Source organism: Muscardinus avellanarius (assembly GCF_963383645.1).
Source record: "Muscardinus avellanarius genome assembly, chromosome: 10".
In the NCBI taxonomy this organism is placed as follows: Eukaryota; Metazoa; Chordata; class Mammalia; order Rodentia; family Gliridae; genus Muscardinus; species Muscardinus avellanarius.
Genome location: NC_137796.1, coordinates 76,751,349 through 77,039,706, shown reverse-complemented (window position 1 = coordinate 77,039,706; position 288,358 = coordinate 76,751,349). Strand labels below are relative to the sequence as shown.

At 43.5% G+C, this 288,358-nt stretch overlaps 2 protein-coding genes across 6 annotated transcripts; one reads left to right on the top strand and one right to left on the bottom strand.

The window, feature by feature from the left end:
• Positions 1 to 2,397: 2,397 nt before the first annotated feature.
• Positions 2,398 to 114,903, top strand: SMURF1 (SMAD specific E3 ubiquitin protein ligase 1; the record flags this gene model as incomplete). 2 transcript variants are annotated; one of them, XM_080702382.1, is made up of 18 exons in its annotated part: positions 2,398 to 2,452; positions 86,786 to 86,824; positions 88,244 to 88,352; positions 89,410 to 89,543; positions 89,700 to 89,765; positions 91,668 to 91,743; positions 93,772 to 94,013; positions 94,683 to 94,767; positions 95,878 to 96,024; positions 98,742 to 98,940; positions 101,884 to 101,987; positions 107,139 to 107,253; positions 109,046 to 109,224; positions 110,196 to 110,333; positions 111,285 to 111,405; positions 112,309 to 112,510; positions 113,308 to 113,383; positions 114,804 to 114,903. In XM_080702382.1, the coding sequence occupies 18 exons, from the start codon at positions 2,398 to 2,400 to the stop codon at positions 114,901 to 114,903; spliced, it is 2,187 nt and encodes a 728-aa protein (XP_080558508.1). The 2 variants fall into 2 exon arrangements, with proteins under 2 accessions (XP_080558508.1, XP_080558507.1); XM_080702381.1 differs by having other exon boundaries at positions 113,299 to 113,383.
• Positions 114,904 to 152,887: 37,984 nt separating this feature from the next.
• Positions 152,888 to 283,977, bottom strand: TRRAP (transformation/transcription domain associated protein; the record flags this gene model as incomplete). 4 transcript variants are annotated; one of them, XM_080702487.1, is made up of 72 exons in its annotated part: positions 152,888 to 153,172; positions 156,121 to 156,315; positions 156,405 to 156,608; positions 161,596 to 161,780; positions 163,980 to 164,197; positions 165,001 to 165,226; positions 169,825 to 170,086; positions 171,162 to 171,361; positions 172,546 to 172,636; positions 175,951 to 176,115; positions 177,186 to 177,387; positions 181,267 to 181,367; positions 182,314 to 182,579; positions 183,381 to 183,576; positions 192,131 to 192,322; positions 193,855 to 193,990; positions 194,428 to 194,540; positions 195,616 to 195,753; positions 195,904 to 196,191; positions 196,372 to 196,491; positions 197,402 to 197,548; positions 200,369 to 200,548; positions 203,178 to 203,391; positions 203,709 to 203,830; positions 205,284 to 205,483; positions 206,150 to 206,296; positions 208,327 to 208,452; positions 208,956 to 209,169; positions 211,368 to 211,514; positions 212,369 to 212,479; positions 214,571 to 214,705; positions 214,822 to 214,980; positions 216,010 to 216,216; positions 218,743 to 219,009; positions 221,214 to 221,342; positions 221,871 to 222,069; positions 222,249 to 222,430; positions 222,508 to 222,672; positions 223,100 to 223,219; positions 223,619 to 223,738; positions 225,453 to 225,473; positions 225,603 to 225,656; positions 227,971 to 228,039; positions 231,143 to 231,313; positions 231,599 to 231,720; positions 233,804 to 233,900; positions 235,901 to 236,062; positions 236,753 to 237,013; positions 237,574 to 237,771; positions 237,874 to 238,091; positions 241,002 to 241,201; positions 243,871 to 244,022; positions 245,506 to 245,706; positions 246,137 to 246,393; positions 248,553 to 248,718; positions 252,687 to 252,878; positions 253,485 to 253,679; positions 254,226 to 254,323; positions 254,412 to 254,778; positions 255,489 to 255,723; positions 258,057 to 258,135; positions 259,072 to 259,210; positions 261,763 to 261,859; positions 262,655 to 262,743; positions 262,893 to 262,970; positions 264,894 to 265,019; positions 265,754 to 265,810; positions 269,000 to 269,083; positions 271,809 to 271,913; positions 273,664 to 273,774; positions 283,412 to 283,461; positions 283,878 to 283,977. In XM_080702487.1, 72 exons carry the CDS (start codon positions 283,975 to 283,977, stop codon positions 152,888 to 152,890), a joined length of 11,625 nt encoding a protein of 3,874 aa, XP_080558613.1. The 4 variants fall into 4 exon arrangements, with proteins under 4 accessions (XP_080558613.1, XP_080558614.1, XP_080558616.1 ...); XM_080702488.1 differs by lacking the exon at positions 225,453 to 225,473 and having other exon boundaries at positions 171,162 to 171,307; positions 183,348 to 183,576; XM_080702490.1 differs by lacking the exons at positions 225,453 to 225,473; positions 225,603 to 225,656 and having other exon boundaries at positions 171,162 to 171,307.
• Between the last annotated feature and the right edge of the window lie 4,381 nt (positions 283,978 to 288,358).

Sequence of the window (288,358 nt, the reverse complement as noted above, 5' to 3'; positions counted from 1 at the left end):
TTCTCCTTGGGCAGGATGTGGTGAAATACACTATTAGTTATCTCTAGCTAAATGATAACTTGAGCTACGTGTTAATGAGTAAAGGAAATGACTTTCAGTAACCTCTAGAAGACTAGTGACTCAGGGGTGAGGAAACAATCAAGCAAAGAAAGGCCCTGGTATCTAAGCAGGTAATAAAACAATGAGATGAAGTAATGAAATGTTTCTAGGTCAAGATAGCTGGGTATAGGAAGGGGGGGGGCTGGAAAGGGAGGGAGAGATGTTTGGTTTGATATAGAGAGAAAATACTTTTTTTTTTTTGGTAGTACTGGGGCATTGAACCCAAGGGCATTCTACCTCTAAGCTACACCCTCAGCCATATTTTTTTTTTTTTTCCAAACAGGGTATCACTGAATTGTGGAGGGCCTCACTAATTTGTTGAGGCTGGCTATGAATCTGTGATCCTCCTGTTCCAGCCTCCCAAGCATTGGGCTTTATAAAAATGTACCACCACACCTGGCTGAAGATACATGTGTGAGTGTGTGTGTGTGTGTGTGTGTGTGTGTGTGTGTGTTACTAGAAATTAGCTTGGCGGAACTCTACCTCTGAGCTACATATACCCTAGCCCCTTTTTTATTTAGAGACAGAGCATTACTAAGTTACCCTGCATTGCTTTGAACCTGTGATCCTATTGTCTCAGCCTCCTGAATCCTGAGATTATAAGGTATGTGCCACTACATCCAGTGAAAAGAAATATATTGAATGTGAAAATGAAGAGAAGGTGAATACTAACTGGCTTGACAGAAGAATGGGGGATTACCTGGAGGCATTAGAGACTCTGAACAGATTTGTTCAGACCCAGGGCCGATTCTCAGTGACAACTGCCTACAAATGGAAGAAGAGCATGATTCATGTTCTAGTGGTCTGTTGCTTGAACAGTACTCATATTCTTGGATATTTATTTCACTAGGATCGCTGAAACTCTGAGCTGCATAGAGCCATAGAAATAATTTAGGGTCATCTTTTTTAATGGATTGAGGTTTTACTATTTGACTTCTTGAAACCAGGAGAGAGAGAGAGAGAGAGAGAGAGAGAGAGAGAGAGAGAGAGAGAGAGAGAGAGAGAGAGAGAGAGAGATATCATGTCAAGGTGTTCTAGGTAGGTGGCTCTCATCTGAAGACTGTGACCTCAGGGAAAACTCAAGACTGCGGAGAATGACAGCAAGGGCCCAGAGCTTGGTTTCCTTGGAACGAACACCAAATAAAGGCACTCCAAGAATTCGTACATTAAATGAATTTAGGTGTCGGGTCAAATGTAAGTTTGACAGACGAACCCAGCTTTTTCTCTCTAATATTTTATTTTCTTTTTCTAGCATGTTACCATAGAGATGAGTTTGTTTGCTGGAGAAAGCATTGCTTTTATCTTTTATCAGAAACTCCAGGAGAAGAAAAAAATTTAGCAGAAGGCAAGGAACACAAACAGTATTGCTGGTTTTTTTGTTTGTTTGTTTGGCTGAACTGTGTGCGAACTGCCTAATAGCAAACGTCTACCTCTCGACTTTCTCTTTTTGTTGGCCTTGTTCATCTACAGTACTTTCTGCGATTCTGGCAACTTTGAGCACACCAGTTGTACAGTGCCCGTCTAAGAGATATCCCTCGGGGAAGTCCCTTCCTTGAACATGCAGGATCTAAAAGCTCTTTACTTAAAAATGGTATCCCATGCCGGTGTGTAACAGGCCAGGGTTTCAGGCAACCAGAGCTCATCGAAAGCTCAGCGACCTGGGAAAGCGAATCCTTTCCCTGAAGCTCATCTGCAAATCCTTTCACCCGGAGAAAGCGGCCCCGGCCCAGCCGGCGGGGCGAGCCTCGGCGGCCCCGGGGTGCCCTCCGCTCCAGCGCCCCTTTACCCGCTCCGGGGCAGCGCCCGGCTCCGAAGGCGCGAAGCCCCAGCCCGCGACCCCGGGCCCCGCGCGCGCCCGGCCGGCGGACGACGTCGCGGCGCGCCCCGCCCCGTCCTCGGGCACGCGCACGCACGCACGCAGGCGCGGGGGCGCCGGGCGCGGGCGCGCGCAGGGCCGGGCCGGCAGGGCGGCGGGCGCGCGCGCGGCTCCGGGAGGCGGCGGCGGCGGAAGCGGCGAGGGCGGCGGGCGTCCGGCTCTGAGGAGGTGGAGGCGCGGCGGCGGCGGCTCGGGACCGGGCTCGGCTGGCTGCAGAGGGGATCGGGGCGCCGGGCCGAGCGCCCACTCCCTGGCTCGACCACCCGCCGGCCGCCCGGACGCCTGGGCCGCGGAGTTTGCGTCCCGGCTCGGACCCCGGCGCCCAGCCCGGAGCCGTAACCTTGAGGCGGCGGCGGGGCCGGGCCGGGCCGGGCCGGGGGGCGGCGGCGCTGGATCCGCGGCTGCCCGATCGTTGGCGGGAGATGTCGAACCCCGGGACGCGCAGGAACGGCTCCAGCATCAAGATCCGTCTGACAGGTACGGCCCGCCGCGGCCCGCGCCCCCCGGCGCCCCCTCGCACGCACCGCCCGCATCCCGCAGCGCGCCCTTGGAGGTGGCCCTCCCCCCGCCGGCCGTTGTCCCAGGACCTCGTCACCCCCCGGGGCGAGCGCCCCTCGCCGCTCCGCGCCGGCCCCGCCCCCTGCCGCTCGGCCCCGCCCCCTCGCCGCGCGCCCCTTCCCTCCGGCTCCGCACACCTGCCCCCGGCTCCCGGCCCCGCCCCCTCGCTGCTCCCCGCGGCCCCGCCGCCCGCGCTCCTCACCCCTCCAGCCCGGCCTCGCTTCCCCTCCTCTCCCTACCCACCTCCTCGCTTCCCGCCCGCGGCCCCACCTGCGCCTCGCTTCCCACAGTCTTCCCATCCTCTCTGTTGCTTCCCTGCGTCTTCTCCAACCTGCCCTCTCACTTCTCCCCCCGGTACCCTCCCCCCTGGCTCCTTCCATCCTGCATCCTGTCTTTGGCTCTCCGTCTCCCTCCCTCGCTTTTCCCCTTGTCGTACCCTCCTCCCCTCTATTCTCTGGTTTTCCTCCCCCCCCTTCTCCTTCTCCCCTCCGGGCCCCGCCCCCTCACTTTCCCCTAAGCCCCGCCCCGTGTCTCTACCTAGCCCCGCCCCCGCTTATCTCCCCGCCCCGCCCCCTCGCTTCTGTCTCGCGGCCTCCACCCTTTCTTTCCTACAGCCCGAATTCCTCAAGCTTGTCTCGTAGCCAGCGTCTCCTAGTCCTGGTCTCCTCGCTTACCCCTCGGTCCACATCTCCTCAGTCTAGTCCATTTCCGTTCTCCCTCGGCCAGGCCACTCTCTACTCTGGACTCTGCGGCTTCAGTTCTCACCTTTGTGCTTCGCACTTCTCCATCACCCCAGCTCAACACCCTCGAGCCCCTGCTGGGTGCGATCCCCTCCCACACACCCTGCAAGCTGTGGCAGCGCGCCGCCGACGCAGGCTCCTTGATTCACTCCCATTTAGTCTTCATTCAATGAAATGCTCGTGTTTCCTAGGTGGCTCTGTAGTGCCACCTTCAAGGGTGAGCGCGAAGCTCCGCTGTGGGCCTGCGTCGCGTTGGGTTGGAAGTGGAGAGGCGAGCCGTCTGCTCTAGCTGCTCCTCCCTCTTGGGCTCCAGAGATTCTGGACCCACCTGCAGCCACATCCTCCCTCCTAACTCTCTTCTGTACTAGCTACGGGACTGCTGCCTCTTCTCCCAGTTCACCCTCCGGGCTTGCCAGTTTAAATTCATGCCCGAGGCTGGGTTGTAGTGTTGTAGATACGATTCTGAGCTGGGACTTTCCAAACTCGAATATTTCCAGCTCTGAAAAGGAAATAAAAAGTTCAGTCTAATGCCCATCAGGGATTTTCCCCTGAATTTTTCTGTCCAGTGACCAAAGTCTGTTCAGTGACAAAGTCTGAGGTCTGGTAAGATCCTTTTGAAGGCAGAGTGAGCATTTTGAACATTTTATGGATAAAGATGCCAGTTCTGATAATGCCCAGACCCTGGATTTATAAAGTGACAAGTATATCCACGGGGGTCCTTGCTTCTGGAGAAACATACTTCTTTACACCAGCGAGAAGGAAACACTTTTCACTAGGTGGATTCTGTATATACATAGTTACTTTTGTGGTTACATTAAAAGCCACACTTTTAAACATTGCGATACTTGTAAAACTTTGACAAATTTTGATTTACAATGTAATCTGTAATTGACATCAGATTGGTTTCAGTTTTCTGTTCAAAGCAAAAGTATCTGCTTTGGGGAGTGTTCGTAGAGATGAGATTAATATTTTAGAAGGTATGGGTTTTAATGACAGTACTTGTGTCTGATACACATGCCTATGTGTATTAGCCATCCAAATCGGCTGGTCTGAGCCTTTTCCCAGTGAAAGGGAGGACTTTGTTAATTTAGGTGTTACAAATCCAGAAGTGCTATAAAGAATTTTTGGGTGGCCTTTGTTAGGGAAGGATCAGGTGTTCAGTTTGAAATACCTTTGCACTCCTAGTAGGTGGTGGTAATGGTCTGAGCAGATTTGTGAGTGTGATCGTTCTTACAATAGGGTTGAGGTTTAGTGGCGATTCTCTATACGTGTGATGTCAGAAATCTGTTAAACATCAATTTATGTGGAAAGGTTGGAACTAGATATTTTGTTGAAGATGAAGTGGATTTTGGCCTCATTTTACTAGTTAAATAGTTGAATTATTTTGTAGTGATTTTTTAAAATGCTAAATACTTTTGTTACAGGGTTTAAGAGTTTTATTTCTGAGTTTGATATGACTTTAGAAAATGAGGGGTATTGTAACTAGCCAAGGAATACATCAGAGCTTAATGCAATGCAAAGACAAGAGGTTGGAGTTTTTTGTTTTTGTTTTTGTTTTTTTTTTTTTTTTTTTGGTTTTTGGTGGTACTGGGGTTCCTGGAAGCCCGTTGACCTCCGGGCTACACTCCCAGACCTATTTTATACTTTTATTTGGAAACAGGGTCTCGTAAGCCAGCGCGGTTGGCTTTGAACCTGTGCGATCCTCCTGTCTTCGCCTCCCAAGCGCGGGGATTACAAGCGTGCACCACCACGCCTGGCGAGGTTGGAGTTATTAAAGAACATTTAGAATTTAGGGACCCACAATTGTATTTGGTGGTGAATAAAGCTTTAGTTTTAATCCAAACTTGAGTTGGTTAAATCTATCATTAATTATGTGATATGGAACAAATTATATAACCTTTCTGTGTCTGTTTCCTCATATATCAAATGAGATTTATAATAGTCTTTGATCCTCCTCACAGAATATATCAATTTGACTACCTGTTTCTGTTAGATTTTCATACTTTTTGTCATTTTCAATCCTCATTTGTGTTAAAACACAGCACTTGTGTTTAATTTGTGTCAAATATTAATTTTGTATATTGATTATTTATTTTTCTTCCCGTGGGACCTTTTTTGTGTTTGAAAACTGTTGGGTTATATGTTGAAATGCTTTGGAAATGTGGCTTAAACAGTAGAAGAATATCTGAGTCCTTATGTTTAAAATAATATAATTTTAATGAATGTGGTATTTTAGTAGGAAACAGTTTTTAAATGATTTCATTACATTTAGGGACTTAACGTGCAAAATCAAGTAATCCTTATTAAAGAACATCTTGCAGATATCTCAGAGTTCACTGGCAAATCAAGTGCTCTCACAAACATTTTGACTTAAAATTCAGGCAGGCCAGGTGTAGTGGCACACACTTGTAATGCCGGTACTTGGGAGACTGAGACATGAGGACCTCAGGTTTGCAGATCACAGGGCTGTGACCAGCCTCAACAATTTAATGAGGTCCTCCACAACCTAGGGAGACCCTGTTTTGAAACAAAAAATAAAATAGGCTGGGGTGTAGCGCAGAGGTAGAATGCCCCTGGGTTCAATCCTCAGTATACCCTCCCCCCCACAAAAATAAGTAAATTTCAAGCAGATTTGCAAAAACTTTGTTCTTATGTGGTATACAAATGAATCCCAGATATGTTATTTAGGCCACTTTGGGTAAAAGAATGGAGTTTTGAGCTCTTAAGAGTTCCACATGCTCTTCAAAAAAATTAAATTTTATTTTGATGTTAACAGTTAATTGATATACCAAATGCCTAACCGTGTGTGTGTGTGCGTGGACACTTTAATGTCTTGAAATATTATCAGACCTCCTTGTGTTTTTATGGTTTTTGGAGTGTGACTGAGTACTGTGAAGAGAAAAAATTCCAGTTCCAAGTGGGGTGGGGGAGAGACCTTCCTTGATAGCATATGGAAATGTGGAGCTATTTTTAAAGCTGGAACACATGTGCTGCAAGGCCTGACTTGTGCTTCCGCATTCTGAAGCTGGAACTTGGAGCGAAATAGTTGTAGTAATAGCTGTTAATAATTTCAATTGATCAGTAACAGGTGGCCTAATTGATCCAAAATAGTTGTTTCTCTTAAGAAAGAGTAAGAAAACTGTTACGTGTTGACTCTGTCTGTACCAGCAAAGGCCCTCACCAGGGCAGGCAGAACTGTTATTTCAGCAAGCGTGATGAGATGGAAAAAGTGATCTGGTCAGTTTTCATCCGTGCTCTGTATCATGCACGCTTTATGTGACATTTTCCTTGGGGAAAATGCCTTCAGTTTAGGAAGTCACAGTCAAAGCATTTCTTTAAGCTGAATTATCTAAGTGTGGAGGATGGGTTAGATCAAATGCTGCTGCAAGGCTTATTTTACGTGTGTGTGTGTGTGTGTGTGTGTGTGTGTGTGTGTGTTATTGGGGATGGGACCCAGGGGCATCCTACCTCCAAGTGACACCCCAGCCCTATTTTTTTTTTATTCTTTATTTTGAAACAGGGTCTCACTGAGTTGCAAAGGGCCTCACTAAGTAGCTGAGGCTGTCTATGAACCGCGATCCTCCTGTCTCAGCCTCCCAAATGCTGGGATTACAAACATGTGCCACCACGCCTGGTTTACAATTAAATTTTTTTTTTCAGTACCAGGGATGGAACCTAGGGGCATTATATCTCCGAGATACATCCCCAGCTCTATTTTTTAGTCTTTTTATTTTTGAAACAGGCTCTTACTGAGTTGTGAAGGGCCTCACTAAGTAGCTGAGGCTGTCCACAAACCACGATCCTCCGGTCTCAGCCTCCTGAATGCTGGGATTACAAGCGTGCATCACCATGCCCGGCCTACAGTTACATTTTTAAAGGAATCACCTTTTTATCAAATACAGGTACTCGCATTGATTTTGTGATTTTATCATGTTTGTGTCATCTCTTATAAATGAACAAAATGAAAATCCCAAACCAAAAAAAAACCTCTTTTCTCCTTAACTCCATTCTCTCTCTCTCTCTTTCTTTCTTTCTTTCCTTCCTTCCTTCCTTCCTTCCTTCCTTCCTTCCTTCCTTCCTTCCTTCTTTCTTTACTTATTTATTTTGTGGCAGTGGGGATTGAACCCAGAGGCATTGCACCTCTGAGCTACATCCCCAGCCTATTTTATTTTTTATTTTGAGTTTGTCCACACACCTGCGATCCTCCTGCCTTGGCCTCCCAAGTACTGGGATTATAAATGTGTGCCATCATGTCACAGCCATTCCCTCCTTTTATTGATTTACCTAGTTGATTTAGACATGAAATATTTCATATAGTTTATTTCTATCTGTATATTTGAGATGGTTGCAGTTCGTTAAATGAGATCTTTCTATTCTAAGTTTGTCACAGTTCAAAACTTCGTTTTTTGTAACCCTGAAAGCTTTTTCTGAATGTTGGGTTTTTTCTTCTCCACATTTTCATTTTCTTGGTTCTGCTGAGAAGAGGTTCTGGAGCCTGAGTTAATTGTAAGGTATTTTCTTATGAAGTAAGAGAAATAGAAGCACACATATTTCAACATTAGCCCAACAACCCAGTTAACTAGACTAGTTTTGTAATACATTTGTGGGCATTGGTTAAAAAATTTAAAAAACTATATTTTATTAGGTGGTTCCAAAAACTCAGATGGATGAAATATTTTGGTATTTTCACAATGCAACAGTTTTTTTTTGTTGAGAAAGCCAAATCTTTACAATTTCAAAATCATCTTAGAGATTAAATCGTTTTAAACAGAAAAGGAATTTCTGAGCAACTTAAATGATTGGTTAGTTTATTGTTTTGTAGCTGATTTTTATCAAGAGAAAGCCCTGCATTTAAATTTGCTTGTTGTCTTCAGCACTCTCCCTGGCTCTCTCTCTCTAGCTGACTAAAATCCCTAAGGCCATTGTAGTTAAAGGAGAGCCTTGGAGCTGTGTTTTAAAAACAAAAGCACATAGCCCTGTGGATTGGGCATATCTTCTTTTTAAAATGTTAGAATTACTGTTGTGTCTACAGATGCAATTTCATCCATTTAGATATTTAAACTAAATGGAATGTTGTTTCCACATTTCTGGATTAACAGGAAGAAAACCTTTTATTGTTTTAAAACAAGGCTTAAGTGATGTATAATCAATGCGTCTGGTGCTGCGCCCCGCTCTGCAATTCCAGCTGTGTGCACGCACCTCCATTGCAGCTGAAAGGAATTCTAATTGGCTGAGGAATGTCGGCAACATCATGTATCACTGAGCATAACCTATTCTGCTGGCTGCTGGGTGATGCATTTCAGATGTTTTAAGTCTAACTTGGAGCTTGCTCTTAGGAGTCTGGAAGAGAATGTTGTGAAGCTTCGGCTGTAGACGGCAGGCTGCTTTCTTTGTATGTTGGCCATCCCTTGAGTTCTCTAAAGGCCACTGGTACTTTCTGGTGGCTTAAACACTGGCTGGCTCAGGAATCAGATGGTCTGGATTTTACTTCTAATTTACAAAAGTAGCAGGATGAAAAAAAAAAAAAGGGAGTGGAGAGAATTATATGCTTTTTGTGACTCAGTTTTCCTATCTGCAATGTGAGATAACTGCCATTTTATGCCACACACGACTTGGTGAAGATGGATTCAGTATTTTAACGAGCAGTTATGAATTATTTATAGAGCAGCACAATGTAAATACAGTCATAGATTGTTGTTTCTTATGCCTAAATAACCATATAAACAATACAGCTAAAGCTGTACTTTAACACTGAAAAAACTCTGTGGAACCAGTTGATATACACAGGAAAATAATAATCAGAAATGAATTGTTAAATTCTTTATGTATTCAGAAAGTTCCTTAGGGAAAGAGTGTTATGAGCCAAAGCCAGCATCATTTTTACTGGTGAAATCTTGGACTCATTCCTTTTAAAATCAGCATTACTGCACTGATGTATACCATAATATTTAGTATTATTCTTATTTTTATGGTTCTGGAGATTGAACCCAGGGGCATTCTACCTCTGAGCTACACCCCCATTCCTTGTTTTGTTTTGAAACAGAGTCTCTCTAGGTTTTGCTGAGTCTGAGTCTCCCTGAGTTGCTGAGACCAATCTCAAACCTGTGATCTTCCTGTCTCAGCTTCCCAAGTACTGGGATATACTTATTATTAACTAGAGAAAGACATCAGAAAACAGAAAACAAAACTGGTATTATTGGCAGATGATATGATGTTATATATTGAAAAAGCCAAAAGATCAGCTGAAAAACAATTAGAAATAACAAAGAACCTTGCTAAAAGAAGCTGGTTAGGAAGCTTCCCAGGTACAAACAGCAAGAAAGCAATATGCAGTAGGAAAAGTTTACAGTCCACGTGAAAGTCTACTAAGGCAGTTACTTAACAGAGAAGTAATATGGATAATTCACAGAAAAGAAAATGTTTCACAAACACATGAAAAGGCACTCAGACCTATTTCCCCAAATATCCACCTCCTTTTAAAATTTTATATTAACAGCCACCTCTTTTTACATGAAATATTAATTAAAACTAAGAATGAAGTGCTTGTGTGTCAGATAGACTGGAGTTTGCAGTATTCTGTGCTAACAGGTTGTGGAGGAGCAGCTCTTCTACACTGCCGGTTGGAAATGCAAACTGATGCAGTCGGTGCTGAGGGCAGTTTGGCACTGTATGTGATAGTGTGTGTTCCTTTTGATCTAGCAATTCTGCCCTTAGAATTTTTTTCTTACAAGTATATTCATACACTTATTTGAAATATTATGGCAAAATGTTTGCAGCATTGTTTGAAATTACAGAAGACTGAAATCAACCTATATATACATTAGTAAAGAACTAGTTAGGTAGATTAATGTGCATCCCTAAGGATATGTAGCTATTCAAAAGAATGATATAGTGTTTTGATTATGACACAGACATCTACTAAGATATGTAAGTGAATGGAAAATGAGCATGATTCACAAAAGTGAATAGTCTACTTACTATTTGATACGTATAGTATCTGTATCCTATAAAAGGAAAACTTAGTTATGTCAAGAATATCAAGTATAGGTAAATTAATTATAGGTATATTTGTATAGAATATCACAGAAGGATACTGTTGAAAATAGTGTGTGTGTGTGTGTGTGTGTGTGTGTGTGTGTGTGTGTGTTCCTGAGGATTGATCCCAGGGACATTCTAACTACGAGGTATACTCCCAACCTTTTTTTAAATTTTTTTGTTTGGAAACAGGGTCTCACCAGGTTTTGAAACCTTCACTAGGTTGCTGAGTCTGTCTTTAAACCTACCATCCTCCTGTCTTAGCCTCCCAAGCACTGAGATTACAGACGTGCGCCACCATGCCTGGCTAAATGTGATTTTTCTTTTTAAAGGAGGTGAACTTGGGGCCTGAAGGAGGGGAACCAGAGGGCCCAGTGAGAATTTTCTTTGTTATATTTTTTTATCTGTTGATCTCCACTCTCCTCTTACTCCCTATGGTATATATTGCATTTCAACAATTAAAACTATTTAAAAAATAGGATGTGGTGATATACATACCTGTAATCCCAGCTACTCAGGAGCAAAGACAGGAAGACCAAAAATTGAAGGCCAGCGTGGACAACGTAGTGAGACCTGTCTCAAGATAAAAAAAATGAAAAGTGCTGATGCTAGTGTGGTGGCGTATGCCTATAATCTCAGTACGTGGGAGGCTGAGACAGGAAGATCACAGATTCAAAGCCAGCCTCAACAATTTAGAGAGACACTCAGCAATGTAGTAAGACCCTGTTTCAGAAAAAGGAGGGGGGTGTTAGGGTATTGCTCGAAGGTAGAATAGGTTTAATACCCAGTTTTTTAAAAAAGGGGGGGTGGCTGCTGCTGTATCTCAGTGGTTGAGTGTTAGCCTGGCATGCATAAGACCCTGCGTTCATTCCTCAGTACTGCAAAACCAAAACCCAAAACGAACCCAGACAAAGCTAAAAATTCTAAAAATAAAAAGAATTATATAGAGTAACTAGTATACTGATTACCAGTAGCCATTGTTTTAGAATGAAAGTGTTCTGAAAATTCAAAATAATTGCACCGAATGTATTTAAACAGCATCCTTCTTTTTGCTTCCTCACCAGGATGGCTCCTGGGTTCTGCAGAGTAAAATACTTTGCATGTTTATATCTCCGAACAATCTTATTTCCCCAGGAGTATGTTTACTCTGATAAGAAGCTGCCCTTGCCCTCCACAAAGACTTTTTTAGTGTATTAAAATAAGTCTAAATTCTTTCCAGATTCAGAAATCTGAAGTTCCTTACACTTAGTTTACATAGTGAATTCATTGAATTGTTTGAAAAACTAGGGTTTTGATTTTGAATACGCATGCTAGGTTACATAATTTACTTGGGATTATCTCAGACTTAATTTTGTAAAAAAATCTCTACAGGAGGATTACAGGTTCAAGGACAGCCTCAGCAAGTAGAGAGACTTATCAAACTAGCGAGACCCTGTTTCAAAATAAAAGTAAAAATAGGGCTGGGGGTGTAGCTTGGAGGTACAATGTCTCTGGGTTTAATCTCCCTGGGAGGGATTTTCCTCTCTATGGGGTAAATGTGCCAACTTGCATAAGTCAGTGATAATAATATAGTATTTTACTAAGTAGTCATCAATATGTGTGCTCTGAGCTTCTTTAATAAGGGCTTTCTTTAAATTTCAGTGCCTAAAAAGGGAAGTTTGATATCTGACTATAATGAAGTGGAAAAAAGTGGTAGCCTATATAGCATTTTTTCCTTTTCTTAGATCTTTGAAATAAAAAAAATTCAAAGATTCACTCAATTGTATTTCTCAGTGTATTACCTCTCAGTTTTATATTTGAGATTGCGTGGTGCTTGTTTATACATGTCAGTGATACTGATGCCTTAGATCTGTTTCATAGTTTCATACAGTGTTTCATGGTTTCCAATGGATTGTCATAGTTTCTCACTTGAGCCAAGACAGCATGCCAGGCTCAAAAAGAGTTTTTAGTTGTTGGTATGTGCCTTATTTTAGGTTAAAAAAAAAAAATAGCACAGAGGGTTGAAGATATAGCTTAGTGGTAGAGTACTTGCCTCAGCATATGCAAGGTCCTGGGTTCAATCCTTGGTACTGAAAAAAAGAAAGTAGTTAAATAGCACAGAGTTGGGTGTATGCAGTGCCTCATATCTGTAATCCCAGTTGCTGGGAAGGCTGAGGCAGGAGGATCAGAAATTTGAGGCCAGCCTGGGTAATTTAGCAAAACCCTATCTCAAAATAAAATTTAAAAAGAAGGGCTGAGAATGTAGCTCACAGGCAGAACACTCCTGGGCCCAGTTCTAGTGTGTGTGCGTGTACACACACACACACACACACCATGCAGTTTGTTTTAGTCTCTAAAAAAACATTGTATAGTAGAGAAAGGGATATATTTTTGTCCTAAATGGGTAACTATCTCTCTCATACAGGTACAAAACACTCAGAGGCACACTTAATCCAACTGTAATGAATTCGTATGCTTTTCAGTAATCAACGGTTATGTTTAGGAAAAGGGCTAAGTTTGCTAATGGGACACTGATTTAACTCTTCTTAGGCTTTAGTGAAGAAAATCCACGCTTACAAAATCAGACGAGCATTTGTTGTTATTTTGCCCCCACCCACGCCCCAGTAACTATGCAGGATTGGAAAGCTGATGTTCTTCTGTCTGGTAGGTGCTTTATTACTATTTATACATTTGGTCCTATATTTGAATCCAGAGTCATTCTACCTCCAAGATATACTCCCATCCCTTTTTATTTATTATTTTGAAACAGGGTCTTTCTAAGTTTCTGCAGCTGGCCTTAAACCTGCGATCCTCTTGTCTCCGCATCTCAAGTACTGGACTTACAGGTGTGTGCCACCATACCTGGCTCCTTGGAGATGTTTTAAACTTGCCAAAGGCAGTAGTTAGTTTAAGCTTAACATGTTCAAAAGTCTCTTGACTCCCTCTCCATTCTTCCCCACTCCTTAAATCTACCCAGTTGTTCACGTTTCAAAAGTCAAGACTCGGCATCATTCTATATGTCTAGTTTATCCTCAGGTCCTCTTGTTCTTGCCAGAACTTATCTAGATTTCGTTTTCTTGTCATGCCCATTTCTCCATCCTAGTCCAAAGTATAGTCATCTCTTGCTTAGACATCTGCATCTTTTCCTACTTTACGCAGATGCTGCTTGTGACCTAAGCCAACCTGCTAGAGCATTATTTTTATATTATTATTATTATTATTATTATTATTATTATTATTATTATTATTACTGGGGATTAATCCCAGTGGTATTCTACCTCTGAGCAACAACTCCAACACTTTTTAAAATTTTTTATTTTGAGCCGGGCATGGTGGCACACGCTTGTAATCCCTGTGCTTGGGAGGCTGAGACAGGAGGATCGCACAGGTTAGAAGCCAGCCTCAGCTACTTAGTGAGGCTCTTAGCAACTTCGTGAGATCCTGTTTCCAAATAAAATATAAAAATAGTTCTGGGAGTATAGCCCGGAGGTAGAAAGCCCCTGGGTTCCACACGCAGTACCACACACACACACACAAAAATTATTTTGAAACAGGGTCTTGCTCAGTTGCTGAGGGTCTTGCTAAGTTGCCAAGGCTGGACTTGAGCCTACCACCCTCCTATCTCAGTCTCCTAAGTACTAGGATTACAGGTGTGCACCACCACATCTGGCTCTAGAGCACTATTCATTTGTCTGTTTCAAAGATGTTGAAAGGTTGGTTGGGAAGTTCTTGTTTGGGCTACTTGTGAAGTTGAGATGGAAGGAGATTTGCTGCCAGCTTTGCCTTTTCTCTGGGCTAGTGCTCTTCTGCTCCCTGCCTCCAGCTGCAGCTCAGGGTCTCTGGGGAGGCTGGGCAGTCCATCCTTGTCAAGGTAGAGTGAAGCTCCTCATGGTCTGATGACTGGGGGAGGACCAAAGACAAGTTGAATCATGTCCAGGACGGTATTGTAGAATGTGGAGAGGGACCAGGGAACTAGACTGAAGACTTCAATTTGAAAGAATTGAGGTCTTTTTTCCTCAAGACAGCAGTCTTTTTTCCTGTCCAGAGCTACATTCTCTTGTACATGACAACACAGTGGTTGCCTCTGGAAAACTAACTCATGGTTTTATCACCCCACAGTTTTTCTTTCCCCAGGATGCTCTAATCTCCACATGCCTCCCCTTACTATTACTACCAGCTAGTTACTCTTACCCAAAACTTGCTATTCTTGATTTCCTTCTCTTCTCTAGAAGTAGTCACCTCTCCCTCATAGACTGTGCCTGAAGCTTTCTGGTTTTCTCCATCTCCACGGTCAGGGCCCTTGGGCATCGTTATCACTCACCTGGAGGCCTACAGTAGTCTCCTAGAGGGTCTCCGTGCTTCTGTTTATGGAAATGTCACAGGCCTACAGACAAGGGCAGTGGGCAGTGTGTTGATATTTTATAGACAGAACATACTGGCATAGCCAGCATATAGATTGGTGGTTCTCAAATGGAGGCAATTTTGCCCCCCGAGAGGCTTCTTTGCAATGTCTGGACACATTTTTGTTTGTTATGGCTTTGTGGGTGCTTCCGGTATCTAGTGTGTAGAAGCCAAGGATTCTGTTAAATGTCCTCCAATTCAGACCCCTATACAAATACCCAATCCACAGTGTTAATATTAATAGAGAAACCTGGATGTAGATCAAGAAGTACACTATTATTACTACTTGGAAATGTCCCCACCACAGTGGGAATACCTCCTTCCCAGTTTCTGTCCTTGCAGCCCTTAAAGATGTCCCTATTTGTATTAGCCTGCTGTCTGCCTGTTTCTAACTGGCCTCTTTTGTTGGTGAGATTCATTCCTATTATTGTGTGTGGTAGTAAATCCTTGATCTTCTTTGCTGTTTAATATTCTATCATGTGAATATATTGTGATTTATTTATTTTACCTGGTAATGGGTTATTAGATACTTTCTAGTTTTGACTTTCTGTGTTATACATCTTTTGGTAAGTGTATGCACTTCTGTTGGGTATGTATCAAGGAATAGAACTGTTGAGTAGGAATATAGTGAGCATATGTTGCATATGTTTAACAAAACTTGCCAAACATGTTCCCAAAGTGATGGTACCAAGTTACCAGCAGTGTCTGAGAGTACCAGTTGCTCCAGATCTTTGCCACTGTTGATGTTTTCTCTTTTCAGTTTCACCTCTTTGGTGATTGTGGCTTTGCATCACACTGTGGTTCTGCATCTACTTTTACTTTTATCCCCCAATCTATACCTTAAATGGCAGCCTTAGAAATCTTTTTTTTTTTTTAAACATTTCAAGTTGGACACAAGTACAACCTCACAGGAGGTTGGAGTGAAATGTACAAGACTGTCTGGTGTGCCCTTCGTCCGTCTGTCCGTCCCTCCTCTCTCTCTCTTTCTTTCTCTCTCTCTCTCTCTCTCTCTCTCTCTCTCTCTCTCTTTCTTTCTTTTCTTCTGGGGATGTAACCCAGGGGCATTCTACCTTCAATCTACATCCCCAGCCCTATTTTTTATTCCTTATTTTGAAACAGGGTCTAACGGAGTTGCAAAGAGCCTCACTAAGTAGCTGAGGCTGTCTTTGAACCGTAGTCCTCCTGTCTCAGCCCCCCAAATGCTGGGATTACAAGCATACACCACCATGCCTGGCTTCATTCATTTTTTAAATTATTTTTTTCTCCTATTTTAAACATCTGTGTAACTGCGGAATTATATAAAAACCAGGAAGTTGACAATCACCAGTGGTACAGTCCACAAAGGTCTTTCAGATATCACCAACTATGTGTGCTGTGTGTGTGTGTGTGTGTGTGTGTGTGTGTTCTCTATAGTGTTATCACATGTGCAGACTCGTGACCACTGCCACCACCAGGCTGCTCTGGCTATCCCTTTATTGTCATATCCTCGCTGGCTCCTTGCAACCAGTAATCTCTTCACCTGCTCAAATCTTTTCAGAGCACAAGTCAGACCATGTTATTCCTTTCCTTAAAGAAGCCCCTCCAGTGGGAAGCCATTCAGAATAAGATCTGATTCCCTCTGTGATCCTCTGGTCTCCTTTGCCACTCTGCCTTAGTCTCTAGGCTATAGCCACCCTGGTCTTCAAACAAGGCAGGCTTATTTTTGCTTTAAGGCTTTTGCATGAATTATTTCTCTTTCTCTTTCTCTCTCTCTGCCCCCCCCAACACACACACACACACACACACACACACACACACACACACACATTCTCTGACATTCCCCTTCGATTTTTCTGTGCTTCTTCTTGTCAGTCACATCTCAGCCCAAGTGCCCCTGCCTCAGAGGACCTTTCCTGACCAACCCCTCGAAGTCATTCTCTGGCTCACGTGGCCTCTTATGCACAGCACTCATCCCTTCATGGTATTTTCTTTTAGTTGTTCATCCATCATCCATCCGGATGTCCAATCAATTCTATCTTCTCTCTTTGTGCCTAGTGTGCAACTTCCATGAAGCTAGACGCCTGGCTGTCTTCCTTTACCTCTGTGTCCCTCCTGAGCACTGCTTGGTGCATGGTGGTGTCCACAGACACTTGCTGAGTGAAAGAACGAATGGCCTCTTCGTTGATCGGCGTGGGCTTTGGAGGTGGCCTCAGCTGGAGGCAGCAGCCTGCTAGTAGGCCACTTCTTGATGTGAGTTGGGGACTTGAGGATCCACCTGTCACAGGCTATCGTTAGCCAGGCATGGAGTTTCTTTGACTGCATGATGCCTTAAGACTTATCCTCTTTTCTTCTGTGCAGCTGGGAAATTCCAGGGGCTTAAGCCAAAGCCTGGAAGTTTCTGAGGACAAGTCCAGCCTATCTTCTTAGCCTTTGGTTTCCTGGCCTCTCCTCACCCTCTTCCTCAGGGCTGTTTGGAACTGGCAGTTGGGGTATGTGGGACTTGGTTAACTTGCCCCTTGTCCAGACATTTCAGTGGCATCTGAGACAGTGTTTTCCTTTCCAGACTGAGGACGTAACACACATGTGAGAAGCAGGCATGTCTCCAGCTGTGCATTTCCTCATCTTGAATTTTTCCTACCAAGCCCCTTATTTGCTCCTTGTCATCTTGGTGGCCATATCAGGCCCTTATTGAGTTGTTTGCTTCTTGGATCAAAAGCTGGTTCAATTCTGGGTTACAGGATGTTGACTTTCACCCTGCCTCCTTTCTGCAGCCCATTCCACTTTTCCCTTCTGCCTTTCATTTGGAATATTGGCTTTTTATTATTTCAAAAGGAGGATACTTTCAGATATGAGTAAAAACCTAGCCAAAATTGGCTCAGTAGAATTGTATTCAATTAATTAACTTAAAAATCTCCAAGTGGTCCCAGTGGCCTGGCTCACGCCTGGCTTCTACCCAGTTCTCAGTGCTGTGACCTCAGAACCACTTTTGACCATCTCTTCCCCTTGTGCTCAAAAGATGGCAGCCAGTAGCTCCCAGGACTGTTTGCTTCTAGCTTTAGATCCAGCAAAAAGTTAAGTCTACTTCCCTAACAGTTGAGTCCTGGAGTCAAATGTTCTTGTCTGCTTGGCTTAATTTGGGTCAAGTGTTTGTCTCTGAACAAACCATGGTAGCTAGGCTGGTGTGAGGTGCTGGTTGGACATTTGTGGTCCATTCTGGCACCCTGGTAATGGGGTCAGTCTCATCCAAAATACAGGATGGGAACATTTGGGGGAACTGGAATGTGGATGCTAAGAAGGTAAGCAACAAATAACGAGATAGCACCAATTGTTTTCATTGAAAATTTGATGTTAGCTTTGCCTGTGCTGAGTATAAAAACAGTAAAGCTACCATTTATTACGCTTTTGAAAAAGAAGCATATCGTCTTTGTAGTAGTGTAAAGCAAAAGATGTATTTTTGTAAAAGTACCAAGAATTTTTACCAAGGGTTAGTAATGGTACCTTTATATGTGAACTTACCTACCCCAGTAAATTTCATTGTCATTTCCTATTGTAGAATGTTCCTGGATTTATTGTGTAGTGTTGTTTTATTTGGGGCTATTTTATTATTATTATTATTATTTTTTGTGGTACTGGGGATGAAACCCAGGGACATTTTACCTTCGAGCTATACCCCTAGCCCTATTTTTTATTCTTTATTTTAAAACAGGATCTCACTAAGTTGTGGAGGGCCTCACTACGTAGCTGAGTCTGTCTGAGAACCTATGATCCTCCTGTCTCAGCCTCGCAGGTCCTGGGATTTTAAGTGTGTACCACCAACACCCAGGTTGGGACTGTTTTAATACTAAGACTTAAACAATGCAGGTACAGATTGTAGGAATATATTCTTACATTATTTCTCTAGAGATAGGGCATTTTTGAGAAAGAACAAGATATATTCATTATTTTTAAACTGAATTCACAATGTATAGAAAGAGAAAAGTAATTCAGTTTTACCAACCCTTCCCTAGAATAAATACTTAGCAGCAATGTCCATTCTTGATTATTTGGAGCTCTATATTTTTACTTCTGTTCTCACATTTTCTCACAGGGAACTTTTAAGACTCTTGGCTGAGGTTTGAACTCTTGCTCCAGGGATGTATTGGCACTCTCAGGCTCCAACCTCTGTGGAGTCGGTGGGTGGGTGGCCAAGGGTTGGGCTGAAGCCAGCCGGTGCCTTACATAAGTGACCTCCTTCCTTAATTTCCTTCATTATAAAAAGGGGAGAAATGATTGAAACCACTTCAGAGTGTTGTTGTGGGTATAAATGAGATAATCCACATGTACTGAGTGGGACATAGTAAGTGTACAATACTTACGATTTCAGAGATGTTAAAATATGAAAAAACGTTTCTTAGAATTAATGCATATTGCGTTATGGTGGCCTCTAACTTGAAAGTCCTAGAAATTATTTGCATATCCACAAATTAAACATAACATAGTGTAATCGAATCTTTTGCTTCTTTTTTTGTTTTGTCCTCAACTTATATTGGGTTTGGTCTTGCATGTTGCAATATTGGAAATTTAACAGTCACTAATTTATTCTATAGGTTTAAGTGATGTATTATATAAGACCCAAGATAGGTTCGGCAACTTTGATTATTTGCTTTTCTTCAGTGCTTTAGGGGAAAAAAAAATGAGATGTGTTTTTGGAAGTCTTTACTATTGGTTGAATAGATCTGTTTAGAAGCTAAAGGCAGGTTAAATGGTAGTGCCCATAATCTCTTAGGATAGCAGAGTTATTTCAGAGCCTTGCTAAGGAAAATGCCTTTGATACACCCAAATGCATTTAGATTGGAAAGCATTATATTGATATTTGGAAGCAATGCGTGGTAGTTGATTTTCCACTGAAATTTAAATGTGGACAATATATTGTAGTGCTTGAGTGATAGTCACAGGCTACTTAAGTACCAGGTTGGTGTAGTAAAAGTTGCTATGTAATATGCTTAGCATAAATGTAGAAGTAAAACTCAAAAGGGTATCATATATAGCCTTGGTAGAATACAATTTCTCCTAGGAGCCTATTATTTAGATTGCTGTGAATGGAATGGTATAGCCTATTTAAAAAATATTAACATCACAATATATCATAGAAGTCTTTTGGCAGATTTGACCTGTTTATTTACTGCATTATTTATGGCTTCCCTCGTCACCTAATGTTGTAAGATTCTACTTTTATTTAAGACAGCCACAGAAGAGGGACAGATGTCCTGTTGGGCTGCCTTGTCATGAGCCCCAAAGGCTTACCCCGGACACATCTGGCACATGTGGCACGTGAAGTATTTAAATATTATCTGAGTGTTGATTATAATTTTGTAAAAGACCATGTCACAGTGCATTCCATGTTTTAATTAATTCTGAAACAGCAGTGTTTTCTCTTTGTAAACCCAGGAGGGTTTATTTATTGTATTCCATAATAGAGTTCAGCCTTTTTTTTTTATAATACATAAAATATCTTTATATTTTAGAAAAGGAATTTCATTTTGGAGAGTGGTACCTAAATTGAAATAAAAGGAAAACTGTCTTTCAAGGGAGTCAGTAGATCAACTGAAGTACTTTTTGCGTCACCTGCAGAGTAGTGCTGTTGGTGTTTAGGATAGACAGAGGCCGCCAGTCCCTGACCTCCCGCGAGGCTTGCCAGAAGGACACAGTTATGTCAGTGTTACTCCACGCATTCAGTTTTAAGCAGGATGAGTCAAAGATTCAGTGTTTCTTATGCTAGAATAGATTGGACTTTATTCAGGAAAGAAAAACTCATTAATTTGAAGTGCATACCTCATTGCCCAACATTTATTTTAGTTACTGTTTTTAAATAGATAATGCATGCATATGATAAAAAAGGATATCCATTAAAAATAAGCTTCCCTTCCTCCCGGGGCCTCGTCAGCCAGCCTGCCTTCAGAGAAGCAGCTGTTCTCACCACAGCATTACTCGCTTCTCCTGTATTCTTCCAGAGATTTTCTGTGTTCCCTCCTCGCTCGCCCCCCTCCTCTGTTAATACAGTTGATAGCATACTCTGAGCACCGCTGTGTGTGTGGCTTTTGCTCATAATATGCATCAGGGCCCACTCGTTTTCCTGTCGCCTGGGCCGCCTCGTGGCAGGGACATTTGCTGCCCACTGGTGTCCACATGCTCCTCACCACTTCCCGTCTGCCTTGCAGTTAGGGGGGACCATGTGGGGATCTGGGAGAGGTGGCTTGTCCCACTTTGGGACTGAGTCATTAAGAGTCCCTACTCTGAAGCCACGTGTCAAATGGTGGGACCTCCATCAGCCTGAGTCCCCTAATGATTGTTTGGAGCTGCGGATATGCCTTCCTCCGTGTCCCCTCAGACTGACCCTGTACTGAACATGTCATTACAGTGAGTATGGTCATTTCTTTTTGTATCATCTCAGCCTCTCTTGATTGATACAACCTATTTCTTTTTTTTAATGATGTCATAAATTTTTAGAAAATCACCTGAATGCTATTTATTTATTTATTTATTTATTTTGGTAGTACTGAGATTCCCTTCTACCTCCGGGCTACACTCCCAAACTTATTTGATATTTTTATTTGGAAACAGAGTCTCTTAAGCCAGCGAGGCTGGCTTCGAACCTGCGTGATCCTCCCGTCTCCTCTTCCCAAGTGCGGGGATTACAAGCGTGCACCACCACACCCGGCCACAGACATAGTTTTTAAAAAGGATTTTCTATTGAAAAATATAAAGGAGTTGATTCTTTAACATTATTGCTCCTAATTTTTGCTTTAGAATTTGATAGCAATTTTCTAGGCAAGTTATCTCTAAAGGAAGATAAATACCAAAGGCATGTACACTATCTGTACTCATTACTGAGCATGATTCACAATAATTAGCATCACAAGATGAAAAGAGTATTGGGAAAAAAAAAAAAAAAAGCAGTCTCTACCAGGACCTCAGCAGGGCATAAGGAGTGAGGTAGTCAGTGGAAATAGATAAGTGACATTAAAAGGTGCCAGATTAAGGGCTGGGGATGTAGCTCAGTGGTAGAGTGCTTGCCCAGCAAGTGCAAAACCCTGGGTTCCCCAGTACTGCAGGGGGGAAGTAAAGCGCCACATTGGAAGGGGACGGCCTTGTGGGTATGGGAAGGCCTTTTGCTCAGATGGGCTCTGAAGCCATTAGTAGGCAGAGGAATGGCGCCGTAACTGCACAAGCAGACCAAGCAGGGCAGGAGCACTGCTTTGAAGGTGAGATGGAGGTAAACGCTGGGCAGGTGGTGTGCAGAGGGCATTGCTGCAGGTGGGGGCCTGGGCTGGAGTCTGGTGGGAGAGGGGGTGTCTTGAGAGAGGGGGGTAGAAAGCAAGGAGATTAATTCTAGCATGAAGAAAGGGGCTCCTTCCTCCAGGGCCGGAGGGCAGCACCGGGTCCAGGAATCGAGTAGTTGGCGGTGAAGGGTGGGGCGCTGGGGCAAGTGGCCTGGCTTCCCATCCTGGCCTTGCTACCTTCTGGCTGTGAAAAGTGCCAGGAAGGGCGCACAGGGCCAGCACTCAGAGAAAGAGTCATAGTGCCGCTGCTGCTTGGACAGGACCTTGGTGGCAGAGTGCTGTCTAATGAGAGAATAAATTAGTTTCTTGCTCAAAGTAGTAAATGTTACTGTGCTTATGCAAGGGCTGGACGGGTAGTCTTTCTAAGGTGCTTTGCCAAGGACTCCTTTATTGGGGCTAAGTTAGACCAAATGGTTTATGAAGTCTCCTTTAAAAAACACGGATTGAGCAACGGATTGGCCACGATGGCACATGTCTGTAAACCCAGTACTTGGATGACGGAGACAGGAGGATCGCAGGTTCAAGGCCACCATGTGGTAACTTAGATCTTGTTTCAAAAAAAAAAATAAATAAAATTGGGTGAGATTGTAAGTCAGAGAAAGAAGATCCCTGGGTTCACTCCCCAGTACCACAAGAACTGCGTGCGTGCGCACACACACACACACACACACACACACACACACACACAGAGTCTGGCAAGTGGTATACTGGAATAATGAAGGGGATAGATAGAGATCAGAGGAAGGAAATTCTGCTTTCCCATTCTGTGTGTTGTCACAAAGATATATCAAATTCCTATTTAATCCAGGCCTGGTGGTGCATGCCTGTAATTCCAGTACTTGGGAGACTGAGATAGGAGGGTCATAGGTTTGAGGGCAGCCTCAGTGACTTAGTGAGACACTGTTTTTTTTTTAAATTAATTAATTAATCTATTGATTTATTTTGCAATATTGGGGATGTAACCCAGAAGCATTCTACCTCTGAACTACACCCCCAGCTCTATTTTTTAGTCTTTGTTTTGAAACAGGGTCTCACTGAGTTGCAAAGGGCCTCACTAAGTAGTACCTGAGTCTGTCGGCTAGGATTACAAGTGTATGCCACCACGCTTGGCTGAGACACTGTTTTTTGTTTTTGTTGTTTTGGTGGTACTGGGGATGGAACCTAGGAGCCTTCTATTTCCGGGCTACACTATTTTATATTTTGTTTGGAAACAGGTCTCTTAAGCCAGCTGAGGCTGGCTTCGAACCTGCATGATCCTCCTGTCTCAGCCTCCCAAGTGCGGGGATTACAAACATGCGCGAACCCCGCCTGGCTTGAGAAACCGTTTTAAAACAAAAAATAAAAAAAGGACTGGGAGTATAGTTCAGAGGTATAATGCCCCTGGGTTCAATCCCTGGTAGCACATACACACACACACAAAAAACAAGTATTCCTATTTGACCTTTGAAAACCCATCTCAAGAGTGCCTGCACACAAGTTCAGTGTTGTGAGTTAGTCAGTAATGCTGCACGCTCAGAATGCAGGGATCCCTCTCAGAGGGATGTGCAGCTGTCCCTTCCTCCAGGTACTCACCTAAACACCCTGCTGCTTTATGGTCACTTGCTTTCTTAAAGCCTTCTTAGAAGCACTACTAATTGGAGCCCAGCTACGGCTTCTCCAGTTGCTGAGAAGTTGGTATTTGCATAAGGAGTTTTTCTTTTTGACCCTGGGCCTACTTCCATTCACACCCTGGGACTGTGGGCAAGGCCAGGTCAAAGCTGGTGTGCCTGAGGCAAGTGCTCAGGAGGGGCTGAGCTTGTGGTAGCTCCTGTCCAGTTTCCCTTTTCTTAATTCTGCCTTGAATCACTTAGGTGGGAGCTGTGCAGCCTTCACACCCAAAGCTTGAAGTCTTTCCAAAAATATTCTGGACAGAGATGCTGCCAAGGGCTAGCTTTAAAGCTTTAGGATCAGGACATAATTCTTTGGAGTGCCCCTTCTACTCTTTGGGCTATTTTTTATGGAGGTGAGGTCAGGCTGGCAAACTGCACTGTAGTATTCTGTGCTAGTTACAGGATGGATCTTAGGGTGCCACTAACTTGGTTTTAATTCCAGCTTTATTGCTCAGCAGTGGGCTGACTTTGGCCAATAATAATAAAGATTTTTGTCAATTATTAAAGCTTTTACTATTTGCCAGGCAGGAAGTGTGCTAAGCACTTTTCATGAGTTATATTTCCTCCTCTTAATAAACTAATAAGGCAGGTACTATTCGTGTATGCATTTGGAGCCGAGTGGTGCAACGCGGTGAGCAGCCGAGGTTCACCACCTCTAGTGGCCTTGGGCAAATCAATCCCTGCCTTACTAAGTTGTTTGCATCTGATGCCCAGCACTGGCTAGGGGCTGGATTGCCAAGGCTGCGCTAAGAGTATTTTGCAAGTGGACTTAAGTTGAACTGCTTTGTGAAGTTACTTGGCTTCTTACCATAAGCTGGAGTAAAGATTGCTTCTGACTCTTTTTGTCCCTTTCTTTTGTGTCTCCAAATTAAGTCTTCCTCATCATTTAGTTAGGAGCTCCCTTTACCTTTCCAGGAACAATCTGTCCAGGGGTATATGGAGGGGTGATAGCTCTTGCTTGATTAAGACACGGATTAGAAATAATATAAAAGGGAAAGAAAAAAAACATTTGACCCCCACAAGTTTTCCACCCTAATCTTTTACCAACCTCATTTATTTATTGCCATTTACAACTTGTTGTAAATCAAATCCTGTTGATTTACTAAAAATCCTAAGACGCCTTGCCTTGTTACCATCTGTTGCATATATGCTTGTTAAATATTACTCTATAATTGTAGTTTCACAAAAAAAGTAAAGTTTTAGTGACCCGCCGAAGTGTGAAAGTTGGCGTAGGCCGGCCTGCTCTGTGGTGCTGTCTGGCCCACTCCTCGGGCATCGCCACAGTCTTCTCTTGTGAAAGAACTCTGCTTCATGTTCTGCTTAACCCAGGATGCCGATTGTCGCTTTGAGATGGCACAGTTTGTAGTTTGGTTTAATCATCTCGTGAACCCATGAACCAAGTTTCGGAGAGAATTTGCAAGTATAGATAATCGCTGGATCCTAGAGACATTTTGAGCCGTACCCAAGTACAACACGAGTGGTTGTCCAAGAGACACCAAAGAAGTGATGTGAAATTGTGATTATGTAAAAAAAGTGCTCAGTGGTGTGGTTGTCAATGCAATTGAGTCAGCCTTAGTCCGCAGAGTCAAGGACACCAGCATTTCAAAAATACTGAAAACAGGTCCTTCTGGTTCTTTTTATTGTGTCCAATGTCATTTGTTGCTAATGGCTCTGAGGAGCGCCAGTGAAATCACACATAGCCGCAGCAGCCACGAGGATGAGGGTCTCTCCCCCTCCATTCTTGTGTAGTCCTGTGGGCCCTGTCTGAACAATGGCTCCCCCCAGAGTTTGAGAAGCTTGTCTTGGGTGTGGTGCTATGATTTTATCTCTCAGCAATGCTTTGCTTGAGTGAAAATACAAAGCTGCCAAATCGCCTATTTCAGCGAGTGAAAAGAGACCCCTTGGGACAGGGCAAGCAAAGTATTGTAAGTGGCCTGTAATCCCAAGCATTTCCTGGGCCAAATGTTTATTAAGGCTGAGTTTTCCTTCCAAACTAAGCTTGAACAGACTCTGGGAATGTTTCCCAGCTGACTGGGGATGGAAGAAGAGAATGCAAGTCTTGAAGAACAGAGAAAATAACTCTCTTCTTTTTTTTTTATTATTGACAAGTTACCTGCTGAAATCTGACTACGGATGTGGCCTACAAAATAGAAGTCCCATTGGTATAGGAGAATAGGTGCAGTAAATGTTAACTTTAAAGTGACATATGCTATTTTCATTTAATTTTGGGAGCCCTATAAGATTAGATTTGTATGTGTGTGTTATTGGGGATTGAGCTCTGAGACAGTCTATCTCTGCAATTCACCCTTAGCCCTATTTTATTTTTTTATTTTGAAACAGGGTCTAAGTTGCTGAAGTTCTCCTCAAACCTGCAATCCTCTTGTCTCAGACTCCCAAGTACTAGGATTATAGGCTTCTGCCACCATGCCCAGTTCAAGATTAGATTTTAGTGGACCAGCCTTACTCTTCAGAGCTTAAAAAAATGCATAGAACATAGCTTTAACTTTCTGCCACTTATAACTAATCTTGAAGCACACTAGGTTTTTGTTTGTTTGTTTTATTTTGCTTTGCCCCTTACCACTTCTGAGTTCAAGGTTTAAACTTGCATATTTGGGAAGAGGGGGCATCGGGGAAAGAGTACCAGCAAATAGCTGCTTTTCCTTTGAGCCAGACTCAGTGTTAGGGAACTCTGCTTGAACAGTGTATCGATTTCCATCTCTCCTTGCCTGATTATATATACTCACAGACATCCAGATATATAGACTAGTTCATTGCTCTCTTAATCAAAACCTTGCAAAGACAGTCTTGCCTTCTTTACTTCACCATGTCTTTCCCTAAAAGTTTTTGTAGGCCTTTTGTATCTTTTATGGAGAATTAAGATGGCGATGCCAGAAGAAATCCTCTTTGGGCTGAACAGTGCTGGCTTCACTTCCTCAACAATGACACATTTATAAGTATTTTAAAGCGGTTTTTCCCTCCCCACACCACTGCTGTGCATGTGGGTTCCCTAGCTGCTGAGGCTGGCATGGATGGTGAAAGACTTGAATCTAAATTTAGATATTCTTCAGAGGTTTCGCAGAATACTTCCTCAAATTAAGTCACAGACTGCAAAAGCTGCTGCTAAGTGGGGCTTCCCATTTTTTTGTTTTGTTTTGTTTTTGTTTTTCCGGCTCTAGAAATAAGACAGAGCAGGAAGGGATGGCTCTTACCCCCAGCCTCTTTGGAAGGGTCTCTCGTTGTAGACAGAACTGTTGGGAGTTTCTGTAAAGACTCTTGAGGACTAGGAGAGAGGAGGTGGTGGTAATCTGGCAGAAGTGGGCAGCGTGAAGGAGTGTGGGGGAACTGAGTCACTGTTTGGATTGTGTTGTAGGTCATACGTGGTGATAGGGCTTCTATTTTTTGCCTGACACCTGCAAATGTACCTGGAAGCTTAGAGTTGAAAATGGAACCAGGCATGGTGCTACATGCCTGTAATCCCAGTACTTGGGAGGCTGTCGCAGGAGGATCACAGGTTTGAGCCAGCCTCAACAAATTAGAGAGGCCCTCAGGAATTTAGTGAGACCTGTTTCAAAATAAAATAGGGCTGAGGGTATAGCTTGGAGGTAGAATGCCCCTGGGTTCAATACCTAGTACCATGGGGGAGGGGGGAAGGAGAAAGTGGGGTATTGGACCATAATTATGGATATTTCATACAGTGTCTCTCCCCTGAATCATAGAAGTGGTGTTTTAAGTTTCCCAACCTGTCAGTGTCTAAAGGCCCCAAACTGAAGAGATCCGAAAAGATGGAGCAGGAGGGAGGCAGAAGGCATGGCCAGGCTTTCTTGCCCCTTGAGAGGCAGACATGGGTCCTGTGGACCGCCTGCGGGGAGCCTCATTTGGGCCAGCCTGTTGTCAGTACTCAAAAAGCCTTTCAGACTCACACTGTTTACAGAATCTTACACTGGGGAAATGCCTAATCAGATTCTTAAAAATCACTCCAGCGTCCATCACTGTTAGGTAAACATACATAGAATCTCATTCCAGTGTTTTTTCCCCAGCATGGGTCAACAACCTTCCCATGAGCAAAGTTTCATTATATAACCACCTCTTTACTTAAATATTTACTCTTCTTAAAAAGGTTAATTTGTTTTTTGGGAAAAGGTAATATATACAGAGTGCAGCACTGAAACTGAACAAGATGGGCTATTTGGAGAGGAAATCTCTTCACGAGTGGCCCTGGCCTTCAAGTTCACTCCCTAAAGGCTGCCCGCTGGTGACAGTTGCTGGTGTAAGTTTTAAGATCTAGTAGATAAGAATGTTTACATATTCTTCCTCTATCCTTATTGGGGGGGGGGGCGTACTGTATGCAGGTCTGCAACTTCCTTTTTTTTCACTCAACATATCTTGGAGATCTTCCCATATCAGTATAAAATATAGCTGTGTAATTAAAAAAAAGAGGTAAAATTTATGCACCATAAACTTGATTGCATTATCAATCCAGTGGCTTTGGTTGCATTCCCAGTGTGTTAGTCATGTCCACCATCTGAATCTAGAACACTTTTCATCACCCCCAAAGAACATCGCAAGCGCTCACTCTCCATCCCCCAGCACTATGCCGGACGGCTACTCAGCTGCTTTCTGTCTTACAGATTTGCCTGTTCTGGAAGTTTATAAAAATGGAATCATGTTGCATATGGACTTTTGTGTCTGGCCTCTTTCACTTGGCATAATGTTTTCAAGATTCATTCATGATGTAATGTATATTGATACTTTAGTCGTGTGTGTGTGTGTGTGTGTGTGTGTGTGTGTGTGTGTGTATTGCTGGGGATCAAACCTAGGACCTTATGCATGGTGGTCAAGTGCTGTACTACTCAGTTCTACCCAACCTCCTTTTTTTCTTTTTTGTGGTACTGTGGATGGAACCCAGGGGCATTCTACCTCTGAGCTACACCTCCAGCCCTATTTTTTATTCTTTGTTTAGAAACAGGGTCTCACTGAGTTGCAGAGGGCCTCACTAAGTAGCTGAGGCTGGCCACAAACTGTGATCCTCATGTCTCAGCCTCCCAAATGCTGGGATTACAAATGTGTGCCACCAGGCCCGGCTCCTAACCTCCTTTTTATTTTTTGGTGGTACTGGGGTTCCTGGAAACCCTTCTACCTCTGGACTATACTCCCAGACCTATTTTATATTTTATTTGGAAACAGGGTCTCTTAAGCCAGCGAGTCTGGTTTCGAATCTGCTTGATCCTCCTGTCTCCGCCTCCCCCAAGCATGGGGATTACAAGTGTGCGCCACCACGCCCGACTCCCAACCTCCTTTTAATGACCAAATACTATTCCATTGTATGGATAGGTCACATTTTGTTTACCTGCTTATCAGGTGATTGACATTTTGGCTTTTCTGCTTTTTGATTTTAATAAATGAAGCTGCTGTGAACATTAATCAGTAAGTTTTTGTGTGAACATAGGTTTTCATTGCTTTTGGCTATATCCCTAGGAGTAGAAATGCTGGGTCATGTGAAATAATGGATTTAAATTTGAGAAACTGCCAAACTCTTTTTCCATATAGCTGCATCATTTGATCATCCACTAGCAGTGTTTAAGGGTTTCAGTTTTTTCACATCCTTGCCAATAATTATTTCCTGTCATTTGGTTTTGTTTTGAGTTATTATTATAGCTATGCTGATGAGCATAAAGTGGTATCTTACTATGTTTTGGATTTGCTTTCTATAATAACTAATGAAGATGAGGATATTTACGTGTGGCTATATTGGTCATTTATCTTTAGAGAAAAGTTGATTGAGCTGTCTTTTTGTTGTGTTGCAAGTATTCTGTGTACATTCTTGATACCAAACCCTTATCAACTATATAATTTCCAGTAGTTTTCTCCATTCTGTGGGTTGTCTTTTTATTTTTATACTTTTATTAGTGCAGTACAATTATACATCATAGTAAGTTTCAAAGTGATACTAGCCGGGCGTGGTGGCGCACGCTTGTAATCCCAGTACCTGGGAGGCTGAGACAGGAGGATCGCACAGGTTTGAAGCTGGCCTCAGCTACTTAGTGAGGCTCTCAACAACTTAGTGAGACCCTGTTTCCAAATAAAGTATAAAATAGGTCTGGGAGTATAGCCTGGAGGTAGAAAAGCCCCTGGGTTCCACACCCAGTGCCACAAAAAACAAAACAAAACAAAGTGATAGTAACATCCATGCACATTTGCCCTCCTTCCCTCCGTATCCCCGCCCTCCTTCCTTCTTCCCATACACGCTGGTGGTATTGATTGTGAAACGTGTATGAATATAACCTATTTGAACTGTTCTTTTCCTCAATCCTCGTTTTCTTCCTCCTCCCTCCCTTCCCCAAACCCCTTCCACTTTTTTACTGTTTTCTCACCTCATTTGACTCAAGTCCTTTTTGCATCCTGTTTTTGTTTTAGCTTTGTGGGTTGTCTTTTTGCTTTCTTTATAGAGCCCTTTGATGTACAAAAGTTTTAAAATTTTGGTTTTTGTGCTTTTGGTATCATATTGAATAGACTGTTACGAATCCAAGGTAATGAATAATTTACTTGTGTTTTCTTCTAAGAGTTTTAGTTCTTACCTTCATTATTTTATTCATTTTGAATTAATTCTTATTTGAGATGCGACAGAGGGGGACCAAGTTTATCTTTTTTGCTAGTGAATATGTATGTCCAGTTGTCTTAGTACCATTTGTTGAAAAAGATTTCCCTCATTTAATGGTATTGGCCTTGTTTTAAAAATCAGCTGACCACAAATGTATGACTCTTAGCTGTATTCTATTGCTCTATAATGGCTTTCTTTATGTCAGTACCATAGTGTTTTGATTACTGTTGCTTTTTAGTAAGTTTTGAAATGGGTAGTATGAGTCCTCCAACTACCTTTTTCCGATTGTTTTGGGTTCCTGTAACCAGTGCAGTGAGGAACATTTATAGCTATAAATGTGAAGTGTGGTATTTAGTTTCACATACCTTTATAGCTATACATGTCTGAATTGAAAAGTGGGAATTTCAACAGCCTAACCTTCCATCTAAAGGAAGTAGGAAAGAAGAGCAAATTAAACCCAGAACAAGCAGACTAGGAAGGAAACAAGTAAAATAAGGAATAAAACAGAAATAATGAGAATCAACAAAACCAGAAATTGGTTCTTTGCAATGATCAACAAAAATGGCAAACCAAAAAGACTCAAATTACCAAAAGAAGGAATGAAAGTAACGGCATTACGACTGTCTGCACAAAAATAAAAAGAAATATAAGAGAACACCAAGAACAACTTTATGCCAACAAATTAGGTAATCTAGATGAAATGAACAAATTTTGAGAAACATGCACACTACCAAAACTGACTAAAGAAGAAATAGAAAATCTGAATAGACCCATAACAAAAGAGACCAAATTCAGTAATTGTAAAACTTAAAAACAAAAAGGCTCTAAGACCAGATGACTTTATTGGCTTTTAAAAACCAAACACGTTCTTAAAAATTAACAAAAGTCCTTCATAAAGTCAGCCAAAAAAAGGAGGAAGGAGCACTTCCAAACTCATTCTGTGAGGCCAATATCACCCTGATATGGAAAACAGACAGTGACATCACAGACCAATATCCTTTATAAATACACATGCAAATTATCCTAGCAAATTAAATATTACATTAAAAGAATTATGAACCAGACCAAGGGGTTTATCCCAGTAATGAAAGGGTGTATCCGTATACCAAAAAAATCAACTTATGTAATATACCACATTAATAGGATAAAAAACCCCACAGTGTCATCTGAATTGATGCAGCAAAAGTATTTGACAAGTTCCAATAAATAATTTTTTATGATAGAAACACTCAATAACATAGAAATAGAAGGAAATTTCAACTAAAGAACATGCACCTACAAAGAAACCACAATTATCATAATTACTGGTTAAAGGATAAACGGTTTCTCTCCTGATAACTGAAACAGATTAAAATGTCTGATCTTGACAAATAAAAGGCATCCATATTGGAAAGGAAGAAGTAAAAAATTTTTTTTTTGTGTGTGTGTGTATGTGTGTGTGTGTGTGTGTGTGTGTGTGTGTGTTACTGGGGATGGAACCCAGGGGCTTTCTACCTCCGGGCTACACTCCCAGACCTAGTTATATTTTATTTGGAAACAGGGTCTCTTAAACCAGCTGAGGCTGGCTTCGAACCTCCCCGATCCTCCTGTCTCAGCCTTCCAAGCACGGGAATTACAAGCGTGCGCCACCATGCCCGTCAGTGAAACATTATTTTAAAATGATGATGTTATATGTGGGAAACTCTAATGGATCCACAAAAAAGGTATTAGTTCTAATAGAGATCTAAAAAAAAAAAAAAAAACTTGCAGGGTACATAGGTAAGTATAACTGTGGATATATTTTTACAACTAGGATTTCTTGATTAAAAAAAGGTTGTAAGGTTTTGCCGGGTGTGGTGATGCACACTTGTAATCCCAGGACTTGGGAGGCTGAGATAGTAGAATCGCAGGTTCATGGCCAGCCTCAGCTACTTAGTAAGACCTTACAAAACTTAGTGAGACCTTGTTTCAAAATAAAGAACAAAAAATAGAGCTGGGAGTGTTAGCTCAGGGGTAAAATACTCCTGGGTTCAATCCCCAAACCCGCCAAAAAAAAAAAGTTTTAATTTAAATTTGCTAAATAACTTTTCTTAGAGATTATATAAATTTATACTCCTACCTATTTCACTATACCCTTACACTACCACTATATAGTATGTCCTTCCCTTTCACCCTCCCTCCCTATAATTGGACCCAGGGACCAATTATGCCTCTGACCTACACTCTCAGCTCTATTTTATTTTTATTTTGAAACAGTGTCTCACTAAATTGTTTAAGGGACTCACTAGTTGCTGAGGCTGGCCTTGAACTAATTTAGTGATCCTCCTGTCTCAGCCTTCAAATTACTGGGATTATATATATATGTGTATCACCTTGCCAGGCTAGATTTCTTGATCTTTATAAACAGATAATAAATGCTATCTCTTTTTGGTTTACTTGGCTTTTATGACTTTGGATAAACATCTTTTCATGTGTCACTTACATTTTTTCCCTCTGTGAACTGCTTTTTTTTTTTTTTTAATACCAATGACTATTCTCTTAGGTCATTGGCTTTTTAAATTACTATTATGTAATTTTGTGTTGTTATTACCTGTTAAGTAGGTACTGTATTTCTCTGGTTCAGAAGCCACAGTGATGTAAAAAAAAAAAGGAGTGTTGAGTAGGTCTTGAACTTCTGTCTCATTCTCCCCCTCTCCACAGGCAATTATGGTAACTATTTGTTAGTTTCATGTTTATTATTCCAGTAGTTTTTGAAATGCATATACAAACAAACACTAATATACTTATTTCTTCACCCCTCTCACAGAAAAGGTGACACCCTATATATACTGTTTTGCATCCTGCTTTTTTCCCCCCAGAACTGAGGACCTATGAGGTACACCCCTCCAGCTCTATTTTTTATTCTTTATTTTTTTGAAACAGGGTCTCACTGAGTTGCGGGGTCTCACTCAGTAGTTGAGGCTGGCGGCGAGTCGCGATCCTCCAGTCTCAGCCTCCTAGCGCTGGGATCACAAGCTGCGCTGCCATGCCCAGCCGCACCGCATCCTGCTTTTGTCAGTGACTGCTTCCCTCTCATCTTTTTTTTTTTTTTTTTTTTTTTTTTTGGTGGTACTGGGGATTGAACCCAGGGTAATTCTACCTGTGAGATACATCCCTAGCCATTATTATTATTATTATTATTATTATTATTATTATTACTACTACTACTACTACTACTACTATTTTTATTATTATTAAATTTTGAAATAAGGTCTTGCTAAGTTGCTGTAGCTGGCCTTGAACCTGAGATCTTCCTCCTTAGCCTCTCAAGTACTAGAATTACTGGCATACTCCACCATGCCCAGCTCTCTCATTTTTTTTAATGACTATATAGGGTTTCACGAATGTGCCAGAATGTACTCAATCAGTCCTGTGTTGCTGGACCACTTGGTCTTCTGTGATGTGCTGAGTAACCCCATGCATATGTTGTTTCTGTACATGCACCAGTTTGTGTATGGACTACATTCCCTGAGAAACATTGCTGAGTTAAAAGGCATAGACATTTTTAAAATATGATAAGCATGGCTGAATTTCCTTATGTAGGTGTTTGTACCATTCTGCATTTGTTCCAGTCTGTTTCTTTATAGTCTTTTCAATAGATTGTTGTCAGACTTGGATTCCTGTCAATCTGATGGGTGAAAAATGGCATCTCAATGTAAATTTAATCTGAATTTCTTTTAAGTGAGGTTCAGTGCCTTTCAAGGACCATTTAGGTGTTTTTTTTTTCCTATGAGTTAACTGTTGTTTAATCCCATCTACCTGCCCCAAATCCCGCTGTGGTTTTTTTTTTTTTAAATAAGATTGGATTGTTTTTAGATTAATTTGGAAAAAACTAGTTTTTATGATGTAGACTTACAAATTTCCCCATTTACTCAATTCTTCATATGCAAAGCTTTCTTTCTTTCTTTCTTTCTTTCTTTCTTTCTTTCTTTCTTTCTTTCTTTCTTTATTAAGTTTATGGCTAGAAGTTTTGTCTCTTTTTACCATTACTTTAAGTGAGGTCTTCCTCACACCTTTGGACAAAATCTGCTGATTTCAGTGTTGTTATTGCAGTTCCAGTTATCTTACTGAATTATTCTTATGCTTTATAACAGTTTCTCAGTTGGTTCTTCTGATCAATAATCATAGCATTTAAGAGCAAATATGCTGAAGGACCATATGTTTTATTTGTAGCTCTTTCTCTTAGCCTGTTGAGTCATTAGTGCCTCCCAAACACTGCGAGCAATACTAGGGCAGTCCCGGCGGTGCTGGGATGTCCTGGCGTGCTCCTGACTTTGATGAAAATGTGTCTCGTTTTCCCATGGAGCCTGATGCTAGCTGTTGAGTTGAAGTATGTATCTTTGATCATGTCGAGAGAACATTCATATCTTTTTTTTTTTTATCTAGTTTTTCAAAATCGTGAATGGATGTCCCATTTGCTCAAGTGCTCTTGGGATTTTGGGTGAGGCGGTCACCGTGGGAGCACAAGGACAGCCTGGAGCTCAGACCCTGGTGTGCGGGTGTCTTTGAGGGGGTGTGACAAGGCTGGTGCTAAGAGAGGAGAAGGAGGAGGCTGAGCCACCATCTGCCGCTGCTGGGGTGCTGCTAAGAGGAGGAAAACAGGAAGGAGGCCCTGGCCTCCCTCTCCTCTTCCAGCCTCTTTAGGACTTCTACTTGGCAGAAGCGAACTGGGAGCCAGCCAGCCTGGGGTCTGGGAGGTGTGCTCCAGCTGCATACTGCTGGGCAGTGTGTGGCAGAGTGGGTGGGGAGAGAGGACACGGCAAGGAACCATGCTGGTCCCTTCACATGTTACTTCCAGATGAACAGGATTGTTTTCAGTACGGTGAATCACCATCTGAAGATCTTAGGGGAAGAAATCGATGTCTTCTAAATTGCAGATCACATCACAAGCGCGTTAATCTCATAGGTGCTGAATCCCATCCATGGCTGTCACTAACTGTCTCCTTTGAATGAAGGTATGCATCTTGCTTCAGGCTGGCAGCCGGGTCTCTCTTTAGTGATCAAGTTGGATACATGGCTTTGCAGTGCTACTGTGTCCTCTTCATATCCTGGATAAGCAAGAACAGGGTCTGTTCCTGCAGTAGCTTATAGGAGGGACCATGTATTTCAAGTCTCAGCTTCACCTAACGTTCCTTTTATGCTGCCATTATCAAACAGTATGCCTAAGAGGAGATGGATTGTTGAATGTTTTGGAATCTTATAAGATAGAAATACCTCTTGGATCTTGGGAAAATTTACTTGGGGGGGCATATTTTAGGGTGATCATATTTTCTGCTTCTGCTGAAACATTCTGTTTTATTTATTTGTTTATTGTGGTATTGGGAATTGAACTTAGGGGCATGTATCTTCTGGCTACAACCCCAGCCCTTTTTAAAATTTTGAAGCAGGGCTTCACTAGGTTGCAGAGAGTCTCGCTATGTTGCTGAGGCTGTCCTCAGACCTGCGATCTTCCTGTCTCAGCCTCCCAAGTACTGGGATTACAGGCGTGTGCCACCACAACTGGCTGGAACCTTCTGTTTTAATCCTGACATAACTAACAGTCACACTCTTTTCCTAGGAAGTGTCCTGATTTGGTTGCTATAGTCAGTTTACATAAAGCCTGTCTGGCTGATGTTCAAGCCAGAATCTATTGTTGAAATTCTAAAAGTTAACCTTTCAGATGCCTAGCTGTGTTCCCTCATAGGCTACCATGTGAAGAAGACAGAGAGGGGCTAATGCTTGAGTTGGAGTGATACAAGGTTGGTTCTCTCAGGTCATATATGTGTCTATAGGTAGACCTACCTATGCAGGGTCTTAAGTGTACATGTTTTCACAGGATGCATGCTCACACATCCAAACACATGTACATCTCTAAAGAGATTTTTTTCAGCCATTTATGGTGATACATGCCTGTAATCCTGATACTTGGGAGGCTGAGACAGGAGGATTGCAAGTTTGTGACTAGTCTCAGTAATTTAGTGAGGCCCTTAGCAATTTAGTGAGACCCTGTTTCAAAATTAAAAATAAGCTTGGTATGGTGGCACACGCCTGTAATCTCAGCATTTGGGAGGCTGAGACAGGAGGATTGTGCAGGTTCGAAGCCAGCCTCAGCTACTTAGTAAGGCCCTTTGCAACTCAGTGAGACCCTGTTTTAAAATAAAGAATAAAAAATAGGGCTGGGGGTGTCGCTCAGAGGTAGAATGCTTCTGGGTTCAATCCCCAGCACACAAAACAAAACAACAACAAAAACCCAAACAAACAAAAAAAACCTAAAAGATTTCTCTATCTTAAATATTGTTGTTATTCTTTAATTAAGGAATGATTCTTTTCAAGATGACAGGTTCTATTAATCTTTTAAAGTTACCAGTCTTGAGTGCAAGGGCATGACAGGGAGTGCCCGGCACGGGCCATTTGTTAAGGCTGTGCACTGCAACAATGACCAAGTATTCTTTAGGTACTGAGCAGGGTGTGCATTTCACTAGACTTGCTCTGTTTGTAGTTTTCATCTACTTTCAAGTGCTTTTCTTAAACTTTTGAGTTTGAAGATGTCTATTATAAATTATTTTTTAAGATATAAATAAGTTTTTGAGAAGAATGACTTTTGAAAGTGTTCTTATATAGGCAAATTAGCTTAACAAACCCCCTTTTCACTGTTTTCACACTTTTGGGATATTTGTCACATATTTTCTGGGACAGGTGTACATGCAAATTGGTTTGCTGTTGAGATGAACAAATAATGTCTCAGCACTCTGGTGATGTCAAAAATACGGCAAAGAACAAATGTGGCATTTCATCAAGGGTTAACTCTTTTCCTTAGGAATGCCACTTGATGCCACTTTGGAACCATCTTTGGAGAGGCTGAATGAGCCTACTGTTTCTTGCTTTCAGTACCTGTACGGTTTAGACAGAAAGATCTTTTCCTTTGGGAATTGCTGGGAGCGGATACCTGGCTTTCTCCATGACCAGGAAGAGTGGTCCCCGGTTTGTTAGTCCTTTCAGGTTAAAAGGGGTTTCCATGTGCCTGGCTCACAAGGAATCTACTGAGCCTGATCTGAAACGCCTTCAAGTTGGCTTCTGTGTCTTACAGTGAAGTTTTAGTTTTCCTAAAAGAATGCCGCTTCACGATGCTGCTCACTGCAAAGGCTCTGCACTGTGGCAAGGGCCCGTGCAAGGCCGGTGTTGCCACCCCTTCCTGCAGATGGTCTGGGAGCTCTCCTTCTACGTTGGGACTGCAGGCAGTGTGGAAGTTCTCTTTGTTAGATCTTGTTTATTCTGGTGACACAGAACCAAAAACTTATCACAGAACCTACTTTCTTATTTCTTTTGGGTTAATAATGATAATTCTGTTTGTGCTTCTATCATCTTTTCCCTCTTGCGGAAAATGCAAGGACATATTTCATCTTCACTGCAGTAGTGCTGCACATAAATGCAGAAAGGAACAGATAGCTCAAAAAAAGCAAAGAGCTTCTTAGCATTGATTTAACCCATCAGCTACTGAGGACACCCAGCTGAAGGGGACAAGGAGATTGCAGAGGCTGTGGAATTCTGAGAGCAAGGGGCTGGTCTGTCTCATTGGCCTCAGTGATTACCCTCACTGCTTACTCTAGTGGCAGCCAACATTTAGGCCCCTTTCCTTGTGGTTCATGTGACCTTGTGTTCCCAGTATTTACCAAATACTTCAAATAGTTTTCCAAAAATTTTCCTCTTTTATTTTGCACTGTGCACATTCGGACCATAAAAGGACCTATTGAGATAACTGTTAAAATTCTACAAATCATAGTGTATCTTAATGATAGGTTACAGGGGGCTTAGAGTAGTTTAATGATAGGCTGAATGTTTCTAAATCTTTGATATTTTCCAATTTGCCTCCTTCGGATCTCAGTTGGCAGAGATGTTTCAGCACCCTGATTTCCTCAACTTCAGTATTGATTAATCAAGCAACTACTTGCGATAGCCTTTTTCTATACAGTAGAGGATACCAAATAAAGACAGAATTTGTCATATATTGTCTCTGCTTTCTAGAATTTAGTATTGGTAAGGGTGGGGAAGGAAGAACTGCTATGCATGTAGCAAGCCCTTGGCAGTTGTTGGGGGATGGTAAGTCATTCTGTGGGCTGGAATCAGTCTTAAGTGGGAGAAGCTATAGAGGATGAAGCACACGTTTGTGGAGTCTGTGTGGTAAATATCCTCTTGCCATTTAGGTGCCATCTGTGATCCAATGAGAGTTTAATATATGACTTGAACTCCAAAATCTGTTAGGATTGACAAAAGCCAAGTAGTAGTATAGTGGTGGGTAAGAGTTTGGAGCTAGATTACCTGGGTTCCCATTCTTAGTAGCAGTATGACCTCGGGCAGGTTACTCAATCTCAGATTCCTCAGTTTCCTCACAAAGAATACATGGTTAAATGATAGTACATATTGTAGATTAATTGCAAGGACCAGATGGTTAATATGAAAAGTGCTTTGCAACAGTGCCTGGTGAATAGTATATAAGTTTTGGTAATTAGTAGTAGTTGTGTATTAGTATTTGGGTGTAATGTACAACTTGATCTTTTTCCTCTGAGAAATATTAAATTAGTCGTTCTAAAGCTTATATATTCTATATAATTTTGTGTTAGTGAAATTATAGTATCCTAGGCTTGTAAGTGTATGAAGCCTCACATCAGAATTTTCACTGGGATACAAATGTCTTTTTTTGTGTGTGTGTGTGTGTGTGTGTGTGTGTGTGTGTGTGTGGGCCTTTGTGCTTAGCATTGCAGCTGTCTGGCTTTACTGGCTGCTATTGGAACCTGGCAGATTATGAAGGCTGGCTACTTCTGTAGCTTATGATTTATATATGTGGATATGTGTGTGCAGACATGCATACCTGTGTGTTACAGGTTTTCAATGAGTCCCTTTTGGAATTATGGGCTCTTTTGAAGAGAATGATTTCTTGTCTAGAAGTAGGATATCTCAGTTATAAGCCACAGAAACTGACTTTGGCTAACTTAAGCATAAGAGAATTTTTTTAGAAGCTTGTTGGTAGCCCTAGAATAGCCAGGAGACTGGACACAAACTCAAGACCACATGAGAAGTAAGTAGCTTGAATGGCCAGGAAGCACAGAAGTGGTCACAGGCAGACTACTTGATGTGAGTGCAGCCCTGGCCATTGTCATTGTCGCTGCACTTAGGACCTCCAACTTTCAGCCATTTCTACTCTCCTTGCATAACTGCCTGGTGTGTGATAGCAGTGTAAAGGCCTAGCAGTAGGATCTAAACTTTTTATGAAATAGCCATGTACTGGAATACGTTGCAGCCGTGTACATTTTATATAAGGATATCTAATGACATGGAAAATTCATACATTCTCTTAAGTGAAAACGGCAAGTTTACAGGGATATGAGATAATTACATTAAAAAATTGACACAGCAGGTGCTATTCCTATTCTAATAAGGAGGCATGGGGATAGTGACTGTTTTGCCCAAGGTCACATGCCTAGGAAGTGTGTGTGGGGGAGGTTAAACCTGGGGGTTAGTTTCTAGAAGCCAACATTTGTTACTTCTCTCACTTTGGCAAAGATGGAAAGGCTCTATGTGAAAAAGCATTGATAGCTAGGTGGAGAGATTATGGATGCTTTATTATTATTTTTTTATTCCAGTTTCTGTAATGAGCTTGCACTGATTTATTTATTTATTTTTCTGGCTCTGGGGATGGAACCCAGGGGCATTCGACCTCTGAGCTACACCCCCTGCCCAATTTCTTATTCTTTATTTTGAAACTGGGTCTCACTGAGTTGCAGAGGGCCTCACTAAGTAGCTGAGGCTGTCCACGTACCGCGATCCTCCAGTCTCAGCCTCCCAAATGCTGGGATTACAAGCGTGCGCCACACGCCCAGCTTGACCAAAGTGATTTTTTAAAAAAATTTTTTATTGATGCATTGTAGTCATACATCTTAATGGAGTACAAGATGGTAGAGGCCTATGTGCACACATCATTCATTTAGACCAAACTGATTTTTAAGGCCAAACTGCAAAAATAGAAAGTTTTAGAAGACTTACTTAAAATATCTAGATATATCCATTGGAGATTGCTTTTTATGTGTAATAAGAAATCCCACTAATTATCTCCATTAATATAGGAATTTGCTCTTGAACATGTGGGGCAGTCAGTGTGTGTTTATCATTGATAGGACAAGCAGTTAACCACCAAAACCAGAAAATATCATTGGAATTTTAAGCCCAGTGTGGCTACATCTTCAGGATTACATAAAGGCATTGATAAAACAGTCTGTGCTTTAAATGTAAGATTTAAATCTGTGAAGCTTTTTAAGATTTGTGTTTGTCACGTCTTGGCACAAGTTTCTTGTTTGTAAAGTCTGGTTATGAGAAGATTCTGGGTTCCATATGTATATTTAAAATACTCGCTGAGTCATGGATTCAAATTAGTAATTGACATAATATCTCTGTCAGCTTTGTGCTTTGTCATGCCTTGACATGAAAGCAGCGTGTCCATTTTAGTAACTAAAAGCAAACACATTTAGTCGGCAAAGTGGTATTCATTTTAAGTACTCTTCCCCAATGTCTGCTACAATTTTCCAGAAATTACTCTTGTACTGAAAATTTGAGTTTGATTTCACAGGAAGCTTAGGAGCAGGGCCACACATGTGCATATGGGCTTAGGGATGTGGTGATGTGAATGGTATATGCACAGAGCTTTGGAATGAAAAGCCCCATGCCTCCATTCCTTCACTCTTTTTCTGAATCTCAACTCAAATCTCAAACCACACTGATTTTAAGATGTACAATTACGAGCTGCACTCAAACAGTAAAAATGCTATGAGCTACACCATGATGATGTGTTCTACTTACCTGTAATTTTTATTTATACAGTTGAGAGAGCCACTTATTTAAGTATAGATTTTTTATGTTTTATTCTTATTGCATACATCAATGAAAAGTATAAGAAATTGATTAAAGAATTTTTTAAATATCTTCCTACTCAGTGTCCACCCACTCAGTGTCTACCTTTTCAGAAGCAACAGATATGATCAGTATTCCACATAGCATGCCAACACTGTTGGCAATGTGACGTTTTTAGAACAGTGCTCTGAAAATGTTTAAAACAGCTTTAAGATATAACTTACCATACAGTTCACCCATTTAAAGTTAAAAAGTCAATTGTCTTGATTTTTTTTTTTTTTTTTTTTTTGGTGGTACTGGGGATTGAACCCAGGGACATTCTACCTTTGTGCTCCATACCCAGTCTGATTTTTCCTTCTTTATTTTGAAAAAAGGTCTCACTGAGTTGCAGATGGCCTCACTAAGTAGCTGAGGCTGGCCGAGAACCTGCAATCCTCCTGACTTAGCCTCCCATGTACTAGGATTACAGGTGTGTATCACTACACCCAGCTTGGTTTTGATATATTACAGTACTCATTTTAAATATTGTGCCAAGATGGGTGGTGGTGCATGCATGTAATCTCAGTACTTGGGAGGCTGAGACAAGAGGATTACAGATTTGGGGCCAGAGCCAGCAATTTATTGAGGCCCTTAGCAACTTAACAAGACCCTGTTTCAAAAGAAAAAATGGGATTGAGGGTGTAGCTCAAAGGTAGAATGCCCCTAATTTCAACCCCAGTACAAAACAAGACAAAAAGCAAGCTTGTAATCCCTGTTTGTGGGAGGCTGAGGCAGGAGGATTGTAGGTTCAAAAGCAGCCTTAGCAATTTAAGGAGACCCTGTTTCAAAATAAAAGATGAAATAGGGCTAGGGGTGTATATTGGAGGTAGAATGATTTTGGATTTAACCTTTAGTGCCAATAAAAAAAAGACAAAATATATATAGCAAAATTTGCAATTTTAAACATTTTTAAGTATTCAATTTAGTGGTATTGATTATATTCACAATGTCATGCAACAATCATAAATTTATAAATCATAAATCATAACCATTTAAAAAAATTTTTAATATTTGTGTCATTCATATTGTATCTATAAATTACCAGAGATCATGATGTGGTTTTTGTTCCACTGATGAAATTTCTATGAGACCATGTTCACCTTGTCTCTTGGTTTCTGTAACCAGCAAATACAGGAATACTTTCACCTGTACCTGCTATCATAGAGCATGCCCTGATCATGATATTTACATGATTATTGAGTGATTGCTTCTCTTTCAAAACTCTTTAAAGATAGATATATAGAATGTTATTAATATTATAAAAAAGAGAAAAATATTGACATGATTTCATCAAAAATGCTAGTGAGATCATACACTGGATGTGGTGGTGCATACCTGTAATTTCAGTACTTGGGAGGTTGAGACAAGAGGGTCATAAGTTCCAGGTCAGTCTCAGCAACTTAGCAAGACCCTCAGCAACTTAGTGAGACCCTGTTCAAATATGAAAAATAAAAAGAGCTGGAGGCATAGCCCCCCCAAAGGTGAGATTTAAATATGCTTAAAAATTCCAAGTTACTTTCACAGAACCATATGTTGCCTTTCTTTTGTCTAGAGTGCAGATTTAAGTGGGATCAAAATTCATAATCCTAGTATGACTTTATAAGAAGGTGGACAATTTATGATGCTTATCTGATTTTATTTTAAATGTGTGCTATAATATCACATTAAAAGTCTTTGAACTTGGATAGACCATGGAAATTGAAAATAAGAAAATGAAGTTATTGTATATTTTTACATATCTAATTTTTTCCCTTTTGAGTGAGACTGAAATGTAGAGTCATTGAGATGTAAAATTTCTGCCTCCATGTAAAAAAATTGATTGTATGTTCTACAGTAAATATAAACTGTGTTTCTGTTTAAAATTTAATTGTGCATGTCTGTTATAATTTGAAACCTGTGCTCCAGATATAAACAGGAACGTTACATCTCAGGGCTTTTTGTTTTGTTTCGTTTTGTTTTTGTAGTGCTAGGGACCAAACCCAGTGCTTTGCACATACGAGGCAAGTGCTTCACCACAGGACTATACTCCTAGCCTACTGGGTTTTTTTGTTTGGTTTGGTTGATAGTATTGGAGATTGAACCTGGAGTCATTCTGCCTCTGAGCTATACCCTCAGCCCTTTTTATTTTTATTTTTTTGAAATAGGCTCTAGCTAGATTGCTGAGAGTCTTACTACATTGCCAGTGCTGTTCACAAACTTGCCATCTCCTGTCTCAGCCTCCCAAGTATTGGGATGAAAGGCGTGTGCACCACACTTGGATTATATCTCAGTTTTTAAATAGCAAAAGCTCCATGTTGCATTGATTGGGCATTCTTGCCACTACTCTGTACCCCTCAGATGTCTTCAGAACTTAAAAATAGCATTGCTTTATATTAGGATTCAAATTTACTGGTGGCTTTTCAGAAGATTGGACTGAGTTGTAAAATAAAAAGAAATGGTTGAAATATTTATTGAGTAGAGTTAATAATTAGTAACCATTTCTCTCCGTTTAAAAAAGTCTTCAAATCACTTTACTATATACAGTGTTCTTTTCTGTGCCATCCTTTCCTGGATTTGGACTTAAGATGCATAAGAATTATCTTGTATCTCTCCTGACTTTGCATATTTTTGTTGCATCACAGGATGTGTATGTCTAAATTTATCTCCACTTCACTCCAATCATGACATCTTTTGTCTCTCGATTTCTCTTTCAAGTCTCGGTTTAATTATTAGTAGACTTCTTCTACTATTAACTTGCAAGCTATAACTATGAGTTAATGATTATTGTTCTGAAAAAGACAGGAATTTATTCAAATAAAACTGCTTCTTTACGCTAGTCCCCGGGAAAGCTAGATCAATATTTCTGTAACGTTGGGCTCAGAGCTCGGAAGTACATTTTTAAATTGAGGTCAATTGCTGATTGCCCTCTTACTTTCTGGCTAGTTAAAGTACAACATCTTTCCCATACTAAATTCATATATTTCCTCTCATCTGGCTCATTGTTAACCTTAGTGTATATAAATGAATGCTTGGGTATTAATTGGAAGCCTTCGTTCCTAATAATTTAAAATAAAGTTGTTTTAAATAAAAGGCAGAGCCTCTTTTAGTTTCAAACATAATTTGCTTTAAACCTTCTGAACACAGGCAATGAATGCCTGTGTTTCTATTCCAGTTCATTATGTTATTCTAGCCCATTATATTTACTGTGATGGTTTTCCCTTCAGTGTTATTTAGCCAAGATGCCTGAATAGCCCTGGACTTTGTAAAAATAAGGACTGTTGATCAAACTGAGTGAGATGAATTTGGCAGTTTTTAAATAGATCTTGTTCTGTATATTTAGAAAATAAGTATGATATGTTGGCATTAATTAAGGTTAAAAACCTTCTGTAGTATCCTGTCACTATGCTGTCATTAATTCAACAGGCCTTTGTGGTGATTTCCTAGTTCCATCATTTTTCCAAATAATTTTTTTTTTTTTTTTGGCGGGTCTGGGGATGGAACCCAGAGGCATTTGACCTCCGAGCTACACCCCATGCCCAATATTTTATTCTTTATTTTGAAACAGGATCTCACTGAGTTGCGGAGGGCCTCACTAAGTAGCTGAGACTGTCTGTGAACCGCGATCCTCCAGTCTCAGCCTCCCAAATGCTGGGATTACAAGCGTGCACACCACGCCCGGCCCAAATAAATTTTTTTTTGGTGGTAATGGGGTTCCTGGAAGCCCTTCAAACTCCGGGCTACACTCCCAGACCTATTTTATATTTTTATTTGGAAACAGGGTCTCCTAAGCCAGCGCACACGGCTGGCTTCGAACCTGCGCAATCCTCCTGTCTCTGCCTCCCAAGCGCGGGGATTACAAGCGTGCACCACCACGCTCGGCCTCCAAATAAATTTTTAACTGATTATTTATAGAAGAAAAAATTCTACAGCCAGGCTTGGTGGAACACCCCTGTAATTCCAGTATTTGGGAGGCTGACACAGGAGGATCTCAGATTTGAGACCAGCCCAGCAACTTAGTGAGACCCTGTTTCAAAATAAAAAATAGGGGTGGATATTGTTTGAAGGTAGAATGTTCCTGAGTTCAGTCCCACACACACACCACTACCATCACAGATACCAATTTATTTAGCTGATAAACTGTAGAAGGGCACCATATTTTAAAACATATACATGGCAGTTTTATTAAAATATAATTCACATACATAAAAATTCAGTCTTTAATTAGAGTATATCATTCACTGCCTTTTAGTAAATTCACAGTTGTACTACCATCACCACTGTTGAGTTTTAGAACATTTTCATCACTCTGAAAAGAAGCCCCTAGCCGTTAGCACTCACTCTCCATAACCCCTCCCCAGCCCTTGACAATCACTAATTTACTTTCTTTCTCTATGGACTTGTCTACTCAGTACACTTCGTATCAGTGGGCTCATACAATATGTGTTATTTTTTTTAGCATGAGGTCTTCAAGGCCATGCATGTTATAGCATGTATCAACACTCCATTCTATTTTTTTTTAACTCTGGTACTGGGGGGCGGGGGTTGAACCCAAGGGTCTCTACTACTGGCTATGCACCCAGTCCTTTTTAAATTTTTTATTTTGAGCCGGGGTCTTGCTACATTACTAAGGCTGACCCTGAACTTGCTTTCCCCTGCCTCAGCCTCCCAAGTCCTTGGGATGGTAGGTGTGCGCCACCACTCTTGGCTCCAGTCCCTTTAATTGTTAAATAATACAGTGGTATTATATTGTATGTTTGTGCCATATTTTGTTCATCAGTTGATAGACTTTTGAATTTTTTTCACTTTGTGATTATTACAAATAATGCTGCTAATGAGCATTTATTTACAAGTTTTAAATGTAGGTATATGTTTTCAGTCCTCTTAGGATGTATACCTAAGAGCATTGGTAGGTCATATGGTGTCTCTGTGCTCAACATTTTGATAAACTGCTGAACTATTTTCCAAAGTGGCCGGACCATTTTATAGTCCTGCTAGCAATGTATAAGTATTCCACTTTCTTCACATCATCACAAATACTTGTTATTGTCTTTATTTTAGCTATTCTAGATGGTTTCAAGTAGAATCTAATTGTCATTTTGATTTGCATTTTTGATGACATTTTTTGGGGAACTGGGGGTGGAACCCAGGGACATTTTACCTCCGAGCTATCCCCCAGTCCTATTTTTTATTCTTTATTTTGAAACTGGGTCTCACTGAGTTGCAGAGGGCCTCGCTAAGTAGGGGAGGCTATCCACTAACTGCTATCCTCCTGTCTCAGCCTCCCAAATGCTGGGATTACAAGCGTGCACCACCATGCCCGGCTCTTCTGATAACTATTAATGTTGAACATCTCTTAATTTACTCATTACTATTGATATATATATATATATATATATATATATATTTTTTTTTTTTTTTTTTTAGAAATGTCTTTTCAGCTCCTGTGCCCTTTTTTTTCTTCTTCTTCTTCTTTTTGCGGGTCTGGGGATGGAACCCAGGGACATTCAACCTCCAAGCTACACCCGGTGCCCTATTTTTTATTTATTTTGAAACCGGGTCTCACTGAGTTGCAGAGGGCCTAAGTAGCTGAGGCTGTCTGTGAACCAAAATCCTCTGGTCTTAGCCTCCCGAATGTTGGAATTACAAGCGTGCGCCACCACGCCCAGCTCTCCTGTGCCCATTTTTAAGTTGAGATGTGTGTGTGAGGTACTGGGGATTGAACCCCGGAGTATTCTGCCTTAGACACACTACCAGCCCTACTTATTTTTCATTCTAAAACAGGGTCTTAATAAGTTGCTGAGAGTTTCAGTAAGTTGTTAAGGCTAGCCTCAAACCTGAGACCCTTCTATGCCAGCTTTCCAAGTACCGAGATTGCAGGCATGAACCACCATGCAGGTAATCCAACCATGCCTGACAACCCAACCCAGCTTGGGTTGTCTTTTTAATGTTGATTTGCATTTACCAAATATCTACTATTGATTGTACTCAACTTTTGGAATAGGTTCCAGTTATGAGACTGTGGGAATATGCATAGAAGCCCTGCATCTCTCTGGATAACTCAGTCAGTGCAAATTCCGAACTAGATTACTTGAGGAAACACTGTACTGGCATTAGCTACATATTGAACCCTTTGCTTCATTTACATGAGTAAAAATACATGTGTAGCATCATGTGGTCAGGGCATTTGCTCTGTAGTTATTTGTTTTCTTTCCCATTAAAATTTTAAGATTAGTGGAAATGTGATGATAGAAGGGAAATCTGTGAGACCAGGGTTCTCCTGGGTTATATTTGTATATTAGAATGGTGTTAAAGGGCTTTGGAGGCCCTAGATATGACTTTTTAAACTTTTGCCCCTTCCCTATTCTGGAAAAGAAACTTCTTTAAGAAATTTAGGTGTTAACTAGGTACAGTGGTGCACATCTGTAATCCCAATCCTTGGGAGGCCGAGACAGGAGGACTGTGGTTAGAGGTCAATAGCATGCTGTAATTTAATAAGACCCTGTTTCAAAATAAAATAAATAAGGCTAGGGTATAGCTTAGAGGTAGAAGAGTCAAGGGTTCAATTTCCAGTATAACACGAGAGAGAGAGAGAGACAGAGAGTCAGAGGCCATACCCCCAGCACCACAAACACCCAAACCAAAAGGTAACCCCCACAAAGCATGCTTTCTAAGTGTTCCTTCTGCAGTGAGCTCCCCGAGTCACTCCTCTTGTCTCTCCATCCCAGTGTCTTCACAGCCCTACATAGCCCTATTCCCCCTCCCCCCTTTGGTACTGAGGATGAAACCCAGGGGCATTCTACCTCCGAGCCACACCCCTAGCCCTATTTTTTTTTTTTTTAGAACAGGGTCTCACTGAGTTGCAAAGGGCCTCACTAAGTAGCTGAGGCTGTCCTCGAACCGTGATCCTCCTGTCTCAGCCTCCCAAATGACAAGCAGCGTGCCCCATTTATATTCTTTATTTTCTTGTCTTTGCTGCAGCTAAAGACAAAGAGGCAGGATCTCAATCATCTCTGTTTCCCCAGTGGCACAAAGCAGTTATGAAATGTAATTTTATTTGGGGACTGGGGATTGAACCCAGGGCTTTGCCCATGTAAAGCACACTCACGCTACCACTGAGCTGCATCCAGTAGCCCCTCAGTGTTATTTTGAGTGAGTGAGGTCGCATACCTCCTTAAAGGTTCTTAGGATCTAATGAGGAGGTAGGGTGACCGGAGCGCAGAAAATCACAGCTAGGTGGCCCCTCAGGAAACACTGTGTATTATTCAGCTAAATGCTGCAGTTTCTCTTGAGTAGATACGGTACAAATATAAATCTGTCCAGTTCCGCTCACCCTCAGAGCTTAGTGTTCTGTCCCTGGCTAGTCGCACTCTGTGCTTATTTTCTGTATTACAGGCCTTTGTTAGTAAAGCTCCAGGCAGAGTGCCTGCAAATAGGAGCTGCTATGTGGTGAATGGGGCAGAAATAGGAGTCCATCCATGAGGAAAACAAGAAAACATACCGTTCTGCATTATGGACTCAATCTGATCAGATTAGAAAAATTTGCGTGTTTTTTCCCCCTCCCAGCTGTTGGCATGTTCACAGAGGTGCCTCAGATTCAACTGCCTTTAGTAATATCTTGCAAAGATGTTTATGATAGTCTCCCCTGCCTGTGCCTCAGCTGCTGTACCTGAAAAGTAGGTTATGTGTTAGATTTAAAATCTGTGGATCAAGCTGGGCATTGTGGCACAGGCTTGTAATCCCAATACCTGGGTGGAAAGCTGAGACAGGAGGATCACAGGTTTGTGGCCAGCCTCAGCTACTTAGTGAGGCCCTTGCAACTTATTGAGACACTGTTTCTAAGAATAAAGAATAAGAAAGAAATAGGGCTGGGGGGTTTAGCTTGGAGATAGGATGCCCCTGGGTTTAATCCCTAGTACCACAAATAAATTAATAAAATAAAATAAAATAAAATTTGAGGACCAGCCTAGTGTGGTGGCATATGCCTCTAATCCTAGTACTTGACAGGCTGAGACAGGAGGATTGTAGGTTTGAGGCCATCCTTAGCCACAAACAGAGACTTGACTCTTAGCAACCTAGTGAGACCCTGTTTCTAAACAAAAAATAAAAAGAGCTGGGGTGTAGCTTAGAGGTAGAATATTCTTGGGTGCAATCTCCAGTACCACAATAAAAAAAATTTTTTTGGAGGATCAGATTAACTCCTGAATATAAAAAGAATGTAGATTTTTATTCTAATATTAAATTTAGCTTTATTGCAAAATTACTTTATACAATTCCACTGATTAAGAATTTTTCCCCTTTGTTCTTTGTTTTAAATAAAAGCAGCTCTTGATGGTAACAATGAAAGCTTCTCTGGTGGCTGACTCAAGATTTGTTGTCTGAAAAGATCTTTATTTCATCTTCACTTTTGAAAGCTATTTTTGCTGAGTAGAGACTTTGAGGTTAGCAGTTATTTTCTTGAAGATATTCCTGTCTTCTGATTTGCATTGTTGCTTTTGAGAAGCTGGTCAGCAGTACTTGGAAAGTGCTCTTCCCTTTTTTAGGGTTTTTTAAAAGGGGTTTCTGTTTTTCATTTTTTGCAGTTTCACTGTGATGTAGCCAAGTATGTATTTCTTTTTGTTTGTTCCCTTTGGGCTTTTCGACCTTATGGGCAGACGTGTTTCATCACTTCTTGACAACCCTCGCCACGTTGTCTTTCCGTGCTGCCTTTCCTTCTTTCTCTCTCCCTCTTTCCAGGACTCCAGTTAAACTCAGCCTTTCTTACTGTAAGAGTTGAGTTTGCTTTCTTAAGGCATAAAAGTTTATAGAGTTTGATTTGTGGATTTCCTTCTTTACTAATGAAAACTTTTTTTTTTTTTTTGGTGGTGGTACTGGGGTTCCTGGAAGCCCTTCTACCTCCGGGCTACACTCCCAGACCTATTTTTACATTTTTATTTGGAAACAGGGTCTCCTAAGCCAGCGCGCGCAGCTGGCTTCGAACCTGCGCGATCCTCCTGTCTCTGACTCCCAAGCGCGGGGATTACAAGCGTGCGCCACCACGCCCGGCGAAAACATTTAATCTTTAAAAAATTCCTTCAGCTGGGCGTGGTGGCACATGCTTGTAATCCCAGCATTTGGGAGGCTGAGACTGGAGGATCGGGTTTGCGACCTCCTCGGCTATTTAGTGAGGCCCTCCCACAACTTAGTGAGACCCTGTTTCAAAATAAAGAATAAAAAACATGGCAGGGGATGTAGCTTGGAGGTCAAATGCCCCTGGGTTCCATCCCCAGACGTGGAAAAAAAAAATTCCTTCAAAGTACTGCATTAACTGAGCCTCACAAAGTTTTTATTTTTTCCATTTTCTTTCAGTGCAAAATATTCTATAAATTCCCTTCAGCTTCCTCATCACCCATGGATTATTTATTTAGAAGTGTGATGTTTAGTATCTGAACATTTGAGATTTCTCTATCTTTTTATATTGCTTTCTAGTTCAATTTCATTATGATCAGAGAACATACATTGTGTCTGATTCAGTCCTTTCCCATTTGCTAAGATTTGTTTCACGAATGTTCCATTTGAAAAGAATGGTTTATATTGCTGTGTTGGATGGAGTGCCCTATAAATGTCAGTTTGATCCAATTAGTTGATGATATTCAGTTCTTCTGTATCCTTGCTGACTCTGCCTGCTAGTTTTGGTGATTACTGATTGCAGTTTTGAAGTCTCCAGCTGTAATTTTGAATTTGTCTATATCCTTTAAAATTACATCAGTTTTTGCTTTATGGATTTTTCTGCCCTATACTTACATGTATACATACACAGGATTGTTGTCATCTTGGTGGATTGACCCTTCTGTTATTATGTAATGTCCCTGCCCATCCCACATAATTTTCTTTGCTCTAAAGTCTACTCTGTCTAATACTAATATAGCTATTCCAACCTTTTTATGATTAACTTTTGTATGATATATCTTCTTCTTTCACCATGAGTTATGATTGCCCTGGTTCTTCATATGCTGAGTAATTTTGGATCACATCCTGGAATATTAATTTATGAGACTCATGAGACTGTGTCTTGTTTAAATACTATGGAGACTGTTGGTGTATTTGTCTTAGCATGCATTGGCCCATTCAGGGCATGTGTTCTAGCCAGTCTTCAGTGGGTTGCTGTTTCAGTGTCTGTTCTGTTTTCAAAACCCTTTTAGTCCTATTTGTATCTAACCTATCAGTATGCTGCCAGGGGTTGACTTGGCACTTGATTAGTGCTTTACCCCATAGTTTAGGTGTGCTGGTCATTTATATTTGAAAGTCATTCAGAGTAGTACAGAGACAAGGTTTGAAATGTCCTTGGCCATCCAGCTGATGCAGAGCTGGGCTGCTGTCTGGGCCCTTGTGCCCAGTTGCTGTCCTTTGCAGGGCTAGCTCAACCAGAATGATAATTCACCAAGGTCCCCATCCTCGGCAGAAGACTCTAGCCACCTCCTACAAACCCTAAACGGACACCTTCAGCACATGATCAAGGGGCCAAAGCAGCTGGGCTTCTGGGGACCCTCGAGGCTCAGCCACTGACTTGGACCTGGCTCAGTGTGTTCCCACTACCTTGTCAGCTCATTGGTGCTTTTAGGAAGATGCCTTTTGTGTTTCTTTTTGCTTTTATGATCTTCAGAAGACTAACTTGTTTCATCTGCCATTACCAGGAACTGGGAATAATGATATTTAAACATTTTCCAGTTTGTGAATTAGAGGTTGTTATGGAATGAATTCTGTCTTTCCAAAATTAATACGTTGAAGTCTTAACTAATCCACAGCATCTCAGAATGTGATCTCATTTGGCATTGGGGTCATTGAAGATGTAATTACTTAAGATGAGGTCACCCAAGAGTAAGCTGGACCTTTTAATTTGACTGGCATCCTTATCAAAGGGGAAAATGTGGACAGAAACATGTGAACAGGGCAGTGCATATGAACGTAAAGGTATAGATTGGAGTAATGGTCCTAAGCCGAGGACACCAAACATGGCCAGCAAGCCACCAGAAGCTGGAGGGAGGCTTGGACCAGATTCACCTTCATCTCTCAGGGGAAACCAGCTCTCTGGATACTTTCATCTCGAACTTGTAGCCTCCAGAGCCATGAGATGGTAACTCTCCTTTGGTAGAGCCATAGATAGAACTGAATAGAGCCACAGATAGAGCCCAAGGATAATAGAATATCTAATTTCTCTACCCATTTCCTCCTTGGCTAAGTTGAGATCTGTAAGAAGACATTTAATCTAACTTAAGTACCTAACCCATTGCCAGTACATAGTAGTACTCAGTACATTTTCACAGATGTCTTAGCTATAGAATACCTATGTTTTTGAAAAGCCTTGTGTTCCTCACAATAAGGTACTAAAAACAAGTTTCTTATGAGAAAAGTAAGATTGTGTCAGATCTCTTAAAATCAGTGCAACTTGGTAACCCTTATTTAGAGCAATCACTGGTATTTTGGGAGGTTACCAGGACCACCAGGCAGGTATTTTGGTGTGACTTATGTTGCAAAAATATATATTAAAAATATTTTAACAAGCAAGTAGAAATTTTGGCAATGTTTAAATTGGCGTATGGGTGGTGGTGTTTGGGACATCGTGAATGGCAGTGCAGCTCAGGCTATATTCCCAGACCGATTTTCTATTTTATTTGGAAACAGGGTCTCACTAAGTTGCTAAGAGCCTCACTAAGTAGCCGAGGCTGGCTTCAAACCCGTGTGATCCTCCTGTCTCAGCCTCCCAAGTGCGGGGATTAAAAGCGTGCACCACCACACCTGGCTATAAGGCTACTTTTAGGCAACAATTATTAAATTTTAATTTTGAGATTAACTCACATAACTTCTTTTAATTGTTTTTAGTTTTTGTTAATCTTGTGCATAAATTTTCAACTGAGCTATTTATGAAACTCATAGATTAACTTTCATTATCTGTTGTTTTGAAAATTAGGAGATATACAATATAAAAAGATTTTCAAGTCTTAAATGAGGCATGGTGGCACATGCTTGTAATCCAGTATTTGGGAGGTTGAGACAGGAGGGATCTGGGTTCACGGTCAGCCTCAGTTACTTAGTGAGGCTCTCTGCAATTCAGTGAGACTCTGTTTCAAAATAAAGAATAAAAAATCGGGTTGGGGGTGTAGCATGGTGTTTGGGCTCAATCCCAGCACCCCCCACACACACACACAAGGAAAGGTTTTCAAATCTTTAATATTTAAATTGTAAAGCTTTTTATTTTAGCAAACTTATAACCAATCTATAATTGAAATTGGCTTAATTCAAGCTGGGATTTATAGTTTTTTCTTTCTTATTGAAAGATACATACAGAAATGGTCGCTGGGCGTGGTGGCGCACGCTTGTAATCCCCGCGCTTGGGAGGCGGAGACAGGAGGATCGCGCAGGTTCGAGGCCAGCCGCGCTGGCGTAAGAGACCCTGTTTCAAAAATATAAAATATGTCTGGGAGTGTAGCCCGGAGGTAGAAGGGCTTCCAGGAACCCCAGTACCACCAAAAAAAAAAAAAAAGGGTCATATATATAGTTCATATATAGTATAAAGAATACTGTACTTTATAGCAGGTTAATTTTCCTATGTAAGGAAAACCTCTTAAAGAGATCACCTGATGTGAGGAGAAAGTCATATACTGTACTTTAATTGGCATAAAGTAGCTTTTGCATGAAAATTTTAGGCACTAAACTGCAAAAGTTTTTAGGACTTAGGTGCCAGTTCTCTAGAGGTCTGGCAATTTGGCAGTTTAATGTCATTATAGGCTGGTGGCTTTGTTGTGTTTTATTGAATTTTGGGCATTGTATTCCAGGAGAATCTTAATTTTCCAAGACAAAACTGAATATTTTAACATGGCAATAACACTTCTATATTCTCACGTAACTTCTTCAACTCGAGCTGAAGACAGAGTGGGAGAGCAGCTTTGACACAGAGATGGGAGAGTCAACACAAGAATGCCAGACTAAAGGCAGCTTTTCATTTGATTAATCAATGAGTAATCCATTTTGGGGGGAACATTTCTTACACATAACGCTTTCGGAAAGCACCAGAGCTTATAATTCTGAAGTGGGAGGAGGCGAGAGCACCTGTGGTTTAGTGTGCAGCCTGCATTTTCCCTCTCATCCTTTTGAGCAATGTGATGATTAGAGTGCACACTACGCCCGCCTTCGTTTTCTCCTTGTTCTTCCCTTGTCAGTACTCGCCCTGACCGCTGTGTCTCATGGGTAGCGTGTATGCCACGGGTCGGGTGCGGGGGGAGGAAGCTAGAGTGCGTGTGTATAGGGCCTGAGGACAAGCAGCTCCAACAGTCAGTGGAAGGAGGACTGCGTGGCCACTCCGGTCTTCACAGTAGCTATGCTCCTTAGTTCCCGGGAGCACTGAATTAGTGAATGCCGAATCATTGTTTCTAGGGGAAAGCAGGATCGGGTTCCTGTGAGCCTCTAGTCACAACGTTCTCATTGGTTGATTAATACATAACCTTGTTTTCATGTGTGCTTCTGTTGAAAGACACCTCATTTACATATATTGTTGATTTGTTAACAGTTGAGCGCATGGACAACACTTGAACAAAATCTAGCCAACACATGTTTTTTCTCCCTAGGGCACGTCACAGCCTTCTCGTGCTTAGGAACCCTAGGCAGCACTTCAGCACTGTTCTTGGGGCTTGTTTCACACAGCAAAATCACCAAGACAAAGCACAAACTTATGAAAAGCATGACACTTGAACAGACAGTGAAAAGGCCACTTGTTTACAGTAGGAGCGCTGACACAGACAGCGGAGCATTGCCTTGTTTGACCTCAGCTGGGACATGACTTGGGATGATTCAACTTTTTGTGGCTCTGGACACATCTGTGAATGCCCAGGGAAGCACTGAGGGTATAGATTTTGGGGTTAAAATACATTTTACCAAGTAGGTATTCACTAGTACAAAATCCATGCATAATGAGGGTCAGCTGTATGGAAAGACTGGGCTTGGAGTCTTGCTCCACCACATCTTAAGTAAGTTACTGCATTTGTCTGTTTCCACATTTATAAAATGAGTATAAACATGCACACCAGAGATTTATGAATATTAATAAGTAGCGAGTAACTGAGTAAAGTTGCTACCACATCGCCTGGCAGCTGTAAGGCCTTAATAAGCGATCATGTGATGGTAGTAATCATTATTAAGACAAGTTACAGATACTAATAGCAGCTATCCATATTGAGTACCTATTCTGATGCTCACAGTAACCCTGAAAAGTAGGAAGTATTATCTGTATGGCACAGATGAGAAAAAGCCAAGAGAGGTTGAGTACTTTGCTCCATATTACCCATTGGGTAAGTAGTTGAACTGGAATTTGAACCCCATATTTAGTGATTTGAAATCCACACATGTCTTTTGGCTGTAGTGAATAAAGGTTATATATGGCCTAGGTCTCAGATAATCAAGGGGAGGGCAGAAGGTGGTTAGGGAAAGAGGAATGTGTTGTGGGGGGGCTTATGTTTGCCAGGGCAAAGGTGGAGCCCAGAGTGAGCCCAGTGAGAAAAACCATAACTTAAATTGGGTTAAAAGCAAGGTGGGAAGGGAAGAGAATAGGGGCTTTTGCTAGAGACCAGCTAGAGAGGACCAGGTAAGGGTATTTTACATTTGAGGGGGGTGGTGAATTTGAGGCTCCTCGTAATTACTCGTGCTGGTCATCTTCTCAGCTGTCTAAAACTGAAACTGAGTCAGGCATGGTGGCGCACACTTGTAATCCCAGCATTTGGGAGGCTGAAACAAGGAGGATTGCGGTTCATGGACAGCCTCAGTCATTACTTCTGCCCTTTGCAACTCAGTGAGACACTGTTTCCAAATAAAGAATTAAAAAAATAGGGATGGGGTGTAGGTCAGAGGTAGAATGCCCCTGTGTTCCATTCCAGTACTGCAAAAACAAACAAACAAACAACCCAAAACTGAAACTGTAAAGGATGGTACTTGCACTTGCTTACCTACTTGTTGTGTTTTCTGACCATTATAACACAGTCCTCACATCTATAGGAATGTTAACATTTTGTGAGAGCTGTTTCAAGAACTTCAAATGGCTGACAGGAGAGTGCTATTTTCATCTAAGCCTTATTCTAGATAATGATCCCTTCTTGGGGTGGCTTTGGAGAAGGGTTTCTTGTAACTCCCACAGTTTATATTTGTAGGTGGAATAAACTGGGAACATCCCATTTCTCATACAGTGTAACCCTCATAAAGGCAGTTTCCTTTTTCCTCTCTCAGTAGCTGAGTGGAGACTTTTCTGAGCTAAGGCTGAGCAGTTGTGAATGCCCAAATTCTCAGAGACACACATGAAAGTTTTCTATCGTCTTCTGTTATTCTGCAAATATTCTTTAGTAGAGTACAGCATAGCAATTTTAGAGGAATGCTTCCTGGGGGTTTTGTGGAATGACTTTTTCTTACATCTGGTTCAAGTTTGGTAAATATGCAGTGCATGAATTTCACCAAATTGTGTGTGTGTGTGTGTGTGTGTGTGTGTGTGTGTGTGTGTGTGAGAAATCCATGTATATAAGGGAGTAAGTAGTCAAAAGCTATGATAGTATTTTGGGAGTGTGCTTTTCTTATTTTCTTGGGTTTATAGGCAAACTCCTGAAATGGCCAGATAGTAAATATTTTATGCTTTTCAGCCATATGGTCTCTGTTTTAGGTACTCAACTCTGCGGATGTAGCCATAGATACTGAGTAAACTGAGGAGTGTGGCTGGGTTCCAATAAAACTTTATTTACAAAAACAAGCAGTGCATTGCCAGCCCCTGATATAAAGCAGAGCCGTTACTTTAAGATCCACAAACCTCTTTGTAGGAAGAACCTACAAAGAAGTGGGTTCTAACCTTTTTATACCCTTGAAAAATTTGCAAAATTCTGTATGTGCATCAATTTTAAAGTTTGCACTATAACCTTGTGGGTAGGACAGTAAAAGTCATGTGATAGAGAAAAGTTATTATCTCCTATGAACTTTGCATCAAGAAAAGATTCTAGCTGGGCATGGTAGCTCACACTGTAATCCCAGCTACTTTAGAGGCTGAAGCTGGAGAATCACAACTTTGAGGCGGGCCTCAGCAGCTTAGCAAGATCCCGTCTCAAAAAGGGCTGAGGGTGTAACTTGGCGGTAGAGTGCCCTGCTCTCAGTCCTCAGCATAGTCCCCCCTCCCAAAGTGTGTATGGGGGACTCCCCCAAAGGGGACCCCAATACTATACTAGTGAATTCACTGAACATTTTTTATTGGCAGCAGGAAAGGAAACTTGGAATCAGATATAGAAACGACAACAACTTGCTTATATCTCACTATGTTTTTCTTCTGTTGCAATTGGTAAGTTCTGGGGTGCAGTAGTCCCCTCTTATCCACGTGGGATATGTTCCAAGACACCCAGTGGATGCCTGAAACGAAGATCAATACCAAATCCTATATATTTGTGTTTTCCCTTTAAATACATAACTGTGGTAAGGGTTAATTTATCAACTAGGCACACTGAGAGGTTAGCAAATAATAATAAAGCAGGACAATTATCACAATATACTCTAATGAAAGTTATGTGAATTTTGTCTCTCAAAGTATGAAATTTTCCATTTAGTGTGTGTGTGTGTGTGTGTGTGTGTGTGTGTGTGTGTGTGTGTATGGTGCTTGCAGTTCGACCCAGGGGCTTTCTACCTCGAGCTATACCCCTGTCCCTATTTTTTATTCTTTATTTTGCAACAGGGTCTCACTAGGTTGCTGAAGCTGGTCTTACGACGGCATCTGTGCTATTAATATAGAGAATGAGTCCCTTTTTTACCACACCTATCTACTGGGGGACAAGTTAAGTGAACTTGTGATCCTTTTATCTCAGCCTCCCCAGCACTGGGATTACAAGCGTGCACCACCATGTCTGACTTCCATTTAGTATTTTTGAATTGTGGTTCACCTCTGTTATTGAAACCTTAGAAAACCAAACCCAGGTTAAAGGGGCATCTCTGCATTTAGTATTTCAGAATAGAAGGCAAAGGTTGTTAATTTTATATTACTCCAAAATGTAACGTGTTCTTTTTTTCCTCTTCTCCCCAGTCTTGTCCTTTCCCCTCCTACCCTCTGACTGTGAGGGGTATGGATTGATGGGAGAAGACAGAAGCAGGTCTCCACAGCGAGGTGCCACAACCTCCGCCCCCTGTTGTCACCGTAGGAGCAGGAAGGGGCAGGGTCACAGCTCTCAGGCCACGATCAACTCGTTTGACTTCTATGATTATTTGATCTCTGTCATCCAGTGGAGGATACACTTCTGAAAGATTTGTTTTAACGTACCTTCTCCAGACACTTGGGATTGCACCCAATACCTCGCGCCACCTGCTCTAGGCCACACAGCTTTTGCTGAGAAAAATTGTGCACGTGGGAAGCATCAACAGTCATCCATCTTTCTCATTACCACTTTCTAAACTGACTTTCTCTACTTCACAGCTATGAAAATGTTGTGCCTTAGTTACTAGATTTAAGTTCATCCGTCTTCTCCCTCCAGGAAGAAAGTCTTTTAAATGCTGACTTGACGACTGCTGTACGTGCTTTAGGTGTCTGTGCTATTAATATAGAGAATAAGTCCCCTTTTACCACACCTATCTACTGGGGGTACAAGTGAACAGAAAATAGTCATATGATAAAAGATCTTTGTAGGTGGCTTTGCAGAAAAGTTGGCCTGAGATCCTATTCCATGTGAGTAACAGATGGAAAGCACAGACCTCGGACTGCCAGTGTAAACCTGCAGTTAAGTGGCTCAGTGCTACTTTCCAACAGGATTTTGATGAACAGTGTAGCATTTCGAAAGGTTTCTGAAGACAAAACAATGAATCACTCCCATTTTAAAGATTCAGTTTGTGTCTGCCTCTTGATCAGTCATGCAAGGGATTGACACTCTGTTCTGGGATATGCTGGGATATACTGGCTTCCCTACCTGCCTGCCCCATCTGATTTTTAACACATCTCCTCTGTCTACCCATAATCTACCTGTTCCTTGAAACCCAGCCTTTCTCACCTCCATAAAAACAAAATCAACCAAACAAAACTCAACCAACTTCCTAATCACTCCCACAATAATATTCTGTTTTTCTGATCTGGATTCCTTTTTTTGAGGGGAAGGTGCTAGAGATTGAACCCAGGGCCATTTTACTTCTAATCTACACTCCCAAATCCTCTTATTTATTTATTTATTTATTTATTTATTTATTTTTAATTTTTGGTGGTACTGGGGATGGAACCCAGGTGCCTTCTACCTCCGGGCTACACTCCCAGACCTATTTTATATTTTTTATTTGGAAACAGAGTCTCTTAAACTAGAGGAGGCTGGCTTTGAACCTGCGCGATCCTCCTGTCTCAGCCTTCCAAGTGCGGGGATTACAAGCGTGTGCCATCACACCCGTCCTCTTTTATTTTTTATTTGGAAACAGTGACTCACTAAGTTTCTGAGAGGCTCAATAAATTGCTGAGGCTGGTCTCAAACCTGCAATCCTCCCGTCCCAGCCTCCCAAATACTGGGATTACAGGTGTGGGTCACCATGCCTGGCTTGTTTTCTGAATTCTTGTAATTAGCCTGTATAACACATTTTGAAATTTGATTCCATATGTCAGTGTTTATTGTCTTAGATTAGACTGACCCCTGTAATGAATCCTATTTCCAATGATTTTTAAATCTTTTTTTTTTTTTTTTTTTTTTTGCAGTACCAGGGATGGAACCCAGGGGCATTCTACCTCCGAGCTACATCCTCAGCCCTATCTTTTAGTCTTTCTGTTTTTTGAAACAGGGTCTCACTGAGTTGTGAAGGGCCTCACTAAGTAGCTGAGGCTGTCTGCGAACCATGATCCTCTGGTCTGAGCCTCCCAAATGCTGGGATTACAAGTGTGCACCACCACACCCGGCTGATTTTTAAAATTAAAAAAAAAAAATATGTAAGGAACTTTCAGGCAGTAAAGGACAGGTGATGGGTAATCAGAAGGGACACTTGAAGCAGGACTTGCTTCAGAGTCTGGATGGGTAGGAAGGAGGGGGAGGAGGAAGGGCCTGAGCCATGCAAGGAGCCCCTAGAAGACCCTGCTGAAGCTCTGGGCCCAGCTGCCTGCTGCAGGGGATGGACTCTAGAAGATACTGGGCAGTGAGACAAGAAAGTGGGTGGGATTAAGGTGAGAAATGCTAGTAGTTTACATTCTTTTTTTTTTTTTTAAATATTCTTTTCTCCCCCAAGGAATCTAGGTTTTATTTTGTAAAGTGGTGTTGAGCTCAGAGGCTTTATGTGCAGGGGAGTTACATAATGAAGAGTATTTTATTCATTCATCCAACAAATAATTATTTCATGATGAAAATGAATTAGAGCAAAGAGATGCCAGCACCTATTGTCATCATCCAGACACGAGACGAGAATTGCCTGGAACTGAGCAGTAGCAGTGGGACTGGAAAGAATAGACTCAGAGGATACTACAGGCTGCATTGATGTGGCTCAGTGAGTGGTTGAGTGTGGTTAGCAAAGGCAGTCTGCTGCACACTGCTGTTTGGTTTTCTTGGCGATGGTTCTGACTGTCCAGCTAAACTGTAAGCTCTTGTGGGGTGGACACTACATTGTCCACTCCTTTTATATTAGGTGCCCATTGTCTTTTTATTCCTGTTTAAAAAACTGAACACCTGTTATTTCACACAGCATGGCACTTATTTTTTTGTGGAACTGAACCCAGAGGATTTTACCCGACTTATATCCCCTGGCCCTTTTTATTTTTTATTTTGGAACAGGGTTTGGCTAAGTTACTGAGCACTGTCTTCAAACCTATGATCCTTCTATCTCAGCCTCCCAAGTACTGGAATTAGAGGTGGGTACCACCTGTAGCATGGCAATTTTGGGGGCGAGGGAGCAGTAACTAGGGATTGAACCCAGGGGTATTCTACCTCTGAACTACATTCCCAGGACTATTTTATTTTTTATTTGAAGCAGGGTCTAACTAAATTTCTAAAGGTCTCTCTAAGTTGCTGAGTGTGACCTCAAACCTGTGATCATCCTATCTCAACCTCCCAAGTACCAGGATTACAGGTGTGTACCACCACATTAACTAATTATCTAACTAATTTCCTAATAAGAGAAATCTTAAGACTGAGGATTGGTTATATAAGAAACAAATATGTGTAATATTAGGCTTAAGTCACTATTCTCCCTCTCCTCCATCATCATCACCATCATCATCATTTTGCATGTGCTACTAGGGATTTAACCCAGGGATATTCTACCCGTGAGATACACCCCCACTCTATTTTATCTTTTTATTTTGAAACAGTCTTGCTTAGTTGTTATGCACTAGCCTCAAACCTACAGTCTTGCCTCAGCCTCCCAAGTACTGGTATTATAGGCATGTGTTCACTGTGCCAAGCATGTGTAATTACTTACTGAGATATAATTATTATACCATAAACTTCACCTTTTAAAATGTACAGTTCAATATTTTATATTATATTTGGAATCTACTTCCTATTCTTCTTATCCCTTAGCCCTGGTAATCACTATCAAACTTTCTTTAACTATAGATTTGCCTGTCCTAGACATTTTTTATAATTGGAATCATGCAATATATGGTCTTTTGTATCTCTTTGTGGGGTTTTTTCTTGAGGAGGCATCTCACTTTTTTGTTTCAGCACAGTGTGTTCAAGGTGCACCTGTGTTGTGGCATATGTCAGTATTTCCTTTTTATGGCCAAATAATATTCTGTTGTATGGATTTGCTGTACTTTGTTTATCCATTTATCAAATGATAGGCATGTGGGTTGTTTCTACATTCTTGCTATGATAAAAAATATTGCTTTGTATATTCATGTACAAGATTATATCTGACCAAATGTTTTCAGATCTCTTGGGCATTCTATAAAGCGATAGCATTGCTGGGTTTTATGATAACTCAGTGTTCAAATTGGCTGCACCATGCCAGGTGTGGTGACACACGCTTGGTGGATAGCAGGTTCTCAGCCAACTTCAGCAACTTAGTGAGACCCTGCTTCAAAATAAAGAATAAAAAATAAGGCTGGCGGTGTAGCTTGGAGGTAGAACGGCCCTGAGTTCAATCCAGTACTGGGGAAAAAAAGAAGAAGAAAAAGAAAATGACTGAACCATTTTCCATTTCCACCGTCAGCATATGGTATATTCCAGTTTCTTCATATCTTTGCCTTCACTTTGTCCATCTTGTTAATTTTAGCCATCCTGAGTAGGAAGTAGAATTTCATTATAATTTCATTTCACATCTTCCTGATGACTAGGGACATCAACTATCTTTTACGAGCTTATTGGCTATTTTGTATATTTGGGGGGAAATGTCTGTTAAGATTCTTTGCCTATTTCATATTGGATTATTCATCTTTATTGTTGACTTGTAGGAATCCTAAATGAAAGAATGCCCCTCGGTAGAGCGCAGAGGATTTTGGTGGGGGGAGGTGTAGTGAATAGGAGCTAGGGGCATTCTGTCTCTGAGCTACACCTGCAGCCCTTTTTATTTTTTTGTTTTGTAAAAGGGCCTTACTTGATTGCTCAGTCTCACTAGAACACAGAGGATTTTTAGGGCAGCAGATCTATTCTATATACTACAAAGCTGTCATTAAGTATTTGTCGTAATTCATAGAATCTACAACACCAAGAATGAATCCTAAAGTAAACTTGGGGCTTTGCGTGATAATGCTATTATCTGTTGCAACACATGTACCGCTTTGGCGTGTGATGCTGATAATGGGGGAGGCTGTGCCTGGGGGAAGGGGCCAGGGACTGTGTGTTAACTTCCTGTACCTTCTTCTCCATTTCCTTATGAACCTAAAACTGCTCTAAAAGAATGAAGTCTACTTAAAAAACTCAAGGTAGTACAGACCTATGTGTCAAAGGCAGGAAATAAGTACTTTAGCAGTTTAGAGAGAAAAAGGCATGGCTGGACTTCTTCCTAGAGATCAGGGAGGAGATAGGTGGGATTCAAGCTGTATCCTGAAGAATGACTAGGATTTCAGATACCCAACAGTGGCTCAGTGTGTGCAGAGCCTCGTGGAGGGAGGACAGATAAAGTAGGAAACGTGCTAAGTAGAGTCACACATAAATCAGCAAGTAGAGCTCTGCAGCAGATAGCAATTGTGTGCCCACATGGCAGCTGAAGAAATATTGGTTAGACTTCATAGCAAGGGAACAGTCTAGTCGGGCATGGTGGTGCAGGCCTGTAATCCTGGTACTTGGGAGGCTGAGATAGGAGGGTCTCAGGTTTGAGGCCAGCTTCAGCAACTAAATGAGACCCTGTTTCAAAAATTTAAAAGGCTGGGCATTTAGCTCAGAGGTAAAATGCCCTTAAGTTTAACCCTGGCCCCCGTAGTCCCCAAAGAAAGGGCACTACATGCAGCACACAGGTCCTGAGGTAAATTTACTAAGCTATGGTCTGTGTTAAGTTAAACCACATTTGGATGATGAGGTTGGTAAAGTAGGGCAAGAGAAAGTGGATTTTGTGCTTTCAATTCCAAACAAAACATTTTGTAGACAGTGGAGATCCTTGAAAAGTCAGGAAGGATTTTGCTGAATAATCCAACATGGAAAGCAGGGATTTTACTTGAGAGACGATTCCCACAGTTTTGAAATCATTGCCCAAGACTTCAGTTGGTTTCCTTAGTGAGCAGGTTATTTATCAGTTTAAAATATACTTGATCAACATTCCATTTAATAATTTATAGAAGTAAATAGCAAAGGGTTTTCCCCCTTTGTTTCCCTAGTTTAATATTATGGCAGTCATATGAAACTTTGTTCCAGACATTTTGAAGGGAATTAATATTTCCAAGCAAGTGACGGTGTCCTTTCAGTGTCCTTTTTATTTTGTTCCTAAGAAGTGGAGCCGTTTTCCTTTGAGGTAAATGAAACAGTACAAAATGCTAAGTTTGTTCCATACACTCAACATTGCTCTCTCTATATATATACCACATACCATAAAATATCACCTTTTAAGTATTTCATTCATTGGTTTTCAGTATATTCTAAAACCATCACCACAATCAATTACAGAACATTTTCATCATCCCAAAAGAAACTCTATATGCCTTAACTATCACCCCAAGTTCTCTCAATTTCCTTGTGCCTCCCCATGTAATCAACTAAAAATAGATTTCCTCCCACTACTCTACTGAAATTGAAAAAAATTAAAAACCCACTTAAAATCTCATAAAAATTAAAATAAAATTTAAAAGTAAATAAATTCAACAAAAGAAGTTCAAGAATTGTACACTACAAAATATAAAACATTGTCAAAAAATTAAAGACCCCAATAAGTGGACAGATAGCCCATGTTTAAGGACTGAAGACTTAATTGTTGAGATAGCAGTATTCCCGAAACTGAACAGAAAGTGCAGCACAGTACCTATCCAATCCTAGGAGTTCTTTTTCCCCTCGAGGAGGCAGAATTTGACAGTTGATCTTAAAATTCATTTAGAAATGCAAAGGATGTAGAATAGCCAGAATAGTCTTGAAAAGACAAAAGTTTGACACTTGTGCTTCCCAGTTTCAAAACTTTCTACAAAGCTTAGTCAAGACAGAATGGTACTGACAATAAGGATAGACCTAGAGCAAATGGAAAAGAATTGGGAATCCAGAAACAAACCCTCAGATTTTTGGTCAGTTGATTTTCAACAGTGATGCCAAGATAATTTGATGGGAGGATCTTATCAACAAGTGGTGCTGGTACAACTGGATATTCATGTACAAAAGGATGAAGTTGGACTTCTCTACCAAACTATATCCAACATTAAGTTTAGTAATAAATAAGTAAATATATATATGAGTCAAGACTACTATTCTCTTAGGAGAAAACAGAAGCATCAATTTTCAAGTCTTTGGACTAGGCATGGAATCTCTTTGGCGGGGTCCCAGGGCAGAGGCATTCTACTACCAAGATATACCCCCACTCCTTTTTATTTTTTGTTTTGAAACTGGGTCTCACTAGTTGCTGAGAGTCTCACTAAGTTACTGAGGCAGGCCTTGAACCTGTAATCCTCCTGTTTTAGACTCCTAAATACTGGAATTATAGGTGTGTGCTACCACATCCAGCTTCCATGGAATCTTAGGTACAAGAAAAGGTTAAGCAACTAAAAAAAAAAAAAAAAATAGATAAATTGAATTTCATCAAAATTAAAAGCTTTTGTGCTTCAAAGGACACTGTAAGAAAGCAAAAAGACAAAGCCAGGCGTGGTGGTGCACCTTGTAATCCCAGCATTTGGGAGGCTGAGACAGGACGACCGCGGTTCCCCGACAGCCTCAGCTACTTAGTGAGGCCCTCTGCAACTCAGTGAGACCCTGTTTCAAAATAAAGAATAAAAAATTGGGCAGGGGGTGTAGCTCAGAGGTCGAATGCTGCTGGGTTCCATCCCCAGACCCACAAAAAAAAAAAAAAAAAAAAAAAAGCAAAAAGACAGTCCACTAAATGGGAGATATTTGAAGTTCATCTGATAAGGGGCTTATATAAAGAACTCTTATAACTTCACAAAGAAAAAAAACTAGTAATTTGAAACATGGGTAGGAGTTCTGAATAGACAAATCTCTAAAGAAGATATACCAATGGCCTTACAGTAAGCACATGAAAAGATGCTCAACATCAGAATCATCAGAGACATGCAAATCAAAACCCAATGGGCTACCACTTCACAACTAGTAGGAAGGCAGAAAAGAATAGTGAGTGGTGGCAAGGATGTCGGGAAACTAGACTCTCTAGATAGTACTAATGGAGATATCAAATTGTGCAGCCACTTTTGAAAACAGTTTGACAGTTCCTTAAACCGTTGACTATTTAAGCCGGACGTGGCGGCGCACACTTGCAATCCCAGCATTTGGGAGGCTGAGACTGGAGGACCACAGTTCGTGGCCAGCCTCAGCTATTTAGGAAGGCTCTCTGCAAATCAGTGAGACCCTGTTTCAAAATAAAGAATAAAAAAATAGGGCTGGAGGTTTAACTCAGAGGTAGAATGCCCCTAGGTTCCATCCCTAGTGCCACAAAAAAAAAAAAAAAAAGAAAAGAAAGAAAAGAAAATGTTGACTATAAGCTGGACTTGGTGGTACATGCCTGTAATACTAGTATTTGGGAGGCTGAGATAGGAGGATTACAGATTCAAGACCAGTCTCAGAAACTTAGCAAGATCCTGTTTCAAAATTAAAAAAAAAAAAAGTGGGCTAGGGCTGTAATCCAGAGATTCATTCATTCTGTCTGTCTAGCTATCATTTCACATGGCAATTCTATCTTTATGCAGAATACCCAAGAGAATTAAATACATGTCTGCACAAAACTTTGCTATATGAAGGTCAATTAGCAGCATCTTTCACAGTAGTCAAAATGTGGTAATGACTGACCTGTTCATCTGAAGAATGTATAAATAAAATGTAATATATCTTGTAAGGGAGTATTATTTTGGCAACAAAAGGAATAAGGCACTGATAATATGCTACAATATAAACAAACCTTGAAAACATCATGCTAGACCAGGTGTGATGGTACATACCTGTAATCTCAGTATTTGGGAGGCCAAGACAGGAGAATTTACAGGTTCAAGGCCAGCCTCAGCAATTTAGTGAGGCCCTCCGCAACTTAGTGAGACTGCTTCACAATAAAAAATAAAACAGGCTGGGAGTGTAGCCCAGAGGTAGAATGCCCCTGGATTCAAATCCTAGTATCCCTCCCCACCCCAACACACACACACACACACACACACACACACACACACACACACACCAAAAGAGGAGGGGGAGGGAGGGAGAGAGAAGAGAAAAAATCATGCAGCTGAATGATAGAAACCGATCATAAAAGATTACATATAGTATTCTATTTACATGTTATGTTTAGAATAGCTAATTATATAGAGATAGAAAGTAGATTAGCAATGATCAAGACAGGGAGAATGGTTACTAATAGGAACAGGACTTTTTTGGGGTATTATGAAAATGTGAAATTCTATGGCTGTGGTGGATATATAGTTCTGTGAATGTACTGAAAACCATTGAATTATAAATTTTTAATGTGTGAGTTTTGTAATTTGGGAATTATATCTTAAGCTATTGTAGTAGATGCAATCTCAGCACTTGGGAGGCTGAGACAGGAGGATTGTGGTTCACAGCCAGCCTCAGCTACTTAGGCCCTCTGCAACTTAGTGAGACCCTGTGTCAATATAAAGAATAACAATAGGGCTGAGAGTGTACCTCAAAGGTAGAATGCCCTGGGTTCCATCCACAGTAAAACACACAAACACACACACACACACACACACACACACACACACACACACACACAGCATATGTAAGGAGATACCGCTGCTTTATATACATTTATATCTACATGCACACACATAAATATTTTTTCTTTTTTCTGGTTAGAGGCAGGACCTAGCAGAGTTCCCTTTTATATTTATTTACTTATTTATTTTATATTTATGTTTTTGGTGGCATTGGAGATTGAATCTAGGAGCATTCCACCTCTAAGGGACATACCCAGTCCTATTTTATTTATTTTTTATTTTGAAACAAGGTCTCATAAATTGCCCAGGCTGGCTTCAAACCTATAATCCCCCTGCCTTAGCCTCCCAAGTCCTGGGGTTACAGCAATGCACTATTGCACCCAACTTCCTTCCTATTTTTTTAAGTCACATTTGTTTGCTTTTTTAAAAAGTATGTTTTTGATTTTACAGCCTTCTGGCTTCCTTATGTTGCACGTCATTTAGTCACCATAATTATACCTTTTCAAAAACATACTATATGGTGCAGTCAGAGCCTGGGCTCTGTCCTCAGACAAAATCATGGTTCTCATGGTTGCAGGTAAGTAAGTTAACTCACCTAACCTTTCCTTATCTGTTGTGAGCATTAGATAAAATATAGTCAGTAAAGTGCTATTAATAATTTTCAGTACACAATAAGCTCAATAAATACTAGCAATCGTTACCATTAGTTGTATAGTTAATAACTATTAAATCTGCCTACATCTACAGGGAGATGTAGATACATCTCCCTACAAAGTTGAACCTAGAAGCTTTCTTGAAAAATATATCTATTCTTTTTTATATTTATTTATATTATTATTTATTAAATTTATTTATATTTACATATTTATATTCATGTATTCATATATTTATCTTTAAATAAATATGTGAATATATTTATATCCTATATATAAAATATATGATTTATATATAAATATATAAAATATATAAATATATTTAAATTTAAGTTTAAATATAAATTATAAATATTTATAAATATAAGTTAAAATTAAAATATAAAATTAAATTTATATTTATAATTTTTATATTTATATTTTTGTAGACAAATATAAATCTATCATATTTAGTTTTCCCCTAGTTTGAAAAGAAGATCAATGGAAACAAATGCAATAATAAATAGTTTAGCCACATGTCCACTAGAAAGGTTCTTCAGTCTACGTTCTCCAATGTGAGATGCTTTTCCAATGTTAAATTTTAAATGGATTTTTTCTCTTTCCCTGCTCCTTAACTTCTTTCTTCTTCTCTGTCCATTCTCTTACCTTTTTCTCTTTTCTTGGATCCACAAGATTTATTTATTTATTTTTTGCGGGTCTAGGGGTGGAACTCAGGGGCATTCGACCTCCGAGCTACACCCCCTGCCCAATTTTTTATTCTTTATTTTGAAACAGGGTCTCACTGAGTTGCTGAGGCTGTCCATGAACTGTGATCCTCAGGTCTCAGCCTCCCGAATGCTGGGATTACAAGCTTTTGCCACCAACGCCTGGCTGACAAGATTTATTTTTAGTTAAGAAACAGTGTGTATGTGCATTCTTCAAGACAAAGTGTTGTAGAAAGACAGCAGTGTTAGGCTAAAATCTCTCTTGTCCACACGCCCAAGCCTGGTGCTCTTCTTGCACCCAGCTTTCCATCTCTACCCCCAACTTCTATTCAATTTTTCACATGTCATTGTAAATCAGTAGGGGCTGTTTTCCACCCACTCAGGTGGTAGGTTTAGGTTCCAAGGGGCAAAGAGATCTCTTACTGCTATTGTATACTGTGACCCAGAAATGACATACTTGGTCCTTTGTTAGAGGATTAAGACACGTGGCACCAGCTCAGTGCAAAAGGAGCTGGGAAGTGACCTCTCCCATTGTCCTGGAAGGAGAGGAGCCCTAGACATTGGGAGCACAGGGCACCCACTGCAGCCTGTAACTCTGCAGTGTTACAATGTTGTGTTTGTTGTGGTCTCCTGCCTTTGTATTAGTCCCATAAACTTACTTTGGATGACTTCCTTAATTTTTGAAGTATTTTATAAGATGGGAACAGGTTTTTAAAGGTGGAAACTATTCATACCTTGAAATCTTAGTAGAATTTTCCTGGAGGGTTGGAGGGCTAGGAGTATAGCTCAGTACTAGGACACTTGCCTAACATGCCAGAGGTCCTGGGTACCATCTCCAGCAACACACACACATACACACACCAAAGGGTGGAGTGGTTCCTTTAAGACTATCTGGTTTGGTGCTTTGTTTCTGTGGGTAGGGTTTCAATGGCCATTTCTACTTCTGTGGTTTTTGGACAGGGTTTTACTACTTCTTGAGCCAATTTTAGGCAATTTATATATTCCTAGAATATTTTTCATTCTAGCCATTGATTTAAAGTTGTACCTCTGGTCTGCTAATTTTCGTTATGTTTCTTCTTGTGGTTGTATTGTGTCCTCTTCACATGCATTATTGGTGCCTTTTCTCTCTCTCTCTCTCTCTCTCTCTCTCTCTCTCTCTCTCTCTCTCCCCTCCCCCCCCTCTATTTTTCTCTTCCTCCAGCTTACCAGCTTACTTGCAGAGGTTTGTTCTTTTAAACAAATTTATTTATTTACTTATTTATTTGATGGTACTGAGGGTGGAACCCAGGGTCTTTCTACCTCCGGACTATACTCCCAGTCCTATTTTATATTTTATTTGGAAACAGGGTCTCACTAAATTGCTGAGAGCCTCACTAAGTAGCTGAGGCTGGCTTTGAACCTGTGCAATCCTCCTGTCTCAGCCTCCCAAGTGCTGGGGATTATAAGTGTGCGCCACCACACCTGGCTAAACAAATCTTTAAGAGTGGTTTCTGGTTCAATGGACAACTTTTATATTCTTTTTTATAAATGTGTGCTACTTATTCTTTTTCTACTTTATTTATTCTTCTTGAATTCATCTATTTTTAATCTTCTGAGGTTTTAACAATGAATTTATACATTTTAATATTTTTTTCATTGAATTTAAAAGTTTCTCATTTCGACTTTGACTTTTTCTTTAAGAGCTACTTAAAATTGTTTTAAAATTTCCTGATGTGTGGATTTATTTAGAATATGTATTTGGTGTTGAATTTTTAAATTATTATAGTTAGGGAATGAATGCTGACTGTTCCTTCATTTAGAAAATTTGTTAGTTTCCTTTGTAGCTCATTATGTATTCAGCATTTCTAAATTCCATGAATGTTTTAAAGAGAATGTGAATTCACTGTTTTAGGAAAAGACACTTATTACTGAGCTTGTTGTTCTCTTTCATGGTATAACTTCTTCTAAATGTTTGATGATTCTTAGTCTTGTATTCATTCTTTTTTTTTTTTTTTGTGGGTCTGGGGATGGAACCCAGGGTCGTTTGACCTCTGAGCTACACGCCCTGCCCAATTTTTTTTTGGGGGGGGGGGGCGGGTCTGGGAGTGGAACCCAGGGGCATTCAACCTCTGAGCTACACCTCCTGCCCTATTTTTTTATTCTTTATTTTGAAGCAGGTTCTCACTAAGTTGTGGAGGGCCTCACTAAGTAGCTCTAGCTGTTTGCAAACCGCGATCCTCCAGTCTCAGTCTCCCGAATGCTGGAATTACAAGCATGAGCCACCACGTCCAGCTTGTATTCATTCTTCATTCTTACATTGGTGGTTTCTGCTCCTCAGTCAAGCTGGAGAGGATGTGTGAGAGGTACAGTGTTGTGGAGGTGCCATGACACTGTGTTGGCCATGCTCTGTTCTTTGGTACCCTTAGCCTGGGACATTGTTCTGGGGGCAGAGCCTGGCCCAGGATCCTGGCCCCATTGGGTGGGCAAGCGCAGCACCCAGGAGTCCCGCAGCACTGCATTGGTAGCTCAGGGCCCTCCCCTGACCCGCCATCACTCCAGTAGCCTCTCCTCAGTCTAGTGGCCTCCCCTGGCCTCCGCTTCCCTGCTCTCCACCGGGGGACACCAGCAGTGTTGGTGTTGAGCAGAGTGGTGTGTATTTATCTTAGATGTTGGTCCTCTCATTCCTACCGCCAGCATGAGGAAGGCACAGGCTAGAGCACAGGTTTTTGAGTTTTCAGTCTCAACTCCTAATCTGACTGTTTCATTCAGGTTGGAAGTGGGAAATTAGGCTGTCAATGTGGTGCAGCCTTTTTTTTTTTTTTCCTCTTTTTCTTTTTTTAGTAAAAAGCGCAAGCTTCCTCATAGCGATGCAGTTAGCAGATTAATGTAATGAACATGTTTAGGGCTGGGTGAAAGCTAGTTTGGCAGTGAATTGGTTTTTGGAAACTCTCACACCCAGGAGTGTCTCTTTGAAGCTTTGTGTTTGTGCTCTCGCTGGCTCGCGCACCGTCCTTTCTCATTTGTTCCTTTCTCCTCTAACATAGTTATGCACCAGCCTGGAAAAATGCCATGTCCAGCCCCTCAGAGTTAGCTGATGGTGGAAATCATAAATGGCATGTTAATAATCTGAACAGAAAACGGAAAGTGAAAGTCACCCCAGCATCAGCCAGTGTGCTGAGGAGCGCGTTAGAAATCCTTGCCACCAGCAAAGGCACTCACGTTTTAACCTGGAAAGTTTTATTTGTCCTCATGAATACTTTTCATATAGTCATTCTTTGGAGGAAACTTAAAAATTACAACTAAATAAAAGAAGAGAATAAATTATACCATGTTAGTTTAAATCATCCCAGATTTCAACATATATTATCCAGACAAACAAGCACAATTTTACCATAAAAGGGTGACATTGTACATAGTTTTTTAAAGCTTTTTTTGTTTAATTTTTTTTGAGGTACTGGGGATGGAACCCGGAGGCATTCAACCTCCAAGTTACACCCCTAGCCTTATTTTTTATTCTTTATTTTGAAACAGAATCTCACTAAGTTGCGGAGGGCCTCACTAAGTAGCTGAGGCTGGCCACAAACCGTGATCCTCCTGTGTCTCGGCCTCCCAAATGCTGGGATTACAAGCGTGCACCACCACAGCCAGCTCTTCTTTAATTTTTTTTAATCAACAGACTTTCTTTTTTGTAACAGTTTTAGATTTACAAATTATTGCAAAGATAACATAAGGAGTTTCTCCACATGAATACATCCAGTCTCCACAGTTATTAACATCTAACATTAGTGCTATACACTTGCTATAATTAATGAGGTAGTATCAATAAGGTATTATTAACTAAGTCTGTTCTTTCTTCAGATCCTCTTGGTTTTTACCTGATGGCTTTTTCTATTCCAGGCTTGCATCCTGGATATAAATGACGTTAGTTGTCAATTTAGGCTCCTCTCCGCAGTGACAATTTCTCAGACTTTTCTGGGTTTTGATGACCCTTGACTGTTTTGAGAGTTTACTCAGTTGGAATTTGATATTTTGCTCAAGATTAGAACAGGGTGGTGTATTTTGGGGAGGGAGAGCACAGGGGAAGGGAAGTGTCATTCTCTTCACAGCTGATCATGACACACAACCTAGCCTAACCCAGTTGACACACTTTGATCACCTGCGTGAGGTTTGGATGTCAGATTTCTCCACTAAAAGGTTACTTTTGTGAGGGGGGGGGGCTGTGTGTGTGTGTGTGTGTGTGTGTGTGTGTGTGTATAGTATTGGGAATTGAACCCAGGGGCATTCTACCTCAGAGCTACACCTCCGGTGCTATTTAATTTTTTATTTTGAAACAAGGTCTCACTGTAAGTTGTGGAGGGCCTCACTGAGTTTCTGAGGCTGGCCATGAACCTACAATCCTCTCGTCTCAGCCTCCCACATGCTGGGGTTATAGGTGTTCCCCATTGTTCCCGGCTATCTTTTCCCCGCTCCTTGTGTACTAGACTCTTTGGAAGGCAGTCACCACGACAGGTCACAGCAGCGTGGAGTTGCGCTGCCTTCCTGAGGGTAAAGTATCTGCATAATTTATCTGCACATTAGGCTTGTCTCTTTCCCCCCATTATTACTTTACTCAATCATTTATTAATATCAGTATGGACTCATGGACATTGATTTTTTTCTTTTCTTTTTTTTTTTTTTTTTTTTTAGTTTGGGTAATGGCTCTGTACTACTTTGTTTTATTGCTCAGAATATTCCAGCACTGTCCATTGGTAGCGCCATCAGCCGCTCTGTGGCCTTTGGCATACCCTGTCAGTGCAGTGGAGTCTCTCTTTTTAGGTGTCTCATTACCTTCTTCACTGCAGATGCTCACTTACAGGATGCACATCCTTTAGATCACTTGTCCCAGCCCTGAAAGCAGCCATTTCTCTAGAGTCCTATTTCCTTTTAACGGAGAATGGTATGAGAAACATAACCGTTTTTCAAACTGAATGTGCCAGTTATCACCCCATGCCATTATATATCATCATATAACACCATGGTTAGTTTGGATTTTTTACTCCCCTCTTCTCCTTTTTGAGACAGGGCCTCACTGCATTGCCAGAACTGGTCCCAAATTCCTGGGGTCAAGCATTCCTCCTGCATCAGCCTCCTGTAATAGCAGGGAATATAGGCATGACACTGCACTGGCTTTGACGTCTCCACACTTATTTATTTATTGTGGTATTGGAGGTTTAACCTAGGGGGTTTCTATCTCTGAGATACATACCTTTTTTATTTTTTATTTTGAGATAGGGTCTAAGTTATGGCCTTCTGGCTTGGATCCTATGATTCTCCTATCTTAGTCTCCCAAGTACTGGGATTCAGGCATGTACCACCACTAAAGCACCCTTTTTTTGTGTGTCTGGTGCTGGGGATTGAGCCTAGAGGTGTTCTACCTCTAGGCTACACCCCCAGTCCTCTGTTTTATTTTGTATTTGGAAAAAGGGTCTCACTAAGTTGATGCAAGCCTCACTGAGTTGCTGAGACTGGCTTTGAACCTCTGATCCTCCTATCTCAGCCTCCCAAGTACCAGGTTACAAGCATGCACCACCATGCCTGGAAGGTTTTAGATTTTAATATGTAGGTTTTTTTTTTTTGTTTGTTTGTTTGTTTTTTTTAGGTACTGGGGGTGGAACCCAGGGGCATTCTACCTCCAAGCTACATCCCAGCCCTATTTTTTTAGTCTTTTTGATTTTTTTTTTTTTTTTTTTTTTTTTTTTTTTTTTTTTTGCGGGTCTGGGGATGGAACTCAGGGGCATTCTACCTCCGAGCTACACCCCCTGCCCTATTTTTTATTCTTTATTTTGAAACCGGGTCTCACTGAGTTGCAGAGGGCCTCACTACGTAGCTGAGGCTGTCCGCGAACCGCGATCCTCCGGTCTCAGCCTCCCGAATGCTGGGATTACAAGCATGAGCCACCACGCCCGGCTCAGTCTTTTTGATTTTTGAAACAGGGTCTCACTAAGTTGCTGAGGCTGTCCGAGAACCGCAGTCCTCCGGTGTCTGCCTCCTGAATGCGAGGATTAAAAGTGTGAGCTACCACGCCTGGCCAAATATGTAGTTTTTATGTTTAAATCTATGCTCCATTTCTAGTCAGTATTTGTGTATGATATGAGATAAAGGTTGAGGTTTATTTTTTCCCCATAAGGATATCCTGTTTCCAACGGATATTTCCTTTTTCTGTATGGAAAAGAGTATATTTTCTTTTTTCTCACTGGATTATCTTCTTGGAAATGGGTCTGTATTTGGACTTTTTCTATTCCATTGATGTTTATGATTGATTTACAAGCACTTAAATGTGCAGTTCACTGGATGCTCATAAACTGAACACACATGTGTAATCAGCACCAGACCAAGAAGTAGACACGGCTAGTTCCCAGACACTTCCTCATGATTCCTTCCAATCTGTACCGTTCCTGCTGAAGGGTAATCACCAGCCTGACTTTAGTAGTTCTGTATGGTATTATTCTTTATGCAAATGGCTTGGTACAATGCATGTGTCTTCTGTCCTTCACTGAATATCATGTTCATGAGACTCATTCATAAATGTGTGTATGGCAAACTATAAAGTTTGCCGTTCTAGTTGCTGTATGTTATTCCATCTTGCAATTACCACAGCTTCTTTATTCAGTGTACTGTTGATACACATCTCAGTGGTTCTCAGGCTTTGGCTATTATGAACTTGCTGCTACGGCCTCTCCACTCCACTGTGAACATACATCCTTGCATTTTTGTTGAGCACATACCAAGGGGTGGAATTGATGGGTCATCTTCAAAAGTTTTTAAAAAGTTTTAAACGATCTTATAAATCCATTGAGGGCTGCACAGATTTGAATGTTTTAATGTTGTGACAAAATGTCTCATTCTTAATGCTCAGTTAATGTAGTAGCTTAATTCAGGGAACTGTTATGAGACAGGTCAGTTCTTATCCCAGGAACTTTGCTGCATCCACCACGTTGAGCAGTTGTTAATGTCTCAGAGCTGCTGTTTTTCAACACTAAATTTATGATGTGAATGATGATTAGCTAAATAATTAGAAAAGATTTTGCAATAAAAGCATGCAAAATATCATTAAATACTTCAGTATCCTAGAAGCTAGCACTGTAAAGTGATAATAGGAAAGAAATGATAGGGGACTTTGTCTAAGTTCAAGTGTTTTCTGGCCCATGTGTGGGATTTTGCAGTGCATCACCTTACTAAGCTTTGTCCTCGCTTTGGATTTTCCATTGACATTCCCATGAATTAATAATAATAATAATAATAATAATAATAATAATAATAACAACAATATATTAATAATATATTGCTATACTAATATATTATTATTATTAACAATTAATACATAATTATTATTATTTTGTGGTACTGGGGATTGGGCCCAGAGGCATTCTACCTTCGAGCTACACCTCCAGACTGATTTTATTTCTTATTTGGAAACAGGGTCTCACTAGTTTGATGAAAGTCTCACTGTTTGCTGAGGCTGTCCTAGTATAGGGATTACAGGCATGTGCCACCATGCCTGGCTCCATGCATGAAATTAATAATGCCTTATTTGGTAGCACAGGGACCACATAAGAGAAAATGCTGACAATGCTTTCTACTGTGATTATTTATTCCTGCTTTTCTTTCTTGCCTGTGTAAATCTGGCCTCATGATCATACTGCAGACTAGTTGACTTAATTCTAACATTTACCCCACTAAATCCCTCTTCCTTCCCTTTTCTCTTTGTATTTCACACTTTGGCACTATAGGAAAAAAAATGGAGCTCCATTTGTGTTAATAGGTGTTCAAAAGTCAGGTGAGCATGTTCAGATTTTTGTTGGGTTATTTTCCACTTTAACTCTGGATATTTCCTTTTGATGGATATAACTCAGTTCCCTTCTAGAGGGATCAAATCCTGTTTATCTAATGATAGACTTTTGGGGGTTAAAACTCATTTTCTTTCTGAAAGGTTTAGTTTTATACAGCACCTTAGGAGGATATCCCAAGCTTAAGAAATCAATTTTACTTAGTTTTTTATGTTTCTTTTAAGCAATAAGCAAGCGATTTTAGGTTCACTTTGCTTAGAAGGCAGACCGTCCCGCCTAGGCAGCCCCTCTACCCCCTGACAAGCTCCATTTGTTTTGTTCCTATTGGTGTCCTTGAAACTTAGAAAAGAGCTTGGTGCTGTGGTCGTTGATCAGCAATGTTGGCTAAATGTGCATAAGTAAATTCACTACTCAGAATTGGCAGCTTTTTCTAACTGTGGCTGCAGATGAACAGGTCATTTAACCTTTTAAGCCTCAGTTTTCTTACCAGTAAGATAAATATCAAAATAGTAACTATTTCATAGAATTGTGATGTTTTGTAAATGTGGTCATGCATGTACTTAGTTGCACTGTAAGCATTCAATTAATTTTAGCTGCTCTAATTAGTTATACTAAGAGAAATTACATTGTATGCTTAAATTTTCACAATACAAAATTTCTAAGCCACCCAGTGCCATTCCATTGATAAGTTTCATTGAGTGTTTTTGGCAGGTGTACCAGGTCAGACGGTTGTCTGGGAGACAGTCTGCTCTCCTGGGTGGTGTTGGAAAGCTCAAATTGCAGACTGCTCATTAGTTCCTGGTTGTAAAATTACCAAGAGCTTTTCAGGAGATAGGAGATACTAGACACTGGGGAATGAATTGTTGAAATTAAGCAACATTGTCATATATGTACATTTGAAGAAGGGATGTTAGAAAGGAAATATAAACATGTATAGGAAGATAACATTAAATATATATCTGATCTGAGAGTTGATTGCTTTAAGATTGTAAATAGTTAGACAAAACTAATGAATACCTGATTTTCCTCTGGTATGAGGCAAGGAAATATGTTTCTACTTATAAAATGACCCTTGCCCTCAATGGCCTTGTTCTACCCTAACATGGCTGAGAAACATCCAGTTGGGTTTATGTCAGAGAGAATCATAATCTGAGATAGGAATTGTCCTATAGAGACAGACTTTAAATGAGACACATTTCTGAGCTTCCAAAGGAAAGGTATCAAAACAGTACCTTTGGAAATTGTTTCCTGTGAAGACCTGTCTTCAGGTCTTCACCCAGGAAGGGGTCATCCTACTTCAGGGACTGCAGATTCTCTGGGGCAGAAGGGAGAAATAGAAAGAGCAACATTTCAAAGTAAAATTTAGGGGCTAGGTTATGTAACTCCATGGTAGAGCCCTTGCCTAGAGTGTGCAGGACCCAGGCTCCATCCTCAGCACTGCAAGGAGGGAAAGCATACAGAAGTTAAGTATGTATCTCAGTTAAGATATCCTTGAAATGTAGTGGCCTAGCAATCCTTGGAAATGATCCCTCAAAGTGTAAAAATGATTGTTAATGAGAGTTTGTTAAAATAAAAGGTTCCAAATGCCCTGAGGCTCTTTTTCTTCTTTTTGATACATACTTTATTCCCCCTCATTGTACTAGTACTTCTGGTTTGAAACTGTAGAACCTTCTTTTTCTTAGTGCCACACAAATGCCACTAACAATACTGTAAGCAGTAGCACCGACTTGTTGTGAAGAGCCAGCTTTGCAGGCTTCAGTGTGCAGGATAGACGGATCTTACGGAGGATGTCACAGGAGTCAGCTCACAGAAGAGGCCCTTGCAGAGACCAAAGAGGCATTCATTCATTCAGTCAATCAGTTACTCATTTATTTCCACATTTATTGAACATTAATGTGTGCCAGGCCCCATGCTCTGTGCTAGACATGCTCAGAAGACGGCCTTCCTGTGGCTCATATTCCAGTGGGTAGTTAGGTAGGGACTACAGTTTGAGTTCAGCAGTTTGAGATTCGTTTGAGACCAGCCTGGGCACCAGAGCCAGACCCTATTTCAAAACAAATGAAAGAGAGAAAAAAGAAAAGGAGAGGAAGAAAGAAAGAAAGAAAAAGACAAAATAAAGATGGGTCTGGTGGCTAATGGACTGACGAAGCTTTAGTCAGGGAGGGCGTTGTGAGTAGATGACATTCAGCATAGGAAAGGGTGTAGAAAAATGGGAAAGGACAACTTCAAGAAACACTTAGAGGAAAAAGTTACAGGACACATAAATTTAAGAGGAAGTATGGGGAGTAAAAAAGTACAGCAAAAGTTTCTAGCTTGGTAGATAGAAAAGTGTGAGGTATTGACACATATTTGAATATTTCTCAAGTTAGAATATTCTGTAGTAGCTCATCCTGGAAGTGCGGGAAACCATAAATAAGACTCTTGTGACAGCCTGTCTGTGCTTTTTGGTATTGGGGATTGAACCCAAGGGACATTCTACTTCCAAGTGATACCCTTGGCCTTTTTTAGTTTTTATTTTTAAGTTTCTGAGGTTCTCACTGAATTGCTGAGGCTGGCCTTGAATCTGCTCTCCTTCTGTCTCAGCCTCTCAGATACTGGGATTACAGGCATGCGCCACCACACCTGGTTTATTTTTTAATTTTGAAACAGAGTCTCGCTAAATTGCAGAAGGCCTCAGTAAATTGTTGAGGTAGGCCACAAACCTGCAGTCCTCCTCTCTCACCCTCCCACATACTGAGGTTATAGGCGTGTGCCATTCCGGCTGGCTGAGACCCTGTCTTATGTGAGTAAGACACTTGCTTCCCATGTTTTCAGATGCTTAGTGAACATTGTGTGATTGGCTCTTACCACATCCCCACCATCAGGAGAGCTTTGGAATGTGATTAGGAAACATGGGGTGAAAGAGATGGGATTTGTCCAAGATTGAGGGAAATAAGCTTTGCTTGCTTGCTTGCGCGCTTTCTTTCATTCATTCATTCATTCATTCATTCTTGGTGATACTGGGGTTCCTGGAAACCCTTCTACCTCTGGGCTACACTCCCAGACCTATTTTATATATATATATATATATATATATATATATATATATTTTTTTTTTTTTTTTTTGGAAACTGGGTCTCTTAAGCCAGCACGGCTAACTTTGAACCTGCACGATCCTCCTGTCTCTGCCTCCCAAGCGCAGGGATTACAAGCGTGCACCACCACTCCCAGCCATCTTTCCTTTTTTTTTAAGCTTAATTTTTTATAAGATTAAATTTCTCCTATCCACTGTTGTTGCCCCAGAAGCTCATGCATAATTGGTGCATAAACTTATTTGTTTAAAAACAATTGGTAAATCTAAATAGAGTGGGATTTTTATGCTGTGCAATGAATTATCTTTTACAGTCATTATACTTTCTAGAATGTGCAAAGAAAATTACATCTAAAGATCACAAAACTATGTAGGAGAAACCATATGCCTTTAAACTAGATTCAGAACGACCCCAAATGCCCTTTATACAAAATTGAGGCAAATTTTTCTTTGTGCTAATATTACTAAGACCTTCTCCATTTTATGATGTAATCAGATTCCACTGAAATGAGCATTAAATCAAAACATTGCTAGCCTTGTAAATATGAATAAAGAGTAATCTTTTTGAGATATGAGACCAGAGTTGTTGCATTTAGAAGCAATTTAGCACCAGCTCCTCAGAAGTTGAGGGCTCACATCTGATGGGTTCTAGAGAGGCGGGGAGGGTCAAAGCATCCCAAGTCTGAGGTTTTGCAGCAGGAATCCACTGTAGGATTTTTTAAAAGGAGAGACCTGAGGGCGTTAAGTCTTGAAACGATCACTTCATCTTAGCTGGTGTTGAGTGTTTGGAGAGTGACCACTTTTTGGGAGAGATTGAGAGGCAAAAGGAGAAGATGCAGGGTTCTGGCTTGTGGCAGTTGATGGCCTCGCTGGTGTTCTCTGAAGTCATGACGTCCTGAGGGAGGAACTGGTTTTGAATCAGAAGGGAAGGGCTCAATTTCATTTTTGGACACTTAGAGCTTAATGTGAGAGCAATTGAGATGTTGAAAGCTTTAGGAAAGAAAGGAGAAGCTGAAGGAAACAGCACATTTTGCCCATGTGAGGAATGTTCCAAAAGCTGATTGATGTGTAAGACCTCTGTGAAATACCTTAAATACTTAAATTAAGAGCATTAAAGAACTTAAAGGTGGATAAACAGCATACATTCAAGGATGAGAATACTCGAGATTATAGAGAGGTAAAAATCCCCTCAAATTTATAAAAAAATAAGCATGTAAGATTAGCCAGGCAAATGCTGAAAAGAGGGACGACGAGGTTTTAGAAGCATGCATTTTTAATTCATATTTGTCATGTTTTTGGGCATATTTGTAATTAGGTAAATAAAAATAACACACTAGCTGAATTTGTAACAAGTTGTGATCTATCTACAGAACAGACTGAAGTGGAAAGGAAGGATATAAAGGTTATAGTGAAGAAATGTTACTACTGATTGTACAGAAATTTTAAAAAAGCATCAGGGAATACTATAAACAACTGTATGCCCAAAAAAATTGGTAACTGAAATCAACAAATTTCCAGGAGGAAGCTACCAAATGAGTTTGAAGAAGAAATGAAAAATCCAAATAGACTTATAAAAACTGGAGATTAGTGATTTATTATTATTATTATTATTATTATTATTATTATTATTATCTATTTTGTGGTACTAGGGGTGGAACCCAGGGGCTTTCTACCTCTGGGCTATACTACCAGGCCTATTTTATATTTTATTTGGAAACGGTCTCACTAAGTTGCTGAGAGCCTCACAAATTAGCTGAGGCTGGCTTCAAATCTGTGCGATCTTCTCATCTCAGCCTCCCAAGCGCTGGGACTACAAGAGTGCGCCACCACGCCCAGTTGGAGATTAGTGATTTAAAACATTTCTCATGGTAGGCACGGTGGTGCACTCCTAATATCCCATATTTGGGAAGCTGAGACAGGAAGATCACAGATTTGAGCTCAGCTTTCAGCAACTTAGTAAGACTCTCAGCAACCTAGCAAGACCCTGTTTCAATTAAAATAAATAAATAGGACTGGGGGTGTAGCTCAGAGGTAGAGTGTCTCTGAGTTCAATTCCAAGTAAAACACACACACACACACACACACACCTCAAAAAGAAAAGGAAAAAAAAACAGAAATAAAACATTTTCCACAAAGAAAATTCTAGGCTACATAGCATCACTGATGAATTTTACCAAATGGTAAAGAAGAATTAATACTAATACTTAACAGAACCTGGGAGAAAGAGAGAGAATACTTCCCAACTTTATAAGGACAGTATCACTCTTATATCAAAATATCACAAAGAACTGAGCATGGTGGCATACGCTTGCAGGTTCAAGGACAGCCTCAGCAACTTAGTGATACCTTGTTTCCCAATAAAAAATAAAATAGGTCTGGAGGGTGTAACTAGAAGTTCTGTAGAAGGCCTCTGAGTTCCATTCCCAGTACCACACAAAGCAAAACAAAAACACAAAGAAGTTGGCTGTGGCAGCACACACTTTGGGAGACTGAGACAGGAAGATTGCAGGTTTGATGCCAGCCTACAGAAACTTAGATCTGTTTCAAAATAAAAAATAGAGCTGGAGATAGAGCTCAGAGGTAGAAGCCCCACTCCCCAGTTCAATCCCCAGTACCCTACCCCACACACAAAGTACACAATAAAAACGAAGGGAAAACAATAGACCAATATCCTTTATGAATATAGATATAAAAAATTTAATAAAATACTAGAAAACCGAATATGGAAGCTTACTAAAAGAAATATGCACCATAACCAAGTGAAATTTATCACAGAATGCAAGGTTGGTTTGACACTTGAACATCAATTGATATAATAATACCATATTAGTAGATAAAGGCAAACACCAAGTGAAATTGTTAATAGATGCAGAAAAACATTTGACAAAATCAAATGCCATCTCATGATTAAAAGCAATACTTAGCTGGGCGTGGTAGTGCACGCTCTTGTAATCCCCGCGCTTGGGAGGCGGAGACAGGAGGATCGCGCAGGTTCGAAGTCAGCTGCTCTGGCTTAAGAGACCCTGTTTCCAAAAATATATATAAAAAAATAGGTCTGGGAGTGTAGCCTGGAGGTAGAAGGGCTTCCAGGAACCCCAATACCACCAAAAAAAGAAAAAGCAATACTTAAACTTAGGAATAAAAGAAAACTTACTCAGTCTAATTAAGGGCATATATGAAAAACCCACAGCTCATGTCATACTCATTTGATTAAAAAGCAGAATGCTTTCTTCCTAAGAATAAGAGAAGGATTTCCACCATGTGTATTCAGTATCATACTTAATGTAGTGGGCAATTAGGCAAGAAAAAGAAAGGCATCCAGATTGGAAAGGAACAACTAAAGCTATATTTTCAGGACCTTATATGTAGAAAATGCAAAGCAACACACACACACACACACACACACACACACACACACACAGCATTCTGGTAATAAATGAGTTCAGCAAGGTTGTAAGGCACAAGATATATACAAAAAAATCATTTATTTTTCAGTACGTGGTCAATGAACAATCTGAATGAAATTAAGGAAACATCCCATTTGTAATAAAAAAGAATAAGATAGGAATAAACTTAATAGAAGTGTATAACTAATTCTCTGAAAATTACAAAACAAAGCTGAAAGAATTTAAAGAAGAGAAACAAATGGAAGCATACCTCACATTTGTGGATTTAGGAGATTGATTATTATTAAGATGGCAGTGCTTTGAAAAGTCATCTACAGATTCAGTGCAATCTCTGTCAAATCCTAGCCAGCATTTGCTACAGAAATTGACAAACTGATTTCTAAAATTCGTATGAGAATTCAACAGATTCAGAATAGCCAAAACAAATCTTTGTGTGTGTGTGTGTGTGTGTGTGTGTGTGTGTGTGTGTGTGTGGTACTGGGGTTCCTGGAAGCCCTTCTACCTCCGGGCTACACTCCCAGACCTATTTTTATTTTTATATTTTTATTTGGAAACAGGGTCTCTTACGCCAGCGCGGCTGGCTTCGAACCTGCACTATCCTCTTGTCTCCGCCTCCCAAGCGCAAGGATTACAAGCGTGAGCCACCACACCCGGCAAGCCAAAACAAATCTTGAAAAGGAAGAATGATGGAAGATTCATGCTTCCTGATTTCAGAAGTTACCACAAAGCTTTAGTAACAAAGGGTGGTCATGGCATGAGGAGAGACTTGGGGATCAGTGGAGTAGAATTGAGAGACTATAGATAAGCCCTCATATTTATAGTGAGCTGATCATTTCAACAAGGCTGCCAATACAAGTCAATGAGAAAGAACAATCTTTTTAACAAATGGTGCATCAACAACTGGATATTCCCCTGCAAGGAAATGAAGTTGGGCCACTTCACAACCTTAAAACAACAACAAAACTCCTTAAAATGGATTCACGACCTAAATATATATTAAGAGCTAACAGATGAGTCCATCAGCTGATGGGCATTTAGATGGTTTCTACTTTTTAGCTTTTATAAATAATTCTGTGCAAATTATTATACAGACATGTTTCATTTCTCTTTCTTTATAAGCTTGTGAGTGAAATTGCTGGGGGCAATAAAATAACTATGTGTTTAACATTTTGAGGAACTGCCAGTTTTACATAGGATCGGTAGCATTAAACCCTTAGAAGAAAATATGAGAGTGAGTCTTCAAGACTTCGGATTAGGCAAAGCCATCTTTGATACCAAAAGCACAAGCGAATCATGAAAATAGATAACTTGGATTTAATTAAAATTAAGAGCTTTGGTGCTTCAAAAGATACTATCAAGAAAGTGAAGAGATAGCCCACAGAATGGGAGAAAGTAATCATATTTAATAAGGGTTTTTAGAAGCTAGTATAACAAATTATCGCAACTCAATAATAAAAAGACAGATAACCCATTTTAAAACTGAAGAAAAGATTAGAAAAGAAATTTCTCTGAAGGGAAAATGCTAATAGCTAAAAAGCACATGAAAAGATGCCTAAAGGCATTATTAGTCATCAGAGAAATGTAAATCAAAACCACAGAGATAGAAAACAAAACCACAGAGAGAGACACTAGCAGGTATTAATGAGGAGTGATTGGAACCCTCATATACAGCTGGTGGGAATATAAAATGGTGCCAATACTGTAGAAAACAGGTCCTCAAAATGTTAAACATGCCATTACCTTATCCTTCTAGCAATTTCATTCATAGATTTACAACAAAGAGAAATAAAATGTGTCTACAGACCAACTTGTACAGGATTATTTATAAAAATAGCTAAGAAGTAGAAACAACCCAGAGTCCATCAGCTGATGAACCGGGGGGCAGGGTATATCCATACAATGGATTACTCAGCTATAAGAAGGAATAAAGTATGACTCTTGTCACAATGAGGCAAACCTTAAAAACACTCTGCTGAGTGAAAGAAGCCAGTCATAAAAGACCACATGTACCATGATTCCATTCATAAGAAATGTTCAGAATAGGCAACTTCTCAGCCACCCAAAGTAGATTAGTGTTTGCCTGGGGCTGGAGAGTTTGAGATTAAATGAAGAATGAATGCAGAAATTTTTGGGGGGGATGATGCAAATGCTTTAAATTTGATTGGTTAAAAGCCATTGTATTCCACAAGAACATTTGAAACCATTGGGTTATATATTTTATTTATTGTTTCTCAGCACTGGGAGTTGATCTCAGGGGCATTTCACCTCTGAGTTGCAATTCAGTCTTTTTTGCTTATTGTTAATTTAAAATAGGGTCTAAGTTGCTGAGGCTGGCGTCAAACCTGTGACCCGCCTGTCTCCCAAGTTTTGGGGCTGTAGACCTGTGGGACTGCACCCAGCTGATATAGTAACTTTTACTGTGTAGCAGGTATTATGGTGACAGAATTTCTTAACAGTAACTGATAAAATTTAGAAATAAATTAAATAATAATAGTATTAATTGTATTCTTTCGGTGTACTAATACTGTGCTAGACTCTTGGGGTATATTTTGTCATTTGTCTTTCACAACACACTGATTATGGCTTCATATTTTCTACCACTCTCCCCTTGCTTTCTATTCTCCAACATAGCAAAGTCTATATTTGCGAAGTTGTATTAACACCTCAAGGTGTATAGCTCAGTGGTAAAGCATGTACTTTGCATGTGCAAGGCCTTGGGTTTGATCCCTAGCACCCTCCTCCTTAAAATTCTATTTATCAGACCATCAAAAATGCATAACGTGGTGGCGCACGCTTTTAATCCCCGTGCTTGGGAGGCGGAGACAGGAGGATCGCCCAGGTTCAAAGCCAGCCGCGCTGGCTTAAGAGACCCTGTTTCCAAATTTAAAAAAATATATAAAAATAGGTCTGGGAGTGTAGCCCGGAGGTAGAAGGGCTTCCAGGAACCCCAGAACCACCCAAAACAAAAAAAGAGAAAGAAAAAAAGAAAAAGAAATGCATAGCTCTAGCTGGTGTGGCAGCGTATGCCTGTAAGCTCAGTACTTGTGAGGCTGAGACAGGAATATCGCAGGTCTGAGACCAGCCTCAGCAACTTAGCAAGGCCTTTAGTAACAGAGTGAGACCCTGTTTCAAAATAAAAAAATAAAATAGGCTGGGGGTGTAGCTCAGAGGTAGAATGCTCCTGAGAAAGAAATGTATAGATCCTTTTGCTATTGTTAGCAGTTCTGGTCCCTTTTTTTTTTTTTTTTGGTGGTATTGGGAATGGAACCGAGGGGCATTCTACCTCCGAGCTACACCCCCGCCCTATTTTTTATTCTGTATTTGAAACGGGGTCTCACTAAGTTGCAAAGGGCCTCACTAAGTAGCTAAGGCTGTCCACAAAACTGTGATCCTCCTGTCTCAGCCTCCCAAATACTGGGATTACAAGTTTGTACCACCATGCCCAGCTTCTGGTCTTTTTTAAAATTGGTGATTATGAGAGCTTATATAGTTTAAGAACATATTGATAAATTCATCTCTGTGTTTATGATTTTAAGTTTAGTATATCTTAGAGTTGTTATAGTTGACCCCCAATTTGAGAAGAAGACACGTTTTAGTGGCTGGGTTTTTGTTTGTTTAATGTGACCTAAATTTGAAATACGAATCATTGGCAAAGATAATTTTTAGAATCCTTTTTTTTCCCCCCAACTGCAGATATAGCCCAGGAATAGTGAAAATCTTATCTACAAATCCTAATTCCAGTATTTTTTGTTTGTTTTAGTATTATGTGCCAAGAACCTTGCAAAGAAAGACTTTTTCAGTAAGTAAACACTCATTTTTCCTCTCTTGCAATATTAATATTACTCATGTATCTTAATGAATATTTTAAACTTAAAAAAACAAAAACCACTGGGTATATTTTCTTAAAAGTCGTGGAGTAGAAATGCATGGTCTGACAGATCTCATTTTCCAGCCGACTGTAACAACAGGGACTCCCTAGCTCTAAGGCGCAGTGTTCTTAAATTAAGCCAGAAAAGCTATCCTCCACTCCAGCCGCACCCAGTTTTCTCTGCCTCCCCACCCATCATAAGATATTGCTTTCTGCTGGATCAAGTGTTCTCTGCTCAAATGCAAATGAGACATCTTTCTATAAAATAACTGGTTTGAATAAAGTTGCTAATCAAATTTTAAAAATTAAATCATTTAAATGCCCCATAATCAAGCGGGCTGTGCTGGGGCACACCTGTAATCCCGGACCCTGTTTCAAAACTAAAAAGGGCTGGGGTGTAGCTTGGAGGTAAAAGGCCTTTGGGTTCAATCCCTAGTACCAAAAAAAAAAAAAAAAAAAAAAAAAGCTCTATAATTAAAAGAATTGTAAAAATAGAATTCTTTCCTAAAGGAAGAAATTACTCCTTAATGTAAGAAATTTACCTGCAGCATTCAATTCTTCCCACTTTCCTGTCCTCCCAAGAGCACTGCCCTGCTCTTAAGTGACATTATTCACACTTTAAAGATGAGAAACGCAGGCCCACCAGCTTCATCCAGGTAGCCAGGAAGCTCTGGAGCAGCGGCTCCCTTCCAGGTCTGTCTGTCTCCAACGCCCTTAGACCTGGCCACCTGTCTGATCCCGTAAACCTGTCTGATCCACACTCTAGCATTTAGGAGCTCACTGAGTTAAGACTTGGTGAATACTTGCCTCTATAGGCAAGACAGACAGAGAACAGCAGGCAGGTTTCTGGGCACTGTTATTTTTTTTAGAAACTATAAAGACAGTAAATTACAGAAACCTTTTCCTCCATTTATTATCTTAGTGATCATTAGAGATGGAAATTTAAGCCTATTTTCCCAGTTTCTTATCCTCTAAAAATCTGAGCATAGAGGCATACTGGGTGTCTCACATAGAAAGCTAAACAGTGTTAACTTACTGGGCCTTGAAACTGACCTTAAATCAGAGCTGGCTAAAACTGTCCCAGGACAGGCTTCCTTAAAACCCCGATAGATGATCTCGCAGCTCCCTCTGGCTGGGAAGATACGGCTGTGCCTCCCTTGCTGCTCTGCCATCTCACTGTAACAGGGACTCCCTAGCTCTAAGGCGCAGTGTTCTCAAATTAAGCCAGAAAAGCTGTCCTCCACTCCCATCATAAGATATTGCTTTCTGCTGGATCAAGTGTTCTCTGCTCAAATGCAAATGAGACATCTTTCTATAAAATAACCCGTGTGGCTGTCCTTTCCCCTCTAGGACTCCCTGACCCCTTTGCTAAGATTGTTGTGGACGGCTCTGGGCAGTGCCATTCAACCGACACTGTGAAAAACACGTTGGACCCGAAGTGGAACCAGCACTATGATCTGTGAGTTGAATGTTGCGTGTGTCGTCTGGAGAGAGAGGAGAAGCTATTAAGAAAGAAAGGGGCAAACCAGTCGCAGACTTTTCACTGGTAACAAGATAATGGTCAGATGAATATGTGTTGCCAAATTTTATAATTTGTATATGCAGACATTCTTGCATTGGGCATTTTCATAGATTTTCATGTTTTCTTCTATAACTGTAAGCCTCAGACCTTTCAATCTCTTGGCTGTTTTAGCAGGAAAAAGACAGGCTATAGTTCATGTCCTAAGGTGCCTCTGTTTTTCAGTGAAACCCTAAATCTAGTTGTAGTTTTTAGTTAAAAAGTGCATTATTATGATCACATATTTCTGTTGATTTTTAAAATATTTGCTTTTTAGTACATATATATTTTTTGTAGGAGAAAATTTAGTTTTGTATGATTGAACATACATAAGCCTACAAATCATTTTAAAAAATGGATTGTACTTTTTGCATATTTTATATGCACCTTTGTGTTTTCATGTCCCTGCTAAGAGATTTTCATCAACGTAATGCTGATGCTTTTGGTCGAATTGCACTGTGTACATTTGGGTGGGACTTTTAATGGCTGTCATATTCTGAGATTCAGTTTCAGTGACAGTGAGGATCCAGAAATGATTTGGAGAACAGTTGTCATTTCTTGTCCTGAAAGTTCATCTCTATGGTCATCTTGCACCGAGAATGAGTGGGGGTTACTGTCTTAGTGTGCTTTTATGTATAAGTGATTCCATGTTCAAACTAATATTCTTTGTTAAGCCTAATTGGTGGGTACTTGATAATGCAAGGATTAGAATATAGTAAACCTCGTTACAACATTATTATTAATAATGTGGTGATCTACCTGAGCTCCATGCATAGCTGCTGTAGTCCTTTCCCCCAACCTCTTGACGTTAGTAGGTATGTATTTTTTGAACGCCTGTTTCTTATGGGATACAGAGCCAGAATTATTTTATAAGGATACTATAAGTCAATCAGATAAAATTTCAGTGCGATTATAATTCAGAAATACACCTTAAAATGAGTTTGCTTGTTCTTTTCAGATATGTTGGGAAAACTGATTCTATCACCATCAGTGTGTGGAACCATAAGAAAATTCACAAGAAACAGGGAGCGGGCTTCCTGGGCTGTGTGCGGCTGCTCTCCAATGCCATCAGCAGATTAAAAGATACTGGCTGTAAGAACCAAATGCTCTTCTGCCTCTTAACGCAACTGAAGAAAGCTTAGGAGGCATCAATTTTTGCTTTTTTTGTTTTGAATGCTGAATACAGAATTCCTGCCTTCCTCCCTAGTTAACTTTCCTTGGGTTAAGTTTTGAATTGTTTGTTTGCAGACCAGCGTTTGGATCTATGCAAACTAAATCCCTCAGATACTGATGCAGTTCGTGGCCAAATAGTGGGTAAGAACTTTCTCATCTGTATAAAGGATGCTCTTACAGAACTTAACATTCAGCCCTTCGTCACTGAGGACGTAGGCACCGACAATGGTGACAGACGTCAAAGGACAGACCACATATGGGCCAGCTCTTCAGCACTAAACTCTTCGATCATGTGTGGTTTTTATTATCTAATTCTCTTCATCCTGTCATTTACAGTTGAGTTAATGTGACTCTGGCTATTACAGGAAGATTTAGGGTTATAATTTTAAATGTCACTCTGATCATCACATTAATGGGCAATTCGTCATTCAAGGTAGATGTTAAGAACAGTGGCCATATATGCAAGATCTGGGACCACAGTTTCCTTGGGAAAAATGTAAAAAGCAAAGATGATTTGTGACAAATTCCATGAAATGTGATTCATAGACTCAAAGGATTACATTATGTAGAGTGAACAATTAAAATGTGGGATTGTTACACAGTGTTGACAAGAGGCATTCTGTTGGAATGATTTGTCTATCAAGTAGCTTATCCTGTTTCCCACACCATATTTATTGGTATTTTAGGGTAATACAGATGTTGACGGTATACATTACAAGGAATCAAAGAAAATCACAGCAGCACATCAGAGTAACTTTCTAACTCTGATCTTTTAGGGATTGTCTCAAGTAGACTTGGTTTTAGACAAATGAACAATGTGTGTACATCCTGAAAAATGGTCCTAATGGCCAGGCGTGGTGGCGCACGCTTGTAATCCCCACGCTTGGGAGGCTGAGACAGGAGGATCGCGCAAGTTCGAAGCCAGCCTCAGCTACTGAGTGAGGCTCTCAGCAACTTAGTGAGACCCTGTTTCCAAATAAAGTATAAAATAAGTTTGGGAGTATAGCCCGGAGGTAGAAAGCCTCTGGGTTCTACCCCCAGTACCACCAAAAAAAAAAAAAGTCCCAATGAAAAAATTCTCATTACTTTTCCATTTGTGATTTCTTCCTTTCTTTGTGGAGGGACCTTCCAGGGGGAAAAAACAAATAACTAATAACAAATTTATAAATAAGTTTGTTGTACAAGCTGGATATGGTGGTGCACACCTGTAATCTTGGTACTTGGGAAGCTGAGACAGAAGGATTGTGGGTTCACGGATAGCCTCAACAACTTAGTGAGACCCTGTTTCAAAATAAATAAAAAATAGAGTTGAGCATGGTGACGCACACTTGTAATCCCAGCATTCGGGAGGCTGAGACAGGAGTAAGTAAGTAAGGACTAAGTAGCCTCAGCTACTTAGTGAGGATTTATGCAACTCACTGAGACCCTGTTTAAAAATAAAGAATAAAAAAATAGGCTGGGGATGTAGCTCAGAAGTAGAATGCCCTCTAGGTTCCATCCTCAGTACCTCAAAAAATTAAAAAATAAATAAAAAATAGGGAGGGGGTATAGCTTAGAGGTAGAATGCCCCTGGGTTCCATTTCTTGTACCACAGTAAGTAAGTAAATATATATATAAAATTTGTTGTTCATAGTAGAGCTAGAGCATAAACATTTAGTTTGATCTAGACTTTGCAGATATTAAAAACAGTCTCTTATTAAACATAAGTCACAGTCTTAAGAAATAATGTAACTTAAGAGAATGTAATATTGCATCCTGTTATTTTTGGGATATAGATAAGAAACACAGCACCCTTTCTGTTCCATGTTTTCAAGACTATTCCAAGTGGTATGTGGTATATGCAACTACAGGAGTAAAATTTTTCATATTGCAAATGTAGGATCTGTGTGTGTGTGTGTGTGTGTGTGTGTGTGTGTGTGTGTACACATGTGCCCTTTTTTTAATGCTTCAGTACCTAAATTTGTAAAGTGTCAGTGACTCACTGTACTACAATTGTATAAAACACCACAGGATTTTAATGCAACTTATTCTTTTCTGTTTTAGTTAGTTTACAGACACGAGACCGAATAGGCACTGGAGGGTCAGTGGTGGACTGCAGAGGACTGTTAGAAAATGAAGGGTATGTATAACCACGGTGACACCGATCTAGTTCTCTGCTGCCTTCAGTTCTTAGCATGTAGGAGAGTAACCTTCCTACCATATGTCGTTGTGCATTAAGGTGCACTGAAGGACTTTGGGATAAAACTATGATCCAGTTTATTTGTTTATAAGGAAAGCTGTACCAACTACTGGGGCTGTGCCCTAAAGACTCCGGATCCAACCAGATGTGATGGAGTACTTCTGAGATGGGAGGATCGTAGGTTCAAGGACAGCCTCAGCAATTTAGTGAGGACTTCAGCAACTTAGTAAGACGCTGTCTCAAAATAAAAAATAAAAAGGACTGGAAGTATACCTTGGAACTAGAATGTCCCTGGGTTCAATCTCTAGTACCACACACACAAAAGTTTAATAAAGATTCAGGATCCAGTTTAGGGAGATTCCCATGGGCCACAATGGGCCAGTTTGAGCATCAGTAAGGACTATCTCTGTAATACACTAGAATATACCCAGTATATTAAAAATTCATGAACTCATACATGACACTAAGTAGGAGAAATCCTAAAACACTAAGAGAAACAAAACAAAATTAAAGCACTCATTGGGCACTGTCACAATTTTGCTATCCCCCATCAATTAATGGACCAAGGCAACAATCATTACTAGTTGCTAATGACCTTTCAAAAGAGAGATGATCTGAAGTAACATAGCTCTTGGAAATGCAGGGGATGAGGACTCTTGTCAGATAGCCCAAGGAATGCCATAAGCGGCTTCCGGGATGGGGTATCTATAAGGCAGGCTGCTCAATGTCTTCAAATACACTGCAAGAAAAAATAAATAAATAAAAGGAAGAAGGAAGAGCCTATAAATGAAAGATCAAAGAGACCTAAGAGACATGCTCCCATGGCTTCCAAGTGCAATGTGTGGACTTGGGTCAGCTCCTGACTTGTGAGGCAGTTGGAGAAATCTGAACACCGACTGGCAGTTGATGATTTTTTTTTTTTTTCAGAAAAATTCTTTGAGTCATAATAATGGAAAAAGTCCTTATCTTTTATGATAAAATGTTGGGATTGGTTCCAAAATCACCCACTGAAGGGGAGGACTTGGAGAGCAGACAGGTGTCAGTCCTCATTGTAGCTGGCTAGTGGGTGCAGGGGGTTCATTGTTCTTTTCTCAATTTGTATATATTTGAAAAGTTTCAATATAAGAAGTTTTTTAAAAGGACTTGCTTTTTTTAAGTATATGTGGTACTGAGAACTCAACCCAGAGTCATTCTTCTGCCCCCCCCCTTTTTTTTAACAGGTCTGGAGATGGAATCCAGGGGCATTTGACACCCTCTGCCTTATTTTTTATTCTTTTATTTTGAAACAGGGTCTCACTGAGTTGCAAAGGGCCTCACTAAGTAGCTGAGGCTGTCTGCAAACCGTGATCCTCCTCCCGAATACTGGGATTACAAGCCTGCACCATGCTTCCCTGCCCGGCTTCCCTGTCCCCCTCATCCCTTTTTGAAACAGGGTCTTGCTAAGTTGCTGAGGCTGGCCTCTAACTTGTGATCCTCCTGTCTCTGAGTAGCTGCAATTACAGGTGTGTATCACCATGGCCAGCCCTAATGATAGTTCAAATGTGGCTCCCTTTGGTTGCCTCTTCTTTCTTTGTTTTGTTTTTTTTTTTTTCATGTTGGGGATTGAACCCAGAGGCATTCTACCTCTGAGTGAGACCCCAGCCCAATTTTATTTTTTATTTTTATTTTGAAACAGGGTCTCACTAAGTTACTGAGGACCTTACCAAATTGCTGAGGCTGGTCTAGAACCTGCAATCCTCCTTTCTCAGCCTCCCAAGTACTAGGATTAAAACCATATGCTGCTATTCCCAGTTTGTCTTTCTTTTTAATTTGGACTTGGTGAATTTTAGGAAAGTAAGCACTTGGAACACTCAATTGTTAAGGGAAAATAGAAGGAACATGTGTGACAGTTCTGTGTGGGATGTGGAGGTGTGCCGCTTGTGCAGGTCCACAGCATTCCCGCACCTGCTGCACCCTTCTCCCTCCTAGAACCGTGTATGAAGACTCGGGCCCCGGAAGGCCACTCAGCTGCTTCATGGAGGAACCAGCCCCCTACACAGATAGTACTGGAGCTGCCGCAGGAGGAGGGAACTGCAGGTTTGTGGAATCCCCGAGTCAAGATCAAAGACTTCAGGCACAGCGACTTCGAAACCCTGAGGTGCGAGGTTCACTACAGACACCCCAGAACCGACCACATGGCCACCAGTCGCTGGAACTGCCGGAAGGCTATGGTGAGGGAAGGTGCCCTGGTGTCTGCACTATTTCAGAAAGCTTGGATTTTTTAAACCCTTTTGTAGTAACCCGTTCACGCCTTCACTGGTGTTCAGGTGGCTGAGCCATTCGGTGTATGGCTGTGTAGGCAAGTACCTAGGGGAAGGAGGTGGCAAATTTGGCTAGTCATAAGTCACCAGCAGTGACTCAATCTCAGTTTAGAAATTGGGTGCAAATTTCAGGCATATTAATATCAGAGAACCCAGTGGTGCATAAGTAAGTGAGGAATTTGCAGCGCTCTGTGATTTGAATGTGGGAAGGACAGTAAGGGGACGGAGGCGACCATCACCACGAGAGGAAGGCGAAGGGGAATATGATTTGGGTGTGCAGGCAGTCCAGAATCGGGAGCATGCCAGAGACGACAGAGGTGAAAGGCGGCCTGGAAGCGGCAGAAGGCACAGGGGCGCCTCCTCCGGGGCACTTGAGGAAGGAGGAGGCGTGCGAACGCTGGGGCTGCACCTCCAGGGAGCCAGGCAGGAGCTCACCACAGCCCGTTCAAGTCCTTTGCTCTTGAAGTCAAAGAGTGTTGACAGGAGGGTCAGAATCTGTGCGAAGAGGACTCGAGGACTGGTTGTAGATTGTCCGTGGAATTGAACTTGTCTAATTGTGTTCCCTAATTTCTTATGCAGAACAAAGAACGACAGTACAGGGGCAAGTTTACTTTTTGCACACACAGACTGGCGTTAGCACGTGGCATGACCCACGGATACCCAGGTAGGTTTTCTCCAGCACACGCCCTCTGAGCCAGCCCTCTTCTCGATGAGTGGCTCCTGGCTCAAACTGACAGGATGGATGAGTGAAATACAACGACATCTGGGATTTGCTCTAAATAAATCTGGGTGAGGGTGCAAATGGGAAATACTTGAAACAAGGTTGACCATGAGTTGGTGATGGTTGAAGTTGGTTACTTGGCAGTTCTTTACCGTCTTTCTCCAGTTTTTTCTATGCTTAAAAATTCCCATGATTTATAAGTGAAAAAGGAACTATAAGGATAAAACCCTTTTATCCTTTCTTCTCCATTCCTGTCCCTCTTGCTCAGCCCTTTGGGGCACATCCCTGGGGGAATAAGCTTTTCTGTATGAATGCCTTCCACAGGGCCATACAGCTGAGCCCAGCTCAGATATAGTCCCACCCCACCTCATGACATAGTTCACTTTTTTTTTCTTTTTTTCTTCTTTCCTTTTGTTCTTTTAATTTTGCTTTGTGTTTTTTTTTCCTTTTTTCTCTTTCTCCTTTTTAGACTGGCATTGCTACCTAATAAGATTTTTAGTAATGCTCATTTCCTTTTTATGCATAATTTGTCTCACCTGAGAATAAGCTGCCTATCTTCAGCTTTCTAAGTCTACATTGAATTTACAATTTGGTATCTATAATTAGAATGGAAATATTACCTGCAAATGAATGCGGCGTCTCTTGTCCCTGCTGGAAGAAGTGACAGGCTTTTGTGTTAATTACAAAAGCATCTTGGTCAGTAATTCTGTGCTTACATATTCTGTGGATTGTGCTGAAGTAATTAATCAAGAGCCTAGAAGTGCGAACACTTGCTTAACAAAAGCCAACTTGAAAGCTGGTCCTGTCCAGCTGCCCAGGACTGCCAGTTTTCCAGTGTGTGTTCCACATCCCCCTCAACCTGACTCCCCGGGGCCCTCTGGAGCTTTTCATGAAGAGACCTCTCTGAGCTTGAGCATTTAATGTGACTTGTGTGTTCAGATGCTCCCTGCTGGTCTGGTGCTCTGTAAGAAATGATACTCCGGGGGTCGACCCTGGTGCTTACTCCTCTGTGTTCATGTGGCTAAATCTCTCTGTTATCTTCCGTTTTGGTAGAGACCTTAACAGTGTGAATTGTGATGAACTCGGACCACTGCCACCAGGTTGGGAAGTCAGAAGTACAGTTTCTGGGAGAATATATTTTGTAGATCATAATAACCGAACAACCCAGTTTACAGATCCAAGGTTACACCACATCATGAAGTAAGACTTTTAAACAAATCTTCGTTGACCTCTGCCATTTACAGATGAATGTTTTCTTGCACTACTATTTTTTTTTCTTAATTTACTGTATTGTTTGTTGGACAATGAGCTTGAAAAAAGTAGGGAAATGTTTGTTGGACAATTGTATTATAAATTTTGGTACTGGGGATTGAACCCAGAGATTCTCTACCTCCAAGGTACATCCCCAGCCCTATTTTATTTTTTTATTTTGAAATGGTCTTACTAAGTTACAGATGGTCTCATTAAGTTGTTAAGGCTGGTCTTAAACCTGCAATCTTCTTGTCTCAGCCTCTCAAGTATTGGGCTTATAGGTGTGCCCCCACCCCAATGCCTGGCATAATTTAAATTCTTTTTTTTTTCTTTTGTGATACTGAAATTGAACCCAGGGACATTCTACGGTGAGCTACATCCCTAACCCTATTTTTTTATTCTTTATTTTGAAACAGGGTTTCACGAAGTTGTAAAGGGCCTTACTAAGTAGCTGAGGCTGGCCACGAACATGAAATCTTATTGTCTCAGCCTCCCAAGTCCTGGGATTACAAGTATGCGTCACCATGCCCAACTTAATTTAAATTCTTAAATTTAAATCCCAGAAACACACACACACACACACACACACACACACACACACACACACACACTTTTCTTTTTTTGCATGGGCACTGTTGAGGCCTTTTTTTTTTTTTTTTTTTTTTTTTCCGGTGGTACTGGGGTTCCTAGAAGCCCTTCTACCTCTGGGCTACACTCACAGACCTATTTTTTATATTTTTATTTGGAAACAGGGTCTCTTAAGCCATCGCGGCTGGCTTCAAACCTGCTCAATCCTCCTGTCTCCACCTCCCAAGCGTGGGGATTACAAGCGTGCGCCACCATACCCGGCAAGGCCATATTTTTTTTGCTGCCCTTTCCTACTTGCAGCCTAAACCAAAGTCCCCGGGATGGCAGTAGTAGCATGCAGCGCTCTGGCTGATGGAGAAGCGAGGCCTTTCCTGAGGGCCTGCACAGCACATTCCGGAGAGGCTGCTGTAGGAGCTGCTGCTGCTTGCCAGAGGCTTCCCTGTGCCCTCCAGGCCTGAGCAACTTAGGGCTGGGCACAATCTGCACCCCACATTCAGTATTCCAGGCTCATTGTGTTCTCTGGACAGAACATCACACATAGTTCTCCTAAGTGGCAGCTGGCATTAGTGGCAAAATTTGAACAAGGCAAATGCCACATTGCCACTTTACTGGTCCTGGGCCCCATATTTCCCTGATATTTTGCCTTAATGAGCAGGCTTAGGAGTCTCCGGGTGATCAAACCGAGGCATGGTTACCACTGGATTTCATTCAGGTTGTTTGCTCTTGTGCTCATTGCTGTCTTCCACTATTGTCTCGTGTGTGTGTGTGTGTGTGTGTGTGTGTGTGTGTGTGTGTGTGTGTGTGTGTTGCTGGGGATTGAACCCAGGAATATTCTACTTTTGAGCTGTACCCCAGCCTCAGCCCTTTTTATTTTAAAACAGAATCCTGCTGGGCGTGGTGGCACATGCCTGTTAATCCCAGTACTTGGGAGGCTGAGACAGAAGGGTGCAGTTTTGAGACCGGCCTCTGCAAGTTATTAAGACTCTCAGCAACCTAGTGAGACTGTTTCAAAACAAAAAATAAAAAAAGAGCTGGGGTGTGGTTAAGCATGATGGCACACACCTGCAATACCAGTACCTGAGAGGCTGAAATAGCAAGTTGAGACTAGCCTCAGTAATTTAGCTAGACCCTATTTCAAAATAAATAAAATAGGGCTGGGGGCATAGCTCAGAGGGAGAATGCCCCTGGGTTTAATCCCTAGCACCCCCTCCCCGCAAAAAAAAAAAAAAAATCCTTCCTAAGTTGTTGAGAGTATTACTAAATTGCTGAGGTCATCTTGAACCTATGACCCTCCTGTCTTAGCCTCTCAAATACTGAGATATCTTTTTAAAAAGTTTATCTAGCCAGATTCAATGGCATATACCTATAATTCCGGTACTTTGGAGGCTGAGACAGAGGAATCATAGGTTCAGGGCCAGCCTTAGCAATTAAGCAAGACCCTTAGCAACTTAGTGAGATCCTGTTTCAAAAAAAATGGGGGATATGGGGTCATAGTGTGGAAATTGAATGCCTTCGTGTTCAATCCTTACCCCCCCCCAAAAAAAAAAAAAGATTTCCTGTCAGCTCGTTTTCATTCTAATACTAAGGTGCATCTAATAGTGTGCTGGTCAGTCTTACTGGTACACAGTAGATGCATAATAAATTTCCTTTTTTTGTGTGTGTGGTAGTGGGGGTGGAACCCAGGGGCTTTTCTACCTCTGGGCTATACTCCCAGACCTATTTTTTATGCTTAATTTGGAAACAGGGTCTCACTAAGTTGCTTAGAGCCTCATTCAGTAGCTGAGGCTGGCTTTGAACCTGTGCGATCCTCCTGTCTCAGCCTCCCAAGCACTGGGATTACAAGCGTGTGCCCGACTTTCAATTTCTGTTCTTATTTGTAGTGATCACGTATGAGATGAATGGTTGCTTTTTGGTACCAATGTATTAAAGTGGATGGTGGCCCTCAGCAGTTGTCTCTCATCTTGGTGACAGTTCTGTCATCAGAGAGAGCTGCGCCTGGCTCTGAGTGGCTCTGTGTAGTGAGCGCTCTGCGCCCTGGCCTTTGCTCATGGAGTGACTTGGCTGTTTCTCTTCTCAAGTCACCAGTGCCAACTAAAGGAGCCCAGCCAGTCGCTGCCGCTGCCCAGTGAAGGCTCTGTGGAAGATGAGGAGCTTCCTGCCCAGAGATACGAAAGAGATTTAGTCCAGAAACTGAAAGTGCTCAGACATGAGCTGTCACTTCAGCAACCCCAAGCTGGTCATTGCCGCATCGAAGTTTCCAGAGAAGAAATATTTGAGGTATAGAATTCAGTCAGGTATAGACTACTTGGGCCTGTGGATAAACACCTGGGGTGATTGTGGGCTCCTTTGTTTGTTTGTTTGTTTGTTTGTTTGTTTGTTTTGTGGTGTTAGGGATTGAACCCAGGGGCATTCTACCTCTGAGCTACATCCCCAGCCCAATTTTTTATTCTTTAGTTTTTGAAATAAGACCTCACTAAGTAGCTGAGGCTGTCCTCCAACCTGCGATCCTCCTGTTTCAACCTCCCAAGTACTGGGATTACAAGCGTGCACCACCACACCTGGCTGCCATTGTTTTAAATGAACTTTCCTGTGGGTGCTTTCTGTCTTAGTGAGCTCTTCTTTCTGTTTAGTATTTCAGGTATTGACTTAATTGCTTAGTGAAATATAGGGTTCATCAAGACCAAGGCCTGAATAGAGGTTGGGCCTGTATTTCCTCCTGTGGTTAACAGTTTAAAACCTAGATGGGCCTGGCATATGGCCCATACCTATAATCTCAGCTATTGGGAGGCTGAGAGAGGAAGATCACAGGTACAAAGCAGCCTTTGCCATTAGTGAGACGCTCAGCAACCTATTTCAAAATAAAAATAAAATGGGCTGGGGCTATAGCTCAGAGGTATGGGCATTTGATCTCTAGTACCAAAAAAAATCCCCAAGGAAACAAAAAAAGTAGATGGCTTCTGAAGTGAAAACCTAGAGATCTGTACAAAAGCGCGTGCTCAGCTGTATTGGAGTCCCCTCTCTGCACCCTGCATTATGTCTTCCTCAGTCTGCATATTTCCCTCAGATCCAGTCACTCACTCCTAAACCTTGCAAAGGATCTTGGGGTGCTTCTCTCTTGGAGAAGTTCGGTGGCCAACTGATCTCCCTTCGTCTCTTCTGGACACAGGACACATAGTTCCTGTGTCCATTCTTTATGCAGGTCTCCTGCAGAATCGGAATCCCAAACAAACCCTTTTCTCAAAAAAGATGGTTGTCGGGTATGGTGACGCATGCTTGTAATCCCAGTATTTGGGAGGCTGAGACAGGAGGATCGCGGTTCACAGACAGCCTCAGCTACTTAGGCCCATTGCAACTCAGTGAGACCCTTTTTCAAAAAATAAAGAATAGAGCCGGGCATGGTGGCGCACGCTTGTAATCCCAGCGCTTGGGAGGCGGAGACAGGAGGATAGCGCAGGTTCGAAGCCAGCCGTGCTGGCTTAAGAGACCCTGTTTCAAATGAAAAGGTTAAAAACTAGGTCTGGGAGTGTAGCCCGTGGGAGTGTATCCCGGAGGTAGAAGGGCTTCCAGGAACCCCAGTACCACCAAAAAAAATAATAATAATAATAAAGAATAAAAAATAGGGCTGGGAGTGAATAAAGAATAAAAAAATAGCTCACAGGTAGAATGCCCTTGGGTTCCATCCCCAGTACTGCAAAAGAAAAAGAAAAAAGAAAGAAAGAAAGATGGTTACCAGGTAAGAGCTGAGCTGTGCCAGCCATGTCCTGTCCCTGAGTGGAGACTTTGGCAGAAAGGGCCACAGGAGCCTCTCGGGGTGTAGCAATGGCAGGAAGGCCTGCAGGGCCAGAACCGCTTCAGGGGCTGAGCGCCTTCTTCACAGCCAGGCCCAGGCAGTCTCCAGTGGTTGCCAAGGGTAGAAAGAGCTGAATTACTGCGGCCAGATCACTCCCTTGGCCTTTCCTTCCCCTGGGTTGGGAGAGTTTAAACTGCTTTAAATTTAAAGTCTGAAAAGATTCTCATGTGCCCTCTCTACAAATAGTGACTTCTACCTAGAAAAACACTCAGTCTGAGCGAATGTTTGGCTAACCACATGTTTTCTGTGTTTTGGGCACACTACTGTTTGTTTGTTTGTTTGTTTGTTTGTTTGTTTGTTTGTTTGCTTGTTTGCAGTACCCAAGATTTAACCCAGGAGCATTCTAGCTCTGAGCTACATCTCCAGACCTACTCTTTAGTCTTTATTTGGAAACAGGGCCTCACTAAGCCGCTGAGGCTGGCGGTGAACCTTCCGTCCTCCTTTCTCAGCCTCCCAAGTACTGGGATTACAGGCGTGCATCACTATGCCCGGCTGGGCTAGCTCCTTTATATCTTACTTGAATACCCATTTGGGTTGCGTTTTACTTTTTGTACAAGGGACATAACTCGGGCCTTCTCCCTCCGAGCTCCACTCCCACTCCCTGCCTTTCATCGTTACTCTGAAGGTCTCACCAGGCTGCTGAGGATCTTGCCAGGCCTGGCCTCAAATCTGAGATCCTTCTCTCTCAGCCTCTCGAGTACTGGAAGTACATGTGCCACTGCATCTGGATCCTTTTTTGTGTTTTGACTCAGTGAAAAATCATACATGATTTCACTTAGCTACAAAAAGGCTCTGAATTCTTATAACATTCAGAATCTAATGATATCTTCATTTGGGTTAAAATACAAAAATTGTGTAGAAGGCACATTGAAATTAACTTACGTAAAACAAAATTAACGAGGACATCTGTCCTTACGTCCTGAGTGATGTGTGAACGCAGGTTTACATGTTTCCTTCAGGATCAGTGCTACCTGGATTCTAGTTTCTCTGGGAGAAAAGGGCATGGAATGTGCTAGACCTCGGGGTGATGAACTAGAGTAGCAACCAGAAAAAACTCATAGTTGACACTCTCTGCCATCAGTAGCCTTTAGTCATTACACAGGAATAAGAAACAAGCCGGGCGTGGTGGTGCACGCCGGGGATCCCAGTACTTGGGAGGCTGAGACAGAGCATCACAGACTGGATGGCCAGCCTCAGAAAGTAGCAAGTGAGACTCAGCAACCTAGGGAGACCCTGTTTCAAAAACAAAATCTTAAAAGGGGTGGGATGTAGCTCGGAGGTAGAATGTCCCTGGGTTCCAATCCCAGCCCCTCCACACACACACAGAATAAGACACTTCTTCTCTTTGAACCTGTCCCTTTGATACACAGGAGTCTTATCGTCAGATCATGAAGATGCGACCGAAAGACCTGAAGAAGCGGCTGATGGTGAAGTTCCGAGGAGAGGAAGGCCTGGACTACGGCGGGGTGGCGCGGTGAGAAGTGTGCTGTGCTTTCAGCTGGTCTTGTCACTGCGTTCTAGAGAGGCGATCAGTGCCCCTCGCCAGCCATCGGCACTGACGCTGCTGGCGCCACCTTGGGCCACATGTGCTGGCTCGGCTAGCGCCTGCCGGTCACATTGCCTGTTCTTCGGTGTCCCTTCTCAGAGAGCGAGGATTAAGTGTTTCAACTCACCCTTCAGCACAGGCTGCTCTGGAGTCCATGGGGGGGGGGGGACGGCCCTGCTTTTCTCATAGTGTTTCCTGCAGGAGGAGGGGAGCACAGAAATTTTATAAAATACAATTTGAAATTTGAGGTTTTTTGTTTGTTTGTTTGTTTTGCTTGATACCCTGAGTGGCCTGCAGGTTGATACTGCCCTACAGAGCCGGACCCAGGGCTCTTATCTTTCTCAGATCCACTGGGGTCTGCCTGCCCGCCCGCCTGCCTGCCTGCCTGCCTGCCTGCCTGCCTGCCTGCCTGCCTGCCTGCCTGCCTTCCTTCCTTCCTTCCTTCCTTCCTTCCTTCCTTCCTTCCTTCCTTCCTCCCTATTTGTGCATTGTAGTTGGACATCTTAATGGAGTACAAGATGGTGGAGGCATACATGCACACATCACCCAATTAGCCCTTACCCGCTGCCCACCCCATCCTTCCCCCTCCCTCCTCCTCATGTTTGGCTTGGTGATTGACTTTGATATATTTGTGAACGTACATCATGAAATTTTGGTCTCAACGACTGAAGCAAGTAATTTAAAAACTAGAATAAAATGACAAGCTACTTCTTTCCACCCACCTTTCCTCTTTGAGACCACTTTTGCCTCTCTCTGAGCTGTTCTTCTAGGAGGCTCTTTATAGCCCTCAGTTGCGCCATGTCGCTGGTTGTCTCCCGGTTTAATGATTCTATGACCATAGACACAAGACACTTGGTGTGGTGGTCGTGAGGGTTTAACACTGTGCCCCCCCAGATGGCAACGTCGATATCCGCAGTTCTTCCCTCGTTTTTGCCACTTTATGTCATGTGCGCATCTTGATTTTTGGCTCATCTCTGATGAGTCTTTGCCTCCACTCCGTGAGGAGAGAATAGTGACACCCCTCCCTCCCTTCCGTGGGCCTTCAACCTCCCACCTTCTAAATTCCATCCTCTTAAGAGTGCTTTTTGTTGATAGTGTTGACAATTTACATTCTCTTCTATAACCAAAAATTGTCGGTCTCCTGGATTTCTTACCTATTAATTGTAAGGATTAAAAGAAAAATCAATGTATTGTGTTGTTCTTCTACTTGAGAGTCTGGGACAGGAGGATCACGGGTTTGAGGCCAGCCTTAGCAACCTTCGCGAGGCCCTCTGCAACTTAGTGAGACCCTGTTCATAGTAAATAATTTAAAAATAGGGCTAGAGGTACAAAACAAAAGTAGAATGCCCCTGAGTTCAATCCCCAGGTCTCCCTCCAAAAAAACCCAAATTAACACATTGTTTATATTATAGACAATGTAAATGTTGTTCACTAAGGGATTGGATAGTATTCTGTAAATTATTTTATCTTTTTAACAAGTTAAATTTTTTCCAAGAATGTCTTCTTTTTTTTCAGCAGGCTTTATTTGCCTGCATTGCCACCTTAAAGTTAAAAATCGCTGGGCATGGTGGCGCGTGCTTGTAATCCCCGCACTTGGGAGGCGGAGGCAGGAGGATCACACAGGTTCAAAGCCCCTCGCTGGCTTAAGAGACCCTGTTTCCAAATAAAAATATAAAATAGGTCTGGGAGGTAGAAGGGTTCTATCCCCAGTATCACAAAAAAATAAGTTAAAAATCCTCCAGAAGCTGGGTGCCGTGGTGCAGGCCTCTAATTACAGCCACTTGAGAGGCTGAGACAGGGGGATTGCAAGTTCAAGGACAGCTTGGGAACTTAACAAGATCCTGTTTCCAAATAAAAAGGGCTGGAGGTGTAGCTCAGAGGTAGAATGCCTATAGACTCATTCCCCGCCATTTCAAAACAAAACAAAACACCCCACGCCCTGCAGGACAGTGTCCTGCCCGTCCCTGCACACATTTCCTTGGAGACCTTGGTGCAGCCTGCCCGTGACTCTCTGGGCCTCTTCTGCACACTCGCTGTGAGCTGTCACTGCTGCCCTGGCTAGATGTGTGGTTTCCTGTGCTGTTGTCGCCACCGGCAGGTTGTGTTGTGTGATTTTTCTCTCTCTTGCCTCCCTCCCAACAGACACAAATCGCGCTCAGTTGGGGAACTTTGTCATGTTTGCAGCCGAGTCCCCTGTGTCCAGAGCAGCACCTGACACTAGTGAGCGTGTATCTCGAATACCTGCGGAAGGGCTGAGCCCGACTTTACCTTTATTTCCTTTCCTTCATTTCCTCTCTTTGGTCTTTCTAAATGCCTGTTACCCTGATAATGGATCCTGGATGGTTTTCTCTGTCATCTTTTTTCTTTACCATCCCTTTCTCTCCTTTCCCCCCTCCTTTCTGGGTGATTTCCTTATCTTGTCTTCTAGTGCTTCAAAACATTTTGGTTTTGCTTTTTTTTTTTAATTCACATTTATTTACTTAATAGTCTTTTTAAAAATCATCATAGCGTACTCATTTATTGAATTCCACTATAATAAAATATAGAATGAAAGAATTAAGGGAACACATCCATCACATGATTGGATTTCCTCACAGGGGAGCTTCTCTGTAATTTGCTCCTATAAGAATTGTGTTTATTCACCAACAATCAAATACAGCCATGGACTAGGGACATGACTTTGCTCTCTGTAGCTTCTACCTCAGGTGTGAAGGAGTTCTCAGTCCAGGGAGTTGCAGGTATTAACTAAAAAAATTATGCAAGTAAATATCAAATCTTAACTCTGATAGGTGTTACACAGGAGAGCCTGTGCTCCTCTCAGGGTGTGTAATAGTGGCCCCATCTTGTGTCCAAATGGGAGAGCCTCATACCACCACCATCTTTTGGTCAGACCATTTGGTATGACTTTTTGGGCATATTTTTACCATTTTCTTGACAGATTATTATTATCATCATTATTATTATTATCAGTAGTAGGAGTAGTAGTAGGAGTAGTAGTATTGGTGTTTTTTTTGGTGGTACTGGGGGTAGAACCCAGGGGCCTTTCTACCTCCGGACTATACTCCCAGACTTATTTTATATTTTTATTTGAAAACAGGACAGGGTCTAAGGTGCTGAGAGCTTCGCTAAGTAGCTGAGGCTGGCTTCAAACCTGTGCGATCCTCCTGTCTCGGCCTCTCAAGTGCTGGGATTACACGCGTGCGCCACCATGCCTGGCTTATTCTGGGGATTGAACCCAGAGGCATCCTACCTCCAAGCCCCCCAGCATGATTTTATTTTTTATTTGTAAACAAGGTCTCAGTAGGTTGCTGAGAGCCTCACTAAGTTGCCGAGGCTGGCTTTGAACCTGCGATTCTCCTGTCTCAGCCCCCCAAGTACTGGGATTACAATCCTGTACAACCACTCCTGGACAGATGATTTTTATTGTGCTTGTCCTTCCCTATTCTGTCTATATAGAGTGAGAAATTACAGAGTAAAATGGAAGGCTGGTGTCTTAATGACGTTTGTGCGTTTGAGATGGGGCTGTAAGTAAAGGATAAAAAGCTGTAGACCTGCCACAGGTGTGTATACCCCACACACACACCTGGGAAGATTGCAGCAATCTAAATTATTTTTTGTTGGTTTGGCCCATTTTGATTTTGGAGTTCTTAAATGATAAAATTGTTCAGACATTGAAGGAATCCAGAAAATAATATTAACTCATACATCCTATCCAGATTTGAAAACTCTTAGAATTAATGTTTTTAAGATTTCAACTACACCGGACATGGTGGTGCATGCATGTAATCCCAGCATTTGGGAGACTGAGACAGGAGGGTCATGGTTCCAGGCCAGCTTCAGCTACTTAGTGAGGCCCTCTGCAACTCAGTGAGACCCTGTTTCAAAAATGAAGAATAAAAAATACGGCTGGGGGTATAGCTCGGAGGTAGAATGCCCGTGTTCCACCCCTAGTACCACCAAAAAAAAAAAAAAAAAAAAAAGATTTCAGCTACTTTTTTTTGTTACAAAAGTGATAGATATTTACTTTAAAAAAAAAAAAAAAGAACAACAATAGAAAACTACCAAGAGCAAAAATTCTTAGTCCTACCTCTGCTTCCCTAGACTTTGAAATGTTTTCCCCTGAAGTGGGTATGGCTGCACACACCTGTAATCCCAGTATTTGGGAGGCTGAGACAGGAAGATCATAGGTTCAAGGACAGAACAAGTAGTGAGATGCTCATCAACCTAGCAAGACCCTGTTTGCAAATAAAAAATAAAATCAGGCTAGGTAGGGGTATAGCTTGAAGAGAATGCCTCTGGGTTCCATTCCCCAGTACCACAAAACAAAATCAAATATAAATTTTTTCACCTTATATGAAACATTTTATTGTAGAAAACTTAAAAACCAAAAATAGCTAGGTGTAATGACGCACACCTTAATCCCAGTACTTGGGAGGCTGAGACAGGAGGATCTCAGGTTCAAGACCAGCCTCAGCAACTTAGCAAGGCCCTCTGCAATATAGTGAAACCTTGTTTCAAACCAAAAAAACTTAAAAGGGCTTAGGGGTGTAGCTCAGAGGTAGAACCTCTGGGTTCAATTCCCGGCACCACACATACGGATCAGAAACAAGCTACTGAAAACATCCAAATGACCAAGAACCCTAGCAACCTGCTGTTAACGTGGGCCACACCATTCCTTACTAAACTTCTGTCAGCTAACACCACATTAATATAATCACCTGAGACTTGTATCCTTGCAAAATTTTGAAGAAAACTTTAGCCAAGGGGCAGGAAAGCCTACGGATTGGCTGCCGAGAATGCTGTAGTGTGCGCAGACACAGTTTCGTCGCCACGTTTTTTTCCTCATCTACTCTGGTCACTTTCTGGGGATGGTTAAAGCTGAGTGTCCATACGCTGCCTCTGGACACTGAACAGCCAGGCTCGTGCGTCCGCTGTGCAGGGTGTACCCTCTCAGGTGTGGCTTCCATCTGCCCCTTCCACCCTGCTATTTTGGCCCCTGGGGCCTAGGGAACCCATGCTCTTGTTAGGATCTGAAATCAGAAACTTAGCACCTATGAGATATGTTGTTGTTTTTCCTAGAGAGTGGCTTTATTTGTTGTGCCACGAAATGTTGAATCCATACTACGGACTCTTCCAGTATTCTACGGACAATATTTATATGTTGCAAATCAACCCAGATTCTTCAATCAACCCTGTAAGTATTTGTGAGTAAGGAGGCTGGGAATTTAGTTGAAGGACTTTTCAGTTTCAGTGTCAATTCTTAGCTTGTGCATTGTGGCCCATGGTAAATAAGACTTTGAAAGGCAGAGTGAGCCGGGCATGGTATCACAAAGCTGAACTTAGGAGGCTGAAAAAGAAGGATCCCAGGTTTGAGGACAGCCTCAGCGAGTAGTGAGGCACTCATCAACCTAGCGAGACACTGTTTCAAAAAAATTAATAATAAAAATAGATCTGGAGGTATAGCTTGGACATAGAATGCTTCTGAGTCCAATCACCAGTAACACACACACACACACACACACACACACACACACACACACACACGGAAGGGAGGGAGGGAGGGAGGAAGGAAGGAAGGAAGGAAGGAAGGAAGGGAGGGCAGAAGGGAGGGAGGAAGGAAGGGGTCTGAATTCTAAAGGATGATTTCCACCCTGTGTTCCTAGTGCTTGGGTCACAGGGTTTGCTGCTTTTGAGGAGAATACAGTGAGACTGAGCTGCTCCCACGCCAGAACACTTTGTTTTCATGTGAGAAAACTCTGTCTTGGTGACCATGTTTGACAGACTGGGCCCAAGGTTTAGCCTCTGGCCAGCAGAGGGACCCATGGGGCCACCTCCTTCAGCAGGATCACAAGGTCCCTGAGGCAAAGTCAGAGACCAGCTTTATTTGAGAATTGTATGTGAAAAAAACTTTAACCAACATGGAAGTAATGTTGGGCTAACTTTCTGAGATGATTTTAGTTCAAACCTGGAAGTAGAAAAGTGAGACTCCCTAGTTAAAAAACAGAAAAGCTCACCGGGCGTGGTGGCGCACGCTTGTAATCCCTGTGCTTGGGAGGTGGAGACAGGAGGATCGTGCAGGTTTGAAGCCAGCCTCACAGGTTTAAGAGACTCTGTTTCAAAATGAAATATAAAATAGGTCTGGGAGTGTAGCTGGAGGTAGAAGGGTTTCATCCCCAGTACTACCACCACCACCACCAACAACAACAACAACAATAGAAAAGCTCTAATTTTGAAGGGTCTGTTTTTACTTGGCTTAATCTTTTTTTCCTGTGTGTCCCCACTGCCACCTTGTGGCCAGGTGGGGTGGTGCATGCCTGTCATCCCAGTACTTGGGAGGAAGACTTAGCAACCTAGTGAGAACTTGTTTCAAAACAAAACATAAAAAGGACTTGGAATGAATTGTGGAGGTAAAATGCCCTTCAATTCCTAATACCATCCACACACACAAAATTCTTTTGAAGAAAGTTTTCATTTTGCAATGTGCCCCTGCAAATTTAACAATTCTGAGAAAAAGGTATTGGATTTGAGCATATAAAATGTCATCCTGCCATCTATATAAGACATGCTTTAGCCAGGCGTGGTGGCGCATGCTTGTAATCCCCGCGCTTGGGAGGCTGAGACAGGAGGATCGCACAGGTTCAAAACCAGCCTCAGCTACTTAGTGAGGCTCTCAGCAACTTAGTGAGACCTTGTTTCCAAATAAAGTATAAAATAGGTCTGGGATTATAGCCCGGAGGTAGAAAGCCTCCGGGTTCCACCCCCAGTACCACAAAAATAAATAAATAAAATAAATAAATAAATAAGACATGCTCTAAATTTCAACTGCTTAAGCAGCCTTACTACATCTAGCCATGAGTGTAACCTGTGAGCTACTGAGCCAGTGCTGGCTGCCTCGGAGACAGTTGCCCAGGAGGGTGGAAGCTGGACAGGCCCAGGCTCACTGCTCACCTTCCTAATGAATTAACGTTCTCTGATGCCCCCTACAGGACCATCTGTCTTATTTCCACTTCGTGGGTCGGATAATGGGTCTGGCTGTGTTCCATGGACACTACATAAATGGTGGCTTCACCGTTCCCTTCTACAAACAGCTTCTGGGGAAACCCATCCAGCTTTCTGATCTGGAATCAGTGGACCCAGAACTGCACAAGAGCTTGGTGTGGATTCTGTAAGTACCAACCCACTGCCCAGCTAACAAAATCCACCTGCAGTCCCTGTCCTAGAGCAGGCTGCAGCGCGCGCGCGCGCGTGTGTGTGTGTGTGTGTGTGTGTGTGTGTGCGCACATATGTTTGGGGGATAGGTGTGAAGCTGGAGAAGAGAAATATAAAAACCATCATATTACAACCAGAAACAACACAAGCAGAGCTAATAGAGTTACTTACTCGACTCAGCTTTCCTCAGCTGTTTAGTCAGCTCCTTCTCATGGACGAGTTTCTTTATTGCTTCCTGAATTATTAAGGTCTGATTACATATGTCAGTAGCTATCCCCAGCTGAGTGTGCATGCGTGTGTCTGTCTATAATGCGTCCAGTTAGTTTGTAGAGGGGCTAAGAAAGTACCAAGACAAAACATTTAGTCCCCTTTGCTTTAGAATTATCCTACAGACACTTTTCAGAGTGGCAGGCACAGGGACAAGATGACTGGTAGGTGTGGCGGGTCCTTCTGGCAGACCCAGGCTGCAGGAGCAGAGTTGGCCCTCTGCCCTGGAGGTGCCCGCACATGCCCCCTTGCCGTGGGCAGGCAGGGAGTCATCCATGGGACTCTTTCCTATGTGTCAAGAAATTGGGCAGATTAAAAGTTTAGACTTACAAGTACTTTTTTGTTGGAATAGATGCATATCTCCCTAGGGGGCTTCCTCCTGTCTGGCTGACTTCCTTTCAGCTCCGCCACCTCTTCAGGATCCTGTCCTCATTATAAAGCAACTAGGACTCTTGTCTCATTGTCATGGGATGATCAACTTCCTTCATGCTTGAGAAAGTGGGGGCCCCAGGGACTAACCTGTGGCTTCGGCTGTCTTTGGCCCCCATGGCTCCCTGTCTGCTGAGCTCTCCCTTCTGTCTTTTCTTAATGGATTCTTCCCTTCATTGCCACATAATGGCAAAGGTCTAACCAACATCCATCTTCTGTCCACTTTAACAGAGAGAACGACATCACCCCGGTTCTGGACCACACCTTCTGTGTGGAGCACAATGCTTTTGGGCGGATTCTTCAGCACGAACTAAAACCCAACGGCAGAAACGTGCCTGTCACAGAGGAGAACAAGAAGGAATATGTCCGGTAATGTCCGGGACAGCCATGTGCCTGGGGCTCCCTGGGCACAGCTGGGCTTGTGTTAAGATTGTCGCAACGTCTTCCCATGTGAACCAGACAGTGACCAGAGTCACATAGGCAGAGGCAACTTTCAGAAACCATTGGGCTCAGCAGCTGCCATGGGGCTCTGCGTGGCAGGTCCCTGGTGTGGCCTGGGACGGGGCCCAAGCCTGGGAGGATTTCCACAAGACTTCCCCACTCTGGCACAAAGGCGGTGTGCCCAGGAGATATCAGCAGGCCTGGGGGCTGCGGCTGAGTCTCGGGGAGTCCACTCCAACATCCTGCTCCTCCCTCTTGCTCAGGGCAAATCTATGTAAGGCACTGGATGGTCACAGTGCGTGGGTGTGCGTGCAGATGAACACTCCATTCTCACAGCGACCGTCATTTTTACTCCCAAATGCATATTTAAATTATGGTGATTGCGGGCTGGGCATGGTGGCGCACGCTTGTAATCCCCGAGCTTGAGAGGCGGAGACAGGAGGATCGCGCAGGTTCGAAGCCAGCCGTGCTGGCTTAAGAGACCCTGTTTCCAAATAAAAATATAAAAATAGGTCTAGGAGTATAGCCTGGAAGCAGAAGGGTTTCCAGGAACCCCAGTACCACCAAAAATAAAAAAATAAAAATAAATAAATTATGGTGATTACTACAGCAGGTCAGGTTAGATCCTACTGCTGTTTTTAGTAAAAAATAAATAAATAAATAAATAAAAAAATAAAAAAAATCAGTGTATAAGGCATGAGCTGGCTCATTTGGTAACTAGATAGGAAGGCAGGGTACCACCAGCCAGTGGGGTTCAGTCTGTGTCGGGGAGGGTCACCGGCATTGTCCTCGCTGTGCCGCGCTGTCGCCCAGAGCCTGCTGCTGCAAGCAGGGTTTCCATCCCCCGCTGGCATCGCCTCCAACCTGCGCTTCTTTCAGGTTGTACGTAAATTGGAGGTTTATGAGAGGAATCGAAGCCCAGTTCTTAGCGCTCCAGAAAGGATTTAACGAACTCATCCCCCAGCACTTACTGAAGCCCTTTGACCAGAAGGAACTAGAGGTAGGTGGCTACCGAGCGTGTCGGGGACAGGAGAGCAGGGGCTCTGAGTGGGGTGGCTCATCACTTGTCAAGGTCCCCTCAGCAGCAGTGAGAGTGGTTCTCAGGAGACCCCAGGGTGCTTGTGCCGTTGCTTTTAGGGTTTCTAGCATGGAGATCCCACAGCCTTCACTGGTGTGGTCACCTCAGACCAAGGCTGTTTTCTTGTATATATTCAGATCTGCCCACAACGTCACCTATTTGCTTTCTATGCTGTGTATTCGTAGACAAAGAACAGTGTTACTGTCTTCTGCAGTCACCCTCTGTGAACTTGGGCGTAGTGATTCATTCACCCTTTATGCATCTCTGCCTGGTGCCAAGTGGCCCAGGCCTTCCAGATTGTTCTCAAAGTCTTTCTATTACCAGTGAGACACCAAGACCTTGTAGAGTCAAGAGTACCTTTGGGTAGCAGTTCTGGGGTGAACTTTTAAAACAAGTGGGGAGGCACACCCCATTTACCTTGGCTGTGCCCACTTGTAGCGCTCTCTTCAGGGTGTATTCTTCACACACCCTCTAGTGTCCTGTGGACTGGCATGTCCTCATTTTACAGTGAGATCTGTCCAGTGGCACTGATTAGTTCTGGGATGTTCACTCCTCACCAGGGGAGAGAAAAAAACACCACCTTGGTTACAAGATAATTCTGTCAATGGCTGCACGCCATGGGCCTCAGGGCCAAGAGCCAGGCTGGAGGTGGCCCGTGCCTCAAGTCTGTTTGCATGAGCTTTGTTTCTGTCTAAATATTGGTCTAATTTGGACATAGCTGCTTCTTAGCTTTGGAACCAGGCTCCTTTTGCATACTAGGAGCCCAGGAGCATGTCACACAGAGGCATTACAGTTTGGAGCTAACAATGCAACGTTCCTTCCCAGTTGATCATTGGCGGCCTGGATAAGATCGACCTGAACGACTGGAAGTCCAACACGCGGCTCAAGCACTGTGTGGCTGACAGCAACATTGTCAGGTGGTTCTGGCAAGCAGTGGAGACCTTCGATGAGGAGAGGCGGGCCAGGCTCCTGCAGTTCGTGACCGGGTCCACGCGAGTCCCTTTGCAAGGCTTCAAGGCTCTACAAGGTGACTGACGTGGGGGCGGGGCTATTCTGTGAGGCTTCTGGTAAAATGTCATCTTTAGAAGCTACGCAGCCAGCATTTGCACAATGCATGTTCACCTGGCAGGGGTAGGGTGCCACTGAGTGAAGGCCATGGAGCCACGCCAGGTCACACCGTTCCTACATCCTCCTGCTTTAGCCGAGAGGGTTGGGCTGGCAAGGGCTATCGAGATATTGGGGGAGGTCCATCATTTTCTCTCTGTGTCGGGCCAGCTCCCCAGGACGAGAGTTGTAGGGAGCCACCCACAGCCTCTGTGCCCCATGTCTTGGCACTGCAGGTGATCCCTGGTCAGTCACAAAGCACACTGAGGGAAGAGGGTGGCATGCCCATCTAAGCCAGAGGCTTGTGCACCCAATCAGAAGGGAAACAGCTTTCAGGCAGAGGAGTCTCCCAGGCCCGGTGGAGGGTAGCCCTCTTTTCCAAAGGGTTAGATCCAAACAGATTTCACCATCAGATGCCCTCCTGGAGCCTCGCGATTGGGTGAATACAGCAAAGTTCTTGGCAGACTTTGCTCTCTGAAATGTCTGATTTTTGCCACTTCATCAAGTGGCAAAGTCTCTGACCATTGCAGGTATCTCCTAAAACTGGGCAGAGACTTGCCGCATGGCTTTCATGACTCTCTGGCAGGAGAGTCCACCTGGGTGTTGGGGCTGATATGTGCTGGGAAGGGGCCCTGCTCCGGGGAGCCACGTGGCCAGGCAGGACCAGGGTTTTGCCTCTGAAGTGCATTAACTAGAATGTTGTCTTGCAAGGTTCTACAGGCGCGGCAGGGCCCCGGCTGTTCACCATCCACCTGATAGACGCGAACACAGACAACCTGCCGAAGGCCCATACCTGGTAAGAACCTGTCGCAGGGTCGGTGCATCCCGGGAGCCAGGCTCCAGAGGCTGTGTGCTTCCCTTCAGCCTCAGCATTTGTAGGCTCTGCATTTCACTAATGCAAAGCTGGGGTTGCACTGGCAGCAGCACTTGTGTTGAGTGGACGGGCACTTAGCTACAGGCCTTGCATGAGGCCATCAGAAGATGCTGTGACAGATTTTTTGGTGAGGCATGTATTGATGAGTGCTGGTGTATGTCTGTGTGTGCTTGTGCAGCCAATCAGAAGGGAAACAGCTTTCAGTTTAGATTTATTCCTTCTGGCAACTTCACCTATGATAGATACATCTTGTTATTGAAAAGTGTTCTCTATCCTAAATTTTAGCTTGGAAGTTAGTATCTAAAGTGGATTCTTTGTTGTGGTTTTAAAGTCCAATCCAGACATACACTTTCCCCCAGAACCATTTACCCTGTTTTGGGAGGCCAGCTCCAAATGTTGCCAGGGTGCTTCATGATGTGACAGAAGTCTCCTGATTCTAGCTTGCTTGTCCCGTATCCGTGAGATAGGCTGACCACAGTCTCCAGGGTGCCGTGGGATGGAAGGCCCTTCTGAGCCTGTTCGTGGTATCCATTATAGGAATGAGCCACATGGGTGCTGCTCTCCTGCTCTGTCCTTTGATACTTTAGTACTTGATATAAAACAGATATGAAGAATATTCTCTAGAAAAAAGTGCAACGCCACAGAAATCCAACTCCTTTGGACAAAGCCATCCTTTACCGCCGGATCCCGATGATTCACAGGCCACTGTGTCCTTTGGGTCACTGTTCTGTTTTTTTTTTTAATCTGTTATAATAATTTTCTAAAAGATGTCCTTTTTTTGCATAAATCCTGGAAATTAACTTCCCCATGGAATTACTGAGTCAGACATTTAATAAAGCTCATTTCATCTTTGGGGGATTTGGAATTTCATTAGTTTTGAGATATATTGTTTGTTTTACAGAGAATTTTCCAGGCTGCCCCATTTTGGTCTCAGATCAAATCCCGGAGGAATAGACAGACACACAGTAAATTGTTAGTGATGACTGACGGCCAGTCTAGAATACAGGGTCAGGAAAGGGGTATTCTGGTACTGAGAAGTAATTTCCCCTAAAGACAAAAAAAAAAAAAAAAAAAATTTGAGCTTTGACCTAATATAAGCAGTAAGTAGTAATTAGGTTACATTTTGGTTTTGAAGGTCTTGAGTTTGATTTTGCTGTGGGATGGTTGAAAATCTCTATTAGAAGCAGAAAAGTACCAGGGGGAGGTAGAAAACTCACTGTTGATTCCCCTAAACCAAGTGATGAGACTCCAAGCCCTCTCTGGTCTCTGCCTCTCCTTGACCTCGCAGTCAGCCCTAGGCTGGACTGCCCCGCGGTGACCTGCCTCCACTTTCCTTTTCCAGCTTTAACCGAATCGACATCCCACCCTATGAATCCTATGAAAAACTCTACGAGAAACTGCTGACTGCAGTGGAGGAGACCTGTGGCTTTGCCGTGGAGTGACGAACAGCCCTAGGCAGAAGAGTCTCACTCGCGACCACCAAACCAAAAGCTTACAGCTCCTGTGTGCCTCCTGCAAAGCTGGCTAAGGCCCGGAATTCTGGACAACCTGAGGGAAAAGGCTTGTCTCCCTCCTCGTTGGCAGGGGGAGCAGGGGACTTTCGTAGGTGGCTCCCACCCATCTCTCCCTCCTTCATTATAGTTCTCCCACTCCCTCCATCACCCATCCAGTAAAACAGCCAGGTTTCGCCCTGGGCCCCGGTGACGCGTGGTGAGAAGGCTCGTGGCCGAGCACTCCACAGGAGTGCTGACCTGTCAGGCCGTGGCCCGCCAGGGGTGTGCATGGTGGCCGTACCAGCTCTTCACTCGCAGTGCAGCCTCAGGCCCCCTTTCAAGTTCAGCAGCTGCCAGTTATCTTCCCAGAGATCAAATTCCAAATTTTATACCCTAGTGGCCTATTCTGGGTAGCGTATGAATTTCCAACTGAAAATGGCTGTCCAGTATATGCTCTAGGAATCCTGCCATGACAGGAAGCTTGATTCAAAATGTGTTTCCCCTTTGAGAGGTAAAGGAATTGGAGCAATTTTCGCTGAAGGCCCAGGGTCTGTCTTTTCAGGGTATCCTGGCTGAAAAATTCATTTTGCACAGTGAAAAACTATGTTTCCTTTAAGAGTCCCTCTTGCTGCAGTCTCTGTCCAGTTTGAATTCCTTCTGGTGAAAACACCACATAACAGAGCTTAGTAAAGAACAGACCAAAATCAGCCTCAGACCCAACCAGTGGGTCTGGAGCTGACTCCTTCCTGTGCCTGGTCATGCGTGGAGAAGCATCCACTGTGTCTCTTGAAATGTTAACAAACCTTTATGCTGTAATTGCTGAGAGCTAAACTAACAAATGATCCAGTTACCAGAACTGCTGGCCTGGTGCAAACTAACTGAAGGGGAGGGGGCGATGGCCTTGCTGACCCAGCTCCACCAAGGGAGTGCTGTCCGTGGATCCTGTTACAGTGGGGACAACTCCACATGGACCAGTTGGCTCTTTCCCCAGAGGGGATGGTGATGCCAACAGTTACACCTGGTTCTCCTGCCCAAAGGTCTCGGTAATGAGCAAGGACCAAGCCCACCCAAACATCGCTTCCAGTTTACACAGTCTCAACAGTGTTTTATTTCAACAGAGTGGCTTGATTTCAGATAGCTAAGCTTCTGTGGAAGACAGCAGCAACAACAAATTCTGTATGGATTTGTTGTTGTTTTATTTTGGGTGGGGGCAAGTACAGGGTAATTCATTAGCAAGACATTTCATTGCTGTTGAAGTTTGAGTTCAGCATCGGGCTCCAGCTGTGGTCTGAGATGGATCAGGACGGCCTTTTGGACGCTCTTTTATCTGTTCCTTTTGTTAACTGTTACCTTAGGCTGGCGGGTGTGGAGGGATGTGTCCCCTCTGCATCCTGTAGTAGTTTCGTCGCTCAACCTGGAGCAGTCTGTGGTTCATGTGGGGAGCATGTGGACTTTAGGTTTGCCCAGCTCTGCAGCCACTGGTCCCCAGGGCAACAGGTCTTCGCTGTGTGTTGGTTTGGGAGGTTCTGGGATGGAAGGGATGCCAGGGTGGTTCTCTGCAGAAGGGAGTTTTAATCCATTGGAACATCCAGGCCAACTTGTGGCCTAGTCTTTCTTTCAGAATCCTGCCCTGCTCCTGTAGGGCTTGTCCTCTGTCTTGTTCATCTCGATCTTTTCGAGGGTGTTCTAGAAACCAGTTCCCAGGTGCCTCCAGCCAGTCTTCCCTTTCAATCTTCCTTTTGAGGGAGGAGGTAAAAGCTCCCGGTCCCCACAGAGGCCTGCCCTGTGACCCAAACCCTGGGAGGTGGACAAGAAATGCAGAGTGAGTGACCTTGCCCGTGAGGTGGGAAGGTGCCTCCGGACATCCTGGTGGCATGTCCCAGACGTGCAGTGGTTGGGAAGGAAACACAGTCTTATTGTTGAAACATTGGCCGCAGGAATTCTGCACCTGATGCCTTTAACATTCCCTTCTGGCTTTTGGGGAGAGTGGAGACCTTGGATCCTTAGAGGGTGCACCTGCCAGCCCCATGCCTCTCCCGTGTCAGGTGCCCATTGGCCAAGATCCAGAGCAGTGGCCTGGGCCCTCCCGGGCGGCTGGTGGCAGTGAGTTCCCATCCACAGAGCCTTTGGCTTCCCGCTTTCACCTGCGTGTGGGTTCACCCCCCACCCGGCACTGTCGTCAGCTGTGAGTATCACAAACCTCCCAGGGCTCCCATCTGCTCTGTCCACACAGCCTCTCTGTTGGTGGCATTGCATTTCAGAATCTGAACTATCTACCACGGTCTGGTCCTTCTACCCACCCCTAGGACAGTGTGACAAGGCCCTGGGAGAAGCTCCTGGTTGCCCCCACTCGGGTCTGCGTGTGATCTCGTTTCTCGCCCTCCTGGCATCCCAGGAGACCTACCCGTCCCCCTCGCCTCCGTGCCCAGATGCTTCAGGGGCCCAACTCTCCAGGCTCGCCCTCCAGGCCCAGCGGCCGGCAGCCGACACTCAGGGACGTAGCGAACCACCACTCTGCAGTGCTTTGGGCAGGAGAAGCGAGGCAGCTGCTTGGGGTGACAGCAGATAGTGCCCACTTGATTTCTGCAAGGAGAAGCTGCCATTAGATGGAATTTCGACCCCTAAGCTGGCTCCGCTCTGAGGTCCAAATTCAGGTTAGATGGCCTCAACTCTGGGATGTCAGGAATGGCCTTCTGCAGAGAACACGCCCCGCCCCACCCCACCTGCAGCCAGGTGTGTGCCGCACGCAGCCTTCCCAAATCATAGTATGAATTTCTAAAGTTTGTTTATTTTTGTTTCTCAACCACTTTATAATGTATTTTTAATTTATTTTGTAATGTCTTGTTTTTAAGTATTGCTGCTATCCTTGTTATTCTTCCCACTGTTTTTATTGCTGATTTATTTTGTGAAAATTGTACACTAATGTTCTGTTTTATGTCAAAATCAAAAGTATTTAAAGAAATACTAGTTCTATTTAATGTGGTTATGGAACCAGCTGGAAACACAAAACCAACAGTGATTGTACAGCAGGCTGGACCCAGAGGTCAGGTTCATTTTGTTACATATGCAATAAACTCACGACTTTACATTTCCGGCGTCTGTTATTTTGGTGTAGAAATGAGATTTCAGTTTCTTTATAGCTTCACAAGAAAGGAGGCTGATGGTCAGAAATGCTGGTAGGACCTTCTGAGGAAAAAAGGTAAGGATAGCATCATAGCAGGCACACAGTGCGTGAGGGTGTGGCAGTTGGCTGCAGGTGTTCTAGCAGGCGGGACTGCAGATGTTCAGAATCCATGGACTTCACACCTTGGTCATATTTGTTGCTTTGGCTTATTGATTTTAATTTTTTTCTTTTTCACATTTCTTTATTGTGGCAAAATAGGCATAACATGATGTCATTGAAACCATAGGTAAGTGTACAACTCAGTGGCATTGACTATGTTGAAGGAATTCTCCCTCCAGACTGCCTTGGGCCGGAGAACATCAGGTCTCCCCTGGGTCTCCAGCCCACCCTGCAGAGTGAAGACTTTAGCCCCGCAGCTGCATGAGCCAGAGCCTATGTTAACTCTGTGTGTGTGTCTCTGTGCCCTATTGATTCTGTTTTCCTGGATGATGCTAATAGGCTTTAGGCTATTTTAAATAAGGCTTTAATGAACACAGATGTACACATGTCTGTTGGAACCTTGCTGTCAATTCTTCTGCGTATATACTTTGTTATGGAATTACCAGGTCACATGTTTTACGTTTAACTTTTTGAGGAGTGGCTAGCCTGTATCCCACAGAAGCTGGCACCATTTTTCACACTCATCTGCAATACCCGCAGGTTCCACTTTGTCCACATCCTCACCCACACTTATCTGTTGTGTTGTCTTTGCGGATCACCGTCCTAGTAAGTGATGTGCTGTCACAGGTTCGCATTTCCCTGGTGATGTTGAGCATACTTTCATGTGCTTTTTGTCAGTTTGCATATCTTGAGAAAGTGCCTAAGATTTCGCCATTGTTTTTTTTCCTTTGCCCATTGTTGAGCTGGGTTGTTTTGAGTTTTAGGAGCTCTTCGTAAGAGTCCTTGTTAGGTAGATGGTTTTTCTCCCCTTACTCTCCCCATATTATCCTTTATGCACAAAAGTTTTTAATTTTGGTGAACTAACATATTTTTCTTTTGTTTGCCTCTGATTTCGGTTTCACATCTAAGGAAGCATTGCAAATCCAAAGTCATGAAGATTTCGGGTCTCACTGAGTTGCAAAGGGCCTCACTAAGTAGCTGAGGCTGTCCATGAACCGAGATCCTTCTGTCTCAGCCTCCCAATGCTGGGAAAATACATATGTACCACCACGCCTGGCCATTTTGGGTTAATTTTTATAGATAGTACAAAGTAAGGGTTCAGCTTCATTGTTTTGCATGTAGACATCTAGTTTTCTTTAAACCGTATATTGAAAAGACTTCTTTCCCTATTAATCATGGTACTGTTGTCAAAACTTAACTGACCATATGTGCAAAGGTTAGTTTATGGTTTCTCTATTTTATAGCTTTTGTCTCTGTGTCTGTTCTTATGCCAGTACCATCCTGTTTCTATTACTATAGCTTTGTAGTATTTTTTAAAGTCAGGAAGTGTGAATCCTCCAACTTGTTTTTCTTTTGCAAGATTCTTTTGGCTGTTTGGAGCCCCTTGATATTTTCATATGAATTTGAGAACTGGATTTTCCATTTCTGTGATTAAGATGTTGGAGTTTGATAGGAATGGCATTGACTGTCTGAGGGTAGTGTTGACATCTTCACCTCCCAGTCCCTGAAAACAAGATGTTTTTCTATTTACTTGGGTTTTCTTTCATTTCCTTCTACAATGATTTGTTACTTTCAGCATGTAAATGGTGAGGTTTTTTTAAACGTCTTTGGTTAGATTTGTCCCTGGGCATTTCTTTTAGATGTTATTATAATTTATTTCCCAAGTTCGTATTTGGATCAGTCACTGCGGGTGTATAGAAATACAACTGCATTTGTGTGCTGATCTTGAATCCTTCAACTTTGCTATTCATTCTAGTATCATGGATTCTTTGGGCTTGGCTACATATAGGATGCTGTCATTGGTAAGCGGAGATAGTTTTGCACATGTCTTCTGATTTGGCGCAGCTCTGGCATAAACGTCCTAGTACAGTGCTGCGTAGCAGTGGTGAAGCAAACGTCTTTGGCTCCTGACGACAGGAGCACTTAAACTGGAATGCCTTTTCTGCACCTATTCCAAGGTATGCATTTTCCTTCTCTGTTCTATTATGTGATGTGTTTCACTGATTCATTTACTTATACTGAGCCACCCTTACGTTCCTAGGATATATTCCACAGGGTCATGATACATAATCCTAGTATACCTTTGGATTTAATTTGTTAATATTTTGTTGTAGACTTTTACATCTCTATTCATAAAGGATACTGATTGCTCTCTGGTTTTCTTTTAGTGTCTTTGTCTGGCTTTGGTATTAGAGAATACTGACCTGATAAAATTAAGTTGGGAAGAGTGAACGTGGTGGCGCACAATTGTAATCCCAGCATCTGGGAGCTGAGACCGGAGGATCGCGGTTCACGGGCAGCCTCAGCTACTTACTTAGTGAGGCCCTTCGCAACTCAGTGAGACCCTGTTTCAAAATAAAGAATAAAAAATAAGGCCAGGGATGTAGCTCAGAGGTAGAATATCCCTGGTTTCTATCCCTAGTACTGCAAAAAGAAAAAATTGTTGAAAAGAAATATTCCTTCCTCTTTAACTTTTTGGAAGGGTGTGAGAAGGATTGGTGTCATTTCTTTAAATATTTGATTGAATTTACCAGTGATTCCAGATGGTCTTAGCCTTGTCTTTGAATCAGTTGCCAAATCTTACGATTGAGATTTTCTGTTTCTTTTTGCTTTAGTCTTGGTAGGATGTGTGTTTCTAGAAATCTATCCATTTCGTCTAGATTATCAAGTATATTTTCATACAGTTATTCACAGTACTTTCTTATAATCATTTTTGTTTCTGTAAAATTATTTTGTCAATTTTTATGGTTAGTTTTGTTGATCTTAGCCAGGTGTGGTGACACACACTTGTAATCCCAGTACTTGGGAGGCTGAGACAGGAAGATTGCAGGCTCGAGGACAGCCTCAGCAAGTAGTGAGACTCACCAACCTAGCAAGACCCTGTTTTAAAATATAAATAAAATGGGGCTGACAGTGTAGCTCAGAGGTAGAATGCCCCTGGGTTCAATCCCTGGTACAGCAAATATAAATAAATAAATAAATAAATAGCCAGGCGTGGTGGCGTACGCTTGTAATCCCAACATTTGGGAGGCTGAGACAGAAGGATGGGAGGTAGAATGATATTGTGGTATTGTTCAAGCCCTGTCTTTTCTTTATTGCTCATCCATCTAGTTGTGGCTGGGGGGTAGGATGCCCCTGGGTTCCATCCCCAGTACCGTAAATAAATAAATATAAATAAATAAATAAATGAATGAATGAATATTTTCAAAGAACTCTTGATTTCATTGATTTTCTATTTTCTCTGTATAACAGTATCTGATATGTAAATATGTAAGCATACGTATTTTTTTATTTATGTATTTATTTTTGTGGGTCTGGGAACAGAGCTCAGGGGCATTCAACCTCCAACCGACACCCCCTCCAGCCCTATATTTTATTATTTATTTTGAAACAGGGTCTGAGTTGCGGAGGCCCTCACTAAGTAGCTGAGGCTGTCCTCAAACTGCAATCCTCCAGTCTCAACCTCCCAAATGCTGGGATTACAAGCGTGTGCCACCGTGCCCGGCATACATATTATTTTGGATATCACAAACACACACACACACACACACACACACACACACACACACACACATACACACACACTTGCTAACTTTGGATTTAGTTCTTTTTCTAATTCTTTAGGATGTAAAGTAAGTCCCTGACTTGAGACTTTTCTTCTCTTTTAGAGTAAACATTTACAGCTATAAATTTCCTTCCCAGTGCTGCTTCCCATACATTTTGGTATGTTGGGTTGTTTTCATTTGTTCATTTATTTCATTTTTTCCAATTTCCCTTGTGATCTGTTTGTCGGCCTCTTGGGTTGAATGCCACATTTCGTTTCCACATATCTGTGAATCCCATTTTCTTCTTAATGATTTCTAGTTTTATTCCATTATGATTTCAGTCTTTTGAAGCTTACTGATACTTGTTTTATGGAGCACTCTGCTGCTGATGGGCGGGGCATTCCCTTAGTGCAGTGGGTGTGTAGAATGTTCAAGCCCTGTCTTTCTTTATTGCTCATCCGACTAGTTGTAGTCATCTTCACCGGAAGTTGGTAATGGTATCTCCTGCTTTTGTACAGCTATCGTATTTCACCCTTCACTTCTGTCAGTGTTTGCTCTGGTTCCTTTGGGTTTGTTCTTATTGGGGTTCATTTAGCTTTTTAAATCATATGTCCATTTCTTTCTTCAAGTAAGCACTCCCTTTCTCTTTCTCTTCTCCGGGAATTTCCATAATGCCTGCTTGGTAGCTTCCCATAAGTTCCTTAGGCTGGCTTTACTTTTTTTTTTTTTTTCTTTTTCTCCTCCAGTTCAGTTTCAAATGACCTGTCTTTAAATTCACTGAATCTTTCTTTTACCTATTTGCACTTGCTATATTGAGTCTTTAAATTATTGTATTTTCAGCTGAAGAATCTGTTAGGATAAGCAGCCCAGTCACACCAAAGATGGCGCCTCTCTGGCTTCTCTTCCGGATTGTGCTGACTACCTCATAGCCAGCCCAAGGGGGCCATGGGATGCCCAACAACCAGTCCCCTGATAACACACTCACTGGGGCATGAGCCACCCAATCAGTAAACGCCCCGTACTTCATACGATCTTCTGCTATGAGCAGAAGCCCCCTCCTTTTCAAAAAATCCCCAGCTGCCTGATATAAAACGGAGCTGGGCTGTCTTAAAGCTTTTGCTTGCTTGCTTGCTTGCTTATCTCTGGCGGCTGGCCTTGGGTTTTTCCTGCGCCAAACCTTCATTGGTGCTGAAACCTGGGAGGGAGACCCCTCTATCTAGAGGACTCCCTCCTCCTGGCTCTACCCCGGCCGGCTGGACTCATCCTTTTTGGGCACTCGCTTTCCGCATCCACCACCACCAGCCATCCTGACCACCTCTGTCACTCTGCTCCAGCTGGGTAAGTCCCCCTTAGGCTATCTCCCTGAGCCTGGCTATAGCAGGGTATCTGACCGTGATCGTCCAGCTCTACCCTGACGCCAGGCTTGGGGAGAGACTGCACCCCACCACGGCCTTTAAGGCTACGGTGGACTCTCATGATAGTCTGCTGTTTCCTTTAATGACAGGATAACAGGAAGGAAGAACAGGCTCTGGTATTCTCTCCATTCTTGGTTCTTTCCCCCTTCCCCCTCCTAACACTTCATTCTGACACCATTCTGATACCGTCCGTCTGAAAATCCTGGTGCTAGGTGTCCCGTGACTTCCAGCTCCGGCCTAGGCGGACTGTCCTTGGGTGACGACCTGACAACATCTCCGGCCACTCCTCCGACCCTACTGGGTTCCGGGAATAATCAGCCATCTGGGGACACCCATTTTGGTCCTTTATTCCTTTACCGGTCTGGGACTTTCCGTTCTCCCTCCCTCACTCCCCCTCAAACACCAGAACTCTCCACTCCCTCTCTCTCTCTCTCTCTTATCCTTACCCTCTCTCTTATCCTCTCTCCCTCTTTCCATAACCTTTCACCATGGGGGCCTCTTCTTCCATCCCGGATACTGCCCCTTTTAAGGTGTCTACTTAATAATTTAAGCCATCTCTCTCTTATGCCAGACATTAAACCTAAATTTCTCATTAAATATTCTACCCAGGACTGGCCTTATTACTCTCTGGACAATGACAACCATTGGGCACCAGAGGGATCCCTTGACCCTCTACTCCTCCGTGATTTGTTTAATTACTGCAAGCGTGCAAAAGGGTGGAAAGAGATGTGATTTGTTTAATTACTGCAAGCGTGCAAAAGGGTGGAAAGAGATCCCCTACATTGAAGCCTTCTCCTTTCTATGCTCTTACCCCGATCTGTGTTCTTCCTGCACCTCCCAGCAGTTTCTGTTAGCCTGCAAACCCACCACAATTTCCTTTAAAAAACCTTCCTCTGACCTGGGCGTGGTGGCGCACGCTTGTAATCCCCGCACTTGGGAGGCAGAGACAGGAGGATCGTCCAGGTTTGAAGCCAGCCTCAGCTACTTAGGCCCTCAGCAACTTAGTGAGACCCTGTTTACAAATAAAATATAAAATGGATCTGGGAGTATAGCCTGGAGGTAGAAAGCCTCTGGGTTCCACCCCCAGTACCAAAAAAAAAAAAAAAAAAAAAAACTTCCTCTGATATCCTTCCTGAGTCAGACATTACTACATTTGACCCAGCTAATGAACCCCCTCTTATAGGCATGCCCCTTCAGCACATGTATCTCTTCTTCCTCAGCCTTCCGCTCTCCCACAAACTCCACCTCCTCCTTCATAAACTTCAACCCCTCCCTGGCAAACTTCACCTCCTTGTCTCTATCCTCCCGTTCCTCAAATCTCTCCCCAACCAGCATTTAGTCCTCCGTTAACAAGATCTCGTGCTCAATCTTGCTTTCAACCCTCGGCCACCCCTGTGTCTTCAGTCATGGCTCTTCTCCATGAGGTGGCTGGGCCAGAGGGCATAAACAGAGTTCACATCCCCTTCTCCATGGCAGATCTGTCCCAGATTCACACCAAGCTAGGCTCCTACACCTCCAATCCCGATACCTATATTAGGGAATTCCATTATATCACTCAAGCCTACAGCCTCACTTGGCATAAACTTTAGAAGTGCCAGTGTTTGTCTTTTAACATTTGGAGTTCAGCTGGGATAACAGCCAACTTTTAGCTGACAAAGGTCAACACTGGCTGCAGCTCTTGGCTCTCAGCTTAGAAGCAGAAAAAGATGTTGTTGTTTTGCCTATGTATAAAAGTTTACTCTTACTACATATTATCATGTGGCTTAAATTTTTAAAGGTTTAAGTTTGTTGGAAATTTCAAAATTGTCACTAAAGATTAATACACTTTGTTTTCTTCAGGCTAAGACAACTACCATTGGCTTCCTGGTAATAGATGTTTAAATTGTAATGTCATTATGAGCATTTATTTTGTTAAAATGATGGTTTAATCTATTGGCTGGTTATTAAGCATCAGAGGAGACAAATGCAAACACAGGGACAAGCCCATTTAATAGCCCTGCATTGGGTAATAAGACTTTGCCCCCCTCAGAGATACCAAAGGCTTCTCATACAGAGAGAGAAAGGGGCTAATGGCTTGTTACCTGGTGCCTGATTTCATCAAGGACTGCCCTGAGTGGAGTCCATCTGCATCTGGGCTGTGCCATCTCTGTAAAGAGAAAAATACTGGAAAGCACGTTGCCCTCACCTCTGGAGGGAAGTGAGGTCGTCTGCTCCCACTGTGGCTGCCCTCGAAGACTGAAGACTGAAGATGCCCGAGGCTCGGCAAAGCCCCTCTGATCAGCCCTCTAACCAGCAAGAAAAGCCTGGGTAACTCTTGAGGTGACAGGCAGAATATTGATTTTTTTAAAATACAGGGCCCAGTTCTCTGCTTGCTTTGTCTCTCCTAGAGTTCTCTTCTATAGAGACCTATTTTTTACCTGGAGTTGACAGCACCCCAGGGCCAAATAAATTTGTAATGTCTTAAACTTATACGATCTGGCTCAGGGTCCCCTTCATGAACCCCTGGCCTCCTCCCAATCACATGCTTTTTGTCTCCTACAAAAAGCATTACTTTTAGCTCCTGCTTTACACCTGCCAGACCTAACAAAACCGTTTATTCTATACATACATGAAAGAGGGGGCAGGGCCTCAGAGTTCTTGGCCAACAGCATGGACCCACTTTCGCCCTGGTAGCATACCTGTCCAAACAACTAGATTCTACAGTCAGGGGTTGGGCACCTTGTCTTTGTGCCCTGGCAGCAGGCCACCTTCTACAAAAGGAAGCTCACAAACTTACTTTTGGAACACCCTTAACCATTTTTTCTCCACATCATCTTTGAGCTTTGCTTACCTACAAAGGCCTACAGACTCTACCTCCCTCTAGAATCTTATCTCTCTTAGCTTATCTCTCTTAGTCTCATTCCTCCAAAATCCCTTCCTTTCTTTTGAGTCCTGCCCACCCCTAAATCCTGCCTCCTTGCTACCGGAAGCCACAACTAACCATCCTTCTCCCATACATAATTGCTGTGAAGATTTAAAAACCTTTCTGCCAGGCGTGGTGGCGCACGCTTGTAATCCTTGCGCTTGGGAGGCAGAGACAAGAGGATCACGCAGGTTCAAAGCCAGCTGCACGTGCTGGCTTAGGAGACCCTGTTTCCAAATAAAAATGTAAAAATAGGTCTGGGAGTGTAGCCTGGAGGTAGAAGGGCTTCCAGGAACCCCAGTACCACCAAAAAAAGAAAAAGAAAAGAAAAGAAAGAAATATTTCTCCCTTGCCCCTCAACCATCTTGGGTGAGGCATTAACAGATCCTGATTTTACTTGGCTCATTGATGGGAGCTCATTCCTTCTGGATGGGATATGGTGGGCAGGCTATGCCATAGTCTCAACCACCGAGACAATTTAGACCCATCCTCTCCCTGTTAATACCACCAACCAACAGGCTGAGTTAATGGCGGCTATCAGATCCTGTACACTGGCAGCACAAAAAACTCTCACCCTCTACACAGACTTCAAATATGTTTACTATATCTTAGTTTCACGTGCTGAAATTTGGAAGGAACGTGGTTTTCTCAATTCCAAGGGATCAGCCATTATTAATTCTAAACTGATAGTCAAACTCCTTCAAGCTTCTATTCTCCCACAGCAGTTAGGTATTGTTCACTGCAAATCTCATCAGACTGACTCATCTCCAGTAACCCAGGGAAATTCAAGGGCTGACCAGGAGGCACGGGAAGTGGCCCAAAAAACTTATCAACCCCTTTCCTTCATACTGTTATTACATGATCTGATAAAATTCCCTCAACAGCCCATAATAATTCAGACTCTCCCTCTGATTCTGACCATTCCTATTCTGACCTTCTACAATATCTTCATTCCTTATTTCATTCAACCCACAAAGCCTTGAGTTATTCCTGCAGTCGTTCTTCATTCTTACACCTAAAGATAAAAAATTCCTTTATCAGATTACATCCAATTGTATCATCTGCCAAAAAACAAACCCAACCACTCCCCTTAAACCTCAGGCCTTTCCGGCCCACCAGGCAAGGGGACATACTCCAGCTGCTGATTGGCAAGTAGATTATACCAATATGCCCAGGGTTAAGAGATTCAAATACCTTCTCGTCTTCAACACTTTCTCGGGATGGATCGAGGCCTTCCCAACCTCCAATAAAAGGGCCTCTACAGTCTCTGATCTCCTAATTTCTCAAATTATCCCCCGCTTTGGCATGCCCTCCTCTTTACAATCTGATAATGGCCCTAAGTTTACTTCCCAAATAACTCAATCTGTAGCCCAAGCTCTATCTCTGCCTTGGCATTTTCATTGCCCATACCATCCTCAAGTGTCAGAAAAGGTAGGACGTTCAAATCATACCCTCAAAGAAATCCTCACAAAACTGTCTCTAGAAACACATTTAGATTGTATAAAATTACTTCCTCTGGCACTTTTATGCATTCGGGCCCTACCGAATAAAACCTCCCTTTTATCACCCTTTGAAATCATGTTCGGCTGTCCCTTAATTTCCCCAGGAATTTCCCCCTGTTCCAATGTCCTTCCTTCACAAATAGCCTTCCCTCTCTTATCCCATCTCAGATCAGAACTTTGGAAATATCAAGACTGGCTACTCCCTGGCCCCAAGCAGGCACCAACCATCTCCTCCTTAACCATAGGTCAACAGGTCTATTTTAACCCCCTGGGAGATAAACCTACCCTACAACCTAAATGGGATGGCCCAGCTCAGGTTATCCTATGTACTCCTACTGCTGCAAAACTTAAATAATAACCAATATACTTCCTGGATTCATATTTCTAGGCTCAAACCGGCTCCAGAATATATCCGACCACCTGATTCAGCAGCTTCACAAAAGCACCGAACATCTCAGGATAATAAACCAACTTCTATGTCCACTATCTCCCCCCATAATCCCCTAAAACTCCAAATATCTTGACTTTGCTTGGATTCTCCCATACCTGAAAATGAATAACTACCTTTTTGTATTCAGTAGTTTCATATGCTTTGCAGTAATCTTTTCCTCCCCTTTTGTCTGGAGAGTCAAGGTTCAGCAAACCTACACCAAAGACAATACAATGGTCACCGAATTAGCCGCAATGGCTGATTGCCCCCTGGTGAGAAGTTCTTGTAGTAAACAGCTAGCCTTCCCTCCTACCATTAAGCTGTTTCATCAAGCTACTCGCCCTTATCTTTGCTTTCTTTTTGACCAAAGTGAACGTTTTTGTCATGACCCAAATTGGGATAATGTATATGGTGGATGCCCATATTGGTCATGCAAAATCCACGATGCCTATCTAGGAATAACTAGGATTGGGAAATTTTAAATTCAACCCTAAAACTAAAACCTACCTCTATGCTATTCCTGACCCTTGGGATCCAAGAGGGGCTTTTGGAGTTACAGCCAAAGTTTACTCTAACGGATATGCCTCTACCCCTTGCAGTTCACTTTATTTTTATATATCCGTTGGCACTCAAATTTCACAAGTTTCCACAGATATCCAACTTTGAGCTCAGGTGATACTTAACTCTCTCCAAAAAATCTCTAACTCCACTCTGTCTTCCTCTACATATGCGTGGTTTCAGTTAATTACCAAAACTCTATCGGTTCTAAATCTCACCTCTCCTGCCCTGAGCCCCTTTGCGCATTACTTGCCTGGCCCTTGTTAGCTGCAATTCCTAAAAACGCCTTTCAGTATGCCTTCACCTCTAAACTAATTCATTTCATATTCTCCAAAATATTCCCTTATGGGAACCCAAAGAAGACGATATCACCCAGCAGAGTTTGCATTTTTGTGACATTAGCTTCCTCTCGAGATCCCACTTGTCAGTACATTATCACTCTTGCCAGTCCCAGTTATACCCAACTGGGCTATTTCTTCTGGTGCAACGGGACTCTCAGCAATGTCATATATCCCAACTCCACCACTCCCTGTTTCTTGGTCACGGTGGCCCCACAACTGACTCTCTACAGCTATGCCGAACTACAATCTCTGATTATCCCACCCAAGCTTACAAAAAGGGCTGCTTTTCTCCCAATTCTTTTTGGGGTATCCTTAACCTCCTCTCTTGTCAGAAACGGACTTGCAGGAGGGGCCCTGGGCTATGCCTTATGGGCCACTGATGATTTAGGCAATAAACTTGGAAGTGCCCTCACATCAACTGCCGAATCACTCTCAGCATTACAGAAACAGGTTACGTCCCTGGCCCAAGTAACGCTTCAAAACCATAGGGCCCTTGATCTCTTGACAGCTGAAAAGGGTGGAACCTGTGTTTTCTTATGGGAAGAGTGTTGCTATTATGTTAATGAATCAGGCATAGTAGAGCAAAATATACTCAGGCTTAAAAAGGATCTCAAAAAACATCCCTTTCCACACGGTTTCAGTCCCAGATACTTACATGGATATAGCCGATCCTGGGTCCACTTTTATTATATTTGTTGCCTGCATGTTCTTACCCTGCATAACTAAGCTCATACAAAACCAGGTGAATAAAATATCTAATAAGACTTTTAACCAGCTTCTCCTTAGAAACTACCAGCTTCGAAACTCAGAAGATGTCGATTCCCAGGGACAACTGAAAGCATACAGAGACAAATCCCTTCGCGATGGAGACTTATGATACAAGCCCTCCTGGAAGACAGCTGGATGATACCTCCTACCCACCATCCTGACGACTGGCTCATGTCTTTGTGGGATCTGCATCTTCAGGGAACATTCGTCAACTTTCGCCCTGATGAAATTTACTTTTTATGACCTGGACTTGGGGGCTGCTTTCCCTACTCCTCCCGGCCCCTTCCCATCACCGCCCCTCCTCAGCAGGAAGTAGTCAGAATGATTATCTGATGCCCCCTGCCCCTAAAACAAAAAGGGAGGAATGTTAGGATAAGCAGCCCAGTCACACCAAAGATGGCGCCTCTCCGGCTTCTCTTCCGGATTGTGCTGGCTACCTCATAGCCAGCCAAAGGGGGCCACGGGAAGCCCAACAACCAGTCCCCTGATAACACACTCACTGGGTATGAGCCACCTAATCAGTAAACACCCCGTACTTTGTGCGATCTTCCGCTGTGAGCGGAAGCCCCCTCCTATTTTCAAAAAATCCCCAGCTGCCTGACATAAAAGGGAGCTGGGCTGTCTTAATAAAGCTCTTGTTTGCTTGCGTACCTCTGGTGGCTGGCCTTGGGTTTTTCCTGCGCCAAACCTTCAGAATCTGCTTGATTTTGTTTAATAATGTCTATCTCTTTGGTGTTGCTATTCATATGTTGTTTAAACATCATTGTCCTGATTTTCTTTAGTTCTCCTTTATCTCTAAGTTGTCCAGGCTGGAACTTGCGATCCTACTGTCTAAGAATCTCAAATAATGGGATTACAGGCATGCACCATCATGCCCAACGTCTCTGAGCATATTTACAATGCCTTAAGTTTGATGTCTGTTCCTTGAGGAAGTTTCTGGAGATACACTTGTGTTCCTTTGAATGGACAATGGTTTCCTGCTCCTTCGGATCCTTGTGGTCTTGTGGTGAAAGCGCAGCCCTCTCTTCAGTCTTTGAAGACTGGTGGGAAAGACTTCCATTCATTAAGCAGGGTGGCTTCGAACCCTTGGCAGTGCCAAGATGAAGGCTTAAAGTCTCCCATCTTTTCTGGGACATGTATCCGCAAAAGACATTTACTTTGGGCTTTTGTGGGGTTTTTTTTCTTATACTAATATACACATCCATGTATACATGGCTTTTAAATATCTTAATTTCTCAAAGGGTCTCACTTGAGCTTTAAGATGTTCTGTTAATTCTTTTGCCTACAGTCTGCCCCAGGTAGCTTTTACGTCTTGGGGTATCTGCTGCTGCCAGCCTGAGATCTGAACTACGCCACCGTGCCTGGCTAAGCTGAGTCAGGAAACACAGAAACCGGTCCGTGGAGTCATGATTTAGAAACAGAATGCCCCGCCCCCGCCCCGCCCTCGTGTTGGGCAGGGGTTGGTTGTACTCTCAGCATGGATGAATCCATCGTATAGATCTATCTGGGTGGTGGCTGCAGCCTTGGGGATTGTATATGGCTCTTCCCCTGACCGCTCTCGCTTCTGGCCTCCGTGGGGTGGGAGGAAAGCCTTGCTCTCCCCTCTCCCCTTCCCGCCACATCCTGAGATCCGCAGTCTCTGGCCTCGTGCAAGCTGAACCAGAGCTTCCAAGGACTGTGAGCAAGTAATCTTCCTCTGAATTGCAAGTTGGTCTTTGGACTATAGCAGTGAGAAAGTGATACACTTGGAAGCCTGTAGACAGGGGGAAGCATTGCGAGTAAGGGAGGGGAAAAAAATGCCACGAAAATCCCTACTTTAAACGTGGCTTTAGCTGGGCATGGTGGCACACGCTTGTAATCCCCGCGCTTGGGAGGCTGAGACGGGAGGATCGCGCAGGTTCGAAGCCAGCCTCAGCTACTGAGTGAGGCTCTCAGCAACTTAGTGAGACCCTGTTTCCAAATAAAGTATAAAATAGATCTAAGGGTGCAGATGCAGATACCAGCTACAGCTATGCCCTCTCGGCATCTGCATGCATTCATGCAGTCCATAGGCAAATCTCAAAGTGAGAAATAAGCCCCGAGAGAAGGTGTGGTCGCTGGCCAAAAGTATTCTCCATTCAAGAGAGAATGCGGCCCCTCAAGATGAAGAAGGCATTTTGTGAAGCTCAGGGTTCTCTTCTTGTAGGGGACTTTCGTGAGGGGTGGGCTAGAGGAGGTATGCAAGGATGAGCTCAGTCTGGTCGTCCCAAGGCGGTTTATGGTGGGCAGGTGGTCTGGCAGCCTCAGGGTGGATGAGCTCAGTCCAGTAGTCCCGAGGCGCTTCCTGATGGCCTGTGGTCTGGTCAGCCTGAGGGTCTTCAGGCTGAATGGGCTCCTCATTACCTGATTGACGGATAAGCTGGAATATCCTAAGTTATAGGTTTCTCAGAAATATTGTAGTTAACTCTAGGATCTACAGGTTTCCCAGGAATTTTGGGAAGTCAGGCCTGGGAAAGAGAACTGGTTTGTGGACTAGAGGCAGAAGCCCTTCAGCTCCAGGTTCTTATATTAAAGTTATATTTTACTTTTCCTTCCTGTCTCCTTTCTACTTACTTATTTCTTCTATCCTACATCACTAGGAATGGCATTATACCTCTGAGCTACACCCCAAGTCCTATTATTTAGTGTTTTTTCTATGTATGTATGTATGTATGTATGTATGTATGTATGTATGTATTTGTGGTACTGGGGTTCCTGGAAACCCTTCTACCTCTGGGCTACACTCCCAGACCTATTTTATACTTTTTTTATTTTTGGAAACAGAGTCTCTTAAGCCAGCGCAGCTGGCTTCAAACCTGCGCGATCCTCCTGTCTCCACCTCCCAAGCGCGGGGATTACAAGCGTGCGCCACCACGCCCAGCGGAATGTTTTTTATTTTGAAACAGGGTCTCACTGAGTTGCAAAAGGCCTCACTAAGTAGCTGAGGCTGTCTGCGAACCACGATCTTCTGGTCTTCACCTCCCAAATGCTGGGATTACAAGCGTGCGCCACCACGCCCGGCTCGGACTGATGCCATTTTTAAAATTTGTTTTCTTTATAAGCCTTACAACATTTTTGTCCTGTTCTCTCAATGATTCTTTTTTCAATTTAGTTCAATTGTGTAGTGACATGGAGGTTATTATACTTAACAGCCTAATACTCTAACTTGAATTTATACCAGCCTAACTTCAATAATACACAAAAAACTGGAAGGTGGGGTGGCACACAACTGTAATCCCAGTACTTCAGAGGCTAAGGCAGAAGGATTGCAGGTTCAAGACCAGTAACATAGCGAGACTGTTTCAAAAAACAAAAACCAAAAAGGGCTGGGATGTAGCTCAGAGGTTGAATCCCCCTGGCTTCAAGCCCCAGTACCACATGCAGAAACTCCATCTCCCCTTACTAATGACATCCTTATATTATACACTGTGCACCCAATACTTGTTAATGCATTTTAAAATCATATAGGAGCTGGGCGTGGTGGCGCACGCTTGTAATCCCCGCGCTTGGGAGGCAGAGACAGGAGGATCGCGCAGGTTTGAAGTCAGCTGCGCACGCTGGCTTAGGAGACCCTGTTTCCAAATAAAATGTAAAAATAGGCCTGGGAGTGTAGCCCAGAGGTAGAAGGGCTTCCAGGAACCCCAGTACCACCAAAAAAAAATCATATAGGAAAAAAGTAGTGTTATAAACCAAAAATTACAATGCTAGCTTTTATAATTGTCTATTACATTTACATTATGTCTTCTCACAGCTTTAAATGACTGTTTAATGTTCTTTTATTTCATCTTGAAGAACTCCCTTTAGCATTTCTTGGAAAAAAGGCAGGAATGCCTTTAATTTTCCCTCATTTTCAAAGGACAGTTTTGCTGGATATGTGGATTCTGATGGTTCTTTCTTTTCTTTCAGCATTTTGAGTATATCAACTTCTTGCTATATGACTTCCAATATTTTTGATGAAAAATATGCTGATGATCTTACTGAGAATGTCTCATATGTGAAGAGTCGGTTCTCTCCTGCTGCCTTCAATACTCTTTTTTTTTTTTTCAGCACTGAGGATAGAACCCAGGGGCATTCTACCTCCCAGCTACACCCCCAGCCCTATTTTTCATTCTTTAATTTGAAACAGGGTCTCACTGAGTTGCAAAGGGCCTAAGTAGCTAAGGTTTCCACAACCTGCCATCCTCCTGTCTCAGCCTTCCAAATGCTGGGATTACAAGCATATGCCACTACGCCCGGCTTAATAATTTGGTTATAATGTACATTTCAGCCAGATGTGCTTGGTGGCGTACCCTTGTAATCCCAGTACTTGGGAGGCTGAGACAGGATCACTGGTTTGAAGCCAGTCTTGGAAACTTAGCGAAGTCCTCCACAACTTAGACTCTGTTTCTAAATAAATAATATCAGATTTGTAAACCGGGTGTGGTGGCACACTCTTGTAATCCCAGCTCTTGGGAGGCTGAGACAGGAGGATCGCACAGGTTTGAAGCCAGCCTCAGCTACTTAGTGAGGCTCCCAGCAACTTAGTGAGATCCTGTTTCCAAATAAAGTATAAAATAGGTCTGGGAGTATAGCCCGGAGGTGGAAAAGCCCCTGGGTTCCACCTCCAGTATCACACACACAAAATAATGGGGGGGGGAATGTATAACTTGAAGGTAAAATGCCTCTGGGCTCAATCCTCAGCACCTACCCCCCAAAAATGTCTCTGGGCTCAATCCCCAGTATCTACCCCCCCTAAAAAAAATGCGGCTTTCCTTATGTTTATTATTCTATCTGGATTTTTTTTTTTTTTTTGCAGTACTGGAGATAGAACCCAGAGGCATTGTATCTCTGAGCTACACCCCCAGCCCTATTTTTAAGTCCTTGTGTGTGTGTGTGTGTGTGTGTGTGTGTGTTTTTGTTTTTGTTTTGTTTTGTTTTGTTTTGTGGTACTGAGGATGGAACCCAGGGGCATTCTACCTCTGAGCTACACCCCTGGTCCTATTTTTTAGTCTTTATATTTTTTTGAAACAGCATCTCACTGAGTTGTAAAGGGCCTCACTAAGTAGCTGAGGCTGTCCATGAACTGCAGTCCTCTGGTTTCCGCCACCCAAATGCTGGGATTACAAGTGTGCATCACCATTCTCGGCTTGCTATCGGAGAGGGGCCAAGAAGGCCCCTGGATGCCAGGATACTGGAGATGCAGACAAAACTTATCCAAATGAACTGGAACTTTTGGAAAAATTCCCTGCAAAGGAGGACTGCTTCTTCTCTACATTCTTAAGAATCTTGGACATCACCTGTAAGGAGAGAGTTTAGCAGAGACCTAGAAGGAACGCGGTGTTGGAAGTGGTCTCCGCGATGGCAGTGGAGACTTGTATTCAGGAGAGGCTGAAATCTGATCCTACCAACCTTAATTTTTAGAGAAATTACACCAAACGTCGAATGCTACCATCGTGCATGCTTAGGAACACTGGACAACATTCAGAGTGGGAAAAGAGCTTGGGAAAGATTTGAAATGGTGGAGGCAGAGGCAATGGCAGTGGCCAGTACTCAGGGGAGGCAGAGATCTGATGCATTACACCTGGAACTTTTGAAGTAATAATCCCAGAGGCAGAATGCTACCACCACACACCCTCGAGAACGTGGGACAAATGGCTGGGTGAAGAGGGTGCTCGGATTGGAGCCTGCTGAGGGGTGAGGCTGGCGACCGAGACAGCAAAGCTGGGATCGGAGCCTGCCATGAGGTAAGGCTGGTGCTGGGGCCTCTGAGGCCAGGATTGGAGCCTGCTGAGGGGTTAGGCTGGTGCCGAGGCCAGCGAGGCCGGGATTGGAGCCTGCCATGAGGCAAGGCCACTGCTGGGGCCTCTGAGGCCGGAATCGGGGCCTGCCAAGGGGTTAGGCTGATGCCGGGGCCAGTGGCTGGCATCAGAGCCTATCATGAGGCAAGGCCGGTGCTGGGGCCTCTGAGGCCAGGATTGGAGCCTGCTGAGGGGTTAAGCCAGTGCTGGGGCCAGCGGCTGGCATCGGAGCCTGCTGTAAGGCAAGGCCAGTGCTGGGGCCTCGGAGGCTGGGATCGGAGCCTGCCGAGGGGTTAGGTCGGTGCCGGGGCCAGCGAGGCCAGGAGCGGAGCCTGCTGTGAGGCAAGGCCGGTGCTGGGGCCTCCGAGGCCGGGATTGGAGCCTGCCGAGGGGTTAGGCCGATACCAGGGCCAGTGAGGCTGAGATCAGAAACTGCCGTGAGGCAAGGCCTGTGCTGGGGCCTTCGAGACCAGAATAGGAGTCTGTCGAGGGGTTAGGCCGGTGCCAGGGTCAGCGAGGCTGGGTCAGAGCCTGCCTTGAGGCAAGGCCAGTGCTGGGACCTCCAAGGCCTGGATTGGAGCCTGTCGAGGGTTAAGGCCAGTGCTGGGGCCAGTGAGGCTGGGATCGGAGCCTGCCGTGAGGCACGGCCGCTACTAAGGCCTCTGAGGCCAAGACGGAGCCTGCCGAGATGGTAGGCCAGTGCCAGGGCCAGCGAGGCCAGGATTGGAGCCTGCCATGAGGCAAGGCTGGTGCTGGGGCCTCCGAGGCCGGGATCGGAGCCTGCCGAGGGATAGGCCGGTGCTGGGGCCAGCGGCCGGCACCGGAGCCTGTCTAGAGGCAAGGCTGATGCTGGGGCTTCCGAGGCCGGGATTGGAGCCTGCTGAAGGGTTAGGCCGGTGCCGGGGTCCGCAAGGTTGTAATTGGAGCCTGCCATGAGGCAAGGCCGCTACTGGGGCCTCTGAGGCCAGGATTGGAGTCTGCCAAGGGGTTAGGCCGGTACCGGGGCCAGTGAGGCTGGGATCGGTGGAACCTGCCATGAGGCAAGGCCGGTGCTGGGGCCTCCGAGACCAGGATAGGAGTCTGTCGAGGGGTTAGGCCAGTGCCAGGGTCAGCGAGGCTGGGATGGAGCCTGCCTTGAGGCTAGGCTGGTGCTGGGACCACCGAGGCCGGGATCGGAGCCAGCCGAGGAGTTAGGCCGGTGTGGGGGCCAGCGAGGCCAGAATCGGGGCCTCCCATGAGGCAAGGCTGCTGCTTGAGCCAGCAAAGTCTGGATCAGTCCACTGGGTAGCCAGGCCACTACTGGGGCCATCAAGAGTGGGATCGGTACTTGCAATGTGGCATGCACAGAGAAATATCACAGAAAATAAAAACCAGATGCTTCTCCTAATCAGCAATAACTAGGAGGAGATGGGCAACAGGAAGAGGTGGAGTTATAGAAAGGGCCCTATAGCAAAGCAATTAAGGTGACCAATCAGAGGGTATGGAATAGGGGAGGATGGAGCATCTTTAAAACTCAGGAGGTACATAAACAAATGTATCAAAGTTAATCACCAAACAAGCATGGGATCGAGGGAGGGGGAGGGAATGGGATGGGGAGTGGATGAGGGATAATTGGATGATGGGTGCTTGTATATCCTCTCAAGTCTTGTATTCCAATGTGATATATGATTACAATGCACCAATAAAATAAATTTAAAAAATAAATTAAATTTTTATTGGTGCATTGTAGTCATACATCTCAATCGGATAAAAAAAAAAAAACTCGTGAAGATATACATGCACACATCACCCAGTCAGCCCCTACCCACTCTCTATCCCTTTCCCTCCCCCTCCCTCCTACCCATGCTGGGCTTTCTGATTGACTTTGATATGTTTAAGTACATCGTGTGCTTTAAAGAGTTTCCCTCTTCCTCTTATCCTCTCAGATATGTCACCTTCATTGCTCCTCTATAGGGTCCCTTCTTCATCTAGAGTTCCTCCCGTTACCCATTTCTCTCTAATATTTTGCACATTAAGAAAAGCATCTGATTTCTTATTTTTTGTGACATTCCATTTTAAATGTCATAATTCTGTTCTCCCTTATGGCTGGGCACAATTCCATTGTGTACATATCCCATAGTTTTGAAATCCACTTATTCGCTGAAGGACATCTTGGCTGGTTCCACAGTTTAGCAATGGTGAGCTGTGCAGCTATGAACATGGTTGTTCATGCATTAGTTTGGTATTTTGGTTTTCATTTTGGCAGATACCCAGAGGTGTTATTGCTAGATCCTATGGTAAGTTTGTTTTCCTTCTTCTGAGGATCTTCTATACTGTTCTCCAAAGTGGTTGCACCAACTTGCAATCCCACAATGTATTAGAACTTCTATTTCTCCACACTTGTTCCCACTTACTGAAAGCCAGAAGGTGAGTAACTTTGACAGGATGATCCACTCACAACCTATTTTTTTTTTCAATAGAGGTCACTTGGATCTGGAAATCTGCTGAGAGATTAGGTGAGAAAGAGGCAGCTTCTATTGCTTCCTGGCCACACAGCTGAAGAAACCTGCTGGCCCTTTGCTGTGAGTAGGCCCCAGTTCCAGGCCAGCCATGCAACAGGGTCTGGGCTCGGCCTTGCTGGCTCCAGACCTGGCCTTGCTGTGTGGCAGGCTCTGGGCACAGCCTCACGGATGTATTTTTTTTTCAATGTACCACATCTTCCTATTCCTTGGTAGGCCTTGTGATTTTGTAGTAGAAAACCGCACAATCGAACCTCGCATTATACCTCTAGAAATCAAGCCCTCACCCCCAGCATTTGCTCCCCTCCATGCACCGGCTTCCGAGTATAGCTCGTCGGCTTGATGTGAAAGCTGGAGTTCTTCTCGTTCTCTTCTGAGCCCATGCCTGTCCCCAGGCAGCTGCAGTCAAGGTGTCAGGCGACTGCATTCTCGCCTTGATAGCCGCTGGTGGCTGGGAGGTCTCTTTCTGGATCCTCCAGCTTGTTGACTGAGCTCCTGTCCTGCCTCTTTGTGACTGATGGACCTGGCCTCTCCCTGGCAGGAGGCTACCCTCAGGCCAGTCTATGCAGTTGCTTTCCCGTGTCCTAATTCTTAGATGCCTAGCTCCTCAAAAGGGAAGGTAAAAACCCACTTCGCCAGTTGGGGTACAAAGGCTGCCCATCTCTGTTTGTTCTTTTGATATTGGGGTACTGAAAGTCACACCAGGAACACAACACAGCTGGCTGCCACCACCACACTGAAGGCTGAAATTGACCCAAACTGTGTGTGTGTGTGTGTGTGTGTGTGTGTGTGTGTGTGTGTGTGTGTGGTACTGGGAATGGAACCCAAGGGCATTCTACCTCCAAGCTACACCCACAGCCCTATTTTTTATTCTTGATTTTGAAACAGAGTCTCACTAAATTGCAGAAGGCATAAGTAACTGAGGCTGTTGGAGAATCCTCAATCCTCCTGTCTCAGCTCCCAAGCACTGGGATTACAAGTGTGCACCACCACATCCAGCCCAAACTAATTTTTCTTTTGGAAGTTGCAAGTTTTTAGATCCCTCAGTTCCAAAACTGTTACCTCCCAGAGATTCTGCCACTAATTTTTTCTAGGTGGAGAGACTGATTTCTGGTGCTTCTGACTCTGCCATCTTCACTCTGGTCATATTTCCCCCCTGGATACAGTCATTAGCACTGGGGCATGCCTGTGGGCTCCACAGACACACAATCCCAGGTTCTGCTATTAGTGGAGGGGGAAGGAGGAGACTGGCACTCCAGGAACGTGTCTGGCTTACTGGAGCTTTTTCTACTATCAAAATTCAGAATATGCCAGCCTCAGCTACTTAGTAAGGCCTTCCACAACTTGGCAAGACTCTGTTTTAAAATAAAGAATAAAAAATAGGACTAACGCTGGGCATGGTGGAGCACGCTTGTAATCCTCACACTTGGGAGGTGGAGACAGGAGGATTGCGCAGTTCGAAGCCAGTCTTGCTGGCTTAAGAGACCCTGTTTCCAAATAAAAAAATATAAAAAAAACAGGTCTGGGAGTGTAGCCTGGAGGTAGAAGGGTTTCCATGAACCCCAGTACCACCAAAAAAAGAAAAAAAAAAAAAAAAAAAAAAGAAAAAAAAACTAAAAAAAAAAAAATAGGACTTGGAGGTAGGATGCCCTGGGTTCAATCCTCAGTACTGCCCCCTCCCCCAAAAAAGTTTTTTAGAATGCTTCCAGATTTTTATCCCAGTACCATACACAAAAGAAAGCATAAAAATAAGCATATATTTGTTTGTAAACCGAGCATGATGGCAGCACACATCTGTATTTCCAGTACTTGGGGGGCTGAGACAGGAGGAATGCAGGTTTGAGGACAGCGTCAGCAAGTAGTGAGACTTTCATTAACCTAGCAAGACCCTGTTTCCAAATAAAACTAAGATAGGACTGGGGGTGTAGCTCAGAGGTAGAATTCCCCTGGGTTCAATCCCCAGTACCACACACCAAAAAAAAAAAAAAAATCTGTAGTAAATAAAACATAAAGACATAATCTCACACTTCACTAACCAAGTGGGAGGGGCAGAGATGTAAGGGAGAAGAGATTTTGTATGTGATTAAACTTAAGCTGATATAAATTCAAATTACATTGTTATAACTTTAGGCTGTTAAGGATAATCCCATGGTAAACATAAAGAACCTACTTATAGAATATACATGACAGGAAATGAGAAAGGATCCAAAATGCATCACTGCAAAAAGTCAACTAAACACCAGGGAAGGCCGTCAAAAATGAGATGAAGAAAAAGGTACCAAGTGGCAAAGCCAAGCCCTGCTCTGCTAGCTCGAAATGCAGCTTCACCAAGGTAGACTGGCGGACTGAATTAGAAGGAAAAGAAGAAGAAAACATGGCCCAACTATATTCTTACAAAAGAAAAGAACCACCCTCGATCTAAGGATACTCAGGTTGAAAATGAGGGGAAGAAGAAGATACTCTAGGTCACTACTATGCCAATGTGAGCTGCACTCATGGCGGGCAAAATGGGCCTTAAGCCAAAAATGTTAAAAGACACAAAGAAGAACCTTAACTAATGACAACGGGTCAGTTCACCAGGAAAACAATTACAAGCACCCAACATCAGAACATCAAACATGGAAGAACTGAAGGAAGAAATAGACGGCTGTACAAGAGTCGGAAACATTAGCTCCCCGTCACTAACCAACTGAGCGATGAGTGAGGATCAGTGACCAGGTGGAGACCTTGATCAACACTGTAGACCAGTTATGCCCCACACCATGACGGCAAGATACTTCTTTTTCAAGGACATACATATTCTCTAGGACGAACCATGTGTAAGGCGACAAAACAGGTTATAATGAATTTTAAAAGACAGGAAGCATAGTATCCTTTCTATTTGCAGATGAAAAAAATTTAGGAACCACCAACAATAGAAGGAAAACTTGTTATGGTTTAAAACGGTGGGGGAGTCGGGCGTGGTGGCGCATGCTTGTAATCCCAGCATTTGGGAGGCTGAGACAGGAGGATCACGGTTCGCGGACGGCCTCAGCTACTTAGTGAGGCCCTTCACAACTCAGTGAGACCCTGTTTCAAAATAAAGAATAAAAAATTGGGTAGGAGGTGTAGCTCGGAGGTCAAATGCCTCTGGATTCCATCCCCAGACCTGTAAAATAAAATAAAATGGCGGGGGTAGCCAGGAGTGCTGGCACACGCTTGTAATCCTCACGTTTAGGAGGCTGACACAGGAGGATCACACAGGTTCGAAGCCAGCCTCAGTTACTTAGTGAGGCTCTTAGCAACTTAGTGAGACCCTGTTTCCAAATAAAATATAAAATAGGTGGGAATATAGCCTGGAGGCAGAAGAGCCCCTGGCTTCCACCCCCAGTACCACCAAAAAATATATATATAGAAAGACTCTGGGCCCTGGGCGGGGGTCGTGTGGGGCATGCCAGGCCCCTGGAAGGACCGGACGCCTGGGCCACAAGGTCCTGAGTCCCAGGTGGGGGTCACACAGGGCCCAGCAGTCCCCTAGAAGGTCTGGAGGCCTGGCCCGGAAGGTCTGGTGCCCCGGGCGGGGGTCAGGTGGCCCTGCTACCCCTGGGAAGGCATGGTGCCAGGCAGGAGGCCGAGCCCGAGTTCCCAGAGACCCAGTACCAAACAAGAGGCCCAGCCAAGGGTACAGAGGAACCCAGCACTGCTGTGCTGCTCCAGGCCATGGTGAGCTTAGAACAGCAGATTCTGCTCTGCGCAGTAAGGCTGTTGGACTCCGCTCTTGGAAGGGAGGAAAGAAAAAAAAATCATTGCTATCGAGAGCCTGATCCCACAACCTCCTCAAACCACACATACTGTCTTCTCTTATTTTAAAAAAAAAAAAAAAGGAAGAGAAAAAATAAAAGAAAAATATTGGAGAGGGGTCAAGATGGCCGCAGTGGCAGCCAGGATACCAGAGATGCAGACAACATATCCAACTGAACTGGAACTTTTGGAAAAATTCTCCCCAATGGAGGACTGCTTCTTCTCTAATTCCTTAAGAATCCTGGACATCACCTGTAAGGAGAGAGTTTAGTGGAGACCTAGGAGAAAGGCGGTGTTGGCAGCGGTTGCCACGATGGCAGTGGAGGCTTGTATTTGGGAGAGGCAGAAATCTGATCCTACCAACCTTATCTTCTGGAAAAATTACCCCAAAGGTTGAATGCTACCATCGTGCATGCTTAGGAACACTGGGCAACAGCGTGGGAAAGATTTGAAATGGTAGAGGCAGTGGCAATGGCAGTGGGCAGTACTCAGGGGAGGCAGAGATCTGATGCAATACACCTGAAACTTTTGAAGAAATACCCCAGAGGAACCCCAGAAGCAGAATGCTACCACCACGCACCCTCAGGAACATGGGAAAACCTGCTGGATGAAGAGGGTGCTCGGATTGGAGCCTGCCGAGGGGTGAGGCTGGTGATGGGGACAGCAAAGCCAGGATTGGAGCCTGCTGTGAGGCAGGGCTGGTGCTGGGGCCTCCGAGCCAGGGATCGGAGCCTGCTGAGGGGTGAGGCCGGTGCTGGGGCCAGCGAGGCAGGGATTGGAAACTGCTGTGAAGCAAGGCCAGTGCTGGGGCCTCTGAGGCCAGGAGTGGAGCCTGCTGTGAGGCAGGGCTGGTGCTGGGGCCTCCAAGGCCAGGATTGGAGCCTGACAAGGGGTTAAGCCGGTGCTGGGGCTAGTGAGGCTGGGCTTGGAGACGGCCGTGAGGCAAGGGTGGTGCTGGGGCCTCCGAGGCCAGGATTGGAGCCTGCCGAGGGGTAAGACCGATGCTGGGGACAGCGAGGCCGGGATAGGAGCCTGCCGTGAGGCAAGGCCAGTGCTGGGGCCTCCGAGGCCAGGAATGGAGCCTGCTGAGGGGTTAGGCTGGTGCCAGGGCCAGCGTGGCCGGGATCGGAGCCTGCCGTGAGGCAAAGCCGCTACTGAGGCCTCCGAGGCTGGGATCGGAGCCTACCGAGGGGTTAGGATGGTACCGGGGCCAGCAAGGCCAGGATTGGAGCCTGCCATGAGGCAAGGCTGGTGCTGGGGCCTCCGAGGCCAGGATTGGAGCCTGCTGAGAGGTAAGGCCAGTGCTGGAGCCAGCAAGGCTGGGATCGGAGCTTTCCATGAGGCAAGGCTGGGGCTGGGACCTCCGAGGCTGGGATCGGAGCCTGCCGAGGGGCTAGGCTGGTGCCGGGGCCAGCGAGGCTGGGATCAGAGGCTACTGTGAGGCAAGGCCGGTGCTGGGGCCTCCAAGGCCGAGATTGGAGCCTGCCAAGGGGTTAGGCCGGTGCTGGGGTTAGCAAGGCCTGGATTGGAGCCTGCTGTGAGGCAAGGCTGGTGCTGGGACCTCCGAGGCCAGGATAGGAGCCTGCTGAGGGGTTAGGCTGGTGCCAGGGTCAGTGAGGCCGGGATCGGAGCCAGTCGCGGGGTTAGACTGGTGTGGGGGCCAGCGAGGCCAGAATCGGGGCCTCCTGTGAGGCAAGGCCGGTGCTGGAGCCAGCGGGGTCAGGATCAGAGTCCTCCGGGTGGCCAGGCCACTACTGGGGCCATCAAGAGTGGGATCAGAACTTGCAATAAGGCATGCACAGAGAAATAGCACAGAAAATAAAAACCAGATGCTTCCACTAATTAGCAAAAACTAGGAGCAAAGGGGTAACAGGAGGAGGTTGAGTAGTAGAAAGGGCCCTATAGAGAAGCAATTAAGGTGACCAATCAGAGGGGATGGGATGGGGGAGGATGGAACCTCTTCAAAACTCAGGAGGTATGTAAACAAATGTATCAAAGATAATCACCAATCAAGCATGGGATCGAGGGAGGGGGAGGGAATGGGATGGGGATTGGATGAGGGCTAATTGGATGATGTGTGCTTGTAGATCCTCTCAAGACTTGTATTCCAATGTGATGTATGATTACAATTCACCAATAAAAAAATTGTTTAACAAATCTTTATTACAAAATCAGTAGGATAGAGTAGCAGTAAATAGAGAATGAAAAAGCAGCATGCTGACCCACATGTTGGAGAGCCCGAAAATGGAACTCTGGCCCCTTTGGGGGACCCCAACTTTTAAACAGATTTTTATATTGGTATCTTTCTTCAGTGTTACCAAGGCAGTGGGCTACTTACTTATCCCTTAGCCAGGTGGTGCCTGTTTGTCTCCGGACAGTGCACTTGCTAAGTGCAAGGGGCAAGAATCTACTTGGCCCTTGGCTCTACTATACTGGGCAGTATTAGTTGCTCATCGACTAGGGTGCTTTGAAGCCACACACAAAATTTACCTTCCCTATGCCCAAGAAATGAAATGCTATTCAGACTTTCAACAGAAGATATTGTTACATGCTGTAACTGAATGCCAGGACCTGCCTCAATTTGCCACATCAAATAATTGGGATAAACCTCTGGGAAGAGGGCAAAAGAAATTGATTGATTTGCTAGCAAACCAAAGAAAGCCAGTAAACTTAAAAAAAGTTCAAAATCAAACCCTAGACAAAAGAATCAAGTCCCTATTAAGAGTTGGCTCTTCAGGGACATATGGGCTGGTCAGAAGAGACACAACGCATGCCCAAGTCGTCCTGGAGTTGGGTCTTCCTCAGATTCACAGGTGCCAGGTGTGGCACTCCTCTGGTCACTAACTGATAAAATTGTTAACACAACGGGACAATTAACAAGGAGAGGGGCAGGAGGAAAAGGGGAGGAAAAATGTCAGCTTTGAAACTGGCCAACTGTTGGCTGCCAGGGCTAGAAGCGGCCACGGTTACAACACCATAGCATGAATGAACACTGCGGATATTATGTAAGTGAAGTAAGTGCGTGACGAAAATGACAAGAGTCTACTTACCTAAGGTGCCTAGAGGGGTCAAACCCTAGTGGCGGAGTTACAGTCAGGAGCTGGCGGGAGGGAGATGCAGGCTTTGTAGTTTCAGTTTGAGAAAATGAAGTAGTTCTGGAGATGGATGGTGGTGATGGTTGCACGACAATGTGAATCTAAGTGACACTGGACTGTTCCCTTAAAAGTGGTCAGTAGAAGATGGCGACGGAGGAAAGCGGCACTTACAAGTCCCGCTAACAATCCAACTCTACTACCACAAAACCAGTGCCTTTCAGAGCCAGAAAACACCACCAGCAAAGAAATAAAAACGGTAAATACAAGGGACAGAGAAAAAGGGCTGGAAAAACAAGACACCGGAAAAAAACCAGCCCGGAGTGCCGCGCCTGCGCGGTGCGGAGCGGCCAGAACAGCTGGAGCAGCCAGAGCTGTGTCGCAAACGGCCGGAGCGGCCAGACCCGCGGTGCAGAGCAGCCGGAGCCGCGGTTCAGAGCAGCCGAGAAGAGCGGCCAGAGCAGCCGGAGCGGAGCGACCAGAATAGCCGGAGCAGCCAGAGCCACGTTGCGGAAAGGCCGGAGCGGCCGGAGCGGCCGGAGTGGCCAGACCCGTGGTGCAGAGCAGCCAGAGCCACGGTGCAGAGCGGCTGGAGCGGCCAGAGCTGCCGCGGCGCAGAGCGGCCGGAGCGGCGCAGCCTACATCTCCCCTAGCAGCACCAGGCTCCAGAGAGGAGGGAGACTCAAAACAGAGCTCAAATCCAGAGAGGAGGTACTCTGGCCTTGCGGCCTAGGATGCAGAAGCAGCGTCTTACTGCTGGCGGCAGCGGCGAGTTCACCGGACAGCCCTAGACCAACCCACTCAACCAGCCACCAGGCGCCTGAGAGGAGGGGTGGACAGCGAGCTGAGGTGAGCAGGTGCTGAACAGCCGGGCGGCAGTCAGCAGTTTTGTTGGTGCAGGGAACATCTAAAGCTCCCAAGGGCCGGGCACAGCACAACTGGCAAGGACTCAGAGCAGAGTTCAAAACCAGAGAAGAAATATGCCGCATCACGGCCGAGGGCGTGGCAGTGGTGCCATATTGCCAGTGGCGGCAGCAGCGAATCCACCGAGTTCACTACAGCTCCATCAGCGCACTCAACAACCGTGAGTCAAATTGCAGCCCCTAGGGGAGAAATCCCAGTACTGCACTCCCAGGGACTTGCGCAGATAGTCTCCCTGGGTCGGAGATTTTAGCAGTGCAGCCCAGTGGGGGAGTGGCAGTGGCAGAGATATCATACCATAGTCACAACTCCCTGCTGGAGAACGCCCAACTTGGCACCCCCCACGTCTAAGCAGCCTTGATTGACTCCCTGGGTCTGAGACTTTGTGATACAAACCAGTAAAGGAGTAGTGGTGACTGAGATACCACAGACTCGAGATCCAGAGCATCTTAAGTGAACTCATAGTGACTCAGGGAAGAACCCAGAGAAGGCACAAACTTCCAAAATCATGGGAAAGAGAAATAACAATGGAGCAGTGAATGCCAACAACCCACAACATCAGAATCTGATAACACAGAAATCCAAAGATCTCTAGAAGATCAAATTAGGAAAATAACTTTAGAAATAATAGAGGACTTTCGAAAAGAATTTAGAGAGAGTCAAAAAGAGATAAAGGATGCAATTAATGAAGTAAAGGACTCAATTCAAAGTATAAACAACATATTAGACCACATGGAGAATAGAATCTCGCTTCTTGAAGATGATCATTCTAAAAATGAACGCATAGTTTCTAATTTAGAAAAAAGAAAACTCGACAGCAGGAATCTGACATTGAAGAAATATGGGCCCATTTCAAGAGAGCTAACCTAAGAATAATTGGAATAGAGGAGGGAAAAGAAGGTGAAACCAAAGGGATCAACAATCTCTTCAAGGAATAGCAGAAAATTTTCCAAACATAGAGCAAGAGGTCGATACAAAGGTCCAGGAAACTTACAGAACTCCCTTTAGACAGGATCAGAGAAGAGGATCCCCACGCCACATAATTGTCAAAATGACTAATGTGGAAGCCAAGGAGAGAATCTTAAAGGCAACAAAAACAAAAGGCCACGTGACATAGAGGCAAACCAATTAGAATCACTCCAGACTTCCCAAACCAAGTTATGAAAGCCAGAAGGGCTTGGAGTAACATATTCCAAACTCTGAAAGAAAACAACTTCCAGCCAAAAATTTCCTACCCAGCAAAACTATCCATCAAATTAGATGGGGAAATAAGAAGCTTCCATGACAAACAGAAACTGAAGGAATTTATGTCTTCAAAACCAGCGCTAGAGAAAATACTCAAGGAGATTAACTGCAAAGAGGAAATGGGTAATACACGCCAGAACCAAAGAAACAAGAATTCCCATCCAGCAGACAACTAAGCAAAGAAGAATAAACAGTATCTCAAACAGAAATAAGATCTTAACATGCTGGGAATTAAAAATTATCTCTCTATAATCACACTGAATGTAAATGGCCTCAACTCCCCAATAAAAAGACATAAAGTGGAAAAATGGATTAAAAGCCAGAATCCATCCATCTGCTGCTTACAAGAAACACACCTTACAAGTAAAGATAGGAACAAACTCAAGGTAAAGGGCTGGAGCAAGGTAATCCATGCTAATGGTACTCGAAGACAAGCAGGAGTAGCAACTATGATATCAGACAAGTTAGACTTCAAACCCAAACTTATTAGAAGAGACAAAGAAGGTCACATTTTACTGGTAAAAGGAATAGTCTAGCAAGAGGAAATAACAATAATCAACATCTATGCCCCAAACATAGGGGCAGCTACTTTCATAAATCAAACTCTTTGTGACATGAAGTCACACATAAATCCCAACACAATAATACTGGGAGACTTCAACACACCTCTCACAATACTAGAGTGATCTTCCAGACAAAGGGTCAGTAAAGATGTCTCAGAACTAAAGAACACCATTAACCAAATGGACCTGTTGGACACATATAGAATATTTCACCCAACTACAGCAGAGTTTACATTTTTCTCAGCTGCTCATGGAACCTTCTCCAAAATAGATCATATCCTGGGTCACAAAATGAGCATTAGCAAATTTAAAAAATGTTACATACTTCCCTGTGTCATTTCAGACCATAATGGAATGAAACTAGAAATCAACTATAAGAAGACCCAGAGAAACAACATAAACATGTGGAGACTGAACACCACACTTCTGAATGAAGAATGGGTCATAGAAGATGTAAGAGGTGAAATCAAGAAATTTCTAGAAACAAATGAAAATAAAGAAACAACATATCAAAACCTCTGGGACACTTTGAAGGCAGTATTAAGAGGAAAATTTATAGCACTGAGTGCTCACATAAGAAAAACAGAAAATCTTCAAATAAATAGCCTTATGACACACCACAAAGCCCTTGAAAAGCAGGAACAATTGAACCCCAAAGCCAGCAGAAGACGGGAAATTATTAAAATTAGAGCAGAAATTAACGAAATAGAGAATAAAAAACAATACAGAAAATCAACAAAACCAAAAGCTGGTTTCTTGAAAAAATTAACAAGATTGATAAACCACTAGCCAACCTAACTAAAAAAAAGAGAGAATCAACCCAAATTATGAAGATAAGGGATGAAAAAGGAGACATTACTACTGACAGCGTAGAAATCCAGAGGATTATCAGAAAATACTTTGAAAAACTATACTCCAACAAAATGGAAAATCTGGAGGAAATCGACAACTTCCTAGATAAATACAACCTTCCTAAACTGAGTCAAGAAGATATAGAACACTTAAACTAACCAATAACAATCAAAGAGATTGAAATAGCAATAAAGAGCTTACCATCAAAGAAAAGCCCAGGACCAGATGGTTTCCCAAGTGAATTCTATAAAACCTTTATAGGAGAACTAATCCTAATACTACTCAAACTATTTCGGGAAATAGAAAAAACTAGGACTCTCCCAAATACATTCTATGAAGCCAACATCACACTAATACCCAAACCGAATAAAGACAGCTCAAGGAAGGAAAACTACAGGCCTATATCTCTGATGAACTTGGATGAAAAACTATTAAACAAAATACTAGCAACACGCATTCAAAACCACATCAAGAAAATCATTCACCATGACCAGGTAGGGTTCATCCCAGGGATGCAAGGCTCGTTCAATATACGAAAATCAATCCATGTAATTCATCATATAAACAGAATCAAAGACAAAAACCACATGATCATCTCAATAGATGCTGAAAAAGCATTTGATAAAATTCAACATCCATTTATGATAAAAACACTGCAGAGAATTGGAATAGAAGGAACATATCTCAACATTATTAAGGCAATCTACAATAAGCCCACTGCCAACATCATATTAAATGGGGAAAAACTTCAAGAATTCCCCCTAAAAACTGGAACAAGACAAGGATGTCCATTATCACCACTTCTCTTCAATATAGTACAAGAGACTCTAGCCAGAGCAATAAGGCAAGAAAAGGAAATCAAAGGAGTACAAATAGGAAAAGAAGAACTTAAGCTTTCACTATTTGCAGATGACATGATACTATATTTAGAAAACCCAACAAACTCAACCAAAAGGCTTATAGAACTGATCAAATTCAGCAAGGTATCTGGATACAAAATCAATCTTAAAAAATCAGAAGCTTTCCTGTACACCAACCATAAATCCACTGAAAAAGAAATTCAGAAAATACTTCCACTCAGGATCTCCCACAAAAAAATAAAATACCAAGGAGGTAAAAGATCTCTACAAAGAAAATTATAAAACACTGAAAAAAGAAATCAAAGAAGATCTTAGAAGATGGAAAGACCTTCCATGTTCATGGATTGGCAGAATAAATATCATTAAAATGGCCATCCTCCCAAAAGTGATCTACAGATTTAACGCAATGCCCATTAAACTACCAAGATCATTCCTCACAGACATAGAAAAATCGGTCCTTAAATTTATCTGGAATAACAAAAAGCCCAGAATAGCCAAGGTAGTTCTCAGCAACAAAAACCATGCAGGAGGAATCACAATACCTGACTTTAAACTATACTACAAAGCCATTGTAATAAAAACAGCATGGTACTGGCAAAAGAACAGATATATAGACCAATGGAGCAGAATAGAAGACCCAGAAACAAGTCCACACACTTTCAGCCAATTGATTTTTGACAAAGGGGCCAAAAACATACACTGGAAAAAAGATAGCCTCTTCAACAAATGGTGTTGGCAAAACTGGTTAACCATATGCAGAAAATTGGATGTTAATCCCACTTTTTCACCCTGTACAAAAGTCAACTCACGATGGATCAAAGACTTGGAAATTAAACCAGAGACTTTGAAGCTCCTTGAAGAGGGCATAGGTCCAACACTACAACACATAGGCACAGACAAACATTTCCTCAACAAGACCCCAAAGGCACAACAAATTAAAAGGAGAATTAATACAAGCTAGGCACAAAAAATAAGAAATCAGATGCTTTCCCTAATATGTGAGAGTTAGGGAGAAAAGAGGAGCAAACAAGTCAACCTAAAGGAGGAGAAATGAGGGGGGAAGAGGAAAATCTCTAAAGCTCACAATGTACTTAAACATATCGAAGTCAATCACTAAGCCAAGCAAGGGAGGGAGGGACGGGGAGGAAATGGGGTGGGATCTGGGTAGGGGTTAAATCAGCGATGAGTACATGTTTGTACACACAAGTTTACCCCAAAAAGTTGTATGAATATAATGCACCAATAAAAAAAAAATTAAAAAAAAATTAAAGTGGTCAGTAAAAGGGGGAGGCTGGAGCCGGGCACGGTGGCTTACGCTTGTAATCCCCGCGCTTGGGAGGCTGAGACAGGAGGATCGCACAGGTTTGAAGCCAGCCTCAGCTACTTAGTGAGGCTCTCAGCAACTTAGTGAGACCCTGTTTCCAAATAAAATAGAAAATAGGTCTGGGAGTAGAGCCCAGAGCTAGAAAGCCCCTGGGTTCCACCCCCAGGAACACAAAAACAGTCGGTCGGGGGGAGGCTAGAGATGTTGCTCAGAAGCTCCACGACCAGCTCTGGCCGTGGGCATGACACTTCCTGAGGTGGAAGCCCTGTGTTGAAGGGGAGGCCCGCCCTGGGCCGAGGGCCATCTGTCTCCTGAAGACGGGGACGAATGTGAAAACCTCCAGTGCAGCTGCCAAAGCCACCCTGAAGGGAGTTCGCACCCGCTGGACCCCAGCAACACCACTGTCCAGAGCTTCCAGCAGAAGTGCAGCCACGCTTCTCACTTGACTCTATTGTGGGACTAGAGTAAACTCAGCTTTAGGTGATACCCCCCCGCCCACCAGGTGAACCAGGGACAAAGGTGGGGATGGGGGCAGAGCAAAAGAAAGGCAAGGAAGAGTCAGGGCCCAGGGAGAGGGCCTCGCTGATCCGGCTCCGAGAGGCAGGCTGGGGCGCTGGTGCTTGTGGAAGCTTTCCAAGTATCAGAATGAAGTGGCAGCTCTGCATCCTGCCCTGCTCAGTTACAGCAGGTGATGAGGCTCCACGCCCCGGAATGGGGCTCTCCACTGTCCCTGCTGCCTCCCTGGAGAGGCAGGCCTGAGCGCGGTCCCCAGGAGACGAAAGGAGAGGGCTGCTGGAGCTGAGCACACGCAGGTGCTCCAAGCCAGGGCCACCGGCCTGCTCGGTGGTCATGCAGCAGCGTGAAACCTGTCATCCAGCTGCAGGGGCTGCGGGGTCCGGGCACACAGCGCAAGTCAGGACCAATGTTCCCTGTCACCGTGGCACAATGTGCTTGGCTGCTTCTGACACCCCGCGCCCAGACCCCACTCACTTGCGACCAGCCTAGGCCAGCCTGTACTGTCACCAAGAAACCACACTGAGATGCCAGGCATGGTGGCACACGCTGGTAATCCTGGTACTAAGCCAGCCTCAGCTACATAGTGAGGCTCTCTGCAACACAGACACTGTTTCCAAATAAAATATAAAATAGGTCAGGGGTGTAGCCTGGAGGTAGAATGCCTATGGGGTTCCACCCCCAGTACCACAAAAATAAATAAATATAAAAAAGTAAAATAGGGCTGGGGGTGTAACCCACAGGTAGAAGTCCCCTGGGTTCCATCCTTGGTACCACAAAAAAGAAGAAGGAAAGAAAGAAGCCAACCACCAATCCCCACTGAGCCAGGGAGCACACTGCCCCTGGGGCCTCAGGTCCTCAAGGGGCCGAGGAACATAAAGGTAGAGGAAACTAACTCACAGAAGCAGACATTTTTACACAAGGGACAACAAACCCTTTTATAAAATATTTATTCTAGAAAAATCATACTGTACAAATTCAGATAGAACATCCTCAATGCTCAGATTTATAAAAATGTGAACGTGACCAAAAGACTAGGAGAAAGGGACAAACTTTCATTGCTGTTTTCTTTTTAAATTAGGAAAAAATGATTTCTTTTCAGGTACAATGATATCAAATGTCTAGAAGACATCCAAAAAGCCAGCAATAAAAAGCGCAAGATCCGCCTGCCAGCCCTCGCAGTTCGGTTTCACCCAGCCGAATCCAGAAGGACGGCATCCCCTCAGCGAGACTCGGCGAGATCCCCACGGTCGGTGATGGGCAGCATCACAGTCTGTGCTCGAGAGACCAGCACATTTGTTCCTGATTTTCTGCTTCTCTAACACTGGATTTTCTGTGCACTTGTTAAAAGTTTGCTGCTGTGAGGTGCTATTTCCTGAAGAGTTAAATAAAAAGGGGCATACACGGTAGCTTCCTACAGTTCAGCCTGCCCACTCGCACAGAGGGAGGAGTAGCATAAAAAAGAACCACAAAAAATCCCAGGCCAAGAATCCTGGTTCCTTAAAAAAAGCCTTTTAAGCTTAAGGTAAGCTTAGCTCTGCCGTTTCCAACGGCCTAGCTGACATCACAGTGCAGCTCCCGCCGAAGACTAAGTTCGCCCTCTTTCACACTACCGGGAAAATAACTGCAACCCTGCAGAACTGCAAGGTTTCTGCAAATAAAATTAACACCAGGACAGAGAGGTCGTGAGCACCGGGCTCAGAGCCGAGGGCCGCCCTTCACCTCCCGGTCACGGGGCTGCCGCGGTCACAGCCACGGGTGCCAGGCGGGGTCCATGCGGCACAGGTTGTCCAGGCTGTTTGCGGCGGCCACCAAGGTATTCACTTTGCTCTCCCCGCCTTCGAACTGAGCCAGGTTGTGCAGGCGGGTCATGATGGCAGTGACCGCTTTCTGAACCAAGGAGACCAGTTGCTGGCTGTCCATGTTCTCCGGCTGCCCGGCGGCCGAGAGTGGAGAGGAGGTGTCCTCCTGTGTTTTTTTGTGCCAAGCAATGATCTCATCCCGGAGCACAGTTTTCAGGATGCCGTCCACCTGTGTGGAGGGGAGAATGGAATGACTCACGTGTCACCAGGAGCTCGGCGCAGAGCTGCTGGCCGCGGGAAGCCGGCCCAGCCTCGGCCCCCGCAGCTGTGCAGGAGCCGCCCGGGCCTGAGCCGCTCTGCAGGGGCTGTGGCAAGAGCCCTGTATGGCCTTCATAGAGCCAGGTGGCGTGTGTCTGGTGAAACACGCCACCACATCAGACACATGTGAGTGCCTGTCACTTGGCAGAGAGAGAACAAGACAGAAATCAACGTGCTCTGCCGGCCCTCAGAGGGGCCACGTCCAAGGTCGCACTCAGGCAGAGACCAGAAGGAAGTGAGGGCGCCAAGCGCAGCAGGACGAGGACAGCCGTGCAGAGGCCTGAGTTGGGGGGAGCAGTGCGAGGCCGCCACGCTGTCCAGGCTCTTACCCCACCGTTCCCCACCTGGGCGACCTGGCAAACTTCACCCCGAGCCTCATCTCCCCCCGTGAACAGGGTGGAATAATAATCCTCTCTTCCCAAATCTGGCAGAGATTAGAGGCTGGTCTAAAGCGTGCAGCCCAGCACCCGCGGGCCGACGGGGTTGGGGCTGGGCACTGGCCTTTACTCTGAGTGAGGCACAGCCCCAGGTGGGTCTTGGGGGAGGGACAAGATTGCTGACGTAAAGCATCGTCCAGTTCCAGCTGCCAGTGAAGAGCAGAGCAAGTGAGGACCTGAGCGGGGCGAAGCCCCAGCCCACAGGCTGAGGGCTTTCTTTTGCCTCGCTCAGTCAACGGACTGGGATGAGAAGAGATTCCCACACCTGGTGGTCTGCATCTCAGCTTCCCCCAATGGCAATCACTAAGTGTGCAGTTAAGAAATCTGGGCCCAGAGTTTAGAGAAGCCCAGTGTCTTTCCATCTATGACCCCACAGTCTACCAAGAGCAAATGCATGGTTGTCACGGGCCGTTATATTGGCGAGCTTTCTTCCATCTTTCCAGACAAAATGCCATCTAGGGACTACCCTATGGCGTTTCCAGGAGTGCAGGATTTCCATCTCAGTGAGAGCGTCCCATTCCAAGCCTCGAAGGTGGTAACACTGAGCTGCACTTGCTGTGTCAGAGCACGCGCCTGGCTCATGGAGCAGCCCGAGGGCTGGGTACCTCCACTCAGGGTCCTGCTTGCGAGTCACTGTGTCCCTAAGCAGCTGCCTGAGGGATGCCTGCTGCTGAGCATTAAAGAGCAGGGCATACAGGCAATGTGCACACTTAGTTCACAGCTAAAGGTCTGGTCCGTAGTTTGTTTTTTGCAGGTCTGGGGCATTCGACCTCTGAGCTATACCCCCCGCCCTATTTTTTATTCTTTATTTTGAAACAGAGGGTCTCAATGAGTTGTGGAGGGCCTGAGTAGCTGAGGATGGCTGCGAACTGCGATCCTCCTGTCTCAGCCTCCCAAATGCTGGGATTACAAGTGTGTATCACCACGCCTGGCTGGTAGGTAGTTTAAAACCTACTCTGATGCCGGGCGTGGTGGCGCACGCTTGTAATCCCAGCATTTGGGAGGCTGAGACTGGAGGATCGCGGTTCGCAGACAGCCTCAGCTACTTAGTGAGGCTCTTTGCAACTCAGCGAGACCCGGTTTCAAAATGAAGAATAAAAAATAGGGCAGGAGGTGTAGCTCAGAGGTTGAATGCCCCTGGGTTCCATCCCCAGACCCGCAAAATAAATAAATAAATAAATAAATAAATAAATAAATAAATAAAATAAAATAAAACCTACTCTGAGCCAGGCGTGGTGGTGCACGCTTGTAATCCCCGCGCTTGGGAGGCAGAGACAGGAGGATCATGCAGGTTCGAAGCCAGGCGCGCTGGCTTAAGAGACCCTGTTTCCAAATAAAAATATGTCTGGGAGTGTAGCCTGGAAGTAGAAGGACTTCCAGGAACCCCAGTACCACCAAAAAACAAATAAAACCTACTCTGAGTGAATGTCTTCTGGAAAGCATTTGCTTCTGAAGCACTGCTGACGGAGACTGCCCATGAGGGCAGGGCAAGACCCAAAAGGTACAAAGGTACAACTGCTCTCATAAATTAAGGGAGAAACAGAGACTGCATTCAGCCCCACTATTAAGAAACCTGTGGCTGGGTGTGGTGGTTCAAGCCTACAATTCCAGTACTTGGGAGGCTGTGGCAAGGGGATCACAGGTTTGAGGCCAGCCTCAGGAACTTAGGTGAGACTCTGTTTTAAAATAAAAACAGCTGGGTAGGTAGAAGGCCCCTGAGTTCCTTCCTGAGTACTTAAAAAAAGGGGGAAGAGAGACACCCAGACAGAGACACCTTTAGGGGTGAGAGACTCCTGGCCATGCTCCATCAGAAGAAGCCATTTTCAATCCCAGCCTGTAACCCCAACCTTACCAGCTCCACGACCTTGGAGACGTCACTGTGCTGCGCTAGCCTCGGTCCCCCAGGTGTATGAGCGCTGGGGACATTGATGAGACTCCGTGAACGCGCCAGCACATGGCCAGGCAGGGAGGGCACCAGGAAGCGGCAGCTCTGACTGCTGTCCTTCCGTTGTGGGCTGAGGCGGTTCCGTGCTTCCCGAGACCAATGGCCCCTGCCACCTCACACTCACACATCAGTGGGCGATCAGGTGTGCACTTCACCTCTGCCCGGCCTCCCCACAGCCCCGGGGAAGGAGGAGCGGTGCACAGAGAACACTTCCGCCCTTCACACCTGGAAAATGGGTGCAAGGAGCACTAAACACCTCACGAGACTGAGGGTTGGGGTGACACGGGGGATCAGCCAATAGTGGACACTAGGTTTCTTTTTGTAAACTGGGCTCCTTGACACTCTGGACACTTCTGGACAGAGAGGTTCAGGCCCCCTTCCTAAGTGACTCTACCTCAGCAGCCTGTCTCATCAGCAGGTCAGCAGGTCCTGTAGGGCCACAGTGCACAGAGGAATTGAGGCCACGGCGCAACCCACCTTGAAGTTGGGCTGGGCAAAGCACCGTGCGACTGCGATCATGGAGGCCGTCAATGGGCCGGAGACGCCAATGGTGGTCAGAAACTCTGAGATGTTGGGGGTGAGGCGGAAAGGGACAGGACGGTTGGCATCTAAGTCCCCCGTTGCATCATTTATATCAAATCGGAAGTAGGCAACATTCAGCTTGCCGGTGTCCTACATGTCACAGGAGGAGACACGTCAGCGATCCATCAGCAGAATGGAGAACTGGGGAGGAGACGGTCTGGCTGTTCACACTGACTTACCTGAGCAATCTGCAGCATCTCGGGGTTCAGTCGATTTAAATGCAAGACAAACTCTGCAAAGCCGATCAGCGCAAGCTGGATGGTGAACATCTTGCGGAAGGTCCAGTAGTCGGTGGCGTTGGGGAAGGTGTGCAGCGCCCACTCCTTCAGCATGCTGCGGGGCACCATGTTGCTCTGCACCTCCTTGAGAATGTCTCGAAGGACCTGAAACACAGCATCCGTGACTCTCATCTGCTCATGGTTTTCTGCAGAAGGGAAATGCTCACATTTTAATTGCTTATTTACTTAGCACTAGTAACGGGAGTTTTGTCGCCAGTGTCATTTGACTGAACACAAAGATGCAAAAGACTGTTCAACTTCCCACAGCCTCATGCTCTAATGTGCTTTGAATGGTTTGAATAAAACAGCTGCATGATGTGATAGCCCTCTTACAAGAAGGTAGGTAAAGATCTAAAAGCTACCTCCACCCTTGCTAAATACAGAACATTTTTCAGCTTAAAAAAAAAAAGAATAGATGGACGTCAACACTAACCTTTCAAATCAAAGATGATTAGGGCAAAAGTATCATACACTGAGGAACTAGACTAAGGAGACAGCTGGTATCATGCAATACTAGAAACCAAATTCTGTCCTGGAAGACTCACAAGACTACTTCAACCCTCACAAACTAAACTCGGGGCCTCAATACGAATTTATTGAGTTAAGTCTATTCTGGGCTAAGTGCTGCCAGTGTCCTCTGAATAAACACAAAACGCCGGCCCCACCCAACAGAACACAGTCCAGAACGCATGCCGTCCGCTCTGCACCCCTGAGCCTGCAGGACAGGGACCGCCAAAACCTGCTCCTGAAGTTCTATTGCTGGCAAATATCAAAACCAACATTTCAGAATTCTGGAAATGAAAGAGAAGTTCCTAACTGCGAGAGGAGTTCTCATTTAAGAAAACAGGCTGAGTCCTGTAAGAAGAGAGCTGGGTGGCAGTTTAATTTGCCCCACTCTGCTGTTCCCTCTCCCCAGCTGCACCACGGCCTGAGGGGTCAACCATCGCGTGACCAGGCTGACTGAAAGCCAGCAGCCCAGCGGCTACCAGCGTGGGCAGAATGGGTCTGGTGATCCCCCAACAGCCTCCTCCCCAGAGAACTGTCACCACCGGATCTGTCTGGCAGCTTCCTGCAAAGTCTCTGACTCAACTCCGAATGTGCTAAGTGAGGAACATCATAGCTGAAGGGCATCGACAGAAGCAATCAACAGCAACAGCGCACACAGCATGTGCGCCATCCCAGAGGCACCGCACTAGCCGGAGCCACAGTCTGACCAAGCAGGGAAGGGCTGGGGAAAGAGAGGACCACAGGGGCCTTTGGAAAACGAGTGTATTGCAAATATCGTGAAGATTTTCAGACGCTGGTGCTCTTGCCTTGGTTCACCCTGAGGCTCTGCACAAGAGGAAGTAAAGGCTAGACCAGAGCTGCAAACGTCCAGCCCTGGCTGAAGGCTCTCCCTGACACGAACACAAACACACGCGCCCTCAAAAAAGATGTAAGATCTACTAGTTCAAGACATCTAACAAAATCCCCATCAAACCATCGGCTGACAAGCTGGGCGTGGTGGCACACACTTGTGATCCCAGTACTTGGGAGGCTGAGACAGGAGGATCGCAGGTTCATGGAGAGCCTCTGCAACTCAGTGAGACCCTGTTTCAAAATAAAGAATAAAAAAAATAGGGCTGGGGGTGCAGCTCAGAGGTAGAATGCCCTTGGGTTCCACCCACAGTATTGGAAAAAATATATATAGAGAGAGGTGGGAGTATAGCTTGGAGGTAAAATACCCTTGGGTTCAATCTCCAGTGCCACACAAAAAACAAAAACAAAAACAGTTTGTTAAAATGTTAAACATAGTTAGCATGTGCTCCAGCAATTCCACTATTGGGTATATATTCAAGAGCAATGAAAAAAAAATTCCAAACAAAGACATGTACTTAAATGTTCATAGCAGCTTCAGTCATAATAGTCCCGAAGTCTATCAACTGATAAATGGATAAATATGGTATACTCATATACTGGAATATTATTTGGCAGTAAAAAGGAAGTACTGAAGCATGCTACAAAATGGATGAACCTTAAAATATACTTTAAGTTAAAGAAGCTAGAGAGAATCCAGGCGTGGTGGCACATGCTTGTAATCCCAGCATTCAGGAGGCTGACACAGAAGGATCTTAGCTCGCGGACAGCCTCAGCTACTTAGTGAGGTCCTTTGCAACTCAGTGAGACCCTATTTCAAAATAAAGAATAAAAAATAGGGCTAGGCCCTAGGGTGTAGCTCAGAGGTTGAATGCCCCTGGGTTCCACCCCCAGAAACGGGGTTGAGGGGGGAGGCTAGACAGGAAAGTTTGAATTCTGCATGATTCCATGTCCAGAATAGGCAATTCCACAGAGGCAGATCTGTGCTCCGCAGGGCTGGGTATAGAGAGGAGTTGAGAAGAACCAGCAATGGGTGATGAAGATGCTTATTATTTTGCATGTGTGGTACCAGGATAGAACCCAGGGCATTCTATCCCTGAGCTCCACTCTCAGCCTGATTTTTTAGTCTTTATTTTGAAGCAGGGTCTCACTAAGTTAGAGAGGGCCTCACAAGTTGCTAAGGCTGGCCACGAACCAGTGTGTCTCAGCCTCCCAAGTACTGGGATTACAAGTGTGTGCCACCATGTCTGGCTATGAAGATGTTTTATTATTTTTTTTAATTTACTTTTTGGTGGTACTGGGGATGGAACCCTTCCACCTCTGGGCTATACTCCCAGACCTATTTTTATATATTTTTTGGAAACAGGGTCTCTTAAGCCAGCGCGGCTGGCTTTGAACCTGCGCGATCTTCCTGTCTCCGCCTCCCAAGCACAGGGATTACAAGTGTCGCCACCATGCCCGGCTGAAGATGTTTTAAAGATAGACATGGCAGACATATAGCTCTATGGTAGAGCACACTTGCCTAGAAAAATAATGGTGACAGTTGCACAACTCTGAATATACTAGAAATACTGAATTTCATGAGACACAAATTAAATCTCAATTAAGATGTTATTAAAAATGGGAAGATTAAGCCGGGCATGGTGATGCACGCTTATAATCCCAGCAGAGACAGGATGGCGGTTCACAGACAACCTCAGCTACTACTTAGTGAGGCTCTTTGCAACTCAGTGAGACCCTGTTTCAAAAAATAAATAGACTAATAGGGTGTGGTGGCGTACGCTTATAATCCCAGCGCATGGAAGGCTGAGACAGGAGGATCACACGGGTTCGAAGCCAGCCTCAGCTACTTAGTGAGGCTCTCAGCAACTTAGTGAGACCTTGTTTCCAAATAAAATATTAAAACAAACATACAAACAAAAATGGGAGGATTAAAGAGCAGGATAAATAAAACAAATAAGGCTCAGAGCATAAGAAGAGAACAGGAGCTGGGATTGTTTCATGTTTCTGGCCTCTCTGGCTCAGCAGGATCTGGGCAGTGTTTTTATGCTGGACCTACGTCAGCTGTCAGTTAACACCTGCTGCTTACAAATCAATGGGGAGGAGCGCTCTGTGCGAGCCCACCTGTGCAGACACGAGGTGAATGGCAGCCTCTGAACACGATCTGCGCCTTCCCATGAACACCTCAGTGAGGCCATAACCTGGGCCACAAACTCCCAAGAGAGGCCATGCTCTGTACCTGGAAGCCAACCAAACAGTGATCTGCTGCACACAACTCCAGGGGGTCTGCAGCCTGGACCGCCTCGGGCGGAGGTGGGCCACACACCCAGGGCTCGGCCTTCCTAAACAGAGCCAAGTGAGATGTGCTCCTGGTCCCATGGTGCGGGCCATGGGTCCCACTGCGGCCTCTCCATGCAATGTACACAAGGACCTCATGGCACCCAGGGCGAGGCCAAATGGCTGCATCTTGGTGCTCCACAAGCCTTGACAAGATCTTCTTAGCTAAGGGCGGCATTATGTCCCCTGGAAAAGCTCACATACTGACAATGCAAAAATGTTCGGAAGTGAAATGATTAAATTCTAAGGGTCTCAATCTCAAAGGTGGATAAACCCAGCGATGGGTCAGTTTATGAGCGTGTTATTGGGTGGTATCACGGGCAGGCAGGGTGTGGCTGGAGGACCTAGGTCACTGAGCATATGGCCTTGGGTATATCCGGCCCTGGTCCCCTCCCCTGCCCCTTCAGAGCTGGCCCTGTGGACTGAACCCAGAGCACCAATGAGTCTGTTTTCTAAGCCATCCTGTCACAGCCATGGAAAGCTGACTAAAACAGGTGTGAACCTGCAAACCAGGAGATGGCCCTCTGTCCCCAAGGGGCTAGAAGAGAGGCTGTCCAAGCGGGCATGGTGGCGCACACTTGTAATTCCCGCATTTGGGAAGCTGACACAGGAGGACTGAAGTTTGCGGACAGCCTCAGCTACTTAGTGAGGCCCTTTGCAATTCAGGCATTCAGCACCACACTCAGAAGAAACCGAGGCTCACACACGCCCAGCGCTGGGGCCGCCTGCAGTGCTCCTGCTGCACTGCTTCCATTGACTCAGAAGGAGCAGACCATCGTGTGTGTGGCGCGCATTCACTCCTGAATATTCACTCCTGAAACAGTCAGTATTTTGACTGTTTCAAAATAAAGAATGAAAAATAGGGCTGGGGGTCTAGCTCAGAGGTACAATGCCCCCAGGTTCCATCCCCAGTACAGAAAAAAAAAGCGAGGGAGAGAGAGGGAGGCTGTCTAGACTCCTGTGCTCTGCAAAATAGCTGAGTACCATGTATTTCAGAGTTCATCATTTTTATGTTTTAGAAAAAGACGTGTGGTATAGACATGCATAATTCCCAATGGTTGAACAGAGACTGCAGTGGCCTATGTCACTTCAGACCAAGCTCAGCTACCGGGCAAGTTTGCCATGCACTAAGTTTTAAACTCTAGTTTCTAAGTTTTGTAAGAGTGAGTAAAGGACACCGACAACTCGTTTCTATCTGCTCAATACAGCGAACGTCCCCTCACTAAGGGCACCGGTCATCTTGTGAGTCTAATGAGGTTACATAAGTGAGAGAGGTAACCCTTAAAGAATGCTCTGCTGATTTTTAGGCATCCTTGTCACCAAGCCCTGCAAAAAAGCAACCCTGGAGGCGGCCTTGGCGGTGGCTCTGCACTCCCTCCTGCCCCGCCCCGCCTGGTACCTGGTGGCTGGCCTGGGTTCCCCGCGCCTGCACAGTGGCCAGCCTGTCGTAATAGCGGGAAATGGGGTTGTCGTGCTCGATGCCCTTCTTGGCACAGCGCTGCTTGTAAATCTCCACAAGGGAAAGCGAAGAGGGGTTGTCTTCCACAAGGCGCATCTGTGGGGACACGGCCACAACCCGGGGAACTGGGGAAGAGAAAAGGGGTAGTAGGTTAAGAGGAAATAACCACTGGTTAGTGGTCAACCCCGCCTTCCTGGCTTGGGGTGGGTGCAGAGATAACTTGGCTGTGTGGACCGCAGACCACGTACTGTGGTGAAGCCAAAGGAACCCTGCGGCCACACCCCCACTCACCCAGCACAACGCTCAGTCTCACCAGCTTACCCTCATCCTGTGCTCACAAACAAGTTTAGAAAATGATCTCAAAACAGGAAATAAAGACCGTGCCAAATGCTTACACTTCAGGGCCTTCCCCAATTAGAGTCTATGAATGGAACCCAACTCTCTAACGCTACAGAACCTGCCACAAGGAATTGCGCTAACTTGCCTCTGCAGCTACAGCGGCTCTGCTCCAGCTCTGGACAGTCAGGTAAGCATCTCTCAGGTCAGTTTTTTTTGTTTGTTTGTTTTTGCGGTACTGGGGGTAGAACCCAGGGACATTCCAACTCTGAGCGACACCCCCTGCCCTAATATTTATTCTTTATTTTGATACAGGGTCTCACTGAGTTGCAGAGGGCCTCACTAAGTAGCTGTGGCTGGCTGTGAATCGCGATCCTCCTGTCTCAGCCTCCCAAGTGCTGGGATTACAAGCGTGCATCACCATACCTGGCTTCCCAGGTTGTATTTTATAAATCATGGTTCGGAGAAGGACATGACCAGAATGAACTGCATCATCTGTAAACCTAGATCTACACACAGGGACCAACATTCCTCCTCTGGTTACCGCCCTAGCGTTTGAGATGCACTGCAGGCGGCCCCCATCGCTGGGCTTGTGTGAGCCTCGGTTTCGTCATCTAAAAATGATGACGCTGAGTGTGGTGCTGAATGCCTGTAATCCCAGTACTAGGAGGGTCAAGGTCAACCTCACCAAAGCAGTGAGGTACTCAGCAACTTAGTGAGACGGTTTCAAAATAAAATAGAGTAAGGAGTGGTGGTGCACACCTGTAATCCCAGTACTTAGGAGGTGGAGACAGGAGGATCGCAGGTTTGAGACCAGCCTCTGCAACACGGTGAGATGCTCAGTAGCCTAGCAAGACCCTGTTTCAAAAGTAAAAAATAAAAAGGTCTAGGATGTAGCTTGAAGGTAGAATGCTCCTGGGTTCCATCCTCAGTACTGCACCCCCCCAAAAAAAAAACTTAGGTATGAGGTATTTGTTCAGATGAAGTCATAGGAGCCAGACAAGGTGGTGCACGCCTGTAACTCCAGCACTTGGGAGGCAGAGACTCACAAACACAAACGTGAGACCAGCCTCAGCAACTTAGCAAGAGCCACAGCAACTTACAGCCTATTTCAAAATATAAAAGGGCTGTGGATATAGAATGACACTGGATTCAATCCCCCGTATCATAATAAGTAAGTAGAGTTGGAAGGAGGGAGCTTGGAGATTTCCTGTCCAATGTGGGTCCCCATGGCAGCCTGCACTGGCACCGCTGGGAAGGAAATAGCAGGCCGGGTCTGTGTCCAGGTCCCAGAGCCCCTAGATGAGTGCAACATGGACGGTTCTGACTTCTGGTGAACGAGTGGGTAATTAGGCTTAATGTCAGCTCAACTGCAGGATGGCTCACTACTCTGGCTTCGGTCCAGGAAGAAATTCCAAGATAACCCCAGAACACATACTCAAGACTGTCACTCAGTGTTAACCAAGAGTTTGGAAAAAGCATCTGGAATCAGTATTATAGACATATATGTTAAAGTCCAAGGCTTTTAATAGCAAGTGAGCTTTCTTTAGACTTCTTTCTGAATACACTCCTTATTTTGGGATATTAAACTTAAGGGCCAGACATTTTAGGTCAAAGTGGGTTGGACTACATCTTAACTATCTGAAGAAAGTTCCACACAGGACCAGACAACACACATTGCACTGGGCTCCCAGCCTCAGAGAATAGGCTAACATGTCAGCAACCCAGTTATGGAAAGATTTCACTCAGTGGTTGCTTAGCCACCTGAAAACGAATTCTGCCCCTTCATGGGGTGCAACTCAGCGCGGAGCTCTCCTCTCATGGAGGGAAGCATGAAGGTGGGGAGCAGCGCCCCAGAGGCAGGGCTGTCCAGGGCTGCTCCCCATCCCAAGGCCTCCTTGCTTGGTGTAGTCTGGAACCTTGCCAGCACATGAGCCCTAAAGGCTGGCACAAGCTACTGTGTCCCCCAAGTGTGGCTCTCCTCATACCTGTGAAAAACAGGTGCCTCTTGGTGGTCTCCTTCCTCTTCTCCAGGCAGGGATTCAGCAGGCGGAGCAGCTGCAGCACGCGCTCCTCCCTCCGTGACTCCGTGAGGCAGGCGTCGTTCATGACCAGGTATGGGTAGATCTTGCCGTTGTGCCCACGGATGTACAGCCTGCGGGCAGCCGTGTTGTGCTTCTGCACAATTTCCACCCTGGGCATAAACCTGTCAAAGCGAGCAAACAATGAAGCATGGGCTCCGGTCTCATTTTTCCATCCTTTTCTTGGGGAAAGAACCATCACAGAGAAGCAGGATAAGTAGTTCGGCGGTCACTAACAATTCATCTGCACTCCACCCTGACAAGTAAGGTGTAGAGATGAAATAATATTTTATGTCACAGTGGCCACAGGTGCAAGCCAGGAGAGGATTTGGAATAAAAGAAAACTTGAGTTCTGGGTGTATGGAAAAGCAGGGCGCTATGTCTGATTTAGAAATTAAGACAAAACACCATTATTAAGGGAGGCCTTTTCAAAGTGCTCTGTACATCCCAAGTGGCACACACTTTAGTAAACTGTATGACTATCGGATTCCATGGTCTCTGTGTGTGTGTGTGTGTGATACTGGGGATTGAACACGGGGGCATTCTATCTCTAAGCTATATTTCCAGCCCCTTTTTATGTTGTTTTTGAAACGAGGTCTCACGAGGTTGCTGATGGCCTTGCTAAGTTGCTGAGACTGGCCGTAAACCTGCAAACCTTCATCCTCCCAAGTACTAGAGTTACCAGTGTGCAGCACTAAGGCTTGACATCTGTCACATTCTGTGGTGATTCGGAATAGGTTTTTTTGAAAGCAAACTCAACCTCCACTCAAGACATTTAACCTACCAGTCAGATTAAGCTCTTCACAGGGCCTGATTACTTACATTCTAGAACAAGTAAAAGTCCTTCCACTCCAGGGAATCCACATCTGAGATACTGCTCTGGGCCTACCCAACCCCCCTCCCCACATGCCAGGCCAGGCTCACTCACCGAGCGATCTTAATATAATAATGTGTTGGCTTCGGCATCAAAAATTCCCCAGGAATTTCCACTTCAGCTGTCTGTGCAGAGAAATTGCTTAAAAACCTGCACTTTTCCTCTATAAGGAAGAATTTTGGAAGCTGCTTGGTTTTAGCCTCCAAGATTTTGATCCATTTTTTCAGTTTAGAAATAAGATTATGAAGCTTCATGGATCCTGGAACACTGAAGTCAAAATCTGTAAAATAAAACATGATCAAAAACATTTACAATCATCTAGGTTATTTCCAATTGACTATAAAATCCTGCTTGAGCATCTATCAAGTACAGCTCAGGCGTGTTCTATATGTGGTGGAGCAGAGTATCTTAGGCCCAGGGTCTCACTAGGTTGCCGAGACTCTCGCTATGCTGGTGACACTTATCTGAACCTGAGATCCTCCTGCTCACACTCCCAAGTCCTGGGACTACAAGTGTGCACTACCATATCTGACTTAAAAAGGCCTTTTTGGGATACCCTGTTTCCTGTTAGGTCAGCACTAGGGTTTGCTGGGAGACCCTTGTCACCCTAACTTGCCTACAACTTCTGTCATGAAGCAGGGACCTAGGTGCAGCCATGAGGAGGCACTTTCCTCCTGCCCTAGTAGTACAGTACCACAGATCCTAAGGATCAGTGAAGTGTGGACTGTTTCAATAGCTGCAGAGACACCTCCACATGCCTCCAGACCTCAGGAAGGCAAGTGTCTCTCCAGCATCTTCTATCCAAGGGCGCTCAGACATTCTTTTGCATCCTCACTGGCTCCGGCACCCTATTCTCCAAGCCTTGCAGGGCAGAGCCTCCTACACTTGGTAGGTGTGGCCTCCTCCCTCCCTCCCCTTCCCCAGGGCAGCCGTGCAGCTGGAGCTGCCAAGTCAGACTGAAGTAAAGCCGAAGGACATGATAGATGGGCCAATGGCACCAGTTTGGAACCAGGAGCTGGGGAGGGTCCGGGGGATGCTGAGCACAGGAGCCCATACACAGGGATCCAGGAGTGTGGCTGTCTGAAGGCAGACCTGTCCCTACCTCGTCCCACAACTGAGCCACGTCAACTGTGTGTGCCCAGCAAGCACGTCTAGCAACATTCCCACTGCATCTTTCCTTCAAAATGGCCCCTCAGGAGAACTGTACTAGATGGCACTCAACACAGAAAAACAACTTAGTCCAAAAGCTGGAGAAAAGTCAGGCTTACTGAGAGAAAACATTGTATATATAAAACCCTGTACACCACATTTCATTTTATAGTTGGTTCAAAGGGCATCATGGTGATGTGTGGTTAGGTGTTATGAAGCTGGCTGTGTGGCGCAGCACCTTTGGGCCCAGCTGGGGAAGTTCCTTGAGAAGGCGATCCCGGCTCCAGCACTGACCAGCACTCTACCCACCATACACAACCTCTCAAGGCCTCAGGTTTCTTTACTCATATGGCAATGAAATCAGGAGGAATCATCCCAATCCCACAAAGACTAAGAGAGGTAGTGCATTTAGGTACTAGGCGTGAGAGCTGGCTATTCTAACAGCCCCGTCCTCAGACCCCTGCATATATTTAATTGTATAAAAGTACAGTAAGTTTCATGAGAATCCGTGTATTTGTGCTTCTGTTGTTTTGCATGTTATTTATCTGGCTTCCTTTTCTTTCATTCCTTCTTTCCTCCTTTTCCGTGTGTGCATGCGTGTGTATATACACAATGACTGAACCCAGGGCCGTGTGCTAAGTATGTGCTCTACCACTGAGTGACACCCAGCCCCGGGCTCCCCTTTCATCTCAAGCACTGTCCTTTCTTTTCTCACAGTTCCTCAGAGGGCTATAACGCACACAAGCATGTGGCCAGGGAAGCCAGCACACAGCAATGGAAGATGACGCAAATCCCCCTGGCAGAGCTGCAATGGCTCCACCATCCAGGACACAGGCAGCTTCCCACAGGGCTTCTCTACTAGATCAAGGAGGTGCCTCAAGCCGGGCGTGGGGGCGCACGCTTGTAATTCCAGATTTGGGAAGCTGAGACAGGAGCGTGTCGGTTCGAGGACAGCCTCAGCTACTACTTAGAGAGGCCCTTTGCAACTCAGTGAGACCTTGTTTAAAAATAAAGAATAAAAAATAGGGTTAGGGGTGTAGCTTGGAGGTGCAATGCCCCTGGATTCCATCCCCAGTACCGCAAAAAAAAAAAAAAAAAAAAAAAGGTGCTGCAGACCTCAAGAAACACACATGAACACTTAGCCGAGCTCACCAGGGACACCTGCAGGTGTGTGCACATGTGTGGTCATGTCCTGTGATCAGCCTTATGACCACCACGCCCAGCAGGATGCTCGACTGGGCTGTCACCAGACTCCCTGTGCTACCCCTTTATAACCACGCTTACCTCTTCCCCAATCCCTTACACTCTACCACTAACCTTCCCACTTGTAACTGTTTCACAAACACTTCATAAATAAGGCTTTTTAAGGCCGGGCGTGGTGGCACACGCTTGTAATCTCCGTGCTTGGGAGGCTGAGACAGGAGGATCGCACAGGTTCGAAGCCAGCCTCGGCTACTGAGTGAGGCTCTCAGCAACTTAGTGAGACCCTGTTTCCAAATAAAATAAAATAAAAAAGGTCTGGGAGTATAGCCCGGAGGTAGAAAGCCTCTGGGTTCCACCCCCAGTACCACCAAAAAAAAAAAAGGTCTTTTTGAAATTTGAAAAGAGATTTGCACTCAGCAAAACGTCTCTGAGATTCATCCAGGTTGCTGTGTGCATCGATACATAACGCCTCATTGCTGAGTATGGATGAACTACGTGAACTACATTTTGTTATTTCAGTCAGTATCTTTTGAGGGAGATTTGGGAGGTTTACCGTTTGGAGTCATTATAAGTAAAGTGGCTACAAACATTTGTGTTTGTAATAAACAGCCCTTTGGGATAAAAACAGTGTAATGATTCTGAACTTTCTTTCACAACTTCATGAACATCGGTTAGAGATGAGAAGTGCAAAGCTGAGCGAGGTGGTGCACACTTGTCATCCCAGTACCTGGGATGCTGAGAGAGGAGGAGCGCAGGTTTGCGGCCAGCCTCAGCTCCTTAGTGAGGCCCTGTTTCAAAATACAGAATGAAAAAATAGGATTGGGGGTGTAGCTCGGAGGTAGATTGCCCCTGGGTTCCATCCTCAATCTCTCTCAAATTAAAAAAGAGACAAGAAGTGAATTCCATATACAGAATGCAGTGTTGGGATCAGAAGCGGCCTCCCCTGGAGCAGGTGAATAGCAGGGTAGGAGAACTCTTCATCTACATATCTGAAACTTGCTATGATTTAAGCCAGGAAGCCGCATAAGCCAACTTGAGTTTCAGGTTTTGAAATTTTTTATATTAAAATCCAAGCGCTTCATCCCATGTCTAATTCTTTATTTCATAGTACATTTGATGTAATGATCTAATATCTTATGATAAAGACATACAGAACATCACTCCTTTTAAGTAAAATATGGTTTCCACAAAACTTTCATCTCAGACGCTTCCTTTTTCATGATTTCACAGGGGAAAAGTGAACAGTGAGAGCTCCCAGCAGAGAGGGCAGGGGCAGGACGGGCCTTGCTGGTTCCCCAGAGCACTTTCATCAATGTGGGCAACTTACCCTCGATGCTCACCATGCATGGCAACGAAGGCCAGCTCCCCGGCCTGCCCAGAATGATGGCACGGCACATGCCACACTCAGGACCAAGGCCAGTCATGACGACGGCGGCAAAGTACCTTTCATAATCAGTGGAATATTTTCTTTCACGTTATTATTTCAATCTAGTCTACATATATGCATATTCGTTTTTTGGTACTGGGAACTGAACTCAGGGGCATTCTACCTCCAGGCTATACCGACAGCCCCCCTTTTAAATTTTTAAACAGGGTCTAAGTTACTGAGGCTGATCTCAAACCTACAATCCTCCTGTCTTAGCCTCCCAAGTACTGGGATTACAGGTATGGGCTACCATGCCTGGCTATATATAGTGCCGTGTGTTACTGGGGACTTAGCCCAGCGTGCGCGCGCGCGCGCGCGTGTGTGTGTGTGTGTGTGTGTGTGTGTGTGTCTTTTTACTGGGGAATGAGCCCACTGGTGTTCTACCACTGAGCAACATCTCAAATCCTTTTTATTTTTTACAATTTTTAGACATGGTCTTGCTAAGTTACCCACGCTGGCCTCCAACTTGGAATCCTGCTGCCTCCGCTTTCTGAGTCACTGAGACTACAGGTGTGTGCCACCACATCAAGCCATATATACAAATTCTTAACTGTATTTGCTAAGATACAGCAAGTTTTAAAAGATGCTTTAAATATCTGGGGCTGGGCTTGTAGTTGAGTGGTAAGAGTACTGCCTAGCAGTATAAGGCCTTGAGTTCAATCCCCAACACTGCAAGGGGAAAAAAGGGTAATTTAAAGTATATTAAAAATGCAAACCATTTATTCTACAGTTTAACCTGTAGAATAGGTTAACAGTTCCAGTGAAGGAAGAATGTTTTAAACACAGTTATTAAAGAGTAGCCTACTAGTCTGGGCTCTAAGTGTCATTAAATCTTTAAATCCTGCTACCTCACCTGACACTGTTTCCCACCAAAACCAAGTCAGGGGAGAGTCAGGGAGTGTTTGGTCTGAAAGCCTTCCATCTTCAAATCCCAACCCTTGAGTGGAGAGGACACGTAGCCTCAGGCTAGTGACAGTCAGAGTTCCTTGTATTCTGAAAGCTGTATTTTAAACAGTCTAACCAGCACATCTCATTCAGTGATCACAAAATGAACAATTAGCAAACAGGAACTTTCCTAAGGGAAGAAAAGCGGGACTCGCCTGTTGTGAACTGGCCCTTCAGCTTCTGGAAGACAGGGTCCTGGGCGGTGGCCTGTGCCCGCCGGGCCAGAGACTCGGAGGCCGCGCTGGAGAACATTGTTGAGACGTTGGACACATTCTCCAGGCCGACCCCAAACGTGCTCACCAGCTTCTTGACAAAATTGAGGGTGTGGGGGGTGATTTTGGCGTCAGATACTGCTCCACTTTTCTCAAAGGCAACAGAGTAACATTTCGCCAGGCCCTGTTGGAGTTGCCTGAGCACCTTGTGAAAGAAAGACAGAAATCATGGAAATTATCAAGCATACAGAGCAACTGGCCAGCCCAAAGTTGTCCCACAGGGCACCCTACCCCAGGGCAGCTCTGCATCCACCCCACCCAGTACACGGCCAGTGTAAACGGGGTGCACAGAACAGATGGAGGGCACAATGCTGAGATGGCGTTCTCACCCACGAGCAAGGGCTCTGAGCACTCACAAAAAAGAAACAGGAAACCCCACCTTTTCAGGGCACACACACACCTGCCTGGTGACTAACCATGGGAAACTTGGTCAGGCAGCTCTGCTGTTACACTGCACATCTGCACATACAGATACAAAGCTTGCACAGACATAAGCAGCGGGCCCTGGGTCCCAACTAGATCATAACTGCTGGGCAGTAAGTGTGTGTTATTTTATAGTCAGCTTAAGGAAACAACATTAGGGAGACAGCCCGGCTGCTGAACAGATCCCCGAAGAACAAGTCCCATTTGTGGAAACTCTAACTGTCTGCTGCCCGGGCTACTGCTCTTGTTCACACTTGGCGACCCAAAGCCAAGCACTGGCACTAAAGGAACCGATCTCACCCAAATGGGCAGAGTAAGCATTTTAACTAGAAACCGCCTTTTTGGTCTCAAACTTCTCGTGTGTGTGTGTGTGTGTGTGTGTGTGTGTGTGTGTGTGTTATATACAGGGGATGGAACCCAGGGGCATTCTACCTCTGAGCTACACCCCCTGCCCTATTTTTTTAGTCCCTTTATTTTTGAAACAGGGTCTCACAGAATTGCGAAGTGCCTCACTAAGTAGCTGAGGCTGCCTGCGAACTACAATTCTACAGTCTCCGCCTCCCAAATGCTGGGATTACAAGCATGTGCCACCCCGCCCAGCCTCAAACTTCTCTTTTGAAGTCTTCTGTTTCAAATATTTGAGGCCGTTTTAGTGTGCAGAAATTCACTTGGTCCATGGTTAAATTTAACAGCAAACATATATAATGACCAGGCAGCTAAATCTGAAGATAAGGTGGCCACAGAATGATATATTCCCTCCACAAGTCACCAGCAGTTGTAATATCAGATCCAAATACCTCTTCGTGCCAGTTTTCTCTGAACCAGACCATCTGATCGACGATGCCTTCCAGGGAAGACAGAAGGGTGGGGTGGAGCTCTCGCTGCATGTGCATGATTCGGCTGCAGCGCCACATGGGTGCTGTTGCTCTTATGGGCCCTGGATCTGATGCAGAATGGGACTGGTTACCCACTGAACTTGGCTGCTGCTGTCCAGAATCTGAGAGCAACACACACAACGCCAATGTCAGCGCAGAACCGACCAATGTCGAGCCTGGAGCTCTACAGGACCCACTGGCCAAAGGAACGCTGGTTCCTGCCTGAGTGGAAATCGCCCCAAGACCCTTCCCCAGGGACAATGTGGAGAATGCCCTGGTTCTAAGGACAGTTGTGCAGACTGACTTAGGGACAGAGAGAACAGTCATCTATAATTTGGCTTCAAAATAGTTCAGAGAAAAACAAACAAACAAACAAACAAACAACCGTGTGTGTTGCAAGAAGGCAATGCTACCTGGTAAGTCCAGGTGAGGCTGCGCCCCTGTGTGCTCCTCTCTACCTTTTTTGTAAGTTTGAACATCTTAAGAAGAAAACGGTTGGGAAACTACTTCTTAATACAATCCTTGCTACTAAAGCTCAATGAATCTGAAAATAGTTAATAAACAAATCTCCATTTTTCATCCAGGAAAGACAAACCTCATTTGTAAAATAATAATTTTGAAAAATTTACCTGTGAGAACAATGTGGGAACTCTTCATGACTAGTTTTCTGGCTTAACAAAACTTACTTAGTCTTGGAACTAAAAAAAAATCTTAATTTTCAAATGATCAAGATAAGAGACGTAAAATGCGTTGTGCGCCCCAATCCACTGCTTCTCATTGACCTGTGGCGCCGCCACAGTCTAAAAACATCATCCCCTTACGCCTCTCAGCATTAAAGCCTGTGAGGCAAATGGCCCTTCAACTGTTTACAAAGTGCCATGCTGAGTGGGTACCTCACTATGGTAGTTATTTCTTACATACTAAGGTTACCTGTCCAACATAGCTTATTCTGAGTCAATTTTTAGAAACAGTTCTAATAAGACTTAACGTTGATTTTTCTAACAGCTGAAGACATTCCTTCTAAACAACATATATGCACAGCAACTGACATTCATATTGCTTTATTACTAAGGAGAATTAAAATTTCTCAATTTTCTATATTTAAAAAATGTATATATATATACTTTTTCTATCTACAGATCCATCACTCAGATCAATACTCTACTGCACTGTGGCAGAGGAGAAACACATTTACTCAGGTCAGCTTTGTCCTCCGGCTTCTGGCCACGCCTAGGAGGGGCACTGTGGGCGGGGGTCCACGGCGGGGTTTTCCCAGACCAGGCTGGCGGCACCACCTGGGACTCACCGCTCTTGTAGCGCTCCCGCTGCTCTATTTTCAGGGTCAGGTAAAGAGTCCGGATGGGAAAGTAGACGGCTTGGGGATACACTCGTCCCACCTGCTCAAGAGACAGGAAGCCATGAATAGCACTGCTCCTGACCGCACTTTCTGGATGAAGAGAATTTGTACTGAAAATGGCAGATGCCAAGTAGGAAATAGGGATTTCTGGTCTGCATTTGTTTTGAGGAAGCAAATACTGCACCACTAATCAAAGACACAAGGCCAGATTAAACAGCAGATGAAATATTATGTTCAATTTTTAAATACCCAAGAGAGCTAGGTATGGTGACACACACCCATAATTCTAGCATCGCAGGTTCGAGAATAGCCTCAACAAATAGTAAGACACTTATAAACCTAGCAAGACTGTTTCAAAATAAAATAAAATAGGGCTGGGCATATAGCTAGGAGGTAGAATGCTCTTGGGTTCAATACCCAGACACACACACACACACACACACACACACACACACACACACACACACACACGGCAGACTAACATGTGCATTTCATTCTGACCAAGGACCATTCATAACAGAGGAATAGAACTTTCATTTAGTAAGTGTGAAGAAGGCAAAAGACACTGGGTATCCTACCCAAGCAAAAGAAAAGAATCATAAGTAACAGTTAACTATTAATATAGGGCCTAAGTCACTGCAGAATGATTGACTATTAGTCCCTTTTTTCAAGTAACTTTTATTCTGTGCAACTACAGGAAGGAGTCTGATGATTGTCTATCTGAGGTAAGGAACACCAGTTATCATTTATTACCTGGATCTTTCTAGATGTGCCTGCATGTTGAGAGAGGAGGGAGTAACATGTTATCTGCCATAGGCCAAGGGGTGCCTGGCTAACATAATGTTAAGAGATAGTCCACAAGTGATAATATCAAGCAGACCAAGTCTGTATTTTGAAAAATAAAATCTAAGCAAAATCCCAGGGAAAAAAATAATTTCTGCGTGCTACACGTATCCTGATAATCAAGAAAGGACTATCAAGCCGGGCATGGTAATCCCTGCACTTGGGAGGCTGAGATAGGAGGATTGCGGTTCATGGCCAGCCTCAGTTACTTAGTGAGGCTCTCAGCAATTTAGTGAGACCCTGTTTCCAAATAAAATATAAAATTGGTCTGGGAGTGTAGCTTGGAGATTGAAGGCCCCTGGGTTTCATCCCCAGTACTACAAAAAAAAAAAAAAAAAAAAGACTGTCAATGGAACTGGGACCTGACCAACTCCCAGCCCCATCCCAGTCTCTACCTGCAAGAATTGCCATCTCTCACAGGTGCAGATGACCTACAGAACGGGTGACATTCAGCTAGGCGTGATGGCACACGCTTGTAATCACAGAATTTGGGAGGCTGAGACAGGAGGATCGAAGTTCGGGAACAGCCTCAGCTACTCAGTGAGGCCTTCTGAAACTTAGTGAGACCCTGTTTCAAAAATAAAAAATAGCTGGGCGAGGTGGCGCATACTTGTAATCCCAGTACTTGAGAAGCTGATACAGGAGGATCGTATAGGTTCGAAGCCAACCTCAGCCACTTAGTGAGGCTCTCAGCAACTTAGTGAGACCCTGTTTCCAAATAAAATATAAAATAGGTCTGGGAGTATAGTCCAGAGGTAGAAAGCCCCTGGGTTCCATCCCCAGTACCACAAGAAAGAAAAGAAAAGAAAAGAAAAGAAAAGAGAAAAGAAAAGAGAGAGAGAGAGAGAGAGAGAGAGAGAGAGAGAAAGAAAGAGAAAGAAAGAAAAAATAGGGCTGGGGATGTAGCTTGGAGGTAGAATGCCCTTGGATTCCAACCCCAGTACTGCAAACAAATAAACAAACAAACAAACAAACAAACGGTGGCATTCACAAGGAAGTATAAGTCTCAAGGGAGTTCTGAAGGTCTCCTCGCAAAGGACTGAAAATCAGATCCAAATCCTGACCAGACACCCATTTCCCTGTAGAGTACCACTAGCAATCTTACATCTTTTTTTTTTTTTTTTTTTTTCGGTACTGGAGATGGAACTCAGGGGCATTCTACCTCTGAGTGACATCTCCAGCCCTATTTTTTTTTTTTTTTTTTTGGGATTTTGTATTTTGAAACAAGGTCTCACTGAGTTGCACAAGACCTCACTGAGTAGCTGAGGCTGTCTGCGAACTGTGATCCTCCTGTCTCAGCCTCCCAAATGCTAAGATTACAAGCGTGGATCACCACGCCCGGCGTCATCTTTTATCTTAATAGAAGCTCATTTTACTTGCACCTTATGTGGGAAGATATTCAAGTAAAACATTATAATTTTAATATAGTACTGCTATTTGATTCCAACTCTGATGTATTCTTCAGTAGTGTGTGTGTGTGTGTGTGTGTGTGTGTGTGTGTGTATTACTATGGATTGAATCCAGGGACATTCTACCTCTGAACTATATCCCTCCACCCCTTTTTATTTTTTGTTTGAAAAAAAGACCTTGCTAGGCTACTGAGAGTCTTGCTCTGTGGCTGAGGCTATCTTTGGAATTGTAATTCACCTATCTCAGCCTTCCAAGTACTGGGATTATATGAATGCACTACCACAACCAGCCTTTAATAACTTTCCATTATTTTGATTTTTGTATGTGGGTGTGTGTGCATGGTACTGAAGGTTCAACTCAGGGGCACTGTAGGACCATGTTATACCCTCAGCCCTTTTTGATTTTTATTTTATTTTTTAGCATTGGGGATTGATCCCAAAGGCATTCTACCTTCAAGATATACTCCTCAGCCTAATTTTTTTCTTATTTGGAAACAGGGTCTCACTGGGTTGCTGAGAACCTCCCTAAGTTGCTGAGGCTGGCTTTGAACTTGCAATCCTCCTGTCTCAGCCTAACAAGTACTGGGATTATAATAAGTATGTTCCACGATACCCAGCTCAATGTTTTTTTTTTGGCATGTGAATCCGGAGATTAAACACAGGGGCATTCTATCTCTGAGCTATACCCCCAGCCCTATTTTTTATGCCTTATTTTTTAAACAAAGTCTCACTACGCTGGGGAGAGCCGAACCAAATAGCTGAGGATGGCCGTGAACCTGTGATCCTGTCTCAGCCTCCCAAATACTGGGATTACAAGTCCATACCAGGCTCTGGCTCAATTTTTATTTTTCAATTTTTATTTTTAAAAGGGGTCTTCCGAAGTTGCCTGGGCTGACCTCAAACACGTGATCCTCCTATTTTAGCTTCAAGTACTGGGATTATAGGTGTGCACCGAGATACCTGGCTTTAATTATATCTAAATGTTTAAAATTTCTTGCCTTTTGGACTATTTTCAAGACTTTGAGCATTCAAGCATGCTCTCTTGAAAGACTGCAAATGAAGACAAAATTGCTTTGTGAACAAGACATCTTGTGATACTTACCTGGCTGATGAGGTTCAAAAGCAGTTTGCCCTCGGAGCCGACCAGGCAGGTGAGCAGCTGTGGGATCCAGGCCAACCACTGGATGGGCGGCACTCCAATGCAGTACTTGTCTACAGCATCCGCTAAGGTGTTTTTGTCATCATCAAAACTCAAAAGCCAGAGCACCTAATGTAGAGGCAAAGTTCTAGAGTTGAGTGGTAATGGTAGTTCTGAATCACTCAATCAAATGACTTATTCAATTTATACTTTAAAATCTACATTGGGTAGCTTTTAGTGGTCATGTGGAAAACTATCTACCAGAAAGCCAATATTACTGATAAGCTTAACATAGAAATCTTATAGTTAAATAAAACCTGAAATTTAAATAATTTTTCTCCTGATTATTCATTGATCCCATCTGCTTACCAACAGCGACCAGGACTGCCATACAGCGACAGGCAAATGGCTGAGGCTTGCCAGTTTGCTAATTCACACCTGTGACCTCACCCAATCATGATGTGGATTTTTTTTTTTTTGGCTAAAATCTCAAATCGTCATCACCCTAGCACCAAGTAGGTCACCTACTGGCAGCTTATCTAGTGAACTTTACTATATACATGTACTGATATATATGCCAAATGTTGATATTAAATCAAGGAATTCTATAAACTTACAACCTTAACCTTTTAATGGATAAAAAGGAAATAATTTATTCCATAGTTTTCTGCAAGAATTCTTGGTTTTATTTCTCTGTTTCTTGGGAGGGAGGAGAGAAAGCAATATGAAGAAGGGTTCTCAATTTGAAGAGATCCTTTGTTGGACAAGCACATCCCAACACCTGTCCTGCATCCAGGGCTGTGACAAGGGCACTTCATGAGATAGGCCACGAGCAGCCACCAAAGGACGCCAACCCCGTGATGGCCAGTGAGATGCCACTGTCTGATGGGTGTCCAGGAGGTGAGCTCTAACTTCAGTTCCCCTCCTCAGACAGCACTAAACAAAGTCCTGAGACCCAGGCTGCAGGTGAAGTTTTTGCCATGCACAAGTCCTGGGATGCTAAGGATGTCTAGGCCTCTGATTTTTTTAGCTTCAAAAAGAAACTATCAAAGACACTTTGAAGAGTGATAAGAATTAGAAATTAAGGCATGAAATCAGGCCTCACAACCAGCAGGGCTTAAGGAATTATAGCTACATTTCCATCCAAACTTAAAGGCTACCAGATGGTCTTGGGCCAAAGCTGGTTTATTCAGTCTCACCTTAGCTAAGTATTTCCTTGATTTGCTCTCATTCTGATGCCGACATGCGTGCAGGTAACAAGTAATGGCAGACACCCCAAGATGCAGTTGTCTTTCCTTCACAAAGATGTTCTCTAGGTAGTCACCCCACATGGCCCAGGCCTTTACCAGGACATCATGCATCTGCACAGCTGCAGAAAAAGCCTTGTTTGCTTCCTCGGACCTGAGAGGAAATGCAAATAAAAACATATTTCATGTAACATGAACCCAACCATTTTGAAGTGAACACTTGAGTGGCATTTAACATGTCCATGATGTGCACTCTTAATCACTTTGATCCTCCCAACTACAACCCCGGTAACCAATGCTTTGTGCCTCTGTGGATCTACGTACTATGCATGTAACATATAAGTCAAATCATACATCCTACAATCTCCTGAATCTGGCTTCACGTGGCATAGTGCTTCTGAGGTCCTTTCATGACAAACATGTATCAGAACTTCATTTCCTTCTGTAACTGAGTAATATTCCATAGTACAGAAGACCACATGTGTTGATCCATCTATTTGTGATGTTTCTATATTTTGGCTACAGTGAGTAGTATTGCTATAAATATTCCTGATCAAGTATCTGTTTCAGTTCTTGTGGATATATGCCAAGGAGTACACTCACTAGATCATATAACGAGTCTATGTTTACTTTTTTGTGAACTGTCAGACGATTTTCCACAGTAATGAAACCATTTTACTATCAGTAATATACAAGATGTATCAAGGAAAGTACAGACACATCTCCTTTATGAATATAAATGTGAACATTACCCACAAAAACTAGTAAACCAATTCTAGCAACATTTGAAAAAGATTATTCACCACAATTATGTGGGATTTATCCAGCAATAAAAGGGTGGCTCAGCATTAAAAAAAAAATCAATGTGAGACATATGAACAGGATAAGGGAAAAAAAACATGATAATCTCAATTACAATGAAAAAGCCATTTCATAAAGCCCCAAATCCTATCATAATAAAAACATTTAGCAAACATAGAAGTGAATTCCTCAACCCTGATAAAGGGCATCTACAAAACACCCAAAGCCCACATGACACTTAACAGCCAAAGACTGAAAGCCTGGCCCCAAAATGGAGAAAAATAAAAAATTCTCTAATTCAACAAAGTGTCTGAGGCTCTAGTCAGGACAAAAGAGTAAGAAAAAGAAATACAAGTCATCCTAATTGGAAAAGAAGATGTATAGTAGCTCTACTTACAGATTACATAAAATATAGTCAGAAAATCCTATCATCAGGTAACACAGCACACATACACACAGCATATAAACTCAGCCAGGTTCAAAATATAAAATCAATACCCCAGATTGTTGTGTATCTATCTATACATTAGCAACGAACAGTCTGAAAATGAATTTAAGAAAACAACTAACATCCAACAGACCAAGAGTATTTAGAAATACATTTAACATAAAGTACAAGCCTTGGGGCTAGGGAGATAGCCCAGCGGCAGAGCAGGTGCCTGGCACACCTGAGGTCCTGTGTTCTATCTCCAGACCCCCCCACAAAAAGGCTTCCACATGCTAAATGAAAATAAAGACCCAAATTAATGGAAAGACATTCTGTGCTCATGCATTCAGAGACTGAATATTGTTAAATGGCAAAGTACTTCTCAAACTTATCTAGAGTCGATACCCTGTCTATCAATATCACCTGCTTCCCCCCACTCCTCAGAAATAGATAAGTTAAAGTAACCTAAATCTATATGGAAGAATAAGAAACCCCAAATGACAGATGAGAATTGAGAGTCTAAAATAAACCAATACATATCTAGTAAAAGACCACAAGTTCACCCATGTGTGGTGGCACATGTTTGTAATCCCAGGACTTGGGAGGCTGAGACAGAAGGATTGCAGGTTTGCGGCCAGTCTCAGCAACTGTGAGGCACTCTACAACTTACTAAGACCCTGTTCCAAATTTAAAAAATAAAATAAAATATAGCTCAGAGTTAGAATGCCCCTGGGTTCAATTACCAGTGTCTCTGTCTGTCTGTTTGTGTGTGTGTGTGTCTCTCTCTCTCTCTCTCTCTCTCTCCCACACACACACACACACACACACACACACACACACACGTAAATAAATAAATGATCACAAGTTCAAGGCCAGTCTCAGCAACTTGGTGAGACCCTGTTTCAAAATAAAAAGGTTATGGCTCAGTGGTAGGGCATGCCTTGGTTCATTCCCCTGTATCTCCCCCCCGACACACACACACAGTGAGAAGACAATGCATAAATTGTGAGAAACTGCTTTCAAATCATTTATCTGAAAAAAAATTTTAACTAGATACATCATGATGAATGGACTACAAAACTATGGGATATGTATACAATGGGATTTTACTCAGCCATAAAGAAGAATAAAATTACATAATTTGCAAGGAAATAGATGCAACTGGAGAACAATATGCTAAATGAGATTAGTCAGTCACAAAAATTAAAAATTGGCTCCTCTCCCTAATATATGGATGCTAAGGAGAAAAAGGGTCACAGGAGGACTCTAGACAAAGGAGAAACCACAGATGAGAAAACAAGGCGACCTGAGGGGGAAGGTAGGGCGGAGAGGGACATCCCCGAAATCACATGATGTACATTCACAAACATATCAGAGTCAATCACTAAGCCAAACAGGAGAGGAGGGGGAATGGGGTGGGAGTTGGGGAAGGGCTAAATGAGTGATATATGCCCCTACCACCTTTACCCAATTAAGAAGTATGACTACATCCAGGCACATGGTGGCGCACCCTTGCAATCCCGGCATTTAGGAGGCCGAGAATGGAGGATCGCGGTTCGCAGACAGCTTCAGCTACTTAATGAGGCCCTCTTTCAAAATTAATGAATAAAGCCGGGCGTGGTGGCGCACGCTTGTAATCCCAGCATTTGGAAGGCTGAGACTGGAGGATGGCGGTTCGCAGACAGCCTCAGCTACCTAGTGAGGCCCTTTGCAATGCAGTGAGACCCTGTTTCAAAATAAAGAATAAAAAATAGGGCAGGGGATGTAGCTCAGAGGTCGAATACTCCTGGGTTTCACCCCCAGACCCGCAAAAAGAATAAAAAATAAGGCTGGGGGTGTAACTCAAAGGCAGAATGCCCCTGGGTTCCATCCCCAGTAGCATAAAAAAAAAAAAAAAGTATGACTACAATACACCAATAAAAGAAAAAAAAGTCGGAGTGTGGGAGTTTACACATATATGGCAATTGGCAGGCAGCATCTTGTAAGGACATCTCATTTATATACTGTTACAAAACTTCGTCCAATGTTTGTATCTCTAAAATAGGGCTTGGCAACCTTTTCCTGTAATGGGCCAGAGAGTGAATGTTTTAGGCTTTGCAAAACATACAATTCCACCACAACTCCTCAGCCCTGCAGCAACAGGATGGAAGCAGCCTCAGACAATATCAATGGGTATGATGAGTTCCCATATAACTTGGCCCCTGGGCCACAGCTTATGGACTGTTTCTCTAAAACAAGAATCACCTGCCCGCCCGGGCGTGGTGGAGAACATGTGCACACTTGTAATCCCAGCATTTGGGAGGCTGAGACAGGAGGATCCCAGTTACCTGATAGCCTCAGTTATTTAGTGAGGTGCTTTGCAACTAAGTAAGACCTTGTTTCAAAATAAAGAATAAAACATAGGGCTAGAGTTGTAGCGTGGAGGTAGAATGACCCTGGGTTCTGTCCCCACTACCCCCAAAAAACAAACCAAAACAAAACAAAAAAACATTTCCTTAAAGAACCAAATCCAACATGGCAACATGGCAGGCTGAAAAATTGGCAAAATAAATACACGTTATCAACAGTTCTGTGGTCACAAGTTCGTCTTTAAAAATCTTTTAAGTACTACAGATCAGACTGGCTTTCCTAATTTACTGCAAGTTATAAACTGTGCAGAAGCATAATATCTAAAAAAAAAAAAAAAAAATACACCAACCATCACAAAGTTAAAACAGTTTCTAGCTCAAATTTCCCACTAGCTTCAAGTTCTAAATAATGTGGTAGGTGTTTTCCTATTCCCCTCTTCCCATGTAACATACATACTTGTTGATCTGAGCCAAGAACATTCCCTTCAATGCATAAAATTCAGCAGTCATCTCTTTTGTAAAGTATTTCAAGTTTGTAGATTCAATAACTTCAAGGCCCTATTTTAAAAAAAAATAAGCAAAAGACAAACTCTTAAAAGTTCTAGATGATAATATAAAAATTTCATAAAAATATTATGTAGGCAATGTCCTTTTCCCCCACCTCCAAGTTCTCTCCAGCCCTCTTTTATTTGTATTAATTAATTAATTAATTAATTTAGTGATACTGGTGATGGAAACCAGGTGCATTCTACCTCTGAGCTACAGCCCCAGTCCTATTTCTTATTCTTTATTTTGAAACAGGGTCTCACCGAGTTGCAAAGAACCTCACTAAGTAGCTGAGGGTGTCCGTGAACCGCAATCCACCTGTCTCAGCCTCCCAAATGCTGGGATTACAAGCGTGCGCCACTACACCTGGCTTTACTTTTATTTTGAAACAGGGTCTTGCTAGGTTGATGGGAATCTCACTACTTGCTGAGACTGTCCTCAAACCTACAATCCTTGTCTGTCTCAGACTCCCAAGTACCAGGATTATAGGTATATATGCCATCATGCCGGGCTTAGACAATAAATATTGAAAACCAAAGACATAAGTACTTTAACAAAAGACACGCCTACCATTAATATTGGTTGACTGGCAAGTAGTATCTAAACTGAATTACTAAATGCCAAACTTAGTGTCTCCAACTCATATGTCTAGTCATATTCATTGCTCTTTTTACCTGTTTCTCTGAATACAGCCCAAATCTGCCTTACATCCTTATTATTCTGTGGTCTTTCTTTCCTTAAACACACCAAACGAGGCAAATGGTAGAATAGAAATTCATAAGTGTAATTCAAATACTCAAGTTGTTTCCCTTCGACTTATTTTGGAATGATTATTTCCCACTGCTCAGGCTGTATTTATACCTTCTAGTCCTGCTTCCTCTTCTCTAGCCCAGGAGCCCTCGCTCACTCTTCACTGTGCCCTCTGGTGGGGGGAAGGACTCTGACCCAAGGACCCTACCTGCATGCACTCATTTTTGCCCATTACTCCTGCCAGCTGGAGGTAGCATTTAACTTGCTGTCGAATCTTCTGGAAGCAGTCCACGATAGGAACAGTTGGAATCGTATGAATACGACTCAATATATCCAGTGCTACGTTGACTAATCCTTGCTTTCGGGCAATTTTCCCATACTGGATGATTGCTGAAGCTGATGCGTGAACCCCAAGCATAGCATTATTTGAACTTGGATCATGCTGGGAACTATTTTCATATGCAGTTACAATAGCTAGAGAGCAAAGAAATGAATTATCAGTCCACGTCAAATATTTTTAAAGTATTCCACAATAAGGCTTAAATAAAAAATGAAAAACACATACATGGCTTATGAAAACAGGAAGCTCTGCCTTATTTTCCTTGTATTAATATCACAAGTAAATTATAAAAGTTGCAAACTATGGAGTTGAGCCTTACTCCTTTTTTTTTTTTTTTTTTTTTTTTTTTGCAGCACTGGGAGTTGAATGTGGAGGCATTCTGCCTCTGAGCTACATCCCTAGCACTATGATTATTTTGAAAAAGGGCCTCATCAAGTAGCCGAGGCTGGCCATGAACCTGTGATCTTCCTGTGTCAGCCTCCCAAGTACTGGGATTATAAGCGTGTAGCTGAACATTACTCTCTTAGCTAACTAAATAATGAGATGGTGAAGATTGTCCCAAACGCACAGATGCCTGACAGGTTGGGGGATGAATCAGGAACCCAGAGCCACTTGATATTAGCTGCTCCTGGGAAAGGACTTCAAGACAGAGTGCCACCACTTGGTGCTTGATCTTACTGGTCTGCACTCAGCACTAATTCTCTTAAGTAGAAAAATTTAACATGTAAGGAAAAACAAACAAACAAAAAGCTTCCCACCATCTTTCCTATCTTTATCTTTACCCTCAAACTACCTGCCTTACCCACCCCAAAATAAAAATCTGGGGGGGAAAAAAAAAACAAAAAACAAAAACAAAAAAACAAAGACATGAAACCAGCACAGCGGGGCGTCTGGGAAATTACATGATGAATGCATGCCGGACCAGGTCGGTTTACCCTGGTAATGGTGCTGCCTCCACATGAAGATGCTGCTCCAGTGGGACAAGTCATCAGACACGATGGGCAGCCGGTTCCTCCAGGTCTTCACCACTGTCTTCATGTCATGGAGGCTGTTATTCCTCCCCAGGTTGGTTGGCTGTAAACCTGCATTTATCTGCGCAGCCTCCTGAAGTTCAATGATTTGCTGGGCTGCCTAGCGGGGCCAGCATAAGAGATTCCACCGTAAGCAATACGTGAGAGATTAAGCAGAAACAACCCACGGAGCCAGCCAGGATTCAGATTCCTGTGAAACCTTATGACACCATCACCAAAGGAAATACTTTACACAGGTACCGTAGCTTTCACATTCAATTTATTATTCACCAGAACACAAGTTTGCTCAAGGCTTCCCTCAGTTTAAAAACCTCAGCATGTCTCCTGCAGGACTGAAAATAGGGAGGACACTGGCACAGATTGAGCCTTGCTGGTGATCCGCAAGCTACGACCCTGTCTTCCATTTCCTTTGCCACCCACTCCAACTGACTCTCTCTCTACCAGTGTCTAAGATCAGAGCAGCCTCATCTTCCTACCTACAAAGACCTTCTTCAACATAGAACTTAAACCCAATAACCCCATGGGGCATCTTAAAACAGTTCTAAGGTCTCTTTGGGCTGACAGGTACATTTTGGGTCGCATTCTTTCCAAGTCTGTCTAGTCTTCGCTCTTTAACCACAGATGATTGCTGGTTCCAAACTCCTGATGCCCTTTCTTTATCTATACACCCTGGCCACAATTTTAAGTCTACTCAAATCTCCCCATCAAATTCCATCTCTCCTTCCCCTGACCTCCAAGGCGCCACGTGGGTTTCTTCTTTCCCTAAATCCCTATGTTTTTTGTTGTACTGGCATGGAGCCAAATCTATCTCCCTCCTAATTTTAAATATTGCTTAACAGATAAGTTCTCTCCCGCAGACTGGATGCTCCTCTAGGCAGAATATTGTTTTTTGAATCTCTCAAGCATAACCCACAGTTTAGTATTCTGAATCTTGTTGTTTGATCTTAATTTTAAAAATTGCCTAGAAGAACTTGGGCCTTTCATTTATACTTCAAATTTAGTCCATCACATTCAGATTTCTGAAATCTTTAAATCCTACCCTGCCATTAGAGTTTCAAAGCTTAATGAAAACTGAACAAGCTATTTTATAAGAGATTTACTAAGATATAATTAAGATACCATTAAGTTCACACATTAAAGTGATGATGTGGTATATTTTAATATATCCTCAAAGTTGTACAACCACCACCACTAGCTAATGATAGAATATTCACACCACTTCCCCAAAGAAGCCCAGTACATGAGGGTGTGCGAAGAAAAGGGAACACTCTGGACTCCTTGGGTCTCTTCTAAACATATACACAGGATGTGCATGGGTCTTCAAGCTTCCCATGAACATGCTAGCGCTTTTGAAATATCCCTATGGCTACCTCATTCCCCAACTTCCCAGTGATGACGTTCACCACCAGTGGTCATCAGGGACATGCACATTAAAACCCAAACAGGATGCCATCTGACATCTGACAGAACGTTTTATCTTGAAAGTTTCTGGTTCCACTGTCTTGTGTTTTCATGTTGAAAATACTTTTGCTTTTTGAGTGTCAATTTCTTCCTAATACTATTTCTTAATGTAACATCTTTACCTGGCATGTATTTTAACTATTTTTGTGTAGTGTAAACTGAAACATGCACATTTTGTACATTGTGCTTTCTCGTGGGACGTATGCAAGTGTGATCAGTTGTTTTTCATCATTTGGTTGCACTGACCTAGGAATGGTGGTCATATCAAAAATAAATTTAAAAATGACCATTCTTTTAAATAAAATTAACTTTTAAATGTTTATAGGAGTATGTGCTTTAAAATGATTTGAAATTTGTAATATTTTTGTCATGAACTGTACTGCTTCTAATTATTGTAATGTAATAAAATAGTTATGGTGAACAAAAATAAATAAATAAAATTTCACAGACAACAAGGGCTGGTGAGGATGTTGAGAAAAGAGAACCAATCCCTGTGTACTGTTAAGGGCAAGAATATAAATTAATATCGCCACTGTAGAAAACAGTACAGAGGTTCCACAGAGAAGTAAACAGTACGCATGACATCCAGCACTCCCGCTTCTGCTGGACGTCCAGATGAGCTGAAGTGTGTACCCTGCGCTCATGTGCACTGCAGCATCGTTCACAACAGCTGCTGTAGATAAGCACCACATCTTTTTCATCCAGTCATCTGCTTACTCTGATTCTGTATCTTGGCTACTCTGAGTAATGCTGATCCTATGATTTCACTTCAGATGGAATTCAAAAAAGCTGAACTCAAACAAAGTAGGAGAGTGGTTACCAGAGGCTGGGTAGGGAGATGGGAGAGGAGAGGGGAGAGGTTGATCAGAGGATAGAAAATTTCAGTTGGAAATTTTCAGTTAGGAGAAATAAGCTTCAGTGATCTATTGCACAAAATGGTGACTATAATAAATAATGCATGGTAAAAGTGTTTTCTATACAAAATACTGTAAATACGTGAGGCAATGAATTTGCTGATATAATCAATTCTATAATATAAACATGTATCAGAGTGTCACATTGAGCTGGGTGTGGTGGCACATGCCTGTAATCTTAGTACTTGAGAGGCTGAAATAGGATCGAAGGTTTGAGACCAACCTACGTAATTCGGCAAGAATCTCAGGAATAGAATGAGACCCTGTTTCAAAACAAAACTAAAAGTCAGGTGTGGTGGTGCACGTTTGTAATCCCAGCATTCCGGAGGCTGAGACTGATGGATCGCGGTTCGCAGACAGCCTCAGCTACTTAAGTGAGGCTCTTTGTAACTCAATGAGACCCTGTTTCAAAATAAAGAATAAAAAAATAGGGCAGGGGTGTATCTTGGAGATCAAATGCCCCTGGGCTCCATCCACAGACCCCCCCCCCCAAAAAAAAAAAAAAAAAGGCTGAGATGTAGCTTGGCGGTAGAACACACACACACACACACACACACACACACACACACACACACACTCTCTCTCTCTCTCTCTCTCTCTCTCTCTCTCACATTGGCTGGACACAGTGGCACACATTTGCAATCCCAATAATTAGGGGGCAGAGACAGGAGGATCACAGGTTTGAGGCCAGTACTACAGGGTAACTTAGCAATATAGGGTTTTTTTTTTTTCAAATTTAGAAAAATAAAAAGGACTGGGAGTATAGTTCAGAGCTGAAACACCTCTGGGTTCAGTCCCTAGTATACAAAAAACAACCAAGCAAAACTACACTGTATCTCATAAATATAAAAAACAGTCAATTTAAAAAAAGTAGTAGCTGGGGGACTTCCGGGAAGATGGCGACCGAGAAAAGCGGGGCTTAAGAGCCCCGCTAACAACCAATCTCCATTACCACAAAATCAGTGCCTTTCATAGCCAGAAAACACCATCATCAGTGAAACAAAAAATCACCAGGCTCCAGAGAGAAAGCGGACTGAGAACAGAGCCACAGAGGAGATAACCGGCCTCACGCCCGAGGATGCGGCAGAGGCGGCAGCAGCGCCATACTGCCGGCAGCACCGGCAAATTCATGGGAAGGCTACAGCAAGCCGAACAGCCAGGCGGGATTTCTCCGCGCAGAGAACATCTAAAGCTCCCAGTGGCCGAGCTCAGCACACGCTGCAGGGATTCAGAGTGGAAATCAAAACCAAGAAGAAAAACAGCCCCACAGCCGAGGGCGTAGCAGCGGGGCCATATTGCCACCGGCGGCAGCAGCAGAGAATTCACCGAATCCAGTACAGCTACATCTGCGTACTCAAGAACAGTGAGTCAAATTGCGGGCCACAGAGGAGAAATCCCAGTACTGTACTCCCTGGGACTTGACCCAGTGGGGGAGGGGCGGTGGCAGAGATATCACACCATAGGAGAACGTGCAACCTGGCACCCCCACAGTCTAAAGCAGCCTCTATCGACTCTCTGGGTCGGAGAGTCTGTGATAAAACCCAGTAAAGGAGTAGTGGGGTCTGAGATACTACTGACTCGAGATGCAGAACACCTTAAGTGAAGTCATAGTGACCCAAGGGAAGAACCCAGAGAAGGCACAAACATCCGAAATCATGGGAAAGAGGAATAATACTGGAGCAATAAATGCCCACAACCCCACAACATCAGAACCCGATAAAACAGAAAATCAGAGATTTCTAGAAGATCAAATCAGGAAAATAACTGTAGAAATAATAGAGGTGCTTCGAAAAGAACTCAGAGAGAGCCAAAAAGAGATAAAGGATGCAATTAATGAAGTAAAGGCCTCAATTCAAAGCACAAACAACCGATTAGAACACATGGAGAACAGAATCTCACTCTTAGAAGATGAGCAATCCAAAAATGAACGCATAGTTTCTAATCTAGAAAAAAATATCCGACAGCAGGAATCTGATACTGAAGAAATATGGGCCCATTTTAAGAGAGCTAACCTAAGAATAATTGGAATAGAGGAGGGAAAAGAAGGGATCAACAATCTCTTCAAGGAAGTAATAGCAGAAAATTTTCCAGACATAGAGCAAGAGGTCGATACACAGGTCCAGGAAACTTATAGAACTCCCTTTAGACAGAATCGGAGAAGAGGATCCCCACGCCACATAATTGTCAAAATGACCAATGTGGAAGCCAAGCAGAGAATCTTAAAGGCAACAAAAGCAAAGGGCCAAGTGACATTCAGAGGCAAACCAATTAGAATCACTCCAGACGTCCCAAACCAAGTTATGAGAGCCAGAAGGGCTTGGAGTAACATATTCCAAACTCTGAAAGAAAACAACGTCCAGCCAAAAATTTCCTACCCAGCAAAACTTTCTATCAAATTAGATGGAGAAATAAGAAGCTTCCATGACAAACAGAAACTGAAGGAATTTGTCTTCAAAACCAGCACTAGAGAAAATACTCAAAGAGATTAACTACAAAGAAGAAATAGGTAACACACTCCAGAACTAGAGAAACAAGATTTTCCATCCAACAGACAACTAAGATTGGTTATCTGTGGAGATTCATTATTTATGTTAGTCTTTTACCTATCTCTAAAGGGTATTGTTTGCCTTTATTGTTGTTAATTTCTAGGATTTCTAGTTGGAATATTAATATACCTTCAGATATAGCATTTGGAAATATTTTATCCCATTCTATTAGTAACTGTTAACTCTGTTTACATTGTCTTTGGATATACAATTTTTTAAAAAATTTTTTAGGGAGTTTGTATACTCCTCTGTTGCCTGTGCCATTAAAATCATAACCAAGAAATCACTGCCAATTTCAATGTTGTGAGGTTTAATGACCCAGATTTTCTCCTAAAAGTTTATAGTCTTAAGATTTATATTTAGGTCTATTATCTATTTTGAGTTAATATTTGTATATGGGATTAGGTAAGGGTCCAATTTTATTCTTTTCCATGTAATTATTATTTTTTAACAATATTTAGTTAAAAGATTAATATTTCCACCACCAAATGTTCGTGGAAACCTTGTCAAAAATAACTTGACAATATAGGGAAGAATTTAGCTCTAGGCTTTAACTCCAATGGTTTATATATCTGCCTTTAGAATAGTACTACACTGTTTCAATTTTTGTAGCTTTATATGGTTTGAAATCAGAAAATATATATCTTCTAGCTTTGTTCTTATTCAAGATCGTTTTGGGTACCTAGAGTCCATATTCCATATTAGGATAGATTTTTTTCTGAAAAATAAATATATAAATATGATAGTTTCACCTAAAAAATAGAAAAAAAAATATTCTCTGGTAAGAAAGAAAGCAAAAAGAAATATTGAAATGTTATCTTTAAGTCATCAAAAGCTTGGTATCAGACAAATGAAACTGTTATATGAGATTATCATTTTTAATTTTAGATAAATTGCCATAATACTAGATGTCAACTACTAAGCCAAGCATGGGAGGGAGGGATAGGGAGAGAATGGGGTGGGGATTGGGTGGGGGCTGACTGGGAAAAGTGTGCATGTATGTCTACAAAAGTATGTATCCTACTATGATGTATGAATACAGTGCACCAATAAAAATAAATAAATTAATTAATTAATTTTAAAAAAATAGTAGCTAAGCTGGGCGTGGTGGCGCATGCTTGTAATCCCAGCATTCGGGAGGCTGAGACAGGTTTGTGGACAGCCTGAGCTACTTATTGAGGCCCTCTGCAACTCAGAGAGACCTGGTTTCAAATTAAAGAATAAAAAATAGGGCTAGGGGTGTAGCTCAGAGGTCGAATGCCCCTGGGTTTCATCCCAGACCCACAAAAAAATAAAAAAAATAATAAAAAAAAGTAGCTGCCTGCAGTGGTACACCCCTGATCCCAGCTATTAAGGAGGCTGAAAAAGAAGGATCACTGGACAGCACAGTGAGACCCATCTAAAAAAATCAAAATGATACAAAATGAAGTGATATTAAATAGCTTCCTAAAAGCATTCTTATATGTTAAAATTTCTTAGTTTTATTGGTTAGTAATGGTACTGGAGGGTTCTTTAAAGTCACAATTATCTACAATCAAAGTAATAAACAGAAGATTAGATTGTCAGCCATAAGGAAAGCAGTGAAAGGGAAACGACTGCCTTTGATCTTACCCACAATACACGCACACAAGGTAATGTCTGAAATGCTGCCATTTACTTCAATACTTCATGCTTTAAACATGCACTATTTATTCATAATTAGCTGATATTCAAAATTGATACTTTCTTCATTGACACACTTAACTGCTCATAAATGCAAACTGTTTTTCTGCAAAAAAAACCAAAACAACTTTTTCCCAATAACTATAAAAATAAGCAACCCACTTTCAGAGGAAAAAGGCTACTCTCTTTTTTCTTCTTTCCTGGCGATAGAATCCAGGGGCATTTCTACTTCTGAGCTATACCTCCCAAGTCCTTTCTATTTTGAAACAGGGTGTTGCTAAGTTGATGAGAATCTAAGTTGCTGAGGTTGGCCTCGAACCACACCCAACTGATAAAGTGTACTCTTGAGAAAAAGTTTAGCCAGACATGGTGGCATACCTGTAATCCCAGTATCTGGGAGACCGAGACAGGAGGATCACATGTTTGAAGCCAGTCTTAGCAATTTAGCAAGACTCTGGGCAACTTAGTGAAACCCTATTTCCAAATCAAAATAAAATAGGGCTGGGGGGGGGGGTATAGCTCTGAGATAGAATGCCCCTGGGTTCAATACCCAGCACAAAAAAGAAAGAAAAAAGAAAGGAAGGCCTCAGCATACTTTAATAATATAGGTATTATATGTTTGCAAAATAAATATCTACAGGGCATACTTTCAGAAAATGCAAAATGTAATTGAAGAGACACAAAACAAAAACTTCAAAACAATTATTTCAATAAACTTCTAGACCACTCTGAGGAAGACACAAAAAAATCTAAGCACATTAATAAGCAAATAAACTGCCATGGTCTGAATATGGTTTGCCCTTCCCAAAACTCATGGTGGAATACCCCACTACAAGATATTAAAGAGGGAAACTTAAACCAACCATGAGGTTTTGAGGTAAGGCCTATGGGAGGTGATGGGGATGGGATGGAGTCCCCATGACTGCATACCGGTGGCATTATAAGGAGAGAGTCACCAAAGAAACACACACACACACACACACACACACACACACACACACACACACACACTCCGTGTCTCTCACCAGCTGATGAGCTGCACCACCTTGGCACTCTGCCAATAAGAAGTCCACCACAAGATACCATCCCTCAACCATGGACCTCCAGAAACATGAGCTCAAATAAGCCTCTTTTCTTTATAACTTACCCCTAATTAAAAAAAAAAAATCAACATCCTAGTTAAGTTTCAAAACTATTATTTCAAGAGAAACCAATGTCTATGTGGAATTCTGCCGTAACACGGGCCTGCAGTTTCACTCGGCAGTAACACCCGTGGCTGCCTATGCAAGGCACCAGAGATAAACTGGGGCAAACGTGACAGACCTGAGATGCAGGCACGGGAGTCTATGTGTATGTGTGCGTGGAGACTAGGAGGACTAGGAAGTATTCACTGGGCAGAATTGTACGTAGGGTCGGCAAAGGATACCTTGATTTTAGAGAAAATGATTTGTGGCTGGTATGGGTGGACAAACTGTTAGAAACTACAAGAGATACACAAAAGATTTCAGGGAAGAAGCCTTTTTTATTTGCAGTACTAGGGATGGAATCCAGGGACATTGAACCTTCAAGCTACACCTCCAGCCCTATTTTTTATTCTTTATTTTGAAACAGGGTCTCACTGAGTTGTAGAGGTCCTCACTAAGTAGCTGAGGCTGTCCATGAACCACAATCCTGATTCAGCCTCCCGAACGCTGGGATCACAAGCATGTGCCACCATGCCCGGCTAGGGCAGGGGCCTTTTAACAGTCATGCTAGGAGTCTCAGGGCTGAACAGTGGCATAACACTGATTATGGTACACTGGGCACCAAAGAAAATCCCTATAGCAAAAATCAAAATCACTTGTGAAAATGTTTTTAGCCACCAGGACATTAAATTCCCCAGAAATTCCCAAACTGAGAAGTACCAGATTTTTTTCTTGATATTTCAACCCTGAGGATGGGTTTACGTGGAAAAGGACAAGATGAAGGGAAGACATTTGCTCTGCACTCTCTCAGGCCCAGGGCCTCCACCTGGCACCACTGGACCTGCTGCAGTGGGCGGGCTGAGCTCAGGCGTGGGCGCTATACTCACCTGCAGAAGGGGCGTGTGCACATGGGATACCACATGGGGCAGCCGCCGCCACTCACGGATGGCCAAGCTGCTGGCCATTTCCACCAGGCGCTCGATGAAGCTGAGCTGCTGCTCCTCAGGGTGGCAGATGGCCAGGTATCCCCGGTACATGTTGACTTTCCATGCCATCTCTTTTGGACAGCTTACCTCCACCTGTAAAGAAGATTGCATAGGAATTGGTGGGCATCTTCCCCTCAGTATAAAGTGTCAAAAAAGGAAAAGTTCACGTTCTTATGGCCAATTATAAAAAGCAAAAAGCAGAACTTTGACTCTAAGTAGAAACTTATTTCTTTAGAGAAGTCATGCAACTAGACTGTCTTTTCTAGATACTCTCCTTTCCCTGAATTCGAGTGGTCAATCTCTCTAGCTATGAAAGCACATGACAAAAGCTCCCTGGGCAGGACAAAAAGGAATTGTACTCTGTACCAATTCTCACATTGTACACTTACTTCCTCAAGAAAATTTAGTTTAAAATAAATGTGCAGCTTAACCAAGTTAATGACTCAACCTCACATCATATATGTATAACTTCTATCAAATATAACAGATTTTGAGTATGAGATTTTTTTCATTCAATAAATTATTATTTAGCTGGGCATGGTGGTGCATGCTTGTAATCCCAGCATTCGGGAGGCTGAGACCAGAGAATTGTGGTTCGCGGACAGCCTCAGCTACCTAGTGAGGCCCCCTCTGCAACTCGGTGAGACCCGGTTTCAAAATAAAGAATAAAAAATAGGGCAGGGGCTGTAGCTCAGAGGCCGAATGCCCTTGGGTTCCACCCCCAGACACGCAGAAAAAAAAAAAATTTGTGTGTGGGTGTGCGCGCGCACGCATGCACGCAAGTAATGGGGATTGAACCCAGAGGCATTCTGCCTCCAAGCTACACCCCTAGCCCTATTCTATTTTATTTATTTATTAAAAAAAAAATTTTTTTCTCCGTGTATGGGGGTGGAGCCCAGGGGGCATTCGACCTCTGGGCTACACCTCCTGCCCTATTTTTTATTCTTTATTTTGAAACCGGGTCTCACTGAGTTGCAGAGGGTCTCACTAAGTAGCTGAGGCTGTCCGCGAACTGCGATCCTCAGGTCTCAGCCTCCCAAATGCTGGGATTCCAAGCGTGCGCCACCATGCCTGGCTCTCTATTTTATTTTGAAATGGGGTCTCACTAAGTTGTTGAGGGCCTCAATAATTTGCTGTGGCTGGCCTCGAATCTGGGATCCTTCTGTTTCAGCCTCCCAAGTACTTGAATTACAAGCCGGTGCCACGGCGTCTGGCTTCATTTAATAAATTCTGATGAATAACAGCAAACACACCAGGCCCTAGGTTGATTCAGCTCATCCTCTGTTAAATCAGTTTCAACATTTCTGCTGACACAATTGGCTCTGGTCTTCCAAATTTTTGCACATTATTATTTTTGTTCTCAGAGTCTAAGAACTCCACACCTGATATTAATGAATGTAACTGAAAGAGGAATAGCTAGTTTATAATTTCACTTAAACTTAGGAAGGGTATTAGAAATAACCAAAAGGAATGTTTCTTTCCTATGGGCTATCTTTCAACTGCCAAAGTGCCCAGCTCAGCCTAAGTGAAGAGACAGCTCCAAAAGACATGAACTTCTGGAAAAAGCAGCCTGGGCAGCCCAGTGCTCACTGCCACCATGACCAGGGGATGGGAGGGCGTCCCACCTGCACCAGCGCCTCCTTCATGGCGGTCCAGTTAGACACCCGCCAAGCACACTCCAGGACGAGGTAGGGGTTTATGTGACCCTTGGACTGGCCGTACTCTGTCAAGGCTTCCCACTGGTTCAGCTCCTTGGAGCACCTAGAAGACCAGGAGTTCAAGAGCAGCTAGGTCACCAGAGCACAGACAGACCGGAAGGGCAGGACAAGATTTTATGGAGGAAGTCTTCACTAGAAAAGAACAGCACAGCAGGGGCACGGACCGCCCTGGGACACCAAGACAGCTTCGCTGCAGGGCGAACCACCTGCCCCTCAGTCATCAGGACCCACCCACCATGCCGCTGAGAGCCCAAAGCCCAAAGGGGGCAAGAATCATTTACTGTTTCTCTATCAGCACATTTCACTACTCAAAATTTTATATGCAGTTCTTAGATTTTCATTTGTTCTTATTCTTTACATGACCATGAAGTAGCAATAGACGCTTTTAAGTTTAAAAATACTTGTCATGAGGAATTCTCAGAGATTTTTCCTTGCTTCCTTTAGCTGCCTTGAACACATCAAACCCTGTGTTCAGCTTACCGAATCCAGTGGTCTTCCCAGAGCTGGTACTCCGGAAAAATGGCAGGAGATGCATTACTTCTTTCATGTTCTTTCTTGGCTTTATCCATTGCCTTTTCGTAAGATTCTTGAGCCTGGAAATTTATGAATGGTTTTAAGCCACTGTTTAAGTAGGAACAACTTTTCAAACTGTCTGAGGCAAGGTGTACCACTTAGGTTCTTCTCCAAGACCACCTGATGCCCCCAACTCACTATTCAGAGAGAACAGGTGAGAGTGGGAGAGGAGGGAGGCGGTGTGATCCCCACCCAGATAGAAGGGAGGGAGGCCATGCAGACCTGGGATCGTCTCGTGTCCTCTAGCGATCAAGAGCCATGGGGCCATGACTGTTTTTCGAGTTGCTGCACCATAGTGTCCTATAGAGTGCTAAAACTCGGGCCCTGCAACTGTGGTCCATGGCACAGTGGAAGGACAAACCTGAGGCTTAAAATTTAACCACTCAGCCAGGTGTGGTGGCGCACACTTGTAATCCCAGCACTTGGGAGGCTGAGACAGAGGACCATAACTTCAGGCCAGGGTCAGTTACTTAGTGAGACCCTGTTTCAAAATAAAGAAAAAAAAACTGGGTTGAAGTGGAGCTCAGAGGTAGAGCACCCCTGTATTCAGTCCCTAGTACCACCACCACCACCACCACCACACACACACACACACACACACACACACACACACACAAAAGCTGGGCGTGGTGGCACTTGTAATCCCTGCGCTTGAGAGGCGGAGACAGGAGGATTGTGCTGGTTCGAAGCCAGACATGTTGGCTTAAGAGACCCTGTTTCCAAATAAAAATATAAAAATAGGTCTGGGAGTGTAGCCCAGAGGTAGAAGGGCTTCCAGGAACCCCAGTATCGCAAAAAAAAAAAAAAAAAAAAAAATCCAGAAACAAAACAAAAACAAAAAACACTAAAATCAGGCTACCTTCCATTTTTGATAGGAGTAAAAAATGCACGTTAGTATGTCATCCCAGGTGTAGGGCTATGTATTAAAAAAAATAATTAAAAAAAAAATATATATGTATATATGTTTCTCTTAAGAGTTTAAATGCTTCAAATAAACAGTAAACTCTTTGTTCAAATATGAGATATACCTTGAGTATATTATGTTAAGGAATCCCTAGAAATGACCTTTCATCAGCCATGCCCAACAGTGGCTACCTGCTCAAAGAATCCATGCTGCTCGTAAGCAATGGCCGTTGCTGTCTCTGAATACTTGCAGCGCTTCTGCCATAAACCAGCCCACATGTCCTCCTCTTGCAACAGAGAGTAAAGCTCAGCAAGGGAATCCAATATCTCCTGAAAACAGATGGGAGTTTCTAAGTTCTTCTGACAAACACATTTTTTTAATAAAGCACCTTCAAATGAAATTTAAGTCACTTAAGAGATGCACTTACTAAAAGCACACCAGCACCGGCAAGAGGCGATGAGCAAAGCAGGAACCCTTACCTGCTGGGGGGGCGTTATGCTCTCCTGCTCATAGAACTCTGTCGTTTGCTTTGGCTTAATCTGCAGACTCAGGCCCTTCTCAAAGGCCTGGTGCTCCAGCATCAGTGTGGAGCGGAACCAGAGGTTGTGCGTCTTCCCCAGGTACTTCAGAACACAGGGTCTGATGGGGATCGGGGGGACACACTGGGACATGGCTTCCACGAAGCAGTTCAACGCGCTGGGCTGGCAGTCTCGCTGCACCTGGTGGCTGCCGCTGCACAGGAATGGACTTATCTCACCTGCCAGAGCCTGGAACCCAAGAACATGCTGACTTAGGTGTTTTTTTAAATCTGGTTAAGTCTTTACATTCTCTCTCTCTGACACACACAACATCGAGGTATGTCTTTGATAATTCACTGTGTTCTTTCATGAATACTTACCAAGTGCTAAAACTTCATTTTTCCAAATAGGATTTAAAAATAAACTCACATGCTGCTGTCTGTCAGAGAGGATTTTCCACAATCTGGGAAAAAGCTGGACCCAAGTCTTCTCTGCCAGCGTCGTGGAAATGTGACAGAGCTGCACGAAGGCACTGAGCAGCGCTCCGGTCTGGGGACAGAAAAGGATGAGCTTAGACAGCCACGGGCTGTGTCTCCTGCGTGAATCTGTGGTAGACACCAGTCATGAAACGTATGTCAAGGCATCTGGAAAGTCAGTTTCCATGTGGTAACTACCACCCTCAAAGGCCTTTGGGTTCAGGGACAAAGACCCTCAGACCTCACTCCTGGTGGGGACGGCTCTCAAGGTGCCTATCTACGTTGATGAGAGCTCGTCACTTACACATGCAAGGTGCTCTGCTTGCACCCTGCTCCACACGCAGAAGACAGAGCTTTTTCTCCTTGCTCAAGGTGAAAACAACATCACTCAGATACTAGTTCAAAGACTGATTGATGCAGAAATTCAGGAATGGTCAAATTATTTGTGACAGATTATTCGTGGTTTTTCTTCAGCTAAAGTCCTGTCATGAACAGAATAATCACTATTTCTATGTAACACTCTTCAAAAGTAATGTGCAATACAGAGCTTAACAGATTCTTTCACCGGCAAGTGATCTGAGAGCTTGTGGAAGCCAGGCTTTCTAGCTGGTTAACTCTGAAAAAGCAGATGTACTTGGAGGCCCTCACTGATTTTCTTCTCTTTTATTGCACTTGAAAAATAAACCAGCAATATGTTTCATCACATATTTTTAGTAAACAAATTTACCATTTATTCCAAGGGACAGTACTAGAGAAATTAATTTTTTTCCCATATGATATTTCAACTGCTTTCTCAAATCTTTAAATTAAATATTCACCTCAGAGTCTCACAAAACTATAAGGTTTTGATTGAAATAGGAAATAAAATTCAATGTAACTGGAAAAGAAAAATTTACACTGCTACAGAATATCCCAATTTAGAATTAAAAATATTCAGGGGATAATGGCAACAACTACCCTTCCAAACGTGAATGCAGACAGACCTTCACTTCACGCAGAGTATCGAGGAATTTGTCGTGTCTATTGGTTAACATATGCAGCTGGTTTCCAATATCCTTTTCAGAAAGTTCTTTGGTTTTGGGTGTGCTGGTTTGATCCCCAGGAGCTAGTTCAATATCTATTTCTACATCCTACAGAACAAAAGCAAGCAAAACCAAAAGGTCAGAGAGTTAAAGAAAATCCAACAAATATAATTCCTCATTACATTTTTGGCAAGGAAAATTTTTATTAGTTTCCTAGGCTGAGAATTACCAATCCCAAAATCCAAAATGAAAAATGTTCCAAAATTCAAAATTTTCTGAGCACTGACATGATGCTTAAAAAGGTTGGACTTTACAGCATTTCAGATTTCAAAATTTTGAATTAAAGATGTCTGGCCAAACCTCCAAAATATGAAACACCTTTTGTTTCAAGCATTTCAGATAAGGAATATTCAACTTGTATTTACGTAATTGTGAATTCTAAAGTAAACAAAAACAAGATTAACTAAACTAAACCAATTGATCTCTCTCTCTCTCTCTTTCACACACACACACACACACACACACACACACACACACACACACGCACGCACGCGCGCGCGTGCGCGCGACAGAACCTGGGGGCTACCTCTGAGCTCAACTTTTTTTGTATTTTACTTTTAAACAAGGTTTTGCTAAGTTGCTGAGCCAGGCCTAAAACCACTGATCTTCCTGTAGTCTCCCATGTACTAATATTATAGGTGTGCACCGACACACCCAGCTGACCTCTTTTTAAAAATAACTGTGAGCCTGGCATGGTGGCGCACACACTTGTAATTCTAGTTCTTGGGAGGCCAAGACAGAAAGATCATAGGTTTGAAGCCAGCCTCAGCAACTTAGTGAGGCCCTCCACAAATTAATAAACCCTATTTCCAAATAAAAAATAAAACTGGACTGGGGGGTATAACTTTGAGAAAGCATGCCTCTAGATTCAATCCCCAGTCAAAATAAAACAATTAAAAAAAAAAAAAAAAACCCCGTAAAAATGTCACCATTTGCCAGGCGTGGTGGTGCATGCTTGTAATCCCAGCATTTGGGAGGCTGAGACCAGAGGATCACGGTTAACGGACAGCTTCAGCTACTTAGTGAGGCCCTCCGTAACTTAGTGAGACCCTGTTTCAAAATAAAGAATAAAAAAATAGGTTGAGGGGTGTAGTTTGAAGGTTAAATGCTCCTGGGTTCCATCCCCAGACACACACACACACACACACACACTCACCATTCTGTTTTCATACTTGGGTTATAGAAAGCAAAATAAAATGGTGCAAATCTTAAATATTAAAAATCATAAAGAACATTAGAATTAGGACCTATCACTTCTCAAAATGCAATATAGCTGCCTAGGCACTTTGTTCATTTGTACTAATACTGTCAGGATCACTGCAAAAAATATGGTTGTACAATGTATTGTGTCTCAAACACAAATAAATCTTATCTCTGCTGAAAACTCCTAAAAAGTCATAGTCAACAATTCATACTAAACAAACTATACTTAGTGAGACCTTCAGACACTTAGTAAAATCCCATCTCAAAGTAAAAAATAGCCGAGCATGGTGGCACACGCTCATATCTCAGTACTTGAGAGGATGAGACAGGAGGATGCCAAGTTCGAGACCAGCCCTGGCAACTTGTGAGGCCCTCCGCATCTGAGTGAGACCTTGTCTCAATAAAATAGGGCTGGGAATACAGCTCAAAGGTAGCATGTCCCTGGGTTGGATTCTCAGTACCACAATAAATAAATAAGTTAATAAATAAATAAATAAATAAATGGCTGGGAGTGTAGTCAGAGGTATCCCCTGGGCTCTATTCATAGCACCAAGAAAGAGAGGGGGAGGAAGGGAAGGAAGAGAAGGGAGGGAGATCTAGTCTAATTGATCTGGTTTTTATTTATTTTAGAATTTAAATTATTTAAGTCGATAGGATAATCACCTGGTATGCACCCTTGAGAATACAGAATCCTTCCAAGATGGCAATTTATTTCATTTAGTATGACTGCAGTAAGGGAAGACTGAACTAACCAGTCTCATGTTTAACAACAGTAAAGAAAAATTTTAAAGTCTTATTTGTTAATAAAGGAGGAGCTATCCTACATAGGGGAGAGAAACCCTCTCACCCTCTTTTTGGAGCAGAGAAAGACAGCATTCAACCTGTCACTGCTACATAACTGTTCTCTTTTTTTCTTTTTTGCGGTACTGGGATGGAGCCCAGGGGGGCATTCTACCTCCGAGCTACACCCCCAGCCCTCTTTTTTATTTTTTATTTTGAGACAGGATCTCACTAAGTTGCGGAGGGCTTCACTAAGTAGTGGAGGCTGGCCATGAATCTGGAATCCTCCTCTCTAAGCCTCCCAAGTACTAGGATTACAGGCATGTGCCATCACATCTGACTGTTCATGACTGTTTTCTAAGACCCAACACTGCAAATGGACTGAGATTCCCAAAGCCAGCCATTCAAAACGCAGTGCCTAAAGACTCAGCCTGCTGTCCTGTCAGCCACTTCTCCACAGGGGATTAATCATTGAAACCTCGGCATCAGCCTTGGTAGACATGTTCTTGGGGACTACAGGCTCCAAGCAGCCCATCCCTGAACAGGGTGGAGATATGGAAGGTCTTAGCAAGTTGCCAGGGGAACCAGTTAGAGCTGGGCTTCCTTTACGGCAGGTATTACTCCCTAAAGCAGTGCTTTACAGCACAACTGGGCTTTTCTGACATGGAGAGAAATCTCCAAACAGTACTCTGTGCTAAGCCAGACCAGCTCATGACAAAGCCACATGAAAACAGAATGGCAACACAAGCTGCTGCTCAACTTTAACTGTATAGAGCACCACACTGAGAGCTTTCAGGTAGAAGCAGGTTTCCAAACGCTGCTCTTGCTGACATGAGACTCCCACTGAACGGGATGTCAGCCTGAGGAATGCAGAGAAAGCCTCACCTCTTCCTTGGACTCGCTGTTCTCCCGCTCCCGAGGCTCCTGCTTGACGTGCGTGACCATGGCGAAGGCGGCGCGGTCGTGGCTATCGGCCAGGTTGATGACGTTGGTTATGGAGGGGAGCATAGCTCCCTGGCAGCTGGTCCCAATGGGCGTGTTCTTCTCACACACAGCCAGGAGGAGCTGGAGAGGATTATGCAGAAGGTAAGCCTAAGATGGACACATGGCACTAGTGGCATGTGGACTCGGGTCACGCCTGGACGTCTCAACAGGTGTGCACACAAAGATGACCCAAGCCCACAGCTGAGGTCGGACGGGGTCTGGCCTCCCTTCCAGCAGTCCTCTGCTGGGTCTCGCTGGCTCAGTGGTCCAGTGCAACTGAGCAGCTTTCCCCTTCTCCTGTACTGCAGGGCTTCCTCTTTTCTGCCTCTCAGAGCATCTCACAGACGCAGAAGTCAAAGAAGACCTCTGTTTGCTCGTCTACTACTTTTCCTCCTCTCTCAGTGCCCATATCAAATCTCCAAGCCCTGCCTGTATCTCCTCCTACTTGGACGGAACTTCCTAACTCATCTCCAAACCCACCTCCTCAGATCTGTCTCCTCCACACAGACACCTCCCACACCCCTGAAGACCTCCCACTGCCTCAGGGGTCAGCACAAGCTGCTCACAGTGGTGCACAAGACTTACTGCGATGTGAGCCTAGCCTGCTTCTGTAGCCAGATACTCCTCTCACTCTCACCACACCTGAGGCTATTCTCCATGCGGCACCCGGTTTCTGCCACACTGGTTTCATCACAGGGTCTGTGCTCACACTGCCCTCAACCAAGCTACTCTCACAATCCTCAAATATTAACTGAGCACCCGCCAGGTGCTGGTGGGGGCCACCGACACACATCAAATTCAGAGATGGTGTCCCCAGGATCTGAAGCGTAAAAGGGAAAGACAAGCCCAAAGACGAGGTGGGCTGACAGAGAACAGGGCTCTCAGTGGGAAGAATATGTTAAATTTGAGATCTCCTATATAGCATGCTGAATATAGCTAATAGAAGAGTATCGTGCCTTTTAAAGTTTCTAAGAAAGCAAAGTTCAAATGTTCTCACTGCAGAAAATGTTATACTTTTAAAATGAGAGCTAACCAGCCGGGTGTGGTGGCGCATGCTTGTAATCCCCGCGCTTGGGAGGCGGAGACAGGAAGATTGTGCTGGTTCGGAGCCAGCCTCGCTGGCTTAAGAGACCCTGTTTCCAAATAAAACATAGGTCTGGGAGTGTAGCCCAGAGGAAGGGCTTCCAGGAACCCCAGTACCACCAAAAAATAAAAAAATAAATTAAAAAAAATGAGAACTAACTAGCTTTAATTATTCCACACTATATTCACAAATTATAACATTACCTTATAGTCTATAAATATACACAATTATAAATTCTCAATTTATATATTTTTTTTGTGTGTGATACTCGGGGTGGAACCCAGGAGGTTTTCTACCTCTGGGCTACACTCTCTGACTTGATCCTCCTGTCTCAGCCTCCCAAATGCTGGGATTACAAGCGTGCGCCACCACACCCAGTGGTCAATTTATACTTTTAAAGAAAGGACAAGAAAAGAAAATGGGACGTGGAAGTCAGCTTGGCAGGAGAATAACGGGGAGGGAGAGGAGGCAATGGTTCCTTTACTGGGGGACATGGCATCCAACGTGCAGGCTGGGTTTTATGGGTACAAGGGTAAGTAGTAATGTCATCTTTGTTCCTTAAGAATAATTTTTGCAGCAACAGAGGTAACTACAGTAGATAGGAAGGGAGGCAGGTGAACACTCATCTTTGTGAGGGACGAGGGTGGCCAGAGCGGTCTAAAACTGCTAACTCCAGGGATGAAGAAGGAAGGATCCGGCCGAGGCCCTTCCTGTGATCGATTCATGTGTACTTGCCATGACGACATCTTGCTCATCTTTTCATTTTTAGTACCTGGCCCAGTCCCCAGCACCTAACAGCAGTTGTCAGGTGAGTGATGGGCAAAGCAGGGAACTGTGTCCCCACTGCGTTGCCATTAGCAAAATTCCAATTCCCTGCTGCATGTGACAGTGAAAAAACACCCATGCAGCACCAAGTGTGATAACAAGTTCTCACTGACACCTAGTGCCATAATTTCCTTCCTTTGCATTAGTGAGAATTTCTGTCTCAGTTGTCTTCATTATAGGTAAGCAGACAAGTACCTGCTTAGCACTGGTAACTGCTATACAAAACCTAAGTTGTCTGGTGCCCAAGTGGCTGAATGGCCCCAAGAATGGAGGCGAGCTGTGTCTAACATCGCGCAAGCCGGAAGTCTCATGGAAATCCTGTGGGTCAGGAGCCTCCGCCTTGCCTTTCACCGAATGTTTGCTGATCCTGCTCCGGGCCTGGACTTCATTTTCACAGCACTCACCATTTACACCTGGCCTGCGTTTCCAGAGCCTAAGTCCTCATGTGAAGGACTCTAAACTGACAGCTCCTAATCGAAGAATGATGAGGGCTGACAAGTGGATTATGTGACTAAGTTTTCTAGGACATGTAGAATTTTAGAATGCTTATACTGCTTATACTTAATCTCTGCCAACAAAATGAGAAGTATTACTAAACTTTTTGATAAAAGGTTTTAATTAGCCAAAAACGCTTTAGATGAACACTTAATCTTAAATCTTTATTTTTTTCTAAAAATCAACAGCAGGTTTATGTTAGAGATTTCTAGTTCACTCAGCTGTGTGTGATCCTGGCTTCCACGCCTCACTCAGAAAACCCATGGCAGCCCCTCAGCCACAGATGATGAGCTGAGTCTATCTTACCTCAATGCACTGCTTGATCCAAAAGTGGTTCCCCATAGCTTCCCAATTCTGCGAACAGGTCACATACAGCAGACGCTCGTAGACCCGGCGTTTCATAGAGTTGTCAAAAACCTCGAAAAATTTTGCCCTGATGAGCGGCTGGGCACAACGCAGCCCCGAGAGAAAGGCAGGTTCCAGCTTTGCGGTCAGCTCACTGCCAGACAGGGCCTCATCCCTGCGACCAGAGGATCACACCAAAACGTTAAGAGTAAGGCAAGAGAGTGGACCACTCAAGCCACGAGCAAACAAACAGAAACAGGTGGGCAGCAGCTCTCTTGAAATGCCCCTGTGGTGGCCGAGAGCGTGCTGCCAATCAGACAGGCTTAAGCCGCATTTCAGCAAAAGGCTCATTAATGATGCCAAAATATATTAAATGATTTAGTATTTAAATGAATATATCAAGTTTAGGTGTAAGTAAAAAATTAAAGTTCACTGGAAAGAGAACTCATTATGGACCAATATGTGCAATATTTGACCAAATGCTCTAATTACCTGTAGACATAGTTGACAAGGTCTAAAAACTGGGCATTTAATTCCAGGTCTTCTGGGAAACGCTTTTCTATGTAGGTCATCATCTTCACGAGCAAAATGGACTTCTCCCGGAGTGTAGGTGTCTGTACAGAATTTGTTTTAAAAAAGTCAATTACTTCTACTTAAGAAACCATATATTTAACGGTATTTCAGCTATTTGCTCTACTTTTTAAGTTCTTACAATTTTATCAAGTATAATATGACAAGGTCATTCATTTCTGAACAGAAAAATCAAAGATGACTATCTTCAGGTGCTTGAAATTAAGACATGCCAATGTAATTTTCATGAAGGGCTGACTCACTTTAGAGAGAAAGAAACTAAATTATAAAACAAATTGGAAGTTTGCAAATTTAATTTTACCACACTAAAGAAAAGAAAAAACTGTTACCGTTTTCTGGAAAGTTCATTTAACATGGCGGGGGGTGGGTGCTGGGAGCTAAACCCAAGGACATTCTGATGCCCCTATTCTTTTCCTTTTTTTTTTTTTTTTTTCCGGGTCTGGGGATGGAACCTAGTGGCATTCAACCTCTGAGCTACACCCCTTTCCCTGTTTTTTATTCTTTAGTTTGAAACTGGGTCTCACTGAGTTGCAGAGGGCCTCACTAAGTAGCTGAGGTTGTCGGCAAAAGTAGCTGAGGCTGTCCTCGAATTGCGATCCTCCAGTCTCAGCCCCCCAAATGCTAGGATTACAAGTGCGCGCCACCACGCCCAGCTTTCATTTTTTCATTTTAAAACATTTTCTTGCTAAGTTGCTAAGAGTCTTGCTAAATTGCTGAGGCTATCCTCAAACCTGAGGTCTTCCTGTCTCAGCTTCTCAAGTACTGAGCTTACAAGCGTGTACCATCACGTTTGGCTTCACTCTACTTTTTTTTTTTTTCCCCCAGTGGCACTGGGGATGGAACCCAAGGGCAGTTTACCTCTGAGCTACATCACCAGCCCTATTTTATTCTTTTATTTTAAAACAGGGTCTCACTAAGTTACTGAGGACCTCACACTAAGATGCTGAGGCTGGCTATAAACTTTTAATCCTCCTAACTCAGCCTCCCAAGTACTGGGATTTACAAGCATGTGCCATCATGCCCAGTTTTATTTAACTTTTTTTTTTTTTTTTTTTTTTTTAGTACTGGGGATGGAACCCAGGGGTAAACCTCCAAGCTATACCCCCAGCCCAATTTTTTAATTCTTTTGAAACAGGGTTTCACTGAGTTTGCAAAAGGCCTCACTAAGTAGTAGCTGAGGCTGTCTCCCAAAATCTGGGATTATAAGCCTGTGCCACCACACCCAGCTCCAATCAACATTTTAACAGAAGTAAAACCACAACAAGATGAGCGACCAAGTAAACTCAAGTTTCTATTCCATATCTGTTAAGTGGATAGAATGAACTCCAGCCACAAAGTAAAGATACTGTGGATACAAACATGAGAGAAAAAAAGTTTGCTTGAGGAAGTTTCAGAAGTGTGAGAAGGTGACACTTGATTTCCTCCTGCATTCAACAGCGGGCACTTGGCCAAACTCAGCACCTCCTCACAGCTCACCTGGTTGGCTGCCATTGGGGAATTGTTCTTAACCCATTCTTCCACAATTTTCACCACCGCCCGGAGGATCTTGGCATCCGGGGACTTTTCAATGAGGGCCGTCAGGATGGTCTGGATGAAGTTCTTGCGCATCTCCATGCTCATCACGGCCAGCCGCGTCTTTACCAGCTCCAGACTCAGCATCACTAGCTCACTTGTGCCTGCGCACAGAGAACACAGCCTGACGATCTCCAGAGAGTTAGTGGGCCACCATTCTGCACTGCGTGACACGCTGTGTCTGCCCACATCCCCCAGATCTTTTCTCTGTCAACCACTTCTGGGATCTGAGTGACTCGTCACTTCCTCACTGCTTCACCTGGTGAAGGTGGCCTCTTGGGGGGGGGGGGGCAATGAACTGCTGTGACCCACACGGGCTGCCTTAGGCTCCCCGCACCCTGCCACAAAACCTCAATGACAGCATTTGGGTCCCGAGGCTCATCCAGCATCCATGCCACCGCTGCCCCTGCAAACGGCCCACCCCCACCTATCACCCAGCACAGAGCCCGGGCTCTCATCTGGAGCGTGTGGTTTCATTCTTCAGAAATAGCACCTCTAACTAAGACAACTCAGTTTTACAGCAATCTCACTTAGCGAAGGCTCTATGTAAGAATCCAACCGCCTCAGAACTTTTTCATTGTTATACCCACAAATCTTAAAAGCATATTTTTGCAATGACTCTTGTTTTGATTTTAAATCTCTTTGTTATAGAGCATACGTGACAAGCTTTGTATAAACAACAGGACTTCACATTAACTGTGATTACACTGGAGGTCGATCACACAGCCTGAACCATGTGGTCAGAGGAAACGTAGGCCCAAGGTTGTCACCTGCAGTTGCTTCGGTGCTTCCGGATGCTGCCTGTGGATTTAAATGCTCGCGGACCATCTTCTGCAGGGAGCGCATGAAGACGGAGATCAGCCTGTCGATGTAGCTCGGGTTGTTGCTACAGGCCGACTTGAGGATCATTAGAGTCCCTGTGGTGTAGGAATTGCAGTTGTTTTACAGAGAAGTCTTAACACCAGGACTGAATAACAAAAATGAGCTTTGAAAACATTATAATCTGACACAAGTATAGACAGATCCCAAATGCCAACACTGTATGCTCACAGAGAGTAAACACTACATTCTGAAACAGTGTCTTTACTCCCAATTCTTGACGACAGCCACCACCGCCATGCAGGGCTCACTTCTGTGCTTCAGTGTAAACAAGTCTCCCCTTTATTCCGAATTTTGGTTTTAGGTTTTAACAAACCACCCTCAGTTTGGGGGCAACAGAAAAAAGAAAAGAAAATTTTTCTAGCCCATCTGGACACAACAAATATTTTAGAATTCAATTTGCACATCATTCCAAAAAAAGTGCATAAGATCAGTTAAACTAGAACATGTACAAAATAGATGAAAGAATTTATCTTTCATAATTAATATTTCTATAATCACTATGACCCTGGCAGGTGCCAGCCTCTCAGATTTGGATTGTTTCAGGCAGGCCTTGCTAAAGGTTGATTCTCAGACAGCAGTCAGTGTAGGGCCTGATTCTAGGACTGTAACCCATGACATCCGTGGAGGCAATAATGAACTCAGAATGTGTCCTGCTGTTCTTGGTTGCTGTGCTCTCCTTTACTGAGCAAACATGGGTGACAGAGATCTGGATCTGTCACAAGGAGGACAGTACTGCCAACTCTCCAAGCTCACTTCACCCTCTGCTGGCCCAGGCCTGCTGCCACCCCACAAGGGAGGGGACACCGCTGGTGGAGATCAGCTCTTCTTCTCAGAGTCCTTGGGAGAATGAAGTAGAGACATTCATCTCTGCTGTGAGAGGAGCCAGAATTTGTGAATTTGGCCCCTAAAGTCACAAAAGCAGTTCCTACTCTCCATATCTGCCTGGTTCCAAATTACAGAGCAAATCTGAAGGATACTATTTAAACCAAATTTAACTGGTTCCTAAATTTCAGAGGGCAAATAACCAAAGTTTGGAAAGCAAGGAATTTATACAAAAATAAAGTATTCAGACTTCAAATTCAAACATAAGCATATGCACAAGGGCTATTTGTACATGTATATGAGTACACACATGCATAGAAAAATGAGACACACCAAAATGTTAATCCTGGCAACGAAAAAGTAAGGAGGCTGGTAGGTGACCTTTATTTAGTCTTCCCTCACTTGCATGTTTTGTTTGTGTACGCATGTGTGTGTGGGTTGGGGGCTGGTGATTGAGCCCAGGGACATTCTTCTTCTGAGCTACATCCTCAGCCCTTTTATTTTTTTGGAAACATGACCTCAGTAAGTTGCCAAGAGTCTCATTAAGTTGCTGAGGCTAGCCTCGAACCTTCATCCTCCTGTCTCAAGTCTCCAAAATACTGAGATTACAGGTTTGCACCACCATACCCATATCTTCATTTGTATTTTCAAAGTTTTACAAAAGAACTATAGAATAAGGAAAAGAAAAATCTGTGAGATGCTAACCCAAAGTCTAAGATATAAGCTTGACTAAAATCGAGATTAGCTATACATATAACTTCTGAGTATCTGGGGCAAAAGTTACTGAATTTCCCTGATTACTTTTTACAAAGTAAAAATGACAAAGGATTACAAAGCCTTGCTGATTAGGCAGGGACAAGACTTGTGAGTGGCTTGTTGGCAGGTGGACACACTAGAGAAGGCAGTAAGTACACACTAGCACACAGAGTTAGCAGCATCTCTGCGTTCAGTGCAATACGGGGTCAGCAGTATCCATGCACTATGAGGCAACTCCCCTCATAAGTAAGCCTGCACTGGAGGCTAAGCTGGGAGGCACAGAGGAAAGCCCTGGTAATGGGCCAGGGAGGGCCGCTTACCTCAGACTCCAGGGGAGTGGTCTTGAGGGCAAGGGACAATATCCAGAGTCCTCAACAAAACATCCACTTGAAGTTCCTCCTAACAACCTGAGCCTTTCCCAGGACACATGTCCAGTTAATAGGAACAAATACCCACTCAAGCACTGCTGACAAAACCATATACACACCAAAGAGCTGGGAGGGGTTTGCATTGGTGGCCTTCTCGTAGTTGGTGAGTCCTTCATAGATGACCTTCCCAACAGCCGCGTAGAGGCACTCCAGCTCTTCATACTTGGAGGCCACACTGGAAGTGCCTGAAACAGAAGGTGGGGACAGGGCACTAGTGTCAGGGCTCCAGGCCCACAGGGTCCTCACCCAGGGGCTGAGCTGTAGTTGTCTGATCTCTGAGCAACTCACACAGGCACCTGTCCACCAATACAGAACAGCACGGGCTCCTCTCTGGGCTGGTTCCCATTTACTCAAGGGAGGACAGCTCTTAACTCACCATTCCTTCCCAGAATGTGCTTCAAACACATTTGTTCTTAATATGCAAAACCGTGATCTTGCAAATTGCCCAAGGTTTGCTATGATACTTAAAACCTAACTTCCCCTTTAATACCTGAAGAAAATAGTAATAGTTTAACAGATGAAGAAATAAATTTCCAATGCAATGCCATTAAGAAGTTTTTATGTTAAAAAAAATTTTTTTAAAGAAATGCTGAGCAAAGTAGGATAACAAAAGGCTCAATGTAGAACTCTCAACTAAAAGTTTGTCCACTCCAATAAAACAGGAGGCATGGACAGAAAGGTCACCTACTTGGTTCTGTTGGGAAAATGCTCATGAGGCGTGATAGGAGGCTGTGGACAGCTCGCAACACTTTGGTGTTTCCACAGGTCATGCAGGCAGCGATGCCACGCTGCAAGGGCTTAAAGCTACTGAGAATGGCTGGGGACTGGAGGACGGTGAGCAAGAAACTCAGCACTTCCAATCCTGTGCAAATATTTCCATAGTTGACCTGATTTGGCTGCTCCTGTGATGAAAAACAGAGATCACAAATGAAATATGTACTATGGTAAAATGAATTATAGAAACATATCTATCAAGATTTAAAACTGTATACCATCAACTATTTAGAAACTAAGTAAAAAGCCACAGAGGAATATATTATTCTTGATAAAGCATACAGCTACATAAAAAGTAAGATTTTTTTGCCGGGTGCATGCTTGTAATCTCCGTGCTTGAGAGGCGGAGACACGACGATCGCACAGGTTTGAAGCCAGCCATGCTGGCTTAAGAGACCCTGTTTCAAAAAAAAAAGGTATAAAATAGGTCTCGGAGTGTAGCTCGGAAGTAGAAGGGTTTCCAGGAACTCCAGTGCCACCAAAAAAAAAAAATAATAATAAGATTTTATAATGTGTCTTCTATAAATTTGCTTCATATATTTAATCAAACCTCTTTTTAAAAGGCTCATTAAAAGCCAGATTTGGTGGCATGGCATATGCCTATTATCCTAGTACTGGGCCAATCTAATAGATGATGGAAGAACTAAGAATAAATAAAATTGAAATAAATTAGGAAACATGGTTTATAGGAGGATAAGCACTGCATCATGGAAGCTTTGTTTCTGTGGTTTACACAAGCCTTGCGTACGCACTACGTGTATGCAATATGTGTATGCACTGAGATGCAAGATAAAATCTCTCACCATGGATTATGGGTGTGGATAAAGGCGAAAGGCAATTTTAGCATGGCATGTTGCTTCATGAGAATACTATCCGTGAAGCTGCAGACTGCCCGCTATGGCTGAGCTTTCAATAATGAATGCATCTGATGGGAAAGTAGTTCAATCTTTCAAAAAGACAAAGAGAAGCCAGGCATGATGGCGCACGCATATAATCCCCAAACTTGGGAGGCTGAGACAAGAGGACTGCCAAGTTCAAAGCCAGTCCCAGCAATGTAATGAGGTGCTCACAATCCTAGAGAGACCCTGTTTCCAAATAAAGAAATAAAATTGGGCTGGTAGTGTAGCTTGGAGGTAGAATGCCTCTAGGTTCAATCCTCAGTACCAAACAAACAAACAAGAACAACAACAAAATACAAAGAGCAATCTAAAAGCTAAGCACCACCCAGATAGAATCAAAGTACTTGTAGTAGTCCTGGTCATGGCTCAAGACTGTGCTTTATGACTTTTCAAAACTTAAGCGACATTGTTATTGTTCGCAGTCCAAACAAGTGCCTCCAGCAGGTCTTATAATCCTGATCTCTGTCAAGCATCTAGACAAACGGAATCTATGATGGCAATCAAAGACAAGAGAGCAGTTTTGCTATCACCAGAAAATTATAGGACCATGGCTGTCAGAAAGCAACAGGACACTAGAACACTCAGGAGACTGCCCCATGTGCTGATGACCTAACAGCAGGGCCCGCATCACCAAAAACCTGTTTTTAAAATTCACATTTATTTTAAGAGTTATATAAATCAACTAAAAATGGTTTTCCAAGGCAATTGGTAGATCAGCCGGACGTGGTGGTGCACACTTGTAATCCCAGTACTTGAGAGGCTGAGACAGAAGGATCACAGGTTCTTGGCCAGCCTCAGGTACTTAGTGAAGGCTTCTGCAACTTAGTGAAAACTTATTTCAAAATAAAGAATAAAAAATTGGGCTGGGGGTGTAGATCGGAGGTAGAATATCCCTGGGTTCCATTCCCAGTACTGCAAAAAATAAAAATAAAGATGATGCACTTGAGAAGCCAGGAGTGGTACCACAGGCTTCTAATCCCAGTACTTGGGAGGCTGAGACAGGAGGATCACAGGTTTATGGCCAGCCTCAGCTATTTAGTGAGGCCTCCACAACTCAGTGAGGTCCTGTTTTCAAATAAAAAATAAAATAGATTTGGAAATGTAGTTCAGAGGCAGGATGACCCAGGTTCAATGCCCAGTACGCACCCCATCTAAAAAAAAAATGCATCTGAGAAATGGAAAACAACAGTCCTAAGTATATTCGGGGTTGAGAACTGAAGTTTCAAAACCATGTTCAGTGACTCAAAGTGGCTACTCCTTCCCAACAGCCTGAGGGAAAAGTGGGCAAGGCCACTGGCTGGCCAGGGTCTGGGAGATTTGGTTTTAGGTCAGAAAGAAGCCCTAAATGCCCATTCCTGAGCCCAAGTGACAGCATCTGATAACAGCCTCGAGGACCCCACCTTGGCCTAGCAGACCTGTGCACCTACCACAGTCATCAGCAGCTTGTCGAACCACTGCAGCTTGAGCTCAGACTTGGACCACATATCCGGCCGTAGCGCAGTCTTCAGAAGATTGACGCAGCGGCGAGAGAGCACCTCCCCAGGAGACCCTGCGGTGTTGGTGCTGTCATTGACCTAGAAATGCAGCCAAGTCAAAGCCAGCATGTGGCCGAGTATGCTTAGAGTCACTCTAATACCCAGTGACACTGCTCGTCCACTAGGCCCGCGCCCTCGCCTTTCAGCTCACTGCTTCATGGCCACCTTCTCTGGACCACTTGCCCTGAGCGCCCTCTCCTTTGCAGCATGTGGGTGGTGACTGAGAGCAGGCCCCCTCCCCTTGGGGCCTCCCAATACACTGAACACTATAGATACACAAGGTGTTATTTACTGGTTGGACAGTTTAGCAAATTCTTTCAGTTCTTGGGAATTCTTAATAGTATTGCAAAATACACAGTTTTGTACAGTAGTTTTAAAAATTTAAGATCCTCAAACTAAAAATGAGACTTAGAAAAATTTCATTGACAGAAGATTTCTGAAATACAGATGTTTCAGAAATGGAATGCAAACAATTTTGTCAATATAAGCTGATATGATAAACCCAAGCTATAACTTCAGTATGACTTCATACTGTGCAAATTTCATGTAGGTTAAATCATCTCAACACCAATATAAGCTGTATACCATTCCCATTTTAAGAATCTAGAAAACTTAGAAGTTACATAACTGGCCCAGATCACTGAGCTACCATATTTCGCCAAAGTACAGATGTCATTAATTTTAAGACACATCATTATTTTATTAGCTCTGAAAGAAACAAAAAAAATTTTTTTAATTATACCAATTATAAGACACAGGCATATTTCAGAAATAATAACCTACCAAGAGAAATCTCAGGCCTGGTCTATTTTTTGTTTTGTTTTGTTTGCTAAACTGTCATAGAAAATATTCTATAGTGTACTAAGAAGCTGTGGTTCTTCAGAGTCCTGTACCTGACAAGCCACTCGGATGAGAAAATTCACCACTGTGTCTGTGTGCTGTTTGTCAATGGGCTTGGCGAGAAGAGAGTCAGCTCCAGGCAGCGACTGGCTCCTTCCAAACACCTAGAAAAGGGTCATATTTGAGTCAAGAAGGGAACTCCCCAGAATTTCCTACACAAGAGGCTGACTCGTTCGGCCAGCTGACAGGTACAATGGGATACTGCTTGAGGCATGGGGGACATGAGGGACAGATGCTGCCGCTACTCTCATGAAGCTTATAGACCCAGCAGACAGGCAGCTGACCACACAAAGTGGCCGCTCAAGTGATGGAGACCCAGGGGAGCATGGAATGACCAAGAGGAGGCTGGTCATCAGAGAGAACGATGGCTCGAGGTAGAAGAAAGAGGGCCAGTGACACATCCTAAGCACCAAGGGACCTGGAGCCTGCTAAATAAAGGGAAAGGTGGGTGGCTGAGCAGAGCGAGCAGGTGCCCAGGGACAAGAGCCACCAGCAGAGCCGGCTCCCAGGGACGGCAGGCCTGGGGCAGGAGGAGAACAGAGACCACCTGACCTACACTTTATTCTTACTTTTAGTTTCAAAGTAAGAGCCACAAGAAACTATAAATATAGTAAAGAGGTCCTACAAACCCCCTACTCAGCTTTTCCTGATTCAAGTTTGAAAAGAAGGTTTTTGGTACTCTGACTGCTTTGTGAACAATAAACACAGGAGTGGGGTAAAAGCAGAAGCAGCACAAGGAACCAGGAGGCAGGTTCAGCACCCATGGCTGGGGAGTTGAGGGAGACGCGGGTCACAGTGGTATAGGGAGGGCTGGCGACGGCAGCAGGCATTCCCAGCAGGGCCAAAGGACTTGCTTTCGACACAGTATGGGGAGAAATGAATGGATTAAGTGCGGGAGAGCCCTGGGTGAACGTGGAGCCACCGAAGGCACTGGAACGGCTGGGGTGAGGGAACACGAAGCCGGAAGCGGAGCCAGCCAGGCCAGTGCCGACAAGCCTGCAGGTCCACACCAGTTGAGTGCCTCTGCTTCCTCTAACACCACCTCCACAAAGGGTGGGGGAGGAAGCAAAATGCCAGGGCCCTTCTTGGAGGCTGCCCTCCCCTAAGCAGGGGAGAAATATCACCTATTTAAAAATCCAATCATAAGGAGTACAGTGGTACATGCCTGTAATCCCAGTACTTAGGGGGCTGATACAGGAGGATCACAACCTCAAGGCCAGCTTCTGCAACTTAGACCCTGTTTCAAAATAAAAAGGGCTACCTACAAGTGTCGCTCAATGGTAGAGTGCCTCTGGGTTCAATCCCCATTATTCTCTCCCAACATACACATGTCAAAATCATATGGGTACACATTCTTGCTTCAAAATTTCTTTTTTTTTTCTGGTGTTCTTGTGGTGCTGGTGATGAAACCTTCGGTGGCTCCTTGCACATGCTAATCAAGTGCTCTTATCACTGAGCTATAGCCATGGTCCTCAAAAAGTTTATCTTGATTTTTTTGCAAGCAACTAACCATTACTGGAAGAACTTTAAAAAAAAAAAAAAAAAGTGCCTGGAAACTTGGGAAGCTCCGTGGGTGAGTTGTGAAAGGCTCCATTTTAAAAGAAAAATTATAAGCCCCTAGCAGCCAGCTAATATTTAAAAGAAAAACATATTTTTTACTGCAGCTTAAGAAGTATAGGCTCAAGAATGAGAAATATGCAATAAGCCCACCCTGTTCCAGGAACCTACCTAGCATCTTATCTATACTGACCGGGTCAGCGCGCCCTGTGCCAGGAACCTGCTGACTACACCTAGTATCTTATCTAACATTTGACTACAGAATGTACTTTTCAAATGATTCTGTAATTTTCTGTAAACGCATGCAATCTGGCCCAATCCCCCCCAATTAGTGGTCTTTTCCCTATAAATACCCTCAGTTCCAGTCGCTCGGGGCCAAACTCCTATACGAGTCGGCCCCAGTGCACTGGCTCCTTAATAAACCCTTTTGCTTTTGCATCAAGGAAAAGTCTCTCGTGTGTACTTGGCATCACTTATCCCAAGGCTTGACTGCGGGTCTCCCCTCTGCGGGGGTCTTTCAGGTGAAATACCCTGAAGACATTCCCAGCTGCCTCTCTTGCTCAGCACTGGGCTGCATTAAAAATGCCCAAGGTCCCACAAGGACACACAGCACTCAGAAGAAAAGTGTAAGCTCTTACTGCACTGATGGCTCCGGTGGCAGTCCTGAAGCGTTTCACTTCCTGGGCAGAATCCACAGACAGGCCTCTCTTAATGGAGGATGAGACAGAATTCACTCCTTCTCCACTGGAATTTGAGTCCATATCTGAATCCGGCTTAAAACACACACACACACACACACCTCTGACTTTACTGACTGATATCTAGGGAGCCATGTAAGGAACATGTAAGGAACACAATCAGGCATGATGCCAAGGGTTGAAGTTCCTACCTGCTGGTCCTTGATCCTCTGCAGTTCCCACTTGATGACAACCTCAGACAGGTCCACAGCCAGCCTCCTCTGCTCAATGGTGACACTGGGTGTGAAGCCCAACCTCTGCATGGCACTGACCATGTGCTGAACCAGATGGTGCCGCACTGGGTAGTACACCTATGAGCACCCACCAATGTCATGGTAGACACACAGTGGAGGCACAGTAGAGACATTAGTGTGCACACACGTGTGCATCTGATCCAACCTCATGCTCAAAGACTGTATTGTAACCGTAACAAGGAAATCTTCATTAGCTTATGCATGTGCTTCCCACGAGCCTCATGTTAAACTTCAATGTCAGTGACTATTTCGGCCTATTGGTACCAGCATTAACATGTTGAAAATATAAGCTGTTTTTAATCAGGCAAGTCTAGTTAAATGCCAAACTTCAGATTTTGATATCACAGAAGCTCAAGACATACCATTGTTTACTTAAAAGGGCCAGCAGCAAGAGAACAAGCTTTAGACTCAATCCTTTCTCCTATACCCCAAATCTGCAAGAATCATTTCTACAAAAGTAAATATGGAGCTGGGCATGACGGAGCACGCTTGTAATCCCAGCGCTTGGGAGGCTGAGAGAGGAGGATCCCACAGGTTCAAAGCCAGCCTCGGCTACTTAGTGAGGCTCTCAGCAACTTAGCGAGACCATTTCCAAATAAAAAATAGGTCTGGGAGAATAGCCTGGAGGTAGAAAGCCCCTGGGTTACACCCCCAGGACCACAAAAAAGAAAAAAAGAAAAAAGTAAATCCAGGAGTGTGTTTTAGCTATATAGAACAAGAGGTGCTAGTGGCTCTTTAAACCAGGTTACCAAAATCTATAGTCACTAAGGACCACCTCCCAAATTAAAGTAACAACTTATCTGCATTCAGGGCTAACTGTGCACTTGCAATAAAAACACAGCCTTCCATTGTAAAGAAAGCAAGCAAAGAGAAAGAAGCATACACCCAGGAAACGTTCTCTATACTACAACAATTTCTATGTTCATAAGGCCTAACTAACACACACCAATCAATGACTTGAAAACAACTTTACTACAAGATAAATGACCACATTATTAGCATAGGAAAAAAAATAAAAAGAGAGGCTCAAAGCTCAAAGCAAATGTCAGAAAATACACTGCACACTAATATGTATTTTCTACACACCTTAAAATGCTGCACTATCAGATGCAAAATATGCACCAGCTGTGGGACCGTGTGCCCCTCCTCCACAATGATCTTCCTGGTCCAGTGGGTCAGCATCTGGTGCCCATCCTCCATGCGGGCAGGCACCGCTGGAGTCAGGATGGCCATCGCCTGTCTGACAATGGCTCGGGCTTCCATTGCGTGTGCCTTGAGAAGACTGTGGAAGACCTAGAACAGGAAAGAAACTCCTATGTAGTAAGGTGAGAAGGAAGGCGTTCAAGAACAAGATACACTTAGGAGCAAGATGAGGTATTTGTGCAAAATAATTTTATAAAAATTCCTTAGGATTCTCTTATGAGAAACTGACTTTATAAAAAAGTTGTAATCAATAAATTATTCCCTCCCCCCCTTTTTTTCAGTTTTGGTACTGGGGATTGAGCCTAGGACATTCTACCTCTGAGCTACACCCCCAGCCCTTTTTATTTTAAAACAAGATCTCACTAAGTTGCTGAGGTTGACCTCAACCCTGCAATCCTCCTATCTCAGCTTCCCAAGTACTGGGAGTACAAGGATGTGCCGCCATGCCCAGTTTTAATACAATCATTCTCATATCTGTGGGACACCAACAGTACACCCATGCTGGGCCAGGCCAGGGCATACAAAAACAATTAAGGGCCATCTCCTTGCAGAGCTCTCTGTCTAGCCTATGTGGTAGAAGTTAGTTGAGGCACAAAGACCATTTCGCTCTGGCTACAGTACGGGAAATGAAGTGAAAGGGGCCAAAATCAGAGCCAATGAGAAGTAGCAGTATAAATCCTTACAGTAAGGTGTCATGTGGACTCAAGGAAGATGATCCAGCTGATACTGAAGGTGGAGGGGACAAGGAATGTGTTGAAATCAAAAGGACTTGTTGATGCCTGGGCCCTCAGGGTGGCCCCTGGGTTTCTAGCTGATACAACGGGCAAGAGCAATGCCCATTAGAGAGCCTGGAGTTACATCCCAAGTTCCTGTGGGAGGTGAGGACTGGCCTTCTGGGTCTGGAGTTTAATAGCACAAAAGGTGCCTTCAGGGTAAAGGCAAGAGTTAGCATCAATCAGTGTTGAACATGCAAGTAAATTATTACATTTAATTTTTACACAGAGACGCTGATTCACCCAGGGGCATAGAACTTATGAGTGGAAGAAACAAAACTCAATTCAGGACTGCCAGACATCAGAGCCTAAACTAAACCACCAAGGCTTGAAGATGAAGTTCTGAAACTATCAACACAGTATCAGGTCATAAGGTGCATGTTCAAAGAGCCTACTTTGGCTAAAAGAAGTGGACGAACTAGAACCCTTGACAAAAACGTTTTCAGACAGGTATAGCAGCATGTTTCTGTAGTCCCAGGTACTCGGGAGGCTGAAGTAGGAGGGCTCCTGAGCCTAGGCATTCGAGGCCAGCTTGGGCAACACAGCTGGGCCTTTAAAAAGCCTCCCCTTTAAAAAAAGTTTTTTGAGCCAGGCGTGGTGGCGCATACTTATAATTCCATTTCTCGGGAGGCTGAGACAGGAAGACTGCAGATTTGTAGGCAGCCTCAGATACTTATGCCCTCCACAACTCAGTGAGACCCTGTTTCCAAATAAAGAATAAAAAATAGGGTGGGGGTGTAGCTTGGTAAAATACCCCTGGGTAAGCCGGGCATGGTGGTGCACGCTTGTAATCCCAGCACTTGGGAGGCTGAGACAGGAGGATAGCACAGGTTCAAAGCCAACCTCAGCTACTTAGTGAGGTTCTCAGCAACTTAGCGAGACCCTGTTTCCAAATAAAATAGAAAATAGGCCTGGGAGTATAGCCCAGAGGTGGAAAAGCCCCTGGGTTCCACCCCCAGTACCAAAAAAAAAAAAAAAAAAAAAAAAAAAGGAATGCCAAGAGTTGAAAGCCAAAATGCCCCAGGTGTGGTGGTGCATGCCTACAATCCTAGTACTTGGGAGGCCGAGACCAGAGGATCACAGGTTCGAGGACAGCCTCAACAAATAGTGAGACTCTCATCAACATACCAAGAAACTGTTTCAAAATAAAAATAAAATAGGGCTGGAAGTGTAGCTTGGAGGTAGAATGTCCCTGGGCTCAATCCCAAGTCCCCTCCCCTGCCAAAAAAAGCCAAAATATAATGGGTAGAGGAGCTTGAGGTGGGACAGGGAGACATTCTGTTTCAAAAGCAAGGCTGTAAAGGAACTAGAGGGTAGAGGAGTAACTGGGGAGGAAGGAGACAGAATGAATCATCATGGAAGGGTTTACCATAGGGTTTTTTTAACCTCATTTTTCTTTTATTGTGGTAAAATGCACATACCATAAAACGTGCATCTTAACCACCCTTAGACATACAGTTCACAAGCCTTTAGCACATTCATCTGTTGTGCAGCGATCACTTTAATGGGTCTCCAGAACTTCTTCACCTTCCCAGACTGAAACTGCCCGTATTAAATACCAACTCCGCATCCTCCCTCCCCGGTCCCTGGTAACCTTTACCTTTCTATCTCTGTGATTTTCACTACTCTACGTGACTCAAAAGTGAAATAATATAGGATTTGTCTTACCATAGTACTGACAGAATAGCAATGATGAACATTTTTAAAAATGGTACTGGGAAAAGACAACTGAGAGGCTGAGGCTGTACGGGAGGAGGCTGAGGCTGTACGGGGAGCAAGGTGCACAGGTATGAGAACTCGTGAATGCTGGTGGAGGAGGGTGGGAGGCAGCCCTGAAAAGTACCTGGAGGACAATTTTCTTATGGATTGCAAACTTGGCAATAATGTGTGCCAGAAGTAAGTGTCCGCTGTACTTGCAGGCCGGGTCCACACAAGCCTTGGAGAGCAGGCAGGGCCACGCGAAGGTCATCAGACGGCGCAGCTTGCTGTTGCGGTTCTTGTTGTTGTCGTGGATGTGGTGGGGGGCATGCTCCACCAGCAGCGTGGCAAACTGCAGCAGGTAGATCCTCAGGGAATCCAGCATGTCGGCTTGCTTCTCTGGGTCGAGGACCTTCCGCAAAAGACAAGCAGAAAGGAATTCACTTCTGGATCTGGACCGTGTTATTTACTGAGGGTTATAGGGCAAGTTTAAGCCTTAAAGACTCATAAATACACATACACACACGCTTTTGATATATATATATCACACACACTTTTGATGTATGTATATTTATGTCATATCAATTTTCCTTTTACATATATTTCAATGTTCCAAAAAGAATGTAGGATTAGAAGATTGTGGTGGGCAGAGGAGCTTGAAGTGAAAATTGATTAAAAGTGGCACAAGGCTGAGTTTCTTAATTTCCAAGTAGCTGAGATTTTTCCCTTAGTCAATTTTTCATTATTCCTTGTTTTCTGTATTATGATCAGAAAATATGATCCAGGAGAAAGAAAATCTATTCAAAAACCTGTTATGGTTTTCTTTTTTTGGTGGTACTGGGGTTCCTGGAAGCCCTTCTACATTTTTACATCTCTTTTTATTGGAAACAGGGTCTCTTAAGCCAGCACCGCTGGCTTTGAACCTGTGCGATCCTCTTGTCTCTGCCTCCCAAGCGTGGGGATTACAAGTGTGTGCCACCACGCCCAGCCTGTTATGGTTTTCTATGTTAAAAGTATTTGATACACTTCTTAAATGTTTCATAGACATATAAAAAATGTATACTCTTTGAGGAATATTCCACATGCCTCTATTAAAGCAAGTACAAGTTGACACCATTCAACAAAGCATTCTGACTTCCATCTACTGGATCCGTCCAGCTTTGGAATACTATCAGACTGAGGTCTTCCATCAGGATTGTGTTCAACACCCTGAGCTCTTCTCTTCCCTGGACCTGCTGCTTCATACAGGTGCTTCCTCCTCCCGCTCCAGCCTGCCCAGCACCAATTCTTTTCATCCTAACACTCAAAACCTACCCCTTCACTGGCCCCAAGCCAGAACATCTGACCCAAAATCACAAAAGTATTAGTGCATGCACCAAGAAAAATCCTGGGCTCAGATCAGGAGAGGGAAGTAATGTCAAAACTACAAGAAAGAGGCCTAAGGGACAAAGACTGCGTAAGGTTCAATAATCTGACAGTAGACAACAGTCCCTCTGCCTAGATCCCAGGATGGAAAGGATGAGCTATCTACCTGTGTCCTTCCAAAAAGCTTTAACTTCTATGTGATGGCCTTCTTAAGAGACCATTAATTCACACTGCAGATGTACAATGTTGAGCACCCAACACTCCATCAAAAAAATGGTTAAAAATCACTCGATACCGGAGCATGGTGGCACACACTTGTAATCCCCCCCCCCCCGCCGCTTGGGAGGTGGAGACAGGAGGATCGCACAGGTTCGAGGCCAGCCGCACTGGCTTAAGAGACCCTGTTTCCAAATAAAAAAGTATAAAAAATAGGTCTGGGAGTGTAGCCCGGAGGTAGAAGGATTTCCAGGAACCCCAGTACCACCAAAAAAATAAAAAAATAAAAAAAATTCACGCGACAAACTCAGGGTAAACACATCTAACTCTGAAGTTCAATGCAATGAGCCTTAGGGAAATAAGAGAATGCAAGCATTTCAGTTTCAAAAAAATCTTCAGTACACACTATAAACACCATTTTAAAAATACAGAGACTTAACCTGGTCTGGTGGCACATACGTGTAATCCTAGTACTTGGAGGCTGAGACAAGAGGATCGCAGGTTTGGGGACAGTCTCAGTAAGTAATGAGACTCTCATCAACCTAGTGAGACCCTGTTTCAAAATAAAAATAAAATAGGACTGGAGGTATAGCTCAGAGGTAGAATGCCCCTGTATTCAATCCTCAGAAAAAAAGGAAAAATAAAAAAGCGGACTTTAAAGCCTAAACTATTTTCAGACATGACTACTGCCACCACATTGTTTCATTAACTTGATAACAACAGGTCACTGCAAAGCTCAGAATGAAAGCAGAACATCAAATCCCTTAATAGCAGCTTTCACAAACTAACCCATGTCTTAATTTTCACTGAGATAATTTTTTTGTTTCTAGTGGAATTTAATAATGTGGAACCATTAACTCATCCCAAAGTGAGGCACCCTCAACAATTAATTAAGAGTTATAATGGGATTCTCTGCATGAAAAACAAAATCCCCCCCCCCCCCGGAGGGTAGGGACTTAATTCCACAAGCTCCTGACACAAGTGCATTCCATTCAACACACATTCACTTGTCTGCAATTTCTCATCTGACAACACCTTGGTTATAAACACGCTGGTGATGCTCTCTGGGTTGTCTCCTTCTGGATTGGGAGGTCCTAAGAGCTGCTCTCCTTCCCCCTTCTCAAAGCTGTACAAGAAAGCAGGATTCAAGATATGCTGCAGAACCTACAAAAAGATCAAAGGAGGAAGAAGAGGAAAACAAAGACATGCTTTTAGTTTGTTAAGAAGGTGGAAAGAAGCCAGGCATGGTATCACACGCTTGTAATCCCAGCATTCGGGAGGCTGAGACAGGAGGATTGGGGTTCTCCGACAGCCTCAGCTACTTAGTGAGGCTCTTTGCAACTCAGTGAGACCCTGTTTCAAAATAAAGATTAAAACATAAAGGCTGGGGGTGTAGCTTGGAGGTAGAATGCCCCTGGGTTCAATCCCCAGTACCGGGGGGAGAGGAAAGAAAGAAAAAAAAAAAAGGTGGGAAGGATTCCAGCCAAATGGTAGCTGCCAAGGCAGGTTAAAAGACACAGGGAGAAAGGCCTAGTGTTAGCCTGGCTTACTCTTCTCACTCTAAACAAATCGCTGTCTGGGATCATCTACTTTTCCACACTGGTCCACTGCAAGATCTGCTGTGTATCCCTCAGCATAGGCGTTTGCTATTTAAGCCTTGGTACAGATGCAGCAGAATAGGTATAGGCTCACCTTGGCTTTAAGTTCATCCCCAAAGTTGGGATCATTGAAGTCTACAAAGCGAAAAAACAGGGCGCGTTTTTGAGCGATGCTATAATTTTTGGGAATCTCTTCTTCCATGTACTCTTTTAAGAACGTCATATTGCAGAGAAAACGACCAGTGAAGGCTCGGAGCAGCTGGAACAGCAATTCTATATCCCCGTAATTCCTTCTGAAGGGTCAGAACAAGAAAACAGGTTAACTTTAGGCAAAGACTAGGACTATGCGCATCATCGCTGACTACAGGTGTCCAATGAACCACAGCCTGTGCACATCAGAAGAGAGGAGCCAGTTTAACTTCTGGACACAACAAGCCTCACAGCAGGCATAAAGCCCACCAGGTCTACCCACTTGCAATAGTTCAGCAGACAGAAAGCCAGCAGCTTGGGCTCCTTCCAGTTGGTGGCGGCCATGTTCTCCTTGCGGTGTCTTTCTTGAAAGGTCTCGCTCACCCACACGCGCCTCAACTGGCTCACCAGGGAATGTTGGCTGGCCAGCCAAGAATCGTCGTTTTTAACTATGATGCTGATGATCTGTCAGAGAAGAGACAGTCAGGGTACTGCAGCTCAACCAGCCTGGGAATTTCAGGGGCCTCCCAAGAAGATGCTACCTTGATAGCCTGGAACTGGAGGTCCAGGCGCATGGTGCTGGTGCTGGGCGAGCCAGGGCGCACGGCAGTCTGCGCACCACCCGGCAACAGCAGGGTGATGAACCTGTTGGGGTTAGCTGCTAGCACATCCCGCAGGGGCCTGGCATCTTTGTGTTTTAAAAAACTCTGGAAGCAAAACAAACAAGAAAGCTGCTGAGCTAATGAAACTCACAAAACGTTCCAGGACAGGAATTCTAAAAGCTCTTGCTAAATCTCGAAAAACAGGCAAGCTTAAAAAAAAAAAAAAAAAAAAAAATCACAGAAAATATCCTTCTCAAAAAAACGCTTTTTAAACTGTAATCATACTTTATGATTATGGTTTTATAATCCTAGTAGCACATTCATTTGTATACTACCAAAATCCTTCAAAGAGTAATTTTCAGGCCTGGGCTTTTCATGTGTACAACCAAACAGCAATAACATTTCCAGTATTCAAATGTCTCTGAGAAACACGAAGGCAGGGCTAATATTACTCAGTGAAATGTGAAGTTAACACCCTAGAGTGCACGGGCTGACACACCATGAGGGGTGCGGCTCGGTCACTCAGCCCTACCATGAACATCCGGCTCCACTGGGGATCGTTGAGCGTTGCTTCCATCATGAACAGCTCCACTGTCTGCGAGGGGTGCCGAGTCAGGAACTTGATCAGTGGTTCTCTGAATGGACTGCCCGCCTACAAAATAGGGGTAAACTGTACCAAAGCTACCCTTCTCAGGCTCATCCCTATGTCACCACAGTAAGCACATACAGTCTGCCTCCTCAACTGGACTGTGCTCATGACCATAGGCCAGTAGTAATATCTAGCATCCTTATACCGTTCGTTTGCTCCATTTGAAATAAAGTGCCACACGTAGTGGCATATGCCTATAATCCCGGTACTTGGATGTCTAAGGCAGAAAGATCACAAATTGGAGGTCAGCTTAAGGTCTCAAAATAAAAAGGGTTGGGGTGTAGCTCAGTGGTAGAATCCCCCTTAGTTCAATTTCCAGTTCTAAGAAATATAGATAGCAAAGTATGAACATGACAAGTGACAGAGGGGAGAAAAGAAAAACTAACCGTGTCTGGCCCGTACCTCAATCAACATGGCCCGCTCTGTTTTCATGACAACCTCTAACAAAGGCTTGACCAGCGTCTGCGGTGCAGCTGGGATCAGATGAAAAAGGTTTATAATTGCTGAACAAATCTTCATTTCCTAATAAGAAAACCAGAAATCATAAATAGGCTAATCAGTTTCGCAAGCAAGAGAGAGCAAAGTCACTACAGGCCCTACTATGGTCTAGCTACATTCGTAAGGCTGGCACTGAAGCAGAATAAACACGGAAAAGCCAGAACTTACCGCTCTTAGGTTACAACTGTGCTGTGTCCTGAGGAAACTAACTGCTCATCTGTCACCGGGGAGGGTGCTAACTGGACATGACGTGACTGTGCTGTTTGTGTTCAGGTACACTGCAGTTGCCAGAGTTGACCTGACCGGTCACCTGTGCTAGGCCCCCTCACCTAGGCAGGGAGGCAGGGACAATGGATCATACCTGTGGCCATGAGAGAGCATCAGGACTGTCCCACTTTACCATGGCATCATGAGGACTTTGTAACATACCAAGTTCTGAGGGCGCAGACTTCTTTTGCCCTCAAAACCTTTCCTCACAAAGTAGTTAAGTATTTACCCTGGAAACTAAATAGCAATGTAAAAAACAACGGGCATGACAGTAAGCATTTGTCAACCGGGCCTAAAAATAAAAACTGATAATCTGCTCACCATAAATAATGTGAACAGCAAGTGAAGCACCATGCCCACGCTCTCCAAAGTGCTAACAGGTCAGCGGTGGGCTGCTCTGACGGCCCTTCCCAGGTCCTAGTCTCAGAAGGCAGAGTTTGCTTCTGCCATTCAAACGACCTCTCTGTGGCCACAGGGAATGGAAAAGCCTCTGACACCACCCCGCATCACGTGCAAGGTGGTGTTCATGGCTCTCGGCAAAGTAAAATGAGGATGATAAACACTCGTCAGGAGGCACCACATTCCCAGCAACATTAGGGATACTTTTGAAACTTTCTCTTTAAACTCAAAAGTAGAAGAAGAAAATGGGCAGGAAATGAGGAAAACTGGTTCAGTATCACCCTGTCCCACCTCCAGAGCTCTCTCCTACAGTCTTTAAAGTTCTATCCCCAAATTATTACATTCTAAGATTATCTTTTATGCCATGTTTTTATTATTTTAAAGGCAGTTCCATAAAAATAATTTCTTTTGGTCTTTACAGAACATCACTGGAAGATAAAAATGACAGGTGTTATTATCCCCATTTTACGTAAAAAGGAAAGCTCAGAGTTTTTCCAAAGCCATAGTGTTATAACTATATCAGTGTGTGTATGTGCATGTGTGTGTGCGTGCGTGCGTGTGTGTGTGTGTGAGAGAGAGCGCATGCATGTGATAGAGGAAGGAGCCTGGAGCAGGATTGGGGTGGGGCAGGACAATGAGGTTCTAAAATCAAGGCAGTCAGTTAGCAATTCGGCAGTGTGAAAGAAAATATAATCACTCCCAAATTCTAGGCGGTCTGATATATTCTTTGTTGGAGGTACTTCTCAGGAGCTTGTGAGATATATGACTACATATGCAGGTTGGTACAAAATCCAATTCAATCTTAAATAGCATTGAAGATATTGCAATTCTAACATGTAGAAAACAAAAGAATATAGAATCTTGCTTAAAACGTCCTAATATGGAACATGCGTGGCATCCGGACAGTTCACAGCAATGATACTAATACAACTCTGCCACAGACAGACAGTACAAGTCACCGCACTCAAAGGCACAAGGCACTCTGTCCACTACAGATCACAACACAGCTAACAAGTCACAGCAAAACCAATGCGACAACGACCCCCTCCTGCAGCTCCACTGAGATTCTCACCTCTACCCCTTCCATGGCAGGCTGAACCAAAACAAAAATCACAGCATGAAAAAAGGCAACAGAAAGGTAAAAAGAAACAAAATGAAAAGGAAAGATAAAGTGTTCTTCACATTGCAAGTCAAAAACTGACTTTTAATAGGTTGTTCTCACCTCAAACTGACAGAATGGAGACAAGGAACATCTCCCGCACTCTGAAATGCTTTCCTGAGGATGGGGAGGAAAATCATCTTTTTCTATTCATGTCATTTACATAAAAAATTTCCCATATACTCAAACACAGTAAGGGTTATTGGGGTTAACAAGACAATAGAGACACAATTATCAGAAAGCACACAGTAATTAACAAATGCTCAGCATCAAAAAGCACACCTTCCACCCTCAGATGTCAACATGGCCCTCGGGTAGTGTCTACCAGAGTATATTCCTTCCCCTAGGGCAAATGTTAAAATCAGGACTTCAGAATCCTTGTGTTAAGGGGAGAAACAGTAAAACCTTGTTGTATGAAAATACATTTTAAAAAGACTTCTTTTTCAGAGTGAGTAATTCAGATTTTACATGAAATACTAAGACATAAAAAAATTAGAAAAAACCACTTTTCCAACTAGAGTCAGAAGAGAACCAGGTGGTGCAGCCCCTTCAATTAGGCACATCTAAGCCCCGCCCCACAAAGAACACACAGGCCATGACACACCCACCAGAGAGTTGGTTTATCTTGAGAGTGTAGCACAGTGTTCATAAAACCGGCTTTGTATATGTGTGCTTATGCACATGCATGTTCAGAACGGGCATAACAGGCAGTCATGTTTGCCTCCTATAAGCTCAATGTCAAAAGAGAAGCCTTCCTAGACATGGTGACTGTGCAAAGCTCTGATCGTTAGCCACCCCCCCCCCAAGTTACAGACGTGACTTTTTAAAAAAGCAAAATTATTTTGGAATTTTACCAAATGGGAACAAACTACTTTCAAAGACCCATTGCCCACTCTATACAACATCATGAAAAACAATCAGAGCCATGCTCTCTGCCTTTGGACACCAAAATGCCATGGCCCGAGTTTCAGACATATGGCCAACATCAGAGAGCGTGACATATCCAGCTACAGGTAGTACACCCAAGGGGTGATGAAAATGCCCAGGAGGAGCTCAGGGACTTGTCAGTACCCACCCTCCATCCCCAATACAACCAACCCCCACAAATAATTTGGAGTGAATGTTTAAATTTTTTTAATCAAATGGAAGTCATTCATCTATCCACTATGATTTTTTTAAATGTTTATTCAAGAGCTGACTAAATGTGTTTCAGAGAATAAGTTATTATCAAAACAAATATAAAATTTAGAGCAAAAATATCTAGCAGATGAGAAATGGGGGAAAGCACAGGCATCTGTACCTATTCCTGTACTGATAAGCAGCTCAATCGACATGCTCTGCTCTCCTCCATGAAGTTTTTTTTTCTTTTTGCCTGTATAAATAACAAACCTTCCAAGGGGTCTTGCATGATATAAAACTTCTTTTAAAAGTTTAAATTCCTGGTTTAGTTCCGCTTAGTTGGATATTTGAAAGCAGCAGGAAACAAGATACATAAACATCTTGACACAGAATGGTCAAAACAAAGCATAATAAAGCAGAAAAAATCCAAGTTGGGATGAAACACAACATCCAACAGATAGGCACAAGAGGACAAAAAGCCACATTGATTATGACTCTACAGACCTATGGAGAGTTCCCTAGTCGGGATGCGGCTATAAAATGTCACCAGGTGGGACAGAAATTATGGAAAATACAATTCCACTGATGGGACATCATCAATTTAAAAAATTAGCATATATGATAGCATTAGATTCAAAACAGCAGAAAGCATGCATTTTTAAAGAGAAAATCTTTAATGACCAACATCAATACTTAAGAAGATTGTACTACAGTGGCCTTCCCATATAAATGTGCTTTAGGTGCTAGTCATTTTAATTTCCTGGCAAACAAATAGGGTGAGAAATTCAGATTTAGAAAATATACATGCCAGGATTTATGTGATGCTTATTACATTCTCCTCGCCCATTATTAAGTCCTAAGAAATCTCTAGTTGGTTTTATCAGGCAATAATGATTAAACACAAACATTTACCGACCACCAAGTGAGGGAAAGCAACGAAAACAATAGCAGAGGAACGCACCACCATGTAAACAGCGCTGCCAAGGACAGTCTAGAAAACGTACTGTTTAAAGCAAAACTGGAGAAAATGAAATACTGACATTTGTCAAGCTTCCCAGAATTCTCATCAATAGGAACATCATATTAAAGTGAACAAAAGGGAGGTTTTAGAGAAACACAGAGAAGGAATGTTCAGCCATTAGGAGACATAAAAGCAAGATATAAGGCTAATGTGTTTAACACACTTACATGGACTATCACATAAAACTAGAATACTGATTGGCATGTTAGCGAAAGCACTGCTCTGGTATTAATACTGACACTGGTAGTGCGTGACCTGGGCACCCTTCCCAGAAACAAGCGAGTTACTCACGTTTCCGTCGCTCCGCTGGCCCCCTTTGTGGGTGATGACCACCACTTCCATCCACTTGCGCAGATGTTGCTGTTGAAAACACACATCCTTAGACACAACTTCTCTTTCACAGTAGGAAGGTTTTACTTTCAAGTACTACTCTTCGATAAAAACTTGTAATTATTAATTTCCTTTGTATTTAATGTGATAACTGCAGTATTTCCATTACCGAAATAGCCCAATCATCCAATTAGCCATGTGGATACCTGGCCATCTGTTGTTGTTCTGTAAACAAAAAGGCTAAATTTGCCAATGCAACAGAAAGTATCCTGAAACCTGCTCCTCCTAATGCCAGGCCCTGCTGCTCTCCTTCTGTGTTGATCAGCTTCTCAGCTGGTCACTGAGTATGACGATGCGCTGGGTACCAGGCAGGAGAGAGAGGAGAGGAATGAACCTGCAGGCCCCATCCCTGACATGGAGGAGCTTGTGGGCCAGTGGGGAAATAAAACACGGGTGCTTGCTGTGTGCAGCTACCATCACAGTACACTGTGGTGAAAGACCAGGAATGAGTTGCCAATGAGCTTGGACGCCGAAGAGGCTCCTGGGGAGGCAGAGCGGTCTAGGACTGGAAGGAGGGGTCAGATGTGTCAAGTGGGAGGAAGAGCACTCTGGGCAGAGAGATGAAGGACAAGTGCCCTGAAGCCAGAGGGAGAAAGGTGGCCACTGTGCTGAGGAGCTGTGGGCAAAGGGGAGGGAGATGGCTTGTGAAATAAGTATAGATCTCACTTGGTCAAAGGCAGTACAAATGAGTATAATAACGGCAGCAATTCTTGTCTGTGCGAAATGAGGGCAATTCCAATACTTATAGAATGAGGGGAAGTTCACTGTCATCTGATCTGGGCGTGGGGTAGCCCTGCTCCAGCCTGTGTCCAGCAAACAGGCAGACAGATGCTTAGAGCTGCTGAGACCATACAAGGACAATCAAATGACAGGCTTCCTTAGCATCCTGCATTTCCCACACCTGTTCTTCAGAATGCTGATGATCTACAGGAAGTTAGCAAGTTGCTTCACCAAGGGTTACACGGTGAAACAGGCTTGGGGACAATGTTAACACACTCAAACACTCTTCTCTAAGACAGGCCTCCTCTGAGCCTTTGATGTCCTTACAATCCTTGTCAAACCTCAAGAGTGTGTTTCTCAAACACATAACTAACAACAGCTTTTTATGGAACACCTATCTATCAGGGAACATGGCCATAGTTCCACACTGAGAAATATTTAAAATAGCACACATTTTTGCAAACTAAAAGACTAACAACATCTTTCTTTCTTTCTTTCTTTCTTTCTTTCTTTCTTTCTTTCTTTCTTTCTTTCTTTCTTTTTGTAATACTAGGATTAAACCCAGGGGCATTCTACCTCCAAGCTATATCCCCAGCCCTATTTTTATTATTTTAAAACTAAGTTGCAGGGGTCTCAACTAAGTTGTAGGGGGCCTAAGTAGCTGAGGCTGGCACCAAACCTGGGATTCTCCTCCCAAGATAATTCTCCTCCCAAGTACTGGGATTCAAGTGTGCGCCACCAGGCCCAGCTGACTAACAACATTTTACCAATAAAATTCCTGTGGCTTTTAGAGAAAAAGACCTCTGGCCTCAGTCAGAAACTACAGACTATGTCACAGTCCCTTTTCTTCATGCTGCACTGAAAACATCTGGCTAACAATGTTCATGGAACGAACTGCTGGCTCATAGCAGATATGAAGGGCTAGACTGGCATTTAGGAAAAAAGTTGCTTCAGGCAGGCAATAATGCAAAGGCAGTAAGAAATGACAACTGAGAGAGGGCAAAAAACAGGCAATTATAAAAGCATTAGGACTTTTAGAACTTGGGCAGAAACCTCACATAAGCAAGCTCAGAAGTTGTAAGAACTAATTTTTAAGTGTGTATTTGATGGGTTCTGATTATAAACAAAATGTGTCCATTTATATTAACCACTCGTGTGAAAGTCTATATGCAAGGAAATTGTTAAACAAGAATATTACATGCATTTGGAAGCTTCAGGGAGAAGTATTCTCCAATTTGGAAAATTCACTCTATGTAATACCTTGTTCCCCAATAATAGTGGTCATTATATATTGTTGAGGTGTACCCTACACATGTAGAAACAAGGGTAGGGTACAAAACCGTGTGGTTTCCACATATATGAGATATATATAATCTATGCTTCAAATCTAATATATCTATATACATACAATGTCTACCCACTCCTACTTGTAGCTTTATTTTTGGAGTACCAAAAAAATCTCTAGTATTATAAAGTATCTAAATGGTCAAAGGCTACTTAGAAAACATAAGCACAAAAATATATGCATAGGATGAAAATTTAAGTTCACAATTATGAAACTGTTTATACCAAAAGCAAAATAAATGTAAAAGAAAGCTAACAGATAAGATCCTCCCTTTATGTAGCTGCTTACATTTCAATTTCAAACATTGTCAAACAGATCCTTTATCTGCATAATTATTTCTCGATAATTCTAAAACCCAAAGAATTTCTGAAGTTCTTTCTCAGGGTTTTATAGAAGACCCACCCTTCAGTTTTGTAGAAGGAAGTAAAAACTGGCAAAATGTCTTCAGAAAACACGTTGATAATGCACAGAAAGACTAAACTGTACATTCCTTCTAGAAGTTCTGCCTCTGGAAATCTGTGCTACAATAAGCACACATGAAAAGTAGGAGCAAGTTTCTCACTGCTTCACTGTCTTAAAAGGCAAAAGACTGGAACTAAATGTTCACCTCTGAGACAGTGGTTGGATAAATCACAGTGAGTCCAACTAGTGAAATATTACATCAGCAAATAACACAACAAAGAAGCACTTTGTATATAACCATGTGAAATGATGGGGTATTAAAGAAAAAACAAGAATTGTGTGTATATTAGGCCTCTTTTTGCAGGAAACAAAAGAATGCCTATATATCCTAGAATAGATGTAAAATACCTTCAAAAGTGTCACAGGACATTATTAACACAGGCTACTTTCAAGGAGGGATATTAAGTAGGAGGAGGACAGGAAGGGGAAGGAGACTTTTTGAGTACGCCCTTTACAGCTTTTATTACATTTTAAACCATGTGAATGTATTACTTATTTAAAAAACTTAAAATTATTATAGAATATGATTAAACACATTTGGCTTACCATCATCTGATCACAAAACTTATCATTGAAGGAATTTGGAAAGAGCCTCGTAACTGAAGTCAAACGATTCACAACATTCAATGTCAAGCTTCGATAATCTCCCAGCATCATCAGCAGAGGTCTCATATGTGTATGAATTTGATCAACTTCTATGGTAGCACCTTCTAAAAACTATTTTAAAAGAAAACATATAAAGAAATAGGCAACCGAGTATACAGAATGGAAAGCGCACTCGACTCCTACAGCAAGTGTTTCCTTGTGAAATCAGTCTTAACCACACATCTAGCCCCGGTCTTCCAGAACTGATAATGAAATGAGGACTTAGCTTTACTGTTTCACATTTTAAGAGATTCATTATGACTATGAACTGGAAGAGAATTCTTTCGAGACTTACCACCATTGACACTTCCAGCTGTATAGGATGAGGCACACACACACAATTGCACACTCACTCACCTTCCTCATACAGGCTTCTCCAGCCTCCTGGAGCTCACTGTTGGTGGAATTGAGGGCTTTGAAGAGTGCAGCGATGATTTTCTCCCTGGACTGAGGAAGGTAATTGCAGGCAGCAAGTGCATCTTTAGGGAGAGAAATCAGTATGATTTATTAACCTGAAAAATATTTGAACAATTTTCTTCTCTAAAGAATCCTACCAACCACAAACCCCTAACCCTCTTTCCTAGCATCTGGCCCCAAGGAAAACAAAAAAATTATATGGTCTTAAAGTCACATGTTAAGTCCTGGCTCGGAGTAAGGTCAACTGCCTGCCTGAAAGGCCATGATAAACCTTTTGCCTCCAGATATCCCTGCTCCCAAGACGTCCTTATAGGGTTAGAGTGTGGCTGGCCTGTGGCAATCACACCTGGTTCACAGAGGGCATGGCGTCTGGACCATAGGGGACAGGCAATGCAGGGAAGAAGCACAGCTGCTTTCTACACTACTCATATCCACTCTGCCCAACTTTGAGGGTTAAAAGGCTTTCAGCTTGTGAAAATCAAATATTCTTAGGAAAGGGGCAAACCCCAATCCTGTATATGACTTAAGAGATAACATTCTATCAGGAGTAAAATTTATATTTGCCAATGAAAGTGAAGTACACAAGAGGTAGCCAAAGACAGGAGCCCTGACAGAAGTGAGGAGCTGTCAAATAGCACCCCACCCCATGTACTCCACAAAGTGTTCACATATGCAGGCTTGAGTATCAATTGGGGTTTGCCGCTCAGGTATTCTACCTTTGAATCCAGGGCAAAATTTTATTAAGTACATACAAAAAAAAAAAAAAAAAAAAAAGCAACAAAGAATCAGCTTTAAAAAAAAAAAAAGGACTTTTTTATATTGAGTATTTACTCACCAAAAAAAGGGAGAAAAAAAAAAAGAAGATATGATTGTTTTTACCTACAAGGGTCATTCAGTACTGATTCTGATTTTATATATATTTTCCTAAACTTTGCACAAGTCTTATACTAAGCAATAAAAAATGATGTTTATAGTGAGAATTTAGACCACAGGATTCTTGAATGCTTCCAAGTCATTAAAAAGGCCATAAAGAGCCAGGCATGGTGGCATAAATGTATATTCCCAGTACTTGAGAGGCAGAGACAAGGGAGTAGAAGTGGCTGACTAGCATCACCAACTTAAGACTCTGTTTCAAAATAAAAAATAAAAATATTTTAAAAACAGGGCTACGGGTGTAGCTCAGAGGTAGAATGCCCCCAGGTTCGATCCACAATCACACAGTCAGTGCCCCCCCCCCCCCCGCCACGGCTATAAATGAACTGGGTACAGGAGATCGCAAGTTAAAGGCCAGCCTGGGCAACTCAGCAAGACCCTAACCAAAATAAAAAATAAAAAGGCCTGGGAATGTAGCTCAGTGGTAGTGCAACCCTGGGTTCAATCCCTAGTACTACACAAAGTCCATAAAGGTTATAGCGTACTTTACTATATCATCTGTTTCTGAAGAAAATTATATGGAAGGACAACTCTTTTAAACTAAAGTCTTTGATTTTTAAGAGTATAGAATAAAGAGTTTACTACACAGTAAAACCCAGAAATCAGAGTATGGAATTAGGTAAATCCTAACAAAAAGCCAGGTGTGATGGTGCACAACCTGTAATCGCAGGATTGCAGGTTCTAGGACAGCCTCAGCAAGTAGTGAGACTCATTGACTTTGTAAGATCCGGTTTCAGAAATAAAAATAAAATAGGGCTGGGAGTATAGCTTAGAAGTAGAATGCCCTAGTTTCCATCCCTAGGAACAAACAAACAAACAAACAATGTATATAATTGTAAGATATCTTATTATGTAATTGATAAACAGATTTTTTTTTTTTTTTTGCAGTACTGGTATTTGAACTCAGGGGCATTCTTTCTACCTCTGAGCTACAACCCCTGCCCTATTTTTTATTCTTTATTTTGAAACAAAGTCTCACTAAGTTGCAGAGGACCTCACTAAGTAGCTGAGGCTGTACACAAACCTGTGATCTTCCTGTGTCAACCTCCTAAGTACTGAGATTACAAGAATGCGCCACCACGCCTGGCTTAACAGATATCATTTTTAAAACGCCACAAAAAGCCAGAAACATTACACAACAAAACAAGAAAAGCCATGATCTCCTTTGCTCTTATGCCCTGTAACTTGTTTCACATTTTTCTATTCACTTACTTAATGCTGCAATCCGCAAAGGCACCAGCGACGGGAGGCTTTTATAGCAGGGCAGCTTGGTTAAAGCTGAATCCTCAGCCTCACACAAATTTAACAGCTGGAAAAGATGAAACGATATAAGTGAGCCCACTCCTCCTTGAAGATACAGTGTGACCTTGCAAGAAACAAAACTGCAGCAACCTGCCACACACACACAGCACGACTAACAATGAACAAACTGAATTCAAATACTAGAGAAGTATTGAAGTAGGACTCTGCTTCCTTATTCTAAAGCAAAACTCAGCCTCTTTAGTGAATAAATCCTTAAACATGTTCTCTCTCACTCACTCAGAAACCACGTGCTTTCTCAAAACACAGGATGGCAGGTCCATCTTCCCCTCCTTCAGATCTTCCTCCTAAGCCCCCGGGCAACCACTCCAGAGACAGACGGGCCCCAATGACTACCTGAGTGATCACTTTTTCTTTTCCAGCTGGAAAGCATAATAAGGAAGTTGAATGTCACTGGGGATCCCAGTGGCTATCATTCCGACATTTTAGTGTACAGATATACATTTATGTACCTAATACCTACAAAGTATTATTTTTATTGTTCTATCACTATGCTTTATTTGCATCTTGGAAAACTAGATTTGTACCATATTTTTTCCTTAAAGATTTCTACCTGGTGAAAAGATTTAAAATAGTAGAAAAGAAATGTATAGTAAAAAGCACTTCCAGTCATTTTACTTCCGAGAGGAAATCACGCTTACTAAGTCCTTGGGTAACCTTTAACGATACTCTCCTCATACGGAAGCATGTGTAAGTGTGCCCTAAGTATAATACAAACCAGGGTTACTAATGTGGCCACACACCAGGATCCCCGGGAAGCTTTCAGACTCCAAACCTCCAGGAAGAGGACTCACGAGTCTACACTCGTTCTAGTGCAGCTGGCACACTGACGAACACATAAAGAGCCAGTGCTGTGCCCTCAATCCCACTGAGCTTGAGGTTCAGTGAGTTTCTCATGATTCTCATACATCTAATGCCTGAAGAGGAAAGGGAAGTTGTCCTGCCACCTCCCAAAGACTCTGGACCCACTATTAAGCCAACAGAGAAATAATTCTTATAACAAAGAATGCACCAACATGTCCAAGTAAAAACATAGCCCTTTAAAAACAAAACAAAAGGTAATTTTTCAGAGTTGAAAATCCTGACTTAAGTGTGAACCAGGAGGAATTTACTTCCTTAGGAGCACTGCTTCAGTTGGCTCTGACAATGCCCCATTCGTGTTTCACAAAAATTCAAACTGGGAATCATTGCCAGACCATTATTTTAAGAATTAATGCTTATAATTTGACTATGTCCACAACTTAATTTCTGCTCATCACTCTCTAACACTACCTACCTCACACTGGAAGGTTTGCAGAGACAAATGTTGAGATGATACAAGCGCATCGGTGTGTCTGGGCCAATGGCCAAGTCAAGTTCACTGCACAAAATGAGAACCTGGCTAGATGGTGCAGTGATTGGGAGCCATCCCCTAAAATACAAGTCTCGGTTCAAATCTAAGCTCTACAGCTCACCTGCTCTATGGCCTCGGGTAAGAAACAAACCCTCAGGATCAGCTGCCACATCTTCAAAATGACAATAAACAGCATCTCTCCCTCCTGGGGTGCCGCCAGAGCTAAGTAAGGGCACTCATAAAATTCTCAATCGTGCATCGCACGGTGATCAGTAAGTTCAATAAACTGGCACTTACTCTAGGCCAGCCTTATTCTGGGTCACCAGCCGATACATGAATGACTAAAGCAGAAGGATACAGCTTTATCTCTAAAACACAACTTTAAAGGCCCTAAATTATGTTAAGTTTGCCTATAGCGATAACAGAATTCTAAGACTCAAAAACAGCACCATCTTGCTAAGCATCTCTAGGAACCACGCCTCCCTCCTACTGGATCCCGGTGCAACACACCTGCTCAGAGTGCCGTGCCAGGCTGGTTACCTGCATCGCCGCCCGGGCCTTCTCTGAACGCTGCCTGACCAGTCTTCGCATACAAAGACAGGCTAGCAGACACACGTCATCACCATCCACACCACTCCACACCACCACCCCCCTACCTCTGTGTAGAACACCTTATGCTCCACCACGTTAAGATCCATTGTGAAGAGCCGGGGCTGCAGTGTGGTACAGAATGTGTTCCCTTCCATCAGGCCAATCTGTGCGTTGGCAGGCTGGTGTCGGAGCAAGTGTTTCTTGGGTGGGACCATGTCCTGGAGGACCTGTGAAAGCCAAGGAAAGAGCACCACTAAGCAGCTGCCCCTTGGAAAGCACAGACGCTTGTCATAATATTCTACAATGATCACTTTAAAACTCTAGGTGAGAAACAGCTGTTGCAGATACCCTTTAATGAGGGTAGGAAGGGCATGCTTCACACACCAGAACTGGTCATGAACAGGCCCATCTCCTAAGGCTCCAGAGTGACTTTTTTCTTTGGTACTAGGGATTGAACTCAGGAAGACGTTCTACCTCTGAGCTAAACCCAGCCCCCAGATCTGTCCTCCCCTTCTTTTTTTTTCTTTTTCTTTTCTTATTTTTAAACAGGGTCTCAATAAGTGGCTGAGGACCTCACTAAGTTGCTGAGGCTGGTCTCAAACCTGCGATCTTCCTGTCTCAGCTTCCCAAGTACTGGGCATACAAGTGTGTGCCACCATGCCCTGTTTCCAGAATGACCTCTCTTGAAACAAAGCTATAAGACAGTGCTATACAGACTCAGGAAACCAGCATTCTATTCTTGTCACAAATAATTACTGATATAGCCATAAATATAAACACACTGCTGTTTGCAAATCTAAAAAGTACTTTTGCAATTGTACTTTGTGACATGGACATAAAATTAGAAACGGAGTGGTATTTACAACTCAAATTTGAAGAAGAAAAAATGATCCTGATTCCAGTCTCAGACCTCTCACCTCTTTATGGGGCTCCATTATCGCTGTCACGCTTTTTCCTGTGACCTGGGCCAATACCTGCAGTGAATGCATAGCCTGTTTTCTCACAGTGGAATTTGGAGAGGTGACCTCTCGAACCAAATCATGGGTCACATGGTGAAAAGACTTCTCCTGAGCTGCCACAATCTCTTCAGCTCGCTCTTCATCTTTCAAAGGCGTTGCACACCTCATGAGGAGCTGCTCCAGGGTGGTCTTTGCCATGGCAACTGCCCCATTGGAAACCTGTCAATCAGGGGGAGGCATTAGAAGGAAAATGGGGTGCTGCTGACACCACACTCTGCCTGTAATAAATGCTGTGGGGGTGAGGGGTCAGGGAGAGCCCGAATCCTTCATACCAGCTGCTTTACAAGAAAGACTACTCTATAGCATCTACTCAGCACTTTAGTATCTAAATCATTTCCTTGTAGGTAAATCCTGTTTGTCATTCAGAAAAGAAAATAATATAGACATGACCCTGATATTTACCAAACAGATAAGCTGGCAACGTTCACCATATTTTAGTCGTATGAGTTAGATCTACGTGTGGATCCACGAAGAAAGTAGTGCCACTGGAAACCTTTGCAATACATGAGAGGGAACATGCCCCTTTTAGATGCAAGCTGGCCTGTGGTCACTCTTAATCAAGCAAATATATATTCACGCACCCACAGACAGTCTAGAGGAGTTTGGAGCTGTCCTATATTACAGACATATCGCAGAACTGTCTCAAACCAAATGTTCTTCAAGCAGATAAGCTTCTTCAATACAGTGTTTAGTCAGCCTTTGGGCCACCTATTACTTACCTCTCCAGTCAAGTCCATCATGACAAAGAGGAGTGCTTTGAGAAACGTCTGCTGGTTCTGCAGAACCCACGTGAGAGGCAGCCGCTCCATAAGGAACTTTATGGATACCACGCCCCCGAGCTTCGCATACCAGGCCTGTTCGTAGCAACACGCACACAAGCGCTCAACAATGTAGGAAAATAGGGGCAGCTGGCATGCCTTGGGAGAGAAACAAATAAACCATAAGGCATTACTGTAATTCCTACCAGTTTCTAAAAAGACTACCACCAAATCAGAAGATACTCCTTAATCCTTCCTTACCCGTTCTTTTGAGCCCAGGATAATACTTGCAACATCAAATATCACAGCTAAGGCCACCTCTCCAATTTTGCAAAGTTCCTTTTCTTCATAGGCCATACAGATAGCTATTGCGTCAATAAGAACCAAGGGATCCATTCCTTTTGACCCATTCTCTTCACTATGAAACATGGCTGTGCTGGGCTGGCTGCCCACCTGGTAGCAAGGCAGCAAGAATGGACCTAAAAGGAAAGGGAACAGGATCATAAGAAAGAAGAGTTCAGCCAGGCATGGTGGCACAGTTCTTGGGAGGTTGAGACAGTCAGAACACAAAGTTCAAGCCTAGTCTCAGCAACTCAGCTAGACACTCAGCAACTTAGTGAAACCAATCCCCAGTACCAAAAAAAAGAGAGTAGAGTTCCTTTTCATAAACATTGTTGGACCTTAATTTGCAAAATGATCTCAATTTTTTCTTGACATTAAGAACTCAATAAAAGTAAGCATGGTAGTTTAACTTCCATTACACTGCAATTATTTGTCACTAAATGATCAAATCCAGAGCAAAGTTACATTTATGAGTGTTTTCCATTATATACTATTATTTTCCAATTTTCTCCAGTGTAACTAAAAATAAAAAGTTCTACTTTAAAACGAGGACTATATCAAATATCTTTTTAAAACAGTTACTAAGTAAGCCAACACACACAGACTGGGGATGACAAGGTTATGCTCTGGACATTCCTGACATGTGACAGTAAAAGCAAGAGCAGAGCCAGCATGTTGTGCCTGCTTATAATCCCAGTACTTGAGAGGCTGAGACAGGAAGATTCCCAGTTCCTGGCCAGCCTTGACAAACTGGAGCAGCCCTCCAGAATTTAGCGAGACCCTGTTTGAACATAAAAGAATAAAATAGGGCTGGGGGTGTACCTTAGAGGTAGAATATCCCAGGGTTCAATCCCTAATATACTCCCCAATATATTGTCCCAAAGAAAAGCAACAGCAGCCAACTATACCACAGAATACACATGGCCAAAGAAGAGCTGGTCACAGCAAAATAGGCAAGATGGGAGTTATCAGGATTAGTTCTGCTAGAAAGACAATGTTAGTGCAGAAGAAAACACTGAGAAACTGAAAGGTTCAGTTGTGTGTTACTGACAGTTCTAGTAAAGAAGGGTAATAAGGGAGAAAGTTCGCAAAGTTCACAGAAAACTGCTGATCAACTTCAAACACAAGGGGCTCAAAGGTGAGAAACTGGAGCAGTGCCACTGAGGTGTGATCTGTAGACCATCACTGCTATGAGAGGAGTTGCAAAAATTGAAGGTAGCTGGGGATATAGCTGCCTATATGTGCAAGGCCCTGAGTTCAAATCCCAGTATGACAAAAAAAAAAAAAGGACACTCTTTTAGTCAGGCTTGGTGGCGCAGGCCTGTATTCCCAGTACTTCCAAGGCTGAGACAGAAAGATTGTGGGTTCAAAGCCAGCCCCAGGAGCTTAGAATCGCTCTCAGCAACTTGGCAAGACCTTGTTTCCAAACAAAAAATAAAATAGGTCTGGAAGTAAACGTCAGAGACAGAATGCCCTGGGTTCAATCCTCAGCACCTTGGCAGGCTCGGGGGGAGAATCAAGGGTAGGTTTTCAGAAAAATATAAAGCAACTAGCAGGCCAGGAAGTTTCAGTCTTTCATAAAAGCACTGTCTGCAAAGGATAGGAAATAAAAATGAATAAACATAACCAGTCCTTCATCGCCAGGACGTTTGAGAGCCACCGAAGCAGAGGCAAGCAGCCATTCTAGGCAAAGGAACAGCGCAAATGAACTATCAGGGGAAGAAATAAGTGCCCTGACAGGTTCGAAGCCAGCCTCAGCTACTGAGTGAGGCTCTCAGCAACTTAGTGAGACCCTGTTTCCAAATAAAATATAAAATAGGTCTGGGAGTATAGCCTGGAGGTAGAAAGACCCTGGGTTCCACCCTCAGTACCACCAAAAAAACAACAACAAAAAAAAAAAAAGAAAAGAAAAAAGAAAGAAAGAAGTGCCCTGAGTTTCTGGCTGGACAGCAGAATGGGTTAAGAAGCAAAGGAGAAGACTGGCCTTGGAAACCACCACCAGGGACTGGAAGATCAGCAATGAGTGGATCTGAAACTGTGTCTATTGTGCTTTTTGGGGGAGAGAGAGAGAGACAGACAGACAGACAGACAGACACAGACACTGTCTCTGTGTGTGTGTGTGTGTGTGTGTGTGTGTGTGTGTGTGTGTTTTACTGGAGATTGAGCCCAGGAGCGTTCTACCTCTGAGCTACACCTCTGGCCCTATTTTATTTTTTATTTTGAAACAGGGTCTTGATAAGTTAATGCATGCTGTCTGCAAGCCTGCCATCCTCCTATCTCAGCCTCTCAAGTACTGGTATTACAGGTATGTGAAAACAAGCCCAGTTACCGTCTCACATGTATCCTGTCCCATTTTTCACAAAAACAAAGGACCTGAAGATTAAATTTGGGTGTATTTTACTGGCAAAGTTTGTAACAACTTTTTTTTGTGTGTATGTGGTGCTAAAGATTGAACCCAGGGGCATTCTTCCTCCGAGCTATACCCCCTGCCCGATTTTTTATTCTATATTTTGAAACAGGGTCTCACTAAGTTGCAGAGGGCCTAAGTAGCTGAGGCTGGCTGCGAACCTGGATCCTCCTGTCTCAGCATCCCAAATGCTGGGATTACAAGGGTGCACCACCACGCCCAGCTTGGTAACGACTTTTATACTGATAAAGCACCCACCAATGAAACATCAATTATTGTCATTTTTAAATAAAAGGTCAGCCAGGCGTGGTGGCGTACCCTTGTAATCATAGCATTTGGGAGGCTGAGACAGAAGGATCTTAGTTCATGGCCAGCCTCAGCTATGTGAGGGCCTTTGTAACTCAGTGAGACCCTGTTTCAAAAATAAAGAATAAAAAATAGGGCTTGGGGTGTAGCATGGAGCTAGAATGTCCCTGGGTTTCACCCCCAATACCCCCCCCACACACACACACAAAAAAAAGTCAATCAGCCACTCAGCTTGTTTGAAACCTTAATTTCAAACAAGATGTCCTGACCAAGTTTCCAAGGCACATAAAGGGAAATAAATGCTTCTTCCACCCAAATAGCTGCCCAGACTCACCGCACTGCTGGGCCACTGCTACCATGGTGTAGTGGCGTATCAAGCTAGCTACGAAGGGCAGGGCACTGGGCCGCAGGTCTTTGATGACGGCAGACATGAATGCCCCCGTCAGAGCCTGCTCAAATGTTTTTCGGGCTGGAGTGTCTTGAGCTTTGTAGCGATGTGAGATGATGACATTGGGGATGGTCTTTTCTGTAAAGCTGAAAGACAAAATTAAGTCCAGTATCAGAACACTATCCTAGCTCCTGAGCTGAATCTACCAATTTGACCTGCTCATTTTCCTCACCTAACTCTAGGTGAGTTAACTGCTCTGCTTTAATTTCAGCAGCGCCTGAAATCAAATGTGAACTACATTATCAGTATTTATATTTAGTCAGTGTTTCAAGAGACACCAAATATATTCTACCTAGTATGAGAGTAGGTAACTAAATCAGAGCCAAATTATAAAATGCTGACATATTCAGTACTTCCATCATTATTTTCTATTTTTAAAAAGTCAATGTTTAGCCAGGCGTGGTAGGGCACACGAGCAATCCCAGTACTTGGGAGGCTGAGACAAGAGGATTGCAGGTTGGTGGCTAGCCTCTGCTACTTAGTGAGGCCCTCCACAACTTAGTAAGACCTTTAAATAAAGAATAAAAAACTAAGTCTGAAGCCGGGTGTGGTGGCGCACGCTTGTAATCCCCATGCTTGGGAGGCAGAGACAGGAGGATCATGCAGGTTCGAAGCCAGCCGTGCTGGCTTAAGAGACCCTGTTTCCAAAGAAAAATATAAAATAGGTCTGGGAATATAGCCCGGAGGTAGAAAGGTTCCCAGGAACCCCAGTACCACCAAAAAAATAAACAACAAAAAAAAAAAAAAAAAAAAACTAAGTCCAGGGATAGAGTTTGGAGGTAGAATGCCCTTGGGTTCAATCTCTAATACCACACCAAAAAAAAAAAAAAAAAAAAAAAGAATAAAAAAAGAAAAGCAATGTTTGGTTTTGGTCATTTATAATTAAAAAAGCCAAATCCTAGCCAGGCATGGTGGCAGACCCTTGTGATTCCAGTATTTGGGAGGCTGAGACAGGAGGATCACATTTCATGGCCAGCCTTCAGCTACCTAGTGAGGCTCTCTGCAACTCAGTGAGACCCTGTTTCAAAATAAAAAATAAGGCAGGGCTGGGGGTGTAGCTCAGATGGTTAAAAGAAACAAAAAACCACTTTGTAATCACTGTAATAGTAACTGAGCAGAGAGGAATCATCCTAAACGCTATCTATAACCAGTAGGTAAAAGTCTGATGAGAAACAGGTTACTTAACATTATCTCAACATCTCTCCCCACAATTATGTAGAAAGTAGAAGAATAAAATGATAACCTGACAGTGAGAGGAGATAACCTGGGAGATAACCATGCTCGCCAGTGAGACAGCCGGCACGGAATGGCAGAATGTGTGAGAACACTCCTGTGGGATTCCTATTAGACACACACACCTGACTCCAACAGTGAAGAAACAGACAGCCCCATAAGGGAATACTGTACAAAACAGTGGCCTGTACCTCTCAAAACATCAGTGTCATAAAGGTCTGGGAAAAGCCAAACAGCATTTCTAGATATGTTTCTATGGGTTTATGAATTTCATTGAAATTTTAAAATTCACTGGGAAAGTTGCCCACAAAATCCTATTATTTGTGCACCTCATGTCTGAGACATCTACGGCGTGGTCACCTTCTCGAAACTGATGACACCAAGACTGCGCCCCTTCCCTTTTCACCAGCTCTCAAAGGTCCTCAGCCGTTACATCTTTCCCTTCTGAGGGGACTTCAAGTAAGCTATGCCACTTCACTCCATCCTCTGTGTCTCCTTTACTCTTTTGAATTTTCCGTATTTTCCGCTTTCTGCACATATCCCAGGTATTTTACTTCTTATCTAAATTATCCTCACTCTCCTAATTTGCTTGGGCAATTTCTATAGGTCTCCTTTTCTTGGAAGCATTTTTAAGTTGGTCTTTTATTATTTTCAATACCTCAAGCGTAGTTACAACCTAGTTCTGATTACACTAATCTCTGAAGTCCTGGCAGGTCTACTTCTACTTTCTTTTGTGCTTTTTGGCTCTTACTCACTCTGTCCTATTTCCTTGTGTGCTTGCTCTTCGATGCCCTTTAAACCTTCTAGATACTCGGTGTTACTTTTGTTGCTATAAGAAATGTGAAAATATATGGGAAAAATCTTTCCTGAAACTTGTAACACAGAAAAACAATGCACATCCATCATCTCAAAAGGACTTCACATGAGCCAAACACAGCCAGGACAGTGGCACACACCTGTCATCCCTGCTGCTCGCAGAACTGCCAAATTTGAGGCCAGCCTCAGCAAATTAGCAATACCCTGTCTCAAAATAAAAGTGGCTGGGGATACAGCTCAGTGGTAGAGTGATACTCAGTTCAATCCCCTGTGCCGCAAAAATAGATAAAATTTAAAAATAAAGGCTGAAGCAATAAGGGCAAAATACAAACATTAGAACAAGGCTTTGGAGCAAGTTCACTGTGAACTGGGGAAGTAGAAAATCTGCTGAATGTTTTTCATACGATAGGTGCTATGGACACAATGGTGAACCAAAGGGAGGGAAAAGGGACCCTTGGTTTCCTGATGTCAGTCACACCAATGGAGGAGGCAACAAGACACACAACAAAGGTGGATTACAACTGAGATCAACTGCTATTCCCAAGGTCTCATTTTCTCTAGAGGTGAAAAACATTGCCAGGTAAGTAACGTGTCGCCTTCCTGACTTGAAGGAGCAAGGTTCCAACACTGAGAAACCTGGGAGTCCCCTTCTCCCAAACCTCTGCAGCCAGAGATCTCAGTCACAGAAAATGACAGGACCACATACTTGGGGTGTGCGAGGAGCTGGTAGAGAGAGTGCTTATTGTCCTCCAGGCTCATCATGGCCACCAGGAAGCACTTGATCACCTCCCACGCCTGTCTCCGGTAGTAGGGCTCCGTGTTGGCACTTTTCAGGCAGTCCAGGGCAGTTTCAATGGCCTATGACAAAAAGGCACAAAAACTATGATTCATACTGAAATTGCCTGATTTTGAAAAGTTTTCAGTGAAACCACTTGGCAGGACCCGAAAGAACCTTAGTGCTTATTTTCTTTGGAGGAGAGCACTGTGGGCCAGTATAGCCTAACAATCACTAGCCAAATAAAAGCTCTGAAAAAGGGAGTAGAGGTACCATGAAATAAAGAGGTGCATAGTTCAAATTAAAGTTTAGAGTTTACATTTACTCTGCCTCATGGTGGAGTTTAATGACTTCATGTTTATCCTGATGTGGTTGGGCAGGCCTATAAATCTCAGTACTTGGGAAGCTGAGATAGGAGGATCAGAGGTTCTAGGCCAAAGTTGCAAGACTATTTCAAAATAAAATAAAAAATAAAATAGGGCCATGGGTGTGGCTCGGAGATAGAATGCTGGTAGGTTCTGTCCACATTACCACTACTACTACTACTACTACAACTAATAATAATAATAATAATCATAATCATAATCATTATTAGTTCATGTTTAAACAGCTAATGGGGAGAGTCCAGAAAGCTTGGGCAGCTTCTCATGGCCCACTTCCTAGGTTAAACTAGAGTCTGTGTCATCTACATATCATGGAGGTCTTAAGGAGAATTGTGAACTTTCAGCAGACTCTAGAATTTCCTATATCTAAGTTCAAACCTGGATTTCCTAAAAAAAAGTTTACATCAATTTTTTTCCCTCAGAAAACCTATACACACATATACATGCATACGGTTTTTACTCTAATTCACTTCAATTACCTTGTCTAGGAAGATGGGAGAGGCATAACCACATAAAATAATTTGAAGCCTTTAACAGGTAAGACATTAACTTAGGATAGCCATGAAATGTAGAGCCAGGAAGGAGAGAGTGGCTGTGTTTGCACATAGCACGGGAGAAAACTATGCCATGGGGGCGACACGGATGACAGACAAGAATGGAACCAACTTGGGTTCTCAATGACACTTGAAATAAAGCCTGTTAGGATCAAAATAGACCAAGAGTTCAAGAGTGAAATGGGTCGGGCATCACCTCTTGGTCAGGAAGGATGAAAACTTTTAAGAATCTCAAAGTTCTCAGGGCAACAAACTTCCACTGACCTCCTAAAACCCCCTCACCAATCAAGTCATCACCACATAAATCTTGCTCTACTCCAAGTTAGAAATTCCCTCCCCCTAGCCGGGTGTGGTGGCGCACGCTTGCAATCCCAGCATTCGGGAGGCTGAGACAGGAGGATCGCGACGGACAGCCTCAGCTACTTAGTGAGGTCCCCTGCAACTCAGTGAGACCCCGTTTCAAAATAAAGAATAAAAAAAATAGGGCAGTGTAGCTCGGAGGTTGAATGCCCCTGGGTTCCATCCCCAGACCCCTCCCCGCAAAGCATATCGTATTTATATATTTTAGTATCATTCAACATTCTTAAAATAAAACAGTATCTTTGCAAAACTCACAAATCCAACTTTACCTTCTCCATTGGGAGCTGAAGAGATGCTTTGCAATCAGAAAACTCCACAGTGATGCTGGGGCCCTGAACTTCAGTCACAACATAGTGCAGCTTCTGGGATTCTTTTAACATCTTCCTGTTACTGCCACCGAATTTACCAAGTACACGGTAAGCCACGTGGGAGATGCTATCAGCGGGATTTCGTAAAGTGCGCCATAAAGCCTAGAACCAACATGCTTTCATGAAATCCTTTCAAGGTAACAGGATGACACAACTCAAAATTGACAATTCTTCCTGCCTCTGTCTCCCAAGTATGGCTCCTCCTTCTTGGGAGAAACCAATGTTATTAATCTTGTATGTCCTCCTAGGAAATTTTATGTCTTCACAAAAACTACCCATATAAATGCACTCCTGAGATCCTGCACACTAAAGGCAGCATAGTACAAATACACGGAGCTCGAGAGCAAGACGGTGAGGTGACAAATCATCAGGCATGAAGCGGGGCAGGAGGAACACAGGGGCAAAGAGCCATCTATGAGTACAAAGAGCCATCTATGAGTACAGAGAGCCCAGTGACGGAATAACCCTCAGCTGGAAGTGAAGACGTGAGGCTCTGGCGCCCCTGCTGGTGCTGAGATGAAGGTGGACTTACCTGCATGAGTTCAGCTCGCACAGGCTGAATGTGATCATAAAGGAAATCGGGCTGCAGGTTGTCCACACACAACTCCAGGGTCCTCAGGCCTTGGCTGACCAATGTCTGAGACCCATTGAGTGCAGACACCAGAGGATCCATCAGCATGGGCAGATAGGGCAAGAGAGAGCTCAGTCGTACAGGTACTGTGAGACACAGCTCCACAAAGAGGTCCTTCATGTGCTGCTTATGCAGGCCGCTCTGCAACATGTTCAGTCCTGAAAACAGCAAAGGTTTGAGGCCATCAGAGGGGAACATCACATCCCATAAACATGCCAAGGTCAGCTGTACAGAAATCACTGGTCCACCATTCATTGCAAACACTGGGGCTATAAGAAGACTTCATGCCCTTATAATATATTGCATAGAGCTGGGCGTGGTGGCACACACTTGGAATCCCAGTAAGTTAAGAGGCTGAGGCAGGTTCACGGCCATCCTCAGCAACAACTTAGTGAGACCCTGTTTCCAAAGAAAAGAATAAAATAGGTCTTAGGGTACAGCTCGAAGGTAGAACGCCCCTGGGTTCCATACCCAATACCACCAAAAAAATAAATGAATAAAAAATAATATACTCCATTAGTTAAATATGCTCTTCACAGCATTTATGGTCTCTTTTGTGGTGGCAACAAAAGCTATACTTGCTGTAAATTATATAATGTCCTTATAATAACGTAAATCATATTATATTATATTATATATAAACCCAATTTGAAGTCACAGACTCCAGCATGTTGTGTTCATCTTATTTGAGGATTACATTTTTTTAGGCTTCCAGCAGATCACTGTTAAGGTCTGTTTTCTGAACATTTTTTTAAATCTACTTTTATTACAAAAGAAGAGCCTCCTGCTTACAAAGTCAATCTCCCCACCCTTGACCAGCATTATCAAATACTTGACTAAGTTCCTTTCTAACTGAGACCTTCTTAAGAGAACCAAGTGACTAGCTAGAAGAGAGAAGCTTGTAACAAACAATAAATTCAAAACCAGTGTGCCCCAGGCGAGCAATAGGAAGAGGATGGGTGGAGTCAGCAGGGAAGGCACCAGAAGGGAGCAGCAGAACCCATTCGGAATGCAAAGGAGAAGCTGGCAAGAAGAGGGCAAAGCCAGGTTTCCAGAAGAGCAACAGTTTTAACAAAACTAGGAGGGGAGAAGCAAGCCTGGGGACAACAGAGTGCAGGAGGAGGAAATCGGGCTGAGCAGAACAAGGGCTGAGGCAGCGGGACGACTGACTGCAGAGAGGGACAGATATGGACAAGGAGCCTGATGATGGGCCACTTGAGGTGCCTCATCTGGAAGGCTTGTGACCGTGTTACATTCAGGATACACAAATAGGACCAAGTTGCCTCCTGGGTATTCTCTGTCATAAATGGCTTTTCTTAAGGAATCTGTAAAGAAAATCCATGAAAAGATCCATCCCTTTCCAAGAGCTTACCTTACAAAAAACAAAAATCTCTAAGATAGTGTTTCCAATCAGTTCATACTCCATAAAATTCAATGGGCCCATGATGCCTTTCTATATCTTAAAAACATTCCTAATTATACACAAATTATAGGATTCTGATTCTGCAAATCAGAAATACTTTAGGAAATATAAATTAGTCATAAGCCAATAAACCAGCTTTATAACTTGCCTTTTTTCTTTTTTTGAAATGGAGATTGAACCCAAGAGAATTCTACCTCTAAGCTACATCCCTAAATCCTATTATTTATTTATTTATTATAATTTTTTTTGTGGTACTGGGGGTAGAACCCAGAAACATTCTACCTTTGAGCTACACTCCCAGCCCAATTTTATTTCTTATTTGGAAACAGGGTCTTCCTAGGTTGATGAGAGTCTCACGACTTGCTAAGGCTGTCCTCAAACTGCAATCCTCCTATCTCAGCCTCCCAAGTAAAGGGATTACAAGCATGTGCCACTATGCCTGGCTTTATCTATTTCTGAAACAAGGTTTCTCTAAGCTGCTGAGGGCCTCACCAAGTTGATGAAGCTGGCCTCAAACCTGCAATTTTCCTGTCTCAACCTCCCAAGTACCGGGACACAGGTGTGTACCACTATACCTGGCTTGGCCTTTTTCTCTTTGAAATCACTTTTTTCTAGACCTGCTTACCAAACACCACAAAAATAACCTACAATCAGAACCAGGTAAGTAAAATCATCCAAAAATCACTCAGCCCTGAATAGGGAGTCGTTCCTGAACAGAGCTGTCATCTAAGCCCCATTGCCTTTAAAGAAAGGAAGGGAGACACGCACACAAATCCCACCACACATCCAGGAACCAGGACCTTCCCTGGTACACAGGTCAGACCCCAGAAACCAGGAAAGACAGACACATGGACACACATGAGAACAAGAGGCAACCTAAGCCGTTGCTCTAACCTTGCAGGAGGTTTGGGAGGAGAGGCAAAAATTCCTGATACAGGAGATCGTGGCTACCTCCGCCGATAGAACGGAACAGTGCCCGCAGCAGCAGGAAGTAGTTGTAGGGCTCCTTGGCAGTCTGCGCAAGCTCCATGGAGCTGTTCACAATCTTGTGCAGGTGAGGCTGTGGTGGAGAGAAGGCCGATTAGTGAGCTCTGCATGAGGAGAGTCGACACACTCCACAGTTGGGCTACTGCATAACAGCGCCCAACAGCAGCAAGAGGTGAGTCAAAGGGTTGTTTGACAAAAGAAAAGACAGAAGAACTTCCCAACTTTCATTTGCCTCAAATTAGATTTCTTAGAGTATACAGTGTTTCTCCCCAGTTTGGCTGTGACAGAGCACTTAGTGTGTTCCTATGTTACCTCGTGGTCACATGACATTGGATAGATAACACTGAGTAAGAACTCGAGGGTCTGCTAACTGCACTTCTTGTGGATCTGGTCGCCACTTTACAGGAAGAACAGTCACATGAGAATACAAGCAGCTCACTTCCTGTAACACTAAATGCAAAAAGTACCCCAAAGAAATGGAAAGGTCAACAATCAAATAAGACAAATGCAAAATATGAAAAGCCTCAGAAGACATGGGGGTTTGGAAGACTTCATTGAAACATGTGATCATATGAATTTTCTTTAATTAACAAAAACACTTTATAGCCAGCCGTGGCGGTACACACCTATAATCTATTATTACTTAGGAGGCTGAGACAGGAAGATCACAGGTTTGAGGACAGCCTCAGCAAGTAGTTAGATTCCCATCAACTTAGCAAGACTCTGTTACAAAAAAAAAATAAAATAGAGCTGGGGGTTTAGCTCGGAAGTAGAATGCCCCTGGGTTCAATCTCCCATACCATACATACATACATACACACACACACTAAACCACACTTTATTAGCTTGTTAAGTAACTTTACTTATTTTGTGGTGCTAGATATTGAACACAGGGATATTCTATCCCTGAGCCATACCTAGCAGCCTTTCTTACGTTTTCTTTGGAAACAGGGTGTCAATGAGTCACTAAGTTGCTGAGGCTCGCTTCAAGCCTGCGATCCTCCTGTCTCAGCCTCCCAAGTAACAGGATTACAGGGTGCACCACCACATCCGGCTTTACAAGTAACTGTGACCAATATGCTAAATCAGATGACCTTTTTATTTTATACTTCAAATCTAGCTTTTGACATGTCATAGGCAAAGTTTAACATTAAATCTTTGTGCACACACGCAAAGATCTTAAGTGAGCTGAGCCTAAAGAAAAGATCACTTAAGACTGGTTTGGGAGCCGGGCATGGTGGCGCACGCTTGTGATCCCAGTACTTGGGAGGCTGAGACAGGAGGATCGCAGGTTCTCAGCCAGTGAGACTCTCAGCAACTTAGTGAGACCTGTTTCCAAATAAGAAATAAAATAGGTCTGGTGTATAGCCCAGAAGTAGAGTGCCTCTGGATTTCATCCCTAGTACCACAAAAAAAAAAGTGAACTATAATCATCACTGATACAATCACAAACTTCATATGGCATATTTATTTTACAGAATAAACCAACTATGTATATTATTCTTGACCAAATGTTTCATTAAGTGCTTCATTAAATCCTTGAATATGCCAGGCGTGGTGGCGCACGCTTGTAATCCCCGTGCTTGGGAGGCTGAGACAGGAGGATCGCACGGGTTCGAAGCCAGCCTCAGCTACTTAGTGAGGCTCTCAGCAACTTAGTGAGACCCTGTTCCCAAATAAAATATAAAATAGGTCTAGGAGTAGAGCCCAGAGGTAGAAAGCCCCTGGGTTCCACCCCCAGTACCACCACAAAATAAAATAAATAAATAAATCCTTGAATATTTTTCCCACACAAAACTCAACATTCTACATTAGGTGTCCTATTAAGTATGATTCTGGGATTTTTGGTTGTTTGTCTGTATAGTTATATGTAAGGCAAAAATTGAAATATTTGAAGATAATTAAAAAGATTACAATTGAATACTGTATATCTACATTTTCTTGAGTATTTTCCTTTTATATTAACACAAAATTAACAATGACAGTGTTGATAACTAATTAATGGGAAAAAACAAAACAAAAAAACAAGGAAATCATCACCTTAAAGCAAATTATTGGCACTTTATATATGTTTAGTGAGCTTTTTATTCTCAAAATTTCCGCAAAAGAAAATATCACTCTGCAGCAGACACATTGGTAATAATATTCAACTTTCTATAGGAACTAAGACATGCTGCCTTTAGTGAAAGAGAATGCTTCGATTTAAGGTTTTGCCTGCCACCTGCTGTTTCAGTGGGCAATATTGTCAAAAACAGGCCTTAGCATTTGCAAGAATAAAATAACTGACAAGACCCATTGAATAGGGTTACTCATCTTTAAAAAATGAGTGATGAGCCAGGCGTGGCGGCGCACGCTTGTAATCCCACCATTTGGGAGGCTGAGATAGGAGAATCGTGGTTCGAGGACAGCCTCAGCTACTTATTGAGGCTCTTGGCAACTAAGTGAGATGCTGTTTCAAAATAAATAATAAAAAACAGGGGCTAGGGTGTAGCTTGAAGATAGAATGACCCTGGGTTCCATCCCTAGCACTGGAGCTGGGCATGGTGGCGCACGCTTGTAATCCCAGTACTTGGGAGACTGAACTGAGACTGGAGAACTGCGCAGGTTCAAAGCCAGACTCAGCTACTTAGTGAGGCTCTCAGCAACTTAGTGAGACCCCATTTCCAAATAAAATATAAAATAGGTCTGAGAGTATAGTCTGAAGGTAGAAATCCCCTAGGTACCATCCCCAGTACCATACAAAAACAGAGTGATGAAGCCGGGCATTGCATGCTTGTAATCCCAGCATTTGGGAGGCCGAGACAGGAGGATCACAGTTCATGGAAAGTCTGAGTTACTGAATGAGGCTCTTGGCAACTCAGTGAGGCACTGTTTCAAACTAAAGAATAAAAAATAAGTCTAGGGTGGGGGTTGTAGCTTGGAGGTAGAATGCCCTTGGGTTCCATCCCCAGCATTGAAAAATAAAGAAGAAAAAAATAATAAAATAGGGCTGGGAATATAGGTCAGAGGTAGAATGCCCCTTGGGTTCCATTCCCAGTATTGCAAAAAAAAAAAAAAAAAAAAAAAAAAAAAAAATTATGAGAAGATCTTCTCTGAGAACAACGGTCCTGAAATGCATGGTTTACATATTGCCACAGAGAGATGAACAAAGAAGCAAAAACGCAAAAACCTGAATAACATAAAAGGTTTCTAATAAAACGAGAACCACTACACAGCAAACTGTCTAATCAGACTTGAGCTACACCAAGACATTTCCTTCTATATTCTTTTGTATCACTTAATTAAAAAAAAAAAAAAAAAGATGCTATGTGTGATGGTGCACACATACAATCCCAGTACTTGGAAGACAGACAGGAGGATCACAGGTTTGAGTCCAGCCTCAGCAATTGAGCAAAACTCTCTTTCAAAACAAAATAAGAGGCGGGCGTGGTGGCGCACGCTTATAATCCCAGCATTCGGGAGGCCGAGACCGGAGGATTGCAGTTCGGAGACAGCCTCAGCTACTTACTGAGGCCCTTTGTGACTTACTGAGACCCTGCTTCAAAATAAAGAATAAAAAACAGGGCAGTGGGTGTAGCTCGGAGGTCAAATGCTCCTTGGTTCCATCCCCAGACCCACAAATAAATAAATAAAACAGAAAAAGAGCCGAGGTGTAGCTTAAGAAGAAGAATGCCCCTGGGTTCAATCTCCTGCACCACAAAAATGAAAAAATGAAAGAAAAAAAAAAAAAGAATGATGCACTATTTTCCTTGTGTAATCTAGACCAAGAAACTGAGTTTAAAAACGAGAAGTAGTGGTAACACAGTTGCTTACCATAGGAGTTCTGGATTTTTCATATTAAGTCACCAGATAAATGAACTGAAACACCTTAAATATTTTTCACATCAGCCCTAATTTGCTGCAAGTCTTTGTCAATTCAAAAAGCACTTTACAGATATAAAGAGTCACTACAGTTCCTGCTCAAAAATGACAATTTTTAAAAAAAACAAAACTATGAAAGACCTTGAACATAGGTGCTACTTAGATCTAAATGAGCGCTACCTTCAGCATCTGCTCATTTTCAGCTGCGAAGAGGGAAACCGAGCCAAAGACCAACTTGAATAGCTTGAGGTATAGATTGGAGAGCTCCACATTGGATCCCATCTCCGGCAGGCGATCCAGGAGGTATTCCACCAGAATCGTAGCAAACAGAGCAGAGGTAGTAGGATTTGCCAAGAAGGAATTGGCAACAATCTGTCAAAACAGGAAATATGCATGACAAAAGTGATCCTTTCTCCAAAGCAGCTTTAAGACAAAGTAATGAGCTTTCCAAAAACACAAACCAAAGCTGTATGAGACTTGCCAAGAAACTAATTACCCATCAAAGGGAAACAAAGCAAACACCTTGCTAAGTCTTCAGACCATGTTCTACCTCACCCTCACCCTCACCCACCACCAAGAGCCTCAATGCTGGGAATGGAACCCAGGGCCACTCCTCCTCCATCCTGCACCCCCAACCCTTTTTGTTTTCTTTTATTTTGAAACTGGGTCTGAGTTTCTGAAGGTCTTTCTAAGTTGCTCAACCTCCCAAGTACTAGAATTATAGGACTGTGTCACCGTACCTGGCTCAAGAACCTACATTTAACATACATTTACTTTCCACTAATGAAGGTCCAAAGCATATGGATTTTTGGAAATTTTTCAATCATTATGACCTAATATTCCTCTGAACTTAGCTCTACATGCAATCCTTAGATATATTTTTTAAATCCTCAAAATAAATGAAATAAAAAGTACATAACACATAAGTTTTAAAGTAACAATGAAAGAATGTTAAAAAAAAAAAAAAAAGCTTTATACCTGAAGAGCATAGTTTTTTGAGATTCTTTCCACCATGTAAGGGACTGTAGTTTGAAATATTTCTTTAAATGTTAAGGGATTCATCATGGTGAAGACACCAGCAAAGTGCTCCAATACCTCCTTCTCTTCCTTCATTCTAACAGTCTGGCAGTTTGCTACTCGGATGTATGTTTGTCCATTTCCTGCTATCTGGACCTAATATAAAATAAAGAATAAAAAAATAGGGCTGGAGATGTCACGTGGAGGTAGAACGCTCCTGGGTTCCAGCCCCCATACCACAAAAAAAAAAAAAAAGAAAAAAAAAGAAAGAACCACCCATAGGCATCAAAACCGAACTCTCAACATATTCCATTACAAAATCACATCAGCTCCATACTTAAATGAGGGCACTTCAATTAGATAATAAGTATCCCCCCATTCTCTTTTCTAAGCTTAATTGTGGAAAATAAAAACAAAACAAAACCCCTTGCATAATTCAGACCAGGGGGAAAAAAATCAATCAACCTAAACTTTATGTTTCTATAAATTCCATTTTTACTATCCCCCTACCCACCCAAAAATGCATATATCTGGACTCCTATAAGAATTCCTACCAAAAATGCAATGCCTGATTGCACATCAAGGGCAAACCTGGGCAGTGCTGTGGACCATCCAAATAGTAGCAGGCCTCTCAAGACCCGCCATCCATCACCAGCGCCTCTAACCCTAAGAGGCGTCTTCCACCTGGAGGCACTTCCTTACCTGATAAATATCTAAGGCCTGCATTGCATACTTCACAAGTTTTATGTAAATCTGAGTTTCTTTGGGTTGTAACTGCTTGTTGGGAATGAACTGAGCTTCTGGAAAAGAGACAGCATATTAAGTCAACACGAATAAAACCCTCTATTAAAAATGTCACTTGTCTCAATAGCTTGTGAGCAGAATTACCACCAGGCGCTTTACACGATGTGATGCCCCACGTGATCGTCTTGACACCACAGACCAAGGTTTTCACCAGACTTCTGCAATCTGTGACCTGGAATGTCTGCTTGTCCTCCTTGTCCTTTTCTCCTTGCTTCTCAAAGGGAGGCACAGGGGCTGGGGTCACAGGGGTGGCAGGAGTGGGGGGCGGGGGTGGAGGCGGGGCGGGGGTGGGCACAGGGGCTGGAGAGGGAGCAGGGCCCGGGGCAGCAGGGGCAGTGGGCACTCCGGGCAGAGCTGCTTCCACAGCTCCGAGTTCAGACTGAGGCTTGCACTTCTTAAAAATGGCAGAGAGCTGGTACCGGGCAATGGTGTGGAACTTGAGAACAAAAACCTAACAGGAAGAGAAGCCAAGGTAAGACAAAATACATCAACAAGCCAAACAAACCTTCAGATGACCAAAAAGTAAGACGTAGTAAGTCCTACTGTTTGAGATCCTCACAAAAGAGGCGGAAGGCTGGTGATCTCTGAACTCTTCCTTTATGCCAGTTATAAAGGGTTGCGTCCCTGAATTGGTACCTCCATTTTACGTGGGAAGAGTTCGGGATGGGAAAGTAAGTAACTGTTACAAGGGGCAGGGCCCGGATTTGACCCAGCACTGCTGAACTTGTCCTTCCAGGGCTCATTCCCTTCCTTGGGAATCATCCTCTACCCCTCACCCAGGCACCCTCTGGGGTCTTCCAGAGATGTCCTCAGCTAAATTAAGCACTTGGCTACTATGCCTCCAAAAAAAATAACTCTTTCATTTCTTCTCAGATACTATGCGAAGAGCTTCATAAGGTGTGTTGCTTAGTTCTCTCAGCAATCCTAATCCTGTGAGGCAGATGCTATGATTACCTGTGATTAGTAGGAAATGCAGGCAGAGAAAAGCCCCTCACCAAGCACACACTGCTAGGGGAGGGAAGCTAGAACTTCAGGGCGCCCAACTCCAGGGACCTGGCAACAGGGCCAGCTCACAAACCTGCTAGTAAGGCACCGGGTTAAACTTAGCAGTGTGCAAGAGAAAGAGCACAGGGCAAGAGCTGCCCTCACTGGAACCAGTACCTCAAGCATCCGCATCAAGACATCCCTCCCGTTGCCACTCTCCTGCTCACTCTTGGAGCGGATGCAGTCTACCAGGTTCAGGAGGAGCTTGCAAGACATGGTCTGGATACTGCTGGGCAAGGACTCGTCGTCGATGTTCTTGGCAAAGAGCTGGACGGCAAGGGACAGGTCGCTGAGGGGCAGGTGCTGGCGAACATGGTGCACGAGGTCGGCCAGAGTGCTGTAGGCGAGGGGCCTGTGGGCAGAGACCTTCACTAGTGCGCATTCCCCCGTGGCCACCACACAGATCACTATCTGCCCCATAAACACCACCAATGAGATGACACTGGTAAGTGGGGCAGGTTTGTTTTTTGTTTTTTTTGTTTTTTGAGGAACTGGGAATTTAATCCGGGGGCATTCTACCTCTGAGCTATATTCCAGCCCTGTTCTTTATTCTTTATTTTGAAACAGACTCACTAAGTTCCACATGGCCTAAGTAACTGAGGCCGGCCCAAAGCCTATGACCCTCCTGCCTCAGCCTCCCAAGTAATGGGATTACAGATATGTGCCACCATGAATGGCTCGGGACAGATCTGGTACGGCCCCGTTCCCCCTTCACCTCTGTTACTCTCTCCCAGCTGCGTGACTGCAAAAGCTCAAGTCTTGTTTTGATGCTCAGCCACTTTCCAAGTTAGAAGGTAACACTTATGTACGTCATAAAGCTCCTGACAGATCTGGTGTCTGTGACTAACCCAAACAGAAGTCATCACCAGCTTGATCATGTACTAAATGGGCTTTATTGATCAAAAATAAATAATCTATGTGAATTAATTCTTACATATTATGACCATTTTCTAAAACCACAATAATAATGTTCAGGCTATTAGTTCTTCACTCACTAAACATGTGGCCATGCGTCACATGCCGGACGAGGCACTAGGGATATACAGACACCCGAGCAAATACAGCCCCTGCCCCATGCAGCTTATTCTCTCAAGGGCAGCAGACAAGGAAAGAAATAAACTGTACACACCGAGACTTGAGAAGGATCAGTGAGGGAACTATTCTTAGGGTACCAGGGAGGGTGCTTCTGAGGTGACACTAAAGCTGAGACATTAAGGACAAGAGGTCTTAATGCAAAAAAACAGAAAAATTTCCAGATGGAGGGAACCGGGAACACAAAGCCAAGGAGGAAACTGCCATCGAACAGGCCAGGGAGGGACAACAAGCCCAGAGTTCTAAGACAGCGGGCAAGCCAGGAATGTGGCGCACGCTTGTAATCCCGGCTCTTGGGAGGCTGAGACAGGAGGATCACAGGTTTGTAGCCAGCCTCAGCTACTTGTGAGGCTCTCGGCAACTTAGTGAGACCCTATTTCAAAATAAAGAATAAAAACATAGGGCTGGGGATGTAGCTCTGAAGTAGAATGCCTTTGGGTCATATCCGTGGTCACTCACACACACACACGCACGCACGCACGTACACACGCATGCACGCAAAAAAAAAGTATATATATATATATATAGTGGGCAGAGGCAAATCATTCAGAGACTTGTGCTATGGCCCAAATTTTGGGCTTTGCCTAAGGACAAGAAAAAGTCATTAGAGATTTCATGCAGAAGTAATATGACCTCATGCCCAATTCCAGGCAGGGGCAATCCCAAATTATAAAAGAATGCCTTACTTATTTAATATCTTGTAACAATACTTTACATAAAAATAGTACGCAGTCTATACCATATTCAAAGTGTCCTGTACATTTTTTTTTTTTTTTTTTTTTTTTTGGTGGCACTGGGGTTCCTGGAAGCCCTTCTACCTCCGGGCTACACTCCCAGACCTATTTTCTATACTTTTTCATATGGAAACAGGGTCTCTTGCTGGCTTTGAACCTGCACGATCCTCCTGTCTCCGCCTCCCAAGTGCAGGAATTACAAGCGTGCGCCACCACGCCCAGCGTCCTGTACATTTTTTAAAGATTCATCACACTTCTCTTACAGAAGATAAAAAATAATATTGACTCATTTTACATTGTAAAGATGATTATTAATTTTCTCCTTTAGAAACAGTAATCATTTTCTTCCTTAGAAACAGTAACTATTACCAAACCACAATTATTTTTCAAGGGTAAGAAATAACATTGTATACATGTATCAAATAACACAGAGTAACCCACAATTTTATTTTCATTTATCAGATACTTAAAAATAAAAATTTAATTTTTTAAAAATGTGTAAGAAACAAAGACTAGAAGAGAAATACATCAAAATATTCCATGTGCAGAACCAAAGATTTTGTTTCCTTCACTTGGTAGGTTATCAAATTAACGATATTACACACACACACACACACACACACACACACACACACACACACGTGAAGTTCTATCTGCAATTTAAAGCCGGATGACTACTATGATTTCTTCCTTTAAGCCACGCACAAAAAGCAACCTAAGAGCTTTCCAAAATTTCCTGCTACTCTAAATCTAGCAAGTCAAGACCCAACAGCCTACCTATGTTACAACACTCACAACCACTAAGCACCAGGAACCCTAGCATTAAAACCAACCAGAAGTTACAGTTCTAATCTCATACCTTAGGGTCTCTCGAGCAGTATATCCTGAGCCGATTAGTATGGATTCATCAAACAGCTTGTCCATGCAAGGAATGAACTCTAGAAAACAAATGTGCATTGCATATGTCACCAGCAAGACCCATCGCACATTCAGTCATTTAACAGTGCTTTCACAGCAGCCAGTCAGCAGCCTCTTATGCAATCCAGACTTGGGAAGGGACATGGAGGAGACCAGAAAGGCACAAGTGCCATCCGAGGTGAAGGCACTGGATCTGCTGGGCCACACGCGTCACCCATCTCCAAAAATGTAGTAAGGGTCATGTTCAGTGTCAGAGATAGACTAAGGATAAATTTAAAAAAAAAAAAAAAAAAAACACTTAAAAGTACGCAAGTGTATTTATGTCACGTGTGTTTTACTGGGATTTGAACCCAGGGGCATTATACCTCCATGCTACACCCCCAGCCCTATTTTTTATTCTTTATTTTGAAACAGGGTCTCACTAAGTTGCAGAGGGCCTAAGTAGCTGAGGCTGGCCATAAACCTGGATCCTCCTGTCTCAGCCTCCTAAATACTGGGATTACAAGTGTGAGGTGCCACATCTGCCTCTGAATTTTTTGTGAGAAGTTATGTTGTTACCTATTTAAGACCCAGAAGCTTCAAATTAAAGTGTCCTATAATATCATATTAAAAAAATATCAAAGCCAGGCATGGTGGCACATGCTTATAATCCTAGTACTTGGGAGGCTGGGACAAGACCATCACAGGCTTGCAGCCAGCCTAAGCCATGTAGTGAGGCCTTCTGCAACTTAGTGAGACCCTGTTTCAAAATTTAAAAAAATAAATAAAAAATAGAGCAGGAGGTGTAGCTCGGAGATCGAATGCCCCTGGGTTCCATCCCCAGACCCGCAAAAAAAAAAAAAAAAAGAGAGAGAGAGACGTGGAGTTTCTGCAGTGCAACCAAGTATGTCATGTCAGTCTCACCCCTAAAAATGGCAACAGGGTCAGGGAAGCATTCAAAGAAAAGACAGACGTACGGTTTCTCAGCTCCGTGGTGAGGATGTGCTTTGCAGCAATCAAAAGCTCCTTTCTGAGGTGTGCAGTCTCTGCTGGACAATTGGAAAGTAACTGTAACATTCCTTTAACCATCTGCTGAGAATACTTAGTCACCAACTCCTGTAAAAGTAGAGCAAAACAACAGTTAAACTGCCAGGCCTGTTAAGGAAGGCCTAAATTCTATCAGGTTTTTTTGGGTTTTTTTTTTTTTTTTGTCTTTCTGGTACTAAGGACTGAGCCCAGGGGCTGTACCTCTGAGCTATCCTCTCAGCCCTATTTTTTTATTTTCATTTTGAAACAAGATCTCACTAGGTTGATGAGAGTCTTAACTACATGCTGAGGCTGTCCTCAAACCTGCAATCCTCCTGTCTCAGCCTCCCAAGTACTGGGCCTAGTTTACAAGTAATATCCAAAAAGTTGTAATAGTGTGTGTGCACGTACATACGTGTGCACATTGCCCTTCTGCAAGAATGTACGAAAACATAAACAGCCAGCCATTCTTTAACATAATGGGATTATGGATGTTGTTTTTGCATTTTTCTATATTTTCCCAAGTTTCAACAATACATGTTATACTTCCTAGAAGAGGAAAAATAAACCCTTAGAAGTGTTTAAAAAGCAAACACTCTTTGCTTAGTAGTCTCATTAATGTAAGTCAAGAACACCACCAGAGACTATGCTAACAACTCAGAATAGCTCTAATCCATGTGTCCTCGGGGGTGTCTCTGCGAGGCAGTTCACCAAAAGTACCCAAGCCAACTCAAACATCATGGGATAAAAAAAAAAAATCTCAATTAGATAAACCAAATGTTTTACTTTCTTACTACACGTTATTATCTGACTAAACATTAATAAAGTCCACAAAGCTAGGCATGGTGGCACACAATTGCAATCCCAGTACTTGGGAGGCCGAGACAGGAGGATCGCAGGTTTAAGGACAGCCTCACCAAGTAGTGGGACTGTCATCGACTTACGAGACCTTGTTTCCAAATAAAAATAAAATAGGGCTAGGAGTATAGCTCAGAGATAGAATGCCTCCGGGCTCAATCCCCAGTACCACACATCACAAAAAAAAAAAAAAAAAAGAAAAATTCACAAAAGCTTTCAAAGGTGGTTTTTATTATAACTTAGCATGTATGCTTTAATTTTTGTTTTCCTACAGTAAATCCATCAAAAAATTACAACCCATTGTTACAGATCAGAACTAAATTTGTCCCATACCTTAAAACAATTGTGACTGATTATACAATAGTTTTATTCAAAAACACTGTATGACTGATGAGAAATAAGATCTAATTTTTCCTTCAATTTCTTGTGATTAAAATGAGGAAAAGACCACAACTACAAGTAGAACAAAAACAGTTAACACTCTATAGGTTCCTCAAAAAATGTAACCAATATTTCTTTCTAGTTTTATTTGGTAATACCATTTTTAAATTCTAATCTCACCCACACCTATTTACCTCAACATATAACTTTTTTGGGGAGTGATACTGGGTGTTGAACTCAGGGGCATTCTACTTCTGAGCTATATCCCTAGCCCTTTAGTATTTTTTGAAACAAGGTCTCCCTATGTTGCTGAGGGTCTCGTTATACTGCTGAGGCTATTCTTGAACCTGCGATCCTTCCTGTCTCAGCCTTCCAGGTACAGGTGTGTGCCACTGTGCACAGCTCAAGAGTAACTGCTAACAATAGCAAGTCAATGAGCCAAATTTGTTCACAGGAAAATCTGTATGTAAATGTTTATTTACAGGAGTTTAATTTACAATAACTAAAATAAAATAGGCAAATCTGTAAATACAAAAATACATTCATAGTGAACACAGGGTTTCTTTTTGGGGATGTAACAAAATTATTTAAAAAGAGATAGTGGTAATGGTTGTACAGATCTGTAACTAAATTAAAAACACTCCATTTATGATATGTAAATTATATCTCAATAAAGTTGTCTTTTAAAAAATTAGAAACAAGCCGGGCGTGGTGGCACACGCTTGTAATCCTAGCATTTGGGAGGCTGAGACTGGAGGATCGCGGTTCGCAGACAGCCTCAGCTACTTAGTGAGGCCCTCTGCAACTCAGTGAGACCCTGTTTCAAAATAAAGAATAAAAAATTGGGCAGAGGGTGTAGCTCGAAGGTCAAATGCCCCACGGTTCCATTGCCAAACCCACACACACACACACAAAAAAAAAAAAAATTAGAAACAAGCCAGGCATGGTGATGCATGCTTGTCATCCCAGCATTTGGGAAGCTGAGACAGAAGGATTGTGGTTCATGAACAGCCTCAGCTACTTAGTGAGGCCCTTTGCAACTCAGTGAGACCCTGTTTCAAAATGAAGAATATAAAAATAAAGCTGGGGTGTCGCTTGGAGGTAGAATGCCCCTGGGTTCCATCCCCAATACCACAAAAAAAAAAAAAATTAGAAACAACATAAACGTTCACCAACTGGTGAATGAATAAACACATCATGGTCCAACAATACAACAGAACACGACTATACAGACTGTGCCACCGCATGAGGAAACTCTGGGGTTGATGGAAATGGTCTGTATTTTGATGTATTGGTGGTTATCAACTGTAAGCAACTATGAATTTAAAGAAGTATATACTCTTGTGTATGGGGAATTTTACACTGTATGTAAATTAGAGAAAAACAAAAGTCGATGAACATACCTGGTAAATTCTGATGATATAAGCTAAAAATGACAATGTTTTAATCTGGGCAGCAATGAAGTCAGCATATAACTCCTTGTTGTAAAGCTTATGTTGCCTGAGAGGAAATAAAATTTACAATAAGAGCTCTTACACTTTTAATTATAAATAAATGCCTACAACAATTACTAAGGCCCAGAAGTCTGTTTACTTCTACACAGACCGGGACAACACAGCAGCAACGTAAATGCTTATATGCTTTTAGGCAAACAAAAGTTTGCAACAACATAGAGGGTTTTAAGGCCCCAACCCCGTTTGCCAAACCATTCCACAGCAGTTACAATATGAATTCTTTACTGCCAGCACCTGAAGACTCACGCTAATGAAGAGAGTATTAATTACCTATCTGCCCATTGCAAACCCTGGGCTGGGCTATGGGGACTGGTAGATCAAATCCTGCCCTCAAATGACCCTGCCAGACTGGTCGCAAATCAAGAAGTCATAAAAGTCTTCAGAGGAAAGCAAAGGGTGAATAAAACTGGCCTCTTCAGAGACACAGGGTTGCAGGTGAGGGGCACCAGGGTAGGAACCGCTGCAGCCCACATGCCGAAGGCTTGAAGGTGAGAAAGGCTCAGACACCCATGGTGACAAGAGAGCAGCGGGATGCCTAGTGACACTTCTAAACTTACAACCGAAACCAAAACATTATCATGTTTTCTTAAAATAGGGATGAAAATAACTGCCACTATTATCACTGAAGTGGAAGCTCCAAAGTCTAAAGTACATGTAATTTTACAAAAATGTTAATGCTCATAATTTTCATGTCTTAAGAATGATGAATGCAAGTATTACTTCTTGAAGGTAAAGCACTGCGGCACTCAGCTATATCCCTATCTGCAGATGCAAATCTCACCTGGCTTGTGCAGATACCTGAATCGCAATGGTATTCATGATCAAGGGCACAAACTCAGCAACCACATTGTGGATATTCAGTTTGTAGAGCTAAAGGCAAAAAGAATGCCAATGTTTGTTACAATAGTCAGTATTGTGGGTATGATAACATCTTTTTTGCTACAGAAAATTAGATGTGAATTTTGTCCCAAAGAAGGTAAAAAAAAAAAAAAAAAAAAAACAGTTAGCAATGCACATACCTGATACATTAACACAACAATAATGGGCAATTCTGCCAACACTTTTAGAGAAAGTGATCCTTTTGGAATGATGGAATGCTGTAAGACAAAAAGAGGTAAGACTGTGGTTATCACGGGGCAATTTACAGAAGCCCCAACCAGTGACCAACCGCTAAACATCACTGCACTGAACTAGAGAAAACACTGACAGGTCTTTGTAATACCTGTGACGAAAGAATCAAACTATTTTGAAAACCAAGTACAGAGAACTATTATTTAATAATAAAAGGTTTTTATATTTTCCAACATAATCATTTATAGTAAAAACTACAGGAAAATCTATCAAAAAAACTTCAAATCACCTAACAAAAGTTTTATGTAATAATTATTTTACTTGAAAGAACAGCAAAAAGCATCAAAAAGTAAAATTTTCCCATTAGTTTTATTCTAAGGTGTTTATAAACAGAATGTGCTTATAATAAATGAGAAAAAAGTTGAGTAATCTTATAAAGGACACTCAAAATATATACGAAATATGTCAGCTCCAAAATATAATACAACTGAGCAAGGAAGGTGGACAAAGAAATACAGAAGAATAATGCACAGAAAATTTTCCAATTTTAGAAAACCAAAGAAGTAAAAGCTTTATTTAAAATTTAGTTTCCGGCCAGGAATGGTGGTGCATGCTCCAAGCATTTGGGAGGCTGAGACTGGAGGATCACGGTTTGAGGACAGCCTCAGCTACTTAGTGAGGCCCTTTGCAACTCAGTGAGACCCTGTTTCAAAATAAAGAATAAAAAATAGGGCTGGGGGGCCGGGCGTGGTGGCGCACGCTTGTAATCCCTGCACTTGGGAGGCTGAGACAGGAGGATCGCACGGGTTCGGAAGCCAGCCTCAGCTACTTAGTGAGGCTCTCAGCAACTTAGTGAGACCCTGTTTCCAAATAAAATATAAAATAGGTCTGGGAGTATAGCCCAGAGGTAGAAAGCCTCTGGGTTCCACCCCCAGTACCACCAATAAATAAATAATAGGGCTGGGGTGTAGCTCAGAGGTAGGATACTCCTGGGTTCCACCCCCAGGACCATAAAAAATAAAAATAAAAATAAAAACTAAAAAAATGACATTTCGTTTCTTACTCATCCTTACACAAACGAAACATCCTGCTAACTCCAATCAGAGGAATACAATGTAAGGGCGCAGCGCATGCTACCTACCTGGCAGACACTATGAGACAACACATTACATGCAGCCAATACCAGCATTACCTTTACAAAATTGCACAAGGCAGGTGTTTTTAGATAGTAAGGAGGTCAGAATGAAAGTTCCAAGCTTTTCCAGAATCAGAAAACCCAAGTGACTGCACTGGGACCTGGTGGCCTCTGCCCAGAGCCTAGACTCTCAGTGAGTGAATACATTTTTTTTTTTTTTTTTTTTTTTTTTGGTACTGGGGATGGAACCCAGGGGCATTCTACATCTAAGCTACCCTCCCCCTTAGCCCTATTTTTTATTCTTTATTTTAAAAGAGGGTCTCAGTGAATTGCAAAGGGCCTTAGTAAGTAGCTGAGGCTGTCTGTAAACCGATCCTCCTTGTCTCAGCTTCCCAAATGCTGGGATTACAAGCATGTACCACCACACCTGGCTTGACTGAACACAATTTTAAATAAAGTTTCCGGGAAGGTCATTAATGTCAAAAGACTCAAAGCAAAGGATGGAGGAGAATCCCCTAAGCTTAGTTGGCTGTTCTTTCCAGCAGGAGATTTCAGGTTTCCATGACAATTTCATGGGATCAATGGCACCCAATGGCTCACGTTATACAGCAGGACCAGGGACCCTCTGCCAGGCACACGCATGTTTACCTAGGTTAAATGGCTCCAAATATTTAACAAAAAAAAGGAGGTGGGGGGAGAAAACTTAAGCAATCTAAAAGATCAGTCAGTATCTTTTTTCTACCAAGTTGAGGAACCATGAGTTAAAGGGGGAAAAAAAAAAAAAAACCTCAGCAAAAGAGCTGAGAACATTTACCGTCCGTGTCTCACTGTCCTCACGCTCAGGACTGACTTTCACAGCAATTGTTGTTATCATACCAACCATTTCTGGCGGAGGCACCGTGTTCTCCGGGATCACCTGAGGGTTCTCAAAGTAGCGGTTCTACACACAAACAATAGAAATCATTTGTCCTCATGTCAAACGCGATCTGCTTTACTAACATATACTTGACATGTGGTGGAACAATAGAGAGAAAATATATACCACCTCCCCAAATAGGCGTCAGGATTATGAGCCCAACCATCTATAAAATGCACCAAGTGAAAAACAAAACTCAAAAACATGAGGTTGCTTACAGGTGAGAATTACAGATGACTTATTTTCTGCTTTTTTTTTTTTTAATTTCTACATATGGCTTGCATCTAAAAATTATAGACTGAATAAAGAAATTTTTTAAAAACTTATTTTTTTTGAATGGCTGATTTATTTGAAAATCTAGCTTTAACTAGTAATAAACATTCCCCATTCTAAAATTTTAGCATCCCCCAATTTTTTTTTCTTCTTGTCGTTCTAGGGATTGAACCTAAGGACATCCTACCTCCAAACTACACCCTCAGTCCTATCTATCTATCAATCATCTATTTATTACTTATTTATTTATTTATTTTGAAATAGGGGCTCACTAAGCTGTAGAGGGCCTCACTAAGTAGCTGAGGCTGGCCAGGAAACTGCAATTTTCCTGTCTCAGCCTCCGAAGTCCTGGGATTACAAGTGTGTGCTAACATGCCCAGCTATCCCCCAATTATTTACTTAACCTAACTATACAAAATTCTCTTTGGAATAAGGAAGTAACAAATAAATATAACTAATAAATTCAAATGACAGTAATCACATACCACAACTTTTGGAAGCTCCTTATAAATCTGTTTCACAAAATCTAAAAAATGATGAATCTAAAAAAAAAAAAAAGACTTTCATTATAAAACATTTACAAACAGAAAGTGATTTGCCACAAGAAAAAGAAAAATTTAACAGTCTTAATATATAAGAATTCATAAAACTGGTAAGGAATATGCAAGATACAAAAAGGCAGTGGATAGGAACAGAAAAAAAATATAAATACAAAAGACGGATAAACAGAAAACAAGTTTCTAATTCAGAAAAAGTACAAGGATGAAAAATAAATAAGTGCCACTTTGTCTTTCAAAACAATAATACACAGTGCTTGAGAGGGTACAGTAAGAAGAAGACTCTTGTACCACCTAAACAAGCCACAAATTACTAAAACCCTTCCAGAAATCAACTTAGCAACATATACCACAAGCACACAAGCATTAGAACATTAATATCTTTTTTTTTTTTTTTTTTTTGGTGGAACTGGGGTTCCGCCCTTCTACCTCCGGGCTACACTCCCAGACCTATTTTTATACTTTTTTATTTGGAAACAGGGTCTCATAAGCCAGCGCGCGCGGCTGGCTTCGAACCGGCGCGATCCTCCTGTCTCTGCCTCCCAAGCGCGGGGATTACAAGCGTGCGCCACCACGTCCGGCGAACATTAATATCTTTGACTATGTATCTCTATTTCTACAAACCTAGTAAATGAAAAACCTTGAACTATAAACAAACACATTCAGTATGTCATAAAATAAAAATTTGATAGACTTTAAGTATCTAAAAATAAAGAAACCTATAAAAAGAATATTATGGCCAGGGTGGTGGCGCACGCTTGTAATCCCAGCATCTGGGAGTCTGAGACCGGAGGATCGCGGTTCCCAGACAGCCTCAGCTACTCAGGCCTTCTGCAACTTAGTGAGACCCTGTTTCAAAATAAAGACTAAAAAATAGGGCAGGGGGTGTAGCTTGGAGGTTGAATGCCCTGGGTTCCACCCCCACACTCGCAAAAAAATAAAAAATAAAAAAAATAAAAATAGGGCTGGGGGTGTTAGCTCAAAGGTAGAATGCCCCTGGGTTCCATCCCCAGTAGCGGGGAAAAAAAAAAAAAAAAAAAAAAAAAAAGCACCCCTTAAAAATTAATCCATCCCCAGTAGCACACACACAAAAAAAAATGCACCCCTTAAAAATTAATCTTATAAACTGGCACTGTGGCACATTCCCATAAGCCCAGCTACTTAGGAGACTGAGGCAGGAAACTCCAGGCCAGTCCGAACAACTTGGCGAGACTGCCTCAAAATAAAAAACAAAAAAGGCTGGAGATGTAGCTCAGTGGTAGAGCACTCTTAGGTTCAATCCCCAGGACAAAAAAGGAATTAGCCTTATAAAGAATGTATGTGTGTGTGTGGAAGAGGGGATTACTGGGCACTGAACCCAGGGCATTCTACCTGTGAGCTACATCCGTTTTTATCTTGAAACAGGGTATCACTAAGTTTCCACATGCTGGTCTCAGACCTGTGAGCCTCCTCTCTCAGTCTCCCAAACCCTGGGATTACAGGCATGTGCCAACATACCCAGCTAAGATTTTTTTTTTTTTTTGCAGGTCTGAGATAGAACCCAGGGGCATTCGACCTCAGAGCTACACCCCCTGTCCTATTTAAGTCTTTATTTTGAAACAGGGTCTCACTAAGTTGCAGAGGGCCTCACTAAGTAGCTGAAGCTGTTTGCAAACCGCGATCCTCCAGTCCCAGCCTCCCGAATGCTGGAATTACAACGTGCGCCACCATGCCCGGCTACAATAATTTTTTTATGATTGGGAAAAATGCTTACATATGATGTAAAGGAAACCAGTCATGTCATAAAGTGATACATGCAGTATAGTCACAATGATGAGGAAAACAGACATATAAAGTGAAAAAAATCACTAAGATACTAGACATTGCTAAGATGGTAGGAATTCTACTTCATTTCTATTTCTATGCTTGCTTGCTTTTTTTTTTTTGGTACTGGGGATTGAACCCAGGTGCATTATACCTCCAAGATACACCCTCAGCCCTTTGTATTTTTTTGTTTTGAAACCCAGGATGTCACTGGGTGTGGTAGCACACACTTGTAATTCCAGTATCTGAAAGGCTGAGACAGGAAGATTGCAGTTCATGGCCAGCCTCAGCTACTTAGTGAGATCCTGTTTCAAAATTAATAATGGGAGGTTAAGATGGGAGAGTTGCAGTTCACAGACAGCCTCAGCTACTTAGTGAGGCCCTTTGCAACTCAGTGAGACCTTTGTTTCAAAATAAAGAATAAAAAATAGGGCTGGGGTGTAGCTCGGAGGTAGAATGCCCCTGGGTTCTATCCAAAGTACTGCAAAAAATAATAGGAAGGAAGGGAAGGAAGGAAGGAAGGAAGGAAGGAAGGAAGGAAGGAAGGAAGGAAGGAAGGGCGGGCTAGGGTGTGGCTCAGAGGTAGCCACATACCTAAGTTCAATCCCCAGTACCACACAAACACACAAAAAATAAATCTATAGTTTCATTAAGTTTCTGTGAGTCTCACTAATTTACTCAGGCTGACTTCAAACCTGTGATCGATCCTCTTATCTCAGTCTCCCAAGTACTGGGATTTCAGGTGTGCAACTCCACACTCAGTTCATCTCTATGCTTTTAATGTCCAAATAATCTACAACAGGAGTTTTCTAAGGTTATTCTCAGAGAAGACATTCTCTTATGGCTAACACAGCATGCTTATCACGTAGGTAGGTAGCAACCACTGAGCTAAGAACTGTAATTTTATATTTAATCATTCAGACATTTTAAGGACATGCTATAACTATCCCGATGTTATAGAAAAAGCTCCAAAAGTTGTACAAGTTCACCCAATGTCACTCAGCTACTAAGTTGCAGATTTAAAATCCAAACCCAGCTTTGCCTTCAAAACTCCCACCTTGGTCCTTGTCCAACTTAAAATGACTAGTGCATTCTAGCACATTCAGTACGTAAACACCAAAACAGCCCAAAAGGATATGCTAGCTTGTTCAGTTAATACATTTCAAGTACTGGACAAATTCAGCAAAATATTGATATATACATTTAGGAAAAGTCACTGGTCAATTCACAAAGGGCTGTGCCTTCTAAGGCTATATTTTCTTTATTTTTCAAGGGCAGTACTTATTCAGTCAAGTCTAAGAGAGTTAAACATTTGTACAACAGAAGGAACTTGTTAACACTTTATAAATGCTATCAGGATAAACAACTTACTTCTTGTGTAATTGGCGGCCTGAACTGTTTGTGTAGTTCAATAATTATTCTTAGACAAATAAGAACATTTTCTTCATTTTCGGTCTAAAAAAGATTAAAAAAAAGTTATGCTTCTGAAGACTCATTTTAATCTCAAAACTAAAGACCAATTTTCTAAGCATTTTCTATAGACACAACCTCTATCAAGTAGCATATATTTGATTTGCTGAAAATTCATAAACCCCTAGAACATAGTTCCAGACAAGAAGCATCCATGGTCTTTAATGAACCATCTCAAGGGCATTCCACCAGCAAGCTCTGTGAGAATAATGCTCTGACGGTAGGATGAATTTGCAGGTATGTCAAATTACACCACAAACTATGTCTTGATGGCCAAGATGACACTATTCACTGCTTGGAAGTACAGGTCAAGTGTCTATAATCCAAAACTTCAAAATCCAAAATGCTTTAAAACCCAAACTTTGTGAGCTTTTGAAATGACATTGCAAGTGGAAAACTCCACACCTAACCTCAAGTGATGAGTCATAGTGAAAACACAGACACACTAAAAATATTCCATGAGCTGGGCATGGTGGCGCAAGGCTCATAATCCCAGAACTTGGGAGGTTGAGACAGGAGGATCCCAGGTTTGAGGATAGCCTCAGCAGGTAGTTAAGACTCATCAACCTAGGGAGACCCTATTTCAAAATAAAAATAAATTTGAGGTCTGGATTGGAGCCTGTCAATCAGTTAGGCCGGTTCTGGGGCCAGCGAGGCCGGGATCGGAGCTTTCCACAAGGCAAGGCCGGTGCTGGGGCCTCCGAGGCCAGGATCGAAGCCTGCTGTAAGGCAAGGCCACTACTGAGGCCTCCAAGGCCGGGATTGGAGCCTTCCGTGAGGCAAGGCCAGTGCCAGGGCCTTCGAGGTCTGGATTGGAGCCTGCTGATCGGTTAGGCCGGGACTGGGGCCAGTGAGGCTGGGATCGGAGCCTGCCGAGGGGTTAGGCTGGTGCTGGGCCAGCAAGACTAGGATTGGAGCCTGCCGTGAGGCAAGGTGCCGGCGCTGGGGCCTCTGAAGCTAGGATAGGAGCCTGCCAAGGATTTAGGCCGGTGCTGGGGCCTCCAGGGCCATGATAAGAGCCTGCCGAGGGGTTAGGCTGGTGCCAGAGTCAGCAAGGCCAAGATCGGAGCCTGCCGTGAGGCAAGGCCGGTGCTGGGGCCTCCGAGGCTGGGATCAGAGCCAGCCGAGGGGTTAAGCTGGTGCAGGGGCCAGCGAGACCAGGATCGGGGCCTCCCATGAGGCAAGGCTGGTGCTGGAGCCAGCGAAGTCAGGATCAGAGTCCTCTGGGTGGCCAGGCCTCTACTGGGGATGTCAAGAGTGGGATCAGAACTTGCAATGTGGCATGCACAGAGAAATATCACAGAAAGTAAAAACCAGATGCTTCTCCTAGCTAGCAAAATCTAGGAGGAAAGGGGTAACAGGAGGAGGTCGAGTTGCAGAAAGGGCCCTATAGAGAAGCAATTAAGGTGACCAATCAGAGGGGATGGGATGGGGGAGGATGGAACCTCTTCAAAACTCAGGAGGTATGTAAACAAATGTATCAAAGATAACCACCAATCAAACAGGGTATCAAGGGAGGGGGAGGGAATGGGATGGGGATTGGATGAGGGCCAACTGGATGATGTGTGCTTGTATAGCCTCTCAAATTTTGTATTCCAATGTCATGTACAATTACAATGCACCAATAAAAATTTTTTTAATAAAATAAAAAATAAAAATAAAAAAGGGCTGGGAGTATAACCCAGAGGTAGAATGCCCCTGAGCTCAATCCCTTATACCATAACAACAAAAAGAAAAGCCCAAAATATTTCTCCTCCCAAGCATTTCAGGTAGGGGATACTCAACCTGTATTCTAAAAAGACCAGGAAAGCCGGGCGTGGTGGCACACGCTTGTAATCCCCCGCACTTAGGAGGCGGAGACAGGAGGATTGCGCAGGTTCAGAGGATTGCGCAGGTTCGAGCCAGCCACGCTGGCTTAAGAGACCCTGTTTCCAAATAAAAGAAGTATAAAATAGGTCTGGGAGTGTAGCCCAGAGGTAGAAGGATTTCCAGGAACCCCAGTACCACCAAAAAAGAAGAGCAAAAAAAAAAAAGACCAGGAAAGAATAAGTAACTATTGGTTCACCATGGGCTGGACACTGTGCCAAGCACTTGTTCAAACTCTGGAAGTGAGGAGAACCATCCCCATTTCATTTACAAGGAAGCAAGGTCTCAGAGAAGCAACGTGGCCAACATGGTACAGCTAATGACTGGCAGCGCTGATAGGAATCCAAGTCTACCCCCTCCAAAGCCCATCTCCCAGAGGCCAAAGCACAGTGGAATTCTAAGCACATCCAGACTAGTAAGAACAAGAATATAATTTTAGAGATTAATTTAACGGGTACCAAATGGATTCACATCAAGAATCCATGACCTTCTCTGTGAGCACCCACTACGGTAAAGTCCTCTGCTTGAGCTGCACCCACACAACAGAAAGCCTGGCGCAAAATAACACTGCTGAGTTTATCAACCACCATCCAACTTACTTTCCACTATTTTTATCAATAATTTCCATTATGTTTAGTTAATTCCCAGTGACTCAAAAGAGGAAAAAAAATCTTCAAGTAAGTAGTAAAGAGAAATGGAGCAATTGGATATTAAGAAAAAATTTTCACTCATGTGAATCAGAACTTTCATGAAAAGGAAACAGATGCAGAACACTAATTTTACTACATGGAAATTACAGTTAAGTTTTGAATATGGACATACAATAGGAATTCTCTAATGTTACCTCTAAAAAGCGAAACATCACAGACAAAACATTTTTTGTATGAGGACGAAGATGTTCATTGGTTGGTATTCTATGAATTATTTCAAGTACTAGTTTCCGCAGTTGCTGGTGAAGAAAAACAAAAATTTAAAGATAAAATACATCCAAGAATTCCAAATTAATTGTCTCACATTCTACAAGTGTTACACAGCAGTGTGTACCCAGTCCCATTAACCACCGTGAAACAAGATGCATTTTATAAAGTCCTATAAAGTAATTAAATGTAATCCAAAGTATGTACTGAAAATTATTATTTTCAATACTTTTATAACGGTGCGCCAAATCAACTAGCCAACTTTTCCTTTACCAACTTATCAGTACCCTTAGCATAAGGGCACAACTATGTGAGTATGGAATAGATTTAAAATGAAAGAGTAAAAGACCAACTGAACATAGTTTAGGATCTCCCCTCAGAACCTCAGTTTGGCTTTATAATGTGGTCTTGTTGCCTTGGGCCTTAGGACTAGTTACATCATAAGCTATACTGAACTTCAAGATTCTGTCTATGAAGTTGACAAATAAAAGGCAAGAAAAACAAGTAAGTTCTTAAACTGCACAAAATAAAAATGCACACTAGGAGTGGTGGTGCATCCTTGTAATCCCAGTACTTGGGAAGCTGAGACAGGAGGTTCAAAGCCAGTCTCAGCAACAGAGCGAGGCCCTCAGCAACCTAGTGAGATCCTATTACCAAATAAAAAAATAAAATCAGGCTGTAGGATGTAAGGGGAGGTGGAATGCCTCTAAGTTCAATGCCCAGTACCAAAATATTAAAAATTTTAAAATAAAAATGTCTTATCTAACAAAAACTAATTGTTTTTAATTAAATTATTTAATTGTTTTAATTGTGTGGCAATTAAAAATTTTTTTTCTAGCAGGGCAGTGGTATACACCTGAACCCCAGTACTTAGGGGGCTGAGACAGGAGGATAGCAGGTTTGAGGCTAACTAAGCAACTTATTAAGAACCTATTTCATAATAAAAAGGGCTGAGTGTAGCTCAAAAGTAGAATATCCCCAAGTTTAATGCCCAATACCAAAAAAGTTTCTTTTTTACAAGATAAAAACTTAAAGCTAGATGTGGTGGCACCCATAATCCCAGGACTTGGGAGGCTAAGACAGAGCATGGTACATTTGAGGCCAGCCTCAGCAACATAGCAAGACCTTGTTTTAAAATAAAAAATTAAAAAGGATTGAAGGTAGGGAGTCGGGCGTGTGGCGCATGCTTGTAATCCCAGCATTTGGGAAGCTGAAACAGAAGGATCATGGATCGCAGACAGCATTAGCTACTAACTTGAGGCCCTTTGGAACTCAATATAAAGAACAAAATATAGGGCTGGCTCAGAGATAGAATGCCCCTGGGCTCCATCTCCAGAACCGCAAAAAAAAAAAAAAAGAGAGAAAGAGAGGGGTAAAATAAGACTGGCCATGAGTTATGAGAACTGAAATGAATAGAATTAGCATTGGCCACAGTTACGGGAAGTAGTGTCTTTACACTATTTTTTTCCCTTTGTACATATTTGAATTTGCCTATAATAAATGGTGTACATATGTACATCACCAATTAGAAAATGTAAATAATTTCAAATTATAAAAGAAATAGCCTGAGCAAAAGAAAACCAATCCATTTCACTGTGGAGGCAATGGTCTTTGACAAAGTTACACTAAGATACAAATCCTCTTTCATTTTTAGATAGAAGGTTTTCCTGAATTGTTTTAATTCTGAGTTGAGAGTGTTATGAGTTGTTTTCATTCATACATGCTTGCTATCCTATCCCTACATCATGGAATTTTTCTCACTAATATCTTTTAGCAGATTACCTGGGCTGGTTTCTCCTGAAGAAACTGGACATCTCCATCTTGGAGAAATGTAAGAAATCGAGGGATGATATGTTCCAGGAATGTAGAATACTGAGGAGATGATGTTACATTCTATTTAAGCAAAAATAAAAGAAAACGCCATTAAGTTAAATTCACATAATTAATAACCCCACAGAACTAGAAAACATTTTCCAAGAGCCAAGAGTAACTCTAAGTACATTTAGATGCTTTTGTGATAACACAGCTTTAAATACTTTAGGATGGTTACCTCTGAAATTTAATTCGACAAAACCAAATGCTAAAATGTACTATTAAAATTAGAAGTGCTGGGCTGGAGATTTAACTCACTAGTAGGACATTTGCCTAGGTGAAGCCCTGGGTTTGATCCCTTGCACGCCCCCCCCCCCAAAGTTTGCATTCCCATGTTCACTGTAGCTCTATCCACACAAGCCAAGACATAGAAACACCCTAGGTGCCCTTCAGTTGATGAATACTGTCCAATAAAAAAATAAAATCCTGTCATTTGCAACAATACAGATGGAAGAGGCAACCACGATGTTAAGTGCAATGAGCCAGGCACAGAAAGACAAGTGCCAGAGGATCTCACACATCTGAAGAATGTAAAGAGGGAGGGAGAAGGAAGAAGAAGAAGGGGGGGGGGGAGAGAGATGGATGGATGAGGGAGGGAGAAAGGGAAGGGAAGGGAGGAAGGAAGGAAAAGGAAAGGAAAGAGGGAGGGAGGGTAGGTGGGCAGGCATGATGGTATATGCCTATAATCCCAGTACTGGGAGGGTTGAGGTAGTAGGATCACAGATTTGAGGCCAGCCTCAGCAATTTAGGCTTTCAGCAATTTAGTGAGGCCCTGTTTAAAAATAAAAAATAAAATAGGTCTGGGGGTATAGCTCAGAGGTAAAACACCCTTGGGTTCAGTTCTCAGAACCAGAAAGAAAAAAAGTCGGGTATGGTGGCACACACCTACAATCCCAGTACTTGGGAGGCCGAGACAGAGGGATCGCAGGTTCAAAGCCAGCCTTAGCAACTTAGTGAGCATGTCAGCAACTTAGCAAGACCCTGTTTCAAAATAGAAAACAAAACAGAAGAGGATTTAGCTCAGAGATACAACAACATCCTTGAGTTCAATTCTTAGGACCACAAAAATAAGAGAGAGAGAGAGAGAGAGAGAGAGAGAGAGAGAGAGAGAGAGAGAGAGAGAGAGAAGGTCTAGAGGTGTAGCTCAGCGATAAAACACCCCTGAATTTAATCCTCAGTGCCACAGAAAGAGGTGGGGTGCGGGGAGAGGGAGGGCACGCAAGGAGGAGGGCACGCACACAGTCAGACCAGTGCTATGGAAAAGGTGGAATCTGGTCTCCATTCTAGGCTGGATCTGTCACAATCCAAGTATGAAATCCTTAAAAAGTCATTTTGCTTCTAGATCTTACTTTCTTTATCAGGTATCAGGTAACGTTAACTGATACCTTTTTCTAATTTAAAAATCTAATTTATAAATCAGATTGCTTTTTGTTAGGCTGTAATCTGATCTAACCCATTAATTATCCTAGCACCAATTTTGAAAGAGGAATAGGAAATTAAAATGATAGTTTGGAAATAGTATAGTAAAACGGCTACTAATGCAATTTCTGGGTCTCACCTAGGATGTATAAACCATGTACAGTCACTTAACCTTTGGAGATATTGTTTCCCGCTTATAAGAGCTATTTTGAAGATTACATTAGTTAATATATCACTGATTATGGCAAATGCTAGTGAATGTTATTTTATTATTTACAGAACACCTATGTACCAAATACTATGCTACCATAAATATTACCTCCATTTCACAGGTAAAGGAGAGATTCGGCGAGGTAAAAAATAACCACACACACGCACACACGCACGCACGCCAGGTATCAGAGTTTAGAAATGGATTCAAATCAAGTATATCCAACACTGAACTCCTGTTTCTCCTTGAACATCTCAGTATTCATTCAACAAATAGTTACTGAGTCCCTATCATGTGCTCAAAAGCAAAAAATAAGGAAGAAAACAAGCGATTCATGCTTCCTGCCTCACTAAACTGCTGAGGCTGGCTCTGAACGATCCATGCCCTCAGACAAGGCACAGGCAGCAGAGTAGAAGGGAAAACAATTACAGAATTATGTGGGCAGTACTGGCAACAGAGGGAACATAACAGAGAGACAAAATGTACTAAACTGAACCAAGGACAGGGCACGCCTTCCTGAAGAAGTGAAGGGGTTTACCTGCAAAAAGATTAGAAATGAGAAGGTTCCAAGAAAAGCATGCAACGGTACAAAGTTAAGAGAAAGATGAGTGTGAAAGGGACTCAGAAAAAGTCAGTGTGATGGGGATGGGAGTGTAAGAGAAAGGAGTTAAAACTTTTACTATCATGAGTCAGACACACTGCTAAGATGAGGAGCTGGGCAGTTGAATGCGGGGCTGAAGGTAAAGATGTGGGGTTGTCCATCACATAAAGTAATCTTAAAAGTAATGTTAAAAGAGGAATTGACAAAGGAAGGAACAGAGACACTAGCAAAAGTCAGAAAGCAGTATGAAAAGCCAGGTGTGGTAGCGCAGGCTCAAAGCCCAGGACTTGGGAAATGAGCCAAAAGGATCGCAGTGTGGTTCAGTCGGCTCAGCTACTTAGTGAGGCCCTTTACAACTCAGTGAGACTCTTTCAAAATAGAGAATAAAAAGCCAGGGCTGGAGTGTATCTTGGAGGTAGAGTGTATGTATATGTGTGTGTGTGTGTGTGTGTGTGTGTGTGTGTGTGTGTGTGTGTGTATATATATATCAGTGTAATGCCATGGGAGAAGAAAAGAAGGGACTGCAATTGTTAGTCTCCACACTATAGATCTATCTCCCAGGGTCAACTCTGCGCATACCTCAAGGGCTCTGTTTATACATAATACCACCACCCCCATCCCTGTCATGTTAGTGCAGCAACTGAATATCTTCTCCCAAACAGACTGTAAGTGTCAACTTTCAATCCCTAAAGCTTAAGACTTTTGTAAAATGATCACATTCAAGATTCAAGGAAGCCACACATGGTGGCGCACGCTTGTAATCCCAGCATTTGGGAGGCTGAGACAGGAGGATCCAGGTTTGCAGCCAGCCTCAGCTACTACTTAGTGAGGCCCTTTGCAACTCAGTAAGACCCTGTTTCAAAATAATTTATTAAAAAAATAGGGCTGGGGGTGTAGCTCGGAGGTAGAGTGCCCTGAGTTCCAACCTCAGTACTGGAAAAAAAAAAAAAAGACTCTTCAAGGAAGCCCGACATGGTGGCAAATGCCACCCAGTATTTGGGAGGTTAAGACAGGAGGAGCATAAATTTGAAGCCAGCCTCAGCAATTTAATGAGGCTGTCACCAACTTAGTGAGATCCTGTTTCCAAAAAAATAATAAAAAATAGGGCTGGGATGTAGCTCAGAGCTAGAATAACCCCTGGGTTCAATCGCCAGTACAACACACACACACACACACACACACACACACACACACACACACACACACTAATATATATATGGAAAAAAGAGGTGAACTCTAAGCTGGGATGCTGAACTAACTGCCAGGTTATCAGGAAGCTGAGCAGCACATCTATATTATAGCCCATGCTAAACTACTAACTAATGCATTTGAATATCAAAGTCCCAAATTTCTAGATCCTTTCAGGGTCAGAGGGGGTATTCACACCTGTTATTTCAGCTACTCTGAAGGTGAAGACAGGAAGATGGCAAGGTCAGCCTGGGCAATTTAGTCAGACTGTCTCAAAACAAAATATAAAAAAGGGCTGGTGAGCAGGGCATGGTGGTGCACGCTTGTAATCTCAGCATTTGGAAGACTAAGACAGGAGAACTGCGATTTGTAGCCAGCTTCAGCTACTTAGTGAAGCCCTCTGAAACTTAGTGAGACTCTGTTTCACAATAAAGAATAAAAAATAGGGCAGAGGGTATAGCTCAGAAGTCGAATACACCTGGGTTCCACCCCCAGACCCACAAAAAAAAAAAGTCTAGTGATGATATATAGGTCAGCGGTAGAGTGCTTGCCTAGCATATGCAAGGCCCTGGGTTCTATCCCAGTACAAGCAAAATAAAATAAAATAAAATCATACTGATGACCATGCTAGTACCCTTTGAAGAAGTCAGTCAATTGAATTTCATTTATGACAAATGTCTCTGGTGGTTCTCTCCCGGGTCTGATGCTCTCTCCCAGGCTTTTGCCCCAAATAAAGCCTGCTCCTTTCTGTCAAAAAATAAAAAATAAAAGCCAGATGTGGTGGTGCACGCTTGTAATCCCAGCATTTGGGAGGCTGAGACAGGAGGATCCTGGTTTATGGACAGCCTCAGCTACTCAGTGAGGCCCTTTGCAACTCAGTGAGACTCTGTTTCAAATAAAGAATAAAAAGTAGGGCTGGGGTGTAGCTCGGAGGTAGAATGTCCCTGGGTTCCAACCCAAGCACCACAAAATAAATAAATAAAAAAATAAGACAAATGTTCATAAGACACATACTTCAAAAGTCACTATTTGGAAAAGCCCTAGATATACTGCTTTGTTAACTTTTCACTTAATATTCACTTAATGTCTTTGAAACCAAAAGCCAGGAACTAACTTATTGAGAATAAGGCCTCAGAACCTCAAAAGGGCTAGACCCTAACCCAGCTCACCCCACGTCCACCAAGGCCTGGCCCACATGCTTGTTGCTGAAGTTCATAGGTTGCCCTGGGATTTCAGCCTCTCATATCAACTTGCCAGGACTACAGTTCTCTTATGGGGGCTCCTCCCACAGAATGCAGAATGTAGAATCCTCTTATACCTCCTACCTCTTTTTATGTTTTTTTTTTTTTAACAGCTTGCTTTAGCAGTCTGGGCAAAAGAGAAAGCTCAGCTAGAACACTAAATATCTCAGGATTTTTTCCCCCCCAACTCAGCTCAAGGCAGAGTCCTTCAAAATATCTACTTAAAAAAAAAAAAAAAAGCTGTGCGTGGGTGCACGCTTGTAACTCCAGTACTTGGGAAGCTGAGACAGGAGGATTGCAGCCAGTCCCAGCATTTCAGTAAGGCCCTCCATAACTTAGGCCTCATTTTAAAATAAAGAATAAAAATAGGGCTAGTGGTACCCCTGAGTTCAAACCCAGTACCGCAAAAAATAAAAGACATGGAATGGCCAATGCATGCCTATAATCCCAATACCTGTGAGGTAGAAACAGGAGAATTGCCGATGTTCATGGCAACTTAAGTGAGACTGTTTCAAAATAAAAATAAAATTGGGCTTGGAGTATAAGAGGTAGAATGCCCCTAGATTCAATCCCCAGGACAAAAAGAAAAAGAAAAGAAAAGAAAATTAAAGAAAAAAGGCCATGTAGAGACTAGGAAACATACTATCTCTTGTTCTTAATTTTATCAACTCTGTGAGGAAGGTTTTATTATCCCACATTAAAAATAAGAAAGCTGGGTGTGATGGCGCACACTTGTAATCCCAGCATTTGGAAGGCTGAGACAGGAGAATCAAAAGTTCCCAGCCAGCCTCAGCTACTAAGTGAGGCCCTCCATAACTTAGTGAGACCCTGTTTCAAAAAAGAATTTAAAAAATCAGACTGGGGGTGTAGCTCAGAGGTAAAATGCCCCTAGGTTCAAGCCCTAGCACTACCAAAAAAAAAAATCTGACTCTCTCATCTGTTGATGAGACTAAGTGGTACCCAAATGAACCATAAAGTTAGTTGAAACAGGAAATAACTTTCTTCAAGTGCTGATCAAGGGATTTTGCATGACCATGATCTTCAAGAGAAGGGATATAGGGATATTCAAAAGCTGAGCCCCATGAATACCAAGCCCTCTGTTTAGGAACATTTTTTTTTTTTTTAACAGTACTGGGAATTGAACCCAGGGGCATTCTACCTCTGAACTATATTCACAGCCCTATTTTTTATTATGTATTTTGAAACAGAGTTTCACTAACTTGCAGAAGACCTCATTAAGTAGTTGAAGCTGTCCATGAACCTGTGATCCTCTTGTCTCAAGTCTCCCAAGTACTGGGATTACAAGTGTGCATCACCACGCCTAGCTTCTAGGTACAATTTTCTGGTGACATTCACCAAGATGGGACCAGGTAAAGCACAGGCTTGCAGAGCTGGAAAGGCAGAACCCCACAGAAAAATGAACTACTGAGGTGGGAAGTGGGGAGATCTCCTGCAAGTTCTTGAGGCCTTAGAACATAGGATAACCCCACCTAAAGTATGGCTTTATGACTGAGGAACTGAATGAAAGTACTAAAGCTCTAGCAGGATTAGAGGGCACTGGAGTTCATGCCTCACTGGAGGCAGGAAGATCTAACACCTAGTTAACATCCCAGAGATAAGAAACCCAGCAGAGAAAGGGCCAAGCCCTTAGTAAGACCTAGTCTAGACCAGCCCCAACAAAGCCAAGTCTACACAAGTTCAAGGCCAGCAGCTGAACTGCCTATCACAACAAAAATATCAACACTCTTTGAAATAACAGAATCTAGAATCCCTACATCATTTCACATATAATATCCACTATATAACATTTCAAATATAACATCCATTGTATAATCGGAAATTACTAGATATAGCCGGGCGGGGTGGCGCACACTTGTAATCCCAGCATTTGGGATGGCTGAGACAAGAGGATCTTGGTTTACGGACAGCCTCAGCTACTATTTAGTGAGGCCCTTTGCAACTCAGTGAGACCCTGTTTCACAATAAAGAATAAAAAATAGGGCTGGGGTCATAGCTCAGAGGTAGAACGCCCCTGGGTTCCATTCCCAGTAACACACACACACACACACACACACACACACACACACACACACACCACTAGATATGCAGAGAAATAGAATGCAACCCACAGCCAAAGAAATTAGCCCTTACATAGCCTAAATGCTGGATTAGTAGACAAAGACTTTAAAAGCAACCATTATAAATAGTAATGTACCAAATAATGATGTTTCAGTCGATGATGGACCATATATACGATCCCATAAGACTTCAATGGAGCTACAGCCATGGCATGATGGTGCACATCTATAATCCCAGCTACTCCAAAAGCTGAGGCAGAAGGATGGCAAGCTCTAGACTACCCTGAGCAACTTAGCAAGATCCTATCTCAGCCGGGCACAGTGGCGCACACTTGTCATCCCAGCATTCAGGAGGCTGAGAGAGGAGGATCATGGTTCACAGACAGCCTCAGCTTAGTGAGGCTTTTTGCAATTCAGTGAGACCCTGTTTCAAAATAAAGAATAAAAAATAGGGCTGGGGGTGTAGCTTGGAGGTAGAATGCCCCTGGGTTCCACCCCCAGTATCATAAAAAGAAAAAAATATCCTATCTCAAATTAAAAAAATAAAATGGGCTGGGAGTAGAACACCCCTGGGTATAATCCCCAATACCATCAAAAAGGCAGGGTATATAGTTCAGTGATAAGAGTGCTTGCCTAGCAATGTATAAGGGCCTGGGTTCAATCCTCTGTCTGTCTGTCTGTCTCTGTCTCTCTCTCTCTGTCTCTCTCTCTCTGTCTGCCTCTCTCTCTCTCTCTCTCTCTCTCTCTCTCTCTCTCTCACACACACACACACACACACACACACACACACACACACACAAAATAAACTGAAAATTTTTAAATTCCCAGCAGATTGGAGATGACAGAAACAGCAGTCAGTGAACCAGAAGAGACCAATAGACATTTTTCAATCTAAAAATAAAACTTAAAAAGATTAAAGAAAAATGAACAGTCTGAGGGACCTATGAAACAATATAAAATTGTGGAATGTGAGGCCTACGCCAGGCTTGATGATGCAGACATATAATCCCAGTACTTGGGAGGCTGAGACAGGAAGATTGCAAGTTCAAAACCAGCCTCAGCAATTTAGTAAGACTGTTTTGAAATAAAAATAAAATATGCTTGGGGTGTAATGCAGAGGTAGAATGCCTCTGGGTTCAATCCCCAATGCCAAAAAAAAAAAAAAGAAAATAGAAAAAGAAATGCTAGGCCCCAGAAGAAACTGTCCGATCAAAGACACAGAAATCTTATGTAGTACAGCAGGAACTGACATCCAGATCTCATTTCCTAATAATACATAACCGGAGCATAACAAACTCACAACATAATTCCAAATGCAATCCAAGAGTACATGCCAGCCAGGTACGCACGCACCTGTAATCCCAGACATGCCAGCCAGGTACGCACACACCTGTAATCCCAGACATGCCAGCCAGGTATGCACGCACCTGTAATCCCAGACATGCCAGCCAGGTACGCACGCACCTGTAATCCCAGACATGCCAGCCAGGTACGCATGCACCTGTAATCCCAGACATGCCAGCCAGGTACGCACACACCTGTAATCCCAGACATGCCAGCCAGGTACGCATGCACCTGTAATCCCAGACATGCCAGCCAGGTATGCACGCACCTGTAATCCCGCACCTATAATCCCAGACATGCCAGCCAGGTATGCACGCACCTGTAATCCCGCACCTATAATCCCAGACATGCCAGCCAGGTACGCACGCACCTGTAATCCCAGACATGCCAGCCAGGTACGCATGCACCTGTAATCCCAGACATGCCAGCCAGGTACGCACACACCTGTAATCCCAGACATGCCAGCCAGGTATGCACGCACCTGTAATCCCGCACCTATAATCCCAGACATGCCAGCCAGGTACGCACGCACCTGTAATCCCAGACATGCCAGCCAGGTACGCATGCACCTGTAATCCCAGACATGCCAGCCAGGTATGCACGCACCTGTAATCCCAGACATGCCAGCCAGGTATGCACGCACCTGTAATCCCGCACCTATAATCCCAGACATGCCAGCCAGGTACGCACACACCTGTAATCCCAGACATGCCAGCCAGGTATGCACACACCTGTAATCCCAGACATACCAGCCAGGTATGCACGCACCTGTAATCCCAGACATGCCAGCCAGGTACGCACGCACCTGTAATCCCAGACATGCCAGCCAGGTACGCACGCACCTGTAATCCCAGACATGCCAGCCAGGTACGCACGCACCTGTAATCCCAGACATGCCAGCCAGGTACGCACGCACCTGTAATCCCAGCAGGGGAGGGAGGGACACTGAGACAGGAGGATGGAAGGCTCAAGGGCAGTCTCAGAAACAGAGGGAGACTCTGAGCAACCTAGCAAGACCATGTTTCAAAAAACAAAACTAAAATAAAATAAAATTAAAAAGGCTCATGGTGTAGCTCAGAGGAATGCTCCTGGAGTCAATTCCCAGTACCCCCTAACACATACACACAAGAGTATATGTCTAAGAGCACTACCATATTCAAAAATGAAAACATGTTAAACAACCAAAACAAAACCCAACATTCCTGAACACAGCTTGGAGTTCATTATCACTAGTGTGAAGATGAACACTGTATATAAATAAATCTTAGCTCTAAAATACAGTAAGTTACAATAACAAAGACAATGAGGGTTTTTTTTTTTTCCCTTTCTTTCTTTCTTTTCTTTTTTTTTTTTTTTTTGTGTGGTTATGCAGAGTACCAAACCAGGATCATTCTACCTGAGCTACACCCCGCCTTTTTATCTTAGAACAGCCTCCCTAAGTTACCACATGCTGGCCTTGAACTTGCAATGTTCCTGTCTAGGCAATGATTTTTGAGTTAGTAAAAAGACCGACAGAGCAGCAAGAGGAGAGCACATAGGAATGTACACCTCAAAAAGAGAAATATAAAACTCATACCTCAAAATTTTCACTAACTTCTTGCATCATTTTTAACTTCGTTTCATCAGCTGTGAATGGCAAAACAAACCATGAGATGATTGAAATTATGAGTGTTCTCAAAATTCCTGGTTTTAATAATTTAAGAGAAGCAATCAGATCTTATCAGTTTAACTGTCATAGCCCAAGAGAAGGCACATAGCTAATTCCCTACAACCAATCACACCCAATCATAGTTCCAGACATACATGTGCATGCACGGACAAGGGTACACGTACACACACACACACACACACACACACACACACACTCGTGCCTCTTTGAGGTTCCAGCCAGTATTGCTCATCATTTTGCTTCTCCACAAGGTACAGAAAAGAAAAACAGTGTAAAAGTTAACAGTACTATTCATCTCAATGTTCATGTCATCTGAACCGAGATGAACGAGTCATATCAATACACTTCTTAACGACAGAAAGAATCAACTCACGTGTATTTACATCTGTGAGAGCTGCCACAAACTGAAGATACTTTTTCATCAGAGTGGTTTGGTCAACCACTGTGGCCCCTTGTGTCGCAACAAACGCCATTTTTCTTTTGAGGTGTCTTCTTTCTCAGAAGCAAAATGTCAGGTCCATGAGTTGCCCAGCCTCTGAAAAAAAGCACACAGTTAATCACCTTATCAAGGGTATAGGCTCACAACCTCTGTGAAAACCTTACACTGATGCCTTTATTAGCAGGGTGTGGTGGCGCACATCTGTAATCCCAAGGAGGCTGAAACAGGATTGCCAGTTCCCAGGCAGCCTCAGCAACCAGTGAGGCCTTTTCGAAATAAAGCTGGGCGTGGTAGTGCTCACTTTTAATCCCAGCATTTGGGAGGCGGAGACACAGTTCGAACAGCTTCAGCTACTTAGTGAGGCCCTTTGCAAATCAATGAGACCCTGCTTCAAAAAAATAAAAAAGACTAAAAAGTAGGACTGAGGGTGGAGCTTGGAGGTAGAATGCTCCGGGATTCTCAACGCTGTTTATTAATCCAGAATATAAAACACTTTTTTTGTGTGGTACTGGGGATTGAACCCAAGGGCATTCTACCTCTGAGCTGCACCCCCGGCCCTATTTTTACTCTTTATTTTGAAACAGGGTCTCACTAAGTTGTGGAGGGCCTAAGTAGCTGTGGCTGGCTGGGAACCTTTGATCCTCCCTGTCTCAGCCTCCCAAATACTGGGATTACAAGGGTGTGCCACCAAGCCCAGCAAAAACGTTTTAAAACACTTTTAGTTTATGGCCATATAAAAACTAGCAGGAGCTGGATGTGGTCTGCTGACGGTTTCATTATTCATGCCATACATAGGCTCTGGAAATTCAGCTTACATTAAAATCATCACGCACCAAGCATGACCCCCAGAGACTTTCAAAGGCCTCAGGAAGCTGTCAATTTCGTTAGCAACCAACACACAGGAGCCACTGAAAAAAATACACCTTGCGCGAATAAATGCTTCAAAAAGTGCCCCCACTGAGTTAGAAACGGGCTGCTGCGGATCACACTTTGAGAACTGCTGCTCCAGGTTGACACAGATGAAGACATGGTCTCTATTTTAAGAGCTGTCACAAAAGTGTCCCGAGAACCTGGTGAAACCGTGCTTTTACCCAGCCTCCTTGCATAATTTCGCTCTGCATTAAGAAGTTAGTTTCGTGTCATGGTTTCTTTCTTCTAAGGACATACCAATAACCCCTCTGCTGGCCTTTCAGGCTTGCTGCCCTACCAGATGATGTCAGAGAGCTCCTTCCAGTCATTCTCAAAGACACCAAAACACACTTCTCCAAGCCTTGCACACCGATGTCCAAAACGGCCCACCAGAGGCCCAACCCCTGGGCCCAGGCAAGAAAATACTAAGTAGGACACCGAGACGAGGGGTTCCGCCAGCCCTGCTGGGGGGCCTGGCAACCACATACCCCTTTCAGGCCCCACTCCAGCCTCCACACATCCAAGACCCACATCCCCGTCTCCGAGGTTCCAAGACCCAGGATCACCGCCTCTCCTTGCTTAAGGAGCCCCTGGTCCTCTTCCAACTTTGTAAAGGTTTGGTCCCCTTTTTTCACTACGGAAGTCGTCCACTCGGCCATTTCCTCGGTCCCTAGAGAGGCCAGGCCCCGCTCCCGCGGCGGCGGCGGGGAGAGAGAACGGGGCGCGTCCCGTTTCTCGGGCGGCCGGGGCCTGCGGGAGGGATGCAGGGCGCCGGCCCGCGCTGGTCCGCCCGCCCCGCCGCAGGGGGCGCTGTGGCCGCCGCTGCCTCCCCCGGGCGGCGGGCCCGCGAGCCGGCGCCGGGGGGCCCGCGGGGCGCGGCCGGCCGGGGGCGCCTCCGGGCGCGGCCCCAACGTCCCGACCTGCTTCTGGTCGCAAACGGCCCTCGGGTCCCCGCCTTTTGTCGCCGTCCCCGAGCCCTCGGCCGCCGCCTCCGGGCCGCGCTACGGCGAGCGCCGAGGGCCGATCCCCGCGCCGGCCCGCGCCTCCCTCGGGCCCCCGCGCACCCGCCGGGCCCCCGCGCCCGCCGCCCAGGCCCCCGCCCCGGGCGCTCACCCGGCCTCCGAGCCAGGCCGCGCCGCCGCCGCCGCCGCCGCCGCCGCCGCGTGCAGCCGCCCCCGCGCACGGCGGCCGCCGGCCGAGGACGAGGCCCCGGCGCGCCGCCCCCAAGTGGGTGCGGCCTGGGCGGGCGGCCGGGCGGGAGGGGCGAGCCCCGCGCCGGCCCTTTAAACCCCGCCCGCCCGGCCGCTTCCGCCCGCGGAGGGCCTGAGGTGTCCCCGAGCCTCGGCGCAGCAGCCAGGTCTGGGAGAGGCGGCCGGGAGCGTCCAAGGGGCTTCCCGAGCCGGCCCCCGCTGGAGTCCACCCGCGCTGGAAAGAGCGTAGCTGGCAGGGCGGGGTCCCCTCCTCCCTGCCCGGGGTCCTTACGGACGCCCAGAACCCGGAGGAGGCGGCGGGGGTGGGGGGCAATGGAAAGGATGGCGACGCCCCCCCCCCTCCGGGTTAGCGAAGGAAAGCCCAGGTGTTTCGACCGTAGGTGGCCGCTCAGGCTGCAGAGAGACCCGTTCTGCAGCTGCGTTACCTTGAGGCTGGACCACAGAGGACCGACCGCTTTCTCTCCGCTCCTGCCGAGCAAACTGCAGGGAGAGAGCCCTTAAGCCAGGAGGGAGTAGGGAGGAACAACCTGAGTCTCAGATTAATTGGGCTGGACCAAGAGGCTTCTGGAAGGAAAATTTACTGTCAGACCTTACCTACAGACTCCACCTATAAAAAGAAAAGAGTGAGGAGGACCTGGTAACCCAGAGTTACGGCCCCAAAGCCATTCCTGTCCCCACCACCACTAGTCCTCCAGAATCTTTTTTTTTTTTTTTCTTGCAGTACTGGGGATGGAACCCAGAAGCATTCTACCTCCGAGCTACACCCCCAGCCCTATTTTTTAGTCTTTATTTTGAAGCAGGGTCTCACTGAATTGCAAAGGGCCTCAGTAAGTAGTAGTTGAGGCTGTCCAGGAACCTGGATCCTCCTGTCTTAGCCTCCCAAATTCTGGGGTTACAAGCATGGCCACCAGACGGACTATCCTCCAGAATCTTTGTGGTCCCTTCTGGGACTGATACATTTCACACCTTGCAGTAAGTAGAATTTGCAAGGCCTGTAGAACCCCCTGGAGGAAAGTTGCCCCTTCCAAAACAAATTCCTGTTTATTGCCACAAAACAAGCTACAGCTGGAGGGTGTTTTTAGCATCAATTAGTCAATTTTTTCCCCTTTCTGAAAGAAGCTACCTGATTGCAAATAAGTCCTTTACTTACTGGCCACCTCCTCAAAAGTAGGAGGTCCAAAGCTAGGAAGGGACTGAAAATATCTGAAGGCTTGAAATCAGTGTGCTGTTCATTGCTTAATATTGTTTGGGGGCTAGAGAAGCTGGTAGACGAGCCCTTTGCTAACTTTTAGCTTACTTGCATATGATAAACACCTACAGTTGGGACCAGCCCTGACACTGGCAAAATGCCTGCACTTCCCCCATGGCCCAAGTTCTGTTAAAGTATTCCCCACACTGTGATGGCTTCTGCCTGTTTTTTTGTCTGTCTCCTGAATTAGAGATTGGGACTGTCAAATTCATCTCTCTCAGGTAAATCAGATCACGTCCCTCTGCTTTAAACCCTGCGAAGAGGAGCTCACTGCCGCCCTCAGGCCCTGCTTCCCTCTCACCCAGCACTCATCCATCAAGGCACAGCCACAGTGGACTTGCTGAGCCTCATCTCCACCCACACTGTTCTTGCCTTAGGCCCTCTGCAGCTAATCTGCTCTTCTGGAATGTTCTTCCCTCATAGGCACGAAGCTGGCCCTCTGTTTTCCTTGTTCAACTCAAAAGCTGGCCCCCATAAGGGCAGATAAAAGGAAGCCCCTGCCACCCGTGGCCTCTTATAACACTAGGTGTTCCCACCCATAACCTTATAATCTGAAATTAACCTATACACTCACTTACCCTGTTCCCCCTTCTGACTCTTTTTCTGTCTTTGTTCGCCACTGTATCCCCATTGCCATTGTCTTAATCTGCTGCAGTTTTTATTACAAAATACTTGAGACCATGGGGCTTAAAGAACAGGAATCAATTCTCATCCTTCTGGGGTTCAAGAAACTGGAAGCCAGCCGGGCCTGGTGGCGCATGTTTGTAATCCCAGCATTCAGGAGGCTGAGACAGGAGGATCAGGGTTCACGGACAGCCTCAGCTACTTAGTGAGGTCCTGTTTCAAAATAAAGAATAAAAAATAGGGCAGAGGCCGGGCGTGGTGACGCACGCTTGTAATCCCCGCGCTTAGGGCTTAGGAGGCAGAGACAGGAGGATCAAGCTGGTTTGAAGCCAGTCTCACTGGCTTAAGAGACCCTGTTTCCAAATAAAAATATAAAAAAGTAGGTGTCTGGGAGTGTAGCCCAGAGGTAGAAGGGTTTCTAG